Here is a 279,861-nt window from a genome sequence, read left to right as displayed (position 1 = left end):
TGGCCTTTCTGCCCGCCCCCATCCCCTGTGCACTTGGTCTTTAGGTTTATCCACCCAAATTATCCTATCTGAAATTAGCAGATAGGATCTAATTTGTGCAAAATAATCTATTTCTATTCCATCCATGGCAGCAGGTTTGTCCTTTTGCTGTGAGTCTAAGCTCTGTGACAGCCTGGAACTGTACGGGTGCATAAGATGAGAAAGGTGGTTATTCGGTGTTCAGGTTTTGGATGAAAATAGATTACTTGGCTCTCAAACACCTGAGTGAGAAAAATGGTACAGACATTGAAAGATACAGAAGCTTCCATTTGATGCATAATGCTGATGATCTTAAAAGGAGTATTTCTGTATCTTTCCTAAATTCTTAAACATTCAATGTGAAAGTACAATTACATAAATCATACCTTTAGTTAACTCCTTTTTCAGAAATCCAATATATGTCATCAGAAGTCTACAGTCAGGGTTGATAAATAGAAACCAGTCCCTTGGTTAAGTTATTTAATTCAAAATTCAAACACTGGAATTTAGAGATTTTCACTACAAAATAATAATAATGATCAGCACTGTATCATAATCAGCAGGGTTTGAGATGAAGTGAGATAAATGTGACCAAATCAAAATGCAGTCCTAACTTCATCACTTCCAGAAAAATGGCAGAGACCTATTTAATGACTTGTGTGTAGACATTTTTACTAAATAGAGAGGTTTTTAACTGATAAAGATCAAATAAAGACTATACAAAATAGATGACTTTTTATTTCCTTTATCTTGATTCTGATCTAATTAAAATTTGCGGCTGAATTGATTTTTTTATATACTCTTGAGCATTTTCAGACTACCAGTATGAATTTCATTTTCATCATGTATTTTTTTCTCAATGTCCGGAGGTTTTTTGGATACAATGTACTGGGTAAAGCAGATGGCTGCAACAGTCCTGCATGACTATGACATGATGCTTCTGAGTGTTACTCTTCATCAGAACTAAGTTGAAAACCTGATGCAGAATATTGTGGCTTTTATTAAAGGTATTTCCACGCTGCAGTCAAACATAAGCCAGCTTGGATACTGAAAGCAGCCTAGCTCCTGTAGGGTGAAGCTCAAACCATATCTGAAGATGCTCAAAGGCTAGCTTAGAGATGGGATGAGCAAAAGTTTAGACAGCTTTAATTCAGCTGATTACAGACATTTTTATGGAGCAATATATTCCTTGTATGTAAATATACACAGACACCCCTATGTACATGTGCCCAAGCAGCCAGTGATAATGTCCTTTCTATTTTATTCTTTCTCCCTCTATGCAGTTATTTAATAGTAAGAGTCACATGCTTCTCTGAAAGTCTAGATGGAGAACTATTTGTTTCCCACTCCACCCCTCTCATGCATGGCAGTGGTGGTGCTCCCCAGTTGGGAATTGCAGTTTTCTGGTTTGCACCAGGGATAGCTATTTTAGGGTGGCTTAGGGGATAATTATGTTTTCCATGCTTGAAGAGAAACTGTCATTTTCCTCATATTAAAGCAAATTTACTGCTTTTTGTGCAGTTTATGGTGGACTACTGTTGGTTTTTGTTCAGTCCTCCATGTTTGCTCTTTCCCCCCTGTGGAACAGTGGGCTATCGAGGATTTTGTGGACTCCAACACTGTGTTTTCTATTACAGACAATGACTTCACCCTCAGATAAGAGCAAATTTGTCTATTACTATAATTTTTGTTCTTAGAAAACAATTTCTGACCTTTCCGCTCCCTGTTAGGCTCCTGTACCTCTCCCTTATATGGGGGTCAGCAACTTGAGGTGCGGGAGTTCTTGTCAATCACCCACAGAGTAGCGTTTCTGATTTATGAGAGTATGGTTTATGTTGTATCGTAGGCAGATGTGCAATAGTCTGCTTTTAGTTAAAATAAATTTCCTTAGTATATTACCTAATTGTTGTTTTCACACAAGGATTCTTCTTCTGAATGCTACATTCTCACGTTAAAGATAGGACTCCAAATGATTGGCGTGAGAAAAAAAGCAAAGCTACTTTTGACACAGATGCTTTTAATCTCCTGTTTGTAGGTGCACAGGCATTGAAATAGTTGGATATAAAATGTTGTGCAATCATAAGTATTCTACACACACCAGATACATCTTGGTATTTTAATGCCAGTATATGTGTAACTTCTTACTGGTTAAAATGAGAATTCACAGTATTTTGTTATTGATATATTGAAATGTATTGCTACACTGGACATTTGGTGCTCATTTATGGTTTTTCTCCCAAACAGCACTAGTCATAGTGCATTGTATGCATGAAATGTGACATCATACAACAGCTAATCCTAACACAATATTAATTTACTGCTCATTAGAAAGCATTTTTATACCTTTAAATCAAGAAAATGATTTAAACACTATTATTCCTCTCAGATGCTTCAATATTTGCACAGTCAGAATTTTTAAAGGGAAAAAACCATACTGACAGAGAAGTGTATCACTTCAGTGCTTCTTTGTTATTGCAGTCCCATAAGCCGTCTACCTCTTGGTTGGTTGCTCTGCATCACGCTACAGAAACTAACTCTCCCTGACATTAGGCCGGATAGGTTTTACTCTGTGAAAAGTGAAGGTTGATTAGAAACTGACTCTATTTCACATGACCTAAAGAAAACAATTTTTACATAGCAATGAGTAAACGACTTCTATCACCTATCTAAGGCTATAGTGTGAAATCATAGCAGGTAATAAATGTTTCCCCATGGTGAATTCAATGTGGATTCTGCAGCGATGTTATCTGGAGAAGGAAGTAAAATGCTGAAGGCAACAGCACGAAAATGCATGCGGCTATGGCATAATTCTGATTTGTTTTGGAAGAACTATTAATTTCCTTGTTACAAAGCCAAGTAAGAGCAACCCTTTAAAACTGTTGAACCATGAAAGCCATTTCCTTAAGGGTTTTAAATTTGGGAACAGACTCATGAAATTTATAGCTTTGATGAGATATTCTTTGCCTGCAGTCAGAATGAAAGCCAGATCATTGGTTTCCCAGCATGACACCTATGTATTCTTGTGTGCACTAGATATCATTAGGCTCATAATAACACAGCTATCATCACATTAACGTCTGAAAGGTTCAGTTTTGATGCTTGGTTTAAGTGTCTCATTTATACCTACAGCATACTAAACAGCTGAATAAAAACAAAAGCTATACCATACCTATATTGTGCTATTGTTCTGCACTTTAAGCAAAAATACAGTCATTTTATGCCTGATCAAATTTTTATTAATTTTTTTCTTGCCAAGTCATGTTGTTTTCAAAGAGCTGCAATGATGCTAATAGCATACCATGAATGCAGTAGCAGATAATGGTACAGTGAGACCATTTTTTTCTGGTTGATGCAGTAAGGACAGTAATGAACGTGGTATACATATTGATCTAATAATCAGTAATTTTTAGTATATTATTGAAAGCTTATGTACTATGTCTGCCATCTTATGGTAGAAGAGAAGTGTATCAGAACAAGCCGGTAGCACCTCATTACCTATATTCTTTCAGGTAAAGCTGGGCAGCCTGTAGTGTTCTAGCAAGGCACCAGCAATCAGAAGTCACATGAAGAAGGAATTACAGCTGGAAGCAATTAATGTCACTACTCTGCTACATACTTCTGCTAGTTTCTATTGGAAAAATAAAGTATATCCTTTTACAGCATATAGTTGCCACCAGGTTTTACAGTTAATATCTTACCATTTGTACCAAATGAAATTTGCAGAGAGAGATACTAAGAGAATTCAGTTTTTATTCTGCCATGTGACTGAACAGGTGGATAGAGTTTGGGAGAAACACCCTGATTCTCATAATGGAGAGAAAAAGGTTGGAGAAGCACCAGTATAGCAAGTCTAGTAACTCATGCCTTATAGGCTAAATACTTATTACTGTGATCTGAAAAGTTTTTCCCAGATCAGTGTCAGAGCTTTAATTTCTATAGATGGGACGTGATACCTGTAGGAGTTCTGGCTAGAGATAGTCTGCAAGTTGGGGCTGTGACATACATTGAGTCAAAACCAGCCAATTCCAGTGATCTGGAAACAAAAAAAAAAAATACAGAGACGACTTCAATCTTTAATCATCAGTAAGTTGTGAAGGTTTTAAAGGCTACGTGAGACAATATTCAGCAAGTGCTTAAAACCCTTGTGGAAAAAGAAACACTAATTAGCTGCTGAGGAGATGAGATTTATAAAAGATAGAACATATCAGTAGTGTTACTCACAAGAAAGATTTTGGGATGTTTTTGTTTTAATTGTTGAAATACAATTGCTTAGTATTTATTTTAAGGATCATTGTTTCAATCACCAATATCTGAATTTCTTTGACTCAACACTGGACATTTTATTTTTAACATCTTGCTATGAAGGATATGTTATGAAATAACCTTTTTCTTAAATATTTGAATAATCAGTTGAATTTTTTATGTCTTTATATCTTCAGACATCAACCTCTCTTTCAAATATTGAATCAGCTGCAGTATTATGAGATGTTTTGTCCCTGAAAAGAAATGCAATGTTCATTCTTAATTACAAACATCAAGCCAAGCGCTTAGGTGGAAAATGCCTCTTTTGGCCCTTATTTGTTCCCTAAAAGTTTCCTGCCCCATTTCGAATCCAAGCATAGTGCAGATAATACATGACATCGCTAAACTCACCCTTTAACCTGCATTGTTTATGTTATGGAATTATCTTTAATTGCTAACCATCTTGCTTATCTAAATCTTTGTATGTATTTTAAGAATTTTCTTTTGCTGTGAAGTCATATTGTTGATTCATATTTTTAGGATTTGGAATTGAAACAAAACCGAGACTACCTTTCCTTCCTTGTGGATAAAACCTTTTTAGATCAGCCAGGAGAACTGTCACCTTTCAGAGATGTCAGCATGATGGCACCCAGCAGGGTGAGGCTGCTGCCAGCAGTGGAACCGGAGGACAGAGAAAAGACTCCCATTCCCCAGAGTTTTGTTTCCGTTACAGATGCCAACAGCCTGGAAACCCAGACTGAAGAAGAGGTATAGCTTGGATCATGTTTTTTAGCACATCCCTGTGTAGTCTTCTGTATTTTTGGGGCCTTTGTTAAGAGAGAAAGGAGTAGGAGGCTGCATTGCTGAATGCTTAAGATATGTAATAGGTCACACTGGAGCAAAAATGGCAGACCTAGTCTCAGTGAATATTATCCTTGGGTCCAAGCAGTTACACAATTTCTTCTTAGCAGCTCATCTCCCAAGAGAAATCTTGCAGACATTGCTCTGCTCGTCACTACACACAGTAATTGATGCACACTTTCATTGCCTTTTAAAAAGCCGTGCAGATGTGAAGAAAGGATTATTAGAATAATCTTGCAATTTCTCATAGGGTATCCCCACCCAGTTATTCATAATGCAGAGAGTTTCAGAGACAGACCAGACCTACTAAGTAACTTCAGCACCACTTATATGCAGGCACTGTTGTCTTGCAAGTGGTTTCTGAGGAGTGGATGAGGCTGGTCTTCAGTCACTTTGCTGCTCGCAGCCACAGGAGCATCTCACTGGGTGGCTGTGGGCAGCAACTCCTCTTCCTAAGGATCTGCCGAGAGCAGCGTGCCACAGTGTGACTCTGTCGTGTCTGCAGGTTTGTTCTCCCACAACAGTGAGTATATGGGGGCCAGAAGGGTTGGTATCGGGCAGCTGTAACGCAGCCTGCTGATCAGTATATTAGCTCAGTCCTTCAGCCAGAGTTTGACCAAGGTCGGAGCATGAACAACAGTGAATTGGCTATACTGAGACAAGACTGAGATGATGAAAGTTTGGGGCCATCAGCTGAGAAGTTGGCAGAAGTAACAGTATTCTTTTAGACTAAACAAATAAGTTTTTCCGTTAATAACTATAACTGACAACTAGGTCTTTAGACCCACATTTTCTGGTCATTCTCATCATTCCAGTCTCAATCTGGTCAGATTTTGCCGTCCACACCTCACGGTTAGGAAGTGACAGGTTGTTTGACATAGTCGTCAGGCCTGTTGTTATCTTTCCGCTTTTCCTCAAGGCTGCAATTCTGTGTAACGTTAGTCCCAGTGTTGGGTTTGCTTAGCAGGGGAGGGGCTACTGGGGTGGCTCCTGTGAGAAGCTGCTAGAAGCTTCCCCAGCTCCAAACTTGGACCCACCTCTGGCCAAGGCTGAGCCCGTCAGTGACAGTGGTAGCGCCTCTGTGATAGCATATTTAAGAAGGGGATAAAGACTGCTGAGGTTGAGAGTAAAAGGGTGGAGGAAGATGGGAGAAGAAGAAGAGCTACAGTAGAAAGAGAAGGAGAGGAAGGAGAAGATGGAAGAAGAAGAAGAGGAGCTACAGTGAAGAGAGGAGTGGGATGTGAGAGAAACAACCACGCAGACACCGAGGTCAGTGAAGAAGGAGAGGGAGGAGGCGCGCCAGAGCAGAGATTCCCCTGCAGCCCGTGGTGAGACGGCAGGCTGTCCCCCTGCAGCCCATGGAGGTTAATGGTGGAGCAGAGATTCCTCTGCAGCCCGTGGAGGACCCCACGCCGGAGCAAGTGGCTGGGCCTGGAAAAGGCCATGACTCTGTGGGAAAGCCCACACTGGAGCAGTTTATGGAGGACTGCAGTGCGTAGAAAGGACTTGAGTTGGAGAAACTCATGGAGGGCTGACCCCCAAGACAGGGACCCCACACTGGAGCTGGGGAAGAGTGTGAGGAGTCCTCCCCCCGAGGAGGAAGGAGCGGCAGAGACAATGTGGGACAAACTGACCGCAACCCCCATTCCTGCTCCCCCTGCGCCGCTGGAGGGGAGGAGGTAGAGGAATCGGGAGCAAAGCTGAGCCCGGGAAGAAGGGAGGGGTGGGGGGTAAGGTGTGTTTTTGAGATATGGTTCTATTTCTCATCTTCCTACTCTGATTTGGTTGTTAACAAATTAAATTGGTTTATTTTTCCACAAAATCGAGTCTGTTTTGCCTGTGACCATGAGTGGTGAGTGATCCTTCCCTGTCCTTTTCTCGACCCACGAGCTTTTTGTTGTATTTTCTCCTCCCCATCCTGCCGGGGGGGAGGAGTGAGCAAGTGGCTGCGTGGTGCTTTGTTGCTGGCTGGGCTTAAACCACAACAGTCCGCAAAACTGGTTGGAGTCTCAAGTAAAGATAGTGTCTCACTAAAGAAGGAAAAATACACAAAGCTCTCATTCTTGGCCTACTTGTTGTTCTCTGGTATCAATTTAAATACAAACTTATGACCAACCACCCTGCTTCTGCCCTGTAGTCTGGGACTGTCATTTTTTCAAAGATTTCCTCTTGCCTGGGCATGCTGCCACCACTGAAGTCATGCAGGCTCACTTGATTTAGGTTCCCTTACTACAAAAGACAGCAGTTCCAAGTGTTTTCTGAGAGGACACCAAGGCTGAATTAATTTCCCACCTTCTTACTGTCCAATGCTTATTAACCTTCAGAGAGCAGCAGAGTTTTGCAGTAGGGCAAAACCCATCTTCGTTAGGGCTTGAGAGAAGACTGAAGATATAACCCTTATAACAATGAAAATAACAGGTTTGTTGGAATGATTAATTACTAAGTCATTTTTCCAGTGTAATCAATCACCTTGTATTCTTGTTTGAGCAGTTAGTCTTGGGTACAAGTTTTTAGATTATTTTAAAACTAGATATTTATTACACACAAATAAAGTGCCTAGTTGCTGACTTGCATGCAAGTTCATGGCCTATTTCCTTTACTGCGTCATTCACAATGAGTGAGACCTTTTTATTATAACTATTTGCCATTATTGGTGGGGTTTTTTATTAATTATAGTAATACCTCATCATCGACCTGGAGCCCAAATTTTTAGGAACAGTAAAAATGAATGAGAATAAATCAGTCTCCATTCTATTCTGAGTTAGAACTTAAATGCACCTAGCGAGGGTTTGGCTCTAGACTACGGGGTTTTTTCTGGTGGTATGGTTAGATTTCTTCGTTTGGTGGAAGTACCTTACAAAGCCTTAGAAATGTTCATAATTAGCTCTAAAAAGTTTGTGCAAGGGAAATTGCACAAACCTGAGAGGATTGCACAAACCCTACAGGATTTTAATAAAACAGTGACAACAGTGACCATTTACCTTAGAGAAATGGTCAAGCTAAGACATGTAATTTTTAATTTTAGTATTTTATTTTTAGTATTTTAACTGTTAGCACAAGACCAAGTGGCATATCAAATTCTAATACCAAGGCTTACCATTAACCATGTCATTGTTTGACACGTTATTTAAATTTTGATGTCTAAGAATCTTATAGCTAAAATTTGGAAGGAAAAAAAAATACAGCTGCTACCTCTCTGTCATTTATTCTATGTTGAACAGATCTGTAGAGTGTGAATGGTTTACCTTTGGAGTCATCTGGAACTGCGAAGGCAAACGTATGTATCATCTCAGACATAATGTTTTAGAAGTGGAAAAATGCACCGATTTTCAAACCTTTATAGTTCATTTAGAAAAAGTAGACTCTTGTTTCTACCACAGATGGTAAAAATGGAAGAATAATGGTCGACATGCACCAAGGTTCTGCCTGTAGTATTGATAGGAAAATCAGATACACCATTACCATGTTGCACCTACATGTACTTCAGTATATCTGTTACAGTCTAGACATTCAGTTCAGTGGACAGAAAAATGGTGTTTTTCAAACATTAAAGTACATACTGTTCATAAAGTATGTGCAGTGAGAGAAGTATGGATCTCTAACACCACTACAGCTGTGTTATTTTTGAAATCTCACAGGAACAAATCAGAAAGACCAAACGTTCAAGCATACCAGTAGACATACCACTGCACCTTGTGATCATGGTTCCTAAAAATGGAACAGTCAATTTGCCATGTTTGCCCAAGTTGGCAGTGAAGAGTTAGAGAAATGCAGCAATTAAACAGCAGGTTTGATATCAGTGCCTTTGAGCTTGTACCATTACATTTCAAAGATCTTGATTTTTAAGTAAAGTTATTTTCTCATCAGGAGCATAGTGCCATCAGAAGTCAAATTAATATAACATTTGTGAATTATATTTCACTTATGAATTATATTTCAGTTGTTTTTAAAAGCACTGTTTTGTCTATGGCATGAGGAAGCAAACCTGACCTTTATTTGCCTCTTTTATGGTGAATTCTAATTTTAGATCACAGCCCTGTCTAGTATATATCCCCTAATACCTGATATCCAGACCTTTTTGAACATGATCAGCTGCTTTTCTAACTCTAGATATCAATTAAATATAGTATTATATATATACACACATATATAAAAATCTGTATTATGTTTCTTTTAGTTACATAGATTTGTAGGTTGTGCAGTCTCCATTCTTAGAAGATAAAGCCCTGAGCAACCTGGTCTGATCTCAAGCTGACCCTGCTTTGAGCAGGAGGCTCAACTGGAGACCTCCTGAGCTGCTTTCCCATCTGAATTATTCTGTGATTCTGTGATAATTATTTCATATTTATATACTTGGCAGATTGTATGTACAAATAGAAAGGTTAATAAAACACTTTGCTTATAAAGTCCAAGTGTGTTTGTTTTCCCTCTGGGAATGTGAGGGAAATGTCACTTTCCGGTGCGTGACCCTGAGCTTCACACTGCATCCAGTTTCCCAACTTATAGCAGAATCCAGGCATTGCCCTGGGCTCTGGGGATCTAGGTGAGCTCCTGGGGCTCAGACCGACACTAAAAGGCACTCACAGTGCAACTGTTCAGCCTCTAAAAATGAATAGCAGATTTTAGGACTCCCTTTCAGAGTGCGTCAGCAATTTGGGCATATCGATTTATTGTTTATCCCTTATATGTGACAGTTGAAATAGAACTGAGGGGTTGGTTTGGGACGTTTTTTTAATTGTTTTCTTTTTTCCTCTCCTTAAATTTTCAACAACTCATACGGATACAGACTTAGGTGATGCTTGTGGAGCTCAAGCTGACACAATTAAATGTCACTAAGCTCTGGCAGTGACAAGGAGCTTCAGGAACTTTTCCCCATTCCTTTGTGCACAAGTCCTGCTCTACTGACCACCAGTTCTGTATCTTTGGGAAGTGACTGACCTCTGGACTTTATTACAAACCACACAAGCTTAAACTTGCAAGATGATACATACGGGCTATTTCTAAAAAATAGTGGCAGTCTCCTAGATATACCTTGGAAGGGATTAATATTTTTGAGTTTATGACCAGTTTACAAAAGAACACTGGTAAAGGTATATTTTTCTTGTATTCTGCTTTTGTTGTTTTACTTCCATCAAGATAATTATTTTTGCATCTCTTTATTTTATGTCTCACCATAGATGGAACATCTGATAAATACCAAGAAAAAAAAAGGATTATAGGTACAAAATAATGTTTGAAATCAGTGTTTTAATCTGTTAGGTAGCATTGACTGTAGCATTTCCCTTGCCTACTCTTTCTTCAAAAGGATGAATGTAAGCTTTTGCTCTGCAAGGATCTGCCTGTCTCACCCTGCTGACAGAAATGCTGTGCATATGCCCTGTAGAAACTGCTGGCTACAGAGCTGTTGTAGTAGATGTCACTGTTCTGTGGTTCTGTAGAAGTTCCTGGTCAGTCTTTCATTACATTTATGTTAGCTAAATGCTCTGTTAGAAATATAGTCATCCCAAAGTATAATCTACAGTGTTACTGCTTTAGGGTACATCCTGCATAGTCTTCTTTTAAACAAAGATGTGTTCATCTTTTGACGATCATTCATTAAAGAGTTCATCCATGATGTCTATAACATCTTAATAAAGCCTAAGGGTTTAGTATTTATGAAAGAAAAGTAGTGCAGCATAAGGTGGTGATTCTCCAGTGAAGCAGTAACCTCAGGAGCTCCAATTCAGCAGAGGCTTCTTGACATCTTTCCCTTGGGTCAGGTCAATTGAGACTAAAAGCATTGCAAATGTCACATGTGGAGGGCTGCTGAAGACAGAAGTGACACTTATTTACAAGCCTTTGCTGGCTGGCTTATCTTTGAAGCACTATTGATTACCTCATGAGGAGGAGGCTGTATATTCTTTCCCTTCTGCCAAAGCAAGGTAAGTTATGTGGGCACAGGTAATGGAAGCAGTGAATTTGGGGGAAAAGAGATCTATGGGTGAAGTAAAAAGTACAACAGACACTCTGATGTCAAGAAAGGTGCTGTGATAAAAAAGAGGGGAACAATCAAAGCCGCCAAGAACTCATTGGAGTTAACCTATGCTAGTATGGCAGGCAGCAGAGCCATTCATATGACAGATTATTATACAAGCTGTCTTGTTTTGCCTTACCAAATTATTCTATACCCATGTCTTGTGAAAAAAGCCGATTTGCTATGACATTGTAAGTACATCACCATGGCAGAAGGGTTCTAAGGAACTGTAGGTCGTATGTCTTCTTGCAGGCTTCACCTAGCAAACGGCTGCTTTATCACAACATGCAGGGCAACAACATCATTAGGAAACCCAGGCATCCTGCCTGCCCCCCTCTCTCCCATTCACCTCTTTTAGTATGTAAATATCATGTTCATGGGTAATCTTCCCCACCCTAACAAGCCTAACCAACCCTGGTGCACTAACCATGACTGAGACCACATGCAGGCTCCTGCTACACTGTCAGCAGCATAATGTTCATGCTACACAGTTAGCGTTAAGTGTGCTAACATGGGTGGAGCTGGGGTAGGGCATCACTGGAGTCCCCTCAGCCCTCTCTGCCTCCTCTCCCAGCTCCAGGTGGGTCTGTTCCTGACGGAGCCCACTAGTTCCTCTGAATTGAAATACTGGTTTCATCATCACTCGGAAGAACACTGAGCTGGCACTTGTGGGCAACACTTTGCAGCTCCAGTTAACTTAGTAATTTTAAGTAACATGGTTTAGGTGACGCATATTGACTCTGATTCAGCAAAGGCCGCATTCTTCTAGATACTTTACATATTTGAGGAAATCAATTATGTCTATAGATCTAGTCAAAAAGACATGTACACTCATAAATTCTTGATTCGATGACAACCTTTTCTTTAGATCAGTACAGTGTTAGCGACACTGTTCTGCTCATGCTTCTGAACCCAAATCTGCAAAGCCTTTTCTGAGTTGGACTCCTCTGAAGCAGAGACAAACCTTGCTTTCATTTCTGCTAAACTGGAAGTGGTTTGCAATGCTGACAAGTGTCTACACAGAATTAAAATGGAATAATGAATCGTTTCCTCTGATCCACAATAACATGTGTGCGCACATGGGCCTGCACACATAGAAACACACACAAATATGTGTGTATGTGACCATTTGCTTGATTTTTACTTGACTATATGCCACAAGAAATACTGTTTTGTTGTTAAACTATATTACAGAGTGATTTAATTTATAGTAGCAGCTGGAATTTTAATTTCCGCTTTGAAAAACTTCTTAGTTTATTAATGCAGTTGTCTTCATGGGGACATAGGAGCTTGGGGAAAAGTCTTAGTGTTCTGCTTTTGTAGAGATGGTAATGTAGTCTTCTAAGAGTGAGAAAAACTAGCATACTTCATGACATCCTATCCAATGAGTGTTCCCATGAAAAATATTTTAGAATGTGGTCAAATTACATTTATGTCATAAAATGAAGTTGTACTATGATAGAACTCTAATCAAATTACAATTATTTCCATTTGGCATAAAAAGAAATTTCAAACTCTTGCTGTTTATCAACTTAACTTTGCTAATTGAAGGAAATGATTTGTATGTCCTTTATAGGATATGCAAAGCACATTTGTATTGCCAAATCAGCTTTTTCAAGATTGTTGCACGGTAGAGTGTAATGGCTGTTGAATGGCTGCAGAATGATTCTTCTGTATTTGAAGACTAGTGCTTTTATTTCTTTTCTTGTCTAAAACCTAATTCGACCTGTTCATTCAACTTATATTTATAGCAAAGCAAGTGAATAAGAAACCTGACAACAATTTATTATTGTATGCTAATTATACACAGTAAGCAAAGAGGTGCATGTGACTAAGGGCAGAATAGACTGGCTTTCTGGCAAACCTACCTGTTTTTATTACGCCTGTCCATAGGCACTCTATAGAATAATAGGACCACTGTAATGAGAAATGACATCAAGTTGTTAGCCACATATTACAGATCTCCAGTTTATTTAGAATATTAATTCACAGTGCAAGAGACAAAAATATGAGAACTTTTCTTGCTTAGGATGTTGGGGAAACAGTGTGTGTTTCTTAATGTGATTCTGATTTTTTTAAAGTTCTCATCTAAAAAATTACTTGAAGCTTTTATTTTGACATTAGACATTTCTTAATTGTGCCAGTCACTACACAAAAGAATTTTCATTCCCATGTGAGAGAATTCAGCAGACACTGATTTTAATAGCATCAAGTGTTATAACAAAACATTTTGATTTCCATACTGCCACTATTTATCCCAGCAGGAAAGCTCTTATTTCTGAATTCCCCATGGAACTAGCTCTTGTACTTGCTAATTACTGTACCACGTCCCTGAAGCTTATCTTCACTAAGGTCTAAGTTTCTGGTAGAGAGCTTGACTGTAAAGGAAAGCTCAAATAAAGGACATTTTCCACTAAAAACTGGTAAATTATAGTCCACATTCTCATAATGCCTGTTATCCTTAAATATGTACACATGTACACAGACTGTAATTGCACCTGAAATCGCAATAGAAATTACACATTCTAGTGATGCCTTCTTACTTACTTACCACTTGGATGTTTGTTTAATGGCATAGCATGAAAAGCCACATTAGTGACATATACAAAGTATGTAGCCAGGTCTTGAATATTAAATGATGAAAATATCTGCTTGTATTTGAATGCATGTCAGGGCATTCTATTTTTATATCATTAACACATAACAAATCCAAACAAGTTTCCCACATGCATAAATTTAAGCTGTGAAGATGATTAATGATTAATTTCTGAAGGCTTTTACATAAGATCATGCATTTAATACATAATATTGTTATTTGCATAATGGGGATATTATATTAAATTATATCATATTTGGACAGTGGCTGTGCCTTACAGCCCAAGTTCTTTTATGCTGGATACTATAAAAATCACAGAATGTTTTATTTTTTGATTCATGTGGTAAGTATATCAGGAGATTATGTAAGGTAAGAGGAGACCAGACACGTTAAAAAAATACTGTATACGCAGATGAAGGATAGCAGCGTGTCCTGATTTCAGACTGGAGGCACTCTTTAAGTCAACATATCTAGAGTCAAGACAAGGCATGACTGGTTTAATTCATAGTTTAAATTACTACTATGGTAAGTAAAAGAAGACTTTGATTAAGAATGTCATTTTTTACAAAGAGGGAAATAGGGTACAGGTTCCTGTTACAGCAAAAAGAAGTGTTTGATTCCATGCTGAAGGGACTGGTAAGTCAGTATATAAGACGAAAGGATTTAGTAAACTTGCTTTCATAATCTATCCATCTAAGGAGTCTCTTTTCAATACAGAAATACTGCATGCAAGTGGTGTGTAGTTACAGCTGCTGAAGAATGCTATTGACATGGCAAGGAACTGCACCACATAGTCACATTGGCTATTCATCTTTATGTAACCTTTAGGTATACATTTTGTCATATTTAGTAGATAATACAAAGTGTTACTACATCAGATCTCAGATTCATCCCCAAAATGTTGTCTACATTATCGTGTGTATTTTACATAGAAAGAAAAATGTTTGGAGGTTTTTTCCTGTATCTTCTCAAAGGTTGGAAAGACCAGTTGATCTGCCGTTAATGATTGATAATAGGAGAAATCTGATGAGCTTTGTATCTGGAATACTACCACATTAAATAACAGTATATCATGTTTGAATGATTATGAGAACTGTACTGGTAGGTAAAAAAATTTTCTGTCCATTGATTAATCTTGGCAATAAATTATTCCTTATTGAAAAATAAATAGAATTTTACTACTTAATTCCTCCTATCACTAGAACATTGCCATCACCTTTTTGCATGTTTCACTGATCTTTAAATGACACACAATATTAATGAGTTTAAGGGTTATTTTCAAGGAGAGTTTTTGTATGTACTGCCTATCTTTTGTTTAACAAGCATTTTCTACTTTGAAGGCTGGACTTACTGTACCTTTTTCCTTTCAGCTTTTTCACTACTAATGTGCTCAAAAAGATGGTTAATGTGCAATTTCAGGAACAGCTATAGAAATCTTTTTCAAGTAGGTTTCATTCTTGGACTCCGGTCATCTTGTATACAAACTGCTGAATTGTGAAGTTATTTTTTGATGTGTGTTGAGCATGGGCATCTTTCAGTGTCGTCATAGCAAATCTTTCATCATCTTCTGACATTGTACTGACCCATGGTGATTTTTTTCATCCAGCCTTTGTAATTTCGAATAGGTTTGTCTGGTACTGTTTAAGCTTGCTTATACGTTGGTTGTTGCAGTGTTTCAGACTGGTTTTGAAGAACTGATGCTTATGTACCAAATAGATAAATGCTTTGATAAATGCTTTAATGAATGCCTAAAATAGGCTGTGCTTTCATCCTCAGTTATTTCCAGGACTCCCCAGAGTTCCTGGGTTTGGTCTTAATTTGCTTTATTCTTAGGAGCCTTCATTGGATAACATCTAATTCATGATACAAAACACTACCATGTGCTGATGGTTATATATAGGTATGGATTGGTTCCTTTTCTTCCCTCAGGGAATAAGTTGTAAGACATTCACTCATAGATATTTTGAGGCACGCTGTTAACACAATTTGTTTCACTGGGCATCTTTTTTGTCCAGCTCCTGGGTATGATTGTAGGTACAGATAAATTAAATTCCTCCCCGCATATATACAACAAATTGTTCTATTATTGCACAGACTGTTACCCCAGACACTACGGGTGTTTAAGCATGTGGCTCATTTTACTTACATGAATTTAACATATTGATACCATTTGATAATTGAACCCCTAAAGTGGCTCCTGGCACCTGAGGACATGACTAGGACCCAGAGGAAATGTATTTAGGTGATGTTTGGAGTGCTTTACCATTTGCAGGCTCCAAGCCCTTGGGAGATTTAAATGCTAAGGTTAAATAGGCAGCTAGTTAACGTAATTGCATTTTAAAAAATTATATTAGTTTTTACAGGGCATTGATTTTGCACATCATCTGAATTGTCTGAGGAGTCCAATTTAACTGATCATTTGCACAGCCTTCCTAGGCTGAAGTCTTTTGAGATAACACACCTAGAAGTAAGGAGAGCTGTGTTTCCAAACAGCGGTGGCACAAAGGGGTGAGAAATTACTGTGAGCGGCACTGCCAAGATCATTTCAACAGCATGAAAACCGCTGATAAACACTGTAGAAAAAACCTGAAGTCCCTAGTTCACGGAGGCCTGCTTATCCAGATAGGCTTGAATGGCTGCCAGTGGGTGAATCAGATGTCACTTGGGTTTGCGCTAGAGGAGACAATCTGTTCCAGCAGTGCCAGAGCCTGAAAAGAGGGAATGAATCAATGGGAAGAGACCCCCCACACAATGTCCTTTTCATGTTACCAGGAAAACCAGTTTCATGCCAAATTACTCTGGGATCAGGCTTGTGCCATTTACCTTATTGGAAAGCAATAGCTCCCCTTTATCAGTCAGTACAGTACTCATTTTCATTCCCATCTTTGCATTAAAGAAAGGGATATGGTTTCTTTGAGAATAGCGTTGAATTGGGTTTCTGTGAGGCCATGCAACTGTTGATAAATAATTCTATTTGCCAACATTTAAATCACTGTTTTTTTCATGATAAGGAGAATTTAGATTTTCTTTTGAATTAGCTGAAATTTTATGGGTTGCAGGTTCCATTCTATCCCTGGGGCACTGTCTGCCCCACTTAGAAAAATGCCAAATTAAATGAGAGCAAAATAAATTAATCTCAATTTTGTGATTTCAAGCTTTATTCCTCCCCCAGAAACGCAGACATGCACGTGCACACACACACGCACACACACAGTGTCACTCTAAATGCTGGTTTTGGTCATTTGAAGGGCTGCAAATGGCTTGAATTATTTAAAATGGCCACTGAGGGACCCAGTAAGTTTTTATATTCAGTGGATCTTAACTGTGTTCCTGCCTTGGCTCTAACAGTCTGTCTTTTCTGTTCAGGTTTGTTTCAGATGGTTTTCAGGACTCTTAACTATATTCATTAATTTTCTCCAAAACTGACCTTTAAATAATGACCACTTTCTCTCAAGCTTTTTGAAAAAAATTTGTGTTGGATGCAGACAGAAAAGAAGGACTTTGAATAATCTGTCGTGCCAGTCAGTGAAAAGCCATTCCCAGGTTTAAGTTTCTGAGGGGATAGGTTATTGCTGAGTGATAAATTTGTACTTGATATTAACCAAGTAGTGCTTGTACGGAAGCAGCCAGGATGGCAGCTAGTGGTTCCTGAATAGGGAGACATGACACAGCTATAATTTATTGGCTCATTGCAGTGTTCTCTTATCCATTCCCATTGCCCATCTTTCTAAATAAATTTGTTGCTTCGGGGAGCCTATTTACTAATCAGGAAAATTGCTATCAGGGCAGAAATGAATGGTATGTAGAAGAAACAAAAGCCTAATTTAGATTTAGAATTAATCCTTTCAGATCTTTTGCAAAATATACTTTTTTCTCTCACACAGTATGATCACTTTTGTGGGATCTTCATGTCTTGCCACTCTTTTAATAATTATACCTCTTTCCATGCAGCACTTCTCAAATTTGTCACAAGTGTCCCCTGTGCTATCTTTTCCATGTATATTTTGTGTCTGTTGCTGATTTAAGCCATAAATATTTCAAAAGCTGTAAGTTAAAAAAAAATCAATGATGACATATATGCAGTGTTCGTAATATATAAAGACAGTGGTCTGAAATGGCCATTTGAAAGTTCTGGAAAATTAATCACCATAATATTTATTACAGAATTGTCTCCTTTATCAACATAATTATTATTGTTATTGATATTGCTGTAGTCATCCTATTATTGTAGCCTTGTGCTTATTAGACAGAAGCCTGTTTCATATGTGAAGACAAAGTTTCTACAGGTTTTTTTGCCAAGCTTTTGAAATATTGAGATGTATTCGGACTTAGCTGCATAGAGATGTTCCTGTGCCCTCCTAATCATTTTTTTTATCCACCAGCTGTACTTTCTCCTTTGTGCAGGAGCAGAAGAGCCCTTCTGCGGTATTGAACCATGGCTACCTTCTGCTGCCCTGGACATGAAGGGTGGGACTTCAGCACCAAATAGCCGAGCACAGTGACCACGCTGCTCTTCAGCCTGTAGGCACAAGTGCGTAAAGCAATAGAAAGCATATGCTCCTCATGGCCTCCAGCCCTGATGTCTCTGAAACACACGGGTGATGTACAGGAGATGGTGTCAAGACAGAGCTAGAGCAGTAATTGCACACTGTTTCTGGTTGCAGGCCTTTGGTGTCATGGTTGTGACTCCAAATGCCACCACGAATAATTGAATCTCACTTAGAGTTGCATCTTCCCTCTGTCATCCTGTTTTAAGCAATTATGAGTTTGGAACCTCTGGGTGAAGATATATTATGGGCATGTTAAAAATGCATATTCCTTTATTGCCTCAGCTTTTTGTTTGTTCGTTTGTTTTTTAATTTTGTAAAAAGTAAGCTGCCAAGGACTGTACGGGAGTTCAGAATTGAATGGCCATTTATTTTATGCCTCCAAATAGGCTTCATAGTTCTGATGTGATTTTACAATGCAGATGCTGAGAGATGCCCATTGCCCAGGCTTAAAGGGCGATTCTGCCACAACCGGCACAGTAGGTTCTGTCTGTCTTACCACCTCAGTGCCTAACGCACTTAGCTGTACAGGTCTCTACTAGCTATAGCTCTACTTAGCTGGATAACTGTAGTAATAGTAATAACAACAGTAATGTGGATTTTATTGTTCTGTTGGGGGGAAACCAGCCTGACTGCCAACCCTGCAAGTTTCATCTGGATTTCCTCCAGCATGCTCCTCATTGCCAGTAGCGAAGACTGTGCAGCTCCAATTATGCCCTGTCCTGTTGCCTGCAGGTTATATCCGAGAGGCATTCGTGTAAAGCTAATTGGGCTGTCCCCAGAACTGTGGCCGTGAAGGTCGGAGACAGTTTAAGTCTCAGGAGTACTAGGAAAGCTTCTGAGTTTGACACTTACAGAAAATTAACAACCTATTTAGACTTAACTAGAAATATTTATGACTGTAATCAAAGAATTACTGTGGATATAAAGCCTCACACAACTTTTTGTAGGTCAGTTTTGGAAGTTTACATAGGAAGAAGTATCCGATAAGGGAATTCTGACCCACAGAAAGGTAAGTGCTGACATTTTTGTGACTTGTCATGCATGTCAATGCATTCAACTGTTAGCAGAGCTGACCAAACATGATTTTCTTTTCATAAAATGGTGAGATTGGGTAATCTGTTGTACTTTCTCAATTAGTTGTAATGAGAGACATTTAACTACATTATTGGAAAACTAATATAATTATCAGATGCTGTATTGGAAAATTCATAATGATTTGAAGCTGCTGGCAACATTTAATGAGATTTCCTGTTTTGCTTTCATTCATTCAAGTATGTCCTTTAGCAGCCAGATTCGTAAAGGTTGAGATATTTTGGCATGAAAGGGTTTCTTAAATGCAAAATTCTTGTATAGTGGGGACTGTTCATACCCCAAACTTTATCTGAGCCTGATTATAATGGAGAACCTTTGTTGGCTTCTTTTTTGTCATCTTTTTCCATGATGAAGTTTCTGTCATAAATGATGAGAAAACTAGATTTTTCCTGATATCAGATTGCTACTTAATCTGCAAATGCATTATGAAAGAAAAAAAATTAAAGCTCTATTGGAGGGTTTAAATACTCAGAATTTTTTTCTTGAGTAGAAAAAAGGGCAAAATTAAACAAAACAAGACCCGACAATACTTGTGGTATGCACTCTTATTTTTAGATTCTACATACAGCTTGTGACTATACAATTCTGTAATACAGACTTCAAGACTACATTTAAATATAATGATAACCCACAACAAAAAATATATTTATCCTTCTCTGTTAGGAAAATGACTTGTGAAGAATAAAAGTTTTATGTAGTTTTAAGTAAGCTATATCTTTTAGTGTAACTTTGAAGTAATTATTTTTATATTGTATAATATGACCCAAATATTGTATTTTTGTCAGCATGTCTAATAGGTTGCTCAATACCCTTGTTCTGTACAGGTCATTGAGCCCATTCATGTTCAATGATATACAATATGAATGTTCATGGGTAGTTTGATACATCTTTAATAGAAGGTGAAGGAAATGGTACAAGTTTATTTTTTGACCTTCTAGAAGTGCGTTTCCAGCCAAAGTCAGTTGCACTTCTACCCTGTCCTGGTTTCAGCTGGGATAGAGTTAATTTTCTTCTTAGTAGCTGGTATAGTGTTATGTTTCAGATTTAGTATGAGAATAACGTTGACGATAGCACACTGATGTTTTTAGTTGTTGCTAAGTAGTGTTTATACTAGGTCAAGGATTTTTCACCTTCTCATGCCCAGCCAGCAAGAAGGGTGGAGGGGCACAAGAAGCTGGGAGGGGACACAGCCAGGACAGTTGACCCAAACTGGCCAAAGGAATATTCCATACCATGTGACGTCATGCCCAGTATATAAACTGGGGGCAGTTGGCTGGGAGGGGCAGATCGCTGCTCGGGAACTAACCAGGCATCGGTTGGCACGTGATGAGCAATCGCATTGTGCATCACTTGTTTTGTATATTCTAATTCTTTTAGTATTATTATTGTCTTTTTAGTATTATTATTATCATTATTATTATTTCCTTCCTTTCTGTCCTATTAAACTGTCTTTATCTCAACCCATGAGTTGGTGGGGTTTTTTGATTCTCTCTTGCATCCCACTGGGTGGGGGGAGTGAGCGAGTGGCTGCATGGTGCTTAGTCGCCGGCCGGGATTAAACCACAACAACTCTCTAATGAATGATCATCAAAAGATGAACACATCTTTGTAGAATAATATGATGGGAAGAAACACAAAACATGTCTGTATTTAAGTGTCTTAACATGGTATCTCTGAGTATAAAATCCTGTGAAAGAGAAGTCTCTTTCCCACTTGATGCCCCGTGTTCCTGCCTAACACACAGTGGATTGATGGATGGCAGATGACAGTAATGCTTATAACTTGCACGTGGGGAGGTAGGAAAAGGTACAGGCTACAACAGTATACTGCAAATTAATAGCTGAAAAACACTGTGAAATGGGTTGACAGTGCAATTCAGTATATAAATGTTGACAGGCCTGAGAACTGGATTTTCTTCTTTTAGCTGAGGCAGTCTGTATTGCATGTTCCTTCTAGAAAAACAACAGTCTAGAAAAGAAAGGTTAAAATTTTTCTCTGCAGGCAACAAACCAGAGTAAGAATGTCCATAAAATGTAGTAGCTTTGCCTTAATCTGCAACAAACCCTGTGCAGCGCAAGCACGGCAGACCGTGTTCATTGCAGCAGTGGGACCTTTGTTCTCAGCTTGAATTTGAAAGTCTGGTGTTAGGTTCAAAGCACTGATCTCCACTACTACTCTCTATGACCGTGACCCCAGTTTTCTTACTTTATTTAGAACACCTATGGGAATGGCACACTCACACCACAGTTAGCTTGTGGGTTTAGTTTCATTAGTTTTACAGAAAAAATCGGCTAATGACAGTTATATTTCTCTCCCAGCTTCTGCTCCAAAGAGTCTTCAGGAAATGAAAGTGAGACTGTAATTAGTTGAAGGACTGACTTACAACTGGGTGGCATTTGCTTGTAACATTGCAACGTTTGTAACAAGTGTTATCCCACTGAGGAAGATGGCTAATGGGCAGTTCTGTGACATTGCTGGTCGAAACATCAGTAATCAGTTTTCTTTTTACGGAGAGAGGAGGGTTATGAACAGGGAAGAATATACATTAGGAGAAAGAGGACCCAAAAAGCTGTGCTAAAATGCTAAACAGCACTTAAGAGACAGAATGAAAACATTTAGAACAGGGTTTGTCTAATTAAAATTTCACTGAAGTCTAGAGATCAAATACAGAGCGAAGTTTGTTCTCACCTTATCTTTGTCATATTTGTGCTTGGATGTGTGCTCTGCAGTTTCCAGCATATTACACAGTTTATTTCCAACCTAATTGGAAGGGAGTGGCTCTTCTTTAACTAGTTCTTTTGATTTTTACCCCAGGCATACTTCATTAATTATTCTACAGTACATTGCAGGCATTATAAATCTTACTGTGCACATACCAGTGTCCTCTAAATTGATCTTATGGGCGTTTATGTTGGACTTTTGCCAACTCATTGGTCCAGTTTCAATCTCCAGGGTATTTTTTAATCTAGTCTCTGTTTCACCCCTGAATTTATTGTTAATTGTATCAGATTGATTTAGAAGTCTACTTATTATGTACTGTTGTGTTTGACAGACATATTTAACTGTTTGAAGGTAAAGAGATGACAAATTAATAACACATCAAGAGCAAGCGACACTTTGAAAAGTTTCAGAACGTAGAGTGAAGTGCTCTTTATGGTCACTATAAGTAAGACCAGGATTTTGCCTGAGATGAGGTGATGCAGTAATGCCAAGGCCTTTACTGTAAGAAGGTGTAAAAGAAGTGCCTAATTGCTTTGATACACATTTTCGGAGAGTGAACAGATTACCAAAGTATGCTACAAGAGAAGTACAAAAACTGCAGTGAGAGAGGGAGAGCTGCACATCATAGTGCTCTGCCACCAGACAGCAGGCAGCTTGGGCAAGAGAGAAGAATTCAGAAGTGAGGCTTAACAACCCCATCAGAAGAGCTATAAATGAAACAAAAAAAGCATGCAGATTAATTTTAGGAGAGAAGGCTTTCTGGGTCTGGTTTTACAGTTGGTGTAAGGTCATCTGGATCCTTGCTGACACTGTGAGTACAGCTGTGGCTATATCTTACCTTACCTACCTTTGCACTGGCTCTAGCAGTCATGGATGCTGGCTGTGAGCACACCAAATGAACAGCATTCTGGGCTCCATGGTTCACAGGCCTGCTCTCATCTGATGTATGTGGTGGGGGGACCATGGGACTGGTGTTAATTCCTTTGTCTTGGCTTTACCAGACTGGTTAGTGATTTGAATCAAGAGACCTTTTCTTGGCCCTGGGGATTTTACATGTATATAACTGCATAATCATTAAATAGATGTCAGAAATGTTTCTCTCCCTCATTCCCTTGCTTTTTTTTCTTATTTTCTTTCATGAAGCAGTTTTGGTTGGCCACATGCTGAGTCTCTCACTCATTGCAACATTTAGCAAGAACACTCTGGCAGATAGACTTGGCTTATGAATTCATTTTCATAATGTTCCAACATTCACATCATGGCTTTTTGCCTGACAAGTGGGAGATTTAAAAAATAATAATAAAAAATAAGCACATTATAACCCAGCAGGAATGATTTTTGCAAAGTTACATCTTAATGCAAGAACTACATGGTAGGAGGCTTTTTAGGTCAGTGTAATTGAGCTCTAGAGTTGGTCTGGGTTTTGTTTTCCTTTGTGTTTGTTTTTTTAACGCCTGCTATGGTTTGATGGCCTATGCCATTTGTGCTTTTTCAGAGACATCACAAAGAATTAGCAGATACAGAAGGAGTGCAACAGTGTCAAACTGGAGCAACAGGAATTTGTGTATGTGTGTTTTGTTTGAGTGCAATGACCCTCCAGGAAAAGTCAGACATTCAAAGAAATCACTGTGTAAGACCAGTTTTGTGTATACGTTTTAAAAAAGCTTGCTGCTGCTATGTGGGGGAGATAAGAGCAATCATATTAAAAAGACTTGCAGTGCCCAGGCTGAAGAGATGTTGCAAGTTTACATGATGGCCTGGAGAAAAAGAAACTGTTATCCCCACAGGCAGTCTTCTAACATATGTGGCCTTCATTTTTCTGTTAGGGAATTAAAGTTTTTCAGTGTTTAAGGAGATTTGCAAAGGATTTTACTGATTTATAGGCTCTTTCTCTTACTCAGCAAGTCATCAGAGACTTCCCCTCAACCCTGCAAAACATGGGAACCTACCAGCAAAAGCTGTGCCGCCGGCTATTCCTTCCACAGCCCGCGCACTGCTGAGTGGTACGTTTCTACAAACCAGCGGACGAATTTCTCACTTTTCAACAAACTAACAGGAAGCTGACAGGAGCAACAGAAAACCTGTCTCCTCTTCGGTGCCGCTGGCAGGATAAGCAGCCCAGGAACGTGTTTGCCAGGGAGATCATTGTGCTGTCAGAAGGCATTAGGAGAGTCTAAGCAACTTCAGAGCCCAGTATGCAGGACAGCATGTGCACACAAAGTCATCGGTTGTTTCTTGATGTGCTCACAGTTTAAAAGACACATTTTAGATGGAGCTGCTTGCAGAGTATTTTCTTGGTTTGTTAACATCTCTTCTTCTTGAACTTGGCACATACAAAACATATACTGTGGAGTCTGAATATGTAGATTTGAATTATTCATTGTGTTGTTCAAATCAAACATTGTAGTGTGGCATGTAACGTCAGAATTTGTGAGATGTTTTTGGAAAGTATTTTTTCTGTGTTTACAGAATTCCTCACACAAGCAGCCATAACTAATGAGTTTATGACCTCTACTTTAACAGCCTCTACTAGTGCTACTTTGATGAAAATAGTAAATAATACATTTCAAGAGACAGATAGTTTTGCATTTTTGCTGAAATAAGTATGTTCAGATTTGTTTTAATTGTGATTGAGGCTGTCTTAGATACAAGACACTCTAAAAAGTTCACTTAGTTGAATGGATGTTTCTCTAGCTTCTTATCAGGAAAAATCCTGTTCTTCAGAGCATACATAAAATATGAAAAAATTCACAGAAATGTTGACAATAAAAAATACAGTGTATTTATTAAAAATGTTGGAAAATATAAGGGCCTGTAGATTGTCTTTATTATAGATACTGTAATTTTTACTTATGTTTTGTTAAATCAGTCATTTAAAATATTTAGAAGTGTTTTCATTTCCTCATTACTCATTCTCTAGAATATCTGAAATGAAATAAAATATGGTCAAGACAGTTTTCTCTTAGCTGTTTCCAACAAACAGGCCTGTTCAGTCTGAGATTTGAAAGGCTTTCGCCCATCTGTTTTCTTTTTCGGTCTTTGGCATTTTACCCACTGAGATTAAGTGATCGAAGAGGTAACATCTGTACTCTTTCCAAACCTGGATTGCACTCTATGGGAAATAAATATAGGAAATTTGGTGGAATTAAACTTTTATAAAAGGTCTGTAACTGAGGAAAATCTTCAAGTGTGTGTACGCAGTAAATACAGGGAAATCATCACTTGTCCTCTGGGTTTCACACTGGCATACAGTGAAAGGCTCGACAGAAAAAAGAGAGGGTGTTCTTGTTTATTCAAGATTATGCATTTTTCTAACAAAGAGCTGCTTCAGCTAACCTATAATACTGGTTTTCTGTTCTGTGGGCTAAAAACAAAAAAGGAAATTATAGACAATAAGGGAAATTCCAATTTATAAAGTAATAACTGGAAGGAGTGCCACCACTTTTCCTTTTGTAGCAACAAAGATGGCACTCTTAAATGGCATACTCTTAAAGCAGAGCTTTTATGGGCACAGGGCTTCATTTATAGCACTCCAGCTCCTTCTAAAATTAGTGACTCAGAAATAAGGCATGTAGTCTTCCTTTGAAACAAACTCCTATCGCATGAATATTTCATGAAGCTTTCTAGACAGATGGAAGTAGAAAACAAAAACTTGCCTTGGCTACGCAAAATGTACCTCAGAGTGAGAGTCACTGGGCTGTTTTCTAGAAAGCTGAGAAAGAAGGTCCTGTCCACGTTTCAGGAAAAAAAAGACCTAGCATCGAGCATACTCCTCCAGTGACCAAAAGGAAATTACTAATACTTAATATTAGGAATTATTGCTAGGAACAACTTGAAAATAGGAGTTTCAACCTGCGAAAAGCTCAACAGTCACTACTATGGGCTTCATTGTTTGATTCTGTTCCACAATAGAGTGAAACTTTTCTTGTCTTTTCAGGTGGTGGTAGGGGAAAGTCACCCACTGTTCAGGACAGTTAACGGCAGAAGTAAATAATCTGAATAACCACCAGAACTGTGAAAGATTTAAATCCCTTCTCTGCTAATTCAGAGAAAAAATATGAAATTTATGAGTAGCCCACACCTGCTTAGCCATCTTTTTGTCACTATACAATCTTTGCTCACTCTGAGAGTATCCCCTACACAGTCTTGGGCAAAACCGATGTATTTCTTTTGAAACATTTGTCTGGGTGATTTGACCATTTTCTACCAGATGAAGAAATTCTGAATCAAAAATTTCCCAGGTTACACCTATGTTCAGCTCCAGGAACTCTCTCTAGTCCAACATAGGGAAAAAACCCATATGGTGGCACAAATCATACCTAAGTAACTCATGTGCTGCGTTGATGAGGTATGCATTTTGTCCTGTAGTGGGATGCTACTGAAAGCAGAGGAATAGTTGTATAAAAAAAAGTAAAATATTATAGAGGAAGGAGATACAAAAGAGAGGTTGCTTAATATATGAAATTGTTAAAATAATTTAAATGTTGAAATAGTTCTCTCCGCATCTTGGAAGATCAGAAATTTTCTGATCTTCTGTTTAAGATTAATTAAGCACATAAAACTCTGCTTTGTGCCCACCCCTATCCAACTGGGAAACATCTGGCTTTGAGCTATCAGAGATCATAACTGTGCTAATAGAGAGAAGATTCTGAGAGCGGTGAGAATTATTTAACATTTGTCTTTACAAAGGATTTAAATTGTCTTTTCTAATGATGTTTCAGCTTCAAAAATTTGCAAAAAAAGAAAGTTGGAATAGATAAGAGGCAAGAAAGTTCAGCACACACACAGAAGGATATTCTTTGAAATTCTTCCGCTACCAAGGACAAATTTTGCCATTAAACCATGAGCAAAAAAACCTTTTACAGCTAAAGACTTGAAAGCTTCTAAATGTTGCAAACTGCTGAGGCCATCTCAGAGCAATAACAAACATTTTGCATCATATAAGTCCAAACTAGGACATAGTGAAATTGATCTCAGGAAGTCCGCAGACTCTTGAAGGTTTCAGAAATCATTTTCTACTAACACTTTACCTGTGGTCTTTATAGACATTTTTTATCTATGCTTCAGCACAGTTGCTCTGTTATGATCCATCTTAGGACTAATATGAACTTATCTTTTGGTGCGAATGTTCTCTATGTAAATTTTAGAATGGAGAACAGAGAAGTTTTATATCCTTTTATTGCTTAATGCTTCATAATATGGAACAAAGATTTTATATTACATTTTGGAGATGCTGATATAAGGACAAGGATAAGAAGGCAAATAAATGCATCTTTAACACTATGATAGTTTACAAAAGGACAAAGGATATCAATGTTTGTTTCATTGACTTTTGCTAACTAACAAGTTCTTGTGCAATTATTTAAAGTTTTCGGTCAAGCATACTCTCATCCTCTTTTCTCCTATGTTGATACTGCATATTCTGTGCAAGCAAAATGTCATTTTTCTTCCAGAATCTCTTTAGCGTTTGGAGTTAAAATAATTCTTTAGGTAAAAATTCAATAATTTGTCATCATTTCAAAATATTCTGTAATCTGTCATAATTCCAAATGCTTCTGCAGACATTTTCTGAACTTTAATCCTTGTTATAGAATAATACATGGGATATTTGTGGATTAACATGGCATTCATCTGGGATGGCCTGAGTAATGTTTTCACATGTTCCCGCTACTTATTGCAACAGTTGTACCAAAATGAAATTATTGATATATATCTTTATAACTTTAAAAAATTAATAACTGGATGAAGCGAGGTTACATTTGCAAACCTGTCTGAAATGTTTTTTTCTGTTTCCATAGTAAAATATAATGATAATTGTCCAGTATGATTAAAATATGATGTACTTACAGGTTGGTAAATTCACTCTTACAACACTATTTAAGTAATTAGGTACAGTTATTGCTAGTAGTACTAGTCACTCAGTAGTGTACATGATTTAAAGAAAAGATATTTGTGGCTGATTTTGCATGTTTGCTGCTAAGACTGAGAGAAGACCTTCCAGACAGAAATTTTACCATTTTATTGTATGGAAATGATTCACTGGTACACCTGACGTTGGAACTATGCCTCAAGTCATTACATCTAGCTGTGAGATAAAGGAAATGAGTATCATTTTTTGGCAAAAATTCAAATGTTTCAATGTAGAGACCCAGAGTCTGCTTACATTTTAGAATGTGGAAATCTGGGTGATGTGGGGTGAAACATCCTCTCGGGAAGGGCAATTACTGGTCACAAAATGGTCAGAACTTGAAAAGTTAGAATCTAAAATTTAGAATAAAATTTGAATCTGCTTATAAACAAACCCCCTCCCAAAATAAGAAAAAGCTCTTTATGTTAGAATCTCCAAATTTGAAGCAGGAGCTGTGATCTGAAGTGAAGGACAACCAGAGACTGGAAAAGGGTGTGGGAAGCCAGACAGGAATGCTGAAAATAGAAGAATGTTACAAGGAAAAAAAGGGTTACCTTCCTCTGCTTGTTTCTGTTGTTGAATGCATTGATTCTTGGATTCAACCTCCTCAGCAGTGTTCAAACTGCTGATTATGTCTGCAATTTTTTTTCTTTCTGCTTCATCTTTTACTGTTTCCAGAATAGCTGGTGCTTTGGAGTCAGTAGCTGATAGGATTTAGCTGCATACTAGGCTGAATGTTGCACTGTGTTGAAACCATTTGTTTGCTTCTTGTGACATGTAGTCTAGTACTAATGGGCATTGTTGTGGTTTAACCCCAGCCAGCAACTAAGCACTATCCAGCTGCTTCCCCCTCCCCCCTCCCAGTGGAATGGGGAGGAGGAAAAAAAAGTAAAACTCGTGGGTTGAGATAAAAAGTTTAATAACTAAAGTGAAATAAAATACACTACTAAGAGTAATAATAATAATATAATAATAATAATAGTACTGAAAAGGAATATAACAAAGAAAAGAACTAACACCCAAGACAAGACAAGTGATGCACAATGCAATTGCTCACCACCTGCTGACCGATGCCAGAGCCGTGATCCGCCCCTCCCGGCCAGCTCCCCCCTGTTTATATACTGGGCATGACGTTCTATGGTATGGAATACCCCTTTGGCTAGTTTGGGTCAGCTGTCCTGGCTCTGCTCCCTCCCAGCTTCTTGCACACCTGCTTGCTGGCAGAGCATGGGAAACTGAAAAATCCTTAACTTAGGATAAGCGCTACTTAGCAACAACTAAAACATCAGCGTGTTATCAACATTATTCTCACACTAAATCCAAAACACAGCACTGTACCAGCTACTAAGAAGAAAATTAACTCTATCCCAGCCGAAACCAGGACAGGCATGTTTTCAAAATGGAGTGCCTTCACTAAATGAATTGAACTGGCATTCAGTCAGTCCCAGAGAGTTTGGTACCTAATCCTGACTTGATAGTCAGGCTCTTCTCAGGCTTAATGGTGGGATTGAGAGTGGAACTGAGGAAAGGACTCAGTGATGTCGTTTAATACAAAGGAGGATGAAGACAAAAGGGTGACTGAAAGTGGTATCAGATAGGACTGCTATTTTAACAGAATGGTGTTTTTGGAAGCTACTCTCTGTTATGTTGCCACTTAGTACACTGAGAGAAATTAATCTTGATGTAGGCCAGTATTTGTATGCCTTAGGAGAGTCTTCCGAAAGTAACTGAATAAAATGTGTAGTACACAGGGAGTGTATAGAGGGCAGCATAGAAGAGGTATAGGCAAGAATCTAAGAAGGACTTTAAAAGATGATGGTATGGTGTGCTTTATTTTTTATATTTCTGACCATATGTATATCAGTAGTGAATTAACACATTTACACTGACAATTTTTTTATTCTTCCTCAACCGGTTACAATGTCTCTGTTTATTGTTCATAGTCTGTTGTAGATGTATTGTTTGCAGGATGGTTGCTCAAACCCATCACCCTTCTTCCCTTGAAGTATATGGTACCAAAAAACTCTCAAAATCAAGATTTATTGTACCCATTTGAAGCTTCCACCCCGGGGGAATTTTCTATCAGACATCTCACAGAAGTTCTATTTGTTCTGCCTAGTTTAGCCTTTTTTCTACTTTGTGGATAAAATGAAAGATGTTTCTTTTAAATGCAATTTTCTCAAATCCTCTACAAAAGTCAAAACCAGTGGCTTTAATGATTCCCTTGGCAACTGGCTCCTTAGGCAACAATGCAGCAATTATAAATAATACTAATATGTTCAACTGATGGCTTCTGATAACAAGTCAATTCAGAATTCTTCTTTTCTTTTTATAACATGGGGCACTGGTTGTTGAGAAAGAGATAGAAATATTTGTATGAGTATGTGAGAGAGAGAGAGAAGCAGAATTGATTTGCATACTGAGCTACAATACATAACTGGAAAGAGAGAATCGGGAATTCATTTTAAGAAGAGATTTACTTATAGGGATGTTATGACCATCCTCTCCAAAACAGAATAAAAGCAAGGACCTAAACCTAATTAAAATCATTTGGTATTCAGTAAACAACCCATTTGAAAAATTTAATTGATTTACCGTAATATAAAATGGAAGAGTGTCATAATCAAGGTTTTTAAGAAGCAACTTGGATACTTCCATTTCTGTGGCAGCCAACTTGAAATATTTCAAAAGGCCTTGATCATTCATTAAGGGGGGAGTCAGATTCCTGGCGGCTGTACCCAAAAATCTGACTGACTTGTGATTAACTACTCATACTTAAAAAAAAAAAAGAAATAAAAGGGAAAAAAAAAGAAATATAAGGAAAAAAAAGGAAAAAAAAAGCAATAAAAAGGGAAAAAAAAGAGGAATAACAAGGATCCAGAGGAAGAGAGCTTGAAATTCATATTCTTGAACCTGCAATTGTATCATATTTGCTGTTAAAGAAAGAAGAGGTGTAGATGTGCATAACAGAACTTGTATAGACTATTGTACAAAAGGCCCAGTACTGTGTAACACCTGTGCACTCAAGAGCTATTATCTGAAGAACTAACCTGCTTTCATTCTTGCAATATAGTGCAGTGGTTTTTTCCCAAATTACAGAAGTTAAAGTACATAGAAATCTCATTTGAAATAATGTTTCAGTAATTACAGCTCTTCGAATAAATATATTTATGTAGAAGAAATATAATTTGTACTTCATAAAGTGTTTCCATTATTAGAGATGGATGTATATTATGTAAAAAAATGCTGATAATAAAATGTTTGCCCACATATCTTCTTGAGGCTGTGTATACACAATCATTTTTGTATAGAAATATTGCTGTGTAGATTGGTAGGGACAATTTTCCGTCATAAAAATAAATGTGATTTTATTGCATACAAAGGTCATATGAAGAGGTTTCATCTCTTTCCTAGAATTTTCATGGACTCAAATAGTAGCTGATTGACTGAATCTGATATATCAGTAATGGCCGTTCATCTAAATGACCTTCACTGTTGTTTCCCAGCCCAATGTTTTTTCTCATCTTTAACCTCAATAAGCAATGATTTTCTATGTCTTCTAGTTAACTAACTGCCTGAAGTTATTTAGTACTTTCTAGCCAAGAATCTAGCTCTCTGGGATGTAACTAGATAATTATTTCCAATTAACAGTTAATTTATCATTACTGTAAAAACTAGCTGTATTGTTCACTTTGTTTTTTAAACTGTTTATTTTGTAATTTGCAATATCAGGAAGTACCAAATCAGGTACCTGACAGATGATGAAGAAAACTTAAAACAGCATAAGTTAATTTTCATAAAGAATTATTAACCAACACCTCCAAAAGCATATAGAATTGTGTTACCTTGTGCAGGTGACTTAAAAGTGTAACCATTTATCTGAAACCTGCCTGATGCCCTAGATTTATTTCTGTTAACTTAAAACACAGATGTTGTTTTGTAAAGTCTTAAACATTCCAAACGTGTCTTGAGCAGAAGATATTAATTAAAAAAAAAACCAAAAAACTTGTACTATAATTTCCAGGCATTACAGTGTTAATCAAGCATTGGAAAGTAAACATAAAACTTTCATGAAGATAGGAATACCAGACCTCTGTGAAGACAATATTTTCAGTGCACTGCACACACATGAACAAGAAGCAGTTAGGGTCTGCTAGGTTAAATGAGTAACATGCCACAGATTTTAGATTCTGCATTACAGTAGTACTTCTCACAGTAATGCTCCACAACCACTGGAGATGTTGAAGTTCATAGAATAACATCTCTATATGTCAGCCAACTGTCTCAAATATGAATCACGATGATGACTGCCTTTGTCTTGAGCACACATGCAGATGGATAGGTTTAATGTAATTAATTTGCTAAAAATGGCTTAAGTGGGATTATCCAGAATGGTTAAGAAGTGTTAGAAATGTAAAACCTACGTTTCTTTATGTCAAAGAACAAAACAACACAGATTGTTTGGGCTGAAATGGTACAGGAAAACTCAGATTCAAAAGTCCCTGGTATAAATGAGAACTGTTTTACCTATGATTTTTATAGCATCTTATTTGAAAAAGCAAAGGATTTAAAAAACAAAAACATTTATTCATCCCTGTTGCTGCATTCTCCTTTCTGTTGCTGTTGTAGATAGTGAAAATCAGTGATGATGGCATTTGTTTCCATGTTTGGACTTCAAGTACAGGATGGGAATATTTATTTACTTAAAGCCCATTGTCATCTTTTCATTGTTGAAGGTGATGGGGAGGGAAGAGAAGTAACTTTGTTGGTCTTGATGTCACTGATAGGCTCTGCAATTTCCCTGGGGAAATGACTAACTAGGTTCTGTGAAAGCTTTAATGGTTCTTTTAGTGCCAGGCAAAGGAAGATTTGAGGCTTTCAAAAGTGTATGAGATAAGAAACTGAGAAGTAATTTGTTCAGAGCTTTATTTTAATTCTTTTAAAACTGATTTATTACTATATATTTTTGCAAGTCATTGTTCTCAGGAAATCTTCTCCAATCTCTCTATCTTCTCTGTCTCCATAGGCAAAAGCTAGTTACATGTCATAAGCAACAGTACTCACAGGTAGGCCTGCGGAGGCTTTTGCTGTAGTGCGCGACTGTGACACAAAGGGCAGGCTTCAGGAAGAATGCCTAAGCAACAAGGAATATGAAAGGTATGAAGGAGAGATCTATTCCCTAGTTAAAGAAGGAAAAAAGGATATGTGCAGAAGTTGGACGGCTTATGAGCTATAAATTAGGGAGAATGGGTCAGTTAAGCTTAGAAAAGTAAACAGTAGCATGGAAAATACAGAGATTCAGGGACCAATGTGCTTCTGCTAAGTATTTTGGGAAGCAACATATATGTCAAGGTGCATTCCCACATGCCCATGATATCTTGGGGTTACGTGTGTGTGGGAAAGGGACAAAGGAAATCACTGAAGAAGCAGAGGGAGACAGAGGCTTCAGATGGAGGCTGCAGTCTGGTAGGATTTTGGTGCTGAGACAAGAAAAACAGTATTTGGTAGTTTGTTACTGTCTATGCAAAGAATGCAAGGATTTGTACTTTCATATAAATAAATGGAATTACAGAGAAGATAGCTGGCTTAATTACCAATTTCTTTCAAACTAAAATAATTCCCAGAGTTATTACATCTAACCAGATTAAAAAAAAAAAAAACATTTCCATGCAACATTAATTTAGGTCTAATTTAAGGGGGCAGACACCAGTGTGGAATATCTGTAACCTGCAAGCCCATCATCTACATGAGAAGGCAAATACATATTCCACCTATAGCTGGTGATGGTAGTTACCTGCTAGGCAGAGACTGCTGTTTGAGTCCTAATTTAAAAAGCAGAGAAAATGTATTTGGAAATTATTGTTCTGCCACTATTAGTTCACAGTACTACTGCAGATAGACATAGCTAATATAGGCAGAACTAAATTTCTCATGAATATATTGTGTCTGAATTGTGTATGAAAAATCCCTCACATACCTTTAGTTAGGGTTGCTTTATTCAAAGGGATTCATCTGCTTCTGACACAGAGTACAGTCTCCTCAAAAGATGAGGCAAACCTGCTGAACATTCCCAGATATGCACTGTGTTTTGTCTTGTAAGACACATGGTTAAAGTAGATATAAAGTCTTATTTGTACATAATAGCCCATGTATAAAGGCTACTAACAAAAGCTGTGGTATGTCAGTAAACACCTGGATTAAATTTGACCGCTTTAGTGGTGTAACTAAAGCCTGTAACAGTGCTCTTAATAGTAGATGCTGAGCATAATGGAGCACCTTTACAAATTGCATCATGATGTCAGCCCTAGAAGGCATGTCCTTAAAATTTCTGTAGAAAAAGTGTTTCTCAGTTTGATAATCTAAAGGCTTTGTGTTGGTTTTGTTTTTCTTTTTAAACGTGTTTCACTATGATTAGCACATTTGAACACCACTGTTTTCCAGACAACTCCCTGACTGAATTGGGGACCATGTTAGTTCTCCCCATGACCCGTCAGAGATAAAGAATTTGTTTACTGTAAATTGCTCACCACTCACTCCTATGCACCATCTGCCACACTTTTACCCACAAAGAGCTGCATTTCTAATAATAGCTCTTTTAGCTTAAGAAAAATGATACAAGATATTTCATGTACATGCATGGGATATAACTGCAATGTTAATCTTCCTGGTTTGTTTACCCTTACCTATTAAGCTTTAGTGTCAATAAAAAAATTCATTTTAGATTTCAAACTTTTTGTGTAACAGTCAAAGTTTTGCATCATCAAGGAAAATAATAAGGAGAGTACTAATTTGCCCATAAAGTTGCCTCAGCTGAACCTATCTGTATGTTTAGACTTCATTAGCAAATTAATGCCTTTTAACCAGTAATAGCCTTTTCTCATTCCATATATGTGAGGCCCTATTTTAGGAACAGGGAAATAAGATACAGAGAGGCAAGCACCAGATATAGTAGAGCAATGAATGCCTGCAACTTGGGTGCATAACGAGTGGGTACCTGGCCCTGGAGCAGAATTCAGACCGAGTTGGATGCCCGAGATGGGTTAGGAATGGGAACTGAAATGGGAACTGCCATCTTATAATTAACAAGCAAGAGATATTGCAAGGAGAGGAGAGAGAGTATCTGAATCCCTGCTCATCTCTATGAAACCTAGACTTGAACTCAGGAATGCTTGGGGGGTGCTTCCGTCCACTTAGGGTCCTCAGTCTATAATTGTTTTATAAGGTAGGCTCCTCCTCATGTTCTTTAAAAAAACCTCAGAGAACCCACCCCACCCCTGAATAGGCTTGCCTCTTTATTTAAAATCTATCTGAAAGAGGAACTGCTGTTCTCAACTTCTTATAGTGACATTCAGGTGGTTCTTTTTTGCCTGGTAGTGACTAGTGACAGTGAAAACCAGAAATAATATTGTTGGGTTCTGCCACCGGTGATGACAACTTCTGGCTTTACCTCTGGCAGCCCCTCACTTTGAAGGTTTGGGATTTTTTATGTCACTTTTGCCAGAAGTACCAGAGTTTGGAACACACTTGTTACAGCTGAAGTGGGACATTGGGGTTCAAATTCTTTACTGACTCATCAGCATGATGTCTCCAGCCTTTAAGGGAGTCTTAGTAACTATTAGGCCAGGCCAAGTGTGGACACTTTCTACTTCTTTCGAACTTAGGGCACTGTAGCAAAGTACGCAAGGCAAGAATGGCCAGTGAAAAGTATCATGAGAAGACAACTGACATTACACCAAATGTTTACAATACTACCCCCAATGGATGGGGTCATTGCAACTGGAGACTGGTAAAATGTATCACCAGCCTTTAATAAAAGGACGCATACCTCTCAGCTAAGTATTTTAATCAGAAATCTCCAAAATAGCAAAAATGAAATGGGCTTGATAGGTTTGTGGCTGCAAGTGTTTTCTGATGCTAGGTTAATTGTACATTTCTGTCTGTATTTGCTGTTCATCTCACTCTGTGCATTAGACTCATGTAATCACAACTTCTAATAGCTTTGATGGGTGTCCAGTGGGTACCTGCTTTTAAAGACTCACTAACTGATAAATGTATTAGATTTGCCACCCTCAAATCAGTTCCTGGTTTGAAGCCCGTCTTTCACTATTCTTGTTGTGTTTGTGCACTACAGAATGTTTAAATACTAGAAAATTGTATATGTCAATTTAATGCAATTCTTACTCAGAGTTAGTAAGTGCTGCCTGAGGGAACTGAAGAGCCCTGAATTTCTTGCAATTCAGACAAAGGAGAAAGAATGATTCACATTTATTTATTAATTTTTTTTCTCAATATTTAGTGTAGTTTAGTTGAGGAACGGCATAAGTAGACAACTGCACTAAAGTAGCTGGGCATTCCTGCTCCAAATTAACCTCCTGTTTCTTAATGTTTTTAAACTTGGGTCAGCTTCTGACTTCCTTTAAATTATATGTCTTTTTGCCAGGAAGTTCTACAGGTTCATAAATACCCAGGAAATATTTAATTTTTGTAAATATCTTCCAGTCTTCTCTGGATTTTTGTTCAAGATTTAATTCTAAAATTGATTTTTCAAAATCTCAGAGAACTAAGGCATTTTCATATAATTTTATTTGAATTACATACTTTTACCATTTTTCCTAGCACTCTTCTAGACGTATCTATCTAGAAGTCTTTCTGTCTTTCTTTTAATATTTAGGATGCTCTAGTTCACCAAGTACCTTTTCTTTATTTATTCCATAAGTTTTTTTGTTCCATGTTCTCAGGACTGTATATTGTTTACGTGTATTACTCCTTTACTGGAAGTAATTTAATTCACTGGGTGTGTGTCATGAAGGAAATTCTTTTTCCTGTGTATCTACCCTTTTTTTCTTTCCTGTGTAATAGAAGCATTATTCAGCAAACCTTTCTGTATTTTGGTATTTTCATAGACTTACTGCTTTCATCCTTTTTACATATTTTGTCTCTGAAGAACCACAAATACTTGTGCTCACACAGATTATTTTAATACTTTCTTCTTTGCAGAATTCTGTTTTCTTATTGCAAGTAATCAGTATGAGTTAAATAAAATACCATTATTAATACAAGTGCTGATTCTATGTACATGGTGTTTAATTATTTTCTTTCCTTTCAGAACAACATGTTACAACAGGTGTAAAGACCCCAAAATTTGTCAGCCTTCACGTAAAATGCATCTCAATGTCTACCACACATGTTTTCAAGAGCCTAGGAGCCATAAATGGAGGTAAGCAAAATACGCTTCCCAGTTTTATTGTTATCTCATAAGGTTTTTACTATATATTTTTCAAAGCATCTGAGGCAATGCTCTCTGGCCTCATTACACACTTGGGGCTTTCATGTTCCTGTTTTCACCTCATGATGATTGAGGGCTGGTTAGGTCCCTGATTGAGAAACCTATTTCTATATCTTAAATATCTTGTTTACAAAATATCCACTGTGTTCTGCTTTTAAAAAATGATTGTATTGTTTATAAGAGTCCTTCAGAAGTTGTCAGACATCTCCAAACAGGCAATTTTATCTTGTAAAGTCTGGAAAGGTATATTCTTCAATAGCATTGTTCCTGTAAATACAAGCAATGTTGGGAACACTGGTGAAAATTTTGAGGCACAGTCCTTTCTTTCCCTTTTCAGTCTCTTGTACCTGAGTTATGACAGATCTTCATTAATTTAAAGTCACCTTTTTCCATTTTTAATAAAAAATAGCAATAATATCAAATTCCCAGATTATTTACATAACCAAAAGTTAATTTGGTCAAACTAGTCAAGTGTGACTACTACTGACTGCTAAAGTCAAACTGTTTCTTAACAGGAACTTAAATACAGATTAAGAAGCCTGACAGTTTTGACTTAGTATTTACTTTTATACTTCATTATTAAGAAACTCATTGTCCATATCAGAATTCTCATCTTTTTAAGCTAATACTATTAAAAATTAAAATACAGTTTTATTTCATTTTTTTAATGCTATGATTGTTAATCTATGTTATTTCCTGATTCTGTTGCTAGGTTTGTGTCCTGGTTTCAGCTAGGACAGAGTTAATTTTCTTCCTAGTAGCTGATATAGTGCTGTGTTTTGGATTTAGTAGGAAAATAACGTTGATAACACACTGGTGTTTTTAGTTGTTGCTAAGTAGTGTTTATACTAAGTCAAGGATTTTTCAGCTTCTCATGCCCAGCCAGCAAGAAGGCTGGAGGGGCACAAGAAGCTGGGAGGGGACACAGCCAGCACAGCTGTCCCAAACTGGCCAAAGGGATATGCCATACCATATGACATCATGCCCAGTATATAAACTGGGGGAGTTGGCTGGGAGAGGCGAATCACGGCTCGGGAACTAACTGGGCATCGGTCAACGAGTGGTGAGCAATTGCACTGTGCACCACTTGCTTTGCATAGTTTAATTCTTTTAGTATTACTGTTGTCATATTATTATTATCGTTATCATTGTTTTTCATTCCTTTCTGTCCTATTAAACTGTCTTTATCTCAACTCACGAGGTTTTTTTCCTGGTTCTCTCCCCCATCCCAGAGGTGGGGGGGGAGTGAGCAAGTGGCTGCGTGGTGCTTAGTTGCCGGCTGGGGTTAAACCATGACAGTTTGTTATTTGCAGATAATATGGGTGATAGGCAAAGGGTTATCCTTTTATTTTATGTTTTAGTAGGGTATAGCTATTGATGAGTGACAAACTATAGGACATATTTTTAAGGCATTTGTCTTTGTAAGACTGTGGTCTTAGTTTGAATACACATGGAAGACAAAAAGCAACCTGTTTAATAACAGTCAGCAAAGTTTTACATAAAACTACATGTTCATATATGTTGAACAGTATAATTCAATAGCAAAAAATCAAACAAAGCAGTTCAATAACAGAAGGATTCATATATACACAATCCTAATTATTTTTGCAACTCTCATATTGCATCCCTATGACAATTTTCAAGGGAACAAATCCTCAGATGTGTTCCTTCAGAGGATTGACAGTACATCATTTCCTTGAGTGACAGAAAGTTCTGAAACACCAGGCTTATGCTATAATCTGACATTAGTGGAAATAGCAGGAAACCTGGTAAGTAATTGACAAATCAATTGGTACAGATTCTTCAGAGGAAAGAGAAAGAGGATAACCTGCCCTCCCTAAACATGGCATCATAATTCATACCAGAAAAAATAGTTGAAACCATGAAGCAGGACACTGCATAACTTTTCCAGTTTTTCCCTACTATTAACTTATTGCTGTGGCTATGATATGATCTACTATGATTACTCTAAGTCAGTCCTTTCCACCTTTAATGCCAAAAATCAGTGACACGCGTTTGCCGCAACTGCAGGTCTGCCTAACAACACACCATGTGAAAAAACAAAAATCTTTTTCAGATTTGAATTTTGTCACGCTTCACTTTTGTTGACTGTCCCCCCGGTCTTCTGTTAATGAGGAGCTGCCTTCCTCCCTTCTCTACGCCATTCATTATCGTCTCGGCTGCCTCTGTTGCTGTGATGGCTCAGGGTTTCCTGGGAGCGATGGGATTTGTCTCAGCTCTCTGATCATGGCAGGGGGAGGCGCTGGTTTATGCTTGCTGGAGTGCACTTGTTCCTAATCATCATGCCCGGTCCCTAAGCTGTTTCTTCACAACTGGGAAAGAAATACCGCAGAGTCCAAATTCCTTCCCGAGTGGCTTCAAACACCTCGTGTGTATGAAACGCTGCAAGTTTGCAGGTTTCAGACTTATTCCCACTGCCTCCAACACCAGGTAGACTTAATTGTGAAGCAAAAATTAGTTTTGTAGGTCTACAGGTCTAAGTTTGGAAAGAGAAGGTTACAAAGAGGCAAACAGAAAACACAATTCCAGGTGTCCAGTTGCTTAACTTCTCTTGAAAGTCCCCAGGACTTGTCCCCCTGTCCACTTTCCCTACTTCCTACCAGCCTGGATTCCTGTTTCTTGTCCAAAGAAACAGGCAACATTGATGAATTACGTTTCACATCTATACTGTCTTTTCAAGACATGAATGTGGTTGGTGGCTCGGTCTTGTAGCCAGATCAACTGGATATTTATAGGTGACTTCCCAGTTCTGTTACGCAGCTAATCAGACAGGCAGCCAATTGTTTCTCCCACAATTTGGATTTTCGCCCTTTTCGTAGGGCTGCTTGCACCCTCATTTTAAATGTGGTATAGAACATCAGTTATAAGTAAGTTTTGTGACTATTTTGATTTCTTTTTTTAATAGCTTCCTATAGAAATCGCATGTGATGCTTCACTAATACAGATGGCAACTTTAGCAACAAACTCTTCTTCCACTGCAACATAACACGAGCTTATGCTCTTGGTGTTCCTGGTCTCCAATATGATAGTACTCCTTCTTTTTCATTTTCTGTTATAAGCAATCAAGGTTTTCAGTTGCATTTAGGTCAGCTTTTCCATGTTTCTAGTTGTTTTAACTTCTTCTGTAGTTCTTTGTACAATGCAGTGCACATCCCTCCATGCAGTGCTCTAGAACAGGGCTCCTTCTGTATTTAGAAAAATAAATGTCATATAGCTCTTCAGCACAGCTCTGAATGTTAAAAATGCTGGATGAATAGTAATTATTTTTTTTAAAAAAAAGCTCTCTTATAAGGTACCTGGTTATGAATTTGGGCCTAATGCAAGTAATAGTTTTGTCTGGATGTTGAACGAGGCTTACATTCTTATTTTTAGTACTTAAATGTTTCAGGTTTTGCTTTAAAATTTTCAACTCAAACTAAGTATTTAGTTTATGCATCAATTTAAAATGTTAAGAATGTTTTGTTATATAAAATATGTGCACAAAATTTTAAGCATATACAAGAGAAATATATTACAGTATAAATATGAATTATATATCTACATTTTGAATATGAATATGTATGTGTACATATGTATATATGCCCCTCCTCCTTCCAACCTTGATCGTAACAACCGGATTGCTTTTTACCTTCTTTCTGCCACCCCATTGTATATTGGGTAGATATATACTGTGTTGACAATATACAGTGGTGTTTTCTCATGAAAATATCTGGGACATCACTGCTATTCATTTAATTCCACTTTAACAACAATTTTAAAACCAGCTGTGTATAGTCATCACCATTGTGATTACAGCAGAATGTTCTGATTTTCTTATCTTCAAAGTGGTTCTTGTAAAACGAGAAGCTGTTTTCCATTAAAATATTTGCAGTGATCAAATATGAAAATTAAAACAAATAGCCTTAAAATATGTGGGGATAAGGAGAAATATTAACTATTTTTCTTTATTTTACCAGGTTCACAAAGGGAAAACTAATTTTTCTCTGAAAGAAATTACAGTATACAAATGCTTCCAAAGGAAGGCTGATTTTTATTATGCTATTCACTTGATTTATTGTTCACAAAGAACCTTTGAACAGAAACTGGCCAACATATGAGCCAAAACACTGACTTTAAAGACGTCCTTTGGCTGTAATTCTTACTGTCCTGTGAAAATCAGCAGGAAATATTGCAAACATGTTAAACTTTGTGTTTGAAAGTTAAATATGATAAAAGTGTACTTAGCAAAACATATATCGTAAAATAAAATGAAGCATTCTTTGATATTTTACGTTCTTTCTCTTCTGAGGTATAAAGAAATGTGTGCTACTCATTCTGTCCTGTATTTTCAGTTTTTATATCTTACTAATTTCATTTTTAATTTGGAAAAAAAAGTAAGAAAAATATTAGGTCCAATCTAATTTCATTTTAATTGGGCTCAATATAATGATTGCCAAAGGATGGTAATTAGACTTGCTAAAAAAGAATGCAATAGAAAGAGGGGAAAATGGCCTTACGAAAAAATCTCTGAGACAGTAGGAAAGCTGCAGTCTTTTCTTTGACCTTATGGACAATCTTCTGTTTCCCAAGGCAAGACATTTAGTCTTTGTTACCTCAGTCTTCCAACCCTTAAGTAAAGATGACCTGCTGTATTTGGGGGATTGTGAAATAAGTGCCTATTTGCATGGAGCATGTTGTAATTGAACAATGTTCTCTGTTGTTGTTGATAGATGACAGTTATACCATCTGAGAGAGACTGATGGCCTATATACTAAGTTTTCAATTGTATTATTTATAAGAATTTGTTTTTACAATATGCTTATAAAAAAGGAAGTTCTGCTATCCAGACATTTTGTTTCAAGATTGCAGAAACCACTCATACTCTAGATATAAGGTTTTTTTACCCCTAACCCTCTCACTAAGCAACTAGTGAAGACGAGGCAAAGGGTTTTCCTTCTTCTGAGCCTATGTGCTGTTCCTCTCAAGAACTCAGTCCTTCACCATTGGCACCTCTGGAGAATACAAATTATACCAGTGGTAGCCAAATCAGCATCAGGGAGGTGCAGCCTCACAGCTAACGTGACTCGAGGTTCAGCCAGGAATGTAGGCTTTTGTAGTCAACCCTTGCTTCAAGCCAGTCCTTATAGGAATTGAGAAGAGAGTTGTCTTCCTCATTATGCTTTTTCCTATACCTGCTTCTCACAGCAGGAGGTTTTAAATTGCCAGAGTTAAGCAGTTTAATAATTACTTTTGGAAAGTGAAAGTGCACATGGTTAGGCAATTTCATTTTCATTTTGAAAATATGTTTTTCCTCTTGTTTCTGAAAAAGGAAGTGGAAATTATGCTTGCTTATAGCTGAAATTACTTTGTGTAACTGGATAGGTATTTGATTATTTGAGCATCTGTCTTTAACAGCTGAGGTAGTTCTGTTGCCTTAAGCAGAAATCAGTGAGGTGAGAGCAGATAGTGGGAAAGAGACAGAAATCGCTCTCAGGCTACTTGCCGCACTAACAAGAAGTCTAGTTGCAGAGGACAGGAGTTGTTGGACTCAAATGGTGGATGTAATGGGGAAATCAGAGAGATCCACTTTAAAAATGCACATTTTTGCAAGTAGAAATAATTCCAGCTGCAAGTCATTTGGTGTGAAATTCTTTTCCTTCCCTTAGATGTAACACCATGATGGTAAAGAAAATCCCTGATAAAGGAAACTATGAGAGTCCTGTGTTTCCCTGCCTTGCAGTAGTCCTCTGCCCCCAGGATCCTAACAGACATGTAAGACTGAACAAAAGTTATCAAAATTCAACCAGCAGAAGAAAAAAGTGATTTCCTGCTATTTTAAAATATTTTAAAATCAGTCTCTTCATATAATTTTTCTTTTTAGGGAACACCATGATTTTTGTGTTATGTCGTCCCTTCCAATTCTTCCAGTGCAGGTCACACATCTTTTCTTGTTCTCATGTCCCACATCTGAAAAACTAAATAGGACAGGGAAACTGAGGAGAGCAGTTAGGCAGCCTCTCCTCATAAACTAAGCTCAGAGGTCTGTCTGTTGCTAATCCAGTTTCTGACCGTTACCCTTGTTTGCTCTTGGCTAGGATTAGAGTTTAGATGTATGGATCAGGAATGTGGCATGAGAGGTAAGGAAACACATAAACTAGTACCGTATTAGATCAAATGTGAGAACACTTTGCTCTGTCAAACGAATGAAGTAAGAACCTAGCATATTGCTGTTGCTATTCCTCATAAAGAAGAAAAACAAAAGTTGAAGTAGATGGTCATGAACATCCTGGGGGGGGGGGGGTAGGAATGGATCCCAAAGGAACTGTTGGCCTCTTACAGGACTACTACATTGTTCAGTAGAAAAAGGCAAGTTAAAAGAGTTTGTTGTACAACTATTCAAAAGATTTTTCTTTCAGAAGAAGTGAAGGACAACACCCCCATGACTGAAAGGATACACCGTCTGCCAGCCCAGCATCTGCCTTCTGGCAGAATCCCCGGGACCTTAACCTTCAGAAGTCAAAATATCTGAGAGATATAACATTCCCCACTTAGTAAGACAGCAAGCATATTTGAATGATAACTAAAATTTCCTTTTACAGTTCATATAACATGGCTATGCTGTACCAAGGGAAAGGACAGAGTTTCTCAAAATAAAGCAAATGATGCATGAACAGTAAGTAAAATATGCCATGTCATTTCTGTCCAAACCTGGGAATGTACCATACTTTGTTACACAATGTGGCACATTTCTTTCATCTCCTCTGAAAAAAAGGCTAAAACGTGTAAAATAGAGAAGCAGCAAAATTAGTGTCCTCAAATTCTTATCTTTCAAAAGTGCCACAAAAAAAAATGGCTCAGCTGAGACCCACTTGGAAAAAGTTTGATGCAGCATCTCTGTGTTATATAAAGTAGTGATATTTCTGTTATTTGGAAAGCTATTGTTTGAATCTCAAGGTAAGCTGAAACTAATAAAATGTAATATGCAGCCATGAAAACTTTCTGCTTGTGAATGTATGGTCCTATATGTGTATGGTCCAGAGGATAATTAATTCTGGTGCTTATTTTTTTCCCCATATAGTATCACAATAATATTTTTTTTTCCATACAGCATGATAATAATCTGTGAGTAGTGGAGAATTTTTTTAACAAAAAATAAACTTGATCACAGTTACAGTTAAATTATGGCTACTAATATGTATTCAGCCTATTATGTGCAACAAAGGAAGGAAGAAGTCATTAACCAGAAAGGTATGTGTTAAACAGAAACAAACCGTTTTACTGTCCTGGGAAGCAGATTGGAATTGATTGGAAAATAGATAGTAGGCTGGTGGGAAGTGTATCATTACCTCAAATGCAATTTCAGAAGTGTCAAACACACACAACTATCCTACAATACTCTGGCTATCTCATAGATTGTCCTGAAATGAGTGTCTACCTACCAGCCCAATATATCTCCCAAGTATCAAAGTTCTCTGGTACTCATGTCTTTCGCAAATGCTTGCAGCCTGTAACAAATAATAGTGTAGTGAAATAAACTACTAATGACTGCAAAACCATGATAACCCATAGTATAAAGTTCGTTAGAATTTGTAATGGAGCTCTTTTTTTTCAGTAAAAAGAAGGATTACGAAGAACAGAGACCCTCACCAACCATAAAATCTCTAAGAGCAGTAGATTACATTTGCAGATAAATCATTCTAGCGCAAAGGCATATCTAAATGATGCTGATAAAACATGGAACTTCTTAATCAGGTATTTAGAAAACTACATTTATAAAGAGTAATTGAAGAGAAAAAAAATCCCTGGGCCCCTATTGTTTTGCACATGAAAGACACCTGAATTTTGCATCTTTAAATTGATTTAAGGGGTGGGGAGAGGGATTACATGAATCAGTGCTATAGCCTTATCATTGTTGTTTTAAATATCCTGCAATTATAAGGAAAAAAAAATTATCTCAATTTCTGACTGAATTGTATCCCAAGGCCCCACTGGTAAATGGTTTTTTTCTACTGCTTATGTTTAGTAGACTCCTGTGGCCTAATCACCCACAGAGCTGAGGACTAACATGAATCCTCCAGATCACGTTAGTGATCCTGGACTGATGCAGTTTTGGCATTTAGGGGACTCTTGAGTCCAAAATGTTTAGCATATAACAAGGAAACAATACCATACGTAAGGGTATTTATCTGTCCATTTATAAGGCTGCTCTGGCACAGTTAAATGCCATCTTTAGACTGGAAGATGCAAATTGCAATTGTTTGCAAGACTGGTTTCTTTAAAAAGATTATATGTGACAGGCTTTCTGCTGGCTTATCAATCTTGCCACAAATTTCTTTGATGGGGTTGTCTCTGAGGCTCTGAGACTTAGCCTCAGAAAGACAAAAAGCTAGTCAAACAGCTAGAGCCATCCAGATGGCTTCTTCTTTATTGATGACCCACCTCTTGTAGCACAATTCCTCTGCTGCTTTTGGAAAAAAAAAGATCAGAAATCCCTATTTTGTTTCCTGTGTGATTCTCCCTTAATAGCTCTTCTCATTATTCTGGAAATTAATATCAAAGAGAGAATCTGAAAGACATATGTAACAGAAGGTTTGTCTCCACAGATGCAGGGGCAGGAGGGAGGGGAGTGCAAGCATCATGCCCAAATAATGATAAATACTGTGATTTCCAAATGCACTGAAGTGAAGGAAGAGCTCGTGTGTCATCTGCAGATGTTTTACAAATGATTTGATGTTAATTGACATCCATGATAGCTAACTCTTTTCTAAATCACTTTCAAAATGGAACAAATCTCCTAGTTCACCAAGCTGATGATAAATATTTTCCTGATGTTTTTTCTGTTCTTTCGGCCTCCCAGTATCTTTCTAAATCTCTGTTGAATGGGGCCTGTCTTCCACAGAACACGGTAGTGGTGAAAACCAGTGTTCAGCACAGCAGTTCATTAGCAAGAAATGCTAATGGGAGTGGCCAGACATTTTGGCTGCTTCAGTATAAACTGAAAGAATTTCAACCTAATGCTCACCACGGCCCCCTCAACAGGATCAGCCAAAGTGTTAGACACAAACTTCTCCACTCAGTGAGGGGGATTTAATCAGACTTTTTAACCTAAAGAAAGAGAGATATCCTCCAAAACACATGGGTTTTTTTCTCAATGCTATTGCAAGTATTAAGGTGTGGATTTTTTTTTTCTGCATTAACATGAACATTTCTGTTCCCTCTTTTTCCAGAGTGACTCAGCTGAACTTCTCTTGCAGTTCTGCTTTGGCATTGGAGAGGTTATGATTGTTTCTGTACAGACCAGTAATGTTCTCACCTGAATTACAGCATTTGTGGAAGTGTGGAAAGCATGTGGCTAAAGGTGTCTGTAAAACTTTTGGGGTTTTTTTCTGGAATTTTCAGAAAAAAACTCTGATGTCTGGGAGGTTTAAAATCCCTTTTCCTTTAGGAATACAAGCCTATAGAAATACTCATGTTTTTGTGTGCTACTAATGTAAAACTCGTACATAGTAAAACAGCAAAACCATCTTTCTCTATGAACAGAAGATAAAAAAAATGTTTTTCCTACTCATGCTTAGTTTTTCCAGTGCTCTTGAAATAATTACTGAATTATTCCACCTAAAAATATTTTCACATATTCACATGCCTAAACATGTATTTAAGTGTTCCATAATGTATCTGTGATACATTAATAAAAATACATCCCTTTCCTACAAGTGATTATGTCCTTAAGAAGCTGCATGGTGAAATATATTTCATAATTTTTAATATATCCTGTCTTAATAGTTATCGTGTGTTTCATGTGACCACTTTCTACTTTGTCAGCTTGGAGCGACATAGCAGTTCCCCCGACATTCAGGAACTGCTGTTGTACCAGCCGCCTGGGTGCTTTTGCATTCATTACCTTTTTGCAGTGGAATAATAACAATGGAAGAAGGAAAAGGATGGGAAAAGAGCCGGTCCATGTCATTTCTTTCTCAAAGTCAAGTATATACTGCTCTCTTGTGGAACTTGTACGGTAGTTACCAGCACTGGATAAAGGTGTCCTTGCCTTTCTGACTGTTTTATTTTGTTCCATCGAATGTTACTAAGAGAGATTTAGTGCATATGATGTAGCAGTTTTTTCAAATTCTGCGATATAAATGCAATCTTTCCTATTAATGTAGTTTATTGGTTTTTTTCTTTTATGGTCAGCATCCATCGTTGACATAGCTGTGTGTGCTGCTTTTGGAATTAGATTTGTGCTGTTTTGCAAAAAACCATGCATTTATTAGTATTGGAAAACTACCTTCTCTTTAGGTGACACTGAAATACATCTGTAGTTTGCTCTGGTTCACTCCTTTAATTAGCCTCAGTAAGAAAATAAGTGGTTTAAAAAAAGGAACAAAAACTTGAGTATTTGTCTGCATGATGTTTGTGTATAGGGAGTGTGTTGTCCAGATTACGGACTCTAAAATCTTTTCTCGTGTATTACAAAACTGAGTGCTGAGTGAAATTTTTAGAATAACATTGCAAAATATAACACTGTCCAGTCAACAAACGGAGGTGGTCCAAAGTCACAGAGCCATCCTCACTGAGCCCCTGGGAAGCAAAGAGCTCCACAAGCAGGAGAACTTCGGATGCCTGGTTTCCTGAAGATGTTTTCTGAGTGAGATTCTCCGCTTTCCTAAGAATATGTATGTTTCAGTTTATGTGGCAGTTGCTCTGTCATTAGGAGCACCTCTCTACCTTGCCATCCATTTTCATTACAAAACAGAAGTATTTGAGGCTGCTGTCCTTCTGTCAGGTTTGGTCAAAAATGTTATTTATGATTGAGGGATCAACAGGCAGAGCAATTTTATTACCTTATTTACCTGGAAAATGTGTTTTAGCTCTATTTGTGCCTGAACATGCCCTACATCTTACATATTTTACAGCATATTTTATCCAGCAGGATCCTAAAGGAATACACAGGCTACAGACTAAACTTCCCCCTTCTGGCTCACCCTGAGAATTTCTGCTGCAAACTTGATACTTGATCTGTTTCTGGGAAGGCTACTTGAGTTCATTGATATAACACATACACAGCAAAACGCTCGACTGGAGAGAAACGCTTCACTCCCCTGATATAAATTCTTGCTGCCACCTCTGCTGAGAAAACAATTCTCCTTAGTGCAAGTACTTATCCCTGTGAGCACTGACGATTTTGAGGATAAATTATGTAAGAGTACCACCATCATTAAAACCACACAGGCAGTTTTAAGAAAGCTGAATTTACTCTTGCCAAATAAGCCCTGCTCAGTAAGTTGGGGTAGGAATTAGACATTTGGTCCACTCTAACCCTTGGAGGAGTACAGCCCATTTTCAAAGGGGAGTAAGTAAGGTCCTAGAGGTATCTTTAATGCAAACCGTGCTTCCATGAGGAATTATTGCAATGGCTAATGCACTATAAACGCAGCCTCTAGCTCCCTGCATACCAGCTTCTCTGTGTAGCCCAGGCTTGTATTCTCTTGCTTGTAGACAGGATATTCTCCAGTGAAAAGAGGCAGTCTAAAGAATCAAGTCATAATCAGCGTGCTTTTGTGAGTCCTGAGAAATAGAGTGAGAGTGACAAAGGAAAAGCAAGTAGATTTTGAGTGTACAATATTTCAGGAGAGATTGGGAGAGGGCGTTTTTACGATATTCTATTATGTCTCCTCTTTAGAGAGAGGCTAAGCCAGTGCCAAAGGAATAGTTTCCCAAAGTGCTATTTGTTCACAGGATGGATAGGAGCTGACAAGCTGACCATCAGAACGGCTTCTTTGTCCTTGGAGCTCCAGGTGGTTTAACAGTGTAGAGAAGTTACATGTTTTTACCAAAATGACTGTTCATTCCTTTTTAGATGACTTTTCAGTCCTTTCCAGCGTATTTTCAAGGGCTTTTAAAGGAAAAAAATTGAGGCAGTGTATAAGGGGAGGGGGGTGGGGAGGCAAGGGTAAGGTAAGACTGGGTGTACGCGTGATGTGGAGAGGGTGTCTCTTGCCTTGTCTAGAAATACAGTCATCCAGAGAAGGCTCAGAGGTAGAAGTAGTACCAGTATTTATGCTACATAAATAAGAATCATGGCAGAATCATGGCTACAATCAGCTTTTCTTGCAGCAGGATTGACATGACTATATTGCATCCCATGCATTTGCTGAAAGCATATTTAAGGATGTAAACAGCAGTATTAAAATTATGCTCGAGAGCCTTACAAGAATTTTTTTTAATATAACATTGTATTGTTTATTGGTTTCAATAAAATATTTGAAAGCTCAGCCCTTTATGACAGGTATGATCAGCAAATCACATCATTGTTGGCATTCATGATTACAACCTGGTTTAGTCCATATAGAATAGAATAGAATAGAATAGGAGTAGAATAAGAATAGATTGATTTATTCCTATTAAAGAAAGAGGAGTTATTCTTGTTCACTACTTTTGGTTCTGATTCTGACCAGTTTGTAGAGATATAAATTCAGGGCTGAGCAGAGGGGACTAATGACCTCCTTCAGGCTCTTGCCAATGCAGCCCTGTGTGCAGTTGCCTCCCTCACTGCCAGGGTCTGCAGCTGAGTCATGGTCAGCATGTTGTCCACCAGGACCCACCTCCAGGCCTGTGAGCTATCTCAGCACCTCTGTAATCTCTCTGCAATGTTTGTAAGGATATATTCCATAGAATCATAGAATGGTTTGGGTTGGAAGGGACCTTAAAGATCATCTAGTTCCAACCCCCCTGCCATGGGCAGGGACACCTTCCACTAGACCAGGTTGCTCAAAGCCCCATCCAACCTGGCCTTGAACAATTCCAGGGATGGGGCACCCACAACTTCTCTGGGCAACCTGTTCCAGTGCCTCACCACCCTCATACTGAAGAATTTCTTCCTAATATCTAATCTAAATCTACCCTCTTTCAGTGTAAAGCCATTACCCCTTGTCCTATCACTACATGCCCTTGTAAAAAGTCCCTCTCCAGCTTTCTTGTAGGCCTCCTTTAGGTCCTGGAAGGCTGCTATAAGGTCTCTGCGGAGCCTTCTCTTCTCCAGGCTGAACAACCCCAACTCTCTCAGCCTGTCCTCACAGGGGAGGTGCTCCAGCCCTCTGATCATCTTCGTGGCCCTCCTCTGGACTCGCTCCAACAGGTCCATGTCTTTCTTACACTGGGGGCCCCAGAGCTGAACGCAGTGCTCCAGGTGGGGTCTCATGAGAGCAGAGGGGCAGAATCACCTCCCTTGACCTGCTGGTCATGCTTCTTTTGATGCAGCCCAGGATATGGTTGGCTTTCTGGGCTGCGAGCGCACATTGCTGGGTCATGTTGAGCTTCTCGTCAACCAACACCCCCAAGTCCTTCTCCTTAGGGCTGCTCTCAATCCACTCATCACCCAGCCTGCATTTGTGCTTGGAATTGCCCCGACCCATGTGCAGAACCTTGCACTTGGCCTTGTTGAACTTCATGAGGTTCGCATGAGCCCACCTCTCAAGCCTGTCAAGGTCCCTCTGGATGGCATCCCTTCCCTCCAGCATGTCGACCATACCACACAGCTTGGTGTCGTCAGCAAACTTGCTGAGGGTGCACTCAATCCCACTGTCCATGTCACCGACAAAGATGTCAAACAGCGCCGGTCCCAATACCGACCCCTGAGGAACGCCACTCGTCACTGCTCTCCACTTGGACATCAAGCTGTTGACCACAACTCTTTGAGTGCGACCATCCAGCCAATTCCTTATCCACTGAGTGGTCCATCTGTCAAATCCATGTCTCTCCAATTTAGAGACAAGGATGTTGTGTGGGACAGTGTCAAATGCTTTGCACAAGTCCAGGCAGATGACATCAGTGGCTCTTCCCTTATCCACCAACACTGTAACCCCGTCGTAGAAGGCCACCAAATTTGTCAGGCACGATTTGCCCTTAGTGAAGCCACGTTGGCTGTCACCAATCACCTCCTTATTTATCATGTGTCTTAGCATAGTTTTCAGGAGGATCTGCTCCATGATCTTGCCGGGCACAGAGGTGAGACTGACTGGCCTGTAGTTCCCTGGGTCTTCCTTTTTCCCCTTTTTAAAAATGTGGGTTACGTTTCCCTTTTTCCAGTCAGTGGGAACTTCCCTGGGCTGCGACGACTTCTCAAATATGATGGATAGTGGCTTAGCCACTTCATCCGCCAGTTCCCTCAGGACCCGCGGATGCATCTCATCAGGTCCCATGGACTTGTGCACCTTCAGGTTCCTTAGATGGTCTCGAACCTGATCTTCTCCTATGGTGGGTGGTTCTTCATTCTCCCAGTCCCTGCCTTTGCCTTCTGTGACTTGGGTGGTGTGGTTGGAGCACTTGCTGATAAAAGACTGAGGAAAAAAAGTCATCGAGTACCTCAGCCTTCTCCATGTCCCCAGTAACCAGGTCTCCCGCTTCCTTCCAGAGAGGGCCCACATTTTCCCTAGTCTTCCTTTTATCACTGACGTTCCTATAGAAGGTTTCATCGTTACATGTATAGCAAAGGGTTGTGCCCAAGCTGCTTTCCTGCATAGCTTGTCCTCTTTGCTGAGCTTCTGCAGGGAATAAGAGTGGCAAAATCTCTCTGCAGATTTTAGTTTCTGCAAGAGTGCTGCTCCCTTTTGTAAGATGGGTCTTTTTAACCAGGATTCACTTTTGCCTTTGCAAGTCAGTTTTCCCAAAATGTTTAAGAAACTTATTAAACTTCTGGTCCTTATTCCTTTCTTCCATTTATTTACAGTAACTGCTCATTAGTGCATATGACTGTACCTGCTCTTCATCAGTAGCATGAACCGTGCTGTGCTTTGTACCATCTCTTCAGAAAAATGCATTGTATTGTTTCCATCTTACGACTTTACTTCCATCTTCTTTTTAAAGCTTGTTCATAATACTGAAGTCTTTCCTCCAAGTTGTTGTGTGTTGTGTGTGTTCACTATGCTTTTACCACGTGTGCTAATCTGATTTCAGAAGGGAGATCTATATACTGCTGATTTACCTGTCAATGTTTCTAGGGGTGCTGAATCAGCAAAAAGGAGCACAAAGGGCTGGGGCAATGGCAACCGTGACAGCTAAAGCCAGAGAAAACATTGCCAAGCAGGGATTTGTCAGATGTACTGTAGCGGGTAGTGCAATGCTGTATTCAAAGACATGTAAATGAGAGCAGGAATAGAAAAAGGAAATTTTGGTCTCTGATGGGACCTTCCCAGTGCAGTAATCTATGTCTCTAAACCCACATTGCCTTGATTTTGTTTCTGCATCTGCTACAAAGACAACATCTAGGGAGAACTTACAGGATATGTATCTCCAAAATCGAACCGCATGTGTATTTTCGGCGGAAATGTTGATTCGCTGTGTTCGGTTTTATACAGTGGGACTGAATGAACAGAAAACACAGTTTTTACCTTCTGCTGGCAAGAACCGCGCTGAGCGATTCGGCAGGAGTGCCGCCTCGCGGAAGCAGCGCCGCCGCGCCGCCTCCTCCGCGGGGCCGGCGCCGGGGCTGCGGGGGCGCCGCGGCCCCTCCGCCGGGGACGGTGCTGTCCTCTCGGCGCTGCCCCGGGGCTCTTTCAGGGGCAGCGGTTGCTAGCACCGCTGTGGATGGTGTGCCGTGAAGTACTGATACATCGGACAAAAACCTGACAATATTTTAAAACTTACAAGATTTGCTTAATGTCACATTCTGTTTGATTTTGCAAAAGGTAGCGCGCTCATTATGAAATTGCTAGCTGATACCTCGTTACATTTCTCCTCCCTCCTTGCCCCCCCAATGACTTTTTTCCTTTTTTCCCTCTGCATCTTGCCTTCCACAGTTAACACTGTACGATTGTCATCTTACTATAGCAGAGAGTATTCCTGTAGCAGTAAGGGGGTAGTTCCTGGGAGAGCCAGATGAAGGTACTGTCCTGTTCTTGCCAGACCTCCAGCTTGCCATTTATGCTAAAGCACAGGGCTGTAAAAACTCAGGTATTGTGGTTAGGTGGGGAGGACAGGCCAGACTGGAGGGGTCTCTTGCCAGGAAAACTATTAAGATATCATTTTATCCCATCCAAAATATTCATCACACAGACCTGGTGACGGATACAGCGAAAGGATTTTTCAGATGCAGTCAAGGTGTTTTCATAAAGGAAGCCTCAATACTTTTCAGGCAATGAGGCCCTCTGATAAATGCGAAAATATTTGCATTCCCAAATGTGAAATATTTGCATTACCCTTGCATTTATTTCCATTCTCGTTTTCCACCTTTTTTCCTTCTCAAAACACATAAGCTCACACTGGCTGGGGTCTTATGAGCTTTGTCTCTTCGTTTTATTACCTACTGCCAAATACTCTTCTCTCCTCCTATTTAAGTCCAGTGCACATTTCAGCATCAGCGCTGGTAGGCATAACCAGCTTGGCAAAGTTTATCTTAGCAGCTATTTACTGTAATTTGTGAGGGAGATTGGAGACACTTTGGTTGCTTGACAGCTGCTTTGCAGTCAATCAAAAGTAGAGACGTAATTTAATTCCAGTGTCCTCTCCAGAGAAGTCCTTTGAAAGCACTATTATAAAGTGGGAATAGCATGGACAACAGAAAGAAGCAGAGGACAGGACAGACACCTCAGTTGTGTAGTTTCTATCCAAATGTGTGCCTTGCTCATTATTCACGTGTTCAGTACAGGAGCTCTCATACCCATCTGTTACTAAGGAAGGAATTGGAAATAGCTGTTGTGTTGTTGCAGGAACGCTGGCATGAAGAAAGAGTAACAAAACCTCTGGTAATAGTGTCAATAATTGTAGATTCCATATGTAAAAATAGGGCAGGATGTAGTTTTCTAAACAAGGTATCAAAGTTATTGTCCTGTATGTGTTTCTCTGTTGCAGGCCCCTCATTAACTTTCCTAGGTCTAACCACTGGTAAAAGGCAGGTTTAACCTGCCTAGACCTGTTAGAAAATTCACCCTCCCCGGACAGTACAGTGACCACCTCACATCTCACTGGTTGTTCCAAGGGAGGTTGTTCCTTGTTCTTCACTTTAACTTGGTAGATGTGAGGCTTTTGAATGTGTCCAGCTTAGTTGTCGTGGGTTTTCACTCTGTGTTGTACTGTGCTTAACATTGGTGTAAAAAGAGATGTTACTTTGCTTGGTAGTGATTGCGCTTTCATTTCTGAGAGAGATATTATTTGATTTGTAAGATAAGAGAAAGCTGACTATAAACACAGGCAGAGCTCTTCACTGATGATGTCAAGCTTAAAAATGAATAATGTCTTTCTGTCACTTCAGCAAATGATTAGCTACTTGTCCAGAGGGTGTAGCTACTTTTGCAGGCCCCCCGAAAATGTAAGGCAGAACACTGGACACCTGGCTACCTCCTGGGGTCTTCTAGGTATTGTATGCTTTCTGTTATTCTGCAAGGGTGAGAATGTGGCTGTTACAGTTAGGTCTTCAAAGGGGAAGCAAATGCCTTTGAAAACGTATTGTCATCCACATATCCCAGTTCAGGCCTTACATACTCAAAAAATGTCTAATGACTTGGGCTTAGGAGTATGTCTTGGCTCACTGGTACCATGCTCACATAGCTGGTACTGTTTGCAGTTGCTCGTATATCTGTTTATCATTTATTAATGATATTATTAATATAGTTTCCAGAGCTAGTCCCCTAGCAATGGATGTTGGACATACACAGACTAAAACCAGCTTATATATGTAGAAAAGTTTCTGATAAAACACTGGTCTTGTATGAAGACATTATAACACACTAGTAGTTCCAGTGTCTTAAGACATATATATATACAAGGAGATCAGTTTTAAACTATAAGTAAATTTTTCTGGAGTCCGAAGTTTGTAATAATTAGCACTTGGAAAATTCTGTAAAGTTTTTCACCATTCATATTTTGATGTGCAAAGACTAATGTTGATACTAAAAGCTCTGCTAGAGATTCTTTGCTTTCATTTGCACCTCTGTTTGATTCATCTTTTTTCTTGGACCATCACTTTTTTTCAGCAGTTATGGTTCTTTGCTCTTTATCTAACATATTTGATGTCCCACTTTGATTCAAAGAAATGAAAATTGGATGGTAATGTTTGAAAAGTTGCTATTCCTGTTAAATGATGAAGTCATTCTGGTTCAGTTTGTTCACTGATAGGTCTCCTTTTGGCTAATTGGTCTGATGACATGTAAAAGTGTCTAGAAGACATCACAAAAGTGACAGAAAAAACATGCCCCCAATTTATTTTAGTATTCTGGTAAACTTTTCTGAAGTTTATCCTTTCTTCTTTTTAGAGCTGTAAACATCAGAAGGAGGTTTTATTAAATTGCTTTTACCTCAGACTACAGGGGGCTTTAATGGAAATGGGAAAAATGTTAGAAACTGTTGAGTCTTTGTTCTTTTTCTAAGGCAAGAACATTGAGAGTCCACACAATGGGATTTTAATAACTGGGCTTATTACCTTCACAGCAGTAAAAAAGACCAGGGTACCTGGGTTTACTGAACTGGTTAAAAGGATACTAAGCAATTCCATACATTATATACTGAAAAAGCACATAGAAGTACAAATATGTTATTGTCAAAATGTTAATCAGTCCTATAGAACGTATCTATGAAGTCTAAGAAGATATCCACAGACTCTCTCTATTTTGCAGGCTTTCAAGTACCACAGTGACACCTGGAAGCATAGCTGCATTTCTCTGAGTACCTGAGTCAATAATGGCATCCTCTGGAGCCCTTATGGATCCATCTGTGCTAATGACGGACCATGACTAGGGTGGCTTCTTCAGGATTGAGAACAAGCAGCATGGCACATATTGCATTAATAGAGCTGCGTTTCTCCATTGCCTCTCCTTTAACCACCGCCAAAAAACCCCTCAGTGCCCAGACGGGCTTTGTGCATACTGCCTTGTAACGGCTGTGCTGCGTGTCCACGTACGCATTGCCTGGGAAAGTTCTGACTGCTGCAGGGTGAGCTGTCCTTGACATTCAGTCCATGGCCACTTCACTTATGAGGTGGTGTGTGAATGTATGTTGTACATAGCTAAGGTAATTTTTCCATAAGAGTGAGCAGGAGAACAAGGATATTCACAGTATATGTTACCATATGTATATGCCAAGGAGTGTACGTTCCACTTTTTAAAAACAAAAAAATCTTTTAAGGATTGCAATTAACGATGTTATGAAATCAGACATAGCAGATTCTCTATGACCTTGATTTTTCTCTCTATTTCTCCCCTTATAGTTGAAATAAATGCTTCATTTATTGCCTTCTAAATTAAACAGTTGTCAAGATACCATGGTATTCTCTGTGGACTCTGTGTTGTAATCACAAATGATGAATCTGAAATTCTCTGGTGTTGCCTCTGGGAGGAGACAATTGTGGTTTTTTGTGCCAGTGTGTCCATGTTCTGTGAGTACTCTCATTTCTTCCTGCTTTTTATTGTTTCTTCTTGAACAATCATTAGTGTTGGACAAGAAAAACATGCAATCTTGAGAGTTCTCTGTGCCAGGCTTTCTGCCTGGCTGGCTTTCCTTGCCGTTGGTGCATGATCTCATAATGCTGTTGCAGCTCTCTGCTCTTCATAGTACAGTATTATACTGTAGTATGTAGTACATAATATATAGTACATAGTACACTGGAACTGCATTTTCTAGTGCAAGCTGTAAGATCAAAGCAGATATTGTGAACAAATCGATTTTCTGTTGCTTCATTTCTCATATCATCTATTAACTGATCTCTCAAATCATTTAAAGTCTTCCCAACCTGGCATTGCTTTGGTAATTTCTGTTGTTTTGCCATGTAACCAGACTTTATCACTCATTTAACTTTTATTTATGAAACAGAAGAAATCTGCAATAATTAGTGAGTTTAGTGCTAGAAAGTTTTCTAAAGCTTCTACGGTTACCTAAGTGTCTTGTCTGCTAGTTTAGTAGTAGTCAGGCTGAACAGGGAGTTCTTTTCATCCTTAATTCAGTGAAGCTGGCATCTTTTTCATCCTTTGAGTCATTAGCTATTACATGCTTCCAGCATATTTGTATTGCTGCTCTAGCCCTCTGCTGTGCAAATAAGCAAAGCAGTTTTCCCCTAATCTTTTACCCTTTTCCTATCAATACGACAGCTTATAAATTGTTCCAGTGTTGTGGCTGTAGTTTATTTTCCGTAGGCTCACACAGTTATGCTCCATACCACTGTACACCTGTACAGATCTTGGTGCTTAAGTGCTGTGTCTTCACCCTGTTCTCACCAGACCATAGGGAAATTGTTCTGAGAATCAAAATTGAGTGGACCTATTCTATAGCTACAGACTTTATTTTACCTCAGGGTACTATTTACTTTGCCTGGGAGTCCAACACATGAGAATCCTGAGTATTAAAGAGGGTTTTGGGAAGCCACACGGGACATGGTTATAGGTGGTACAAGGGTGAAAACAAATTTGGTAATTTAACTATTCATCTTGCAGCATTACCGTGCTTTTCTGTGGAGAAGTGAAGAAACAGAAACAAATCTCTGAGCATTTGCTATTGAAAGATCGTGAAATAGATATTTGTTTTGCCAGAGAAGCCATTCAGGTGTGGCTATACTCCTTCACTGAAGTTTACAGAAAATTTACATCACTCTCTTAGATGAAGATAAGGGCCTACAACTGGAAAATTAACAACATGTTGGCTGAATTTGTTAGCATACTTATTAGTGCATCAGCTTCCCCATCCCAGAAGTCTCACATATGTTTGTTATAAAACCAGTGTACAGTGTGTGAAATAGCCTGCTCTAATTATAATCTAGACAATGCCAGGAAAGTGAAGCTAATTCAAATAAGCTCTATTAAGTCATCTAACATGGCAGTATATGCCATGAGGTAAAATTGCTTGGATGCAGACTGACAACAAGGGAAATACTATGTGGCGAGATCATGCCTTTTTTTTTTTCTTCTTTCAACCAACAAATTAGAAGCTCATTTGAAAAGTCAGCTTAATTTGATATACTGATGTGGTGATGACAACTTGGACAGCATTTAACTCTCAGGAAGCAAATCTTGTAAAAGCAAAGCCCAAAATCTTCAGTGATGGAATGTAGTCATTTCGCAATCGTATTTAATTTTGGTACCTAAAAATCTGAAGGTGATAAGTTAGTATCTCTGGACCGTGCTTTCACTATACTTCAGGCCCATTTTACAAGTAGTGAATAAATATGCTTCTATTAGACAAATAGCATACGAAGGAAGTCGAACTTTTTGGTCAATTGAGAACCTGGCAATTGGTGATATGCCTGATATACCAAATGCAGATAAGCTGAAAGAGAGAAAGTCCTTAGTGAGACACTTGTTGGCTTTTAAAATATGGAAAAGTTGATGACAGATTTATTTTATTTTTCCCTTTTTACTTTAATATTTTTCCCTGAGACTACTAGCTGTAGTAAGGGGGGCTTTCTTCACTTGTTTATTATTAATTAATTAGTTTTATATCATAATTTTTAATATTTTCCAGTCCCCAGGAGCCCAGCCTGGCCTACTTGTGGGTGTGAAAAATAATGATATGGTCCATGTTTGTGCCTGCAAGTATTAGAACCTATATAAAAGAACAAAACACCTTTCTGTTATTTGTTAATCCCATCAAGTCTTACATGAATCCTAAACCATTATCTGCCTCAGTGTCCGAACAGAACACAGTCATGCATGGAAGCAAAAATGTATATGTTTTACAATACTATCAGTTATATAATCACGTGGTATTTTTTCTCACAGGGTCCAATCTTCATTCACTTCAGATAGTCAACTGTTACAATTCACTTCTCTGCATCTGCTTCTCAATTTTCACCCCCATCCTCCTCCCAAATTCATCTTTCCTCTTGTCCATAAGTCCCTTAATCTTCTGCTGACTCCTTAGTGTGCCATGCCAAAGAAATCGTGGGGGAGTTCAGTTTCCAATCTTCTAAGAAGTTTCTATGGGATAAGGGGGAAATGAAGGGTTTCAAAAGCTTTGTAATTTTTCCTGATTTGAAAGATTGTAGAAAGGCTGGTTTTGACTTTACAGTCAGCTCCTCCTCACAGTGCCCCTGTTTTGGGTTCTCCTCCAAAGTGAAGAAAAAGTGAGGCTTCTAACCAAAGGATTGTCAGATTTTTCTAAATGAGAAAGTCAACATATGGTATCCAATTTTAGCTGAAGCTTTAAAACAATATTAAATTGCATAAAGATTAATGAAGGTAAAAGTAATCAAACCAAGTTGTTATAATGGTAAATATTGCAGAACTGTCACTGTAGGCTACCTGGCCTGTCAGCAGTGTAGCACTCCCTAACAGTGGGGACCTGGGTGCTTTCCCCTGGCTAGCAGGATTGTTTGGCTCAGCAAATGTTCCACTGCTGTAGGCAGTTTATTTTGAATGTTTCACCAGATGGGACTTCTACTACTTTCCCGGAGAGAGTATGCTTTAGTCTTAGAAATCATGAATATTCGAGCTGAAATTTGCCCAAATACTTTTTCAAGGCCATATATCTGGGACATATATCAAAGTCTTTTTTTGTCTACATGCACTTCAGTTCCATGTTTTTGCTTGCCCTGTTCTCAAGGTGCACTGAATATCTGAATGTGCTGGAATTTAATTCTGTTCTTATTTCACCTCGTTATGAAATTCACATTCCTTCAAATCCTCCTTTCAAAAGAATTTTGTTCAGCTGTCTTCAGCTCAAGACTCTTTCAACCATGCTATTGGTGGGCAGGCATGTTTCAGGCACTAAGCTACCCTTGCTGCCTGAGGAAGAATCACGTTCTGAGGAAAGAGAAGACTGCCAGCCGCTCCTGCTTCTCAGCATTTATGAATTTATGGCAATGGTACCCACCGTAGACCATACCTCGGATCTGCTTCTTACCTGAGCACCCTGGAACCATTAGAAGAGCAGTGGATGCTAAGAGGTGGCATAGGTTCAAAAGCAAATTGGTCCCTGTCATAGAAGAAAAAGCCACCTAAGTCTGCTAGATACAGCAGCTAGTGGACAACTGCTGGCCTAGGGAGTCCTGAGACGAACGATACTTGGCTTGATAGTGTAAATGCAAGAAAAAGCCCTCTGGGGTGTTACGAAAAGTTTGCATTTTTTGTTGTTCTTCAAACATTAATTTCAAATTTTCTACTCATTAGTATCTTTTGCTAATAAGTTGTTTTGTAGCAAGAGATGTTGTACTACTACTAAGTAATTCCTTGCTTACACTGTACCTGTCTTCACCAGTTCTTTGGTGAGCTATAGTTGAAGGCACTATTTGGCTATTTACTTTCACAAATGTAAGTTATTTTGAAATAATTCTACTCTGCTCTTGAGGGAGAGAAGCCTCACAGCACATGCTTTGTTATGTCTTTGATCATATCAGATTTTGCTGTGGCTCATTGCTTTATGACATATTTTCCCTTGCTCTTCTTTGTCCCCCACTGCTGTCTTGCAGTGTTTTACAGTTAATCCTAGCTACTCTTTAGTTCACTCCAGGCACTTTTTTGTTCCAGTTGCTCATAATTTTACTACTTTCAGTAACTAGCCCATAGGCTATTTTACCATGTCTTCTCAGTCAGTATTTTTTTTTTTTTTTTTTTAGCATTAGCAAGTTCTGTGTCTTTATTGAAAAGTTTCCTAGCTTATTGGTATATTAGGCGGACAAAATTAGTTCAACTGGTTACCCTTGTGATACATCATCTGCCATCGCAATCCAGGTAAAAGCCTTGCTTATGGTAATAAATACCTTAAATATTTCCTACATTAAATGTCATCATTGTTGATTTTTTTTTCTGTCATCACATTTTTTTGCACATAGTGCAGATTTGGTAAATTTAGGATTTTTCGTTCAGTTCTGAATTAAAAGATCCTACTAAACTAGCTTGAATTTCTCCATTAAAAATAGCAAGATGTGGCCTTAAGGTAATGACAACCTTTGCTTTCATTGCTACACATTTCTCTGATTTGAAGCCAGAGTGTATATATAGTCATATAACTAAAAAATTCATCTATCCTTTTTTCTCGTCCATCTGCCCCAGAATTCTCTCTGCTGCTGCAGAGTTGTTACACTCAAAACCTTGCTTATGGGCACAGAGGAAGCACACCTTTCATGTAAGTAAAACTAAAAATTTATTGTCAGTATAACTAAAAGCGAAGCAGTCTAACCATTATTAGTCCAGATCTAATTGTTTAAAAAAGAATGATGATGCAGTTAAAACTGTGATACACACACCTCCTAACGCCTACCCCTTCTCCCAGTGTTAGGCTCACATCTCCACTGCTCCTCTGGTGCTGAGCTTGGTGGCTTCATGCTGGTGGCAGTGGTGGGGTGTTACGGTGAATCGTCAGCATCTGGAGTCCTTCACTGCGAGGAATATGATGTTTGTGTTGCTGGTTTCTTCTTCCTCACTCTAGGATCAACTTAGGCTCATTTCTATATGTCTGCCAACACCCTTTTACACTTTTGCTCTGTCTTCATTGGTCTGCAGTTCCATATTACAGCCAAATATACTATATATGGTGTGTTTCACATATGTTAGATACTACTTCTTTGTTTTCTTTGTTACCTCTAAAACCAGTTCTGTCCAGCTCCAGATGTGCATTTCTTTAACTGAACATGGATGAGTTATAGCCAAGGGGTCTCCAATGCCAGCCTGGGCCCCTTCCTTCAGCATCCTGTGCTTGTGGCCTTCTTCACTGCATCCTGTCTTCACTGCTCAAGGGTTCTGCTGTCGTCCCGGGCCTGTCTCCCTCTGACTCTCTGCTGTCGTCCCGGGCCTGTCTCCCTCTGACTCTAACCATATCATCATGTTAGACTCGTAAACACTATTCTGCATAGAATAACTGCTTGTTACTGTTATCTGTGTAAAACTATGGTTCTACTATACCAAGACAAACAAAACGTATTAACTGTAGACACCTGGTACGCTTCCTGCTATTCCAACTTGTTCTCCTCTGTCGATGCTCTTCTTAGCAGCTGGTTCAGCTGGGTCAAAAGACTTCCAGGACATGGCAGAATGAAACATGGACGTAGATGTATGTGGCTGACAGTCAAATATGTACAATGTTGACAACAAGACAAAAGGGGAAAGATTTTTTTCCCCCCCTAGAAAGGCTATGGAAATATGAAGAAATGCACAGACAATGGATTGTGCAAACCTTCCACAGAGAAACTGAGAGCACAATGAACAAATTCCCTTCCTTGTCCTTGAGGATTGTATGGTAAATGGAAGATCTGCAGTTTTTTTGAAAAGCAATGAGAATGAAAATCTGGAAATTTGCATGCAGTGATTTGGAGAATTCTTTAAAATAATATTTTTCCCCTCTTTGAAAGCAATTTAATGTAATTTACTTTTATTTAATTGTCCTGTGATTCTGCTGGGAAAAAAACCCTCCCAATCCTGTTGCATATGTGTTTTCTTCTCATATACATAGTTCAATACAGTTTATGTGGGGAATTCCCAGGATGTTTTGTATGGTAATTGACAACTACTGAAGTAGGACTTAAAAGCTTTAAACAATGTAAAACAAGTAATAATAAATGTTATTATCACTAATATTCTTTTCTTATAATCTCTATAGTGTTATTATAGGTATATAAAGCCTTAAATAATAGCAGAAAGCTTTACAGCTTGTAAGAACTTGTTAAACATAAAGACAATTTTTAATACGTGGTGGTAAGGCTTTTTGATGAGACCCATGAAGTATTCTGGAGAAACACATTGTACTGCCATTTCATTGATCTAAGGTGGCAGATGGAAGTCTTGTCATTTGCAGTACCACCTCATTTCAAAGAGAATGCATTAACAGAGATGGAGTATAGCAATTTTTAATGTAAATAATGTTTTGCATTTCTGAAAGGGCCCATTTACAATTTTGAGGCCATTGGACTTCTGCCCTGGCTTCTTTAGCACTGTAATTCTGCACTGGGATTGGAGAGTCAGTTTGAGATTGACAATTAACTTCTCGCTTGTGCTGCAAAGCTTCCTTTTATATTTCTGTAAAACTGAACAAATGACTGCTACTAATGTTTTGCTCATCAACTAGTAAGTGGAGACCATTTAAGGCAGAAATGTAGGGTTTAGCTCCAGCTGCTGTTCTAATGTTGCAGAAAGCTTTTTCTGCAGTTCATTAAATTCAACTTCAGGCAGTCACAAAACTGCCAGCTAATTATTTTTTTCTTTTCTCGGCTGAGCGAAACCTGGTGTCACCAATTTCCACTCACAAAATGGAGCTACAGAATTCTTCATTCTTGGAGACTGAAGAAAGAGAGCAGTGAGGAAGATACCAACATAATCCTTAAAATAATAGGTAACACTGAGCCAGTGAAACTTTATTTCCTACCAGTTTGTCAGACTATCTTGGGAGTCAAACTTTGTACTGTTCTTTGCTAGTAGGTCATGGGGCCAGTATTAATAACTGGTAATTTATGTTTTGGGGACTAATAACCAGATGAATGCCTAACAGAGCCTGTTTGAAAAGAGTGATTCCAGCAAGAACTGGTCCTTGCAGAAGAAGCCAGTGAGGGAAAGAAGCGAGGGCCTGCATGGCCTGCTCGGCCGCCTGGAGATGTGGGTTACGTGGGTTCAGCCCTCTGGTTGAAAGGGAGCAGACCTGCGGCTGAGAAGTATTATTCTTCAGTACCGAGTATGTGGGGTGTTTTAGTCTCTATTATGTTCGTTCAAATCAGATTAAGTGATGAAAATTTCTTTTATTTTTTGGAATACCAAAACTAAAAATGAGATCCAAAGCTGAAATACACACGTATGGAGATTCTCCTCCTGACCTTAAGTAGGGAATATCAACCTGAACTCAGCTCTGTGTTATTACAGGTATGATGCTACACATCTCTGATAAATTGTTTTAAATATACCTTGAGATTATCTGTACTACTCATGATTTTAAGTTGTTGGTATAGCTTATAGATAAAGTAACTGAAACCGGAACATCCGTGTGTGTTTAGGGTAACATTCAGAAATAGGTAATGTGAATACATAACCTCCTGCCGTGGAGCTGCTCACGGGAACAGGGGTTTTGGTTGACTTCTGTGGTGATTTACTCTTCAGGGACTTCACAAATAGAGAACATTTCCAAGCTAGTCCACCAAGCTTTCATCCCAGAATTCTTGGAAAAATAATAGATACTGAGGATTTGAGCTTCTGTTAATAATTGTTTATTGTCATATCACAGTCAGGTTTCCAAAGAGGGAGTTCTCCTTTCTGCTATAATTGTACACACAGAGGAGACAGCCCTTGCTATGATTTTACAACAAAAATTAACACAAAATGAGTATTACAAGGGAACAGTAGAGAAAAGTGTAAAGTAACAGCAATAAAATGGTGTGATTGAACCTGAAATATGTAGAATTAGGTATCTTTAAGGTTTCCAAATACATAGCTGCAGCTTTGGTTGCATTAAGAGAGGAAACAAATTATTTCAGCCTCAAAATTCCCATTTTAAGTACGCATATTTTTTGCTTTTGATAGCATGCCTTCAAATACCTGTAAGTTGTCAGATGGTAACTATTGTTGTCCAACCATGATCTTAAGAGTGAGGAGACACATCAAAAGAGAATTAAGGCTATGACAGCATTCAGTGCAAATCAGAAAAGTTCCAGGTAAGGATGAAATCTGGTATTTGCTTCAAGCACCAAGACACAATGGGGGCATAGGAAGAAAGTTGTTAAGGGAATCAAGTTTAGAGTATGAAAGCATAACACAATATGTCACCCTTCCTTTGTTTTTCTGTGACAGTTTTCATATTTTTTCTGTGATACAAGTTGTGTAAATAAGTTTGGGTTCAGTTTGGGAGACGTTTTTGTAGGACTTCATTAGGCAGTGCATTAAAAATAATCTGTGAATACTGGACAGCCAACAAACTGTGAATGACATTCACAGAACTGTTAACTAAATTCTGGTCATGGGCTCAAATTATATTGCTATTTCCATATATGCAGCTCAATGAGCAACACTGGGAAGAATTAAAAAGCAGAGGTTTAAGTCACAGTTTGACATGTATAGGTAAGAAAGGGATTTTGTTTTTATAATTGTTAAGGGAAGGAAAAAAATTAGACTTGCTTTCAAACCCAACACTGAATTTGTGACAAAACATTTTTTATTTGTAAGCTAAGCAAAACTGATCTGATATTTATTGAGAAACAAACAAGTAATCTTCTGCCATTTTAAAGAAATATAATGACACTATGAAGGGTATTTTTGAAAATAAATAAAACCTCGTTCATTTTATAATTTCAATTTCAGAATATAATTCTAATAAACTTCAGGACTAGGTTCTGAACACAACCCACAAAATATTAAAACATACGTGGGAGCCACCAACCCCTCATCTCTAAACAGACAAGTACCAAATCTTATTTTCTCTAAGACAAAGGATTTGTAAATACATAAATGCATAGTAATAATTAAATAGGTTCAACCTTGAACTGCTTGAAATGTGATTTCTTTGAATATGGAAAACAACAATAGCTATGATCACAGATTATGATCCTGTGGCTAAGTTTTAGCTTCACCACAGCGACAAACTGAAGGACTTCTTCCCTTACGCAAAGGGGGCCCCAAACCAGACACAGGTCTCCCAACAGAGCCTTATGAGGGCTGGGGGGACTAACCACCTCCTTCAAGCTCTTGCCAATGCAGCCCTGCGTGTGGTTGCCTCCCTCGCTGCCAGGGTCTGCAGCTGAGTCATGGTCAGCGTGTTGTCCACCAGGACCCCCACCCCAACCTCCTTTTCAGCAGAGCCGTTACCTAACCAGAGTGGGACAAGCAGGATTAGGTAGCGTCCAACAGTATCAGCTTGTCAAGGCAGGTCAGAATATTAATACCAGAAATGGCTTGTACGTCAGGCTGGAAGGGTCAATTTAAAGCACTGCCATGCGTGAGTACCAGCAGATTGGTGTTAACAATCTGCCACTCGGACTACTGTGCTCTCACGAGGCTCAATGCTCTCCTGGTCCAAAGCTGCCTGATGGCAAAGAGAAAGAGCAATGGCGTCTGCCAAATGTCACTGAAGGTGTGCCTCACAGTAAGCCTTGCAACCCTTTCAGATCAAGCAGGACTTAGCAAAGATGCCATTTTTCAAAAGGATGTAGGAGATGCTTCACCAGCCCGTCACCACAGGCCAACCCCCTCCACGGCCAGGGGCACTGCCCAAATGAAGGTAAACAAAACGAGTCAGCTGCTCCCTCTGCTGAAAAACAAACGAACAGGCAAGCAGATACTAAGACCCCTCTGCTACAGATCCCCACCCCCCTGAAAAAGTGCAAATTGTTTGTTCATCTGCCTGGTCATTAGCTGCTTTTGGATAGACATTCAGCTTTACTGTGTCTAACAAAACAAACAGAAGATTCAGAAATAACCTTTTCTGTAGCCAAATTGTGCTTAGTGGTGCCAAGCAGATCCTGAATGGCTGCTTAAGCTCACTACTGTTTCAGCAGGATAATTTTCTAGACCGAATACTGTAGATCTTCACATTACTAGAAGGCTAAAATATTTACAAGGCTTATCTAAGCCTCTTGATTTACCTCTCTATTTAACTCCTTTCATTATACTTGCATTGGCAAACTGTATTCTCCTAATACTTTTTAAAATAAAGAATACATTTCCCAATCTGTAAGCCATTACTATAGAAGTCTTGCAACCAAGTGCCAAAGTCCTACCATAAGTTTTCTTTACTGAATGTGAAGATCCTATGATCTTCATTAGCATACCATAGGTAATTCTCTTCTGCAGAGTTTAAATGAGAATTTTAAGTTTCTTCTGTCAAGTATCTTTTTTAACTGTTTGTAGAATTCTGCCCGTACTGAATTAAACAACTTTAAATGATCTAAAAAATTCCTCTATTAAATTGCAGGTGGAAAGACAAGTCTAATGCTTCTGTTATTTTACTGTGGATTCCAGCAGGAGAAAATGTAGGTAGGAGGTACTTCGAAAATCCTGAAATGCCTCTAAAATCAGAGTTGTGTGCTCTCAAAATTGGGTTTAAACCTTTTAAGGGTTAGCCTGGAAGGGTTACTGGGGAGGTAATAGCTACTGAAATTGGACAAAACCCCATGAACTGCTGTGTAAATATACGTTGCAGAAACGGACATGAAAAAATAGAGTTTTGGAGAGCACAAAGATAGAAAACGAGCAGTTATGAAAAAAGTGCAGAGTCACTTTTTTCCTTAGGTAATTAACAACAAATTCTTGATTCTAGAAGAAATTAGAGTGAATTTGGTAATGTTTATTCAACAACTGGGATGTAAATGACAATTTTATTGACTGCATCGGGCATGTTTGTTTACTTGGAGGAGGGGGATTTTGCTCCCTGTTCCTTCTCATAGCTGACAGATTCAGCTTCACTGAAGTGAATAGACGTCTTTTAGTGAGACCTTGATCCACCCCTTATTCTCCACAAATAGGTTAGTTTTTCTGACCTAACAATGGCAATTAAGGAAGAAAATTTAAAGTACCATTGATTTATTGCATTAATGGGATATTTATTGATCAATTAAATATGCATTGTAAACTTCTATGTCAACAAGGACTGTAGCAATGGACTTTGATAGTTACCATAACATCAGAAAGTATTTTTCTTTCTTTTTAAAGAGAAATACTAATTTTTAACAGGAATATGTTTACTAATTTCTTTCCAAAAAAGAGACTATTTAAAAGGTGGTCATATTTTAGGGATCTGGCTTTTATTGTTACTCTATCCCAACATAGTATACGACATCTATTAAAAAAAGACATTAAATGATTTTGTTTTTATATTTATTGTCAGCAATACATCAGTTATGTAAAAATAACCCAGATGAAAACGTAAGACTTGTTACATTTTCATGTCATCTGTATTAACTGAATAAAGCTTAGTGACAATATACACAAATTTGCAGTAGTTGTACGTAAACATTTTGTGCATTAAAAAAGAAATATACATAATTTAGAAAATAAAAATGCATTACACAATTTACAAATTAACATTAACAAAAAAAAGGTAAACATTCCTCAGACAGCTGCCTCCTTGTTCTACAAAATAAATATTCAAGTAAATTAAGTTAGGCAAAATAAACTCTTAACTTTGGGTGAGCACAATTTACATAAAGGTAAAAAGACAGATTTCCATTTCATTCAAGGTATATTTTACAGTGATTTATACACAGAGTTTTTAAATTGGTCTCTTCAGATTGTAATATTGGAAAACAAATTTTATTACATTTTGGCAGGAGGAAGGGAGTTTCAAAATTGATGCTTTATACCAAATATAAACAAGCTTGTGCAGTTGCATCAAAGCTTCAAAAAGAAACTGCTCCAGGACTCAAAGCAGACACAGTAATCTAGAAACTACAGATTTAAAAAGGAAAATACAAACCACCACATCAACAGGAAAATGTCTACTTTGCTATTTTCTGAATGGTTTATTTGATCACTGGAAACATTACTTTCACAAACTAACAATCTACGGTAGTGGCTGCTTTAGGCACTGGATTTGTAGAAGCACTCTCATTTTTAAAGGAAATTGCTTTTCATTCTATACTGATAATTTACCTATTATTTATTTCTGTTTCAATGCTAAAGGCCTTAAGCACCTTTACAACTTTTAGCTTTACATAAAATTTCAGCCCTCCTTATAGCCTAATATTTTTTTCTTATAATGAGGGAAGCCATTCTGGCTTCAAATTTCCGTGCACTTTGTTTGTAAAAAAAATAATAATAAAAATGCACTCTAGATTTTAAATGCAGCACTAGTATGATGCAGATGTGCACCACCAAAATTCACTGACCAGATATAAAATGTAACACATACTAAAATACTTGCATGGATTGCAAAGGCCAAACATACTTAAAAAAACCTCCTATCACTTTCTTCGTTTGTCTATTTTTTACAGTGAGAAAAAGGAGATGGCAGACCTTTAACTTCAAGTTATTAAATTCTTAGATTTAGGACATAAAAATCTTCAAGGCAAGAACTAGGCAACAGCTCCTGCTAAGACTAGCCAGTATAATAAATAAAGATGACTCATTGCCAATGAAAAAAACCCTGTTCCCTCAATTCTCTATTGGTCCAATACTATTTAACAACACAGAATCAGACTTTTAAAAGGACAGAAATTGTGATTAAGCTTTATGTCTCCACATGATAGTTATCATTCTTTAAAACTTTATAACTTTTCCACGTAATTTTTTGTATGTCTGACAAAATGGGAATCAACTAGGTTTTTCTTGTTTTCTACTCAAGAATGCTGAAGTAATTAAATTCATCAAGATTTGGGTTTTTTCCTATGGATCTTTACAAAGCGATGTAAGACTGAAGCCCCCAGTCCTGTGACACGTATATGAATGAACCACTGCTGTGGCAGGGGGCCATGGCACTTCACCAGCTGCGGCTGGATCAAGGTATAAAATGAGAAACTAAACCTGTACGAAAGATTGTTACTATTGTTCCTCTCTGCTCATCATTCCCATTTGGGAAATACTTATGCAGTGAGAGGAAGGTCATTTTCTTGATGCAGTAACACCACACTGGTAATATAAGTTAGCTAAGTTAAAGTAGGACCACAATCTCTCTTGAACATTCACAAAATGCACATTGGTTCCAAGAATTATTCTACATGGAACAAAGGTTGGTATTTTTAAGGACTGATGTTACTCATTGATGTCCATGAGAGTCTTGTCATCAATTTCAGTGGATCTGGGCCAAAGTTTGCAAAGCTACAGTTTTATTCAGTGTGCAAAAACTGGTGCTTCTTGAGTAAATAGCGTGATGAGTAGGCAGAAATGGTTTAGGTTATAAAAAAGACCTGAGAACCTAATATTGAACTTTATATAACAATTATTTTTGAGAGGTTGCCTGATAAAGTTTTGTATTGCTTAGTAGTGGCACAGTCACTTATATGTTCAGGCTACACATAGAAGCCATTTGATGAGAATAACCCTTCTCAGGTCATGAATCACATCTGTAACAGGCATGTAGATACAGTGGCAAGTCAATGAGCTTCATGTCGGAAGCGTAACACTGAAAAGCCATAAGCATGGAAGAGGTTAACAGTGAGTTTTTATAATGCCAGACTTTTTAAAAAAGTAATGAGTATTAAAATGGCAGAACTATTGATCTTATTGTTTACTTGTCAGTACACTCAAGAGTTTAACTGAATAATTAAAAGAGTCTATCCAATTATCCTAATTAGAAAAGACAAAAGGGCTCTGAGTATTGCACTGTCAGCAACAGTGAAAACGCTCTCACTAGTGGAAGGAAAACAAAGCAAAACCATTTTATTTTAGTTGAACAAACAATTAGAATACCTTTTTAGACAGTAAGTATGTCACTCAGGATTACAGGGCAACCACTTTTCTTTTTCTTTTCTTTTTTTTCTAACAAAGTTAACAAATATAAAAAATCTAGTCATAAACAGCCTTCAAAGTACAATTAGAAACCAGCAGGACAATCTATACCAGTATAGGTAGATGGGGCAAGAAACTAGACACTTGTATTACTGCCATGATATAGACTACAAATGGCCGCTGTGATGAGGAACGGTGTGTAGAGTACACGTCGTTAGCCGATTCCATCCAGTTGCAGTCCAAACCGAATGCTACTCTCTTCAGGATTCAAGACCTGTCTACTTGACACTCCTTGCACAAGATACATCATCATCCTTTCTGAAAAGAGGCAGTTTCTATGGCAATACTAGTTAAGTGCATATCATGCTGCACTAATATAGTGCAAAAATTTGCCTTACATGTAGAAAAAAAGATGCAGGCAACAGTTTGAGTTAGAGAAAGTAGAAACGTATTGTAACATTTACAATGGGTATTCTTTTTCCAGACAGAAACCGCTAGAAAATACTGAATCTGAGAATGCCTCCTTTCTGGATGTACATACGAGGCCTTTATACTTTGGAGTGATCACAGGACAGAATTTTGCAAGTGAGTCATTGCCCTCTGAAATGCAGGTTAACACAAGCTATCATCAACTGGCAAACTGTTGAACTTGCTCAGTGGGTTAATCCTAGTTAAAAGTTAATATTGTACTAAGCACTAAAATGCTCTTTAACAAGTATATAATCTGATAGAGTAATACATATGGTTCAACTGAGTATATACGTTATGCTTGAATATAAAGAGTCATAGCTTGGTACAAACTCTTCATGCGTACTGATTATACTTGGTTAATGTTGCAGGGGCTTCCAACTGTTAATACTATGTCAGCTACAGTATTCTGGAGACAGAAGTGGTGCTTATAGTTTGTAAGATTGAGGAAAGACCACAAATCTCCAACTGCAGTGTCTATTAACGTGATTCTGCCAGATTTCTCAGTGCTGATGGTCTAAAGTAAAGCAATAATACCTTGAATATCCGTAGGCATTATGAAATCCATCCTTCTTTATCTATGGTGCAGTTACAAAAAAGAAAAAGTCAAAACACTTAATCCACTCCATAGAAAATCCCTGTGGCTTTGGACACCTTCTGATTTCAATCCATTAATTTAGACTCCATTTGTCACCATGAGAAGTTATATTTTACATATCTGCATCTCCATCATAAGCCAAGGTTAAAGGTTTCAGTCGGTTGTTCTGCCTTCTCTGGGGCTTCTTTGGCTTTTTGCTGAAACAATAAGATAATTTGTAAATAGAGCAAGAAACTAATAACATAGCAAAGATGGATTTCAGTCTTAAATGAAAGATGAGTGTGTTAAGATAATGCATTAAGATAATGCTATAAGCCTAAAACCTTCACTTGGATCAGTAATTATCTCCTTATCAACCCAAAGCAACATCTAATTCAAAGCTCAGTTGTTGAGAAACAGGCTGTTACGGCGCTGATGTGACTTGATGAAATCCTTGGCAGGTAATCCTGCAAGATCAGTCAGTTTTCAGAAGAACCCAGAGCCTGCAGTGCAATATTTGGTCATGTATCAAAGCCGCAATCAGGTTCTTTTAAATTATATGACTCAAATCTTAACCCCTCTTGACGCATCAAGGGTTTCCACAGGAAAGTTTCATCTTTTGATTAGTTTTATCTCATTATACTTGCTGGGATGACTACAGTTAATTCTAGATGTTATAATCAAACCAGTCATAAATAGCAGGGATATGGTTGTTAGCCATTAACCATTCCCTGTTTAGCCTTGAATTAGATTTTGATCCAGCAGTATTTCCAATCCATTTGATACAGTTTTAAAAAATTACCAAGCCAAAGGAAAATGCATGTTTATGCATGCTTTAGTACTTGTCTTCTTTTAGAGTGTAATATACTTTTAGAGTGTAATATAAGCATTTCTTTAAATCAGGCCTGTGCATCCTCAGTCTTGTCCAAAATCTTATCTCAGCTATGTCACTTAGGCTGCCCAAACCTAAATCTTTCTTACCAAACTAGTTGTTACAGTGGCTTGCAGTGGCCACAGATTCTAGTCCGAAGAATCTGCAGTGGAGTTGTATGCTAACGGATTTTCTTTTCCTCAAAAAATAAAAGATTCTTTTCCTTACTGAGACAGAAGTGAGATTTTGGGGAAGGTTTACTGAAAACCAAACAAATCCAGAAGCCCCCCAAATGCCTAGTAACGCAGTACAGCCAAGAGCCTGATGTGTACGACCACACTTCCCTCACCTTCCACCTGCACAGTCATTTGGATCAGAAATTCCAAACAGGACCTAGAAAACTTCAGGGAGAGCATTCTCAAAGGTGACTTGTTCTTGCAAAAAATCTGTGCTTTCACATGCACTAAGATTTTTCAACAAAATGTTATTTCATGTATGAAAAACACGAGAAAGTTTTCAGACTTTTTTTGGTTGTGTATCTCTATATCCTGCCAAATATCAAATCTGACTTGCCTGATTACTAAATTTCCTTCTTGCTATTTCTCTCTGTATTTTGTGATACAGATGCAATGAAATTATCATGGACACAGTACATTCTTAACAGAGATAAACTGAGCAAAAATAAACCATACACTAAGCTACCCCATATTTGTAAGAAGTTCTTCTAACCTCAGGAGAGCATGTGTTTATCCATCATCTAGACTACAACCAGAGTCCACTAACCTGAGCTTGGACAAAAGGACGTGGAAAATTAAACACTGCAGTTCACAGAAGTGCCTGCAGTTTCTATAGTGGCAAATGTAAACGCTTGCATTACAGTCTGTGTGGGACTGCTTGTTTGTAAATAATTAAAGAACTCACCAGGCTAGATAGATCATAGAAACAATAAAGATGAGTAAAACAAATGCACCAGCAGCTACACCATAAACCCAGGTCTTCAGCCTCCCATCTAAAAGGAATGAATGTTAGTCAGTAGTGTTTGAGTTAGTCTTGTTGAATTATTAGTTCTGATATAGTATAGAAATACTTTTATAATCCAAATTAAATGTCTTCACTAGCAATTACAGCTTAATAAGAGTAAATACTATTAAACAACTGAGCAATAACTTCTCTGTGCACTTGTGTTCTGCTTTTCAGCCAAAGTCTGGATAACCCAAATGGAGCCGAGATGTGGAGCAGAGGCAGCAAGTGAGACCCCCAGAAACCCAGCCCCTGGGCCTGCTGGTAGCGGGCAATACTTCAGCGTGATCGCAGGGCAGCTTATCAGCCCGGGACTCATTTATGCTGTTAGCATCACCTTCCATTCTAGCTCCAGTAAATCAATCTGCCTGTTATTTTCATTCTTGTTGTGATTTCATGTTATGTTTTTAAATACCTTTAGCATGTTCTACCTCATCCATACCTTAACTGCACATACACAACTTTCACTACTGCATAAAGTAATAATTTTTCAATTTCTTCCCCTACCAAATGCAAGTTTTGTTGTTATAAAACACCTTCCCCTCACAGAACAAGCAAAAATACACCAAAAAAGACTACCCGTGCTCATAAATAGAACAACTGATTGTTGTTAATAAGGACTGTATTTATGTGCAACCTGTGCACTTTGTATTTTGGACATGATGTCCCTGCAGGCTGAGGTATACATCCCACTCTCCTGCTTGCCTTGATCCTAGATGCACCCACTTCTCCCAGAAAAGATGGTGTGACTTTGTCTGTGGGATTTTGCTCTGAACCCTAAATGAGCATGTCACAACCCAAGGTCAGTGCATGGTATTTGGCTCACTGCTTTTATCTGACTCATTTTGCAAATTTCTAAATGGCTTTTTGAAAACGTTGTTTTACAGGAGGTTAGCTAGCCTTGTTGCACCTCCTTGACAATGAAAATTCCATTAAAAGCCTGACTTATTCCATTTACAAGTGGTAAAATTTTTATTTCATGAAGTCGTGTATATTTTCAATGTAAGCAAACACAGCTAAAATTTTTCTGACCAAAAACTTATTGCTTCCTGATACCTCTGTAGAACAAAAAGGCATTATCAATGTAGTTGATGTTTCTACAACATAATAATAACAAAAATTAGTCAGACTGACTTTGCTCAGATTCACAGTAGCACTCTTTATTGCTGTGCAGTTAAGTTCAGGCTTTCTGATCTCTAGCAATGCAAAGTCTTGCAGTCATGTGGAAACTTGTTCAAGACTCATCAATATAGAAACATTTTAGCTTCATTACATTAATCAACCTAATGAAACATTATAACTGATAATAACTGATATAACTGAAATAACTGATCCATTAAAGATGAATTGAACAGTAGATTTGACCTGACATATCCAATGATATGATAATACGAATGAGAGGAATTCAGACTTCAGTACTGCTAAATAGGTTAGATTATTCTCCCCCTGGCTTCTTTCCATTGGTAAATGTAAGGGGTTTTGGGTTGTTTTGGGTTTGCTTGTTTTAAAATAGTATTATCTCCTTGAAAAAAAAGACTGGCATTACCTTGTGTATGGATTTATTTATTTTTGTCAAAGCAGGGAACTCTGTTAATGAGGTCATTCCTCTTATGCAACTACAGGCATCTAACTCAGGCTTTCTGAATTCCCCCTGGACAGATTATTTCTAAGTATACAAGGGAACTGCCATCTCAAACTCATCTGTTTTGGGTAATAGATCAGCACAGACACTTGAAGAGGATAGTTTTAATACCTTCCTTTCTGGAACTGCAATATAATTTGTTGAAGACAGTGAAAGAACTATTTTAAATCTAGACTTAGAAACTGTGAGGAAAGGAATAATCATGCTACATGCTCCTGGAATTAAAACAACCAAGTATAAATCTCATCTGAAGTGCAAAATGTTCACTTTCTTCCACATTTGCTCATACCTTCACTGGATAAAGTATTAGTTCTATTGAATACTGTTGTTTTTATCTGAGCTAAGCTATGTTTCCTTCCTGACTTGAATTACTGGAAAATTGGTGAGTTTTCATGAAATCTCTCAGCTGTTCCTTGCTCCAAAAACCATGTCTGAGCTCACATGAGCATCCACGTTCCTAAATAGTTGAAGGCGACTGTCTGACATTTGCTTATTGTCGGCACTCTGGCTGCTACAACCCACCCTCTGGCATTTTCAGGTGGAGTTAGCTAGAATGAGTAAAAGATAACATATTTGGTAAGATGCTATTTTTTAAAGGAGGACCAGGAAAGCTTAATTTTCTTTTTTTATTGTGGATTAAAGTATTAACTAATTGGAGTAAAGACCATTTTATTTCAGGTATCAAATATAGTATCACAGTAGAAATAACAGTAAATACTAGTAGGACTAATGTGATCTAACATAAGTTTTCTAACCTGGACATGATTTAATCTGCTTATTAGAAGTATTGCTGTAGTTCTCCATTTGCAGCATTTTATGGATTATGCATGTAAAGATACTGTTTTCAATTCTCAGATTAAAAACATTCATAAAAGCTTTAGAAAGAAATGAACACCCTAAGACACAAGTGTGTTAGAATATTTAGCTCTATGTGATTTAAAAGACACTTAAGAAGATAACCAATTGCTCTCTTCATATAATTAACATTTTGGACAAGCATCATATGTCTTTATGTGAAAGTATTTTGTTAATTAAAGTTTTATTTATCTCAATGCTTAATAGTACTGGGAAATATTTACTGAAATCTAATGACATGATGGACTTTATAAAGTATTTTTGATGGGATAACTGTCTTATAATATATTTCTTGCCACATAAGTCCTTGCTCAGCTCTAAGGAACATGGTCCATCATAAAAGCAAATATTGCCTATAGAGACTTAGAGCGTGTCTATGCTAAATATCAATAATATGGTTAGCTCTTGTCTAGCATGAATTAGTTTAAATATGGATATGGCAGAAAAGCATTAGCATATCTATACGGATTATTTTCCTACAATTTATGCTACGGCTGCAAATTTTAAGCAGCCCTTACCCTTTGCAGTCTTCAGTGCTACCTTTTCACTCCTCTGTCAACAGCATTATTGGTTGAGACAGCATAATCTAATATCCTGGCTTGCACCTTTGCAGGCAACTCCCTTCTAAAGTCACATTTCAGATAGCTTCTGTGAATTTTAACTGGTAGAAGGGATTAAAAGGAAATCTTCTGCAATACAAGATTTCATTAAATATATTGATGGAGTGGCTGAGAAGGCTAGAGGTTTGCTTATGTCTCTTCCTTTGTTTTCAGTCAGGGCAGATGCTTGTCTTCTTAAATGAACACTTAAGGGTTTTTCTTTTCTTCCTCGGCATCACAAAAATGTAAATGCCAGACCCTGCAGCAGTACTTAGCATTAAGAACTGCTCATTGCATGACTTCACCTGGCCCAAAAGGCTGTAGAAACCAGGTCCTTCCTCGTCCTGACTGGTTACTGGAGGGCTGGGTAGGGTTCACAGCTCGACTGGTTTTCACATCTCCCTTTTTGTCCTCCATGGTGGGGATCACCACCACTGGGATGAGAGTGCACTGTTCGAGTGTGCCATCGGAGGACATAACTTCAGTATATCCGTCTTCACAACTGCACGTTCTAGTCTGTAGGGAACAAGTGTTTTACACTGTGTAGCAGAAAAACACAGTTTTCTGTGAGCTATAAAACATAACAACATGGATGACTGGAAGAGAAGACTGTTTTGACGAGTGCTAGCCTGGAGAGTACCTCTTCACATATTTTTATGCAGGTTCGTACCAAATCAACAGAGATTATTCAACTTTTAATTGAAAGGTAGAAAATGGTCTGAGGTTGATTTTAACAAATTAATGATTAGCAAAGTCTCTGAAAATACTTTTTGTTGGCATAATCTTTGTAATGCAGAGAGACGTGTGGGAAGCCCTCATGGGGGTGTTTTATGCTCCAATGCAGTAGCACATACCTCACTGCAGTAAGCGTGGGGTTGACTGCACGGTGGGTTACATGACCTGTCAGCATCTGGTTGGCGCATCACTAAACAGCCCCCTGTAGGACAGAAAATCATATTTTGACATGGTAATACCTCACCACTGATGAAATTACTGATGTCATTACTTGCTACAGTATGTCGTGGATTACAATTTTATTGCTAATTTGAATTTAAGAGTCCTTCTCTTATTCCAAGGTGAAGGATAATTGGTATCAAGTATTTTCTTACAGGTAGAGTAAGGATACAGCACATGTATTTGCATTCATGTGCATTTTAGAGAACTAATATTTGGCAAGTGAATCTTTTGGTTTTCCCTTTGTTCCTTTGGTGGATTGCTCAAAAAACAGTTTAAACGTTTTGTTGTGCTTGAGGGAACAGATTTTAGTTCTCTTGGGCCCTCCTTATGACTTACATATTAAAACTGTGGCCACAAAAAAAAAAAAGCTTATTTTTGATTCGTATCTTTGCCTGTTAAGCTGAAAACAAACTACTCATCTAGTTTATAAATGGATACCTGTCTTCTGCTGCTCCTCAGTAGTCACTTTTACACATACTATAGCTTTGCCTCTTATGAAGCCACACTTGATGCTAGTCTAAGATTTTTCAGAAGGAAAGAAGTATTATCAGTAAAGCATGTACTGAATGCTATGATACTGATGATATAGTGGGTTTCAGTCTTTTTCCTTTTTATACAGTCCTAGTTCTCATTTCTACAGCTTTATGTACAGTGCAGTTATTGTTATGGACCAATACACACAATCAGGCTTTCACTATCATTTCAGCCAGAACGACTTTAAAATACATTTAGAATCAGTTTGAATTTACCTGGGTTTCCTTCTAGCTTACAGAAGAGGGATATGCATCACGCAGTTTAAAGTTTATACTGCTACAGGATGACTTATCTTGCATCCCCCAAATTAATAACATTTTTATACTGGTGTGATATGATGATGAAATCCTGATAGCTGAGGTTGGTCATGACCATAGCAGATGTAGTTAGATGTGGTTACGTACATCCAAGTGTTAGCGGGATGGCCGATGAAGAACAAAGAAAACCCTGCTGGTTTCCATAAATTTTCCCCACCCCCAGAAAGGAAAATCGTACATCCTAGCATACAAATCACATGCCTGTGGGAATCTATGTAATAAAATATCAGTCATCCAAGGAAGCTGCAGAAGGAAAGAGCTGCCTCATCGCCCATGCGAAACAACACCTTCAAGTAAAAAAGAACTATTCAGCACAATAATATTATGCAAGTAAGTAAACAAATAAAGGTCTTAAAATACCAACAGGACTCATAATAAAAATCTGATAATGTCTGAATTAAAATACACTATGTTAGAGCCAAATGTGCAGCAATAAGGCAGCAAAGAAACACAGTAATCACAGATACTGGTTGATTCTAGATCAAAATGGGTAATCTCCATTTAAATCAATCGTGTATGTGCATCTGTCAGTTTGAGCTCTTAAATACTGTAGTTTATACAAACCACTTTCAAAAAAATGTTGAAATGTAAATTACAATCTGGTTCATGACTATACTTCATGCAGAGAAGTTCTCACAGATCATTATACGTAAGTGCTTTGTTTGAAAACTATCAAGAACATAGAAAAAATATAGTTTTGCATTGCATGGAAACTGGTGATTACATTGTCTGGAATTTTCCACTGGTCTTCATTTCAAATCAGAAAGTTACCACAGCTTTAAAATCACGTACAAACAAACTTTGAAAAAAGAGATACAACATAGGTCCGAGGTTAGTCTGCCTGGGAGGTCCCATCATAAAAAACCTGCCAACACCACACATTCATAAACTTGTCATTCCTTACCACATGGCTGTATTCAGTCACATCAGAACAAACTATTATTTTCATGTGACTGACTGTGATTTATGAATATATTCTGATTTTAACATCTCAGAGCCATAATCACCAAGATGCTATTTATTTTGAAATCCTGTAGGACCTTTAATAGATAATATCATATATTAATCTCAATAAGAATTCTTACTTAGAGTTTTACTTACCATATAAGCATCTTAGCTAGGCAGGAAGCAATCAAGGTGCATAAATAATGCCCTGTTGCATTAATTGTGAAGATGATGCATTTTAATATTCTTACAGCACAAGGTGACACTTGCAAAAGAGACTTTGGGCTATTAAGAATTATTTCAAAACCTTGTAAAAATAATACAGATATTTTATTTCTACTGTTACAACAGAAAGTAGTGGTGGATTCCATCATCAAGAAGTATTGTATTGGCAGTCCATGAATTAGAGCTCCCCTCCTGTGACTGACCTGACAGTGGCTGGCATTGAGGATGTGCTTACAATCTCTGAGATTCTTTTACTATCACCTCGGCTGATATAAAAATTATTTAAACAACAAATGCATAACTCTTAGCTTAAATGAATCCCTAATTCTGATAAATAAATTCACATAAATAGATATATATGAAGATTTTCTTGAGTTCGGAGACCTCAGTCCTCCTTAATTCATGGTGGTTTGTGCTTTGGTTTGCACAAAAAATAACTACATCCCATAGCTGTCCACTGAAGTATCCTGCTATAGGTTTATGTCATTGAAGTAAAGAAATAAACTTATATTAGCACATTTACTAAAACTTGATATTTTGTAATTTAAGGAGATATATGATATATGCATGATATTATCAGGCTTTGTATCTCTCTGCCTCTGTATAGGCACTGAAATGAACTTTAATACATAAAAGTTTTATTTGTTATAGGGCTTGAAATCTGAAACCCAAAATTTAGAAGTGTAAAGATGTCTATGGTAAAAAAAATATACAATGTAAAACATTCCAGGTCCAGTACAGACGATAATATTTATATTTACTTTTAGCATTACATGCTGCATAATTATGGAAAAGAAATGGCATCTTTAGTATGCAAAAACGTGATGATTCAAGACAACAGCACGTTGATTCATACATCAGGAACACGTGTTTTTAGCAAATTCTTTTAAAAAAAATATTTCCATTTGTTGGGAGAAGACATTATCCACCTGTTTTCCAGGCTTTTGTGTGTATATAAAAAGAGTAGTTACCTGTGACGTTTAAACCATCTGACCTTTGGCACCACACAGTTCGAGAAGATCCCTTCCATGGGCTAGCCATCCACTTGTATTCATAGCACTGGCCATCTACACAGAGAACATTCACTTTTCAAGAAATTTGATGACAAGATTTTAGGCTACCACTGGCGGCAGCCACACTCATCAGTAGACCATACTCATTATGTTTAACAGCTTTTATGGCTAAGTAGGCCCCTTCCTCCTTCACCTAGCAACTCAGAAGGGTGCACTGCACACATGGAGGCCCCAAGGTCTCCTGCACTTACTAGATACATACAGAACAGACCAGATGTGTCCCGGACACTAACGATAATGGTTGTACACATTGCTCGTGGAGTAAGCCTAATGTAGTTAATGGGCAAAACAGATGGTTCCAATAACCTCATAATGGTTGTGGCCCATCTGTTGCACAAAACTCGTTTAGGATTCAGGTTCCTTTCCTGGTAACACTGAGCTTCAGTCAATGCTCCAGTACTTGGTGAAGTGGCCCGGGCTGCATCTGGCTTCACAGCTCTGCTGTACACCTCTCATATGGCCTGGGACAAATCAGGAAGTCCTTCTGCACCTTAGCTCTCTTATAAACATAAAATTCCTTTTTGCCTGATCTGTCTGGCCTCTGAATGGACAAGAAATGTCTGTACAGGAAATGATTTTTCTTAGATACTTTGTCCAGTAGCAGCGGTAAGCATGACTGAGACTTTTTAATGTCGTTGTCATGCGATTAACAATTCAAAGGGTAGAGAGAAATTTAAATTTGGTTATGTATCAAAACTTAAAGATTTCTTTTTATTAATGTTATCAAGCAGATGAGGCAACTATTCTTTCCCATATCATAAAAAGAAATGCCATTATTAAAAAAGGATCATCAGTTCTCCAAAGATTGTGTTTAAAGTGGTCACATACGATAGTTAGCATTTGAAAGTTTTTCTGTTTACAGTTGATATCTGGAAAATAAAAATTTAAGTGCATTTCTACATCTATCAAATCTGTATTTGCCTAAATTTGATACCATGAACAGAAAGAAAACAAAACTATTGTTGCTCTGTATTTTTTTCATACAGGACATGGCCTTATGTATATTTTGGTGCTTACCACTGCATGGTCTTGTTTCCAAAGCCTGTTCTGGGCAGAGATGTTGATTCTCTAATTCCTGAATGATCACTGCCCGAGATCGGACTTGTATCCCTCCAAAGCCGAGATCCTCACCATTAACACAGGTTAGCTGACAAAGGCTCCATTCTGACCACTCTCTCAAGTAACAGTCCCCTGTCAAACAGCAATTTTATAAGATGAATGATCATCATATGTAAAGAGTTTTTTGCACTGAATATGTCTTCGAAAAAAATGTCCAAATCTGGTTTCTTAATTTTCCCTCTTTATAGTTCCTTTCATTCCTCTTTTTAAAGGTGACTTACACTGAAGAGAAGGTAATATTTTGACACTCTCTGAATATCTGTGCATAGAAAATAGTAATGAAAAGATTACACAAAAGCCTATTTGTTCTAAAGCAGGGTAGTTTCCTGTAGCATTCCCATAAGATCACTCTCATTTTGAATTTCTGAGTAACACTCTACCCAATGTCTGGATTTTCGTAAATTTTAGGGTATTGTGCACTGTATGCCTTACGCTAAATTTATATATCTTGCTCACAATTCTTTGATCTTAGAAAGAGAAAACATTGTCTAGTTTTAAAAAGATTAATTGTTGCTTATCCTCATGCAGAATTTCTCTAAAAAGACAGTAGAAGCAACTGCTGGAACATTCTTTGCAAGAAAGGGAAATGGGAAGGTGATTAAAATGTCCGCTCTGGCTATTTCATGTTAGGATAATAGAGATTTGTAGAATGTTATCTTATAGCGTAAAACTGAAAAACAAAATTATACTAATGACACTAATTAGCATGATCGGCTAAAGAACATTTAAGGAAGATCTGAGGCACAACACAAGGAGACCATTTTGTTAAAACTGCAGTAGAAAATGGGACTAGACTGTGCACAGACTCATAAATAAACCTCTTAGTTCTCATTATTTCAGTGAAAGAGCTATTAAAAATTCATGCTACCTTGCATTATACTGATGACAGATATAATCAGTACTGTGTTGACCAGATGCCTGATTAATGACGGAATTTTATTTGCCAATGTTAGAAAAGAATGTGAAGAAATGAATAATTGAAGAACTGATGTATACATAATAGGAAAACAAGTAGTGATTTTTTGAAACATTAGTTGGAGCATATAATTAGCACATCCCCACAGGGCAGTTATTCTTGCTGGCTAAATGTGAGATTGTTGAAGAACAGGTTCCTGCTCAGCAAAATTTTAACAGCAAGCAGTAAGCAGCTATATTTTTTTTAATAAATTTGACTAACAAGAAAACATAAGTACAAGCTTTTTATTCCTCCAATTTTCATTTAATAAGTAAAAATATGTGAAAATCATGCAATTGGAATGCTGTGCACAAAGCAGTGATGGAAGCCTCTCTGGTTTTGATTATTTTCTATTTATTGAGGCAACTTTACCTTCAGTCCAGTCTGAAATGAACTGGAAAAAAAATTCTGAGAAAGAGGAGAATTGCAAGAGAACAAAACAGTACTGGTATAGAATGATAGCTACATTAGAACTGAAGGAGTTAATCACTACTTCTGAAGATACATCACTAATGACTCTACTGAACAACAGCAATATACTTCAAATTCTACAAATAAGTGTCTGAAATGAACTGGAGGGGTTTTACTGGAAATTAAACAGCTGTTACAGGCTCTTAATCCTTCTCAGTATGAGGGTCATAGACCTGATCATTTATAACAGCTTCTTTGGATTCAGTCTACAAGGGCAATGATAGCGCATGTCACATCCAGCGAGTTAAACAGCTAGAAACACTCACATTTTCTCAGAGATCAAAATATTAGTTTCATTTGGAATAGCCCCTTTAAACAAAAAAATAAGACTCCCTAGCTTAGCTTACTTAGACACCCTTAAAAGGCATCAAGTTCTTAGCCACTATTAAAAGTATTAACAAAGCTGTTAGGTGATCTAAGCACTTAAAGCAAGTATTTAGCTGTCAACAAACCCTCTTTCTTATAGAGTTAAACACAGGTTTTATTTCAAAAGATTTTGTGAAAAAATATATTCTTATTAGGTGCAATCTGTGACTGAGACAAGTCTTTTATAACATTTAAAACCTGGTATTTTTTCTAATTGATTTATTGTCGTGAAAACACTACTGGAAAGTAACTCTGTTGGTCATTTGATGGATGAATCCAATCAGTAAAGCATGTGAAAAAGATTTAATTGCCTGTGGCTAATGCTAGGCACTGATAACTGGAATGATACCCAACCAATCTTGAAATGCAACATTTATTTGAATAGCTTTGTTACCTGGACAAGGGACAGTGCAGGTTTCCTCAAGTATCATCTTCTTATTACCATCTATAATAGGCTCTGTTTCTCCACAGAATTCCTCATCTACTACTTTGCCAACATCTTCAATGGATCCATCAAAAACCACACAGGAAATATTCCTCACTCGTGTTCCCTCTCCACATTGGGCATCCTGGGGAAGGAGGACATACATGGATGCTGGACAGAAGAAAGTGCCAAAAGACTAGATCTGAGCTACATGTCACTCTGTCTTCTATTATTTTTTGCTTAACTACTTATTCAACCCAGTAGGGAAAAAAAAAAAGACATTGTTCTTTACTTCTGAAACAAACACACACACACAAACGAAAAATTCTGCTGGCTGCTACCACTGTTTCTTGAAGTATGGAGCTAATTATACCTCTGAATTGCAACCATGGCAGTATCTCAAGTGCAGATCTCTTCTAGGATGCCAATCTATTTCCACAGATACTCTTTTACAATAGGAGGATTTCAACTATTAGCAAAGATGCTGCTTGGGTACCAAAGTTTTCACTTATACTTTGAATATCTGTAGGACATTGTTGTATCTGTTGACAAATACGAACTCCAAGAATAAATCTTTAGTTTTTGTATAAGAGAGGTGGAAGCAAATTGTTTACAGTGTTATGAAGCAGGTATCTGAGCATATCACAAATATGCCTAGATACACAAGCTCCATAACTTCAAAGTCCCATATAGCTTTTACCTCTACTTTGCATGCAGACCATTGACCGTATTGCCATTTGTAACAAGGTTTTACTGGACAGGGTTTGAATTGCTCCATCTGAGAAGGACAAGGCCTCCCATCACCCTGAAAAGGCTGATTTATGGTCCTTCTTCTGATCATTTTTCCTGTAAATAAGAAAGAGCAATATAACTAACAACAAAGTGGTTAGACTGATTTATTCCTCAAGATGGATCTATTTTGGTGAAAAGCGTTGTGTTTGAATAAAGTAATTTTTTCCACATTTGATAAATTGGATTGTAAAGCAGATCTGTTGGCTCCTGTCTGTTATACGGATTTATATTTTCCAAGTCAAACACTTTATATTCTATCATTTGTTTGTACTGCAGGAAGTGCAGGAGGATGTCTGATTAGGATTTCAGATTGCTCCTGTAACAGCAAACAAAAGTAGTAATTTCCTAGTTCAGAAGCCTGGGGAAAAATACTCTTTCTGAACGTGACAATATGTTTGTGGCACTTCAGTGGAGATTCCGGCTCCTCATCTGGAGTTTGCTGCTAGAAGAGACCAACATGTTCTGTTCTTCCTCGAGTTAATACAGAATCACGTGTCCCATAATTGTCTGATTCCAGCAACCAGGAGCACTGCCTGTCTGGATAACGTGACATGCAGATTTTGCAGGAAACGGAGGATTCTTCACTCAGGCCCGAAGGAAATTAAAATACAATAGGCTTATCCAACATTAATCTTCTCCTCAACGATGAGTAGCAGACTACCCAGCATCATTGAGATACAGGTTCTATTTCAAATACTTAGATAAACAGAAAGAGGAAGTCATTTTTATCCTTTCGGCAACTCTTGCTTCTTTCATCTTGCAGTGGACATTAGACCATCATGCTTCATTACAGAGAGGTCATGTGATATAACCAAAAAATTTTTTGTGTGCCAGTAGTGGTAAAGTGGCTACTCTAGAGTTGGCACCTCGCAAAGGTTTCCACAAAACCAACACAGCTGTGGTATTTTAATCTATATATAGATAAATATATGAACCACGTCTGAAACAAGATATATGTATTTAAATTTGTATACTGAAGCTTATAATAAACTAAGGCATTACATAGGTTTACCTACATAACAGCTGGTGTTAGCCAAAACAATTAATCTTTAATTCCACATTTCAATCTGATGCATTTGGAATTGAACACCCTAATGATCATGACACAAATCTTTTGCTGAGAGCAAGCTACACAAGCCATGATACAGCAGTAGAACTATATCAATGTCCCAGACAGCTATGTTCACCGCAGCTAGCTAGAAAGATGTTTGCCAAGTGGAGCCTCATCATTCTTGGATTCACAGCTGCTCCAACTGAGATGTCACAGTAGAAAAAAGATTTTCTTGAAAAGTACTGAAGAAAAAAACCCAAAGAACAGCAACGAGCAGAATTCTTACATACAGAATTCTTCCTCAACTTCATGGGTATTTGCATGGGTGCATAAAAGCGGTTCAGCTTTGTGGTCACTGGGTTTCTTAGATGGTTATTACTTATTGAAAAACAGCAGTTACTTCCAACTTCCTGCCTAATAGGAAAATTACAGCTTCAAGGCTTACATGTGAGGTTGCCATCATTTCTTAAGAATACTGAAAATTTGAAAGCTGTTTTACATTACTATTTAAAATAAATTTTCTCACTTCTACAAATAAATTCTATACTTGGAAAGCACAGGGATTTCAGAAAATAGTGACCCACCTTCACATCTTGAAAAAGCACAGCAACAATAATTCTCATTCAGAAAAATATCAGGTCAATTGTTCAGGTCTTGTATATAAACAGAAGCTTGTAAAGGAAAATCTGGCAACATATTTAAGCCTTCAATAGAGATGTTAGTTCAATTCTCACTCTACAAAGATTATTTTGAATATAGAAGTGTAGATTATTTGAATGTAGAAGTCATGCTTTGAGAGAAGCTCAAAGAACTGAAACATTATTACATCATTAGATACTGCAGTATCAAATTATTAACTGTTATCATTAAAAAATCCATAGGTCTTTCTCTTGGGATCCTGAGGTGGCCAGAGCTTTCAGATGTTTTTGCCTAGACCTCTTCCCTGTGGTGCACTCCTCAAGGGACACAAAAAGATGCAATATCCTTTACTCTGAGCCCAGCAGTTGAAACTGGATTCCATACACTGCTAACCATCCAATATCTGTAGTGACATATTCCAGACATGATTACAAAATGAAGAGGCTTCATAGATGGGCTTCTAACCTTCTCTTTCAGTAGTGTGTATACCTTAATTGCCTGGCACAACGGTGCTTTCAGGTCCTTATTCTGAGACATATCAGTGCAAATAAATTAACAAGAGTTCCTCCATAACTAGAACGTGCCTTTGATATCCATTCTCTGACACAGATTTGATTTAAAAAAACTTAGATAGTGGTTAGCAACATTTTGGAAAAAAACAAATTAATGTGATCACAGTGAAAGTAACTTGTCCCCCACCCTTGTTCTGTGTTTAAAAATATGGAATTCTTCGGTGAGTAAATTTGTTGGTTTTAATCATTGTGCTCTTCTACAAGTTTAGTTGTTCTAAACTCACCACTAATAAAACTTAAGAGGAAATCCCTCCCTCCTTTTCCCCCCACACCATCTGAAAAATAAATATTCACATCAGTGGTTTTTTTTTTCTCAATATATCATTCATCATATCTCACTTTGTTCCCAGAGTCAGAAAGTATTCTGGGCCAAGTTCTCACTATCTTCAGTGAGTACAGCCTCAGTGAGGCATATTATTTCCATGAATAAGGCTGATTTAGATCCCCATCACTCTCCCTAGCTAGCTACATTTTCTAGTTCTGCAAAAAGAGATATTATAGCTTTTATTAAAAAAAAAAAAAAAAAAAAAGCTCAGTCTTTAAAATATGCCAAAGGTACATACTGACCTGTAAGGCCACATGTTTGAGAGCACTCAGACCAAGGGGACCAGTCAGAGAGCTGACAGTTCACAGGACATTCCACCACACAGGACATATTCATTTGCCATGTCTTCTCCAAACCAAGCTAAAAGAAAATATTCAATGGTCAGCATGTAACACCTGGTCTGTGTCATTGGTGCAGGGTATGCCTTTGGACACGGTGAATCTGAGACAACTAAAGCTTTAAGTAAGCATGAAGACATTACTAAATAAAAATTAGAGCAATTGAGACATTTAAAAATCTCACTTCAAGACAGTCCTAATGCATATGCTGATTTTTAAATACATGCTTAAATCCTATTTTTATCAATTCTTTTCTAAACTAGAGCCTATAAATGGAGGGCTTCAGCTCTACAGTATTACTTTATATAATAGGCAAAGGACAAAGTAATTTAGGAAGTATCAGTAAAGTATTTTGAAATAGGAATATAAAAATACTGAGCTATCAACAGCTATTAACAGCTGAATTCAAGTGATGCTAGGACCCAGATTCAAAACTAACAAAAGGAGGAGGATGAACATGCATTGGACAGTCAGTTTATTTGTCAGAAGACGTTGCAGATGCTAAAAGTTTACAGGAGCTCAAGAGAGACTGAACAAGTTAATGGAAGAGAAATCTGAAGGTTTAAACACACAGAAACCACATCGGGTAAATGCAGTCCAAGAGCTGAAAACAGGTGGAGGCTACAAGATGAGCAGATGGAAACTCGTGTATGTCTGTCCTCCATACTCTTCCTTAGGCATCTGCATATGCCTCTCTATTGGTTTTTTCCTAACATGGTGTGTAAGTTTATTATATATATTATGCTATCCATTCTACTGTATGCAAAAATATTGACATGACATTGACAATGTTTGTTCTAAAAAAAATACAGCTTTGCATGTTTTTCTGAAAAGCTTTGCAGAAAGCAGAATCCTCTAACATCCCTGAAGTAAAAGCTGCAAATGCTGGAGGAGTATGAGAGAAGGGGATACAGAAAATAGCCAGATTCACATGTTTTCCCCAAAATACATTCTGTACTGAGCTCTTCTCCAGGCAGGAGTCAGCCTGACACTAACAAATGATGGAATCCCCACAGGGAAGGAAGAGTTTTATGGCCATGCTTGGAGACGGCACAGTGCCTACATGGTCCTTTGGTCTGATCCTGTAAAGTCATTTCTATGTTCTTATAAACTCCCATGCTCCAGATTTTCCCCATCCAAGGAAGAAAAGAGATATTCTCAATAACACACATGAGAATATATGATGCAAGATGGAATACAACTGATGGCAAAAATATTAATAATCCCTGCAGCCTGCACAGCTTCAGAATGAGTTAAAAGGATAGGTCGATTATAGTGTGTATGATATAAAACATGAAAGAAAATCAATCCTGCCAATATGAACAGATTTGCAGCTTCCCAGCATAAAAGACTGTCCTCTTCATTGGCCCTCACCAGGGGACCCTGATCATCATTGAGGCCTTTCAGAATCCCAGGAGGCTGTGGATACCTTTAAGTAGATAAAATCCCCACATAGTTTTTTAAAAAAAAAGCAAACTAGACATTTCAAAACCTATTAATTTTAACGACTGGAAAGGTTAATGACATAAAACCAGCAGTTAAGACTTTAAAAAGGAAATAAAAACACTATTTCCTACTAAATGCAAGCATAGAACAATAATTAGGCACAACATTAACATGTCCTCCATAAATAAACTACCACAAGTACTGGAAATGTCTCACCCTGATAGACTCACCAAGTCTTAAATTTGCATTTGCAGTACCATTTATTGAGACAAATGAGGTTTTAGACCTCTGTTCTGTTTTATACATCAAAGAACGGGTTCTTGGCTTTTCGCTGTAGTACAGTATAACCTTGATTATCCAGCTATCGCATACAGGCAACACCTGAAACCTTTGGATAATCTGGAATTTGGATAATTAGGAAACTTGAGAACCATCCTCAAAGTCTATATTTGGGTCAAATCTTCCAAGCAAAGGCTATAAAGCCTGCTGAATTGATTCGTGCCAATTATAGAAACACGACTGCTTTCTTTCAAAACTGGCCTTCTCAGATGGACTTTGGCAGCTAGAGAAGGAAAAGCCCAAGAGAGATATTAAAGGTGAAGAGGAGAAAGCTGAAGGCCACATTACCCACAGTGATCTGCCATTTGCATATCTTAGATACTGAAGTGCTGCTGAAATAGATTTGGGGAACAACTGGCAGGCTGCAATTTGATATTAATCACATATTCTTTTCTCATCCTTCTTCTTCCTTCAATTGATGAACGACAATTCACCTTGAAGAGCTTAGAAAACATTTGGAAAAGTGCTCAGTAGCTCCCTTACCTGAGAGAGCTTCTGTTCTGGATGAGTTGTGGTTTCTGATTCGAGAATGGCAAGCCCTGGAAGGAGTTACACTGAAAGCTACAGCTGAGTGTCCTGTACTCCTGGTCTCACATGCCAGGGGCAGGAGGCTGCCAGACCAGCATGCTCTATAAACCCTGTGATCCACAAAAAGTATCTGTATTTGTTTATAGGAATGTTTGGCACCGCAGATTAACCTCTGCTGGAGGTTAATCATGTAATCTGACAAGCAGACTATTTGCCAATAAAACAGAAAAGTTTGCTTTCTAATGCAGACAAAACTGCTGGTTTCTAGGCTTTTCTGATCTCTAATTGAAGGTAAATGAATAAAAATAAGCCCATAAATATGAATATGACCAGGACCAGATTGCTTTAGGTGATTTGATTTTCAAATACTCAAGGAAAAGACAAGCTGAGTTCTTGTGATGTGCTAATTTTGTAGAGTTAGAGACCAAGTAATCCAGTATTACTGTGCCTTGAGAGTTTGAAGGGAACTATGTTAACATAACGAGGACTTGGAAATAAGCTCTAGAAATTGATTTATCCTGGCAGTAATCAGGATGACTGGCTAGCTTCTTTAGCTGACTGACTGAAACAAACACAAGATCATATGGACGCATTAAGAAACCAGAACACAGGGGGTCAGAAGAAATGTTAGTATTTAACTACGCTGATGCTCATACCTGGAGATGGTGATAGTCAAAAGACAGCATGAAGGGGTTTTTTATATATGGCTTTTATTAGTTTCTTGAACCAGATATTGTATAGTAACTCAGACATTGCAATCAGGCGTCTTCATTTCTTAAGGATCAGGATAGGTTTAGCTATTCTGATCTCTCTTCTTTGCATATAATAATAAGAATCATAATTCTGTAAATGTAACTACACATATATGAAACAAAACTTTTGTTTTATTCACACATCTAGTATAAAGTTTTATGATAGCCCAGGGGAAATTCCATTAGCTAAGTCATTACAAAATTATTTCATCTTTCTCTTATCATCAACTTTTCTAACCACATGCACCTTATTTTGAACTTCACTTGATCTTTCTGCACTGCCCTTATAATGCAAAAACACAGCAAAAAAACCCACCCTGAAGGATCATCTGTGATTAGATTAGTAAGAAGTGCACAGTATGTATTCACATTTTGATAATTTCTTGAATACTCTCCTCTCATGACCTGGAAGGTCACAGAGTTGGCTTTCACATCTTTAGAGTGAAGGGTCTGGTAAGATCTGAACAGCTTGGCTTTCTTGTTAATCAGGTTAACAGCTTTTACTCCTCACAGTTATTGGATCAGCCTTTGACCTTGCTGTACGACTGCTTACACATCCATAGTTCAACAAATAGTCTTAACAGTATGACTGGGGAGTGGATCAGAGCTTTCTACAGGAAGATGTATCACTATATGGTCTAGCAAATCAAAAGGGCAAATAAGACTGTATCACAGTGGTTGCTGATAAAGGCAGGACCCCACTGCAGTGATGTCTGTTGGCCAGTCGTTTAGGGCAAGTAGCTTTTGAGATATTATCTTGTTGCCCTAATTATTTCTCTGAGTAATAAACTTCCATTTCTTAAATGCAGGAAAGCTCCAGAGGTTTTCTGCAACGAGATTTCAGTATAAAATGTAATCATTTGTTCTAAACGTTGCTCAAAATCTTTGGTTAACAGGAATAATTTCTTGGTTTTATGGTCAAAGAAATGTATTTCCCCTTAAAATCTAATAAAGCATATTTTTTTAATTGAAATATTTATGTGGATGGATATTTTATATCATGTCTTGGTATGAATTAATCAATATCGCAGTCCCTTAAAAATAACCCGAGAGACAAATTTTTTTCTTCTAATGCATTAAAACATTAACAGAATGCATTAATGCATTCCCCTATTAACTTCACAGAAACTTGCTGGTAGGTAGCCAGATCCTGAGTTTTTTCTTGAGACATAAATGATCAAATTATTAGATTTGATTATAAACCCAAGAGCTATGTGTGAAGAAGCAACTCGGGACAAAAGTAGGGTGCCAGTCTCAGCTGAAACCTCCTGCCTTTGCTAAGAACTTAGGGATTCAGGAATCCAGGATGTCGGAGAGGGTTGGAGAAGCCTAAGTAGGTCAGATACTCCGTTACAAAACTATAGGCCAAAGTACAGGATGGGTTTCCTGACCCCTCCACTTCTGATGAGACTCTTCTCCATGGGCATGTCCTGAAGAGCAACTACTAGCCAGGAAGGTCCAGCAGAAAAGGTGGTGGTACCAAAGCTGCTGTGGAGGCCACTCCACCTTAGTCCCCCATTGCAAGTGATTTTGTTTCTGATGTCAAGGTGGTGGGGGAATGGCAGCTGAAACAAGTTCAGTTGCTTTCCATCAGAAACACACATAGGATTGCCCTTAACACAGCGCTCATGTTGTCTTCCCATTTTCCTTCGCATTACTATCTCCATGCAATTGAAAACATTAAGACCAACACACAAAATGTCAGAAAACAGTGCTGTCAAATTTGAAGTTAGTTTGAACATTTGCAAAATGGCTCTTTCAAAATTTAAGGGCTCCTGTCTGCTAGTTAGTTCTCCATATATGCTCCTATTTAATATTGCATTCATGCTGCACATTTTTTCACACTAGCTTGGGTATCTTTTGCATTGCACAGCTGGATACAAGAAGTTAGCATTCAGTCCAGCTGCAGAATGGCATGTGAGAAATATTTTCCAACACATTGAGTAAATGATTGATGCTGGCAGCTGTCCAAGGCTCCATGCAAAAATTGTATCAAATTAGAATGATGATTAGTGTTCTGATTAAGATTTATTACCTTTATTCTACTTTATTAATTATTGTTTCTAAGTCATTTCCTTCAGGACATAATAATTAGCATACGTTCACAGAGGCACTTAAAAGTAACCAAAGGAAATTGTATAAAAATCACTGTTGATGGCACAGTTCATTTCAGAGGTACTTAACAATCCATGAATAGCGTTGCAAAACATCTGGTGAAGATGGGTTACATGCCGTATAGCTCAGTTGGCTCAGCATTAATTAGCACCATTAGAAGGGAGCTTACTCACAGGTACCGACTCACCTCTTCACAGTACTTCAGGTCAACTGATTTGCCATCACTGCGAACACAATCGAGCATCCGTGTTTTGATACCATTACCACAGACAGCCTTCTCGCTGAGCTGACATGTGCTCCAGTCTGGAAATAAGGAATTCATTAGCATAGCAGACATTTTAGATAAAACTCATAATGATCCAATCTCCCACCTAATTCTAATTCTGATGGCCTAAAATAATCCTCACAAGCAACTTTTACACATGCAAAGGCTCACAGAGCCCAGCTGCTACACATTTTTGGAAACAGTGACTTTTACTGCAAATAGTCAGTGCCATGATGCCTTCCTGAAAAGTTCATATTTGGTTTCATCTGCATGGATTTTGAGCAAATCACAAAATGATGGGAGAAATACATTTCGTGGAGTTACAGCATGCACGCTTCACCCAAACTGCAAAGCCTCCAGTAATATTTTATCTGGATCAAATAGCCTGAATCAGTTTTCAGTACAAGCTCCGCAGCTCCCTCCGGATAAGAACAGAAAGCTGAAAAATCTGTCCTGTAAGGTGAATGGAGTAAGGCACAGTCCCAGGCTGTCACTAGAGCATAACACCACAAGCACCTGTCACGTTGTAGTCATAGTGGTAGCAGTTTTTGTTCAAAGTGCAGACTTCTGTCTCGGTGGCAGCAGGACAAGACTTTCCATCATCTGGTTGTCTCAGGGATTCAGCTGACCTTTCGCGGACACTACTTCCATTGCATGGCTTGAAAGGGAGATTGGAAACAGCTTTGATATTTCAGCACCCTGATACCTTTTCATGCAACATTATAACAACCTTTCAATTAATCCCTTCACAAAACACAAATGTAAAATAAGGGACTCATGATGTTGTATAAGAGAAACCATTTCCTTATTATTTCAGAGAGAATTTACTCTGCTCTTTCACCTTGGTACCACCCAAGGTGAAATATCCTCTAACTTGGTAACACCTCAGTACTTTCCTAACTAGTTCATATTTCACTACTAGTGCTTTGGAACTATTTCACTCATAAACTGGATATTGAGATGCTCACCTTCCAAATGCTATAATGTAGTGCACCAGAGCCCGAATACTCAGAGGTCTTGAAACACTTTTTTATGTTTGGTTTGGGTTTTTTGACATTTCTTTTTGAAATTGCTGGCAGGAAGGGGAGAGGAGACCCAAAATTATCTGTCTATGCTTAGTCTTGATCTACAGGCTTTGCTTGTTACAGGATAGTGACATTTTTAGTACAGTGACTGCACTGCTATGGAGAGGCTCACAGCTAGGCTCAAAGACGGATTCACAAGCCACTGCCAAAGCTATTCCACCACACAGAACCCACCCCACACTGAAGAATGACCACTGGGGACATTATATTTTGTGTTTTGGAACAATTTCACTTAATGGAAAATACTGGCACACTTTATTTGCAACCAGCTATCAATGACCCTAAAGACGACAGTAAAGACAGATATTTACACATGTAATCACTGCTCAATTCAGCATCGTTGCACAATACGTCATGTATACATTTTTAAAGTATCCTCCTAAAACTATAAATGTTACACTTCAATATACTTCTTACCAAAGAACATCGAGACCATGATCCCCATTCAGACATAACACAGTCCTCAGGACATGGTAACGTGCATTTTCTAGCACCAAGTGGCATCTCTTCAGGATCACACAGATAGTCCTCTACAGTGTCAGAAGGACCATCCACAGTGTTTAGCATGCACCTGGAAAAAAGAACTGCACATAAACTGCATTTGCCATGGATTTTGTACAGTAACTGTGTTCCACAGTATTCTGAAGCATTTTAACATTTTGTCAACACATAACAATCATGAAGTAATTGACGTAACAGAACTAAGTATTGATCTACGAATATCCAAGAAAAGCTGAAAAGTCAAAAATAATCCTCATTTTTACAGATGACAGCCATATAAAGAAATGCACAGAATTTAGACAGTCCCTATCAGTGATTTGCTGAGAGTTTCTGGGCAGGCGATTTACTGGACATTAGCTTACCTCTAAGCCAGAATAAAGCGAATCATCTGTAGTTTAGACATATTTTGTTCATGCTTCAACTGATAATTTTAAATCTCAAACTATTAAATATTTTAAATTTTATATTCTTAGTATTAATCCCTAATTTACACAGATGCTTTTTAATTACCATTATATTAAATTAGCAGATGGAGGCCCAGTTAAGATGAGAAATGAATATGCTTAGTTTCGTAGAGCTGAAGACGACAGTCTTCATTCCACAGTATTTCCAGTGCTGTGGCATCTACTGTTAACTTGTCCCTTCCACCTGTCAGCAGAAGACCAACTAGTACATGATGATTCAAATTAAGAGGCTTGCATCTGTTTTCCAGAATTGCAAGAGAAAAGCTCCTATCCATAGGAAGCCTTTCACACACAGAGAAATATTTGGAGTTTCTTCCATTTGACCGCATTAATTTTTTTACCGATATCTTACATCATCAGACTAAACTAATTTTTGAAACACTCTCTGTTCTAAGGTAAACACAAGAGATACAGCATGAGCATATATTGGCTTTGTGGAACTAGTACTTTAATGGCATTATGTGATAATAAATGAAAAGTTAGATGGTTTTAGTCCCAAAGGGCTGAAAACTCTTTCTTTGTCATTGATGGTAGTGTTAAAGTTTATTTTTCAACATAAACACTGATTAATTTTGATTTTTCATATTGGAGGTTTTTTAAGAGTATTCTTACAGGAATTTGTTTAGATGCTACTGTGTGAGAACAGTTATGCATAGTCTTTCTAACTTTGGTCAAGCAAAGATTAAGACTTTGACCTTCTTGAAGTAAACAGTTACACTGAGAAAACAGTGCTATTGTGAACAAAATCATGTAAATGTGCCAGTTTCTAAGCAGTTGTGGCAGGGAAAAGAGAACTTTTAGCAGTTCACTGTATACAGCTCTCATTTTGGACCTTCAAATTGAATTCACATTATGCTTTACTATTCAGATTTATAATCTCAAGTTGTGTGTCGCTTTGTGGTAAGCCATTAAAAAAAAATAAAACAAACCCCAACCAAACCAAACTCCATGTACTGCTTTACTTGCTGTTGTACCACACCATGTGAGACTAAATTTAATTAACCTTTGATTAGAACTCTAGGATGATGAGCAAGCATACAAGATGCCTAGATCAGGTTCAATAAACAACAGAAGATTTCTGGATTTTTCTATTTCACTTCATTCACTTTTGCCACTTTTTCCTGTAATAAGTGTAACTATTATTCCCAAGTGCATATGTTCTTAAAAGGGTTTTTTAAATCATAGTTTTTAAATTGTAGTTTCATATAGAAAGAGGACCATTTCACCTTTCAGAAAAGGACTAAAATCATATGTTACAATGTTTGTAGTAGTACAATATACATTAGTTTATCAACTAGGAATCAAGGTCTATATCCATAACCAGTAGACAGAGCTATATTGCACTCACTGAAGCTATTCTGATTTACATCAGCCAGGGTTCTGGTCCAGTATACTATGGCTGGACTTAACAATATACATTACACAGAATTACATCCAATTAAATACAGCCATGACTGACAGTGAAGGTTCTCTAAAGCGAAGGAGGAGCAATACTGCTTTACCTGACTTTCCTCGTTTGAACACCTTCTCCACAGTTCTCTTTTAAGTCCACGTTGGTCACCTTGCAGACGCTCCAGGGCTCAGTAACCCATATGTACTGGCTGCAGTCACTGTGGCAGGGGACTACCTCATATACCTGGAATCCGCATTGAATGTCAGTTTTGTTGCACACAAGTGACACAAACATGCAACAGTGATCATGCAAAAAAAGGTTAATGCTCTTTTGGGTAAGAATAACAAATGTAAACTTGCTGATTAAGAGGCTGTAGTAATAATACAGATAAAATACTTGATAGAAAACTACAGAAATAACAAAAAGTCAGAAACTAAGACATCTAATGACAGATTCCCTGATTTTCTCTGCCACTAAGCCCACGCTATGCCACTTCCACCAATAACATCAACACAACTAACAAAATCCTTTACTAGGCTAGCTCACGAGCACACCTTCTAGAAAAATGCTGCTAAAACTCTGCTAAAATTTTACTTCTATCCTTCACACCTCTCCTCAACTATTCCATCGCGCTGTTATTAGTTGTGGGGTTTTTGTATTTCTAAAGAGAGGTGAGCTCAAGGTAAATTATACCAATATATACTGGTTCACTTTATTTTGCATTGTGGATACTTAAAATAACTCTAACATATTTGTGTATCAGCATTAGTATTATGTTTAGATTTGTATACAATTTTGAAATAGTATCTCATATAGTAATTTATACAGTGTTCCAAATATTTTCTCAAACATACATTACAAAAAAAGCACAGACAACGTAAACATTGGAGCACAATCAGGAAGCACATGCTAAGGTTATCTCTCTATTTGAGAAACTCTTACCTGTGCCTGAAGAAAGTATTTTCATGAACCCAAAAGAAAAAACAGAAGATAAAAAGAAAGAATGATTAGAGTGAAGCATAGGTATTTAAATGGCATTCATTTAGCTTTTATTACAAACAATATTCTATGACTTCTGCCAAGCAAAAGGCATCCAGTTTTTCCTCTTGGATCTCCCTTGCTGTCATGAGGCATTTTTGCAAGAAGTTTGCCCTTGGAAGAAAATAAAAGTTTATAAGTCACAGCTGGTGGGAAGAGACTGTAAATTAGCCAGTCTTTTTCTCAGTCCCTAACACACGATAAAACTGTTTTCCCTTTTTGCCTATAATGAGCATCAACTCTTCACACAGTAGGGAATCCAGTTTCCCTAAGACAAGAGAAAATCCTCAATGGTTTTGGAGGATACTGGACTTCTCTATTAATTGAAATTGTTCTGACAGCATTAAGTGCAATACATACACAAGAAGACCAGTATAGTCAGCATATTTGGGCCTTTGAACTACATAAGCATTAACTCAGGCTTAAAGACGGGTGGTGTAAATGCATGTTAAGGAAGGTACTGGACTCAGTGCACAATTTGTAGTCACACGGGAAGTGGCACTTTATTTATTCTTGTCCAGGATTTCCAAAATGAGAATAGGGAAGCCTTAATTTAGGGAAATGTCTCTATATGTCTCACCCTGGTTGGCATAAGAAGAAATACATAAACTCCGCATATTCAACAGCCTTTCCAGTAACATAAAAATCAGATATCTTGCCAGAAAGCCAAAGGAGAACTCTATATTGCATTGCATGTGTTTAGTGGTGTTCTCCTGACCCTACTGGCATTTTTGTAACTATGACTGCAGGCCATGGCAGTTGGGTGGTGTAAGGATTGCATACCCACCTGCTGGATAAGGGGGCAAATAATGCCTGAAGCCAATGAAGAGAGGGATGTCCTTATTTTCTCTAGCAGTCTCAGATTAGCCTCTTCATTTGAAATCCTCTGAAGGCCATTGACGTGATTTTATAATAAAGCTGACTCTATTATTATTGTAATTATGAAGACTTTTAGCCTAGTGAAGTGAGTACTGAGCAAGCTTCATTCAGTAGGAGTGTGGTTTGGGAGTCACCCTGGCATGCATGGCCCAGGAGGAAAGATGCTTAATGAGACATGTAACATTCACTGTGTTCAGTCCCCCTTCAAAATACAGTCATACATGTTAGCCCTGAGAGACATTGAGCAACTTGCTCTTAAAACTTGACAAACGTCTTAAGCACTTTATTTCAGTGTTTCCCTAGACTTACCATTAGAAAGTTTTCCCAAGGCTTAACCCAAATCTGCTTGCAGCAGTCTAAGCCTACTGCTTTTTATCCTAACCTCGATGGCCATGGAAAATGGATTATTTCCTCCTCCTTTGCAACAGCCTTTTATGTACATGCTAGCAGACTGTCAGCATCCTCCCTCCCATCTTCTCTTCCATGGGCTAGACAACACGTTGCCGTCTTTCCTGAGAGTTCATAATTCCTAGATCTCAGCTTACAGCATAGCCCCTCTGTACATCATCGTCCACATATTTGTGGGCACCAAAGACCCAGTCTAACCATTATGCTTTGGATGTATGCAAAAAAACATGTTACATTTACAAATAAAAAATACGTAAATAAAACAAATTACATCTAATAATTGAAATAAATATTCTGAAGAGTCAGTAGTTTTCCAGCTGAATGAATGATGGATCACATTTAGATTAAATAATTAACTCAAAATTAGAACACACGTGTATTCCCTGCATGTTTCTGAATTGACAGTGAATGTATTTAAAGTTGAAAGATACAGCCTCTATGTTCTTTGATATTCCTATCTTATCTGTAGAGCTCCCTTCTTATAAAAGTACTATATTTCAATTTTATTTTTACAATAATTACATTTTGAATCGTCTATTATTATTTGGCAAGTACTATGTAACATTGCAACAAATGAAATTCGAGTCAAAGTACCAGTAGAGGGCAATAGTGTTGCATAGAAGTGGCTAACAGACCTCAAGCAAAATCACCTTTGATGCAGAAAAATACAAGCCTGTTATGTACTACATGAATATTAAAGAAGGAAAAAGACTTCTGTATAGACTATAATTTGCTCCTATTGAAACACATTCCTCCTAATTTAAAGCATATTTACATGCTGACCCAAATCCAGCAACCCTCATTCTAGTTTGTATTTTGTTAAAGTATATCACAAACTTAGTTTATTAGCTGCAGTTTAACACTTATTATTTTCTAAATTAGAACTAATTACATTCCCTAAAGTAGAAGATTAGATCAACAACCCATTTCACTCTGTGCTAGCAAAATGTCAATAGGATAATATTAAGTACATGCGTTTTTATTCAAATGTAAATTGACAGCACATTTTTTTTCAATCTTTGAATATTTACAGAGAAGACTGTGTGGCTGTTTAACATGCCTCTGCAGACTAAATTAAATTCAACAGTAATATGAATATAAATCAACTCTGAAGAGCATAAGTTAATTGACAAGGAAGGTTTTTCTTTCTAAAACTCTCCAAGCAAACAGGAGCAAACAAGCTTCAGAGGTTTGACTTGGACTAGTGCTAAACTTGGTCCCAAAGACTAAATGCTCATTAGTGGTCAAAGCACTCCCAGTGCGCTCTTGGATCACATTTTCTGGCTTAGTTTCACTTGAAGAGGATCCAGACTGTGCAGCCAGACCGCTCCGTACTGGAAAATCAAGTGCGGTTAGTGGGACAACTGGGAGATTGACTTCAGAAGTGCATTCCTGACTGGAACTGCAGTGCCAGGGCAAGTGTACCCAGAAGGTCAAGCTCCAGCTTGACTAAAACCCACTAAGGGGCACTGGAATGATACTGTGTGAGTGTCTGAGAAGTTTTAATTTGCTTTCTGATCTAAGATGGTCGGGGAATGACACTAAGAATCTTATCCGTTTGAGCATCTGTAATGAGACATTTTACCCATCGTAAGAGAAGATCTTCAGAAACGTGGTCTTCACAATCTGCATGTAAGAATGTTTTATTGTCTCCAAGCTGCAGTTCAGATAATGTGCTAAGTTCTTGCAGATGAGGAAGTAATGAAGGCAGATCCTTTGCTGACTGAGGAAATCTAAGCCAACACATACTCCTCCTTCTACCTGCATCTGCCCCTTATATTGTATATAAAAACTAGATGTATAGTTTTTCTACATCAACAAACAATACAGCTAAAAGGGTTATCTGAGGTATGGAAAAAGCTATATCAATAATGTAAATATAAATCAAATTACCTGATTGACGTGATCTAGCTTTGGACAGGGTCTTCCACCATTGTAGGGTTTTTCACGGAGCCATTTAGACCGAACCTTTACCCCACTCCCACAGGATTTACTACAGCGAGACCAGTTGGACCACTCACTGAGCTTGCAGTCTGAGGGACATGGAATAATACAGGCTTCCTCAATATAACCTGCGTGAATGAAAAAAAAAGTGAAATCTCTTCAGCATGTCACTCTGCCACTTCTCCCTGAAGCCCTCGTCTACTTCATTGAGATTGTCCAAAGTTTGACTTGACAGGACTGTGTGAATAGAGAGATTTCTTCATCATTAGAGCTAAATTAAATTCTACAGAAAATTGACACATAGCTGGAGACTGTGTTAGAGTAGCAGCTGAGCATCCTCACTGCTATCTGATTAGGATTCACACCAGATTTCAGCATTCAGACTTTCTGACAGCTACAGTGTAATGGACATTAACCATCTCTTGGTTGCATCATTCTTACACTGTAAAAACAATTTACTTTTTTCAAGGAAAAAAGGTTTAACTAAAAGCTCCTCCGTAATTGTATCAAGTAATTCAATTGCAGTTGAATACATCAAAAATCCAACTGAATCTAAAGATATGCATCTTACCAGCCTGGAGCGAGGGAACTTAACACCTTGTGACCTTTCTAAGGCTAGAAAGAGAGAGTGGCCTGCCACGTTAATGATCTGCCGATTAACAACCATCTGCCCCCAGTAGCACACTGAATAATTGCACTGAATGGAAAAGCAGATGTTTGGTTTGGATAAGTCATCGGTCCTGAGAGGTTGGAAAGGGGTATGACATGGTCTGCAGGGAGTAACATGAGGCCTCAATTCACTGAATAAGTGAAAATGTCTTTCTTTCAAAAGCAACATATGCCATAGCTCTGCAATATGTGTCATTTATGCCAATATTTACAGCAGAAGCTATAAAACCTCAAATAAAAAGCTGGCCTTTACTGCATTTTTGCTACAACTATACCCTAAACCTGTACGAACTCTCCTCTCCCCTTTGCTGTGTCAGATCTGCAATATATTTACTGTTGGAAAATGTTCACTTTAAAGATTAAAGAAACCTCAGTGCATTTAAAAGTGAATTAAAATATTTGATGAACACAGTTGCAAAATTAACACATACTTGGGTAAGATCATTCTCAAATGATTGGCACAGTTTGCTAGGCATGGTTTCAAATGTTTCTCACATATCTTGAAATTTTTTTAGTTTGAAAGCAATCACTGTCATTTTCATCAGAGCTGATGTTAGCAGCTTTATGTTTTTAACCTATACTTCTAAGTAAAGCTATTCTGTCTCTTCTAAAAGCAACCAATACCAAACAATCACAAGTTGTGTAAAGAATCAAAAGACTTAAAAGATGTCAATTCTATATACCTATTTCTAGTTGCTTCCATTAATTTGTTTTAGATATAGAGAACAGAAGGGGTTTTTTTTTTAAACATATGGTAACATTCAGAATATTTTATGGTCAAATTCAGGTGATGATTTTATCCTATATAGCCTTCCTCTGTTTGGAAGTGTTAAATAGTTAAGTAAATACACAGAGCACATCCTGAATTTGAGCACTGCGAAACTACTGTTTACCAAATGTATCTTCCTTAAAATGGCTAGAATGTTATTAGCTTGAATTACAAGCATGTGTACTAAATACCTCTTGTCATTTGATTGATCAGCTCAGTGATATTGTATGAAAGGTACACTGTGTTAGACAAAATATATTTTCGAACATCATATGACAGAGGTGGTGACATAGATTGCCCTATAGTAGTAAATGCAAAATTGATTACATTTCACCTTACCTGACTTCTCTGAGTGAGTCTTAGAAATCAGATGCACCCTATCTCAGGGCCCCATCCTACAATGAACTTTGATTGCATAAATATCAAACTCTGCATCTTCACCAGAAATGAACTTTTAACAAGCCCTGTTAGGTGCTATACAAAACCATATACTCATACAATCAAGAAAGTACTGAATGAAAAATGACAACAACAAAGTTAAAAGAAACAATTCCCTCCAAGCAATAAAATAAAGTGTTTAGTGATATTTATTGTCTGATAGAACTAAGTGAAGATTTTACTGCTCTATGAATTTTCCTGAGATTCTGAAATGCTGCCTTTACTTTCAATATAACTTCTAAGTAATTTTTTTCTGGAGAAACCTTTCTACTATAATACAACTATGCCATTTAGCATTTTTTAAATTTCTGCCTCTGTAATTAACATCTGGAAGAAACAAATTCAAGTTGCTTTAAATATATTGTACATCCTTAAGTAGGTAACTTTAACTGGTACAGGCTTCTTCAGGAAGATTTTATTTTAAGGACTTCAATAAACCTCTGAGCTACTTTAACTTTGTCTTAATTAATCTCAAAGAGATCTTCCCAATCTGCCCCAGTCATGGAAAAAGATTTTCTCCAGGATATCATGATATTTTGGGACTTGGATAACTATAGCATGGGAATACTTCATAGCCTACCAAAAGGAGCCTGAGTGGAACATGCTAAACTAAAACGATTGACAAATTAGAAACTATTTTGCTTTATTTCCCTTCAGCTCATCCAAACAAGGACAATAAAGATTTTTTTGAGATAATGAGAATGTTAGCCAAAAAGTTCAACAAGATTTTTAGAATCTTGCAGACAGACGTGGTATCAAATACATTATATTATATGCAAGTCCCAGGTAACATTTTAATTACACTGAGCTATAGTTCAAGTGATTCCATAAAATATCAAATAAAACCATACCACTACAGCCACCTTTTTTCACACTATCTATGAAATATCTACATTGAAGTCAGCCACTAAAACTGCTTTAGCATAGAATGCAATAAAGCCAGAACAGCATCGTATTACAGATATAGTGTCTTAGTAAGAGTTACAACACGGAAAACTACAAGCTTACTTGTATGTTAGTGCATTTTGGAGAAGATGCAGTGGGCCAGCTGACATTTCTGACCTACTTTATAATGAAAAAATACTGAACTGCAACCTTACACTGGGTTCTTAATCCTACAAGCTTCATGGAATAGCTTCTGCTCACCATATAGCTCTTTCCTATGCCATCTCTAGGATATCTGGCCTATGATGCTCTCCTCTCCCTCCTTCCTATTTCCTCAGAAAAGCTGGCATCAAGACCCAAACTCCACATGTGAAAATTAACCAGCTGAAAAAGAAGAATGGAAAAGACACATGAAGAAGAGAGCAAGAATGAAGTCAGTCACTGAAGGCATTAAAAAGAACCTGTACAAGGTAGGAACGCTTGGAGCTACTGGAAATGTGGAACATTTTTGGAGAGCAGAGAGAAAAACACTTATTATTACGCAAGATGCAAGACAAGCATAAAAACCACCTAACCACTGGTATACTAATGTTGTGGTTTAACCCCAGCCAGCAGCTAAGCACCACGGAGCTGCTCCCTCACTCCCCCCACTCCCAGTGGGATGGGGAGGAGAATCAGGAAAAAAGGTAAAACTCGTGGGTTGAGATAAGAAGAGTTTAATAACTAAAGTAAAATATAATACTAACAATAATAATAATGAAATATAATAATAATGATAATTGTAATGAAAAGGAATATAATAAAAAAAGAAGAGGGAAAAAAAAGAAAAAAAAAAAACAGTGATGCACAGTGCAACTGCTCACCACCCGCTGACCAATGCCCCAGCAGCGATCCGCCCCTCCCGGCTAACTCCCCCCTGTTTATATACTGGGCATGACATTCTATGATATGGAATATCCCTTTGGCTAGTTTGGGTCAGCTGCCCCGGCTCTGCTCCCTCCCAGCTTCTTGCACACCTGCTTGCTGGCAGAGCATGGGAAACTGAAAAGTCCTTAGCTTAAGATAAGCGCTACTTAGCAACAACTGAAACATCAGCGTGTTATCAACAGTATTCTCACACTAAATCCAAAACACAGCACTGTACCAGCTACTAAGAAGAAAATTAACTCTATCCCAGCCAAAACCAGGACAACTAAGAATACTGGATAAAAAATAGGTCAAGGACATGAACAGAATAAAGGGATCCAGAAAGGAGTTTCCCAGCTTCCAAGCCTTCTCCAAACAGAAGGAAAAGAAAATAAATGAGTGAAGTTACTTTTCATGGCAAAGAGTCAGAAGTCATAACAATAGAGGAGACAGAAGACAAAAGAGAGACTAAGGGGGAATAGTGGAAAGGGTAAGAAAAGACAGGGAGAGGGAAGAGGAAAATAAATTACTCAGAACATAGTCAAGAGAATTGTAAAGACATACTGCATAGGGATAGAAAACAAAGAAAGAAGAGAAAAGAAATAAACATCCTGCCAAAAGTAATATCTTGGTGAAGCACGAACAGAATGCAATGCCCTCAAGAGCCTACTTTGGTATCTCCTGACCAGACAGTGAAATGTAATGAAGAATGTTCACACAAATAAAAATAGAGGACAAAGGACAACATAAAATAGAGGACAAGAAATAAAAAGACTGTGGCCTCTGATTTGCATTCTATAGGTAATTAGCGTGTAGAATGAAAATGACCCTGTTATATCCGACATCAAAAAGTTTTTGGCATATTCATCCCTTAGCATCTTCTTTTCCTCTCAGGTGCCTCACTATTTCGCTCAACAGACTATTTAGCATTTAGCTGTGCCACTGGACTCCCTTAGAACCCAGGCAGAAGCAGACTTCAAATTGCTTGCAGATATTTCTTTAGCCAAGAAAGAAGACTGAATTAAGAAAAAAAATTCCTTGTTGCAAATGACTTGTTCGACTCCATTTACTACCCGTCTAATGGTATTTTTCAGAAAAAGCTTCTCTGAAGCATGTCATCAGCTCAGATGCCTTTCTGTGTATATGATGTCAAGATATCTTTTAGGGTGATTAAGGATGATAGTCTCCAGAAGTTTATAACAATTGCCCCTCGAATCCAAGAAATGAGATGTTCAGGAACTTTGAAAAGTTTATACTCTTTTTTTTTGGTTGTTCTTGTTAAATTTCAGGTGCTTGTATTTGTAAACTTTATCCACACTGTAAAAATTTTAGCAAGTGAGAAGAGAGCACATTGTGTTATAGAAAAAATACATAGAAAACATAGAAACACAGAAACCAGAAATATTACATGCAAATGAGACTGGTGATGCAGACACATAGTTTCTGACATGAAAAAGACATGAATGAGCCATTTTTCAATTTTCAGTCTTGTTTCCACTCTGATCTAATCATCCTTGAAAGGGTGCCCCTTGTGTTAGACAGTGTAAAATCTTATTAAAGAAACAGTCCTCTAATGTGTGGGGGTGTGGGAGTCTGTATGGTGGAATATCACACAATTATGTCACACAGACAGGTTGTGTAATATAATTGCAGCAAATGTCATGCTAGAGCCTTGAAGTTTAAAGAACAAGCAAGAAATTACCAAGCTAGAAACACAATACATGCAGTGAGAAGGAAAGAATGAGAGCAGTGAAGCAACTGTGAAGAAGAGCTGAGGAAAAGCGTGTGAACATGAGGGAGGGACAGTGAAATAGAAGACCAACACTGTAAAGGCTGAAGATATGTTCTCTGGACATCAGCAGTTCATGTTTTGCCTGCTGTTTCTCCTCCTGACTAAAGTCTTTCGCTGCATGCTTCCTGCAGCTCTTCTGTCTCGCCACAACATCTGAGGGATGTTGGAGAGATGAGACCTTGGGATACTGTGGTACAGAGCATTGGCCCTGCATGGTCCAGAAGGCTATTGGAAAGAGACGTTCATCTCTTTAAAGCCTATTCCTTTTCCCAGTGCAGTAGTTTCTCAATTATTTCAGCTCCCATCAGCTGAATTTCACAAGGCTGTGAAATGGGCAGTTGTCTACTATGAGCGAGAACATGGCTATTCTATCATTAAAGATTTATTACTGAACCACAATTTAACAAATGGCTTTGAACCACTAGGAGTATGAACTGAACTCATTATTAAAAGGGAAAGGTTTACTGTCCCATTGCTAATTGGCTATAAAATCTGGACTCCTAGAACAAAGTCATTAACAGATGTGATGGATAATTTATAACGGAGGACTTTAATGGACTTCACACTTTGTCTAATGACAAAGCAGGTTAAGTAGGTGGATATAAGATTTTTCCCCACAAACTGCACCTGCAATGTGTAAGAACAGACTGACTACTTGAGTTGAAGGGTGCAGACATAAAGAACATCTTAGAAAGTGTTTACATGAACTTTTTTGTCCTTAGGACTGACAGAGTTATGCTCCTGCTTTCATGACTACAATGTCATGCTATATTTCCAAGGAAAAAACTGCAATGTCAGAATTGTTTATGTTCTTTAACACAGATTTTTTTCAAGGAAATATAAAGTTCTTGGATCTCATCTTCCAAGCCGCAGAAATATACAATTATTTGCATTTCACTTGTAACAGAATATATGTATTTCTTAAGACTATTCATATTTCTGCCTAGCCATGGAAAGATAGATTGAACTCCATAAGACTTTTTTCTTTTTTTTCAGTATTACCCTTCAAAGTCTCAAAACGTGAGAGCAATTGTTAATGCTTAACTATCTTCTGCATCAGCAGTTCTGCCTCTGGTGAACTAACTACAGGTCTTTGAATTGATGGATGACTGCTTCATGACTGACGTCCTGTTGACAGGGCAGATATGGTGGCACCATAATGCAGAGGGCTAAGCTAGTATTTCTGGTGCAGGGCGATAGGTAGCATGTTCCTAGAGAACACACAACAGGACAAATATGGCATCTTGTATATATTAAAAAAAAAAAATCTTAGAAAAGATACAAGCTATGAAACAGCAAAGTATCCTAATAACAATTTGAGAACCTAAGCCTACTACCATACCAGATTAGAATCTCCTATGGGAAATATATTTATTTTATAATAAACACTCAACAGAAAGTCTCAATTAAATTTTAACACTCTGCTATTTTTTGTTGGTAAATTTGCATTGCTTCAGGTTAGAATATTGAAAGTGGAAAAAAAAAAGGATATTAAAAAATCCTAATAGTGGGTACAGCAAGTTCTAACTGACATCCTGGACCCTGTAGACTCTGTTATAACATATGAGATTTTACTATCGCACGCATAAGCAATTAAATACAAAATTCTTCGATTCACATTGATACTCCTAGCAGCTGTTGTAAAAGTATTCACTGATACGCAGATATTCCTCTCTAATCCCCCGCATAAGCCTTGTAGCCATGGAGGGCTTTGTAGAGTCAGCACAAATCAATGCATCTCATTTAATTAATGCTAAAGGGGGAAATAATCTCACACTAATAAGGCAGCAGACAAACTATCCTGGACTGGTTAACTGTGCCTAAGGTCTTAACAGTAAACTGACATGAATTAAGAAGGGTAATACGACCTATATAAAAATGCTGCATCTGTCTGCCATGCTACTATGTTTGCCTTCACTACATGCACACAAACATAACCACTGCTCAGCTTATGTGGGTCATGATTCATAATTGATATATGATGGAGGAAAACTAAGTATTGAAGAGTAAATAGTGTAGTTCATAAGCATGACAGTGGCCTGCTTTTGATTTGTCGCCATGAAAATTCCAAGGTACAGTTTAAAGGGACTATGACGAGACTTTCAATTTTTTTCACAAATACACTGAAACAGATTGTTGGCAGACACATGTCATTATCCACAGAGCTCTAGTATGCTAGTGATGACAGGGATAAAGCTATGAAAACAACTGCTGCTTTTCTAATGGAAAAAACCTCTCACACTTGACTATCAAGTGAACTATACATTTTTGTATTTCTCCGGTAAAATTACCTATGTAGTACTGAAAAAAAGCAGGAACCAGAGAAAGGGCAATTTATGTGTCTTCCATTAAGGAAAACAGGTAAACAACAGCTCAGTTACCACTTCTAGCTGACATTACCACATCTGGTGACAACTGTCAGCTGTTAGCTTCTGCCCACACTCTGCCGAACTGGTATGGCTGAAAAATACCAGCAACAGAGTATTTCAAATGGCTGCTGAATGGTGCTAACTCTTTCACCAATAAATTTAGCTCAAATGTGAAACAAAATATTTTGAAAAGAAAAATCAAAGTATTAGGCATATATAATACTGAAAAAGCCCCACAGATGAAAATAAGAAAAAAACCACCTTGTCCTTCTGCAGCTGAAACTTAGGTCTATTTTCAGCTGTTAGTTTGGGATTTCTTTTGAAGCATCTGTTAAGCCACAGAAAGCTAAGGACCCTCTTCAGAAGGACTCTGCCCTCTGCTTCTCCTGTGTTGTCACCTAGCAGTAACAACAGATTTATTTAACCATATTTTGCCTTTCCTTTTTTGTTACAGTCACTCCTGTCTTTTTGAGAAACTTGTTCGTACTTGGGACTTTATAACTGCACCCAAAATTTCAAAGATTATCACAAGAATCCTCTTATGGGTCTACTAATTTAGGGCCTTCCTTGTGTCACACCCTTCCTTTAGCTCCTCGGTGTCTGTGAAACTGTTAGTTAACTCTTCTCAAATCTTCTGAAAATGAGATGTGTCAAGCAGTAGAGACAGCTCTGAAGTATTTATTCTTCTGCTCCTGTTTACCTTTTCTTTTCTGAGTAAGTCAACTGAATTGTGATTATAAGCACACAACATTTCGCAAAACAAACAGCTTATGAATTTTTTGGCACTGCAGAGCAGATCTGTCTTCTGATTCCTCCCACTCAAAACAGCATGACTTGCAACACTAACCTGTTCGTGGCCTCATAAATTTACACGGCAGTATTTACATAAAACTTTTGACAGTCTCGCAATTTGAGTTTCTTGTGGCATTTTAGTATATCACACAACATATGCCATGATATATTAATAACATCAGTGTGGGTGTAGTTTGTCCATCTTGTCAGATTTAGAGGATGTTGTCACAGGTGAAGAAGTACAATTATCCCCGTTTCCCACCTCATGATTTCATAGTGTCAGCAGATAACAAAAGTTCAAGTAAAAGCTGGACACCACACAGGAAACATCTTCCCTTAAATAATGGTCTTGATTTCTCTCCTAGTCCAAGCTAGTTCACCAAATCATATCCCATAAAAACTGCGATTACATACTATACTACTTGGAAAAGAAATAAGACTCACAGGAACTAACAGTAAAATAGATTTCTGAATAAAGCAGATAACATAGCAGACAAACCTGACTCTTCTTCTTTGGATCAGTTACAAAATTAGTGAAAAATTCAGTGTTATAATTTCCGTAGGGAAATAAGCAACTCTGTTAGAATTTACAAAAATAACCCAAGCAGGCTTGAATTATGAGTCCTGTCAAGTTTAGCTTGAAAAACTAAAAGCAGATTGATGGGAAGCTACAAGACACTTTTATTTGCCAGCAGGTGGGATAACTATTGTGATACCACAGAAGTCCCTTGTTGATTTGGCATAATATAGCTTTTATGTTTGTTCTTAAAGAACAAAAAAACCCCCAGCACACTGAAATCTAGAGATGATGCCAAACTGAAGAACTGTCATACACCAAGGGCATGAAAATAACAAGAAAAACATCATAAATACTGGCAAGATATAAAATAAGATTTAACTGGCAAAACAGCAGTTTATACACGTTGAGAAAAATAAAACAAATCATCAGAACGTAATCCATGAATACAAAGCAGATATTCAGAAAAGGCAGTAAACATATACAGAAATTAGATTGAAACATCTATATCATTTGTTCTAGCCCCCTTGTATCTGCAAAAGTACGCTAAACCTGGAAAAATGCTGAAGGCAGACAATAAATTAGGTAAGCCTTAGAAATAATCTGTACTATGTGTATGTACAACACCCATCAATAATAGATTTTTGTTCTAGAAGAGCTACTGGAAAGGAAACCATAATTTTAGTGACATATTCCTTAGCATCAGTTTAATTCCTTACCATCAAAGTCAGGTTAGATACCTCATTCCCTGTACACTTGAAATTCCTGTCAAACAATTTTAGGAAGTGCAAGGAATGCAGTATTAGTTCAACAGTAATGTCAAGCTTCATCTGCCCAGGCGCTACACCATGGACCAAGACAAAGGTATTCTCTCTCTCACACGGAACTGATGAGAAAACACACACAGATACCTTGTGCTTCACTATCAAAAACAGATAATGAAACGGGGGGAGAGGGGGGGCGGGAATCAAAGAACCAGACACCTTAATAAACTGATCTAGAGAGAAAGAATTCAAAACAAAACAACCCCAAAAACCAAAGGGTTCAGGCTTCCTAACCTATAATAGTAATGACTCACAAACATTTCCAGTTTACAAAGAGAGCTAAAAGAGACTTCAAATCTCCCATGAGAAAAATGGGATGGAACTGTAGAAAGAAAAAACAAAACAAAGCAATGCTATATTGTGTTTTGGGAAGGTTGTCTCTGGAGCGTGCTAGTGGTAATAGCATGTAAACGGTAGCCCTGGCTATAATAGATATAATAACAAGATACTGGTAGTAGCTTTTCCACTGGATTATTATTCATTGTGGTCACTGTGAGTGTAGGCGACATTCACTGATAAAATCCATTAGATTAGAAATTGTTATCACGAAGAGTTATAACAGGGTAAACAAAGATGGTTGAGAATATCCTTTTTTTACATTTTTTATTCCTCTTTTATACGTCTCTGATTCTTGCAATGGAATTGCACCTCAGCGTGCACTGCCAGGGCTTGAAAGCAGCTACATCCATGCTCGTTCTACACAAAGAAAGAGTTCCCACCTCTTTTTGCAAGCTACTTCAGGCAGCACATTACCTACCACATACAACACCTACAATCTGCTCTTGAACAGACAGCTTCTTCCCTCACGTGTCTTTCCGTGGCTGTTGACACAAAACCTGACAGTCCCCATTCTTCAAGTCAACAAAAAGTGACTGGCAGTAGGCCATCAGTCCCTCTAGTTTCCCATGGACTTAAGTTCTTTTATAATTTTCCACTTTTCAAAGGTCACTCTGGACTAAATGCTGAAAGAATACTAATTTCTAACATAGTGTCACATATAGTTAAAGTTTAAAAAAAATCAGTAAAGAAATAGGAAAAAGTTTCAGTTCTGTATTTTATAACAGTGTCTTTTGAACAATTCAGATTGTTCCACGACTCTTTTTTCAGCATTCCCTACCAGCTTTCTGAGGAGCTTTCTAATTCCCTCTGGACAACTACCCAGCCCAGGCAGCTCTGTGCTCACACAACTGCTGGTCATTAGAGGTAGCTGCGTCTTTCGGTACTACAAAGATGGCAAGTGGTCCTGGTCACGCTAAGCAAGTGTAGCATGTCCTCTTTAGACTACACAAAAGAACAAAAATAAATCTTTGCGGACCTCAACCCAGAGCAAACAGCTGAGAACAGAACTAAAGAACATTCTCAGAGTAGAAAGAGAGATTTTCTGTCCCATGAGAGTTTAGGATTCAGACTTTGTCATTCAGATGTATTTATACAAATTTATCTTTCAGTATGAGCTAACTACAGCAAAAGATGATTTTGAATAAAAACAGACACGGGAGAAAATTCTTCACAAAATTATCTTCCAGCTTTGCTTTGAGGTATTAAGCTGAATGCTCACTTTTCCATCGAATCACAAAGATATGCTACAGCTTGGCTTGATACATTCAGTTTCTAATTTATCATAGCTCTAAACAGGAATTAATAGTGCTAATTAAAATCCCCTTAAGTCATTCAATTTCTTTGATTAGCTATTTTAACTTTATCCAAGTAAATAAATGAAATTTCTGTTATCTTAATTTAACATTAGAAAGTAGAATACATATATAAATTACATTGACCTTTTAATGGCACTAACATCCAGCTTTTCATACCAATAGCTCAGATACAATTTTGCACTGCAAGTGCGAGAACAAATGAACACAAAAACTCCAGTGATGTAAATTAGCACATTTCTGGCTCACTGAAAATCAGAAAGTGCCAGTTTTGATCCTAACACTGTAGATGCATCCACTTTAGGAAGGAACACTGTTCCCTCCAGGAGCAATGTGAATACAAAGAATATAAAGTCTTTAAACATCCTAGTTTTCCACATGACAATTACACAGAGAAAGTGGTGTGTCCTGTTGAACTCAGGTCAATACATGCCTGTTAAGGTGCTGAAGAGCAAATCGTAGAGATAAGGCTATTTAAGGAGATTAAAGCTATCTAAAGAATCTGTGGAAATAATTTCAGCCTTTCCAAAATAGTCCTCTGCTGTCCCTCTTTATTTTTTGAGGATCTGACCCTTCTAAATGGCTTTATACTCAAATTTGCAGGTACAATGATCAGGAAAAACAACCAGATCTCACTTTTATCTATTAAAATACCTAGTTAGTAATTTATCACGATTTTACTTTTAAATATTGCACTGTAATAATCAGTAAAAATTAAGTTTACTGTTTTGCAAGTCAGCAAAGACATGTGCTGGGTTTGAAGGTATCTTGGGATAAAATGCAGCCTAAGCAATAAATATTAATCTGCTAATTCTACCTGTACACATATTATGTTAAATGAAACAAAGCAGATAAGTAAACAGATTAAAGAAAAGAGGTTTCTAAATACCGTGACTGTTGCATCGTGATGTTTCCACAAGTCGATTGTTTTGGTCATAGCATGCCATGGCCTGGTAACGATAGCCTTGTCCACATTCCTTAACATCTCCTTGTACCTTCATTCCCAGCAATACTTCCATCTTACCCTCTGGTAAAATACAGTCTGACCAATTTCCCACAGGCTGAGCACTGTACTTGTCACACGGACAAAACTGATTCTCAATCAGAGGATACAACTGAGAATTTTTGCATTTGTCTCTTTTCTTACTTTTTCCTAGAAAGAAGAAATAATTATTTTAGAAAGTTTGTATCAGTTTACATCTCCCCAAAAATTTCATTTAGACTTCTGTAACAAGTGCTTGCAATCAAATACATATGCCTAAAACAAGTTACATTAATCTTTATTCATTTAGGTTAATGACTTGAATTTCTGAAGTAATGGATGCCTACAGTTTGCACAAAGGCAACATCTTTTAAAATAAAGCCATATATTTATATTTACTTTGGATAAAAGTGCTTGGGGAGTACAGTTTGAAAAAGTTAGCAATTAAACAAATATACCCTTTTCCTTGTATTTCATCAGCAGTGTGCAGTCCAATAAAAAAAATTTCCTCTGGATAAAACTTTCTCAAGTTGAAGGAAATTGCAGAAGGAAGTAACGTGCATCTTTGCCACAGTAGTACCTTCTTTCAAAATGTCAAAATCCTTTAATTTCATCACCTGTTATCATACATTTGTTAATAATTACCATTCTTCCCCTCTAATGGAAAAGCTCCTTCTGTGAATTTGTTTCTTTCCAAATCTCTTCTCCAACTGGAGCATAGCCATCCACTCACCTTCCACTTCCCATTAAATCTATTTTTAATCTTCTCTCTGGTAAAGTTTGCTCAGTTTTCCTTTCCATACTAGACAGCTCATATATATTAATGTAGAAGTCTTTGCAAAAGTAGTTTTAAAAATGCTTGTTACTTAGATACTACTGTAAATGAATATTCTGTAGTATTTTCCTTGCTATTCAAAACAAGGCACTGGACACAATTTTGCAGCACCCTTAGTGCTTGTATTTACTACTGCCTTCATTTAGAATAGAAAAAAGGTACCTGAAGAAAAGTTTATCTTTCTTTTGACAACACAACTTCATACTAAAAATACACTTCTCCTCCTCTTCCTCCTCATTTTCACCATAAATAATTATGAGTTCACTCCAAGTCAACTTTATATGTTAGCCTGGGTAACACATTGCCACAGAGAATACACCACAGCACATATCACAGTCTTAGCAAGTTTGAAGGGGTAACTTAACTCAGGACAGGGAAGTATCTCAAAGTGTTAATAGCGTGGTAAGAGAATCTGTTCTTTCTTGCTTTGTTTTTAAAATAAAAAGAAATTGTTAGGCAGGGTTTTTTTCCCTTGTGGAAGCAAACCTGGCATAAAGTTCACTGGAGTTATAAGACAGTCACAGCGAGCCTTCTTGAAAATCATGAATTATTCATTGTCCACAGGTTTTCGGATATACAGGGGGATGGAGCAGGGGATAGGGTTTGGATCCTATCACATTCTTTCTGAGGCTGCTAATGGGCACCCCCCTTAGCTAGCTTTCCTCCACCACAGACAATATAGACTAATTGGCAAATAGTGCTGTGACAGAGGCCAAGTCTCACTCTTGAAGTTTCAGTTATAATTTAGAGGCAGAGCATGGTTTTTCCCCTTCATTTCATGCAGAAGAAATTAAAAAAAAACAGATTAAAAAAGTTGAAGAAAAAAATGTTTCAAAGTAGAACAGTGTCCATCACATGGAACAACGAAAAGTTTGTGGCAAGGGGTTGGACATCATTGGAAAACCTTTTTATTCTGTTAACTAAAACCTCAAGAGGTTTCAAGGGACACAAAGTAAGAGCATTCTTAGTTATGTCAAGAAATAAGGCCTAAAATTAAGCAAAGTATTGCCTCATGTGGTGATCTGAGCTGCTGGATGAAGGCAATGGAAGAATGGAGAACACAAAGAACTTGGAGAGCAAACACTGAGCCAGAGAAAGGACTGGCTTAATCATAAATCTGACATTCAAGACTGCAGCTAAGAAGTTCAAAAGAGATAAACCAAAGCTTAAGGCTGAAAATGATGATCTATAGCAAGAGGCTGAAAAGCACTCAGCTGCCATAGTAATTCTAAATGCACCAAAACATCATCTGAGAGGGAAGTCCTGGTGTAGCCAAGACCAGAAATAGGAAGAGGAACGCAAGTGGGTTAACACCTGATCCTGTTAAGGAGACATGATTGTTGATTGGTCTGTCACCAATTAAAAAAAAAAAAAAAAAAAATCCACTTTCACTAGATTTTCTATTAAAATGTTTTCTATTGGAAGCTCCAGGGGAATTTCAACAAGATTTTTTTCCTCAATTACAGTTCAGTGTAAAAAAAACAAAACCAAAGAAAACAGACCCAATTCAATCTGGTGAGAATTCAATCTGGTTAGACAATGCCAGCAAGATACAGCTTGTGCATGGAATCACGGTTGCTGAGGAATCAAAACAAATTGCAGACCTGCTCCCTAAACTCTTAGCTGAGAAAACACCCATAAATCAAGAAAATACAAACAATTAATAGGGTCTGTGGCCACTCTGGTTTTCATTATCAGTTTTCCAAATCTAGTTTCTTGTCTTAGTAGAATTAAACTTGTTTAACCTTATTTGGGACTGAAAGTGATTTGAGAGTGATGTGAAGAGATTTCCTACCCCAGGACTTCTCTGAGTGCCTCACACTACCTACATCATGTTAAAGACCCCAAGGTCTTTGGCTTTTTACACTGTTAAGCCAATCAGTGTTTGTGAGTTACATGCTTTTCAACATTCACTAAATTGTCCAACATTTGCCTGAAAACTATCAGTAAAATAAAGTTTAAGCAAAAAAAAAAAAAAGCTTTTGAAAAAATATTTTCATATTTTAAGCTGTAACTCAGAGAAATTACTTGAGAGTGTAACCTCAAACATCTGTCTCTTATATTTGTTAAATGCTTAGCACAAATAGATAATCTCAAGGACATAATTCTGTACAAATGATAAACCATAAACCAGTAACCTTCCTGACCTCTTTGTGCACAGAAGCAGGGTGCAGAATTAGGGTTTGGAATAAACACGGTATGAAAACCTTTTAAATAGCAAACAATTGTGTCCCTTTTGGTGAAAAGATAACACAGGGCTCAACAAAAATGCAGGTAAAGATTTTTTTTATTTTATTTCCTTGGACTGGATCACATTGCTGGTTAATTATGCTGCTTCACATTTTTCACCTCCCTACAACTACAGACAATGCTGACTTACCTGTCAGGAAAAGAAATGGTCTGCTTTGCAGTTTACTATGTGCGCTCCATTTAGAAGAAACCCTGGCCTCCTATGTTCTCCCATCTTCTCTCTAGCCACTCCCCCATGATCAAGATCTGAGACATATGGCAGGAGTTTGTTCTCCTGAGGGGTTATTTTTTTGTTCCACCAACAGTATATAGAGCATGACAGTGACACTGGGTCTGCTTTCTGGCACAATGACAAACGTTGCTTGCTTGTCATAAGGCAACCTCAGAACAATGCAGGTTTTAATCAAAACAGTAGCAATAATTAATAAAAGATGCATTATTTTTCTGGTTACTCTTACCGACAAGAGTACGTTTTCTTGTCCTGACTCCTCCACAGTCCCCATTACAGGAAGAAAACTTTGACCAGTTTGTAAACTGACAGTCATCTTGGCAGGGAATTTGGCACGTCTGTGTTAAGGATGGTAATGGGCCAGAGTATTTAAGGCACTCACTGATGTCAGCCTGTCCTCCGTCTTGTCTGCGACAAGTAATTGCTGGAAGCAAAAAGGGATGGAGTTGAATTCAGCATTTTTTTCATTAATGTCTCTATTCAATTTAGTAGGTCTACAATATTCTACCATAAAATCACATTGAAAGCCCTGAATAGCTATACAACAACCTAATATTTGCAATCAGTTATACCTTGAATGAATACATTTCACATTTTTTACTTCTTTGAGATTCTGTTTAAATTACTATTTATCAGATACTAGGGCAAATCTTACAGAAAACTGTAAATATTATAAGGGTTGCACCATGTTATCCACACCTGTTATACCACTTTTCACAGTATCATTTTTGCTACAGATACAGCCTATAACTCAGACATTAAAAAACCTGCAATACCATTTTAAGTAGCTGAATAGTGTATAAACTATAAAGTTGTATCAGGAGCAAGTATTTTAGAAAAAGGGATAGACATAAAATTTAGAACCATATTTGAGTTCTGGATACCACTTAACCACTCACAACAGTATTGCTGCCTGATGTTCATCAGCAATTTTTAGTCTTGAAAAAGGGTTGAAGGACAAAGCATGTTTGCTAGGGGTGGTGTATCAGCCAATAGGGGTACAACTTTTTATAACAGGATAGCCATGTCCTGAATAAAAGCTTCTTACTTATATGAAAAAAAGAAGTTTCTTAAGAAAACTTCAGGTGGCACAAAAGGAAGCAGTTGGAACATAAGGATTTACAAAGAATAGGGCTGTTTCATTAACATAGTCTTTAACAACGTCCTATTGTTGTTTCTCCAAAAAAATGGATATTTTTTTTTAACATGGTTGCTTATCTATTATTCTAACCTAAGCCTCAGTAAATGTAACTTTATTTCCTTGCCCAAAACAACATAAAACTTATTACGCAGTAACAATATTGGAAACTTCTAGTTATTTGTTTACACAATAGAATTACATTTATGCTTCTTGGCGTCTGACAGCACATAGTAGATGCAGTATCTCATACTGACTGTGAAAGTAATTGGGGTCAGCAATTGTTGCAGTAACATTGCATCCAAACAGAATATATCATTCTGTATGTATATGAGGGAATATCATGTTTTATATTACACTCCACTCCATAATTTAAGCATAGCACTTCAGTTGTACTGACAATAATTGTTTTATTGGTATGTGAATTGAAAAAAAAAATGTCAAGTTTACTAGCCAAACTATTATGGCATAATCAAGTTCAACTGTTGGAGAAAAATGAGGTTTGAATGCAAAGTTTCAAAATAAAAACCAAAACTGGCTATGAGTGACTATTTCCTTCTGGAGGAAAAAGGAAGAATAGTTAAGGAAACTTTTTTTTTCAGATTGCTGTAAGGTAATTGTAAAGGTTTAGCAACCTACGATTTCTGAAAAAAGCTTTCTTGTCTGACAGTTCTAAACTAAATTTCTGCCTCATGATGACTGTAGGAAGCTGAACTTGATGACCCACATGGTCCATTTCAAGCCTGTGTGCCTACTAAAACATATCCAAAGGTCCCACATGAATTGTTTTTGCCACACGTCTGTGGTAAAACACTGTGAATGGGAGGGAGGTTTGTTTTTCCAGAGATGCTAAGCAAACAACTTGCCTGATCCTTGACTGCCCTTTGGAGCAGGGCTGCCAGCAGTTTGTAATAGGCTCAGTACTGCATTACGTTGTGCTTATTGGGGGACCGACCAGCTGTACATTGTCTAATACAATTATTCTGTCAAATCCTATTATTATTGGTGTAGTTTACATGAGGAAACCCTTTTTTCTTCAGAAATAATTATAGTGATTCAATGAGCAAAATCAAATATCTAAAAATTGAAAATCCATACAACAACTATTTTAAGGATGTGTTAACTGTACCTACCATAGGACTTATAAAATTACACAAATATTTTGGAAAAACACAAGTCAAACCAGTATCTTCCAATACAAGCCTAGGCTATGGTTTTGGATTCTTGTGCGATACTCTTCTCTGCTAATAACACACATCGGTTTCCCCAAGGTAAAAACACAGTTCAGACTGGTTCTACCATATGGAAATTCACAGAGGTCAAGCCTAAATCCTCTGTCTTGAGTTTGACCTTGGCATGTGCATGCATCAGCAAAACTAATTGCATTACCTTCACTGCATTCTCAGGGAGATATAGGCCACCATTTTTAGCAATGAAAACTATACCTAGCCAAGGGCTAAAAGATGGTCCACTGATTAACCCAATAACTTTTAATAACCTTCTTCAAAAGTTTAACACCCATTTTAGATACTGCCTCTCCATCTAGTCCTTTGATAGGCCATAAACATTGTTCATTGACGAACATTCTTTCTTTCTAGTTAAACTGAGATTTTCTAAAGCCAATATTCATTCCCTCATCTTTCTTGTTTATTAAACATTACTCCGTGGGCAGATATTCACTTTGTCGTAAATTTTTTCAGACTCATATTAGTGCATCTAATTTACATCAAGCAGACCCAGGTGAGAAGCTCCCCTGAGGATTAACACTTTGGTTTTTTTCCAAATTAACTGTCAGTTGTTCTGTAGCAATCAAAGCAGGAAAACTCTTCATTCCTGAGACCTAAATATTTCACCTTAATAACAACACAAATTAGGGAACAGCTTGGCATGCTAAATCAATTCCTGAATCTTAATTTTCACAGTGCCTGTCCATAACTATTCAAGTTACTGCTAGTTGACAAGACCTGGATGATTCGCTCTATGTTCCATTTTCCTATTGTTATTCTACAGATACAAGTATCAATTTGAAAGGTTTATACTCCTTGTGACTGTTGAAGAGTGGGTATCTTTCCATTACTTAACACAGGGATTTTGACAACTGTATACATTCCATTAATCCATTATTTTGGCCAGATAAATGTCTTACTTGACATCTGAAATGCTCTTACTGTTAGTGGAGTTACTTTTTCCACTCACAACCTAATTTGGGCAAACTCATCCCCTGCCTCTCTGATCAAACCCATGGTTCTTTAATTATATTCTGTAAAAGTTGCTGATCAATGATCAAATCACTATACAGAGAGGTGTCTTCAACTACTATAAAGCCATGCAGTGCCAGACTAATTATTTTGCCTATACAACCATGTTATATTTATTACAGACATTAGCAGTAAGTGGAAAGAGCATGGTTCTTCTATTATCGAATTTAGCCCAAGTAATTGTTAAGTGAAAACATAAAACAGGAGTACGGCTAACAGAAAAATCAAGTTTAACATGGAAACAATTCACTTACAAAATTGTTTTGGTATTTAACAATTATTATCTCCCAGAAGAAAGGTGTGAAATAAATAGCAGTCTAAATTTTCTAGACAAGAGACTTTGATGTAATTAAAACTTTATCTGATAGCATTGTTTCTACCAAGGCACAGGGGACTACAGGCTAATATATTTGTTGTTGGCATAACGAAACACTAAGACTGTATTTTAACAAGTCTTGTTATGTGTGGGTTTATATACATGTGGGTTTATATACTTGCCAGTGTTACCATCATTAGTATACTTCACTGAGATTTCACTGAGATGTGAGATTCAGTGACTCCTACATCTAAAAACTGAAGTATTTTATAAATGAACGCGCTCTACGTCCTTTGTTTTACAACACACTTGTGATACCATTTTTTCAGTTGTTAAGTATTTTTAACAACAAAAATATTCTCTTTCATTTCTAGAAAGGCAAGAATTATTTCAGCACACTATTCTTACATCTACTATCAATGCTGCCTAGGCTATGATTTCATCTATGTTTATTTCTTTTTCTGTGGGACACGGCAGACTAGACACTGCATGAAGAAATGTTTCTATCACAAAGTATCTTAAGCAGGAGCTCGTGCCAATAATATTGTGAAAATACAAGCCTGAGCGTTCTTTACGCACCAAAGAGAATAACAATGTGTTTCTGCCGAATAAAGTTGTCTGGCGATTCTGGCTTGTTTTGTCACTAAAAAATTAATTTCTAATGTAAATACTGCTCTTGAGCACTGTTGTCCAAATTCTTACTTAGTACAAAACCTGACGCTACCCATTGTACTTTGCAGTGATTAAAATATGAACCAGGCAATAGGGCACTCTCATCTGTTAAGTCTCAACGATGTTAAAATAGTAGTTTATAGCTCCATGAAGGAGCAGCACTCCTTCATGATTTTCTCTCCTTTCTTGGGCTTTCAATAAGGTCACAAAAAACCCACAAGAGCAAATCCCTCCGCCCCCATAAGCGATGCCCAGAGAGGGAGACTGCTGTCCCTGCTTAGCCACAGTGAGAGGAAAGGGCTTTTGACCACTGTTCTGCCTCCAAGCCTCCCCGCGGCTCGTGCTCATGGCCATCCTGGGAAGCTTCCTCCGACTCCCCTGCTCCACTGTCTTTCAAATAACTCTACATACACCCTGCGAATGAAGAATAGTGAGAGCTTGGGATCAACTCTTTAATAATGGCCCGTTACCAGCGACATCAAGTACAGCTACTCAGGTATTTTCTCTGACAGCCAGGTTACTTAAATTTCTGCTTAAATTTTACAAATAACCTTCCTCTTGCTATTACAGAATATGCTGACAGATTTCACAATTTTCATCCCATTCCTCCTATAAAACTCTGAGGAAGATTTATGGTGGCAAGGACTGCAGGCTGTGCATCCTTTTGCAAATCTCTTTTCGGTCACTGGGATAGCCCTTACCATGTGCATTCATCCATATACATCATGATGTGATTAGGCTATTGCAGTTTGGGCACTCAAGCTTCTCATCTGCTGCATGTCCTCGTCACTAGCGTTGGGATGCAGTCCAACAAGCCCTACTTAAATCTGCAGAAGCTACTGGCAAAACAAGCCTTTTTATTAAGTTTCCTAGGCTTTCCTATACAATTCAAAATGGATTTGAACTGTATTTCTAAGTTCCTTCAGAAGTCACTGGAGCTGAGGTTTACCGACACAGATTTTTTTTTGAGATATGAGCATAACATAACACATACCTGCCTAAGTTGTTCACAATTTTAAACTTCATATATTAATCTATCTCACTGAGCAGACCACTACTTTGAAGTTATCTATGTGCTAATAAATGTCAGCCTTAAAAATACATAGTATCTCTTAGCACACCCTAGCTGGAGCAGGTTCCTCTCACATTGAGTTTTATAGCCCACATCCCATCAAATACTAGTAGCCTGGCTTTATCAAGCATTTACTCTCTTGTTCCAGTGTTCGTATTTTTTTTGGTATTTTGTATCTGCCAAACCTCTGTGCCTCTCCCTCCTGGGTTTCAGGTGACTCATCAAGACATCTGGTCAATTTACTCTTGTTAATTGAGAAACAGCTTATGAAAATAAACACAACATAAATTGTGTTGCAGTAAAATATGGCTTTTCTCTACATTTCCTGTTCTTGTTGGGTAGGGTCAAAAGGAAGTTTCAAACTCCTTGCTGATGCATCCATAATATCCTCTCCTGAGGGTTTTGAACAAAAGACAGTTAGAAGTCCTAAGTTACTGCAATTCTAGAATACATCCCTGCCCTGCTTATCCACTGTTAAAAGGCATTTTACCAGTGATAGCAAATTTTCATTCATCACAGAAATTCAACACAATTGTCACGACTCGCTGCCTTGTTCAAATAAAGTTCATGACTACAACAATGAATTTGCTGCTCAGATATTAAATGCTACTTTACTATGCTTAGGTTTAGATATAAATACCTGTCCGTCATTTGCATGAATAATTAACAAACATTTTTCTTCAAAATATTATACAGAAAATCTTTCCTTAAAACAAAAACCAAAAACCACCAAACTCTTTTATTCTCTTTCCTCTGTATTGACCCAAGTTCTAATTTTGTGCCATGTTCGTTTGAACTGACGTGATTTGTAACAAAACCTTCATTATACAAGACAGAAACAGAGCTGTCTTTAACAATGAATCACAATTCAAAATTTTATGATTCACCCAAGTATCTCTTCTGCCAAGGAAGACCGCTGTGATAAAAAAAGCTGAAGAATGGAAACATGAATAGTACAGCTGTGATACAAAGCAAGGCATGCATATGCTCTAGTTACTCATAGACTCTTAAGATCAGACACCTAACCAGTCATTTTTAATGATTTCTAACTTATAGTTTTTCCTTCAGATTTAATTATCTTTCTAACTAAAATATGAACAGTAACAGATGCCTTTGTTCAAAATAAACTGCTAATGAATGCATAGTCAGATGTGCCTTTTCCCTGGTGTACATTCCTCTTATTTCTTATTAATGCATTTGCTGATACGTTATGTGTTACAGTGTTTGTGCGTAGGCAATCAGATCAGAAATAGGACGAACTAACAGCACTGGCAACATCCCCTTGCACTGAAAAAGAGGAACTGAGAACTGTTCCCACATACAAGAATGCAATTACTTGCTCTACTGAGTATCGACACAAAATGAAAGGACAATCCACAGGAAACCAAAGGGCTGAGATTACTTCTATGAGATTATTGTTTCACTTTGTCATCAAAAGTAAATTACCACAAACAGATGAATGAATGTGTGATTTCTGCATTCATGAGCATCAGAAATTTGAGAGAGAACTCTTTTTCAATTGAAAAAGAAATGTTGCTATGTCTACAATTTTCACAGTATGGTAAACATTTGTACAGAAATCACCAACTAACAGTTAAATATACTGTTCAAAATATCTGTATTCCAGTATCACATTACAAATGCAGTATCAGAATGTTATACCAAATGGATTTCATATTTCAGTGTTTAGCATTTCCTGATTTTGGGGTGGTTAAAAGGACTTGTACAGTAGTAGCTCAGTCTTTTCTGTATCTACATCACAAAATAATCTTTAAATAAATTATTTATAGTACAAAATTTTTAATAACATATTATCATGCAAAGTTTTCCATAGCCTGTAGCAACTTTATTTACGAGAAGCCAAGTATGCAGGAGGGAGCCAAGAATTAGCAGGGAGAGGGGACAAAACCTCTTCCAGAGTCTTCCTTCAGAAACTGTTGAAATCTTTCTAATACTGTCCCAGCCAGAGCTCAGTCAGGCAGATGCTTGCTTTCAGGTCAGCCTCCCTTCAGAGAGCACCTTGCATGAAATCAACTCTTGTACAAGGGACCAAACAAAATAACATGCATCACTGAAAATTCACACATGGCTATTTTCATGGCAGAATTTGAAATGTAAGAGGGGAAAGGGAATATGTTAATGCCCTGTGTAGGAGATAACCTATATAAAACAAATAAAACACACTATCCATGTTCACAATGCAATTTTCTGAGGTGTGAAGTAAATAAAACTTCAACTGATAATCTCTAGAATTGCAGAAGTATGTTTTCCAAAGTGAAAGTTACTTTTATGCAAAAATTCAACTTTTACTTCCAAGTCATATTCATTGTAAAGGTGTTGAAGAGACCAGAAAATATTTTATTTTTCTTAATCTAAAGAAAAGCTGTACTAGTTTTAGCTCCTACAGAATATCAGTTTACATTACTGAGCACAAAAGTAAAAGATATATTCAACACATTGTCAGGTATTAAAACACTGAGACTTTATACATAACATACCTGTGTTCAAAACTTACATTTTATGTTAATTGACATCATTTACATCAATGGGAAAAATATTGGGCCAAAAAAGGCTCTGTATTTAATGCCTGTAACTTTCACCACTGCAACAGGCTAGACAATCTTTAGATTAATATTTCGATACTTGGACTGTGGCACAAATACTCTTTGGTTATCCAACTTAAATAACTTCCTCTGTGAATTCTACAGTAAAATTTATACATTGGATAGACTTAATAAAAAGCAGGAACAAACAAAAATCTTCCCTTTCTAACAGTTGATCTCAGAAACATTTACAGAATTCTACCAAAATCACCCGCATTCTTCAGGCTTAGCTGCTCCCAGGGTTCTTAATTAATGATTGCTCATCCTACCACTTGACCACGTTACACTAGAGAGCAACTTCCATTATATCTGCTTGTAGGAACCAGACTACTGCTTGAATAACATCATCCTTCACGAGATCAAACTCAGTGTAGTACCAGAGGGAAATTCTGCCACTCTATTTTACCAGATTTGAAAACTGTATGCCAGTAATTCCAAAATCATGTATTACTCTGTATGTGTATGTACTGCACATTATTTGAGTTACAGTTAAAAAAAAAAAGAAACTCTCATGACACACAAGAATAATAAAAACCACTCTGCATGCACTACAGTTAGCTATCTCTCTTTATTAACTGACTTTTAGGCAAAGTCAAGAGATTTAGGTGCTACCACGCAAGTACAGAAGATAACATTTTGTACTGTCTGAACTCCTACCATCAAAGACAGAAATCTTATTTTCTCAGTGTGTAATCTGAATGTATCCTCCAGAGCTGCTAGAAATATATTGCATTAGTGATAGACCTTCAAAAGAATTACCACAGTCAGAAGTCTTTTGTATTAGCAGGCAATACCTTCAGGTTTCATTTTGTGGTAAGCCCTAAATTGATCTACCGTAACACTTTCTGAGTAAGTGGTAGGAGTTACTAGCTTAAGATTTATTCTATGACTTTTTAAAGTATACCATAGCCTCCTCTAATACTGCAAGGAAGTTAATGACCTGAACATTTCACTTCTGCAGTTAGCAGTGTCCTTGCTCAGGTATTCCACAATCTGCTGAGCCAATATTGTTTTAACAGATAGGAGTTTGCACTCAGAAAAGGCAAAAGAAAGAAACCTTTCTGGAATTCAGGGTTGACTAGTAGTTCAAAGCAATCCAATTACTGTAACACAGTAAGTAGGAGCTGCAATTATTTTCATACTGAATTTATTTAATGCACCTAAAAAAACCTTCCCCTGACTATACTTAAAAGTCACACATACACAATTCTGTTAAAACCACAAAATTCTCTATGAAGATAGGTGACGGTAAAGCTGGATTTGGATGCAAAAATTATTTGCTATTAAATGGAAATGGTGGAAGAATGTCTGGATCATTGGGCTCAAAGGGTCAGTGGTTTTGAAGTCCAACCAGCAGCTGGTTAAGAGCGCTGCAGCTCAGTGGTTAATTCCAGGGCCAATTCTGTTTAGCATCTTTAACAGCCTGTACAGAAAGCACCCTCAGCAAGTTTGGGGAGAACACCAGTTTGAGAGGAGCAGTCAATACCTACCTGGAGGGTAGGGCTGCCATTCAGAGGACCTTGACAGCCTGGAGAAATGGGCTGGCACTGAACTTTAACAGTGTAAATGCAAAGTCCTGCATCTCTCTTGCTCCCATTGTTCTCTACAACTACCTAATTCGAGGGTATAGAGAAGAGAGAGTCAGACTGTTCTCAGAGATATATGGTGAAAGGATAAGGGGCCACAACACAAATTGCAGCAAGGGAAATTTCAGCTTAGATATTAGGAAAAAAAAATGCAGTGCTAGACTGGACAAACACTGGAGCAAGTGCCCAGAGAGGCTGTAGGATCTTCATCCTGGGAGATACTCCAAACATGTTGAGACATGGCCCTGAGCAACCTGCTCTAGTCTGGGTGGGATCTAACTTTGAAACTGGCCCTGCTCTGGGTAGAGTGTTGGACCAAGGGACCTCCAAAGCATCCTTCCAGCTCAAAATTATTGTAGGGTTCTCCAATCCTAAATTTTCAAACAAACACAGGGAGCAAAAGTCTTATATTCAGTCTAATGGATATACCCATAAACATGTCTTCACATCCTCACTACATGAAAAATGTCACATTTTCACAAGTTAATTTACACAACCTTTTTCACAAAAAGAAGTATGTAAAGTCACCCATCCCTTTCGTTTTGTCTTCTTTTTAAAAACATACTTTCCACAAACACCTCTGCAAACTTGCTTCAGGTAAAGACGGCAAAATAAACTGAACAAACAATACCATAAAATTAGTGACTAATGTGGTATCTATACTTAGAAATAAATTAACACTGGTATTTTATGAATAAAACATTTGCCAAATACCAGTTAGGATGCATCCTACCATACTAGCATTCACTATTTTCCTTTGCTGATGCACATAAAGATAGATAAAATTAATGTTAGGTTATAATGACTAAAATTTTAGGCATTTCCCACACCAGTGCAGCTATAGATTTCTGAGGAATAAATGACAGAAACAAAGGGTCTAACCTCTTGCTTGTAGCCCAGGTCCACAAGTCTCATGTGCTCCTGGACTGTCTTGGCGCACATACCATGGTACTAGCTGGCACCTGCGCCACTTGTGGGTCTTCCACCTGAAATGAGGAAGGAAGCAATCAACTTCAAACAATCCATCTAAACTGGTAGCCATCAAAACTGAGGCAGCACAAGAGCTAGATAGTATTAGAAACCACCGTAAGCTGTTGCTTATTATTACTAACTGGTCACAGACAATTCACAACAAACAGTAACAATACCGTAAACTTCTCCCTGTTTCCTGTTAATTTTTTTGCTCCTTTTAGGATTAGGCCATTAAGAACACAGGGAAGGAAGGAGGAGGCGAAGGAGGGAAGAGAAGGCAAACCACATATATTTTCAAGGATTTCAAAGTACAAAGGTACATTAACACTACCTAACAAATAAACAGTGAATACAAACCACAACATGAGGATTATACGTTAATACAAAGCATTAACACACTTATACAAGATGTGAGAAAGAAATTTCAAAGAAGAATACTATACAAAATAATAAAATTAGATGACTCGAATATCCATTTAACAGAAGAACTCCTTTGCTATGGATTTATACCTGAGCATACTTAGAGTATTTTACTAGTCAACAAAATGACATGCTAAAATTTGAAAAGTGGATTTAGCGAAGTGACACTAACATCTCATAAAAACAACATGGACCCATTAAATAAGGATGAGTTTTAAATACTAGCATGCTCTAATAAACCTCCCCTCTTTCTCACCTTCCCTTCCTTCCTTTCTTTTTTCCACCTATCTCAGTGAAGCAAAGATGTGTTGAAGTTTCCCAAATACACTCCAGAGATAAGACTTCAGGGTTGATTTCTGGTTCATGCAGTATTGGGAGTGTCTTTTGGCAGTAAGTACTGTCCAATATAGGTGTTAGTGCATTTTCCTTCTTTCCTCTTCCCCAGGTCTATTCTTCCCCCCATCCCTTAGGCATGACTTGCAACACAAGAACAAATGGAGCAATTCTGCCTTGCTTGAAGCACAAACAAGTCTTGGAGTTACAGACAAAGATGAGGTCAGATGAGCAAAGTCTTAGGATTTTTGTTTTGTTTTCTCAAATTTCAAATTATATGATTACAAGGGTAAAGTTTTCACAACAAACAAACTCCTTTGCTAAGCTTCATCTTCCAAATACTATCCCAAAAGGAGAAATCAGAAGCAAAAAGGAACCCCAGCTACAGCAAAGTATTGGGACAGTGGGTTTAAATGACTGCTAGGGGGCCTCAGGCAATCCCAGAGTACCTGGGGTCTTGGGTAGCTGAATGGCAGCACCTTACAAATGTGGAGCTAACCAAGAGATCCAACGCAATGTGAATACGGACACAGACCATATCAAAATAAAACACAGACAAAAAGAACTTGCAAAAACAAATTGATAACAAATGCAACATTGTGCTGCTTAAATTGTTCTATCATTAACATAAACTGCTACAAAACTTTTACAAAGTTCCCTTCTAGTGCTGCAGAATACCCTAGGCCTTAAATATAACCAGTCCAGGCAAGTTTGGTTATTGTCACATGCCTGAAATAATCCACAGTTGTCTGAGTTACTCAGAGTGGGGGAAAAAAAATGCTACGTCCACAGCTCAAACCATCAGCTGCTCTCATGTTTAAAATTATCTCAATGGTTTTGCACCTCACGTTTCATTGCAACCTGCCTCTGCGGGCCAGTATCTGAACTAAGGCATGAGCCAAGCTGAGTGTGAGAGTCCATCTGTCGCAGTATGTGTATAGGTCAGAAAGATGCTAAAGGAAATATACAGAAAATGTGTTTAGTATTAGTTTGTGTCATGAAATGTAAATGACCTCATCTACCACTCCCTAGCAAATCTTCTTTCTTCTGCTCAGCACGTTGTCATGCACTAGCTCAGGTAAAATTTGATACCGAAGAAACTAAAGAGATGAGGAGCAGCCAGCATTTTAAAAGATAAAACTCTGACTCTGGTATTGACTAGAAAAAGTTCTTGAGCTATATTTCTCTGATGTTTGGAGTACTCATTTTAGTAGCTTCCCAATGGTCTTTTACATCCTTTCATATCTTTCAGTGACATACAGTGTGATCTCCTAATGAATTTGCAATGATAATTCTTACCACATGATGAAAGCAACACATTTCTTTAATCTCAATTTGTTTTCACTAAAATAAGCTTAAATTCTATTTGTACCTCTGCAGCAGAGAGTAGTTTCATGGAAATTAGCAGGTGGAGAAACAGAACATTGGCTTCTAATAGATATGTTTGATATTTATTATTCATCCAAAAAAAATCTCCTTTTTTTTTTTATTTTGTCAAGTAAATCCAACCAACTGCATTAGAATTTTCTAAACTTTGCCTGTATCAACAGCCAAATCTTGTTGTACGTCTAGACCTTCCCATGCCACTTGGATACTACAAAACTGCCCCAAAATTTTCTTAATCAGTTACGGTGGAGATCCTCATCTGCTGGAACAGTCCTCAGCGTTCTCTGGTGAAGATTAGGTCAACACAGAGAATTTTCTATATTAGGGGATATAATCAACTGCGGACTGGCTCAGGGCTGACAGGGATGGAAAGATGGAGGATACAGTGTATGGCACAGCGTGGCAGCAGAACTCAACTCTCCTAAACAGATGAGGCTGCATTTCAGTGCTTTGGATAATTTAGAAAGGAAGATTTTTATAATTATATAGAATGTCAAAATAGTTGCTAGGAAAGATTTATCCTGAAAAGTAATTCTTAGTTGCTACAATGGTCCTGCAAAGGAACTGGAAGAATATGAACCAGTGATTCACTATGGGCCCAACTGAGTCTACATACCTGTTCTGAAACCTTGATTTAGCTATGTATCCTATTTTTCTACATAGTACGTATTAGAAAAACACCTCCTATTAAGAAGTGGAATTCAGCAAGCTTTAGAGGTAGTACAAGTTGAAAAATCATGTCTGAACTGTCTCTGGTTGATTAACACTACCTGTAGCTATAGCAGACGGGAGAAGCTTCACATTCCTTTTCCTCAAACAAAGAGTCCGGGCACTCTCGACCACCGTTGGCGGGGAGCTGGATGATGACTCGGTGACGGGACTGCTTCTTTACTGTGACACCCCCTGCAAAGAGTAGAAGAGCTTGTTTCTCCTGCTACTATGTAGGGATGACAGTAATTAGGGGAAAAATAAGGTTTAACATAACAGGTATTTGAACTGATCACTATAATATTGACATGCTATTTTGTCCATAAGCAGAAAATTAAGCTTAATAGATAAAACACTTCAATCTTAGCTAATGGCCAGGAAGCAGAACTAAACAGAAAGCAATAGCAGCAATACTGAACAAATGAATACACAGCTGAAATGAATACATAGTTCAAGTGAACAAAAATTAAACCAGCTCAGTTTGCTGCTACACTTCACAGTTTCAAGGTGGAAGTTTGCCCTAATCATTTGCATGTAAAACCAGAAACAGAAATTCCACTCTGGAATTAACTTACAGTTTACAGTTTTTAATTATTATAGTCATTCATTATTAATGATAAACAGTAAATAGTTCCTGTAGGAATTTTGATTTCACGCATCTTCAGATATCAATTCTTCAGGCAGAAAATTAAGAGAAAAGCCACAAATCTATATTAGTTCCACAGCAATACCTAATACACAAATATTGATAGGTAAAAATCTTGGATTCTTTTTTTTTTTTTTCCCCAGAGAGCTGTAGCACAGACATTTGGCTGACTGGGTTGATATCAGCTTTGGGTGGGTTATTACAGCAGCTGCAGCTTGTCTGAACACAGAAGCATGCTGGACCACGGCCAAGCAATTGTAATTAGGAGCAAGCGGTAGGAGAATCCCGGCGGTGGCTCTCCACCACCTGGCTGCTTTTCAACGCAGAGGAAACCCTCCACTCCCAAGTCAATCAGCTCCAGGAGATGCCAGGAGCTGGCACAAGGGACAAGACAGACATGCAGCCCAGCAAAGCCGCTGACCAGCTTGCTGACACAAATGGGTAAATCCCATGAAATAAAAATTGTTTGTGTAGTAGAAAGAGTTTGACTCACTGAATAGACAAAATGCCTGTATTGGTTCACAAATATACTGTTTTATAGAAGCCCACATGCTAGTTTGTAGTAAATATTCATGAAGATATGCTTATTGCATCAAGAACTTTCTTAAAACCCACAGAAATGAGAACAGAAAAGGATGCCATTTTTGTCCAAGATGATCTGCCCCAACAAAAATATTTCAGAACGATTAATACTGCTGTAAAATAACACAGTATTTAGTAATGAATAACTATTTCATAGATTCAGATTCAATGGTCTTAATTCTCTTTTCTTTTTCTAAGGTTATGAATTTAATCTTCCTAACTCTTTTTCTATTTGTTAGAATGCACTAAGCACTAATAGGAATTACTGCAAAAATGCCTTTATGCTTGTGTCCTTTATAAAGCATAAAGAATTGGCCGTGACATTTGAAGTGCATATATTTGATGTAACAATATCTTACATTCTGATAATATGGTAGCTGTGAGTAATCACCACGTCCCACACAGGGATTAGCACCCTGTGGAACACAAGGTATTACAGATTCCGTCTGTAATAGTTCATATTAGAAAAACACCTCCTGTTAAGCTTAAAAGAGAAAAAGAGATAAGGCATAAAAATGTGGGCAATATTAAGCCACTCATCACTTCATGTACGATTTCAATGTAATAAAACTTCAGGGGAGACCCACACTGTTTTTAAGAGCTTTGCCAAGTGTATTAAAATGGCATTGGAATGTATGTTTAAATCAGACCATTAACATCAACTTAAAGTCTGCTGATTTTTATTAGCTTTCCTTCAGTTTTCCTTGGAGTAGAAGAAACCAGCCAAAATTATATACATATGCATATCTATCTATCTACCTACCTACCTATCTATCTCCTGGTATATAAGGCCTCAGGTTTTTCCGGTGAGCAAGTAGCACATATATTTTCAAAGATGAAATCTGACCATTTTATAATCTGACAATTCAAATGCTACAATTGTACAAGTATCTGTTTTGGTGTTACACTAAGATATATGTGTCTACTCCATGACCAGTTACCGCTTTATCAGGGGAAGATGCAAATGGGAGTTTGTAACATAAAAGTAGGCAAAATGGGGAAAAAAATCCAAACATGCATATAGAAAATGTATAGAAATAATTATTCTTTTCAGCAAAAACGCTATGTCCTCCCTGCAGTTGCTGTACCAGCTATTACATGTCTGTCAGAAAGAGAGGTGTATGAGCATTCTGCCAAAAGTGTCTGCTAGTCTAACTCCTTTTTTTCTTAAAATCTGTCTACTAGCACACAATGGATAAAATTACCTTCTTGACATGAAGAAGGACACAGTGTCCAGTCACTGAATGGAGTAACAATACAGTCCTTCCTACAGGGAAGCAGACAAGGCCTCACAGTTTCTGGTCGGAGGCTCTCAGGGCATCTAAAAAAAAATGAAAAAGAAGCATTATCAAATAAACAATCATTCTGCAGTGAAGTGGTGAATCATGAGAGGTACTGAATGCCTGCAGGCACAAGGGGAGTGCTAGTTGCCCAGAATTCACCAGGATGGAGCACAGAAATAAAAACTATTAGCATTTAAATGTATCTGGTGAAAGCAAGCCAAAACCGGTGCATTCTGCACCTGGGGATTTAACTTAAAAAAATCATCATTCCTCACTCACCGTTCCAGACTCTGCCTTTTGAGTGTTATTTTCAAGCTTCCAAATGAAAATGAAGAAAAGCCATCTAGTTCAGCTTAGCAAAATACATTTTTAGCTCTTCATAAATTTACCAGAAGCATAAACACTGGAAGGAGACATATTTAAACTAAATAACACTGCTAACCCAGGAACAAATAGGTATAAGCTGGCCATTATTATGACAGAAACCAGAAAAGGGTTTGAAACTGCCAGATCAATGAGACTGTGAAAGACTGTCAGAAGGGACAGAAAACCTCACTTGTTTTAGGAAGAGTCTTGATCAGCATATAAAAGGGATTATTGGACTGCCACATATGGGACTCATTAACCCAGGTCATTTTCCCCATTCTGTGTTCCTATTTTTTCATCAAGGACAAACAACTCTCTATGCTGCAATACTTGTTTTCAGAATGATGCAATAACTCTTGCAGATGTACTGCAAATCTTTAAAATAATTTCAAAATCAGTATTGCTCTAAAAGCGTACAGACTGTGGACTGTCAGAGGAATATGTAAAGAGGTAAGAAAAATATCACTTCCATATTTTGGAGCTTTTGGCTCATTACAGAAAAACATTACTATGACTAGCTTTTCCTCTTGTGGTTGCTGGGCATCTGGGACCAGAGAGATGAGAGACCAGTTTTATATTTGGATTGGATCAGCTGGGGAAGCTTGGCTTGCGCGAAGCATCTTTCTTGCCAGGCTGAAGGGAGCACAGGCAAGTCTAATGATGAACTACCGATGAAATGTGGTCTCCATGGTCAGTGGAGAACTATGCCTGTGCAGTGTGGGAGGAGAAGCAGGGGAAAAGGAGAAGAAAAGTTGAGTTGCAGCTTTACAGGAACATATTCTTCAGCCGTAACACTTGCTAGTTCATGATTTCCATTGGTTGTCTCTGCATTTTCCTGTCAATTCACATAAACTTCTCAGAGTATGATCCATTACTGTGAACCAGCACCAACTTCTTGGTGCCCTCTTATAATGACATCTCCACCTTTTCTCTTTTCTCCCCTAAAATACCAATGTGAAAGACCATGAAATATTATACCTATAGCAACATAAATCTCCATCACCTCTCTGTAAGCTCCCTCTACATTTTTAAGTCAAATTGTGCCTTGTTTCTATGTGATTCATAAAATCAGATTATATATGCGTGGGTATATTATATATGGTCAGGTACACTTTAAAAAAAACATCTGCCACCAATCACATACATTGACTACGTTTTCAGAAATTTTGTCTAAGGTTAAAATTAAAAATGCTTCTGAAAAGTATTGAACATTGGCTTACTAATGGCTTTTTCCTTAAAGAACAACAGAAATTATAAGCATACAAAAAAGTCTGAATTATACACATTCACTGTTTCACTGAGAACTTAATCTTTCAGGAGCACTGAACATTACAATTCCCCTTCAGATCCTTGGGCAAGGCAATTAGTTCAATTAGAACACCATTTCTATCTTTTATATTGTTTGTATTTAGTGTATGTGGCTTAAAGCGAAGTATTGATTTTTTCGCAGTCCTTACTCAAGGTCAAATTAAACAGAAAAGATACAAGCTGAAGTCTGTAACTTGTGAGGTAGATAAGGCCAATAATATTGATTGTATCGTACCACTGTAATCCTTTTTATTAAGGGGAGTTTAAAACAAGGTTCCTATTTACATTTTCATGTTAAATGTCTGGGTCTTTAAAAACGATTCAGTGATTTTAACGTGACAATTTGAAGGATCAACCAAGACTTTTTTCCTCATTTCACAGGATTCATTTATGACACAATAAAACAGCCCTCCTCCCCAAAATTTAAGGTCAAATCAAAGGCAGAGACATTAACAGTAGATTTAAAAAGGAAGATGAATCATTAGAGGGGTTTTTAAAATGTAAAATGAGTACCAAATAAAAGATATAATGGTATCATGACTGAATAGAACAGCAACTCAATGCAGATATATTATAATTTAGACTACTGAAGGTGCTGGTATTATTCCCTATATTTCCATTTAAAGTAAATTAGGAATAAATCTACTGCTGAATAAAGCAACAAATGGCAGGCACCGTGCAAATATTTAGTGCAAGAATAGCTGCCTCATGAACTTTCTAAATGACCTCTGCTATCAGCTCTTCCAGCTTTGAATCTGTCCTGAGTGGGACATATTTACAGACTACCAAACTGTATGAAGATATTATCCAATGCATTTTACTAGCAGCTAATCTGTATTTAACCCTGTTTATATATTAAACCGCAAAATTAAATCATTGGGCCAAAAGGATCTCATAAAAAAACATGTATATGGGGGAAAAAAAAACCACAAAGGTTGTCAAACTAATGTTCAAACTAATGTTTCAAACTAATGCCCTGTCAGAGCTGCCCTATGCTTCACCTCTTTGGTCTGCTTCTGAGAAGATGCACTTACATGGGTTGTACTGTATTTAGATTCAAAACAGTATTTTTGCATGGAACTGCACTAATCCATATAGTGTACCACTTGCTTGGAAGTACCACAAGGATCTTGGAAATGGTGTTGCACACCACACACATAACTCAAGACTTTTATCTCAACCCAACCAGATCATGGCAAGGAGCCAACTGGATTTGTAGTCAGCTGTCAGCAGAATCACCACTGTAAATATCACCCATAAAAATCAATAGTGAGAAAGGTATTATATAGTCCTCCTGTAGCTTCAGTTCTGTATTTTTAAAAGATTAATTGTTCCCTCACGAGAACAGAAGGGTGTCTTTTTGTCTTTGTATGCAGTCATTGGTGATATAAATATAAAGCAGCAAAACCCAAAGATAATTACAGCATGAAGATATTTTTTAGGAACTTTACTTTTTTGGGCCCACTTGTCCCACGTTGACTCTCACACAGATGACCTTTCTTGTCTGCATCCCCACGGAACAGGTGGCCTCCCCGTTCCAGCTGGCAGAGGAGTTGAAAGCAGAGACAGACGTATCCTCTATGCACTGTCCCCATGGGCCGGTCTGCCAATAATACACAGTGCAAGAGTGTTCGTTACAGCTGCGCGTTTCCTGTAGTGCACTACTATTTGGGCACTGTATTCCTCCTGGAACAATAAAACAGGGCAAAAGTTCATGCAGTGGAAGGAAATAAAGTGTTTTATTAAAAAAAAAAAAAAAAAAACAAACTCAGTTTGAAATCTTATTAGTTACATATTATTACTTTGATTACATGAAAGAAATGCTGTTCCTTTTTCCTCCTCTTCATATGCCCAACATTGACTTTGACAAACTTCAGTCAACAGACTACACAGAACAGACTGTATATGGACAGTAAATGTAAATGTGTACAATAAGGATGCCAAAAGAATCATAACTTCTATAACACACTAATGTGCTTGGAGTAATCTACAGCCTTTTTATTTTGGGGTTCTCTAAAAGAGACTGCAAGAGATTACATAAGGAGGTATGAAGGCTCTAGGCAGAAGAAATGGTTAAATATTCTAGTTATGCATATGTAGAGACGACTGTTTATGTCTAATTCGCAGATGAATTAAAAAGATTTTTGGAGCTCTTGTCCTAGCTCCCAGTGGATATTTATCCATGTTACGTAATTACCAAAAAGGATGGCACAGCTGGCAATTTCAGGTCCAGATTAAGATAACAAAGGCTGTTGCAGGTTAAGATTAAAATGCATTCATGTGTTAATAATTGTGAAGAAAAGCTCGGATAACGCTATCTTTGTTGTGTCCGGTTTCAGATAGTATGTTCACTTTCTTATATCCAAGCACTTCAAAGCTAATCTGGCCTCCCAATCCTCCACGAGTAAAGAGGTTTTTCCTACCAAACTTAATCATGGGTTACTAGATGTCTAGCCCTGTGAGCAGACAGCAAGTCTGCCAGATCTCTGGTGTTACTAGACATACAGTATCTAGGTTTAAGAATTAATTGAAACATTCATGGCCTACACAGGAACAATAGGACTCCTATCTCCAAGTGATGGAAAGCCAGGGAAAATCTAAATAACGTTTTAGTCTTTCCTAAAAGACAAGAACAGTAAGAAAGATAACTGAAAGAGGAGCTTTTTATTAGTTACTGCAGATAAGCCGTACAACTTTTCTGTAAAAAGAAAAATGTATGCTCACACCAAGCACATGTCAGAGAGCATATTAACCTTTATATCCCAACGCTGAACTTCAGGTTGACCTGCTCTATAGACGTGCAAGAGGAAAGGGGTTTTAAGCACTCATTGTTGAGAGAAATTAAACAAACAACTAAATGTAATCAAAGAAACAATGGATACTTCAAGTACTCCAATACAAGTAAGTCAAGTGTCACAAGCGTGAAAATACTTTATACCCCAAATTGCTTTTGTGGGATATCTAGATATGCAGCAAACGTGAGGAAAGGGCCATTCTAATGAAAACACATGACAAAATCCAAATTCTCAAATTATTTCCATAGAGATATTTTTAACTTCTGACTTTGGGCTAAAAATATTGATGCAACCAAGCAACAGTAAACATCATATTAACTGAGATGTCATGCCAAAGACTAGCTAATCTTAAGTTTTGCAAATGGGGATTAGAAAAACCTAAAAACGTGTGAATGTAATTAAACAGTGACTGGAATTAAATTGGTTTTTGGCTCAGAATGGATGCAACTCAAGTCTATCAGAATTGCTTAAAATACATGTCAATATGCAAAGCATCAAGACAAAATGTCATATACATTTTCCTAAAAAAGGAAATAAAAAAACAAATGGTAAAACAAAATTATGGTTATGTAATAAGTTTTAAAAAGTTATTCAAGCAGCTTCCTTCTGGAAATAAAAAAATCTTCCAGCTAACACCAGAAGATAGGAATATAAGCAAGGAAATTAGGAAAGTGAGTGTATTTTGAAAAGAAAAAAAAAAATCAAAGATAGTGAAGTAACATTATTTGGCATGGGAGAGAAAATTGATCTACATGAGGAGTCTAGACATGCTCCCCCAGTACAAGGGTTAAAAAAAGGAGAATTTAAAAGAGATGAGGAAGGTTACTATATTAATTATTTCCATCTGATGTTAGCTCAAGAAGAAACACATGGGAAATATTTAAGCAAATTCATAAATTAAAGGAGTGTGTGTGGAAAGAAATGTTTCCCCAGGAACGGATGCTGTAGCCACCAGTTCCTAAGGCAGTTGAGAATAAGGAGACAACTTAGATTCAGTTTTGACAGCTATGCGAGAATGTATACGCAGGGAAAAAATGAGAGCGACATTGACTTGTAAATGAAAAACATTGGGGCATGAATGTCTGCAGCTCAGTGGGAACCCAGTTCTGTTCAGATTGAACCACTAGTTAAAAAACTATGTAAAAAATGAACAAAATGTGGAAATAATATTACTGAAATATAAAACAACTATCACTAGTACCAAATCTTTGCAATAATAAAAAATACACTATTTATTTATAAATCAGTGTGCCATTCTCTCCAGGAAAACAGCATTCCCTTGTGCTCCCTCAAATTAAAATAGGTACAGAAAAAGCAGACAGGGTTGGAAAACTGGCAGTTAGAGATGCCCTTTACAACATCTGTGTAGGGGTAACAAGATCAGGGCTGCTCAGCTTTAAGAGCATTTCACCAAATGAGGACAAGTTTGACAGGAATATAAAAATTAATGAGTATCACAGAAAAAAGTAAAATATACATTTATCAGAATACATGAAAAAGGGACATACAATACTAAATACATTTTATATAATACATGATCAGATGACTAAATAACTGCTTGGCAGTACTAAAAATAATCATTTCAAGGTACAAAAAACAGTTGGAGCTGAAGCATTTCTTCTTGGTTTTGGATACTTAAGCAAAGCACACTTGGAAATGAAAGGCTAGCTTTATAGAGGGACTTGCATATTAGTCATAAAATAGCAGAGACATGAGGATAGTTTCCTTGACTGCTTTAACAGAATTGTCATATGCTTAGATTGCTTTTCTGCCTGATTTGGAGCTGGTAATGGGTAAGACATCTCGCTCTAGGCTATTGAAGGATTGGATTTTATAACTCTTTTGTGTGACACTGTCTTGGTAACTTCCAAATTTCAAAATGATTAACATTTTTTAAAGCATTTAGGATCATTTTAGTTAATCATTTTGATATCACTCATTTTACAGATGCATGTAATTTTATATATGCATTTCAAAACAGCTGGAATAATCTTAAAGTTTGAGAAAACAGATGCGACTGAAGTGCCTCTTGTAATCTAGAGAGTGAGGTGTTACTCATTTCTTCTTTGCTGTAGGAACACAGTAGGCACTCCTGAAGGCAGCTGCACTTCCCGAAGACAGACATGGTCAGTACATGCAGACTGCTAACATAAGAACAAAGACTGCCCTCTTGGTGCACATCTCCTCTTCCAGTTCTGCAAACATTCACACTTCCTCACCTGGTTCATATCAGTTATACAAACCAAGCAGACCTATCCTATAATACACAACAGGACAGGAGTTAGGATGCACCCATGGGAGACGAGAGGTCTGTCCTCAAGTCCCTTCTTGGATAGGATTTGAATCCCAGACCCCACACTATAGGCAGGAATCTGAACTGAAGGGCTCCTGAGCAAAAGGGGAAGCACAGTAGCGTCCTCTCCCCTGGCTCACCTTCACATGCAGGTGCCAGGTCACTTTGCAAGTCTAGCCTGAAAATTCAGGTTTGGAACCACAGTTCCAAAACTAAGTGGGTTTCTGTTCCTGTTTCAGCTGAAATCAGTTAAAACTCATGAAAATCCTTGTCTTCTCCAAAACTAATCCTTTAGTGAATAAGCAATTTGCTGGGAAAACAATTACTCAATTCTGTGCTTTCAGATTTAATTACCAAGCACTTATTTCAAGCCAGGAAAATACAAAAAATTAAAAACAAACCAACCCAACAAGTGTAAGAAGAGTAAATACATTAAAAATCCCTAAATATAACTCCTCTTTGGCAACTATGAAGTCAAAGCGTACTGGAATTTTAACAGGAATAAAATTTTAAAGCATATCAACCATAATTTGCCTAGAGTTGAGAAGAAACTCCTTTGATCCAGCTATTCCTTACACGTTCAGTAAGTCAATCTTGCAGATATATGAGAAGCATGAGCTATTGGCCCCTGTCAAACAGAATACGTAATAAGATGGACAACTGATATTCTATACTATCTAACTCAGTGATGTGTAATAGTCTGTGATATGAGAGGTCACACTAAATAGTCCTTCTGGCATTATACTTTACTAATCTATGAACATACAATAGCCATAGTAAGACATTGCCATGCATATGCATCCCTGCCTTAAGAGAATATTTCAAACAAAATCGTCCTTCACTCTCGCTTTATTAAATTAAGCTTTTTAATCAGATTATTTTCTTCTTTGCATTTGACTTGTGGGGTTTTTTTTTTAATCGTTACTTTTCCAAAATCAGTATCAGTCATTTACTACTGATAAAACTTGGAATGTATCCACAACATTAGTGTTATGCGGTATGACACTGATTTGGCAGTGTCAATCAATGGCAGTGTATAATCAATACAGAATCAATCTGCATATCTACTATTTACTAAAAAATTAAGACTCATTTAGTACTTTTTAATCTGAGGTCATGGCCTATGTAAAGTAGTCTTAGTGCATATTACTAATTATATAAGATTTATTGTAAGCAGGAAATAAAAAATTAACAGAAATATTAAACAGAAAATAAAAGTAGGCAAACCCTACATTCAAGAGAGATAGGCTGAGCTGTATACGATGCCTTTACTAGACTCATGCAGAACAACCATATGATGTATCAAGTAACATCATTATGTCCTTTGCTGTCATTTTATATTTTGAGACAGTGACTTTCCTGAGTTTCTTACTGTACCGTGAAGATGTATTTGACAGTGACACAAATGAGCTAGCACCATAGGCAGGCTCACAGAAGGCAAATTTATAAATCACTTCACCTTTCAAACCTTCAAGCTGAGGACAATAAACTCAGAAAAGATATAAAAAATGGTTATTGTGACACCAGTTTCCACATGAAGTCATCTCACAAACCACAGAAAGTCTTTATCTTGAGGAGAGAGACTCCTCTTTCTCTCTCCACTGAATGCAAGTAAATAAGCCCATCCCAGATGTGCATAACCACACTGTGCTTGAGGCTCTGCAGCGCATGGTTTGACCATGCAGAAGAGGTGTTGTTCTGAATGAGGAAACGCTGATGAGAGGGCGTACGGCCAAGGTCAGCTCCTGGCTCGAGCAGAAGTCAGTGTGGTGCTGGAGAGGCAATTGTATCCCAGAGCTCATTAGAAAACTTTGTCACTACTGTAATTTACATATGGCTTCAATTTTTCCTGTGAAGCTATTCTTGTCACCAAGGAATTATTGTAATACTACTGAATTATTCCTATTCTAAGTCATCCAAGAAAACTGATTATACTGTGGCTGTTTCCTGGTGGCCAGTTATGCTAACTTGATGGTTTCTTCAAACCAATTCAGCAGCATAGATAGCTGGGAAGTAAGAAGAAAAATGAGGTCTTAAGTGTGAAATGACATAGCTCTATCATGGACAGTCATCTGGGAACATTAACAAGCAAAATGACAGAATATAGTATTTTTTATTTCAAAGAGGAGACAAACTGAACAATCACAGACAATACTTCGATAAGAAGCCACCCGAGATCCAGATAAAAGAATCTATTTCATATGTATTTAGGATCCTCAAAAATTCCAATGGGATGTTCATGTTTAAGTACCCCAATGAACAAGAATTAAGCACTTCAGACACTTTGAGGGATTGCAGTATTCCTTGTGTATGTAATGCCTGCAATGCTTTGATCTTCCCAGGCTCGTAGACTAAATTCTCCATGACTAGCAGGAGGATGCATGTGATCAAGGACTCACAGTGATAAACCTGGACTCCTTATGTCATCTTAGAAGCCAAGTTTAGCCTTATTCATAGATTGGCAACAGACTTGCACATTCTTTCATTAATTAATGTCCAATCCTGATATCATAGGAATTGTATATATTTATGTACAGTATATTTGTCCTATTGTGTTCTGAATAAAAACTCGGAAATATCATGGCCATATTATACAGGAATTACTATGAAATGGCTTACCTAACCTGGTCTGCCTCTCATACCAACAGTTCAAGGAAAGGTTCAAAAATCCGAAAGGGAACACCTGTGGAACCGTTCACCTGAACAGAACTGATAGCTATTTTCAGAACTCAGTTTTAATGTGTAAATGGAATTACTGGTCTTACATTTATGAGACTTGGGATTTTTAGTTATACATGATGTTTACAGAGTTTTCATCAACAGTGATATGCATTTTTTCTAAGCTCTGAATAAAACTAAGAACTGCACGTTTCCCAAAAAAGTTTCATGTGGAGCTTACTTTTTATATCAGCAGGATACAGACGTTCAGATACATGAATACATTCTGTGTCCCCAGAACATAAAATGACCTCCCAGCATCAACTACACAATCAGTGTTTTATGTTTTGGGAACACAGCTGATCTCTGTCATGCAATTCTGGAGGTGACAAGTCATTCAGTTATTTGTCACGCAGCAAATGACTAAAAGGCATGAGACATATGAGGAGAAAGACAACAATAACTCTAATTCCGTGGAAGCATAAAAAATAAAAGCTAAACTGATACTTTTTGAATATAATACAAGCAAAGGTGAAAAGTACCTTCCAGCTAGAGTTGTAATGATATGCTAAGCCTTAGAAGGTTCTTTTATTTATTTATAAATTTTTATTCTCTGGAGTTTGTACAGAGTGCAAAGGAGCACAGTGTTGAAGCTATCTGACCAAGATGTGAGTGAATTGCTGTAAGCTAGGTAGACATACTAGCTTGTATCCTTAAAAAAAAGCACAGAATAACCTCATCTTGGAATAGTGGTAAAGGGGCCAGGGTTCAAGCAAAGCTGAAGCACTACAACGTCTAGGTAATGAGTTAGCTTTCTTAGCAGTAGTTTAGGGATCTCTTCACTCCTACCTGTGTGGTTTGAGACTTGTCAGTCTTTGTGGTCACTCAGTGCTGGTTCTGATCATTGCACAACAGACATAAATAAAATTCATGTACCTAAAATCCAGGCTATGCTTAACTGCTTTGCTGCATCTGCAGCCTTGTAAATTATCCTAAATTGCATTAAGTATCAAAGTCAGAATAAAATGAGTACTTTTTAAAAAGAAGCATAAGAAAGTGGAATAATTTTCTGGAGTAATTTAGGTTTTCACTTCTGTGGCATGCTTGTCAGGATGTTAAATTTCTGTCTCCAGTAGAACTGCATAAGCATATCGAAAATCTATTATCTTGACCTACACGGAAAACCAAGAAGCACATGAATATATGTTTATTTGAATTATCATATGAAAACATGTCTCTGTATTTCCCTCAAAATGAGTCCATTTGACACACTATAAAAAAAGGGACAACATAAAACCAATTTTATTTCTTATTTCAAGAGCATTTCTACTTTGTTACATAGATCCATCTAAGTAATTTATTATTTGAATCACCCACTAAAATGAGTGTAGTTCTGATTGCCTCTTGTAGCAAAGGTCCCTTTCAGGGAAAGGTTTGAAAATGCCTGCTCTGCTACATTATTTTTTTCTTTTACAATTATTCAAATTCTGTCAAATACACAGTATACTTTTAGCAATGAAGTTAACTGTGTTTGCAAACAGAGAAGTGTTTTGGTATACGATGAAGCCTGCCCCTTTCTTTTTCCATTTCTCAAAACATATTCTGTTTCACTACTTCCATACCTTACAGCTTTCACTTTTCAGCTAAATTTCATCTTAACTTGAAGTAATAAAATGCTTAACAGTTTTAAAGAAGAACTAAAACATGCACATAATCCTTTTATATTGAAGGCATTTAACTTTACTGTCAGTAATACACATGAGTACATGTTTTCCACGAACTCTTTGGTGGCTATGTCTCCTTGCTCCCAGTGTTGCAGAAAGCATTTTACCAGTTGGACCCTGGCACACTTGATGTGGCCATTTTAGAACCATGTTACATACAGAATACATTTGCTCTATTACTCCCCAAAATACTAAAGAACAAAACAAAAACAGTTATAGGAAGCATGAAAAATCATCAAAGAATAGACTTGAACCTATATCTAAAACCTTTTTCTTCTTCTCCTTTATATTCCAGCTATGTCTTTTTGCATTTGCTGCAGACGCTGCACAAGGACCCTTTGCATGAATGGAAACCATTCACATGAGTGAGGATTTGCAGGGTAAAACCAAAGTCTTACTATGAATAAAAATGTTAATGGGGTAACATTAGTTACCAATTTGAGCTAAGAAGCTACAAAAGCCATTTGTTAGCATTTGAATCCATTAAAACTCTCATCTTTTCAGCATTCATACTTACCTCCTTCCAAACTGGACCTAAATTAGGTTTACTAACAATCCTCTATAAATATCTTTCATAGATGTCTTCATGGGATAAATTGTTTGCCTTGTTTAATTTTAACAGAAAATGAGAAAACCATATATTCGAAATCAAAACAGTAACATTATGCAGAATAATAAAAAATAGCAATAGTAACTGAAATAAGTAAAATAAAATCTCCTCTTTAAAAGAGCTTTAGGTATCATGAGTAAATGTAGGATAAGCATTTAAATAATTTTTCTATATTTAAAAAACCACAATAATTTGTTTCTGTCAATTAAGAAATTACTTTGACGTTACAAAGACAGTTGAGAATTCACAATCAAACAAGAGTCTGCAAGAGTATGCGACCTTACCTTCACCTGCATACGCCAGAATGGAGCGGGCACGCATCTGCTTCCCTTCTGTGGTTTTGCCGGAGCAGGTGTGCGAGCAGGAGGACCATGCAGACCACATGCTGAGGACACACTCCTTTGGGCATGGAGCGTCGCAGACAACCGGGACTGGGTAGATAGCATCTCTACACAGCTGTCTGTCAACCTCTTCTCCTGGGAAAGAAAAGGCCAGTAGTAGTCTATCATTTGTTAAATTAACTTAAAATGAGCAATCTAGTCCAGATGGGCACACAAATAAATTAGATTCTGTTCTTCTATATAAACAAAGTAAATAGATTTTTTATTAAAATGACTTGTCTCCTCTGCCTTGATTCTAGAAGGACATGCTTAAACGTAGTTTAATTTGATATTCTGCTGAAGTGAATGCCAGCCTGGGTGGTCTTTAGGCTTTCATTCTGTTAATACATATTTGATTCCACAGAAAATCCTAATGTGAATAACAGAGTATATAATACACCTATGGAAAACTGTACATGGAAATGCATGTACAGTAATCACCTAGTCTTCATCCACGTTTGTGGGAGAAGGGGAAAAGTATCCTAACTTCCAGCTTAGCCAGTTTTATAACCCACAATTCATCCTTTGAATTGCAGATATGCATCAAAATATGAAGAGAGTTGCAGTAAGCTGCAGTCAGAGTGTCTTGTTTGGTTAGAATGATCTTCATTTGTTAACAAACCAATAACACAACACTCTTTGTGTCATGGAAGTATAAAAAGATCTATGCATTTGTATTCTGTCACATCAATGTTCACATTTGATTATAATAATAAGATCCAGGCTGGTATAAATTGTTTAATGAAATACTAGCTAGTGTTTAAGTAGCAGGTCTGCTTTTGTTTTCAGTAAGGAAATCGTGGGAGTACTGTGTCTGAGATCTGTCTGAACAGCACCCTAATCACAAAGTGGTTACTTTTGTAAGGTGACATATAATTTCCTGATCAAATCAGTTAATATCCATTAAGTGAGGAATGAACAAATGACCACATATTCTGAGGTCAATGTCTCACTGACAGTGACAGAAGCCTCAGGATGAATCTTCACTTTGGAGCAGATGATGGAAAAAATGAACTAAGGAGGGAGAGATTTGGATTCACTGTTGTAGAATTATAGCCTTGTTATCATACAAACCAATTACAGAAAGTGCTTGCAACGAAAAGCACCAGGAACTGAGGAGTAGCCCAATATGTAATGCCAGTTACAAGGAACTGTGAAAAAGTTGCATCTAAGAGCACACTGGACTTCTGAGGCCCTGTTAATCACATACAATCAAGGCATGGAAAGGGCCAGTTCATTTGTAAACATGAAATGTCTTTTTTTTTTTTAATTTTCTGAAAAACATAACATTTCAAAGCATCTGAATGCCTTTTGTGCTATATGATCCTTGCTGTAGTAGGGCATAAAACTTTCTGTTGAATTATGATTCATCTACTGAAACGTTATTGAAGCATATGTGATCTTGATGTGACTGACTGGAGTGTCTATAGCACTGCACTTGCTACGATCCATCATGTCAACCCTTTTGTTTTAATAGCTAATGTCAACAAAATGGTGTCTCATCAAGATTTACAATGAACATAAGTCTTCGATACAACAAAATATTTGTTAGAAACAATCATTAAATACTCTATAATTTAAAGACATCAGCCAGTGTTAGTAACTACCACCTGGATTCTGGAAAGCTAATTCAGTGAGAACTGTGAATGCTGTAAATGAAGTCAAAGATCTATAAACACTGCTTTACCCAAGTCTCAAATTAGGCTTTTAGTGCTTAATGGAATAATAATAAAATAAATCAAACACTAATCTAAACAGAAACTATATTTTTTGTCATTCAAGGATTACAGAGTCTTAAAGCCTCTCAAATAAGAATCTCTGATAAACTGAGTTCCTGAAAATAGGAGGTTCTTTAGTACTAGTGACATATCATGGGTCCCAGAATTCTTAACGACCAAATTCTTTATAAAAGAGGAAAAGATGAGGGCTATCCATCCAATATTATATCCCTTTAAACAGTGTCAAATATTTTATTCATACAGAATCTTTAGGCATAACAGAACTGCAAACATCAATCTTCCTTGGCTCTCCAAACCAGGGGAAGTCCTGCAGCTCATGCTTTTAAAATAGCCTAAAGTAGTCATAGTCATCTGAATTATAAAGACCTCTGAGATCAAGTCAGTCTCAATAGCTGTATTTTCCCATATTAAAAATACAAATTCGAGCCCTGCCAAAAGCTTCATAGATCTCCCACATCAAGTTCTGCTTCCCTCACTGGACTCAATCTTTGCATCAATTGCTCCTTCTTGTGTATCGCAGGTCATCACACCCTGACACCAATGCAGGAGGGATTCCTGCCTGCTTCATCAGAATGGCATGTATTTGGGTTGAAGGACAAGACGGAGGAACACACTGCAAACTTCTTTTCCAAAGAATAGAAAAAAAGCTAGAAAAAGGGTGAACCTTACTCTCAAATTGTTCCACTGCCAGGTAAGACTCAATGAGGTAAACTGGTGGGACACTTTCACACTTTGCAAGAAATACTACTATTACAATAAAGTATGTCATAGCGTAAACATAGAATATCATATCGAGCTTATTAATTGCCTACCAACTGCGGTGTTGTTAACTTGAAACTCAAGCTAAATTTGGAGTCACAATGATTAATTGTATTAAATTTGTTTCAGTTTGAGTTTTTATTTCAAACAAAAAAAAGCCTTCGTTCTCTCCCAAAATCAAAGCCTTCTTTTATCCTTTGCTTTTATAGAGAAAATAGTCTAGAAATATGTATCTTCCATACTAGCATTTAGTTTTTGTCCACTGTCCAATTCTTATCTGATGAATTCAACAGCACAGAAATGCAGTTGGAAGGAATGTTTTATAATGGGTACTTCTTATCTTCAGGGAAATATTTTATTTAGACTAAACAGTTTCTGACATTTCACTAACAATTTTATGAACAACTTGACCTTTGTTCCCTTCCTTTCTAAAGTGCATAGTGTAGTCAGCTACCAGGAACCACTCAACCATAGGCTGGGTACAATCTCAATGTAAAGACTAAAGCTACTTAGAAAAAGTCCCATTTGAAAAAGTTTGTCATGTGTAGTCTAATATTCTATTTGAACTTTATAGGTATACATTTATGTTGTACAAGAGTTGAAGACAGAACTCCAAAAACACAACTCAAAGGCCTCTACCCTGAGTTACTTATACTCTAAGCAACAGAACGACAAAAAGTAAAAAGCAGAAAGATGAAAACAGAATATGACATTTCCGTCAAGAAAACTCTTCATCATTTATCAGTTGATTTGTTCATTAAAATCCGGAATCTAGCAACAGTCCATATTCAGAAACAGTGCCTATGTAGTTGAATGATATTTCTCTCTTATGCAACAGATGCATATTTTGGGCTAAATTCTCCAAATTGCACTAAAGGGACTGACTCCATGTAGAAATGGCAGGAGGCAAAAGAGGTTTTCTTTTTCAAGGATCAAAAATGTCAAAAACAGTTTAAACCTTTGCTGGGATTTTTTACAGATTTGTATCATCAGTAAAGAGTGCCGAGGCGACAGCCTTTCAAATCCACATCTCTTCCTTGAACTGTTATGCTGGATCCAGCTAGGCAATCAGCAAAGCAAGTCACTACATTAAAACCTCCTTGTGGCTGCCTTCTTGGTGTGAAGACCTTCTAGTATGTGTGCACACACCAGAGCCACTATTGAACTACTGAACTATTTAATTGCTTTAAAACAAACAAACAACAACAAAAAAAATCCAAACCAAGCAAACAAAAAACACCAAACCCCGTACTGAATAGGCAAATTTTTACAGATTAGAGAGGTAGCTTGTGAATACCATTCAGGAGGAACTGACTAACTATTCATAAGTATCAGACTGTATTCATATCACCATTCTTGTTTTATTACATTCACAAAGCAGATATGGTATCTGTGAAAATTCTGTCTAGATGCTGAAGGCTGCGCTAGACCGCGGAAGACCTACATTCTGTGTTTAATGTAGTTGAATCATGTCACTCCTTTGTGTTTTTGTTTACTCATCTGTAAAATGTGTCTGATATTTAAGTTTCCTGTAAAATGCTTTAAGATCTTTACAATGGGAAGCATTCCCAGAGCTGGTATCACTAGAGACACGGTAAGGAAACCCTCTTGCTTATTGTGCATCTTTTAATATGATGCATGCTTCAGTGCACAGTAAAAAATTGCTGTCAAATTCTGACTTGTAGTAAACGGAAAGGCAAGTGCTTAACAAAGGGCAAAATTTTTTTAAAACCTTAAAATGAACAGTCAAATCACTGCAAGATTCAATGAGGCCTAGAGAACAACTAAAAAAAAAATCAGCATAAAATAAAAATGCTGCTGGAGTCCTATGCAATAAGGCAATGAATTTGGTCTCAGTCCTGTACCTGGAAACCAGCTATAGTCTCTGAAAGGCTGAACTATAACCTGATATAAACTAAGTAAAAAATTGACAATAAAATCACAATAAATGGGATCAAATCAAGAGAGTGCTTTGAACATTAATAATGAACATTATTTTTAAAATGCCTGTGTAATCAGTAAAGGACAGGAATATCACACAGTGGTAAAACAAATCTTGCAGTTATATTTTAAAGTTCATAAAAGAAGTAATGACAGCAACTGAGCCTAAATGCTAAAACTGCAGACTTCAGACTCTGTATTGCTTAGTCATATGTCTTCAAATTTACTAGTATATCTGCAACTCTAAGAAAAAAAAAGGCTCATTTATGCCAATATCTTCTTTTTGTGGCTCCTAGTAGCCACATATGATAGTCTGCTTTTAAGTACAATAGACCACAGGAAAGTACAGAGCATCATTCAAGTGTTTTTAGAACTGCACATTTAAAATGAGGATGTAAAAATACAAAAGGATGGAAAAGACTGACAGTTCAGAGCACTGGATGATCTGGATGTACTGGTTATACATACCAGGGTATATACTGTGTTGTATGCATGTGACTATATCAGTTATAGGCATCACTTTCTCAGGTGATGCCTCTCCTACCAGTTTTCTTGTCTTGCCAGTGAAGCTGAAAAGGAGGCACACAATGTGTCATCCATTGGAGAACTGCTGGGCACCTGAAATACTTGGCAACTCACTCCAGAGCTCAATTTTTAAAGCGCTTTGTGTTTGTGAGTGAAGAAGGCCTTGTTATTATTCAACTGCCTTCAGTAATGCCTCTAAGCATGGAGGCTGCAGGAAAAAAAATGCAGTTAGTTCACACGATGCTAAAATCTGTGAGCTGTGCTGGTTGCCATTTACTGTTTCCTTCCCTCCCTACGTAGAAAAATAATCAACAGGAAAGTATTGCACTGCCTCCTGTATGGGTTATAAAGTCTGAAACAGCCAACGAGACTGTTCTTTATCTTGAATTCCCATGCAGTTTCCCATATGCATTCCTCCCACATAAGGACCTACACATGTCCTTATGCTGACTCCCTCATCAGTCTTCAAACGTGTTGAACAACCTCCTCAGACTGTCTGAGAAGCCAAAGCTGCTGTGTGGACTCTGCCCATCAAGAACAAAATATGCCTATCTATATTCAAAACTTAGTAAAACCAGATCTGTGGTATGTGCTCAGTCCTGTTTTCATATGGAACTAACTTTAACCACTCTCCATACCCAAAGTTAGTAAAGCATATGCTTCTCCACTAAAAAGTTTGTACGTGCTAGAATTTTACAATTTTTGCATTATTCCTGCAGATAGACAAAGACAGTTTGACTAGTAGAGGGGAAAATATTTTTTTTTTTTTAATTTTCTTACAATTCTGAAGTGCCTAAATGTCTGTTTTAATTATAACTCAGGGCAGAAAATAAGCAAGAAAATATCAGTCCAAAATCTAATTGCCTCAAAGTTACAAGAACATCACGACTAGACTGTAATAGTACAGAAAAAGCGTTAATGAGTTTAACTGTCATTACTCTGAAGAAAATACAAAAAAAACCTTTAAAAAACCCACTGAAATAAGAGAAAACTTACAAATTTATCCACATTTGAAGTTCTATACTAGACTTCCATTAGTAATAACCTTGTCTACACATTGGCTGATCAGTCTAATGCAAAATGGGAAATCCTTCACATTACAGAAAAGATATTAAATTTATCAAAACCCATATATTTTTCAGATGCTAGGACACCTTATATCTGCTAATAAGCAGATAGTAATCAATCACCAGGATAAACTAACATTATCATTTTCATTTCTAATACTATTGCATTTCTTTCAAATCACTAAGCAATTACCAGTCCCCAAAGTCCACCACAAAAGGAAAATCCTGCCTGCCTAGCATGTACTGTCACAGCAAATTAACTTTTCCTTCCAAATCACGATGCTGCTGATGCAGTAGTGTGGATTTTTCTTTTTTTCAATGATCAGAAGAAGTAGAGAACTACGTTGTGAACTATGCATAGGAAAAAGTGGAGGCCCATAATACTTTCATTTAACTTCTGCCCTTTTGCATAATCAGGCACTTGCGATCTGTCTTCCTCAAACCTCCTTATCTTACTTCGACTTTGTCAGAACTGCTGATTGGAAATTTAGTCTCATACCATGACTGAATTTTTTTTGGCAATTCTATTTGCTTTGTTGGTTGGTTGTGGGTTTTTTTTCTTATACAAGAGGAACTCTCTGAGGAAAGCTGTCTTTCTCATAGCACATCTCTCTAATTAAAATGCATACACAACTGTGAAAGACTGACCCAGATTTTTCAATAGGGAGAATTTAGAAGTTAATCTCTGAAAACTTAATCAAATAAGCTACAGAAAGGGGAAACAATAATATTTACATGCAATTCATCATTTACCATCTTGTTCAGTCCAACAATCTTAAGAGTATTTGGAGGGAAAAAAAAAGCAGCACATGCAACAGTATCTGACAGACCAATTTTTGCTCTTGAATCAGTTCAATACTTGCATATAACACATACTTCAATAGACATTAAGAAACTTTAAATGTTTTATTAAACCCAGCAGCCTTCATAACATCTTGACGGTGTTTATTCATATCTGCTGCAAAGATAAAGGCTGTCTACATAAGCTTAATGTTAGTAATATGGCAGTATCCTTGAAAACAGTAGCAACACTATGTTACCTTGTAAGTAATTATTTTCTGTTCTAGTTCCTGAATGACCAGCAGTGAAAAAATCTCTCTGCATGAGGTAGGTTGATAAATTTTCAACATTTTGATTAATTTTTAACCTCTCTAATTATTGAACATAAAGCAACATTAATCTACAATTTATAGTCTCAATATATTCTACTTCATTGGCTCTGAAGTTTTTCAACAAACACAATGTGAAAAGATGGTGTATTTTTCCCTTGTATTATTTTTATCATGTGAAGTTTCTGCATTCATTTCTATTGCTTAGGTGCCTAGCTGGTAGCTCCAAGTGTTAAATCAGTTGCTAATTCCCTAATGACATGCCTTTCTCTCAATTGCTTTTGCTAAGTAGCATTTGCATTTAATTAAGTACGTCTTAATTAGTTGATGGTTAATATTCGTGAAGTCATTTTCTTCTAAGAAGCCTAAGTAGAAAAGGCACTGATTTCAATGAAGACAAATACACTAGTTTCTCACATCTGTTCATTATGCAAAAATGAAAGAAAGTTGGTCTAATAGTTTAATGATATGAAAACATTGTAGGATTGTAAACTGTTTGATTTGGTGATTTGTGTGTGAAATTTTAGTGTGGTTTTGGTTTCAATGTAGAATTTCAAGTAGTATCATACAGTCTATTCCTTACTAAAAGAAAAATGATAAACATGATACTTTGGCCACTTATTCAAAAGAACATCATGAATCTCATAAACATGGATAGAATTTTTTTTTAAAACAAGAAATTTGCTAGCACAAGCATGCATACCTTCATCTTATTTACACGTTTACCATGACTGCACACACAAACCAGTGATATACAGAAAAGGCCACTGACTACTCCCTTTCACTATGCAAATACTGGAAGATACAAATACCTTCTAAAATATAATCCTAAATTTTAAAATGTGGTTTTGGCTTTTTTGTTAAGCAAACATTTGCAATGCAAAATGACTGATAATGGCAGGAACTAATACTATACAAAAGGAAAACAGGCGGAGCTTAGAAACCCACCATATCCAGCGTTTCTCAAATCAAAGACAATAGCATGTCAACACACTTAAGAAAAAAATCATGATCTTTTTAAGATTTTCTATTCCTTAACACAATGAAACATCACATTTTACAAGCAATAACTTCTTGTTGATGACTATGTGCAGTTTTCCTCATGTATTCACCTCATGGGAAAAGAAATTTTGATGAGTGGGAAGACAGTGGCTTCAAGAACTCCCACATTCATGCAGAAATCTAATTCCAACAACAATAGTACCTGAGCGCTTCTGCTCCTTCTCTGTAACCAAACCAGTAAATGCTACTACTACACCTCAGCTACAGCTTAAAGAGTAGCACGTGTTTGCTAACCTTCCTCACAACACAGCGTATTAGCAGCTATGTAGAAAGAATGCAGAAGCAGGTAACCGCCTGCAAGTGGTTTATAGGAAAGCTACAAGATGTGAAATGCATTCTGCTACAGAGGTAAGGCAGTTCTGGTTCCAAAGCTTCTTTCCTGTCCTTGAGCTCATCCAAAGTTTCAGTCACACAAATTTCAAGAAAAGTGAGTCACTGCTAAGAAATCCAGTTCAGTATTCCTTAATGCATCAGGTCTAAGGTAAGGCTTTGCATCGTACACAAAACAGTTACAAGAATAATCAAACCTGAAGTAACACTCCTTACTTTGAAATAATGACAGCAATAAAAGGACAGCTCTGAAACAAAAATTAAGAACATATTTTAAAGATGTATATTTCCTGCTAAAATTGCTTCAGATGGGAAACATTTTTGGATGTTCTTTGGATGTAACTGGTTAAAAATAATGAACTCACACCTTCAGATATGATATTAATGCTTCCAGTAACCCCATTTTCACGTCTGGTAATAGAAGAACATATGTACCTCCATTTATATTAGGGTCATCTATCAGGATTACAGTCATGTAGATACAGTCTAAATTTGACAGAGGGAAATAAAAACAGGGAAAGGAATAGTATTTCTTTATACAAATAATATTTTTTGATGTAAAATGCAGTGTCATCTGGCCATATTAAACAACAGTATGAAAAAATAATATTCCATAACTATGTTAACTCAGAAATATACAGTAACATGAGGTATTTGGCTGGGAAAAAAAACCACCTTACTTTTTTTCCATTAAAGTGCAAACTTCTTATTTATGCTTGAATTCTTTACTCGATGAGAATGAGAATGAGTGGAAGAAACTGTTCTGCTCTCTTTGTCATCTTAACAAGAAGAACATTTTGTGGTATCCACTTTCAAACTTTACCTCTTATTCCTTTATCCCCTCTCTTATTTTTCACTATCTTTGCTAGATTTACTCAGGTTGAAAAACTAAATTACACACGTTTCACCCAGAAAATATGGAAAAAGGTTTTCCAATTCTCTCTGTATTTATTTACATAATTTTCTAAGTGGTAGTGGTGATGGCAGCCACAGTATCAGTTCCCTCAACCATACAGCAATCACGTGCCTACCTGTGACACTCCCAAATAAAAAAAAAAAAAAAAAAGTATACACATGAGGTCAGTTCCTTCACTATACACACAGAGGCACACTGAGGGCGTCTTACAGCACTAACTATGGCTTAAAAAGTAATACAACCTTTTTATGTCTGACACAACACTGTAAATTACCGAGTGCATATTTTGTATTATGCATCAAAGACTAATGGAAAACCCTTCTTGCAGATGATACCTTCTTTGGATTTTCACTACTTCTGATACCACTGAATATCCACCAGCATGAAAGAGGCTGTATCTGAACTATTAGTGATAATGTGAGTATCACTGAAAAAGACTGATCTGAATAGGAATACCGAAGAATTAATCCAAATTAATTAAAATGAGACTTTGAAGAAGATTAGTTAAACTGTATTAACATTTTGTATGGCTATCCTTATTCAGAATGAAAGAGAAAATTCTTAACAAATAGAATTAAGGCCACCTTAATTCTGAATAAGAGGATTCACATACACGTTTAATATAGTTTGACTAATATTATTTTTGCAGTTAATTTGGAACAACTTTCTTAAGTGTCTCCATGCAGACAAGACAAAGTAAACAAAAACTGAAACATGATATGCCTTTAGCCGAAAATCTGCTGTACTTTAACCTTATGCCATAGTAGACTTATACCACAGGAATAGTAGTCCAATATTTCTAATAAAGAGCCCAGCAGAGTACCTACACATTGCCTAACAACAGGAGTAAGATCTTCCTACTGCTTGACAGGTACTTGAAGCATTTTCACGGTTCATTTGCTAATGTAGTCTTACTGAGAATGATAAGGAACAGAGAATACAAGTGTATTGATCATAACCAAGCGCAGTTGCCTTCTAGTGTCAAATAAGCCCATCAAACGTCATCTTGATATGAAAGAAAAAGTAGGTTTGATGACAGGCTATGGTCCCATTGAGAATAAAATCAATATTAGTCACGGGACCAAGTGGGATCAATATGTCAGACCAATAGGCCATTTTAAGCAGAATGGGATAGGAGGGGAAAAGTGCTGACAGAGCTATAAGGAAACTAGAAGACACAGTGCAAATCTGGAGGACGAGATCACTTGAAAATTCACAGTATATTTCTAAGAACACCTGGCAAAATCACCAACTTACCTTAAAAAGATATAGCTGATCCCAAGATCAACTGGACATTCTCATAAACTTTTCTCAATCAAGCCATAATTCATATAGTGACAAAAAGATATAAAATCATGACTTAAAAAAATAAAACTGAAAAATACTTTCTCCATTTGTTTGTAAAATGTTACAGAAACTCTATTGTGTTTAACAATGAAAAAAATTCCTTCGACAGACTTCAGAAATATTGGTAGTGTTATTTTGAACATTGGTATTAAAAGGATTTAAAATACATGAATTTGAAAATGCAACATGTATCTATTTTAGCATTGCAATATGTCTTTTTGTTTATTTAGAAAACAAGACATTTTATTAATCACTGGGAATTATATTACTATCTTTTCACTACTGAGTATTCTCATCAAATTTTTAAATTAATCAGATATGGACAAGTAGAGTGTTACAGCCTTTAAAAAGGTTTCACAGGCATTTCATTGTAACTACTATTTTAGCCATTTCCCCCTCCCCTCCAATAAGCTCAAAATTAAGTGGAGAACAAGTCTGGGAAGGGCAACGGAATGTCAACGATTTCAAACCAGTTTGATTAGAAATGATAATTCTGATGTGCTGATCTGAACTAGATTAACATTCAGGGATATGAGTTAGGAATAGAAGCATAAAAAGGAAATAAAAGGCAAGACTACAAAAACAGTAGCATGAAAACAATGTGACAGCTCCACTAACATCAGTAGAACAACAGTGCTCTCCACAGTCAATCTTTTCAACACTTTTCTACACTGAGGTACTAATCTGCATATTTTAAATAGCTACCTTAAATGGCCTGGTTTTCAAGAAACGCTAAATACCCATAACTTTAATGAACTTCAAGCTTCTCATTTTCTGCATAAATAAAAGTTTTGGAGGATAACTTTATAAATTTAAGCTTAGAAGTTCACAAAGTTGCATCATAAATTGATTCATAAATACTCCAGCACTGCAGTTTCATCACCAAGTATTTTCCTAGAATTTAGCCACCAGTTTAATGTTATTCCTCTCTCTAATGCAAGACTATAACCCACAGCTGAAGAGAATGACTAATGGCATGCAACTGACAGAATATTAGATGAATTTTTCAGTTTGTCAATTATCTAATATTTCACAACTATACAGTGAACTTGCAGCAAGTTTACACCTACGCATTCATAAATACCTGTGATACCTCTTGCCACAGAAATATACCTGTAACTCAAAAGGGGTTTTAAGAGAATAAGAAATTTTTTTTTAGATAGTAAAAGATGATTGCAAACATTTTCTTTGCATTATTCATCCAGCTGCAGCTAGTAAAGAGTTGTCACTCTATATGTAATCTGACAGCTCCATTCAATCACAGTTAAAACACAGGACCCAAGAGGTGTAAAAGAGATCACTGCTACTGTCATGTTTACACATTTCTGAGAAAGGGTTTTATAATTAATTTCATGGATGCTTCTGTCTGTGTCCTACTACTGGCAGATAAAATGCAGTCTTTGGAGAACATCTTTTTATCCATCTTGCAATGAATATCTTCTCATCATTACAAGTGGAAGGCACAGCATGCCTTTAGGGAGCTCAGACTGTGAATTAATCTTGTCTTTTAGAAACATTTTCATAACTGATTCCTCTCTAGAAGACTAAAACTAACCCATCCTTTTGACTTTTTCTTTCTCCTGGCCTGTCAGTATATGGATTCAGAGAAAGAGCTCTCAGGAAAGCAACCAGAGGTAAATACCACTACATCTTATAAACCTATGCTAAATTAAGGAAATACAATAACATTGTCACACAACAAAACCAAAAGTAGCAGGAACACATCTGCAAGTACAGGGACATGATATCACTTTTCTACTTTGTTAATAGGTTATACAAGCTAACATCCTAAAGTCACAGAAATCTGACAGATTTCACTGCAAATTTGCACCCACTCAGAGAAATCACCTGTACCCTGGATATAAGGCTCCCTTCCCCTACTAGAAGGACATCACTGGTTTTCTAGAAGCCTCCCACAAGATTTAAGATGCTTTTAGCTAGCATCATTCTTCTTTTTCCCCTCTTAAAAAAAAAAAAAAAAAAAAAAATCCATTCTGAGACATTCAGAACAAGAAATCTGATGTAGTTTCTACTTAATATCTTTTCTCTGGAAAACACTAATGCAGCAATTTGCTATTTATAAAATAATATCAGTACCAATAAAGGATGTTTCAAATCAGTAAAATTAAAACTAAACATCTGATAATTCCTAGGGCAAGATTTACACAGCTAATCCATAAATTACCCCCAAAATTATGTCAAGAAACCAAACAGCAGTAAATGCCAGAATTAAAGTTGCCTTTGTATAATGCAGTTTTTAAAATCGCATAATCACATGCTTATTATTTTTCCACTGGGTCCCTTCTTCCTTCAGTTCACAGATTGGAAACTCCTTAATGAGTAGCTATTTGGTATTTTTAGTTTTATTCTCTTTGTTCAAGGCATAAGCCTATGTTTTATTTACCACATTAATTAAAAGTGTTATTAAAACAGAATTGGTAATTTTTCTAAGATCTTTCTGTAATGACTATCAGATGCCCACTAATACATTTATTTTCAGAACACTCAAGATGTGACAGGTCAGTATTATTTATATTTTGCTGATGCTGAACAAAAGCGGAGCAAAATTAAACCCGGAAGAATGAGACAACTAAGGCTAGTTGCCTCAAAGACAAAGCATTCATTACTACAAAATGCCCACTTAATCCCCAAAGGAGATATATCCATTTCACAAATAAGTAGCAGGTTCTGTGGGGAAAATGTCATGTAGGCACAATTAAATAATTAAAGACTTCCATCTGATACATTCACATAAGGACCAGACAAACAACTTTAATTTCCTAATGTTTGAGGGCTTGCTTGGCTTTGCAACCTAAAATACTTAATTTTTACAAAATATTTCTTTCCAATTTTCTAGTTTAAAACAGAAGAGAAACGGAAAACAGTACTTCAGCCATGGGTATTACACCGGCTCTGGACACTTACTGCTCTGCCAGGTGATTTTGTCATGGGACAAAAGCAGGAGCAGAGTACAACGCGCTGCGTTCCAGCTCTAGAAGTGACGAGTTTCCTTCTCTCTTCCCCTTCTCTGGCTTCTAATCCAGCCTTATTTTCTCCAGACACTAATCCCAGCCTGTCACCTCGCTGTCCCTTTCACCCGGCCCTGCCAAGTTCTCTCCAGCTGCTTGTCAAATCCTCCCTCCGGCTGACCGTCACCAGACTGAATCCCTCCCCAAATTCGTTCCCAATCCCTGCCACATAGAGACATTTTATAACTTCCTTCGAGTTCCTTACTTGCTCTCAGTAAACTGTCCTGGAGGAAACTAGGGTCAAATCCTACCTTTCCACAGCTCTTAACCTCACTGCTTGGTCAGTACCAGTTTCTCTCTCTTGTCTTCCATCCCTCTTTTCACCAAATCCCAGGTACAAATTTATTCCTTTCCCTCTGCAACGGGTCTGTGACTCTACATAGCTGAAACCCTGCCAAAAGCTACCTGCACCCCAAAATCTGGAACAGTTCACTGGGAACACCGGAGAGACTGGGATCCTCAGTTGTTTGCTCTGATTTGGAGTAATCATTGTGGCTGAGTATGTCTTACTCTTAGTTTGAAGTTTCTTAAGTATTCAGTGGAGATGGTGCTTGTGCAGTGCACAGGAGTTAAAAGAACTGCAAAATGACATAGATTATCTTAAGGCCACTGGAACAGTTATCTTGTGAAATCAAATATTTCATGGCATATAAGAGTGGTTTTACATTAATCAGTACTCAACACAAATTATGATCTGAAAGAAAGGTCAGACAATGAGCTGCTTAAGGCTGGAAGTACTGAGAATAAAATTCATATTTATTTTGGCTCAACATGACTGGCTAATGAAGATGTTTTAATCATCACCATTTATCAACACACTAGTTTCACAGCTTTGAAGTTTGATAACATTTATTAAGAAAATTTATCATTAGCATGCAGGTCATCAGAAAATATAAATAGGCCTGTGCAACCTTTTTCTCTCAGGTGGAAAATTGACTCCCATCAAATCTAATGAGAAGATACTGTCTTAGAACATTTTATCATAAAGGTTAATGATTAGTACTGTGTAATATAATCTTCCAAGAAAGTGGTATTTAATTTATAACTATGTAACATTATTATTATATATAACATTATTAAATGTAACATTATCTCTTCCGAGTATGTTTTGTAAAAATATTTGAAGTGTTTTCTGAGTCTGTTCTAGGGAGTTAACACATGACACACAAATCCAAAACCAAAAAGGTTCAATACTGGGTCTATAAATCCAGTTTTATAATCCATCCATAAGTCCATAAACGCCTTTTTTTCTTGTTTCATAACAGCATAATTTGAAGTAACAAATTGAAAGATCGTAAAGCATTAAACTGACCTTCCTAAAAAAACAATTGTTTTGAAATGTATCTACAATTATCCCTCTCTATATTCTTACTATGATGAAGTTTGGAGTCTAATCAGGATTGAGTTCCTGCTTTGCAGGCTGCTATGTAAATCAAAATTTATGCATCAAAATCCCCCCCTCCTAATTCACCCACTGCTATTACAAGCAGTTCTTGCAATATCCTCCTTTTCCATCTGGTTGTGCCATCAAAAACAAAAGCAGGTTACTAAGACTGTGCATCATATGAAATACGTAATTGCACTCTCTGTGGTATATTTCCAAAATATCTGTGCTTCCTACTACAGCAACTTCTACTCCTAGATGTCCAATAAATTTTAAGTACACCAGTACAGCTTCTCTGCAAAGATGTTATAGCACATTTGAGAACTAAACATGCCAAAACCCAGCAAACTCATCTGACTAGACAGTCAAATCATGATCTATGACAAAAGAAAAAGATTTTGGTAATTAAGTTGGCCCACCTATTTTTAACTTAATTATATTCTTTATGAACATTAATATCTCTGTAGGCATTGTCCATACCAAGTGCAACTCTACCTTCAAAAATACATGATAAATTGGAAACAAGGGTCTATTGCACTGTCATTAGTGATAGTTGTTTATTGCACTATGCAGATGAAACTCTGGTTTTGTTTTACTTATCCCTTTAATTGAAATCATCGCATCACATTCCAGGCCAAATATTAAAGACATTGACAAAATAAGTGATTTATTTAAGTGATCCCATACAATGAAATCACTTCATGTTATACAAACACTAAAAGCATCCATTCTTATATGGAACTTAATAGGGATATGTCCACTTTCCTAATGTCAAGATGAGAGACAAAAAGGAATTGGTATGATATATTAAATGTGACCTTTTATTGACAGAAGAATTATCAATTATCAAACTTCCTGAGAACTGAAATGGGATAGTTTAAGCAGTAGTGTGCACTAATTTTTCCTTATATTCCTTTATACTAAATAAAGCAAATCTTGTTAAAAAGAAATGCCTTAAAAATCCAATGCTCTGAAACATAATGGCCTGAGAGTATCAATTTTAAGGTCCTTTAAACTGACTGTATTTTACCTTCAGTAACAAATTCTTACATATAACAAACATCCAATAAATATATTCAACAGTTTTTATGTAACCAGACAAATTAAAGGAAAGAAAGGACTGGGTTATAAATTTCATTTCCTATGTGTTTACAGTGAAGAACAAAGTATGCATCTTACATTTGATTTAAACGCCTCAGATGGTCAGCCAAAAAGCTGTCAGGCAGAAAAGAACAGTTCGAATCAATTCTGTAATGACATTAGCTAGGAAATTAATATTGGGAAATTATGACTAATGCCTATATAACCAAGTTCCTGTAAGCATAAGGCAGTATGCGCTGAAAGAAACTGTCATCAGCTACTGTATTTTTCTACTAATTGACTGCTGAGCATTGGCCAGATTTTGATCTGGGTTCTCTTACAGGATTAACTCAGTAATTCAATGTAATTTGAATTCTAATCTGGCTCTTCATTCTTTTTAAAGAACTGTCATAAAGTGACACAAAGTACGTATTTTCTTTTAAAATGATCATTAAAAAATCCAGCCGTCTGATGGTTTCTTCATTCAATGCATATAGCCACACAATAGAAAGGGCAGAAGAAGTAAACTCTTTATACCTGGGCACACCTATAAAGTTTCCACTGATTCTCTTATTGTTTCCCATTATGAAAATTAATGAAAACCAGCAGCTACTTATTTAGCATATATTTGATTCAAACCATAAATATACAGAAAGAGCCAATTTTTAAACTAGCCAAAATATTTTAAGTGAAAATGGTTGCACCAGTCAATCTTCAGTTTTTCCTGAAGTTTATTCTATACATTTAATTAGATTTCTATTGTAAGAACATATAAAACTACAAGCTAAAAATTAAGAAACAAAATACAGGTGTTGATCAGGAAACTAGAGAAGAAAATTTAAATTATACGAAGAAATTTTATAAGCTTTTCTGCAAAGCAAAATTCAATAAGAGGAATACAAGAAATATTTCAGAAATAAATATTTCTAAGTCTAGAGAAAAACAGTAAAGCAATTAAATCCTGTAGGATTGTCGTATAGCTGAAGTATAGTGTCTTCAGTCAGTCACACTAGCTGAGAATAAACACAGATAAAGGAAATGTACACTGTTCCATTTTGGACAGTACAGTGTTTGAGCCACTCCATACAAAGCAGCTAAACTAATTGGTTTGAAACGTTTACATATGAGTGTCTTAACAAAACAGACTAGTTTACCTTCTATATCTTTTAATTAACTACCAACACCATTGTTTTGCCCCCCAATATTGCAAACAGGGTACAGCCCACCCGTTTACATCAGGATATACTGATGTCACCGGTGGTTTGAATTTGCGCTCCAGTCTCAGGAAGACCAGACCTGTGTCACCCGCATACGTCCAGGTGCCAGAAGAGAACTCGTGGTACTCAGCTACATCAGCACACATCTCTGCCTAGACAACTTCAGGAACAATTTTGCTACTTCAAAGAGTTGCAGGAATTTGCATATACATGAAGAGCCTTGGTGTTGCCATGGCTCCCTCTTCTAAGGCTAGTCATCTCTTACAGCTGTGAGGCAGGAGATGGCAACGAGTCCATTCCTTTCCCCTGTGGAGCTAACTGTAACCCAACAATTAGTGAGCTTGAACAAGGTCCAGAAGAAATTTGCCCTTCAAAAGTGAGATTTGTTTTATCCAGAGTAACACATGCAGTGGTACAAAGCCCAGCATATTATAAAGGTTTAAACCAATTTATTATTTACACGTTCCTACAAAATGAGCAAGTACTTTCAGCCTACTGTCTGAGGATCAGAAGCACACTACTCACACCTCAGCCACTGCTAGTACCTGTGCTGCGGAGTTCAGCACAAAGATAAAAGCCTAAAAACCCATAATGAACCAGTATTTTGTAGGCATTTTCAGTAGTAGTTAATTTTGCAGATTTTTGTGTCAGAAATTATTTTGCCCTATTTACATATGAGTAGCACTAATGTATCCTGTTACGGAGTGGAGAAGTGGCCAGCTTTCCTACTATAGACTTAATCTTTAAATAATACAGAAATATTTTTGAAATGGTATTCTTCATAGATTACCATAGCCTTAGAGAAACAGCAAATTCATCTGTTGTAAAATCACTCTTCTGAACTGCATTAAAGAACTTAAAAATAGATAATATCTACATATCTGTGTGTGTGCATGCATGCAAGTATGCCTTATATATATTACATATATATATAAATAGATAAATTACAATTTATTAAAAAAAAAGTCATTCTATCATTAGCAAAAGTTAATCCATAGCATGGAACATTACCCACAGATCTCTAATTATTAAAATAAATGTATATGACGGAGGAATTCTGATCAGCTTCTGTCCAATCTTGGAGTTTCCACAACTGAAAGGTTTTTGTCACCTAAAGGAGCTCCTTTGTAAAATTTCCTGGAAGACTGACTAAGGATATTTATTCTGAAAAGGTTCTTTCCACAGTAAAAGGCTGAAGTTCCATTTATATAATAAAATACATCAAAGTTCATTATAGCCTCTGCAATGACAACCTGGGGTACTGACTGTTGTATTTTTTTCAGCCTGAATGAAAATTCTGATTACTGCAATCTGCTGTTGAAAGAGAATGACAATCATAGGCCTCCAGCAACAACACGGGAGGATAATCTATTGTTTGCTATTGTCTCAAAGGCTGTAATGACTCTTATCTTTATACCAAATTGAAGAGAGAAGCTCATTCCAATTATATAAAACAATCTCACAAACATTGCTACTTGATTCTAATTGTGAAGTAAAACACCCAGGTCAAGACATATTATCCTAACTAATTACGCTTTAAACATACAGAATGATGCAACAGTCCACAGAAAGAGAAGATACTTATCAGTGTTGGGTTTATCTTACGTTAAAGCAGTACATTTACAGTACAATGCTTATTCTGAAAATTACACCACCAGCCTTTTTCATTTTGTAAAGCAGAAGCCAAGGGGAAAATACACGTTTGTTTTAATACATTTAAGTCCCTTTGATCCAACCTCTCCTATCCAGGCACTGATTTAAGATTGGCTAATTAAGTCACATGAACAACAACAACAACAAAAGCTCTTGAAGAGACTGAAGAGAGTATTGTTAAGCAAAGATTAGTTAAGTTTAAGTAACATAGCAAACTTAGGCGATAATTAATGCTTTCCACACACTGTTTCCCTTCACAGTCATTTTTACCTGTAAAACTGAACAAAATTCCCTGTGTGCCATTTAGATCAAAATTATAGCAACACATGATTATTATACAAATTATGTATCCTGTTAATTGAACCATAGTCCTTAACTGAAGTCAATGTAGTCTTCTCCAAGAAGTTCTCAAAGAACATTGAATATCACAAATTTCATATGATGATTCATTTAAACCATGATTTTAGACAATGGAAGAGTAGCATTCTCCAAACTTTATTTTACTGCAAACTACCTTGCAGCTGTGGGCCTTGATGCAAAACCTGCCTGATTGCAAGGTGCTGCTCTCCTAGATTTTGCAGAGCAAAATCTGGATGCCCACAACAAGTGTTTGGTGAAGAAGGATACCAGGGGTGTCCTGTGCCAGGGTAGGAGTACTAGAGCTCGCAGAGTACTAGATGGGAGCTACCTGGAAAGAGTTGGCGGTGTGTGCTTAGAGGAGCATTTAAGAGTTTCCTACAGGATTTTCAGTGGGTTGGTGCTGTGGGAGTCAAAGTAAGGAGATGCTTGAGCAGTTAACTTGGAGGGAGAGACTACTGAGGTTGGTGGGTCCTTACTTCGTACTTTGTTTGCTTCTACTGTATCATGCTAATCTTTCTCAGGAGAGATCTAAGCAAAAGCCACTTGGTATTACTGGTGAAGATCACAGAAGATCATTTACTAAGAGAAGGAAGGTATTTCAAGGAAGAGCTGAGGCAATCCACTACGTTAATCTCCATTGCTTTTGCACTCTGTCAAAAGATATTGAACACATATCTTTGTGGGTGATTGGATCTTTGCAAAACAAACCATAACTGCAATTTGTTTTCTCCTTTCTTTGAAGCTGTGCCCACAACTCTTTAATCTTAAAGACTGATACGCACGTGGCCAAAGCCCGACTTCTCACTCCTTCTGGGACAGATTGCTGATACAGGCAATGTATAATGCCATATAATTACAGCAATATATAACACCATATAATTCAGAAAGACAGAAAGACAAAGATTAATATTGGAAGTAAAAAAGTTCATCACAAGTCTTCCAAGTCAAATTTGGCCAAAACCAAAGCCCATGCAGTGCAGAGAGCAAATCCTGTGAGTTTGAAACAGAACAATAGAAAATACTATACACATAAAAGATGTCTCGAAGTTTAGCAGCTCAATTGCATGCTCCAAATGTATTATGGTGTCCTGGTTTCGGCTGGGATAGAGTTAATTTTCTTCCTAATAGCTGGTATAGTGCGGTGTTTTGGATTTAGTATGAGAATAATGTCGATAACACGCTGATGTGTTCAGTTGTTGCTAAGTAGTGTTTATACTAAGTCAAGGATTTTTCAGGTTCTCGTGCCCAGCCAGCAAGAAGGCTGGAGGGGCACAAGAAGCTGGGAGGGGACACAGCCAGGACAGCTGACCCAAACTGGCCAAAGGGATATTCCATACCATATGACGTCATGCCTAGTATATAAACTGGGGGGGAGTTGGCTGGGAGGGGTGGATCGCTGCTCAGGAACTAAGTGGGCATCGGTTGGCGAGTTGTGAGCAATTGCATTGTGCATCATTTGTTTTGTATATTCTAATTCTTTTAGTATTATTATTTTCATTTTATTATTATTATTATCATTATTATTTTTCCTTCCTTTCTGTCCTATTAAACTGTCTTTATCTCAACCCATGAGTTTGGGGTTTTTTTGATTCTCTCCCCCCCATCGCACTGGGTGGGGGGAGTGAGCGAGGGGCTGCGTAGTGCTTAGTTGCCAGCTAGGGTTAAACCACGACATATGGTTACAATAAATGATAGTCAATATAAATGTCCTTATTACAATTTAGTAAGAAATTAGGCTAATCAGAAGTTAGACATGTGAGCAAATACCACTCCTCAAAACCAAAGGTAAGCCAAACTAGCCAAAATCTAGTAAAGCAAAAAAATACACTTTCTTTTTGTTTTACAGATTTTTTTTTGCTATTAAAAAAAAAAAAAGAGAAAAAATCAGAATTATTTAGGAAATGCATACAAGCAAAATTTCAAATAGTTTCAGTATCGTTGCCAAGAAATTATTACACACTGAAGGGAAATCTTTTGAGATAGGGACATAAAATGTAGTAGACTCAATATTGTAATTCTAGGCTAATCTCTTTCTGAGCTGTAAAAACGGTTACCAATTCTCTTAGGCATATGCAGAAAAATAAAGCTTACACTCTAACTCTAAGGTTTTCAATTTAAGCCCCAAAACTCAATTATGACCCAAATTCTTGAGCATGAAAGCTCAAGATTTAAATCTCTCTATAATCGGTTCTTATTACTTCTGACCAATTTAATTACAAAATATTTTGTGCCGCTGTTAAACACTCATCAGAGGTGTCCTCTTACTTAATCCTCTGTAGGGAGTTAGAAGTCTCTTACCATAACTACACTGTAGTCAGTACAATTATTTTAATTTATATGCTGCTCTAGACTATAATATTAGTAATGAATAAGGAATATTCTCGCAACAGTAATTCATGAATCTACTGTAGATTAAAGTATTTTGTAAGCAGCTTTCAAAATTGGCTTTTATGTCTATGCCATGCAAAACCTGTTTTCTCTCACAGAGGATAATTGAGCAATGGTGGTATTTTTTTTGACCTTTTGAAGAAGCAAGACAGCTTGGGCTGTCAAACCAACTCCATAACACACATCAAACCATGCTTTTTAATAAACACATTATTATTTTTCTTCCAGCTATACTTACTGCAATGTGTCTTACTTTACTCACACTTTATTTGGTTCTGGACTCAGAGGATCAGCTTTGTTAGTGGGATTACATCAGAGAATTCAGTCAAGTCATTGCAGGCATGAGTCTGACCTACTGAAAAACAATAGCTGTTTTCCAAAGTCTATTCGGGAACCTTTGAAAACTTACGGTGTGTAGGTGAAGGAGCTTGATCCTAGAGCAACTAGAGGGCCTATCCTTCCTAGCCAATACTAAAGGACATTTCTCTCTGTTCCAGACAGCTTGGTCTTAAGGACTGGGAAAGCTGAGAACAACAAAAACTGCTACCCTTTTGGACTACATTTTAGCATCTTCACTCTAGTCGGTGTGGACTGTGGGAAAAAGCATCTTACCATCACTGTTGACACAGACGACAACAGGAACCTGTGTACCAGGGCCACATGGCTTCTCATTGTCAGGAATGCATTCTTCCAGCCCCATGATTCTCCAGTCATAGCAGGAGGGCTCTTCACATGGGATGGCTTCCAGCAGGTGAGGGCAGTTTCCCGTTCCTCCTGTAGGCTCATTGGTGATGCGCCGTTTCCTTAGTTTAAAGCCTGAAATGTCCATGAAAATACAAAAGGCAGAATAATTCAATTCTAAAATGCAAAGTGAAGAGATTTTTATCTATCTACACCTGAGTGAACAGTTCTGTTTCTCATCTGTGTAAAAGATACCACAGACACTCAGCACAACACTGCATTTTAGATAACCAGGTAGAAGAACTCATTAAAGAAGGAAGAGAGGTAAAACTTAACAAGAGCATCAAAAGTTTTGAGCTTATTCAGTAACCTTTGCCTTAAACTTCTGTTTATCCTAGTCATACGTACTCCAGGAAGGAGACAGGAGTAATTTCCTGTGCATCACTCTTGCCGGATCCATCTCATCTAACAAATTTTGACTAGATTGTTGGGTTGCCATTTCTCAAATATGTTGTTTGTTTTCTTCTCAGGTATCTTCCAATAGGGATGGATTATGAAGTGAAATCAGCTTATAAACACTCCCTTCCCCGCCCCCCCCCCCCCAAAAGAAAAAAAAAAAAAAAGACTATATTGCCAGAAAAGGCAAGGCATGGAAATAAACCCAAGAAGTCCTATTAACAAATTTTCAGTAATTAACATCACAATATTCCCTTGCAAGCATTTACAAATTTCCTTAAGACCATCTAAGCTCATTTTGGATTGGAGAAACTGATGGGCCTTTATACAATGTGTCATATGCCAGGTCAATGTCAGTCTCTAAAAGCAATGCTCTCTCTCACTTTCAGGATGGCATGTTGAAAAAGCCATAGTAAATCTATATGCAGAACAACCTAACCAAACTGAATGGAATCAGGAAATAGTTTCTCATGTAATAATTTTCTATAGTTTCTGACATATATGATCAGAATATTTTAACTTTGGCAAAGGTCCGTTTCTTCTCACATCTCTTCACAGTCTCTTTTGTTTTATCTCAATATTCAGGCAGGTTAGTAATACATATATATTTTTTACAAAATACTACGTATAACTCTTTAATTTCTACCAGGACACAAACTAAACAGGAGAGAGTTTGCAAACACATATATGCAAGAATTGATTCTTTGTTTGAAGACGTGCCTCTTAATTCAATTATAATAAACTTTACTTTAAAAATACATTTCCATGCATCTTTCTTTTTTTCTAAATTGAAGAGGTCAGCCAAATTATGTCCAAATGGCTTACTGAGCCTGCCACAAAAGGCTGAAAATTTTCAAAAAAAGAACTCCAGTGTCTACTGCAACAAAGGAGGCAAATGATCCACAGTAAAGGACCATTCCTGAAATATGTCGAGAGACTTGCTGCTAAAACTCAGAGTGCCTCTACAACTTGTACATCATTCTCTCAGAAGAACTGTCAATGCAATCATAAAATAAAATAAAAGAATTTCCAGATAAGAGGAAAACATTGGCAGCTGAGAAAAGACCTCTGCTCATGTGTGCAAGAATAAATACTTGCATAAAGTACATCCTAATACGTTTCCACTAGGGAGGTGTCCAAACCAGTCTCACAAACCTAAACATTACCCCCGAAAATGTAGCAAATCTTTCAGTGATGGAACAGCAACAGAAATAACAGACTACTTGACAGCTGTACTCAGAGGAGACTTAATCCAATAGACTTACACCCTGAACTGCTTTCTCCTTCTTGAATTGATCAAGATTGGGTCACAGTACCGTAAGACAGCATTGCAAAATTTTCATTATTGCTGCCCAGACTGAAGTGTAGCTAGCAGCCTACCAGGAAGAAGAAGCTAAGGTAATGTGGTAATTACAGTTGCTCCTTCAAGTGGACATATGTGGCTGCCCTTTCTTATGAGTGTTTTCAATCAAGTAACCAAGTCTGTCTGTATTCTCAACTTTTGTCAGATAATCACATCGCAGCAATGACTAAGCCAGTTTTTCTCATTTACAGCCAGAAACCTGCAGACTTCTTACATGAGGTCCTTGTCACTGTATTCTTGCTTTCCTGTTTTGATGTCAGGTTACTACAATCTGTTCTGCATAGGAATAAACTGTAAAACATGTGAAAACTGAAACCAGCACATGTCATCAGTAAAACAGTGTCACTTATCAACAGCAAATGGTCCCAGCTCTTTGCCAGAGCATGCTTTATGGTCTACTGGTGAATTCTTAAGCTATTACTGAACCGTAAATTTTTGAGTGACTTGGACACTACGCACCTCAAAAGCTGCTTCTGTCCTCCTTTCTAGACAGTGTCAGAATTGTGATTTGAACACATATACAAACTTTATCCCTTTCAGTTTGAGAGGAAGGTTTGAAACTGGAATTGACTTGTAAAAATCCAAATTGACCTTGACAGCCTAGTAAACAGCCTACATTTGGTGGAGCAGTAATGCTAAATATAGTCCTAATTCAATGACCTTTTTTTGATGCTCAGAGGCACTGGATATACCCTTCTTGGTACAAAATTTAGTATGCTTGCATAGCCAGAGGTGCCTAGTGACTTAGGAATATGAAATAATCACCATTAAAAGGCTTCACTGAATTTTTACATACCCTTCTTGGCCTGAGGGTCATCACAGCTTTCATAGGTGCATGGTCCCCAGGCTGACCACGCTGAGGTCTCACACTCTGTAGGACAGGGGATATGGCACAGCTGGGAGGTGCTTGGAAGAGGTCCCGTACACAGCCTACGGTCCACCGGCCTCGAGGCTGTCAAAAAAAAAGTCAACACATTTCTCACGTGTCACTGGTCACGATCCCCAGCTCTAAGTGGACAGAACCATCCTTCATTCAGAAAGGCTGCTATCTCATAATTTTAATCTGATGAAGTGATGCAAAAAAATGCCTGTCTTGAAAAAATGAAACAGAAGTCAGTTTATTCTCTGCATGAACAGAGTCAAATCCGATTATGTGGAGTCAGGAAGACTGTAGATATTGCAGCACCCTCCCGGACCTAGTCCTTTCATTTAATGGATAGATTATGTTACTACAACAGTTGATCACATTGCGCTCTGTGTAAATCCATGTCCTGCTGTCTTATTGAGTATGTCTTCACTTAAGAAACTGAACAAAAAGCTGTATAAATCCCTTTGCTCCTATATGATACTGTAACTTCAAAAGCCTGGTTAATTAATATTTAGAAGATTATTTTTCAGCTATAACCTGAAACAGTTAAAATCATGACAAAATTTTGTTTTTTCGTTTACCCTAAAGACCTTCAAGTGCACACTCAGCAATAAGATTTGTGCAGTAGCAGCTTTAGTTCAAGAAAGGCTTTGTTTTAGATACATATATGGTTCACATATAATATAAATATATATACATAATATATTTAAAATAATTAAAACTCTGCACAAGACAATTGATTTTTTCATTAAAGTACTAGTAATCTATAACGACACATGTGAAGGCAGATTCTTCTGTTCTTTAAGGATCAATAAGCCCTGGAACAGACCAAAATCACCCTGCTCCTTCCATACTTTACTCTTTTGAACTCCCAGGTTACGCAAATAATAGGACAACTCTATAAGGTGCCAGAGTAAGGCACAAAACTCTAAAACAAAGTGTACCATTTCCTTGCAAGCAAGATTTTAATTCTGTTTCATAATATAGGACTTGACAAAATATTACACTAAGCAGAGAATATCTGCTAGAAGGCAAAGTGAAATCTGCCATACTCATTCACTTTGGTTGATTGAAGAAACATGCAATTCCTTAACTTAAAACACTCTCATCCTACTCCCTCAGCATTTTTTCACAGGAAAGTTACCTCATTAATTTTCTGCCACCACTACAAATAATCTCTTTTGATGGAAAGAGCTCTCTGATGAAACATATTCTGAAATAAGTTCAGAATATGACAAAATATTGTTCTGAAAGATGAGATCAATAACCACAGATATAATGTTAAAGTAAACATCACGTTGTTAAAGTATGGTCTCATTTGTAGGTATGTGTGTGTCTTTCTATTCAGACTTTCTAAGTAGATGATCTTTCCAGTCACAGAAAAAGCATTCAATTCTCACTTTTTAAGGGGAAAAGGGAATGAAAAATCATCACCTTATTCTGGTTTCCCATGTTGCCTCCTTTGGCACAGTTTTACACTGTGTTGCTCCACATAGTGAAGGCATGAAGATGGCAGATAGTCATTCAACATTACTGCCTCCAGCTCACCAATCTCTTAACACAAAATAATACAAGAACAAATATTCCAACATTTGCATAATGCTATGTTGGAATTAAATTTTATGACAGAACACTGAATTTTACAATACGTTTGACATGAGCACCTAAAGTGCATGATAATCAACATAATATGCATATCTTGTGTAGAACATGGATATAAATAAACATAATTTGCCTGTTATTAAACTTATATTTAATAGTTTCTAATAAAAAAAGAAAAACAGTAAGTAATTGCTAACTGTACTTTTTTAACCTTTATTTAATTGGGGAATTACCCAAGTGAGACAGTTGAAATTAAGGGTCAATTACACCCCTGAGACGCAGCCTTGCTTCAGGGAACAGAGAAAGTGTTCTGAGGAATGCCGTGCTTCATCTCCAGCCTGCATCAGGATAAAGCACTTACCATCACACTAGTTCATGGGATGTTACTCAGAAAAATAACAAAGACCTTTCATCAGGAAGCTTTAAATAGCAGATTTTTGTATCACAGATGTTCCATATCTCAACCAGATTTTTTTAAGAGTCTGCCAACAGAAGATACTACTGTGCTACTGTCGCAATCCATTTGGCTTCAAGTTAAATTTGTGATGGTCCTGAAATTCTAAAATATGAGGAACTGTGACTCTGCTTGGCTTTAAAGAGGGTGACTTAAGTAATAGGAACTGTCTGTCCAGTAAGAATTCTAGGTCCTGTCAGCAAACATTGCTAAATAAACTTATCACGAAAACACCTACTGAAAATATATGCCTTTTCCATCACTCATTAGAGTGTAGGGGAAGAAAGAAGTGCTTTGGGGACAGGTAAGTGGTATCAATAAATCTCTCAATATGCCAAAATGTTTTTGAAATGTTGTTCTTAGAACATAAGTGATGTACAAATGTCTGCTACCAGATCTGTTATATATTGCTTTTAAAACAAAAGAATTCAACAGTAGGACAGACAAGTTACGTTCCAGATTATTAAAAAATGTTTTCATCATTGAACACTTAGGGTGTATTTTGCCCAGGATTACTCAGAATTGTTTCTTTGAGATGACAGTAAAATAAGAAAACTTAGCCTTGCCTGGGTATTTTATGAACATCTTGCTCCCGTTAATTTAGACGTATTTCTTTCAGCATCAAAAAAGTATAAATGAGATCAGCTTTTGCTGCTTATTGTTTAGTAAAGGCGCTTTGAGAGAAGATGATGCTGGATGCAGAAATTTACAGTTTAAAACCTTGTCTTATCTCTGTCCTTTCATACTCTTTTGTGGCAGCAATAAAAATTGTTCTTTATTCCTTGGCAGTGATGCTGAATGCTGATTAGACTGTGTGTAATCCTACAAGCTCTGTGTGGAATTTGACCAAATTTTGGGCCAAAAATGGAAAGAAAAGTGAATGTGTTTTGATAATCTCTCTTTCTCCTTCAGTCTAACTAAAACATTAGACTCAGTTTTGAATGAATTTCAGGTTTGAGGTAGTGATCTAAAAACTAAAAGGAGATTCAATCACCCTGTCCTCAAATCATCTACTATATTAGGAAATTTTAGCTGAATATATTTTATGCCCTTGTAAAACACCACCCCGAATGACTGCATTTTAAAAAGAACTGAAAAGATAAAGCATAGTTCTGTTCTTAAGCTTTTGCTACATTTATCGAGGTCTCAACCTCCCCATTCTTCTCCAGGAACCCTCAACAGACTAGTGCCCAGTAACGACCAGGCTGACAAAGAGAGTGAATTTCTATGTGGCTGCATCAGCATAAGCAGACACAACTTCATATTCCTCCTTCTGGTCATTTGTCACACTGGTTTCACAGCAAACAACAGAAGGAAATTTCTCCAACTAAAGTGCTCTCACTCAAAAAAAGCAAGAAAAACACAAGCCCAAAACACATTATGACCAACAATGAAAGAATACATATTCTTCCCTGTTTTCTACAATGCTGAATGCTATCATCAAAAGACAGCAGATAATTCAGGACCTGATCCTCTAAACAACTGCACAACTCCATGCATGTAAGCAGTTCCTCTGTGTTTAACAGGGCAACGAGTGTGTGTTTCCAGATGTAGAATAAATTTATGCCCATAAAGAAACTTTCCTCCCATCCTCATTCTACATCGAGGGTTTTAAAGGTACTTGAAAAAAGACGACACAATCTACCTCATAGGCTTACCATGAGAGAAACTTCGTGACTAAACGAGTTAAATAGGTGAACAGAGATGAAACAATTCAAGTCAGTGGCAAGTAAACAGCAGAATGACAGTGCCCTCCAGGAATCTTGATTATCAGCTGCCTAATTACTACACCCAATACTCCCTCTTCTTCCTCAAGTCTAAATTTATGAGTTCTGATAGGAGATAATACAGACCTGAATGCCGTGAGGGATTCTGGTTCAGCTAAGTATTAAAAGTTCAAATTCTTACTGGAGCCCTAACTTGGTGTTTTAAATCTACTAAAGGAACTGGAAATAGCAGCTGTGATGAACGCAATGAAGCAATTCCCAGTGCTCAGAATTGAGAGGAAAATCAGTCAGTTGTTAAAACAGTTCAGGAGTGGAGCAGGGAACTGTCCTAGCATCCTAGCTGGCTCATGACCTTCATTAGTTTGAGTTTAGGCCTGTCACTTTCAAACTGATATGATATTTCCTGAGAATGCACAAGTCGGTTAAACTATTTCAGAGCTATATAAACATGTTAATTATACATATACAGCCAACGTAGTTCCCCCAAAAGGGATGTTGCCTCCTTTGCACGTTTTTGATTGAAAGGCCAGGTCGGAGGCCTTAATTTACCTACCTGTTATTTCAAAAGTGATCGATAGCAGAGGTGCAGCACTAGCCTTCGACTTGCTCTGTGACTGACTTTCTGAAATAACAGGGAAACGCCACCATGAGTATATGAGAATGGAGGTCTTCAAAGCAGCCTTACTGAGACAGCATTCACTACAACCAACAGCAAACTACGCTGAAATGAAGGCGCTTCCACACAGCTAAAACCGGTAGGTGTCTCCCCCGTTTTTTTCCCGTCCTCAAATTACTCATAGTTTTCAAATGGTATTGTTTTTAGAGGCACTGATTTGCTTGTTCCTAGGAGGGCCTGGAGAGAAGCTTTTGCCCACACTGAATCCAAGAGGGGAGGGGAGAGCGAGGGAGGATGACTGGAGAAGCAGCTCTTCTGAGAATCTGTCCCCTAATATGGAAACACCCCAGAGCTCCTTTTTAAACTGAGACCCACTTCACTCCTAGTTTGAGCTCTTGAAAAATTGTTCTCATGTTTATGCATCCAAAGACTAGTTACATTTTAATCAGCTTTCCGGGGCCTGCAGAGATTACCTCCTGATGGGCTCCGCATATTCCTGTCACAGTCTGATAAGGGCAGATTTCACACCCGCCTAAGCCGGCAAGACTTCACAGCCTACCAAAATCCTAATCATCATTCTGAACAGTAAGCTGCCACTGATTTTATTGTTACCTCTCCTGAGCTGGGAGGTTTTACTCCTTTACTCTAAGGCAGGGGCATCTAAACTTTGTTCAGCAGAGGCGATTTACTAAAAGCCCTCAGGCGGAAGCTGATTTGCATTAAACAAAGAGGCTTGAAAGCTTCTTCTTTAATAAATACAGATGTGGGGCCCACGGAGCACACAAGTTACATCCTACTGATCCGAGCAGTCACGCTGAAATGGATGTCAGCTTTAATATTCCTCACAAACTCTAATTCTACAGCAAGTTTGAGAGTACCTTTAACCCACAGCAGAAACCTCACCAGCCTGCAGTTTGGTCAGCTCTGGTCTAAATGTTGTATTACACATGACTTGTATAATGATGTCGCTTTTCCTGAAGTATGTGGCTGTATTTATTTATTTTTTAATAATAATGTGTGTTCGTATGAAACACCTACAGAAGAGGACAAAATTTAATTAACAAGCTAAATGCATTTAGCTTCATTCGCTAATTTCTAAATCTATAGTGCTGCATTAGTATGCAGAAGTAGACATAACATAAAATACTCAAGTGTTGTTCTTAAGTACGTATATTACCAAATGAATTAAAGATTTTGTCTCCTAAGCTATTCTCTCTTTTCTTAAGAAGCTGTACAAGCTGTAACAGTGACAAGGAATAATCTCTTCTCTCTGTCAGTTAGGGAAACAAACCCATGAAATTATATTGGCTTGAAGTCCCAAAAGTGACTTAAGAATCTGACCAAATCAAGAAAAGAAGAAGGAAGAAAAAAAAAAATCAATTCCCTGAGAATGAAAACTAGTCATATTTTTACATATTTCTATATTGAGCTTACATGCCAGAATTGACATATTCCATCTGCATATCAAACTGCACAGGTTCATCACCAAGCTGAAGGACACACAGGAAATTTACAGTAGAGGAAGGAACCGAATCTAGGATTTCTGACCCACCTTCTCATGCTCTTTCTTATGGAGAGACATCCTTCACATAAGACAATATTTTTCAGTAGATATTAAGAAATAGTAATTTGTAGCTAGTAGCTAATATTTGCAGCATAGAGAATGAAATCTCTGCTACTGCAATTAAGTATTTTCATCTGAACTAGAAAATAACAGTAACCTGCAAGGTAAGAAGGCACCCATGATGGAAGACAATGGCTATCATGGAGCTCTGGAATGCTGAAGTGCTCTGATTTCACACTAATTCAATTGCAAGTGAATCAAATTTACCTTCTTTTTCCTTGAGGGTATTTAAATAGGAGAGGAGATTTTCATTAGCTTGCACGCAGTACATTTCCCGGGTTTGAATGCCACCTCCGCACAGCGCCGTCTGATTTCCTCGCCTCTTGTCCTGTTGGCTAAGGAGAGGATCGACACGGCATTCTGTCCACTCTGTGGTCCGCCAACCATACCTGGAATAAATTTGGTTAATTGGGTCTTTAGAAATCATGAAGCCATTTTACACAGCATTAAGTTATACAAGCTGAAACACCTTAATAACTTTATTCATTTTCTAAAAGGCCTGAGCCACACAATTTCTTGTACACAGAGATGCATGAAGTCTGATATTTTATGTGGGTCGAAACTTTTCCTCTATTATTTCACTTTTGAAATCATTATGTTTTAGGAAGATCTCTTCTGTTCATCCCTGAAACATACTGCACGTATAAATATTTTATTGGAGGGAAGAAAAACTTGATATACAGGGACATATAGTCTATGTTCAGGTAAGCTAACTTGCAAGATTCTGACTCTCGGCATTTGTTTAGAGCTAGACAATTTATATGAACCAAACCCAAAATATCAAAGAAATGTGCACGCTGAGAAACATAAGAGCCAGAAAAGGAGAGGGAAAAAACCACAACAAACCACCCCCCCCAAAAAACAACCTAAAAGCCTCTTGTTCATCTTTGATAAGAGAGACAGAAGTTTCTCCTGAATATCAAGGTAAAACTATAATTGTATTTTTTCATTATTACTTCAGAAAAACCTTTCAGTAAGTTCCTTTTTCACTTCAAGAGGAAGACGGCTTTGCAGTATTGAAGCATCCCTCCTGGGTACTGAGGAATGATGAGAAGCTGTGAGCTTTCTAATCAGTGAATGCACAGGAAAGATCTGTGACTCCCAGTTAAAACCCCAACCAGGATTACGAACCGCAAGAAATGCCACAGAATTCTCTACTCAACAAGTACTTTAAGGCTAAATCAAGCGAACTGCTTCCTAATGTGGCTGGAGATGGGAAAAGATGACATTTCAACTCTTAAATGAAAAGTATGTACTGCAGTCAAAGATGCTTAACATTAAATGACATTTCCCCAGACCCTCAGTCTGATAAAGAAAAAGCACAGTTGGGACTTTAATATTAATCTCGATTAGTTGATAGGGATTACAGCAATCTCTTGAATCGTAAACTGCTTGCTGTCATTTCTCCTAAACTTTAAAGAGGGTTAATTTATTTACTGTCACTGTTAGCCTCTCCCACTTTCCATTTGGGGCCCAGTCCTGCCTTTGTTGTGCAGAATACAAGTCTCACTAAAAAAGTCTGGTTGCTAAACAGATGTTTATCACCTCTTTCCTATGTTCAGCATTTTGTCTGCAAGCAGACAAGTACTTCAGAAAACAATGATTCTGGTAGAAATGTTATGTAGGGAAAAGATCACTAACAAATTGATACAATTAATTTATTATGGTCTTGACGGAGCCTGCATACACACAAACTTTCTCTTTTAAAAGTTAACACTAATGAAAAAATACGTATTTTTTATTTTTCCTGTATTTAGAGGAACTGATTTCACTACAATAGCAGCTATTTGCAGACCTCAGGCTTTTAAGAACAGCACTGAATAAGCAAAGGATAAAAAAAAATAAAATCAAACCTAGTATTTCTTTAATAATGATTTGGTTGATATTCCCTCACCAGCCCTGTACACTTAATTGAAATTCTTCATTTTAGTATAGGGAGAACTGAAATGAACCAACTTACGTAATGCACGGTGCCACACCATCTCCTTGAGAAACACACTGCTCTGTTTCTTCTAACTGCGGGCATTCACTTTCACTGCCAATAGGGAGCTGTTTAATGGTCCGTGATCTTGTACGATTCCCTTTAGGGGTTGTCATGTCAAAGCAGGTTTTGGAGCAGGGGGTCCATTCTGACCACTCTGACACCTGGCACTCCTTCGTGATCACACAGGACTGGAACGTAATGGGCAACTTGTCTTGTTTGCAGAAGCTGTAATAAGAGAGCATTACAATTTTCAGCATACATATTCACAGACAGTCATGAACTCCTACAGAAAAGTGACGTCCATTGCAACATGCAAAGTCAGTAAATATTTGTAAAGCTGCTAAGTTCCAGTCTACATGTATTTGATCCCAAAAAGTCAGGCAAATGGGCTTTTGGTTGAAGTGACTCAAACCAGATACATAAGGTTTACTATAGTTAGAAATGACCAGTATTTTCATATCTGTGATGAAAATTAAAATACAAATCTTCATACATATACAGAAGTACAAAAGAGGAAATAAATCAGTTTTTCACTGCTTATCTTTTATTTTTAGGTATACTCAATTGTTTTTCTTGGAATGAAAAGGAAGTGAAGGATCTATAACAGATATGGCTATACAGTGTTTTTGAAGAGAACCAAGTGCGCAATGTCATCTTCTCCTCATTTCCAGACTACAAATTGTTTAAAAATGCAACGTCAAATATATTGAATACTTGGTCACTAATAATTTGCTTTGTTAACAGCTGGTATATTGCCACAGTGATGCCTCATGTTCTAAAAGGGGAATGATCTCTCTCTTAAAATAGAGCCTTCCCTGCTACAGTGAATCCATAGCCTTAATTTCCTGTTCCTCATGAAGGCTGTCATCTAATTTCCATTCTCCATCTGATTGCTTCATTCACGTATTACATAGGCTGTCAGCAAGATTTGCTCCCTCTAAATGCCTCTGTGTTTTTAAATGTTTTATTCTAACTAGAAACTAACATTTCTACTTTAAAGCTTGATTCATAATAGGAAAATGAGCAATAGAGAAGTTAAAATACAATTAAAGTGATCATAACTAACTCCTTAATTATACTTACAACATAAATATATTTATCATGTCTGTTTTGGAATAAAATTCTGGCTTCTGAAGTAAACAGGCAGGAAAAAGATTTATTGGCACTGCAGATGGCACAATGAAATGCTCTGTTCAGTACCAGTCCTATAAACAATACAACAAAGGCTCATTTTTTTCCTTTTAACAGAATACAAAATAATACAGAATAATGAATATTTACAACAATTTTGTTGCTATACAAAATTTTGCCCTATCCGTATATCCAACATTGTGTTGAACTGCTATTAACAAAATATTGTAATACTAGAACTAGGGATACTTGATGAGACTAATAGGAGATTTAAAAACATGATAAATGAAAGTACTTCTATACACAAGAGGCAGAGCAATTCTACATCTTGCTAACAGAAGAACCTGGTTGTGGAGACAGACAGTGTCACAGCAGGTTCAGAAAGAGGGTGGATGAATTTGTGGGCAATAGGTCTATATATGGATACTAAAATGACTAGGCAGTGATATACTAGCCACCATCCCTAATACATTGACTTTAGATACTGGAGAAATACAAAGGGAATGGATTGCAAAAGGCAGCCAGGCCTCATATGCTTGGTCTTTAAATAGCATCTCCCTTTACCACTGCTGGAGACAATACGCTGGAGACACTGCCGGGCTTGACAGACCATAGGGGATTACTCAGTAGGGGATTTCTTATGTTCTTATTATGTGAAGCAGGGGGGAACCCTAACACAAGATACACAACATTTATCCTGCTTAAGGACAGAAACTACACCGTTTGGGGTGAAAGACACTCAAAGCTTTTTAATAAAAATAAAGATTTATTTAAAAAGATTTTATTTATCTTTCTTTAAATAAAGAAAATTGTTCTTTAATAATGGACTTTTTTCACCTCTATGTAGCCCCATCTGGCATAGGACTACAATACTGTCAAATTCAATATAGCAGTATCTGTACCTTTGACAAAACATATAGACTCGTTTATCCCACAAAGACACACATTTTGATGACTGGAGAAAAGATCTATTCCTTATGGATTCTAACATGGGCAGTATTTGCAAATCCTTCTGGAGAACAGATGACATATCATCACCTCCCAAGTTCCTTTCCAATGTGACTCCTTTGAGAGCAGACAAAACCAACCTCTTCACTCATATCGTGACTGGGGCTGAGTTTAATTACAGACACACATTGCCAGGGAACATGCACAAAACTGCCACCACAAAGTAGCTTTGGTGCGGAGCGAAGAGATCAATGAATGATGTGTAATACTCCATGGGCTTTGCATCTGCTTCAAAACTTATTTGGGAGAAGTGTTACACGAGACAGACTAATATTCATTCACAGAAGTTGTTTTACTAAATAAATAAATAAATAATCTTTCTTCACTGAAGCTACCTTCAACCTGCCTGTATCCCCTAACTGTCACAAACCCTAAAGGTGTCCCTGGCTGTGACTGGCTGCAATTCCTATACAGCTTCATGCAGAGATTGTTTCCTTCCCTGATAAGGGAAACCTCCACCACAACACAAAGGGTTCAAGTTCTTTAGGATGATTGATGCATAGGAGAAATGAGACCTTGAGCTGCAATCGAGCTCAAAACTAATGCACTTATCAGTTTTTTAAAAATAATATTGAGCTAGTTGAATTCAAAACGAATTTTTATCACAGATTTTCTGAACAAAGCGGAAAAAATTGACAAAACTGAGCCAGTGTACTGAGAAAAAAAAAATGTTTTCCCATAACCATAATTGAAAAAAACCACTTTAATAGAAAGTTGTCAATCAACTCCACTGAAAAATTAAGGTGAGCCCTGCAAACTAATATTTATTGATTTTTAAAGGTTATAGTCACTTCCTGAAAGATTGCTATAGGTCCCAGACACTTTTCAGATTCCAAGTGCTACTAGATCATTCACAAAGAATTCAACATAGGCATTACTGCAACTTTAGTTAACAAATTTTCATTTCACAGATCCTTAAACTGTAATTGCTGTACATGCAAAAAGACCTCCTGAAGTTTCTCACTTTTCAGTACCCCTGTAATCTTGAATGCCATGATGCTGAAGTCCCTCTGTGGATCATGATGCAAAATGTTTTTAAAAATTTAGACCTAGATTTGTTCACAGGACTCAACTGAAGAGTTATTTGGTCAGTGGCATAGATTCAGCAGGCTAGTACCTTCCACTTCATGCTCATTTTATTTTTTTATTAAAAGCTGTTGTTGATATAGCTTATATAATTAGAATGGTCATTTTATCTTGTTTGTTATTAATTATTTCCATATGCGAGTATGAAGACAACTCAAACAGAACTGTACCCTGTTACTAAGCCCATTGTTTATTTATGATCCTTGATAGAACTAAAGCAATAGAGTTAAAGCATGCCTCACTTCAAATATTTACTTATAAAATTAATCAATTTTAAATGAAATATAAAACAATTAAGTTCTTAAGTTCTTGTAACCAGAACATAAATATTACTAGGAAGACAAACAAGAGGCAAAGTGAGTTATCCATTTATTTTCTTGCTTGCTTATTAAAATTATGCACCACTTGCAGTATTATGTAAATACTGACAAGCAACTGATATTGTTGTAAGTCACCAGCAAACAATCTCTTTACTGTTATGCATACTGTCATATTATTTCTGTGAGATGGCAGAGACAGCTACAATTAGCAAAACTAGTGTCAGACAAGCATATTAGCTGCTGTTTCTTCTTTTAACACTTGGTTTTCTTTGAACAAGTTAGAGGAACTGTGAGAGCTAATTGCAAATGGCCATTATCAAGAGTTTTCCTTCATGTTGCAGGCAGCAGGAGAAGACGTGTTGCATTCTAGATCAAGTAGGGACTAGGGAAGCATCACATTTAAACTCTCAGTATCACAAATCTCTCTAAACAAGACCCAGTTAAAACTCTTTAGTTAAGTAAATGATTATGGAAGTGCTTCAATTTCTTTGAAGGTAATAGAGTAGCTTCCAGAGCAGATTACAAATCCATTCCTCACTGCCACCTTTCCCTGTCCCAAGTGCATGTATACCTATTACCTGCAACTAAACTAATCTACGCTTAATTTCATGTTGCATATCTACATATCCCCCTTTCCCAAGAAATCTGGGAACAATGAATTTCATGTTCCAAAGTCCCCTCTCATTTTTCAAAGATCTTTTTTCTTCTTTTTTTACTCTGACAGCTTTAAAATATTTGCAAAAGATTTTCAAACTTCATCTTACTGATGAAGTAAACCAAAAACATCTTACAGATGTTTCTCATGCCTTTCAGTGCAGATGACTATATATAGACAGACATTCACAATTAAAATTACTAATACTGTGTCGTATAAACATGCTAACTCTGAAAGATACATGTGCCATTTAAAAAGTTCAGCATATGTAATACATTAGCTGAGAAGGTTGGTCACATTTCCTTTAAATGTCTGATCCAAGAAACTGCACAGATTGATTCTTAATCGAAACCTGGGAATGTCTTTGTTACACAAAATAGCGTCTCCTGGGTTTGGTACCTAATGTTACAGATTTGATCTCCACAAATAATTTAAAGCAAAGCTTAATTTCATGTAAATCACTCTGCACTTTCTGATGGATTTATGTGTCTGATTTAGTTACGCAAAGTTGGATGAATCATCTCACAGGAGAAAAAGCAAATAGGCAGGTAACAGATCAGAAGATAAAAACAGACAGTTAACATTCATTACATGATACCACTCAAACCACTAAAATTTCTGCATCAAACATCTCCACGCTCTGTGTACTTTCACTAACATCAAAGCATAAGCTATATGCAAAGTTAGCCATTCAAAAAGTGCAGGGAGTGCACAAATGAGTCCTCACTATCAACCCATACAGTTCTGTCCAGATAATTGCTTGGGAAGCTCAAAGAAAAGTACGAGTTGCATTAAAATGCTGTTACAAGTCAACAAAGCAGACTGGATACAAGAAGAGGTAGCATAGGGGTAACATGTAAAGTCTGCTGGAACTTGCTCTCAATCCAGTGAACACATTCAGAGGACAGCATTCACAGAGGAACACATCCAGTGTCTGTCTTTTGGCAGGGAAGAGGGCATTATACAATTTGAAGTAAGGCTGTGGTTTGAGAAAGTACCACTTCAGACAACGGATAGATATAGTGGGGAACCGAAGCTTAAGGTATACAAGCACGTAGATGACACAGTGGAAAGAGCAGGCAATCCCAAGCAAAACAAAACATCACAGAGGATGAATGAGCCGTATTGCTATTAAACCAACATCAAACCTGTTCCTGACCTCAAAGACTTAGATTAGATAAATGAACTAAAGAAAAAGTCAGTGCTGGTTCAAAGGGTAAAATACAGAACATAATTGCTGCTCAACCTCTTTTGGAGAGGTGTGGTCAGGAATTTGTGTCTATTCACGTTCCGTAGCCTCATTTTTGCTCTTACAGCAATAAATAAAAACTAAATATTGCTTTGGATAGGAAGGTTCCCTCTGGGGATTTCAAAGTAATTTATGGGATAATTAAGGCTATGGACACATGGAGAATGAAGCTTGAGGCATAAGCCTGGAGCAAATTGCACCATAGTACCTGTATACAAATGAGCAAACTGCGCAGTTGAAAGCAGTCTCTTCATTGGAAGATAAGCTTTTAAATGTGTGATAAAATTAGATTAGTCAAGAGGTAAAACAATCCTTTCTGAGGTATCCTAAATTTCTATTAGAGAGTGAATCACGCTTTTACAATTTTTAAAAATCAGGACAACTTGATTTTATATGCCAATGACCTGTTTGAGTGTCTGTAATCTCAGTCTCAAAAATTATCTTTTAAGTTGTATAGAACAGTCATGGAAGAGACCATTGGAATTTCCTCTATAAACTCAACTAGGAAAAAATTCTTTTTTTTTCTTTTTCTTTTTTCCAATAGATAAAGCCATGCATACTCCATGCATAAAGCCAAATGCATGGTAATGCATGACCATAGGACTGATCTCTAAATTTATGCAGAATGAATAGGAAAAATAAATAGGTTTTAAGCAAGGCAGTAAGACTCATTTTACTCCATGAGCTATAAATAACTTACTTGTACAACTAAGAGATTTTCTACTTTTGCTGGTGTTTCCCCATACCATATTGAACTGATAACTAGAAAGAAGAGTTAATGAGAAAAGACGAACAGCAGCATGAGAATGGTTGAGTGGTTCTAACTAATAATCCATGCAGTCTGATACCTGCCTTGGCAGTAGCAAATGGAGGGCAAAAATAGAAAGACAGTAAGTATTCGGTCACACTTTCCCAACATACCTTCTGGTTTTCCAGCAAACTGTGCCTTAAAGACTTCCTGAACACGAGTTGTATCTTTGCAGTGAAGTTTCATTCATGGAGTTTTCCTCCATGAATTAGTGTAAACACTTTCTGAACCTAGATAAGATTTTGGCTTCTACATCATCTTGGAAACAATTAGTTACACACCTTTTTTACTCACCAATAACTGTAGATAGCTATTTTTGCTTTAAAATTGCTCTGTTAATTTCATTTTCTGGCTTCAGGTCTTGCATAATCATACTCTATCCACTTCCTCTGCAGCATTTGTGAGCTTAGAGACTTCTATAAGCTCTCTCCTTGACTGTCTTTTGTTAGGTCCAAGAGTTCTCTTTCACTTAGTCTCATTTTATTTGAACACAGTTATATCCTGCAATTACAGATTCTTTCTACTGCATGTGCAACTTTGAGAAGTAAAACCGGCCTGGATTTGAGGGCTGTTCAAGATTCATTCTGAGGACACTCCCAAAATATCTGCACATTACTATATCTGGACAATCTGTAAGTTAATGGAAATACGACTCCACATATCCAACGTATTAAGGAGACATTCTGAAGAACATTTTGGTGCTTTTCCCAATACAGCTGCTCTTCATGTTCAAATGTAACAGAGGTCCAATGTGAGGTTTGCAATTTAAATCTAAAATTGTACAGTGGAGAACATTCCTTTACAATAAGTTCAATTCATTCACCCAGTGCTGACATTTAACAAGAACCGCTATTTACTGGTTTTACCTATAATGTAAAGTAATAGAGCCCAACTGACAAGGTTAATGCAAGCCAAATAGTCTCTTCAATAATTTTTGTCTGCACTATTTTGCCATATTTTCTCTGTTCCTTCACCGTTATCAACATTCAGCTTTGGTTTTCTTTAATGAGATTTTCACGGCTATTATTCCTTATTCTCATTCACTGTATACATTCTCCTGGAATTCTGATATATTTATTTTTTCTCTAGCTGATTTCCCATTTGATTACATACAGAGATTTCTGTTGCTCTGAAATGAATAACATGGCTACGGTTCAGGAGGGAGACCGATGCCAACAAACTTTTGGCACTCACAGGAAAAAAAAAGCCATGGATTAGAGGTGGACTGAAAAAGACTTAAGTGGAATTTTACCTGTAAATTGAAAACCGTGATCTTTCAAGCCTGGATCAGTATTTGACGTGATAGTGGATTATGTCCACAGGCTCTTAGCTCCTGTGCCTCTAAAGTTCCCTGTAGGTGCACCTACAGGTCTGTCCGGGCTGTTCCAGTCCTGGCACGGCTGCCCTACCCTCAACCCTGGTGTGGAAAGCAGGCATTCCTATATCTCACCATCCTCACAAGAGCTCAGCACAGCAGGCATTATTAAGAGACACTCAACAGACATCTACATTGTCAGACACCACACAAAAAACCTAGGAAGAAATGGTGTTCTTCCTACTCTTGCCTCTCTCATACTATGTAGTATCACAGGGATTAGGTATCACATGCCCTTTGTGATCAGGAAGGGCTGTGGGGTCAGAACCCACTCTATCTGCTGAGGAGTTCAACCCCAGCACCTTTGGGGAAGGAACTTTATCATTCTTTTTGAAGAAGACTACTCCATTTTCAGCAAAAAATACAAGCTCCACTTGTATTCCAACGCAAAACCCCAACAGCATAATATAATTATGTTTTGAACACCTAAGACTGAATGAATGAATTAAAAACTTGAGAGGAGTGAAGAAGACACAACCAAAAACTAGGCTAACTGCCTGGCAGAAACCCATACTGAGTATGATATGAGGAGGTTCAGCAGTTCAGCAGAAAAAGGGAGCCGCTTCTGAAGGTTTCAGATCAAAGCACAATCAACATGCTAAAGAAGTCCAGAATTCTTTAACAGGTTTTTAAGTGGCTTCATCTAAATACTAAGGAAGAAAAGCAAAGACTATCTGGCAGATAAAAGAAAACACAGCGGGCTCCCTCAGAGCAGAATAATCTATGTCCTGCGCACCATCAGGCATCTCCCACAACCAGCTGTATCACCAGGAACCATGAGAGTCTCTCTTGAATTCTTGCTGATCTCATGAGACATTACATCATTGAATACCATTAGCAAAATGGTTTTCAATCTTTCCCACAGGCCACAAGATGAAAACTATTGACAAACAAGCCCATTTGACCAAACAAACTTGTCTGCAGAAAGACTTGGAACAGTGACAAATTGCTTAGAGAACACCAAAACTAGATGTTAGTTTAGCACTTGAAAACCAAAATTACACACACAAACACAAATACACAGAAGCAGGCTTGTAGAGGCTGCATTTTTGACTGAAGGGCAAACTAAAGCTAGAGGAAGCTTTTGGAAAAGAATAAGAAAGTAAATTTGTGATTCAAAAAAATAACAATTAAAAACCCCACCAAAACAAACCACTAAGCTGGACAAACAGTGTCCTTGCAAGACATCCTACAGCCATGAATAAACATTGATCCAACTCCCAAAGAATTTTTAAAATAATAAAGAAATTAAAGCAGGATTTGAATACAAGCATATTTTTCTTTTCTCAGTAGAGAGAATCTCAGTAGATTGCTAAAATAAATGAGAGACTGTAAGGAACACTTTCCAAAGACTGCATCTGCTTCTTGTAACTGTAACCTCACAGTGAAGGGGTAAAACATGTACCACACCACACATTAGCATCGCATCCTAGAAAAGCTCAGGCTTACACTGCTGGGAAATCTGACTACCTGTGGGCAGTCCCACAGCCTAGATCCTCACACCCTCTAACAGAACTACCCCGCAGAAATAATCTGGTCAGGTCAGAAGGTCAAATCAACCTTTGAAATATACGTACCCATGTGTGCAATTTTCTACGGCAACCTTGAATGATCCCTCTACTGGTCAGGAGGCCTGAGGAAATCCATTAATATTCATGCTGAATATTAATCCTTTGTGTTATTTGGGACTAAATCCAGATCTTAATATTGCATGTGTAGGGTCTCCTCCTTGCTCTTTATCTGACCACCATGGAAACTTAAAAGATGCTCTGTACGAGTAACAGGGATTTTGGAGTTAACATACAGAGACAAGAATCAAGCACAATGTCCCAATGTGTTGCAACAAGCTATTTATCTTCTACGCAGTGTTCTCTTCAGAGTTCACACAGCCTGTTCGATGCATTAACCTCTAAAGTAAAACAATCAAATGAACTCCATACCATTCTTGGATCAAAAGTATAGCTGGATTTTGAGAGAGATTGTGATAAACTCTTTGGTACAAAGAAAAAAATACTTTATTTTCTCATAAATAAAATTAAATGAAAAAAATAATGCTGTTTAATAAGCAGGTAATAGACAGCAGGAATAGTAGAAAGGTGATTTAAATCCAGTTTAGATAACCCCCATGAGTTACTCTGAAGATATAAAATATAATTTGTCAAGTCTAGTCACCCTTGAGAGTTTCAGTTTATGGTTGGTACACACTTGTTTCTTTAAAGCAGTCAGTGAAAATACAGTGCCTGTATTTTTTCCTAGTGGCAAATGTAGTGAGTATCCCTCATGACATAGTCCTGATTCGTTTTCCCTACAGCTGCACTGTTTAGTATTGGTCATATTGTACATTGTTCTGAGAAACTTTTAGTACCTCACAGTATAATGGGCTGTTATAATCACACAAACAATGAGGCCACTTTTATTCATTTACAATTCAAGTACTGTCCACCTAAGTGCTTTTCACAAGTCTACTTTCCCATGATCCTTTCACAACTTTAATTAATTCTGCCAACAAAGATGCACAGCCAAAACAGTTCTGAAAAAAACAAAACCACTCAGGCTTTCTACATAACGGGAGAAAACAGAGATTGCAACTAGCGTGCCAAGGAACAATATATCGGCTAATACAGGCAAAGCAACAAGAAGTTCTACTACACTCAAACAAGTGACAACAACAGCTGCTGTGGGGCTCTTGCAGATACCATGAGTGTCTGAGGAGACAAGAAAGCAGAATTGTTTAGGGAGAGGTACTATCTTTCACAGTCCAATGATACAGTGACATGTATGCACATCCCGTGCTATAGATAACTTGAAAATTGGTAGAGCAGGTTATTTGGCAATAGTCTACCTAGATGACTTATTAAAACTTTGGGGGGGGGATTTCCCTTTGTCAGTGGGAATTTTTGTTACATAGCGTTAATCAGCATTTACTTTGACCCTAACTAACAGTTAGATTCATGGAGATATTGGCAAAGGAAAAATGAACACAATGCCAAACTTCGTGAATAAAAATACACAATATTGAAGTTAAAATACAAAAAAAATATATTACTGAAAACTATATTACTAATATTAGTTGTGTTTCAGGTATTATTTTACATTTGTTCCCTGCATTGATGCTTAGCTTTGACAATATCACTGGTTTCATTTCAGTCTCCAACATTTGGAAAAAAGTGGTCAATATTAGGAGGTAGGCTGGACATTTTATTTTCAGTGGGACCACTGAAAGTTAGGCACTGAAGTACCCAACTCTGACATTCTGGGGATCTGCAAGTGAAGCAGAACTCTGTGACTTCCCATCCTGTGCAGTCCCCCACTCCTTGGGGGACAGTATCTCCCAGGAGGATGCTCAGCTCACATGCTGTACCATAACTTTATAAAGCTCATCGAGAAAACAGGGGCATACTCTATGTCCCAGACTACGCTTAGCAGTCACATAATAGAAAAAACAAAATAACTTGAAACAAGTAATACATTCTAGTTTGTTCCTTATGGGACTATTTACAGACTATGGTATGATACCAATATAAAGATGTCCAAAATTTAGAAAGATATTGCTTGATTCATATTTATTTAGGCATATTGAAGTCAATTAACATAAAAATTCTTGGACAACGAGGCAGAAAAGATGCATAAAAGTACAGTGTAGGAGAATCTTTGTTAAAAATCTCGCTGCCTAATTCCATTTACCACTGTGCATCTTAATCTCTCACTAAACTAAGGCTAGAAAGTCAATATAGCATTCATTCATAGAATTCATTCGTTCATTCATAGGATTTATGGCCACAAAAGATTATCAGAACATGTAGTTCAACCCTCATTACATTACAAGCTATTATATTTTGCTAAGGAAGACCAATTACATGTATCTGAATAAAAAATATATTCTAGAAAGACATCCAATCTTGATGCTTTGCACAGAAATATATGAATGTCATACATCTAAATGACAGAACAACTGTTCACTATATGAAAAGAGTTAAAATATGGTGTGGAGAAAGAAATGGTTCGTTGCTGCTGTTTCAATTATTCAGCACAGTGTGTACGTTTCCATCTTAAACCTAGATTTTGGCATGGTATGTCAAATGCATAGCAATACTGACAAGCCACTGTCAAAACAGCAGCCTCAGTAAGATGATGGAGCAGGTACTTACAATAGAAAGGAACACCCAGTGAATAATATTATGCATATCCACAGAAACTATTGTCTCCACCAAAATCATATTAAAAATCTACAGGATGCTTCTGACTTTCAAATTCATGGAAATTCTAAAAGCACAGTGGAAAATGGTAGGAAAGCAATATGTTTGCATCCTGTTTCCCTAATAATATTTTACATTTTTATTATCCCAATGCATCTGACAATTACCTGCAGTTTTTAGTTATCAGGAGGTTTTTCTTCCAAGATTACTTTCTTCTTCCCTGTTCTGCATTTGTTAACAGCATGTGCTCTAAGTGATTCCAAGTTAATTTATCAAGATGACTGTATATAGCTCATTATCCAAATATGTGATATTTACAGGTGTTCCGTTACTAAAGATGTTCTGTTACTAAACCACTTACAGCTCCTGAACCCTTACAGTGTGGTTAGCTTGGAGGCTTCCTCTACAAAAACAGCTGCAGAGTCGCCTTTCCAGTAACATAAAAAACACCTGTAGACATGCACGCTTCCATCTGGTCCTCAATGAACAAGCTAAAGGTTGCTTATGCTCCTTCATCTCTACAACCTGTCCTCTCTGCATAGGTAGTCCCTCTCCTTCCCACAGCCTGTCTCCTTGAAGCTACTCCACCCTAGCCACTGCCACCTTCATACACATCACATACACTTTCTGCCTGTTGCCTCACGGAGCAGCTCAAAGTACAGAGCATCTTTTAAGACTTTTTCTCAGCAAGGAATATATTACAGGGTCCCAAAACTGTCTGAATCTCTTTTCTGTTTGCTGTCTGACAGCATATACCTCAACGTGACTTGTTTGCTTCTCCAAATCAATGGCATAAAGAAAGCAACAGGCATATGCTATATTTTTTTTATCTTCCTCCTTCACACAGTCTATAACTTAAAAGAAGAGTGAGAGTCCATAAAGTGGATGGAGGCATTTGTTGTGTGATTTGGAAGGTGAGCACTTGGATTAGGAGGTTTCAGGACCTGGAAAGACAAAGTTAAAATGCCATCCTAGAGTAGCAGATTCTCTCTCTTTTTCTGCCAATACATCCTGAGTATCACTTGCTCGGCAGCCTAAATACTCAGTTGGCCATTCTCTAATTCCTCAGTCCCTGGGTATCCAGCTTAAGACTTGTGGCTAGTAGTGAATATAGTGGCTGTGCTTTAAGCAGATACACGTCTATGTGAAGTAAGCTGAAAAATCAGGCATTATATACCCTCAAACTGGATGCCCAAAATTAGCAAGACAATTCAATAATTTTGGCCCTAATGTCATCTCTCATGTCTCAACTATAACATTGGAATAAATAAAAGCTCAAACTCTCCCAAACTTGAAAGTTAGTAAAGCGCTGAAATGAGACCATTACGGAAACTTCCAAGAGAGTTTGATTTATTACAAGGTGTAGATATAGTTTGCTAGATATTGCATGAATGCACAAAATCAGTGAGGAGGATGAAAAGAAATAACAAATAATTACTTTCTGAGAAGGACAAAGGTGAAACAAGTGAAATGTGATCATACAATCAAATGCATAAAGGGGCTAAATCAATCTGCTCAGGAACTGGTCAGCATTTCTTAAATTTTGGATGCTTTTCTTTCCCACCATTATGTTCTACTGCTGTTATTGCATAAGGTTATTTCCCAACAAAGAAATAAAAGCCCTGAATATATCTAAAATATTACTGTTGTTTCTTGTATTCTCACTTCAAGTCATCAATAATGTTCAGCTTCACAAAGAGGTCTCTGCCACAGACGTGCGGCCAGGGGAACATTAACCAGTTCTGGAGACTGCAGCCAAAGAGCTGCTGGGGACGGTTTCCTACTTGGTCTCCTCCATTTCTCCCCCCATTCAGACAGGGGTGTTTTGGTCTCAGCTTAAGCAAGATAAACAAGCCATATCCAAATGATGGAGAAAGAGAAAGGAAATAGTGCAGAAATTCCTGGTGTTTTGTTTTGGTTTGTTTTTTTTTTTTAAATAGGCAGTTATATCCTTGCAGAACTGCTTTAACTACAGCCCCCTTTGCAGCCATTTGAGCTAAGTGATTCTTAGCAGTTGCAGGCTGTCCCCACACTTGTGGACCAATTGCTACAGGGGAACTTGATGCGCTTTGTCAGTGAATTTCAAAATCTTTGCTGAAGTGCAGAAACATACAAGCCAAGAAGATATTCTAGTTCTGTTCCATGTTCTTACAGTTATAAATGTCGGTGCTCATAACCTGCTCCAGTCCTTCCAAATACCAAATTCTTTCCCCAATCCAGCGGGTTCTCAACAAAGCATCTCAGTAAAACGGTTGTATGAATTAAACACTGCTAAAACAAAATATTTTTTCTTAGACTTGTACAAAAACAGCCAAAACATTTTTGCTAAACTTTCCCCCAAAAGTCTGCTCAGGAAGACAATTGTGAGGAAATGTTTGAGACCCAATGGTAACAATTTGGCACAGTAGAAGAAAGCAAAACCAGAGTATATATTACAATAGAAAATGATAGGCTTAACATGAGGCACAATCATCACAACTTGTAATAGCGCAAACAGATTTGTAACTCAAGATGAACTTTTACATATGTTTTATGTTTCTCTACATTGCCAGTGTGTTGCCTAATGGCTCCCTGTAGGACCTCTGGCAAACTCCACTTTCACCAAAAAAAAAAAAAAAAGAGGAAACATTTCAGAGGATCAGTATTGTCCTCTACACTAACAGCAATGCTGTCCAGGTTTTGTTAGCTATCCAGAGCAGTCATTTTATAAGTTACCTTTAATTTTTGAATTCTTTCTTCTCCAACATTTCTATTTTCAGTGCATCAAAATATTTTCAGTGCACCAAAATTTCAGACTAAGGGAAACATAAAGCAAATATAGGCCATGTAACACATACATTATTGCAGAATGAGCAATACGAAATCCAATATTTCATCCTTCACGGGAGACTATGTATTGTTCACTTGGCAATAAAGTGTATAAATTACACTTTGATTTTCTTGTTTCACTTCTCTTTACCATGCCTGATGTGCTGATGTGTCGAGAGAATTTGCCTTTTTGAAGTTTTGCTGACAGCGTTACAGAACCATTTTCTCTGGAGCACCCTTCTGAAACTTGTTTTTTGAAACCCTTTTTACACTATACCAATTTTGCTACCTCTGCAAAAAATATTACTCGCCTGAGGGTTTTTCTTCTTCTTTCAGTCATGCTGCCAGGGGGCTGATTGTTTCTGATTGCTAAAGTCAAAACTCCCTGAAAATGGACTATTCAAGCTGAAGAGCATTTCACATGAGCACGGCAGGTTTTCCAGTCACCTTACTTGTCTATATTATTTAGTAACACAGTTACTATGTGATGGAGATTATAAAATCATTTGAGCTGGCTGCATTGACAATCTGGGCAGAAAAATAATTCTATTGCTTGAGATTCTGGAATGCCAATCATAGAATAAAGCATTTGACCACTTAGTGAAGAGTGCAGTGTAAATGAAACAAATGGATATATAGGTGACATACATAGATAGGTCTCTAAAAGCTAAGGTATCAGTGCTGGAATTTCTCACGAGTCATTTAACCAAATTTTCTTGTTTTTATTATGCAACTGGAAAAAAAGATTCTATGGTAAACCTGATGGGAAGACTGTTAGAAATCCTTTGTGCATTTACAACATAAAATTATATCCATTAGACATCAAAATGTCCACTGCATCATTTGTATCATTTTCTCCCCTGTGAAGAATTGCTCCTACGTTGTATTATCTATTGTTTCACTGCCTCAGGCAAGAGGGTTTCATCCATTTCCCTGCTACAGCCTGAAATGTGCATATATGGTATAATATGCTGAGGTATCTGAAATTAAGACAGCATTACTGATCTGAGTGAATTCAAGAGTGAGTGTAAAGATGATGAGTAAAGTATGCCATTGACTTTCAATTATACTTTTACTTTCTTTTACCATTTATCAGAGCCTCAGCACATGAATGTTTCCCCCCCTCCACTTTTTTTTTTTTTTTTTTTTAAATATGGTAGTTCTGAATTATTTGTTTAACCTTACAAAAACTTGGGGACTTTCAAACAGAGCAGTTGGCTGCTATCTGCTAGCAACTGATGTTTAATAAATTACTCCCTGTACTTAAAGGATAACGATGTTCCTTGGCTAGGCACAGTGTGGGCTGCATGATGTGAGGCTGGAAAAGGAAGGGGTAAAGGCAATCTCTTCCTGTACCAGCACTGAGCCAGTGCTGCAGCCAACACCTGGGACTGCCTGAGCAAGCTGATTTTGAGATTCCTTGTGCAGACATTCATCCAAGTGTGGGTCAAAATCTGAAAGAACTGTAGAAAACCAGAGCTAGAATAGACTGCAAAAAACTATGCAGTCAGCCCCTCTTCCCTAACCAAGAGTTACTCAAGGTGAGTCATTATCGACATATTCATTTCTAGCCTATTCTTATAAACCTTTGAAGATGGAGGTGCCACACATTCCCCAGGCAATCTTTTCCAGAGCTTCACTATTCCCAGTATTGGGAAGTCTAACCTCATTCACCACTGCTGTGATTAGCCCATTATTGCTTTTCCTATACATCCATAATATATAGAGAATAACTTGTTCCATTCTTGTGACGGGTTTTTACATACCCATAGACACTTCACATCTTCACTCGTATGTCCCTCCTTCCAACTAAACAAACCAAATCTTTCTGTTCTTCCCTGAAAGGAAGAGGCCAGGGGACTCCTCACCATTTTCCTGTTTTACTGCTGGATCCTCTCTTGAAAGGAAATACACTCGAAAAATGTTTACTACACTTGAAAAACTATAATATATGGTTTCTGACAGGAAAGGTTGAAGCGATTACAAGTTCTGTGATAGAATGTTTAACTGGCAGAACAAAAAATCCAAAGTAAAATACTCTGAAAAAAGTTCATAAACACTAAGCTAGCAGCAATGGGCGTCAGCCTCATTCAGCAAGATATTAGTCATTTCACAGTTGAAGTAAAATTGACTAATCATGCATTGAACTAGAGGGAAGAAAATACAAAGAATCACTTCAAAGACAGAAAAAGGTAGACTAGACTGAAAGAAGATTTTTGAGTTGGACAAAAACATTCTGAGGGATAGGAAGGAAAAAACATGAGCTAGCAAGAGAACGTCAGGTAAAACAAAAAAGTGGAAGATAATACAGCTGCAGAAAAGTACCCAGAAGCCTATGGAAAGAGTTATCAAAACATCTGTGACTGCCAAAACTCTTGAAAAGTAAAATAATAAATAAATAAATAAAAATATCAGAAAAAAACAGACAGAGAGCAAAAAGGTGCAGATGAGAAAGCCAAAGAGGAAGTACATGGAAGAAACGAAGAGGTTTCTCAGTCTCCCTTTCAGGAATTTTGCTGCAGGAATCAAGAAGGACAAACAATATTTCATGCTCTTCTATTTCAAAACAAAAGGTACTGGAAAGAATAGATACTGCCTTCTGATGCAGCACCTTTCTCTCCGTTTTCTACTTTTACTGTGAGTCTGACCCAGCCCAGTTTCCTGTTAGTCTTTGTGCCCAGAGCCTTAAAAGCAGTAATATCACCTCTTCCAAACATGCATGACTTATTAGAGAGCAAAAACCTGCCTGAACCCACAGAAACAGAGCAGACATATGACAAATATCTTCAAGCTTTTGGCGGAAATCTATTTAGACAGAGGCTAGGAAGTTAGCATAGTTTAACAGTGCACATTTATGTGAAGCTTAGTACAATCACCAGCACAGTTTGCATGTTTCGTGTCATAGAAACATCTTCAACTTGATGAGGGATGTTCATATTGGAAATAGCATGTGTCCCATACTGAGATTCAGGCTTGTGTAAAATAATACCAGCGTGCACTTATGCATGCTTTACTTTAAACAGAGAAAAGCAAATTAATAAATAGTGATTACCTCAGAGCAGCGGTTTTCCCATTTCTGTGAGTACACGTGACCTGCCTCGTTTGGTACCCAATTTGTATGTCCCAATATTTGTTCTCCTGTCTATTCTGTCTGTTTCGATTCCTCTTCTTCTTAATTAACTCATGAGCCTCGGGATCCCGAACTGCCTTTTCTCTGTCCTTTTCCTTGTCTTTGTTCTTCCCTCGTTTCCTCGCTTGCCTTATTTGTCTTGAATGAGGCACTGAGCATGCGCTCCAGGGTCCCACGTTTAGGCTATACAGGCTTTCTTCAGCAGCACATGGGCTAGACTGACAGATCTGAAACTCGGTGAGGTTAGGACAAGCAGACCCACCGAACTGCGGTGGAGCCACAACATACCGAGTTCGATGCTGAAGCCCGTTGCCGCAGGTCTTGGAGCACTCCGACCAGGGGGCGAATTCAGCCACGATACAGTCCTGCCGGCACGGGATGAGGCACGCCTGCTCCTGCCGGGGCTTTGGCTCAAAGTACTCGCAGATGACATCCTCAGCCGGCACCCCGTTGGACTTCTGGATACAGGTGATGTCCCTTGTCTGGATCCCTTCCTCCCCTCTGAGGCACTCCAGGGGCTTCTCGTGGCTGCGGGAGAGGACGGGCCGGCACTGGTTCCAGCTGCCGATCTGCCAGTCGTACAGCTCCTTGTGCCAGTCGCAGACCCGAAAACAGCTCTGCTGGTTGTCCGGCCGCTCCGGCTGCTTGCAGTTCGTGGGCAGCGTGGTCCAGCCCTCCACGTGGGCGCACCACACCGCTCGCGTCTGGATGCCACCTGGACCGCATTCATCTCCCATGCATCTCCCCCACGGACCTGGAAAACAAGAGAAGATGCTAACATTGCACACTTAATTGTTTTTCTGCCATGGTGCAAAACCAAGCTCACAGAACCAGTATTGTACTTCCTACATCTCGAAGAATTTCATTCTTGGAGAAACTTGAACTTGGAAAACACAAAACTTGTATAGGATTATTCTTCATCTCCTATTTTTATGATTACAGATACATTTCACTTTTTGTCCTAGACAAATTGAATATTTAATTTCAAGAACATACTCAGGAATTAATCACATTAGAGAACTAAGAACTGAGCAATCGCAAAGTCATCACGTAGTTTTGACTAGCAAGATAGGAGCCAAAGTCCTCCCCTCCAAGGCATGAATCTAATCTTCTCTCTCACCTGCATGAATACCCTTTCCTGGACTGTTCTGGTTTTTGCTTCGCGTTTCTACTGCACTGCTCTTTATACTGATGCCAATTAATACTGCCTTCTCTTCCTTCCATATTGTGTTAAATTATGAGAACAACAACATATTACATTTTGAAAAATAGAGGTGATTTCAGGTAGGCCACATCTATTCTTTCCTTTATTATAACTAAAATAAAAATTAAAAGCCAGTTATGGAGTGTTTGTTCCACACAATCTGTGAAATGATTATACGGAATAAGTTCTTGAAGACAGAGACATACCAGCTGGTAACTCTCCAAAGATCAGAAGTTACGGCTTTTTTTAAATCTCTAAGGTCTATGGTAAATACTCGACATGGTGTTATAATTAGTGTCAACAAAACCAATAAAAACCTATATCCTTGAAAGCTGATATGGTTGCTTTTTCCATTATTAAAAATTGTAATATTCACCTGGTTCAACTCACAAAATCCACAAATCAGAGGGTAAAACCCCTGTGTTTTTCAGGTTTTTTAAGACTTCCCCTCATACACACCATGCATTGACTTACTATGAAAGAGGAAAAGAACAAGGAGTTCAGAAAAAAACCTGCAACCATTTCCCAAAGAAAAGATGTCTATTTGCAGACAGTTGGTCACACAGAAGACAATTTCTCTGACTGTGGCATGCTCATGTTCCATGAAGAAATTGGGGCCAGGCCACGCAATCCTCATTCATCTGAATGACTCCAGTAACAAGACTATTTGTGTGAGTAAAGTTGTAGGAGATGCTAGACTGAGCCTTTGTTATTTCCAAAGCAAATTAACAGAATAATTCTGGTACTGCACAAGAGTAAGTCAAACAAACTATGGCAGGCACAAATTATTCACAACACTTTCTTATTGAATGACTGGAAAATATATGAAGCCACATCTTATTCCTGATTCCCATAAGCTTTAAAACTGTCATTGACTTTAACACAATTTTCAGCTGTTCATCCAACATCATCTTTAGTAGCAGTTTGGGAATGGGCTGATGAAAGGCTATACATTTAGCCTTTGCTCCTCATTGCTTCTTTTTTAAGCGGACACTGTGCCTGAACAGTTTGTTTGTAGTTATAAAATCCTAAGCATTAATACTCTATAGCAATGCCAGCTGGCAGAGACCGATTCAGCCCATGGAAACTCCGTATTTTTTGCAGATTAAGTTTGAATTAGGGTTTCCAAGGTTTAGCTAGCTATCCAGAAAAATAAATGTATATTAAATACAAATACATTTCAGTTTCCATTTCAGCAAGATTACCCTACTTCATCTTTAACCAGCCTTCCACAAATTATGTAATCATAGTTTTATTTCATTTAGGTGTATTTACACTGAGTTAAGAGATATCATTTCCCCAGAACACCACTTGGAACACTTGACAACTTTAAAAGAATAAAGACTGCAGAAAATCTCCAACTAAAGCAGATATACTAAAATAATCGTGATTGAAATAAAGCTAAATCATTCATCTTGCAAACTACAAATTTCTGTCTTATCAGCTCACTGCACTTTGTGTATACTATGTGCGTTCAATGAAGACATCCCTCTTTTTAAAGATCAGGTCTTTACTGTACCGTAGATGAAGAGTTTGCCCATTTGGGATTTTACCAAATTCCCAATCGTCAATTATCCAAGAAATCACATTGTACCTAAAAATTGTGCTTGACGTTTAAGTATCTTCAATCCAATTCATTGACATGTTTATACTAATGCAAATGATAAAAATCTCAGCCTCAATGCACTAACTACTGCCTTTGGCAATGTAAATATGAAAAAAAATCTGTACATGAGTGTGATAATTGGCCAAAATAAGCTCTTTCATTAGATTACAAGAATGTTGTTTTTAGAACTGGATCCAAAGTAACAATGAGGTGCACACACAGGCTCGTGTATTAAACTGCATTATTTTGCTTTTGCTGTGAAGTAGTATGCAATTTTACAAAAGCATTACCAGTGAGTACCAACAAACCACATTTATATGAACCTTTGAGCAAACTACTACTCAGCACCTCTAGGTTCATGTAGTTGTTGACACAGAGCTATTAGTGATGTATCTGACCCTCCCCCTTATCTACATTAAGTTGATTTTTAAGTTAAATACAAAATAATCCATTTAGAGTACAAGGCTACAAGTACACCAAAAGCTTACATTTTCACTCTGCTGCACGCTTCTTTATATGACTATGACAGGGCCATAAAGTGAGCCACAGCTTTGGGGCAGGGATCTGTTTAGGCTTTCTCCTTAGTGAGCTCCCTCAAAAGACTAAAGGGCTTCCACACTTGACCAAACCAAATTTCATTTGCGCAGAAACTTAAAACTTGTGGAGGGAGGAGGTGTTAAAGAAAGCTGAAAGCAAAAACAAGAAACAAAAAAATAAATGAGTTATACACAATTCTTCCCCTGCCCTCTGAGCCTCCATGGTGACTCTGTGCTTCCCTCCCGTACAGTGACTTTCTGAGTGGCAGCAAACTCTGTCCTGTGCTCTCTGGCCCCTAGAAACCTCTCTCCCCCTGTAGTCTGGCCACCTACTCCCTTCCATACCCCCCACTATCTCAAACTTTCTCTCTTTTCTATGCTGTCTCCCCCATCTTTGTAGATGGCTCCACCAACTACTTCTTCAACAAAGGTAATGCCAATCAGGAAAAAAAAGTGTAACCAGTACCATTCTTCACAACTAGCCACATTTCTCTTTGGGATTATGGAAGATGGGGGGGGAAGGAAGGAAAAAAAACCAACTAACACTTCAATACTCAGTGCTCCTTTAGAATAAGAGTTTCAAGCTAACTTCCAATGAATTAATCTCAAAATACCTATGAATATCTCAGCAATCTCAACAGCTTACTTTAACCTAGTTGTCTTATTCTGGGCGAAGAAGAGGAATTGCCTTTTTGTTACTTTCTTTAGCTTTTAAAAAATAAAAAAAATTGATGTATTTCTAGCAATATGAACAGAAACTTGCTTTGACCAAAATTATTCTGAGAAATACCTTTTTTTTTCTTTTGAAAACAATTTCTGGCATCTACATTAACCAACATTTCTGTCAGTTTTCAGTTGCACACTGCTTTGAAATCTTCAGTGAAGTTATCCATGTTTTCTCGTACGATCACAAGTCACTGTTGTTAACCTCAAGTACTTGCTGAGGGACGTTGTTGCCATACATTCTTTATATAGACGTCACAAAAAGAGAGAGAGAAGCTCCTCTGTAATTCCCTTTACAGGTACCCAGCTCTCTCTACCAATTATAAAAAGAGCCTACAATAATTCACTTCTAACTTAAGTGGCCCCAAACACATTGCAAGCATCAAGGTCAGACATGGTTCTCATTTGAAGATAATCACAGAAAAGTAGGAAAAGAAATGTCTCTGAACTGAGTAAAGGGGCTTTATGACTTTGTCCAAATAACAAGAAATGCATCCCAAAGTAGTCCTAATCCACTGTCAATTTTTTTTCTCATTGTTACAGATTGAAAAGAAAGCACCGAGCACATGCTTATGATATTTCTTTGCCTGCTGGTCAAGACATTACTGAAGATACATGATGAAAAAACAGTGAAGGCAGAGGCCTTGAATGATTCTCAGAAGTATGAGAAAACCACGTACAGATCACCTGCAACACGCTTTTTATATTATATCATTATTATGGGCAGTACATTTACCACAACATTTGTAAATGTGAGATTTTGGGATAACATTAATCTTGCAGAAACTAGTGTAGCATAGATATGCAACTCAGCAATGAAAGAGATGAGCAGAACACAATGTAAAGAGTCTCATCCACCACCATCACTTAAAGGCTGCAAGAGGTGGGGGTGGCTGCTCTTTCACAAATCCTCAGCTGTTAAGCACTAGTAACAACAGAAAGTCTTTAGGAAAGCTGTCAAGCCTAATCAAGGCCTCCTATGATGTTTTAATTTGCTCTTTATGAATATTCTTTAGGTCCTCTCTTTCCCACTGAAGCAGTCTTCGTGCAGACACTCTGCTCTCCCTGCTGTGCACTGATCCAGTTACGCCTGGGCAACGGGATGTATGTGCGCTCAAACCATTTCGCACTGGGGAAAAAAAGCTGCTGCTGTGAATGCAAAGTAGTTTTTCTCAGGATTTTGTTTTAAACGTATTTAGATGAACAAGTCATACTTTACCTGTAGTGAGCTGTACTTGTCTCATGAAAATACCATCGTTTATCTGCTCTTTGTTTAATCAGTGTATTACAAATGGCAGTTACAGAAATAAATAGGAAGCTTGCTTCTTTTTTGTTGTTGGGAGTTGTCACTGAAGTCTTAGTGAGTTTAAAATGTCATTTGTAATTCTTTGTCTTCTAAAGAGATTACTGTAAAATACAATATTAAGATTCCCTCTAAGCTTGTGGAGGATTAACTTTTTTTTTTTTGTTAGGCAGCAGGAAAGTAAGTGAATTAACCATTACTGCAGGTTTATTCTGAAATTTCAGGGAATGATCACAATGGAGCCAAAAAACCAAGACAAAACTCCCACTAAAGCACTGATAGCTTTGCAGCTGACTGAGAACAAAGTAAGAAATTGTAGTATTTAATAACTTATATATTAATATTGTTTCAGGTATTAAAATTATCACTATTTGAAGAAGAAAAAACTTATTTTGAACTTTGATCCAGGCCAAATAAGGCTATGTGAAAATCCCTTCAGCTTTTTTCCACGTACAAATACAAAAAAACAGACAAAAGAAGCCCCCAACTATCCCCAAAGATAAAACTCAAAACATGTCTTAAAACATCGAGCAAGACATTACTCCCAATTTTAACAAATGAGGGCTGCACCACTGATTTCATCTGAATTTTGCTGTACTGTCAGTGAGAACTGGTTTTGACCCATTTTGTGTTACTGGTTTGGTGCCTGTAAGTAGCATTAACAGTTTAATGCCAGAGAGAGACTTGGACTGCACAAGACAATGAGCAGCTTAGTTTTCAGTATTTTGAGAGGATGGTATTTAAAGAGACTATTGAGAGACTGTTTAGCAGAAATCTACTTTTCCTAAGTTCAGAAACAAGCTAACCTTACCCAATATTGGAGACCTCAAATTTCTTTGTATTATGAGAAGGTTGTGATGAGGGCCATGAAGGTTAACTGGGTGACACAGGGCTGAGAGTCAAAAGGACACCAGTATTACAAGATACAGTTCAAGCCTAAGCAGTAAATCTGGAGAGAGGTCAAAAAGACACAGATCAAGAAGTCTTTGAAGGGCTCAGGCGATGACAGTGAATACAAACTGCAGCTCCTGATAGCAGAGCCGGTCAAGGAGCAGGATGAACAGCAGGCCACTGAGAATATAACAGCCTCAGAGCTGCCGCCAAAATCACTTCCAGATCTGCTTGCCTAAATCAAAATACAATAAGCATGTCTGTAACTTGGTACAATATACCTATATTATCTATATTTGCTTTACACGATTATGGTGGCAAAGGAGGAACAACTGCTGCCACAACGGAGTGTTTTTATCACGGGCAGTAGCTAATTGCGGAAGTCTAAACAGGAAACTGACTCTCACTGATACAGACACGTTGCCTATCACACTGGGAAGAAGTAATACAGCAAAATGCCGTAATTCTAGATAAATTATTGATAGCTTTTTTTTTTTTTAATATAGAATCTGAGATGCTGCCAACACGACAAGCTGGCCACATTTGGAGAGACAGATTCTGTAATTTATACTATTGGGAGTGCCAAGACAGTAGAAGATCTTTAATAGACAAAACCTTTATTTTTGCATCTTTCCCACCCGTGGCAGGACTCCCTGGGTGCTGTATGACTTGCTGCCTGCTCTGTTTGCCAGCAAACTCTCCCCTCCAGGAGTGCTATGGATCACCTTGACTGTCATTTCTATTTAATGCTTTTGTCTTTCTCGGCTCTTCTTTCAGAGGTTGAAAAGAACATGCAAGGCAGTGTCTGCACCAAAGAAAATGGATTCAGGATGTCGAAGAGAGATAAAAAAGGAAAGGATTCTCAACATAATAAAACATAACACCTGTGATTCAGAGGAATATAATGGAAAATCAAATATGCCTACAAATGATTTGACTCCTAGGTCAAATTTTTTATTTCCTGATAGTATAAGGGATAGTGTAAGCCACACTGTAGTTCAAACAATTTCAGAATCTGAAGAACAAGTTGTTCACATTTCTCAAATTAACAAGGAAATATAAAAATTAACATTAAAAACCAATGATGTAGATTAATCTAATCTACAAATTTCACATTGTTTCCCCAACTTTCCAGGGCACACTTTCAAACAATGGGATAAAGATAAAGGCAAACTTGAAAGTATATAAAAATCAGCCACTTAGATATCTTTCTAGCTGTGCATATAATTATTAAGGCACTTTGTAAGTGTGGGCCCTTTTATTTTTTCCCCTATTAATATCCATTAGGAAAATACATTCACACATGTTCCTGATACTGTTAATGGCATGGTAATTAACATTATCCATTTGTTTTCAAATTTCTCTTAAAATCATGAACGTAACACACATGAAATAAACCTAAGAGTAACCATACCAGCTTAAATTCTGACATCAACATTACAAAAAGCATAACACTTACTCAGTGTTTCCCTAACTGAGCATTTTCATACTAGAACCTCACAAATTACTAGAACCAAATTTTACTTATTTTACTCCAGCAAGTACTCCTTTTGTACATTAGAAAACTGGTGTGTCTAAAACAAGGTTGTGTGCTCCATAATAAAAAATTTTGAATTTAACATGCTTTCCCAGTGTAGATGCAGTGGCCTCCTGTGCCGTAATTCATGGTAGCTTTAACACCACGTTTCACATGGTAGAGGGGGTTTTTGTCTGCTTTGTGCTTTTTCTGCCTTAACATTGTGACAATAGATACTGAATTTTTTTTTCATCTACTATAAACATGGAAAGGGCAAAAAGTATCTACTTCTGTAGTACCAAAAAAAAAATACATAAACAAACAAAATCATCTCAAAAATTTTCTCCTTTATTTAATATAATGCTAGTTCTTCATCCCCCAGACAGTCAGGTCGAAAACCTAATTCAACACTTAAAAAAAAAAAAAAAAAAAAAAGAAAAAAAAAGGGAAGAAAACCCAACCACCTCCTTATGTTTGTCACTGTTTAATATTTATTTTGTTGCTCTGGCTGTGTGGATTCAAATTTTTAAGTAAACTGCATCAGGGCTCACACTTTTCATACCATATTTCTTCCCAAAGTAATTTGAATGTACAGTAGCGTAACACCCTGAAAATCGCTATCTACACCAAAGCTACCAAGAGCCTCCAGCTCACAGTAGTGGTGCAACATGATAATCTGAAGTATATGCTAGCACATACACAAACATGAAACGCTGACAGCTCACAGTGCAGAACTATCTGGCTCTGTGTTGTTGTCAAAACCTGTAATGAAATCCTTTCCTTTAGGCTTATTATAAACTTAAGCTAATTCTCAAAACATTATTCAGATTTCAAAACAGTTCTTCCCCCAAACTTTTTTTTTTTTAAGCATGAGTTCCTCTAACTATTCGTTTTTCCTTTACATAGTATAGCAGTAGCAGCCAAAATGAATACTGAATGAATACACGAAAGGAATAGTTAATTGAAGCAGCATGCTTTAAAGAGAAATAGAGCTTCTATGTTCTACAAAGCAATTACACTGCTTTGAGCCTCTAGTCATGTTGTAATAAATACTTCTGATATTGTAAGATACTGAACACAGCTTCTTCTAGCCCACAGTCTGTTTACATATAAAGCTGGTTCATAAACATTTCTTAGTTTCATTAGAGGTGACGTTAAACCATACTAACGTATTCCTCACACTGCTCTCCTTATGTTCTCTCTCTAGTCACACTGCTGGCTGAAAAGCCAGATAATGCTCTTCTGACAAAATGATGATTCCCTTCCATAGAAAACACTCTTGCAGGCTTTGTAAGTTGGATGAAAGGTTTTATTAACCTTTGCTTGTAACTCTCCCACACATGTCTGTTTTGGTTTTTTCTGACTACTAACAGTTGAAAGCTGCTCTGCACCTCCTGCGTGAGACAGCTGCACTGAGTCAGACCAAAGACCTACCTACCCCAGTACCCATCTCCTACAGCAACAAAGAACAGAGGCTTGAAGAAGGTACAGAAATATGGTGAGCATATACGATGCCTTCCCTGGTACCCTCCCAGCTTCCCACCGTTTCCAGCTCACACACCCCGGTAGACGTGTTAGTACAACCCTTCTAATATAATTAATACTTATACATAGACATCAGATAAAGAAAGTCCATGTGTTCTTCAACTGCCTTCTAAAGAAGATCAATTTTAGAAATCATATTAGCAACTCCTAAATTTGCTGTTCTTTTTTTCCTGTGCAAGGCTACCAGAAATGTAATGATAGAAAACATATGGCATGAACCTATTTTTTCTTATGCAGTGGGCAAAGAAAAACAAAACAAAAACCACTCCCATGAACAGCAGAGCCAATTATGAGTGAATCTGTGAAAGCAATAGTAACTTCCAATTATTATACAGACTGTAATCATGAGTAAATATTAACATTTTACAATGAAAGCTCTATAATTATATGAACAACAATAACATCACCACAAATTATTCTTATCTGTGTCCCTGTAGATTTTTACAGCTCTTTCTGTGTCAGAATCTGATTTTAAGGCATAGATTATTGAGAAAACCAATTCAGGATCCACTGCCTATTAAAGAGGAGGATTTGATTCGTATAGATTAAGATGAGGTTTTCCCCTTGGTTTTGAACCAAGATTCACTGTTTTCTCCCCATCGGCGTTTTACATTCAATTTACTCACAAATCTCAAAGCAAATTTTAACTGAAACACTGCTAAGATAACATCTCACTTAACCTGAAAATCTCATTGTTAGCACTATTCTTAGTGACTATACATGGAAATGCAGATTTTTGCACTCATTCAACCAACTGAGGTTTGCCCTTCACTTTTCATCAGTGAACCCCAATTAGATCAATTGAAAAAACACTACTAGCCCTTGTCACGACACTTGGGCATCAGCACGTGTTGCAGCACCGATTTCTTGGTACTATGAGGAGAGTTTATTTCTGTGCAGAGTCTCATGCAATCTCTTGGTAATCAGCCATATTGAACAGGTTACAGGGACTTTAAATCAGATCACTTTCACTTCTATCATGAATAATTTTGCAATTCAGTTTGTTAAATGTGATTTTCTTCAGTACACGCAGGCTGATATATTAAAAAGAGAAGACAAAATATTTCCGTTTCAATTAGCATCAGGACCAAGTGAATGCTTTTATTTTTCTGCCTCTGTCTCATTTTCTGCCCTTTTATTTCTTTCCGTTGTTCATCATAGCCTCCTGCTGTGGTGCTGATGGCCAGAAGTGCTAGTTGCGAGGCTGCCACAACCACAGGGTACATCCATCAACACAGGCCATCACGCTTGTGCCAGCCCAGCGGTTTGTAATCCCAGTCTCTGCTTACATTAGCCAAGGGCAAACAAGTCAAAAACCTCGTTCACTGAGATACGAAGAAATTTACTGCTACAGCTTTTTGGAGACTGGCTACAGCTTTTTGACTAGACTACTAGAACCAGACATCAGAAATTAAATGTAGTATCTTTGTGCATTGACTTTTTTAAAGGATCAGACTTTCTGCAAGATCCAATGTCAGACAAGGTAGCAGGAAGTTGGTTATAAGAAAACACTACAATTTAGTTGCACGAAGTCCATGAAGTCAGAAAGAGATTTAGGTTGTACTCTCAGCCCTACTGCTGGCATGCAGGATGCTCTATGTACGCCATTTCTGTCTCCTTGCACTTCAGCTTCTTCTGTGTAAGGCAGGGACAACAATATGAATTTTTAAAGCCCATTTAGATATATTGATGAAAAACGGTGTGCAAGAAGTAAATAGCAGTAGGAATACATGTTCTGTCATTTTCTCTCTGGAAGCACACAGTTTACTCGATATCTTTCCCTTGAGTTTTGCCCTAAATCCCAGTTGTGTTGAAAGGTGTGTTTTAATAACAAGGCAAGAAGCCCAGATGATAAGCTGCTGCTTTTTCTTACTCTTGACAGAAATCTTATTCATAGAGCACAGCATGCATACTTCTCATCTGTGTCTTCCCTCTGCCTCCTTGGCCACAAGAGAGCAAACAGAGATATTCAAGGATCAAATAGGAAGGTTTCTCATATCTCTGGATCCTTTATAGTTGTTTTCTTTGCCACTAATGGAATAAAATAAAATAGGAGACCTGAACTTAATGAATATCACTTAGATAATGTTCTGGACCTGTCATCCTTTTGGTTTCCTTCTAATTCATTGGAGCAAAGAAAGTTTCATAAAATTGCATCTTCTAAGTAGAGAACATTACATAAAGGGTCAATTTTATATATTTATTTTTATTTACCTTTAAATATTTCATTATTTAAATTGCTTATTTGTTGGACTGAAATAACAATCCAGTCATAAATCTTTTGAAGTGCACTAAGACTTTATGTCTTGCTGAGATACATTCTCCCAAGCATATCCTCTGTTCATTTATTATTCATTGTCATCTACAGTTTGCCGAATTCCTGTGAAACCCATTTTCAATTTTTAAATGGCAACTTTCCCCTAAAATTGTAGTGCTTTCACTATAAAGACATAGTACTATGGGAAGGAAAACCAACTAAGCCATGTGGATGTACTCAAAATACAGGTGCTGCTGTGTATCAGACAAGGATAGATCTATATTAGCTTTGAAAAAGTCTTGTCAGGACCATATGAAACCTGTCACTGCAATGTATGCAAAATAACTAATGTCTTCATCTGAGCGCTCTATAATCAATCATTTTAATTCGAGACACAACTAATATAAATAATTAATTCCAAAAAGTGACTATTACTTACTGCCATCTGGCAAATGTGTTGCACAATTGTATTAAAATAAGTGGTTTTGTCTATTTTTGTGATGTTGGAAATATATCTAACAAACCCTTCCGTGTAAATAGGTTTTTTTCAATTTTTGTTTTAGAAATAAGTAATAACTTCTATGAAATATTAATGTAGGCAGCCATTTCAGTATCTCAGGCCATATCATAACTTTGGCTTTTAAATAGAACTCCCCATTAATCACAGCAGGGACTTCTGCTTAAAAATACATGAACTTGATCTGGTATTATCACACTGATCTATTACAAGAACCCAAGATATCCTATTAAAAATGCAATGAATCACTATTGCAAAAAATTAAAAGTACACAAATATTGTAAGGAGGGCATCACAAGAATACTCTCATGTCAGAAATTTCCAGGAGATTTCTTAAAATTCCTCTCGCCCATCAAAGAAACAGAGACAGGAACACAGCGACTGACCTCTGCCTTAGTCTTCCACTCTAGCACAAAAACCGCTTACCTTCCCATTGCTAGTACTAGCTTTGATTTCTAAAGTTACTTCACAGAGGTCATTCCATAAGAACTAACAGCAGAATCTTTTAGTACATATTACTAGGAAATGACACCTCTTTTACTCTTTTATCTTTACAGAAGAATCCCTAAACAGTGGGTAAATCTTTTTTTTTTTAGTATCACCTTAGACCTTCTGTAGATTTGGAAGGATTTACTCGATTATTACATTGGCAAACCTCCCAGTTAAGAGAAGGTGAGAGATAGAGAAGGCATTAGAGGACTTCAGACATGCAAAGCTACGAGACTGAGGCAGAAATGTGGTATCGGGACAGTCCTGGTTTCGGCTGGGATAGAGTTAATTTTCTTCTTAGTAGCTGGTACAGTGCTGTGTTTTGGATTTAGTGTGAGAATGATGTTGATAACATTCCGATGTTTTAGTTGTTGCTAAGTAGCACTTATCCTAAGTTAAGGATTTTTCAGTTTCCCATGCTCTGCCAGCAAGCAGGTGTACAAGAAGCTGGGAGGGAGCAGAGCCGGGGCAGCTGACCTGAACTAGCCAAAGGGGTATTCCATACCATGGAATGTCATGCCCAGTACATAAAACAGGGGGGAGTTGGCCGGGAGGCGCAATCACGGCTCGGGAACTAACTGGGCATCGGTCAGCAGGTGGTGAGCAATTGCATTGTGCCTCACTGGGGTTCCCCCCCCCCCCCCCCCTTTTTTGTTATATTCCTTCTCATTACTATTACTATCATATTTCATTATTACTATTGTTAGTATTATATTTTACTTTAGTTATTAAACTGTTCTTATCTCAACCCACGAGTTTTACTTTTTTTTCTTTCCTTTCCTCCTCCTCACCCCACTGGGAGGGGGAGGGGGAAACGGCTGTGTGGTGCTTAGTTGCTGACTGGGGTTAAATCACGACAAACTGCTATTAAAATAAGTAAAGGGAGGAAGGAAATAAACCTTTGGTTTCTGCTCTTTCAGAAAGCCAGCCACAATTCTAAAAGCCCATCCAGTAAAGATAATAAACCAGATAGTACTTCCTCTACCAAGTATACTTCTGTGAAAGGCATGCAAATGCTAAAGTAAAATGCATATTACTACAGGATATTTAAAGGCATCCATTATACTTTACAAACAATGGTTTAAATCTGGTCTTGACTGTCGCCAAATTCTCATTGTCAGCAGAAACTTAGAGATCATTTTATCAACCTCTGAGATAAAACTTGGCAATATTTATTTTCCACAAAATATGAACACAAAGAAGTACAGACAGAATATCATATCTAATCTAAATTCAGAAAGGAAGATAAGAGAAGGCTCAGGGGGAATCTCATCCGTGTGTACAAATACCTGAAGGGAGGGTGCAAAGAGGACAGAGCCAGCCTCTTTTCAGTGGTGCCCAGTGCCAGGACCAGAGGCAATGGGCACAAACTGAAACACAGGAAGTTCCCTCTAGACATCAGTGTGCTGGTTTGGGCTGGGATAGGTTAATTTTCTTCACGGTAGCTAGTATGGGGCTATGTTTTGGATTTGTGCTGAAAACAGGGTTGATAACACAGGGATGTTTTGGTTGTTGCTGAGCAGTGCTTACACAGAGTCAAGGCCTTTTCTGCTTCTCACACCACCCCACCACCGAGTAGGCTGGGGGTGCACAAGAAGTTGGGAGGGGACACAGCTGGGACAGCTAACCCCAACTGACCAAAGGGATATTCCATACCATATGACATCCTGCTCAGCATATAAAGCTGGGGGGAAGAAGAAGGAAAGGGGGGGCTGTTCAGAGTGATGGCATTTGTCTTCCCAAGTAACCGTTACGCATGATGGGGCCCTGCTTTCCTGGAGATGGCTGAACACCTGCCTGCCGATGGGAAGTGGTGAATGAATTCCTTGTTTTGCTTTGCTTGTGTGCGCAGCTTTTGCTTTACCTATTAAACTGTCTTTATCTCAACCCATGAGTTTTCTCACTTTTACTCTTCCGATTCTCTCCCCCATCCCACTGTGAGGGGAGTAAGTGAGTGGCTGTGTGGTGCTTAGTTGCTGGCTGGGGTTAAACTACGACAATCAGGAAACACTTTTTTACTGTGAGAGTGACTGAGCACTGGAACAGGTTGCCCAGACATGACATGGAGTCTCCATCCTTGGAGATATTCAAAAGCCATCTGGACATGGTCCTGGGCAACTGGCTCTAGGTGGCCCTGCTTGAGCAGGAAGGTTGGACAAGGTGACCTCCAGTGGTCCCTTCCAACCTCATCCATTCTGTGATTCTCTGAAATACACACATATCGATATCAAACACAAAAGTCACAAAGGAAGTATTTGGTTATGTATTTTCCAGAATCTCAGTTTCCCAAACTTCACTATGCCAAAGTTTAAATCACTATATAAAGACTAAAAGACATTTTGTATTCATGAGTAGATATATCCAGAAAGTAGACAGTAAGAAAATGCTATTTGTTAAGGTTTTGGGTTCATGAATTATAGAATTTAGTATAAAGTCTGTACCTTTCTAGAAACAGCTATTTAATTCCACACCAGAGATTCTGTATCAGAAAACTAACAGGAAGAACAATTTATTATGAAAACCATCTACAGAATTTAAATATTTAACTAACAGATAATTCCCATAAACTTAAAATGTGTAACATATATTCACCCTTTATTAAATATTAACTACACTAGAAATCAATTCCTAAATATTTTTACAATTATTAACTCCAGTTGAGTAGAGAAAGAAAAGTGACAGATACAAAATGGCAGAAAAGATTCAAAATTATACATTGAGAAGACTTTGTAATGCACTCTTTATGGATTACCACAAGCGTTAAATCTCCTTGTTTAAGCTTCATTGAACAATGTGTACTTATATACATATATTCATTCTTAAAATTCTTCTTCCCACAACTTCAAAATATTAGATAAACATGAAGCTCATTTTCTACATGGTGAAGGAACAGTCCATGTGCAAGTTTGATTTAAAGGAGAAAATAAGTATTGGGAGACATCTATATATCTGAACAGGGGCATGATCATTTATAGTCAGTCACACCGGTAGAAATTTTAGGACACTGTCTGAGTACTTATTAAGAAGCCACTGCAGCTGGAATTAGGAAAAAGGTATTTGAAAAAAGTGTCTGCAGAGCCCAGTTCATCAAAACTGCTGAAATGATGCTGTAATGTCAGGTCAATCAAATGTCTAGGTAGCTAAATAGCTTACTTAACTTCACATTCGTCAATTTTGCTAATGATTGATTAGACCCAAATTCCTGGGTGTACCTTTACAACAGAACTTCAAGAAAGAGAGACAAATCCGAGAGCGTCTCTTTATGATACAATAATATTCAATTAAAAGCCATTCCAGAAAGCAACTGCACCTGAGTGAAGATCTATTCTTGTACAGCCCAAGAAGGCTCATCAAGCTAGATAACAAATCTTATCCTTTTAAAAGACTGAGCTAACATTATACCACTTTAGCACAGCTCCTTTGGCTACATCACTTAGGAAATTAGAAATGTCATTCTCTATTTTAATTCACCTTCAGGTAAGAAGGTTAACTCATTGGCAAGTAAATTTTAACAGGTTAGATTTTTCAAAATCAATAACGAACTGGGTTGGAGATATCTTTCAGAAGGGATGACTTCAATTAAAACAGCCCTCACCAGAGATAATGAGAAGGAAGTTTAGTGTTGGACAAAGAAACACTCGCCCTCTTGCCAAACAGGTGATGCAAAGATCCTTATCAGCCTGAATTATGCTGAAAAATCTTCAAAAGGCTCTGAAAAACAGAAACGTCATTTTGTTTCAAGGAGACTCTTTACAAAGGGGTAAGAGTGACTGAAAAGTCTTTCCTAATCATTTTCAAAACTCATCAACATAAAAATGTTTGCTGGGCTCAGTAAGAAAGAAAGGAGAAAAAAAAAATAACCTGCTATGGGAATTTCAATGTCTCAAAGGACATTTACAGTGATCTTATGGCCACTGATTATTTTTCTGGAGAACGTATAAGAGGTAATTATCCATCCAGGCTACATTAGCAGCCATAAAATCTCTCTCACCCTCTTCAGATGCAGTACAGAAGAACAAATTTTGTCCAAGCAGGGAGACACATGCATTTGGCCTAAGTCGCCATCATAATGTAAAATTTGACTCAATTCCAATTTTACTGGAGAATTGGAGAAGCTCTTGCTCCCTCTTAAAATATAAAGTTCATGGTTGGATAACAACAATTTGCCTCATATAGAAGTATAACAAACTAATTATAAACCCAATGCAGGAGCCTAAATTTGTCTTATATACTTTGACCTCATTACTGAACCCTCAATACCATTGCCTTTTTTTCCCTTTTTTCCTTATTATAATACTTTTTAGGATGCTTCTTTTACTTGGAGTGAAAAGTAGTCACAGTCATCTAGAGAATGGGCACACTTTAAGAAGGGCACAGTTATTTGTTCAACAGCAGGTTAATGTAAGCAAAGGAAAGCTCAACCCAGTATGGCACCACTGAAAGAAACAAAAGTCAGCTGGGTAGCAAAGAAAATAAAATATACTCCCAACCACATGCATCTCCTTATTATATGCAAATCACTGCACTCTGCTTAATTAGTAAGCTCTGCATTTTTCCCTCCAGTTCTGATTTTTAAAGGCAATAAAGCCACTCCAGAGTAGGAGGTTATAGCAGTAAGAAACCTGACTTGATGCCAGTTGATCAGAATTTCCCTAGAATAGCACAGGACCATGTAAATCTTATCGGAGCTGGATGTTATAAAATAGACAAAGGAACTCAAAACAGAAATGAGACTTCTTTCTTCTCTTTCAACCATTCAAACAAATCACCAAGATGACAGCATTCTCTCCCTAGAAGTCTTGAGATTGAAACTAGATGCTTTTCTGGAAGATGCACTCTATTACTTATATTCATTTTATTGGTCTAAGGACCAACCACATCTGACCTTACTGTGTGACATTGTGAACTCCATGGGCTAGCACCTGGACACTCAGTTCTCTGAAGCTGCACAATCTAGATCAGGCTCTGGGGAGATATGTATAACACATGTAGAATAAACAATGTGATGACTGCAAGCATGTTAGTTGGATAAATTTTTTGATCAATTGTTTGCTTTGCTGGGTTTTCCTGGGAAGGTTTATGTCAAATAGAGAGAAAAAGGGAAAACTGTAGAGAAGAGTCAATGAGTCAGTGGAGCTGAGGTACAGTGACCATGAGGAACGCAGGAAGAAAGGTTTGAAACAGTCAATCAGAAAAGGACAAGAGCTCAAAATAGTGGATTTCACATACAAAAAGCCTCTACTTTAGCTGCTTCTGCAGTTGCTACTGCAGGTGGGAGTCTTCAGCTGTCTCAAAACCTTAAATTATCTTGCCTCAGTTGAGCAAGAACCTTAAATAATTTTCAAAACAGACAGTAATTGCACAATCCACACAACATTAGTGCAATGTTTTGCTGCGGAGCCCCTAAAGACGTTCACATAAGTAACTGTTTTCTTACACCCGACACCCTACCCTTAAACAGTATCAGCAGTGTAGACAGACTGCCGACACCCTGCCCGACATCGGCAGTGTAGGCAGGGTGCTGCTCACATTATTGATGTAAGGTAGGATTTTCTCCAATCACATTGCCATTGCTGGAGCCAAGGGGCAGCCCGACTCTTACCCTCATGCAAAAGGCATTTGCACAACTGGCTGTTGCTGTCAGATGACCCGGACACCAAGCGTCTCTGGCAGTTCACCAGTGCCATGGCATCGCTTATGACCCTGTGTTTGCTATCGGTGATTAGGTGAGTCGCCGTATGGGCGTGATGCCGCTCGTCTTTCCTACTGCCTCAATAAAGCTTTGTTTTATAACGTGTTGTCAGACCCCATTACTGTTCGGACCACAGCACCTGACCATACATTAAAATTAGACACCAGTTGAAAATCCAGAATTAAATTTAAGTTACATGTTAACTCAAAGTAAAAGTGAAAATACCATTAATGGACTAGGAAGCATTTTGCCAGTGTAATTTCATTTGGAGCACTCTATTACTATTACCCAATCTATCTGTTATGATATATGTTAACAGAGTAAAATATGACACAAAAAACTGATTGAAAGGTGCTATTGGGAATGTTTGTTTTCTTGCCTTCTAAGGGAAGGTAAAACACAAGATGTGCTGTCTACAAATCACTATTAATTTAAAGCTGCAGAGAGCACTATTTTATGAAGTAACTGAATATATTTATACTGATTAATAAATTTGAATTAAATGTATTTAAAGAAATAGCTTTTATTGAAAGTATGTTTAGGTTTTTAAATAAGCAGACAAACTGCACACGTTACAGTGAAAGATTTGAAAAAACCCAGCTATTTTAGTGCTTTCCTTTTTCAATAATTCAAACACTAATAGCTAAAATCCAACAATAGAAGCTCAGACAGTGATTCTACTACTCCCTTGGTGGCCTTTAAGACCTTGGCTTCAGTCACTAATCCAGATGCTAACAGACCTTCCTCTATTACTAGGAATGATATCAGAAGCTTTCATAATTTCTCTGTAAGAAATGGAACACTTATCCGAGCAAATTCAATATTAATTGCATGTTTCACTTCAAACACTCCTTACAGCCAACAGCCTTTTCACTTTTCATCACTTTTAGTTTCATCAGCAACTAAATATGTCAACTGTATTACACAACTTACAGAGCAGAAATAAGAAAAAGTCTGAATGGAAATGCAAGAGATTTTCTATAAAAGAACCTGATGTTTTCTTTAGATAATACAAATTATCTGAGATGGTTTGTAACAAAATGGTGTCTTCTAATTATTCTTCAGCTTCTCTTTGTTGCTCTGAAACCTTCCAAACATAAAGGTTTGAAAACAATAAAATAGCAAAAGCAGTTTCTCTAACAGAGAACGGCCATATTTCAGTTGTGCTGCAACAACCATCAGACCGATGTCCTGATTTTAGTTTGCAAGAAACACATGGGTAGCATAAAAAGACTGACCCATTATCATCTCGTAAAACCCTAGAAATTTCAAGATCAAAAATAAGGAATTTCTTTTCCCCATTATTCAGGTATATGCTCTTTTATCAGGTGGCAAAAAGCATTCCCAATAAATGTACTTCATGATTTAAAAGAAATCTACTAACAGCAACTCAGTCCTAACTGGGGCCTTATGTTAATATTTCAATATAAATGACAAATATATATAACCCCCCTTTTGGAAGTTAAAGGGTTGATTTCTATCATACAACAGTAATAATGGAGGAAGGTTATTTCTGTTACTTTGTGGTACCCACCTGTTCAATACATGCAGCCTACTTCTATCTAGCGATGCATAATAATTCCTGGTATTACTCTAACCGTTGATGAGGTTATTAGTACATATGGGCCTCCTAGGTTATTAACTGAAAACATGGCAAACGTTACAGGGAATTATTATTAAGAAAATAGGAATGACAGTGGTTGGGAGTACAGTGTTTGAAAACTCTGAGGTTCCAGGTTGGGACCAGCATTGGTGGGGAACAAAGCACTTGCCAAGAGACGACTCCTTTGTCCTGCAGAACACGAGATTATTTTTCCATTCTCCCACAAACAGCAAGTAGAAGCAATGGAAAAAGGCACAGTTTTACACTAACAAATCCATATTCTGCAACAATACTGTGAACTAAAAATTCATTACTTCCATTTCAACAGTGCACAACTGGGTCCCTGAAAATTTGCTTCAACACACAGAATTCAAGGAATCAGTGACAAAACCAGGGGCCCTCACATTCCGGCTCAGTGCATTTTTGGTTCATGGAAAATAAATAATGCCTTTGTTTGACACTGCATATGTGTCAGAACTACTTTCAAAGTGGAGATAATACAGTAAAAAAATTCCATGATACATACATATTGAGAATAAACATTTCAAAAGATGTTTCATTTTTTGTAACAGCATTTTTAATTGGTTAAAAAGTTCATTTACTAAATCAAAGAGAATTCCATTAATATGTTTCAGAAGAAGCACAAGACCACTGCTGCAAACCATTGGTTGCAACCATCGAAGCCTCATGGGAGTACGCATACATTGCCGCCAGCAAGTCCTCTCACTCCCATTCCTCTCTGCTAGATGGATGCATAAAGGAATCAGGCTAAGGCCTCTCACCCCTGCCCCAGTAGGGTTTCTAGCACCAATAACAGTTTTAGAGTCTAGTTTGCTTTTGTCTGTATATTTTGAAAGGTCCAAGATGCTGGATAATTAATACTTACACAGGGAATGTTTTCTTGACCTGAAATTACATGCTTGCAGAATGCTAGGCACCAACTAACAAAATGGATTTTATTTCCTAGCAGTTTATGGAAGAGGTGGACAAAATAGATAGGTCAATCCTGTTCTCATAGGTCAATCCCAAGCCAATAAGCGCACCTCCATCTTAAATACCCTGACTACATTCACATTGTGGGCAAAACGGCATCTCTTGAGACTGTCCAAGATGAAAAAATGATGATCCAACAAGCCTTTGCCTCCTCTATACACATTCTTATACCACCTAACCCTATCAAAAGGCCAGCTGCTTCAGTGTCCACGTTAATTTTCCTACTGAGGCATATTATGACAGGCTAACATTCATAAAATGCACGGCAAGAGAGGAACTGGAGGTTTTGCTGAGGGTTTTGCAGAGAGAGAGGTGATGCCATTCAACGGACTTATCTTTAAAGATGTACTTTATGCTAGAGGCAGCAAACACAAGTCACTGTGAGCTACTCTCTGGTGACTGAAAGTCTCATACCTGTACAATCTTTGGGCCCTTGAGTTACAAAAGGCTGTCAAGGGCACTGAGCTGCATCTCAAAGATGCTCACCCTCCTTCAAACCACTACCCAGAAAACATGCTTCAAAATATACCATCTCAGAGAAGACTCAGGCCATGCTGTTCTGATGCATATGGAATCATTACAATATTTTTTCTTTCACCATTTAACATCCCTGACAAAAACCCTTTTCAATAGTCAACCTTTCATGACAGTTCTTGGACTGAATGAAAAAGCTCCCTTCAGCCCCCAGTACAAAGCAAAGCAGGCAGGTGGGCTGAATGTACGCTTCCCAGTCTTCCCCTTCACTCTTCAGATCCTTTAGGGTTCACTTTCACATCACAGGCTAAAAGTTTGGCTCAAAACAGGCAGATCTCCAACCCCCATCCACTAGGGAAGTTAGCACCTGGGAAGCTCATCACCCAAACTTGCCATATCACGTTAGTGCTGATAGCAGCTTTTGAAACACCTGCACAAAATGTCCCACATGAAGTCCAAGCTTGTGATCCAGACAAGCTGAGCCCCCAAAGGCCGTAGCAGGGGGCTGGATGGTTACAACCCATGGCTAAGCAGCAACTCCTGCTAGAGGCTTCCCTGCATGTTCTGCTGATGTCCTCCTTCAGACACACAAGGAGGACTGCATGCTCCTCTACACTTGTTATTTTGGACCGGCTCCAACAATCATGCCAAGGTCAGGAATGTGACCTAGGGAAATCCTCCAACACCACTGCAACAGCACAGCAGGAGCACAGCTAGTAAATCTATCTGCTCCACAACTGTAAAATTGTATCATTGTCCTGAAAACTGTGGGCTAAATAAATACACTAAAGCTGTAGAAAAACAAAAAAAGCAGCTTGGGGACAAGAGACAATCTACATGCTTAAACTGTCACTGTCAGGGTGTTATGATGTTCCTGAGGTCTATTCCATGTGAAAAGCTGGATTACTAGCTGGGTTACCATCATATATGCTTTAACTTTTGGTCAGGCCTGAAGTGGTCAGGCAGTTGGACTAGATGATCGTTGTAGGTCCCTTGCAACAGAATTATTCTATTCTATTCTGTATTACCACAATCTAACTGTGGTTGGTCTCCTTAACTGTATAAATACCTACTTCTGTGAAATCTACTAAGTTCTTGACCTCAACAACTTTATCATTCTCTAAACATCTGCTATTTCAGAACAGCTAATATTGCCTAAAGCAAAGGACTTTAAAAACATTTATTTTACAGGTCTCATAATTGCATCCTTTTCCTGTGAAAAACTGCATAGATCTGAGGTGCTGCATAGCTACGCTGGGGGTCACACTTAGCATTTATACATATACATACAAATAAGATGATGGGGATCCATGATGCTAAGATTTAGACCAGTCTTGTCTTTCATGAACTTGTTAATAAACAGTGACTATTTGCTATCTTTTCTGATAAATGAAGGAGGGCTTCAAACAAAAGTAGAACTAAATTGCAATTAAAACCAAACCAAAACAGGATGTTCCTCATATAACATCTAAAAACAGTTTGGGAATTTCTTGTTGTAGGTGATTATGCTCAAAAAGCAGCAGGACATGGTTACAGAGGAAAAAATTAACAATAGTTATCACACAGTGTCATGGTTTAGCCCCGGCTGGCAACTAAGCACCACGCAGCTGCTTGCTCACTCCCCCCACCCAGTGCGATGGGGGAGAGAATCAGAAAAAAAACCCCAACTCGTGGGTTGAGATAAAGACAGTTTAATAGGACAGAAAGGAAGGAAAAATAATAATGATAATAATAAAATTACAATAATAATACTAAAAGAATTAGAATATACAAAACAAGTGATGCACAATGCAATTGCCCACCACTTGCTGACCGATGCCCAGTTAGTTCCCAAGCAGCGATCCAACCCTCCCAGCCAACTCCCCCCAGTTTATATACTGGGCATGGTGTCATATGGTATGGAATATCCCTTTGGCCAGTTTGGGTCAGCTGTCCTGGCTGTGTCCCCTCCCAGCTTCTTGTGCCCCTCCAGCCTTCTTGCTGGCTGGGCACGAGAAGCTGAAAAATCCTTGACCTAGTATAAACACTACTTAGCTACAACTAAAAACATCAGTGTGTTATCAACATTATTCTCCTACTAAATCCAAAACAAAACACTATACCAGCTATTAGGAAGAAAATTAACTCTAGTCCAGCTGAAACCAGAACACACAGAAAGAGATTACCATTGGCTTAGACACAATTTGCTGGAGGCGGGGATAATATTTAGAAGTGGTATCACTACACGATTGTCCTCATTTCATACTCTTCCCCAGGCATCCAGAAACAGACAGGGTCACAGAAGGGATATTGTGTTAGATTGACCTTTGTTTTGATTTGCTATGACTGCTCTCTTTTTTAATAAGCATGTGTAAAAATCCATGCTGATAAAATTCTTCCTTCTATCCCCAAATTATCATGTATGCTTTCATAAGATCCAGCAAAATCCATGCTGCCTAGTGTGTACCAAAAGCCACCACACTTAACACAGGGAACTCTGTAAAAAACTGATTCTTACAGAACTGAGGTGGAAAAGCATGAAAGGACACGTCTTATCAAGAAGGTGTTGCTTTAGAGGGAAAGGGGTTGCTTATAGAGAGTCCAAAGAAAGCCTGAAAAAGGAAAACTTCCTAAAAGGTTTTATTTGTACAAAGGGAAAACAGCATATGAGTCGGAGCTACTGTAGGTTTCCTTCTCCTTTAATTCTGGATAATTCAGTAAATCATAAGCAAGGTAAATGCTTGTAGAAGGGGAGCTTCCTTCATTACTATGTAGAATTAGATTAAACATCTTTCTATGATGTAGAAATGGGTGACATTTCCAGGGCTATTTTTTTTTTTAATACATTTATGTGTGTGTGTGAGCACCTATCAAAAAAATCAAGAATTACATGATGGGTTGGGGGAACATAGATATGCTACCAAGGTTTTATAACATAAAATTTGGTTTAATTTTAGTATTACATACACAAAACACAAAGTAGGTTTATATCCTTTATTAACTAAAAGGGGAGGGGGGATAAAAGAACAAAAATGGTGTAGGAGGAAGGCAAAACTCCCTCAGATCTAAATACTGGAGTAATTTTCTATTCTTTACCATTCTAATCAATAAATATGAAAGTAAAACACATGCAGCTCTACCTAGAATCAGTATCTTAAAACTCCATAACATGACAGGCATTTTGCCTAATTGTTCCCCACTCAGGAAATATAAAGCAGCTCTCAAGAACCAAACCTTTAAGGAGCCTGAATATTTTTCAGTTTGAGGGGAATAAACCTCTCATCCCATGACAGCAAGACCCCATTAGAGAACGTGCTAATTGGCTGCACCCTTTGGGAGCTCAGTGCACTCCACCTTTTATTTCAAGGCTGGCACTGCACCTTAGTGTGAGGTTATCACATTAGTCAGTTCCTGTTGTGAAATACCGTGCGTGAAACTACAATGCGAGTGCAAAATGACTGAGATTCACTTTGACTGCAGCGTCAGCACAAAGTTCCTGTCATATGCTATCGAGCGAATGTGATGCACTAATGTGTCTTTGCCCACCTTTAAAAAGTATCATCAAAACTTTCCAGTTTGGATACTACTGTCATTTTATAAATGCCTGTTGCTACTTCTTTCATGTTAAAAGGTCGTTACCTTTTAATAGAAAACAACTTAGGTTATCGTGTTCATATTAGAATATTCTTTATTAGCTTTAGGAAGGCAAAAAAACTCTGCAACAGAGCATAACTTTTATACAGGCTTATCCCTGCATTTTTAAGTACAGTGAATAACATGGAAATAAGTGTGCATTTGAAAGGTATTCATGTGCTAACAGAGGCTGCACAAGCTGTCATCATGAAAGATGCAAAGAAAGCTGCTTGAAGAAAATCAGGAGGGACACAACTGTGATGTCCATCCACTAACTATGGTAGAACAGCCAGTGAAAGATAATAAAGCTGGAGATTATTCACTGTAACAGCTTAATCAGAAAGAACTAAATTACACACACACATCCCAAAACCCCTAAAAACCATAGTCCCTACTCCCTCAGCATATGAAATGCCAGCCAACTCCGCATATGAAGTCTGGGCATAAGTTAAACAGCATCAGTTCTACATGCACTGAACCACCCAGCTGATGCAATGAGATGTCCGATTCTTGATTCATACCATTATCTCAGGAAACACAAATATGTGAATTAATTATATACAGTCTTCCTGAAAAACGTCTGGTAGAAATCATCTTTATCAAATACTGAAGCATTCTTTGTTTCTTTAGCTACACAGCCTAACACATGCACACACGTTCCCGTTCCATCAAACAAGCAAAAATAGTTGGGCCAAAATGCTAATTTTTTAATACCTAGGCAATCTACCTAATAGTATAAAAGCTATACACATAAAAAACCAAACCAAACCAAAACCCCAACATCTGAATTAGCATCTCGTATTCTTTCTTTGTCAGTTCTGCTATCCTACTATAAAACCCAAATATTTTTGTTGCTTTACCTCAATTCAGGACACTGAAAATAAACACCCAAACCCTACAAAATCAATGTTAGCAGCCACATTAAGTGCAGACTCACTGTTCCCTCTTCCAGAGGCTTCCAAAATTCCAAAATGTTGAAATCTGGCACAGAAAGGAACTTGTGCTCTTTATCACAAGGCATAAAATTATATAGCTGGACTAAAAAATAAAAATATTTTTAACATTGACAAAAAATTTTATAACATCTTTCGATTTATAAATAACTGGGTAGTACCCACTGTGACTGAAAATGTAACTGCCACTAATGAACACCTTGTCTATTACTTGCACACTGCCACTGTATGGGTGGCATTCAGGGAAATCCTCAAACATCAATCAGAGTATTGGCATTAGAAAGGGATGCAGCCATAGAAGTACTTTAGGTTTTAGTTTTCAAACTACTTTTTCATTCTGTAAGGAGGGATTTTTAAAACTTCAGATACTTTATGGTATTTACATAGGAAGAGCAATATAAATAAATACATGTATCAGCCACAGTCTCAGGAACGAGAGGAGAATGAGGCAGCTGAACACATTCTCAGGTCAGTGGATATCAGGCACTACTGTCCCTTAGATCTTGGTTCAGTTGGTAACAATTTAGAGCTGCTACTTCGTAAACCGTAATGGCATTCCTGATACTGTTTTCAAAATTGTCCTTCTGAATTCCAGGTAGTTCACTGCTTTCTATGAAAAAGTAGGTTTCTATTTCATTTTTGCAGAAAAAAAGTCCGCATTCAAATTCCCACTTTAGAGTGCATATGTACTTACATTTCTGCAAAATACCTTAATGGCTTAACAACATGGATAGCTTTTATTATATCACTTACATTTCACAACTCTTTTTTTTTTTTTTTTTGCCAAAAATTGTGTAAGAATCAAAATTGTATTATTCCCATGGCTTTAAGGTATTTTATCTGCTCTGATTTTGTATTATAAGCATTTCACCTAATACCTTTCTCTTTTTTTTTTTTTTATCCTTCTACAAATTCAGAAAAGTTATTTTCAGGATTAGAGTTATTTTGGAGATTATTTTAAGGGATTACGTTGATGCACGTTCCCCTTCTCAGAATAATGATTATTTGCCAGACTTGCCTGCAAGCCTGTAACAGCATTTGATCTTTTATGATCTCATCAAATTTATACTGATTTTTGCATATAGCTTCTATTAAAAGCATGAATAAAGATATTTGTAAATCCCAGATCAGCCATTTTTCTATGCCATTTTCTTTTTGTATGTAAGAAGGCTATTTCATCCATTGTATGTTTCTTTTTTTCTGAATGAGTGAACCTGGAAACAAAAAAGTTTAAAATAGTGAGAAAAAACAGTTACTAAATTGATCTCTAAATAGAATGAATAAATAGACTGAATAAATTAGCAGATTATTACGTCTGAAGAAGGATTTTTTCTTTGGAGTAAAATAGCACTTTTGTCTTTAAGTTTGTATTTTTTTCAGTTATATTGCAATCTCAAAGAATTACAATACTGTTCCTCTGTGCTTCACTTAAGTATATGTGGGAAATTATTAACAGTTATGATATATTTGGTTTCTGAAAGAGAAAGAAAGCTCAAACCAACCCCAACGAAATTTCTACTATCAAAAATATTAGCCGCATTAAGAAGAAACACTTCATGAACTTGTTTTGACAGTAAAACAGGAAATAATTAGTTTGTAATTGGCAACAGTCAGAGACTGTTGGAGCAACAGAACAGATTTCTGAAGTAGTTAGCGTATTACTTAATGAGCGGCTTCTACAAACCATAAAGAAATGTTGATATTTAATCTACACAAGAAGAATTTAAAGGATTGTCATGGACAACAGGACAAGGATAAGTCTAAGCGAATTTGCTGATTTGTTTACAGCATTACTTAAACCTATTTACACAAGAACTTTGTACAATCTGTAGTGCAGAAACCATAAAAATATAGAGAAACAGATGTGGGGTTTTTATCTGACATTTCATGCCTATTATACAACCTTGAAGATAAAATATATATCCAATATTTTTAAAACTCATCAGCTGAAGCAAAATGTATCATGAGATACATAGAGAAATACCATGATAGAAAACAGTCATGGTAACATTTCTTATGATGAAAATACTGTGGACCAAAAATAATCAAATATAATCCAAATCAAAAATAATCCTTTTCTACAGAATTCCACCTATTTCTTGACATTAATGAATGATTTAAGGACTTATTGTAGTGGTGTACTGCTTATACTGCTGCAGTTTTTAGAGGGTCTGTTCAGAACGCACAGGAGGGAAAAAGAACCTTTACAGGCTGCTTTGAAGGCAAGGATGAGCTACTACTCTTCACATCTGCAATATGAGCAGTAGTGGAGGGAGTGTAGTTAAACTGCAGCATCATACAGGTTAGATTTTAGGGAAAAAATTTCTTGTGAAAAGGGTAATGAAGTCCCGGAATACATCATCTTATGACGTCACAGGGTTCCCAACTCTGGAATTCCTTAAAAACAAGTGAAGGCAAACACCCTTCAGGATGCCCATGGGCGGATAAGACCACCAAGTAATTCTCACCTTCATGATTCTGTGTTTATGCAGTATAAAATTTCTGTGTAAAAATGTAATTCCTGTCACCATGCGATTCAATGAGTTTAAATACAACTCAGCAAGGGGGCAATACTGCGACAGTGGGTAAGTAAGGCAATACGGATACAAAGATCAGGATCAAGGAAGGGATCAGAAACCTGTAGTTGAGATAGCAGGGCATGGCTTAGCTTGCCAGGGAACGGATGAGCTTCAATTGTTCTGAGAAATCAGTGAGGAAATGCAAAAGGCAATGGGACAGAGCCAGAGTGAAAAGGGTCAGAAGTGAGAGGCATCACTCAGCACAGCTGTGATGGATAACAGCCGAAGTTGTTGAGCAGATGAGATTAGAGAGGACCAGAGAAGAGGGAACGTGCCAGAGAACTGCCTTGCAACAAATGCACTGCACTGAATCAGCGTCTTCAATACTTACTGTAATTCCTAATGTAATCTTCCTTTGAGAAAGGGCTGCCTCATTTGATAAGCTGGGCAGTGATTTTCTCATGTGCAGAGCCTCTCTAGGGGGTCAAAATTTCTTCAAGAAGCAGTGCTGTAAATGAGCAACCGCAGCCTTCGCACGAGGGGAAGGAGAGGCACACAACAGAGCATAGTAAGTGCTGCTATATTTGACAAGTGATTTCTATCTGGTGCTATGGCTTAGCCTATAAGGAAGATGTAAGCAAATACAGTTATTTGGAAAAAGTGCTGCTGATAGACATATTGGGATTCTGGTCATGTCTGAGTGGGTACAGTAGCAATCAGCACAGCAGTGACAAAAGAGGTAGTAGGGGAAGCAATTTCTGTTTTAAAGCACTGTTAGAAGCCGAGAGCCTCTCTCACCTGCCCATCCTCTCAAAATCCACAAAATACAAAAACTGATGTATTTATACAACGTTTAAATGACAATTTGTTGCTTCTAGTTAAGATAGGGGCAGATTTGCCTGACTCCCAAAATAATTCTTTTTTCATTCTGTGACAAGATAAGGGGGTAAGAGAGGTGAAAACAAGCTTATTTGTGCCATCATTTTAACTATATCTTTTGTTTCTTCCTTTTTTGCAATCAGTATGGTCATTTCTACAATGCACAGGTTCCACACACAAGGGTGCAATAGCCTCGCAGCTCAGATGCTATTAGGGATCAGCAGGCTGCACAGGCAGCATGAAGTGCACCAAAAAAAAGCAACCAAACAAGGCTGGCCCAAAGGACAGAACATGTCTCTCCTGTAAAATTTGCAATTACAATCATATCTTCTACAGGTCTGTACATCTACATCTGTACATCCAAGACAGTTTTCTGTCTTGCTGCCTTTGGTCTTTTTTGGCAATATCCTTCTAAAATAGGGACGTAGGAATGCCAGCAAATACAAACCTCTGCTGCTTAAGGTAAATCTCTCATATATGCTCTTACACAAATCTTTCACTTTTCTAAAACATTTTTTAAATTTCTGAATTTTTCTTAAAATAATTAGGCCTTTTACCCTAACTGCTCCTCCCGGTATGAAACCTGGAAACCTGTTTCCAAGTCTCCCTCTCCATTTCTGATTGTTGCCAAATTTAAATACATATATATATATATATATATTTTGCCATCTTCAATCTATCTGTTCGTGTACTATTAGCTGTTTCTTTTTGCACAAACTGTTCTGATTTTTTTTTAAATGTGTTGGAGCATAAAGTGAAACGCATTCCTTTTCAAGTTTCACTTTCCGAGTAAATAAAGCAACCTCATTTAAGCCCTTCCTGCAAGGCAGGATGAACATCTCCTTGATGCACACAAGTACATGTTTTATGCACCAATGTTACAAACTGGATGGTTCCTCTTCGTTTCCTTTATGCAGAAAGGGCCTGATGAATATAATGACATTGCCACACAAAATAGCAGCATTTTAGCCACCATTTTCATATCACATTTTCAGTGACTACATGGAACCTTCAAGCCAGATTCCTAACATTATGTTTCTCCAGCCATGATCTTAAATTTGGCAGTAACGAGACAGAATTCTGCCTACCTAACATACTCAGAAAGCATTCAATGTATATGAATTTTTGACCACATTTTAAATTTTTCCTTCCTTGAATGGACAAAGTATCAAGCATTATTCTCTTGCAGTTGCCACAGTTAATTCTATTAACTCTTCTTTTTCTTTTTTTTTCCTCCAACATCAGAAGATTGACAGTGAAATCAATATCCGATTTGATATCCGACTAGATTTTAAAATGCTGTAGCTGCGCTACCTAAGTTTTTATTATAAAAGCTTTGTGAGTTACTGGTTTTGTACTGGCAAAAAATTTAAAATCACTAGTCATACCATCATTTTTAAGATCTTACAGTGACCTACGCATTTAGTTCAAAACCAGAAACAGTATCAGTACATAATACTCAGAAGGCTAAATAAAGGAAGAGCCATCTGCAAAAATGCTCCTTTACACACAACATTCTCTTTTGGCATTTCTGTATTCATTAAACATTGTTGCTTGCATCTACTGCTGGCTTTTTGAGATCCCAATTTAAATCTTTGACAAAAAAATTCTGTAACTTGTGTGGCAATCAAAATGCAAATCTGCAATGGTTTACAAGCACTACTAAAAAGGTGAGAAAACATGCTTGTTACATAGTTAAAAATGCTGAATTTGGGGGGAAAGAAGGGTAAACAAGAGAATTAGTCATATATTGGATAACAATGTTTGTGGAGCTTTCACACAAGCAGTAGTGCTGCGATCACTCTTGAGCTGTGCATGTGTCAACCTGATGTTCAGAAAGCATATATGCATTTTCTCTAACAACAAAAAAAAAAAAATCTAAGCTCAACATCAGCACTCATGCTTTTTTATATTAAAAGATGCTTCAGAGCTCTAGGAGAGTACTGAATCTGCACAAGAGGCTGTGTGGAACATATGTAATCTAGAGAGACTTCTATACCAAGAAAGACACTCCAGAAGATGACTTAAATTCTGATTTGACAACCTGACTCTATCCCAAAGGCTACGCTCACTGCAGTTGCAACACAAGTCCAATCAAATCTGTACCAAGCTAAAAAGTAATCACCTTCTGTGAAGACCATTAGCGGATTAAGCCTGGGATAAAAAAGAAAAAAAAAGTTACATGCATTTATCAAAGGGCAGAAAACCAATGGCTTGTACATAAGCCATCTTTTCAATTGTATTTAGGTAAGTGATTAGTCTTCCTCTTATCACTATCATCTTACTATTGGACTTCATCATGGCCATACTGTGACCCAAATACAGTAGACATATCAACAACCAAATCAAGACTGATTCCAGCTGCAGGCTTTTTAAGTCTACTGATATATTAGGGATGACTAATGGTAGCTCTCTTGGCTTTGCTTACAAATTACTTTATTGAAATTAAGTGCATCTATGAGAAAAGTAGCCCAAATTCCAGAAATCATTTTGCTGTACCAACTTGAACAATCAAAAGGAAAATGGATCACATGAGTGAACATGCACAGTAAGGATGCAAATACACATTGTTAGCATACCTTCAAAGGCTGCAGTGTTATGAAATGATGTATTTCAGGACAGGGTTAGGAACAAAGGACTGTTATCTGTTCCTAATGACTTGAGACCAAATCCTACTATCCTGGATTGAGCAAAACTTGCAGGGCAAACCAAGGGAAAGAATATTGTGAGGTTGCCCTGAAGATTTCCACAGTGCCATCTTGTCTGAGAGAAGCAATGAGGATTTTCCAAATGAAGTGGGCAGTGATTCAGTCCCTAAACCTCTTGATCCTGTGAACCCTTTGAAAATATGAGGCCATCTGCCACAGAGACTTTGTTTCTACCACTTGCAGTATACACTCTTTCCTAACCATGTCCTTTGATTTACATGATGCTATCAGAGCTTCTTCCTGCCATTGCTATGAAAATCAGGAAGATGCAGTTCTTGATTAATCAACCTGAAACCATGCAGTAAGAGAAGATCCTTCTCTCTCCTGTACTTTTGCAGTTGCTTTATATTCCTTGGAGGCCTTCTTTCACCCTCTAGTGTGTATTGTAAACTTTCATTTATTTTATTCTTTACAAGCCCTTCATTATTCTCTAGTGAGATTGTTGATCACAGAAACCTTTTCTTTTTTATGATGCTGCCTTTTTTTTTTTTTTTTTTTTTTTGGCTTCTGGCACAAAGTTAGCTTTGACTTTGCCACCTTTTTTTGCACAGACATTATGCCTCCTCCGTAGGCAACCAAAACATCTTCATGCTTTCTCTAGGGCTGACATTGTTACAGACTTCCACCTCCCGCCATCCCATAAAATATGTATCCTCTAACATTTTCACTGCTAGAGTCTCAGGACCTTGCTCATGCCATGCCCATCGACTTTGGCTGTCACAGGACAATAGGAGTCACTACACAGAACACTATTCATTTCTATATTCTTTTCTAGACTCTATCAATTAGACTTTTTCAGAGTCTAATTGATATGGATCATAGTTGTGGAGTCTGTTTTATGGGTCTGGTCACCATTTTGTACAGTGTTAATGCTATGAACCCTTAAATGCTTTCCAGATATTCATATCTGCAGCTTCCATTAAGGATCTGCCTGTGTCTAGTCTCTAAACACACAAGTCATATACTTACAGGGCTGGTGAAGTCTACCACATAAGCTATATATTTTCTTTGCACTGTGATTACATTTGTGACACCTAAGTCAGACTGTGTTTTGGACGTTCATTTACCACATGGAAAAAATGGACATTATGCCATCACAGAAAGAGAACCATACAGACTAGTTTATCCAGGAGCTGTAACCAATGTTGAGCTCTTCACCCTGCCAAGTACTTCAGACACAGCCACATTTCTGCTGGGGGTATTCTTGTCTCATGATTCAGATCTCCAGTTTAGGTAGCAGCTGAAGCACACACACATGCCCACATGCAGCTATAATTAATACTTAACACAGGAGATACAGAAATCCAAAGAAACATGTCAATCCTTAACACTTGTCTTTGTCTCTGATCCATTATTTCTCTAAAGCACTCTCCATACTGAGCTCAGGATCCCCAGACTCTCTCTGTGGTTAGCTATTGGAGCCACCCATGTCACAAGGCGAAGCACTACCTCCTTGGTGTATGAAAACATCTGTCTGATCCCTCTGAGAGCCTACAGGACTCCTCCTAGACTTGAGCCTTTGCTCCTCTCACAACTCTTTCTAGAAATTTTAGAACTTTGACACCTCCATCCTGTTTGCCAGATTATTCACTTGCATTTCACTGCAGAGAAGTCAGGATAAGTAGCCTTTGGAACTGAGTTCTGTGTCAGAAATGACACCTGAATGGATAAACTACTAGTATCTGACAGATACATGACATCACTTTTATCGATTCATGCCAGGCTTTCTACACATTAAAGAATTTCAGCCCAAAAGTAGAGTTACATATATTACAAATCATTTACTTCTAATCTTTAACAGAAAGAACAGTCAGTAAATCCAATGCAAGGACAGCCACCTCCAAGCCCTTAGAAAAGTAACTTGGTTGTAGGACGTAAATAAGACCAGAAATTAAATAAAAAAACCCACCACAAAATGAACAAACAAAAAACCAAACCCTGCACACAGTTTGGGTCGAATGCTCAAGATCATCCAAAACCCATCTCAAATTACACAGTGGGCTGATTCAGCTGAGAACTAGCTGTTACATCATCCAGCTGCCACATAAACGTACAAGGTCTAGAGCTGGCTTGTGGGACTGTCAATAAAAAGCAGCTGGCTGTAGCGAGGAAGGCTGGGGACCACCTTTTTCATTGGAACCATGTACTTCTGTACAACGAAGTTCCGGATTTAACACAACAATGGGACATGTAATTTTACTACTTTAAGCCAATACATAAGATCTTTCCACGCTCGTGCACACATGCACTGTAAGGGATCTCAGATGCATAGGCTCTACACTTCCCATCTGTATCACAGCCTTTGGTCAATGAATTATTTATTTCTTCAGTTCTACTTCAGCTTCCTAGGCAGACTATTCTCTCTGTAGAGCACACAATTCTGTTGCAGAACAAGAATCACATCAAATCTGACTTCCAGAAAAGAATGAGTCATTTATCAAGAGTCCCAAATGGCTTCTGTAATTTATTTTTTTATAAACGCAGCTGGATTGCCTTTTCAAACTCTTGTATCTGTACACCTTACGGTGTCTGAATAGCTTGCAGAACAAAGCACATCCTTCATGCTATGAGATAATTATTTTTGGTTCACTTAAAATATATACACCAGTACCAGAGGCCCAAACACCCCAAGGATACTTCTGCAGCTTTCAGCACATCAGCACTTTTACTTCAGCACAACACACTGTCTTTGATCTCTCTTTGAAAAGATTTGGCTTGTGCTGAGGCTGTTTCTCCACAAAGAAATAGGCATTTGGAAACTAAAATCTTACACAACATTAATTCAACATTGGTGCTTCTCTTATAATATTTTCTCTTATTGTTTTAAAATATATGATTTTCTAAAAGTCTGCAGGGCAGTGAACCTGACTCCTGAGTTTCACATGACTTACTGGCATTTCAAGTGCAGCTGTCACAAAGTAAGACTATGCTAAACAAGGATACTACATAGCATGAGTCTTTGGCTGTGGGGGAAAGCGTGCTAACAAGGGATCATGAAATCATTAGCACGATCATCCTAAGGGCTCTCAGGTCGCAAAATCACCCAGCAACCCATTATCTCTTTCTATTCTTGGGGTACTTCCATCCTCGAAGGTATGAAACACCCGTCTTCCAGCTCTCTGCTGCACAGAATTCTCATTTATTTTCTGTAGAGCCAAACTTATTGTTCACTCTTGCTCAGAGTTCTTATTCCTAATATTAATAAGATGCTTAGACTGAAAGTTGATGGTAATCACGTGGATGCACACATGAACCAATACATCAGTTTCACTGCTACTTGAATACTCTTTATCAGTGTTCTTATTCTGAATGGAGAACTCCAGGCTTGACATTGTTAGTTACCAGATGAGTCAGTATGACTTATAATTTGGGATCTCATTCTACGCGTGCATGTAGTTCTTAAGGAAAAGGTTAAATAGTCTTATTGTTACTCTCTGCAATTTGATAAAATATGGAGTTAAGAATTCTACTTAGTCTAAAATAAACCACTTGATAGTAAACAAAGTTCTTGCCCGAACATCACCACAGTGCTTCTTAGGTCCTCAATGGACATTAGTTGTTTCTATAAAGTTTTCTAACATAAATGATCAGTTTGGGATTGATGAGACAGAAAGCATAAATGTAGCTAAGAACAAACAAATGACAGTCAGAGTCCTTACAGTTTATTGGAGAAACATGTTCACTTATATCTTTACTTATAGCCCATATATATTTAGCAGATCTAGACTGCCTGATCAGACAATATTTCCACCTACAAAGTCGCCACCTCTTTGATGACAAACTACTTTTTATATCTGCACATACATATAGCTCTGACACTGGAGATGTATGTATGAAACACACACCTCTATACTTCTTAATTATTACTTTGCTATCGTAGCTTCAGCTATGAAATAGATTGTTCATGACTTAATCATGATGCAACTTGGATTTGTTCTGAGTTAAAGCTGCATGACAGAGGTTAAAATGATAAAAGCTAATGGTTAAATTATTAGAAACAACAGGAAACAGTGGTTATTAATGGAAAAATGTATAATATATACACTTTATGGATCACAAGTATTACATAACTGTTTCCCTCCTACACCCCACCTGCTAGTAAACCTTCCAAACCTCTGTTAAAGAGTTGCTTTCAAATATGGAGTTCTTCCTCCTCGCACACTCCTACAAAAATTAGATGATCCAAGGTCAATTATGGGTGTTACTCAGTACTGAGCCAAGGTCCAATTTATACTACAATATATCATAATTTTGCAGTGTCAGAAAAGTCAGCACTGTTATTTGATTAGCTGAATCCATTCCAATCTGAAAATGCCTCTGGCTTCAATATTCTGACAAGATTGTCGTCTCACTGAACTCTAAACAATACATGTGTTGACCCCTGAAAGGAAAGGCAGTTTAAGTTGCTTGTGTGATTTAAGGGAAAACAGAACCAGACATGTAGCATATATACACACTTAAAATTACCAGAGTATCTTGGCACATGACTGTAGATATCAAAAATGTAAGTCTCTAAGCAGGACTATATTTGTGATACATTATGCTGAAACACATCATTTATTTCACAGCAAGAAATCTATTTCAATGAATTTTACATATACAGCTCTATTGAAATTCAGTTTTAGAATAATTCCCAGAGCACGTAGGAAAGAAGGTGTACAGGCTTCAGATCTCACTGTAAGGTATAGCACAGGACACAAAGATAGCTACCTTCAGAAGTGGATTATCCACCACCATACACTTGCCTTCCAAACCGATTTGCTTTCCTTTCATGGCCTTTCCTCCTCTGGGATTGTGAAAGAAGGCCAGCTTACCTGAAGTGACACTTGTATCTAAACAATAACCACATAACTCAGCTTTTCCACCAGTAGGATCAAATCAAGCTTCTTTAATACACTGATAAATAGCAAGCGTTAATTAGCCTGACATCAAATAGCAGCAGATTTGGCATGTGTTGATCCATCATTTGTCTGAAACTCGGGCGCCTGTTTCAAAGCATCTCACATACAGCTTTAACCCACCACTGGAGTTCAGTTTCCAACTATTTTGGTCTTCAGCCAGAATAATGAGGGGGAAAGGCTGAATTTTCTTCCTCTCAGTCTTAGAGAAAATATAGTGGTGAGACACTCACTCAGACACATGGCATTTCATAACACTTCCAAGTTATACACTAGAAGACCTGGTAAGCATTTATCTGCCCACAGCATTTCTCAAGAATCTGATCCATGCATCCTTGAACAAATTCTGGACTCCTGCCAGACTGCTAGGTATAGCTAAAGGAGGCCAAGACTGGTATGTTCAATAACACCATAATTACTATTATATCTTCTTTACTAGGGATAGATGCACAATCAGCACAGCTGCAAACCAAGCATGACTTTAAGTCACTGACCAAAATCTTAATTTTCCAAAAACAAGCCAGTAAGAATCTATAGTGAAAGGAAAAAAAAAAAAAAAAGGCAGCAGTCTGAAAAACAGCAAACTTTGTTGCTGACAAGGTGGGTCCAAATAATTACTCTCATTTTTGTTGACATTATTAGATCATATAATGCTGTGATTACATAGGACTGCACTGCATACATACCTATGTGTATGCTGGTATGTATGTAAGTACACAAGAAGCTTCTGTGAATGAAAAATTTAAATCTAAAAAAAGAACATGCTTGAGTTTGTGCTTTCTTTTTAACTTGAAAGACTTCAAGCTTCTACCCCAAACGTTGTCAATAACAACTAGAAAAAGAATCCATCAATTTTTTTTTTCAGTAAGCTGAAAATAGCAACAGTCAAATAGACACATTTTTTCCTGAAACACTGGTAGAATCATTAGTGGATTTTATAATAGTAGCCTAACATTTCAAGTCAACTGCAGCCCCTTTTTCAAAAACAAAACACAAGTTACCTTCCAATTTAAAAAAGTGAATACTTAACAGCATGCATGTGGTGGTTGCACAGAATGTATTATCATGAATGGAATGGGAAAGATGATTCTGTAACTGATACTAGACACTATGGACCATCCTCTTCCTAAAAACCAGCAATAACTGTAGCATATACAGTGAGGTTTATGCCCATTACCCTCCAAGTGAAAACCTTAAATTTGAAATTCAGTGTCAAAGTATGTATAGAAGTCTAGTCTTTTTATTTTCTACAAGATGGATTTATATTGCATTGTGGTTTTTAATCAAAGCTACAGCAGCCTCTTTCACTCTTCCCCTATATATAAAAACAACCATCCTTTGTCTTTTATTCACATTATGTTGCAAAATACTGCTTTGTTTTGGTATTGGGAGATTGGAAGGTGAAATGGAGGTCACCCAGTTCCCTGAGGTCAGCCAACACTAATAACACCAGCCTCTGGAGAACACCAGCAGTGTCCCATTTCTCTCAAGGTCAAGCAACTGCTGCAATCATTCAATGAGGGACTAATAAGATAATTCACAAGTCCTTTTTTCTTCAGGGGTAAAGGACATGCAGCCATGCTGTTCCAATGGTTTTAAATTCTTGTAAACAAATTTCTACTCACAGAAAGAGCCTTTTAAATGGATGGAGAAATAAGTGTGGTAACTACAGTAACATAACCACCGGGAAGGGTGGGGGTTTTTTTGCTTTTCAATAAAGATCAGCTAATAATTATTAAATATAGATAACTTATAACGAAATCTGAGCACTTCGGCCTTAAAGTCAAGATGTACTTATAAGAGTAAAAAATAAAACCAAAGAAATATGTTAATTCATTTATTAAAACTGTGCATGTTCCTGCCCTACCCAGAATCTTGGTTACCTGTATCTATGCTGGGCACATGCCTAGAGCCTGGCCCTGCACATCACACAGCCTCCCAATCCACATCTCTCCTGCAGATCCACTTGAGCCAGCCTCTTCCTTCTCAGAGCTTTTCCCAGCCCTGTTTTCCAAAGTCCCAGTACAGCATCCAGATCTAAATTGCAAACTCCCTTACTCCTCCCAACCCATTTTCCCCTTCAGCCTGACCCAAATCTCATCCCATATTAGCCTCCGTACGCACACAATATCCAGATACAGACTCCATCTTCCGCACAGGCAACTACACACAGAAAAGTGGGGTGCATCCATAAAGGAAATGGGCAAATAGTAGCCTGAACTTTGGATATCAGTAAAACCAGCATCCATCTCTAACCCATTGGGGATAATGTAATCCACTTCAGTAAAAATGGGATCAATCAAAACCCAACTCTCTGCACAAATGCAGTCTTCATCAATGGTTCCCAAAAACCGCAAAAAGCTCCCAAGGTATTATGAGTTTCAATTGATGTAGCTGTTTGTGCAACTAAATTTAGAAAAGCTTACACAAAACAAAGCTATTTTCCTGCCTGCATGAAAAAGTTACCAAGGTATTTTGTTAATGATATTTTATTTTTGTTTTATAGTACACTATCTTTAGTATGACCACTGCTGAATGTGAAGTTGGACAATTATTAAAAAAACCCCTAGAGATAAGAATATTGCAAAACTACTTTGATGATATTTTAGCTTAATAGAAATACATATCAGTATGGAATATATCATGCTGTTACACAAAAATCATAACCTGCAAAGCCAGAATCCACCAATCGTAGTCTAAAGCAATGCTACAGGAATCCCAAGTAGGCATAGACTTGTATGTTGTATGAACTGCAATAAAACCTCAAAGTTTTATTATGTCCTTTATGACACTGGTGTCACAAATCACCAGGATTTATAAGCAGCTGTATGTCAAAACAAGATGCTGGTGGTATAGCAAGATGACTTTCAAATTTGGAGCAAAATTGCTTAATTGGCTTTCTCTCTTGAGAGGTATTTGGCTTCTTATTTCACCAATTTACTTGAAGCCTATGGAGAGACTTCTGGGCATCTCTGTCAGAAGACACTTACTTTACAGTTCTGCTCTGAACAAATGTAATGCATGGTGGAATGAATTATTCCAGTCAAGACACGATTACGTGCTCTGTGAGAGTGCAACCTTGCAAAGAAGAGCTTGCCTTCATCTTTTCCTTTTATTTTTTCTGTACTATAACAGATAGCAATTCACATTTTTTCCCTTTCATTTTTTCTAGTGCAATGCACTTATTTAAAGAGCAGCAAAGAAAGTTCATGTTATTCTTAATGTTAAAATATGCCCAAGATCTGAAGGTAAAGCATTTTTGCTCTCACGTTTCAGGTATCTCATTTGCAATTTTCTGTAAGGCTAGGCATATAAACAGTAGTTCAGGCGTTTCTGAAGACAAAATTGTTAACAGAATGGAGAAAACAAAAGGCGAAGACTGTTTTTTTAAAGGAAATTCTAAAATGATCAAACAGTGCTAAATGTAGATAGAATTAACTGAATATAAAAATAAAAGTGAGGGAGGTAAGAATTTTCTATTCTATATTAATGACTTTTCAAAAGGAAATGTTACTATGAGCAATCTTCTACATTATGTCCACATAACCAGAAAGCACAAATCCTCTCTGAGAAGACACATGTCACAAGAGGACAACACATTATCTACAGCTGGAGTTCCTATTAGATGCTCACTTAAGACGTTAAAAAAATGGCTTTTCAATGGTGCACATCCACATTATGATATGTAATTCTGACCCTCCCATGACAGTTCTCTCTGGGGCAAGTTAATGGGCCAGATACTTTGCTACTTAAACTTGGCACATTAGAACTGACTTTCATGAAGTTAAGGGGATATACACCATCAGCATCTGACCAGCATATTTGCTGAATTTAAAACTCAGATTGTTGTTTGTCTATTTTCAGTTGGATCAGGAGAAAAAAAAGAGTTAGTGGTAGGTTGGTATTTTGGGTTTTGAAATTGGGGGCAGGAAGGTGTTATATATGAGGAACAAATAATTATGACTTGGAAATAATTTAAAGCTTGCTTTTTTTCTTTTTTTTTAACCTTTGGAGGGGGAAGGAGAGGAGCAGAAGCACACCCCAAAACAAGGTAGGACTTCTAGTAACTATACCAAAACACATAAAGCCTTACCCTTTAGAAACATCCATCTTCTAAAGTATTAACTAAAATGTTCAAAAGACATGCTTTCTACTTACAGAAGAAAGTTGAAAAAACCTCTCATCAACATATTCAATTATTAGAACTGGCCGATATAACTACAGAAAACAATACAATAGAATTAAAATATTGGGGCACTATTAAGTCATAAAACTAGCTAAGAACTCGCTTTTCATCTCACCGTCACTAGCAGCTTACCATATTTTAAAATGCTAAGACATCAAGCAAAATGAAAGATCACCGAAGCAAAATAGGTGAACAATTGTCACTACCAGAAACAGTCACTGTGGGAAAAACTTAGCACTTAACAAACATTAATTTCATAATTTTCAATATTCCAAAGTCCATAGTTAACTATAAAGCTTAAGATATAGTTCCTGTAAATGTCTGATTAAAAATCATTCATCATCTTCACTGATAATTTGTTAATAAATTATAGAACATATCATCCTTCTACATATTGCTGAAATCTCTTGATAGGTAGGTGAACTGGACAAAATGAGAATTTACATTACAAGCCCAAATATTACAAGGAATAATTTCCACCTGATGGTTGAAATCAACTTTTTTAATGCTGGAACTATTTATATCTTACTGCTGGTTTTTGATTAAGATTAACCATCCAGTTGAAAACCTATTTCTGTTTCTCTGTACCTGGAACTGAAAAAATATTTACACTTACACTCAATGAACATTTCACAGTTGCTTCTCAGTCTAAACCATCTCTGCTTATCAAAACCATGTATAATTGTGAATCAAACATCAAGCTGCAACAGTAAACATGCTAATCCAAAATTAAAGGTTCATTACTCACATAATAGAAGACATGTTGAAGCATTTCATAATGACACAGAAATTCCCTTTTGACTACTTTTGATCTTCAATCTATTTTGGCCTGAGGTCAGCTGGCAAACAGATACCATAGATTGATTTCTGTGTATGTGTGTTAATGATTCCCCTTTCCATCCTTTTGCTCCAAATCGTCTTAAATTGGCATCGACTATGATGATATTCAGAAAACAGACTTCATAGAATTGTTCCAGTGCTGGTTATAAATAAAATTTCAGGTTCAAGAGAAAAGATTTCTTGATACCACAAGGGATTACTGAAATTGATCCTGATACTATTTAAATATGCATAGTTTAACTGGGTTCATCACCTTTCATTCACAGCATTCCCTTTTGTAAGCACTGATACACTTACTATTTTAGCAAATCCAGATTTTTCTGTAAACACTGGATCCAATTTGCCTTTCAAAACCAATCACAATTCACTTTGAATGACATCAGCCTAGGAAATTTGAGCCCTGAAAAGGCTGGGCCCTTTCTTTGTTATGATGTAACCACAGCAGGCAATATCACATGGTCAGAACATTTATTCATGCAGCACGACACATGCTTAAACAATCACTTAACTTCTGAAAGCGTTTTTTCCACTTGCGATGTTAACTCAAAGATCACAAATATAAAAATGACACTTCTCTATCAATTAGCATGACACAGTCTATAAGGGAGTGCATAAGCAGAGTTGGCTGGAATAAAGTTTACTCTTTCCAATAGTCATGAAGAGTTTACAGAACCACTGATTAATATCAAGGGAAGCATGTGGTCCCTGCCCAGATACCATAAATCTACATGGACCAAATTATAATCCCTGTGTGAAGCCTTCCCTCAAGCAAAGTACTGCTGCAGTTCACCCCAAGTAGGACAGGTGCTTGGCTGTTGGTGGGCAGCGTGCTGGGCCCCTTTTCAGTATTGCTTTTGGAGCATTTGAAATAAAAAACTGGAATATCTGAGTGTTTGGAAGAATAAGCAGCAAAGCACGAGTGTTCCTCTTACGCCAGCAGGCGATTCCTTCATGTTACAGCAACCTGGTCTACTGGTTGGACATTCATGAGATATAGGCAGGCAGATTTGATAGGAAATTACCCATCTAAACCTAGAAAATCTTCTTAAATGGCCAACTCCTGCAATTTTTTCCAGAAGCTGATTCCTCTGTACTGTAACTGAAATAGCAAACAAATAGAACAGAATACCACCAAACTTAAATAGTTGTGATTTAAATCTTGGTTTCCCCTTCAGACTTAATCAGGTATCTTTTCTCATTTTATACTGAAGGACACAAGTCTTCAGTATCTCTATATGTATCATATCATATTTAGATATTCTAATTTCCAGATTCAATCAGGCCAGGCTTATTTACATATTTATTAGGATAAAGGTTAACACAAATCATTCTGTTTGGATTCTAGTGCAACTTTTTTTGGGTAGCAGCAGTATAAGTCAAGTGCAGCCACTGTTAAATCACTAATAACCCCCTGAAAGCATGATTTTTACTGTTCCAGTTTCTTATGTTGAAATAAGTACAATGATAAAATTAAATGGAACTTTAAAAATTGGCTTATTATTCTGATTTACACATGCATAGAAAACCTTTGAATCTATTGTTACAAAGATTATACCAATAAGAGATTGTTACTATCATTGCTCAGAATCTGAGGAACTTCATTCTTCTCCTGTACGTGGACCTTGCTCATCCATTTTCATGGACTTTACAAGAACACAGAATTATGCAGCTGTCACTCAATTTAAATGAATTTAATATATTACTGTCCACAAGAAAAGTGAATGCTCACCTAGGAAGCATTTCCTTTTCTAAAGCAACAATATGAGATCTGCGTGACGTTCAAAAAGAAGATTGGAATGATAAGAGAAGGAATAAAGCATAAAAATATTAGCTACCTTTCAAAGGAGGTATAAAAATGAAATATTACCCTAATATTCAAGTTCAGTTAAAGTGCTGAGTGCTGGACATAGCTGCTAAATATGGTAGAATTGGCTGAACATAGTGAAAAACATTCAGAAATTACCCAAACAAGATTTGCACTATATACAGAATATATCCCCAAGTCTATAGGCTCTGTATGTAACATCTTTAAAACATACTCATTTAAATACATTGTTCGCAGCAAAAGGAAGTTCAAAGAAAATGTGGGTTGGATGTGTGCTGGTTAGTGAACGATAATATGGCAAAGACTGATACAGTTCAACAACTTTTTTGCCTCAATCTTCACAGACCGTAATAGCAAGGTTTGGGAAGAAGTGTGACAGCCAACAGTGGCGAGTAACAAGCTAGACTACTTAAAGAAATTGGACATATGAAAACCCATAGAAGTAAAGAGGATTTACCTGCGGGTGCTGAAAGCAGGCTGCTGTGCTTTCAGGGTCACTGTCTATAATCTACAAAACTGGAGGAGGACAATTGGAGAAATGCTAACATTGGGCAGACCCAAGGATCCACAGGCCAGGCCAGCCCCAGCACAGTCACAGGCAAGGTCATGTAGCATGTCTTCTGGGAAATTACTCACAAACACATGAAGGACAATAAGGCTGTATCATGAACGTTCAAAACAGATTTACCAAGGGAAGATCATTCCTACACATGAGGAGAAAGCAGTGCAATATAACTTGACTTCAAGAAGGCTTTTGATGCTGACTCCCACGGTATTCTCATTAATAAGATGAGGACTGGACAGACTGCTAGATGGTTTGAAAACTGGCTGGACTGCTGGGCTCAAAGACTGGTAAACAGTAGCCTGAGTTGTAGCTGGTGTTCAGTATCAAGCACAGTACTCCAGGGACTGATGCTGGTGCTCATACTGTTCACTTTGCACTGCATTTGCAGATGATACTAAATGAGGAGGGCTGCTCGACACACCGAATTGCAGTTTCAACCCACAGGCACCTTCAGAAACTTGAGGACCATTCAGCATATCGCCTACCCTTTCTAATTCACCTGAGCGTCCTCAGGTGAATAACAACATCCTGTACCTGCAGGGTTCTTTTTACTAAAAAGCATTTAATACAAATTAAATACTGTTTGCATTCGTGCATGGAGAATAGTTGTGGTAGTATCTAATTCATTATCCTACACTAAAATCAACAACCCAGAACCACTTCGTAATTTCTGTTAACAGTTTTCAGCCAATAAAACCTGTTTCCCAGAGCTGCCCCTGATTTACATATGCTTTCAGGTCAACTAAAAGTACATATGTTTCTAGTGAGTGAACTGTTTTATTAGAAAGACTGGTTCTTTTCCCATCATATTTACACTGGTCTGTAACAAATGAATTCTAAAGAGGCAGCTAATATCAAATTTGTAATAGAAATAACTTTCACTTGTGGTTAGTAAGCCACGTTTGAGTTCCACGTAGGACAGGAGGAAAACGATCATAAGAAGTCTACAAACTTTGATGGCATCCTTTTGCAATCACAGGTGAACAGTCATACAGCAAAGACAAGAGACCGACTCAGACCTACTGAAGAAGGAAGTAATGTGTTCTCCAGTAAGCACAACTATACATTTTATGCATTCTATATAGCAGGCATGCAAACCTTTGCAAGAAATGGCAAGGAACATCTCAGAAACTGGAGAAGTCTATAGTGATCACAGAATTCCTCGTTGCAGTCCTATACACGCTAATCATACACTGTCAGGGTGGAACTGAGGTTCCCAAACAAGCAATGTCAAAGTAGCAACAGTAATCCCTTTTTTCAAGGACTAGCTCTGGTATGGTCCCATGGACCAAATTCCAGTTAGGAGTAGAAGACAAATCAAGTGCACTCCCAAAGAGCATCATTCAGTTTAGTTTCACCCAGAGGAAACCAATTTGTGCATACCGACTTACAGTGTGAAGGCAAGCATGGTAAATGGAGATCAATGCATAATTCAGTGCAAAAAACACATTCCTGTTCCAAATTAAAACACTAATGCAGATGTACCTCAGACATCCACTAGTATTGTGCCTGGCTTACAGTTGTTGCTCTTAAGAAATAGAGGTCTCTCAAACTAGCAACCTCAAAATTAAAAGGTTAGGAAAACTTTACCAGAAGACAAAGGTAAGATCAAAAATACTTATAAATGTCCCAGAAAAGTTAAATTTGTCTTATTTAGGTATCTGTCTTCTGCCCATTTCCCAGCCTTTGCTTGGACTTCTCATTGCAGATGTGAGCCTTTTGCCGGAAAAAAAAAAAAAAAAGCTGGACAGTGCCAACAAAAACTAGGGCTTTAAAAAAATCCTGAGCTTTCAAAAAACAAAAACAAAAACAAAACCCTCACATTTTCTTTTTCTTTCTAATGAAAGACAAGGGCCAGTTCATGAATTTCATTAACTAAAAGTTCAACAGCAATTAATTCTCTTCATAGAATCACTGTGTGACCTTCCCATTTCCTCCTATGTCCATCCACAGTTGCATAGGACATGCCTGTATCCAAAACCCACACCCCTCCCAAAACCAAACCAAAAAACTTAAACCTGGCAACTGAAGGCTCCCTTCAATCTAGGCAAATTTCTTAGCTAGCAGAAACTGCACATTTCAGATTTTAAAAAAACACAACACTTCTACTGTGTCATTTGCACTTGGAGTGACTGCAAAGAGAGCTGAAAGTTGTTATTAATAAGGATCCCTGCTGTTGTTTCAGTCAGTGATTTATCACCTTCACATCTAAGTAGATGGAGGTCAGGCTGCAGAAAGGAAGCAATTCATTCAAGAGGGCATTTCTCCTTCCGCAGTCAGCTGCTGAAAAAAAATTAGTAATTTCTACTTACTTAATGACTATCTATAATGGCAGCATGATCCTGTTCATTCATGTTCACAGTAAAACATGCTGCTCAAAACATATTCTTCAGAGAATGCAACTTTCTAATATGACTGATCATTTTGCCTCAGTCAAGTGTCCAACTCATTCTAGTAAGTATATTCCATGTCTTTTATTTTATAATTTGTACAGGGTTATGGAATTTCATAATTCACATTACTGTTAGAGATTATCATATGTACTGTGACTTAAAATACTAGGATAGCTGCATTTATTTACTAGTTCTGCTTTGACAATTACTATGAAAGCTGACCAATATTTTTATAGCACTGATGGATACAATAGTCAGTAATCAATCATAATGCTAACTGTATAAAGCAATTGAAAGATGAAATTTTGGAGGTTTAAAATGCAATGCCGAATTGAAAAGTAGTACATTGTCTATTTTTCTAATGAAGTGGAAATAATTAATCCCTCAATGTATAGCACATGTGGCATCATATTCCTCTTCAAAATTTTCCATAAATCTTCCAATTTTTTCACTCAACACCAATCAAATTTGAAAAACTCCCCCTGAAAAGTTTTTTTGTTGTCTGCAAATGGTGGCCAACAAAAGGGAAGCTCTCCATAGTCATCTAACTGTAATTTGCTCCACCTTTTCCCTCCATAAACTTTATTTTCCTGTCAGGATTTCTGGGCATTTCCACAGAAGGTGGATTACAAAGTGAAAGACAAGGTGCTGAAAAGGCATATCTTCTAGAAGCAAGCAAGGAGAATGGTTTCTCTTTTCTGCTTATGCCGCCCTCCTCCCCTTGCCAGCAGCATTATCCAGAGCACGTACTGGTCTCCCTCCCCACTCCAGTTTTATTTTCCACTCAGTTATGCTTTGTTGGAATCAGTTGTCTGCAGTAATAAAAGATCATCTTTTGCTGTTACACAGCATTACACACAAGACTCTTAGTTCAGACAAAAAGGCATACAGATAGCTTCCTATAATTTTGTTATCTTAGCTCATTTTCATCGTTTACCAGACAAGTAGGACATCAGGATGAACTGGAAGACAAAACCAAGAGTTTGGTTTTGCCCATTACATTTTTTCCAGATTTTTTGTTTTGAGAGGCAGTTAGAGGAAATATAAAGTCAAAACATGCTAGAGGTGGATGGGAGGGAGCAAGGTTTATCATCAGGGTTGCCACTAAAGCCAGCTCTTGACACTGTGACTTGGCCTGGCTTTGGTTTCGTCTCAAGCAATCAGGAATGCTATGCTTGGTATTGTTTTCTCATTATCATTGTCTTGGATCATTTTTACTCCACATCACATTTTATTTCAGCTAAGTTAGATAAAATTTTAGCCTAGCAGCCAAAACCACAACTTTTGTTAAACTGCTGTGAGTTTTTACCCAGAGGGAGAGAAAAAGATCAGTGCCATAAATAGTCTAATTGTGACAAGTTTGTCAAGCCTACAAGGAAGCTGATGAAATGCTTTTATTAAAGGGAATAAAATTAAGACATTACTTAATTTTGCTTGGAAAAGATTTTTCTAGAGGTGGGTCTGAGTATTCCTTGGGTCTACATTCAAAATCTCAAACCACATTAATTATTTTGTTCTGAAATGTCTCAGAATTATTTCTTTGACTTTCTGGGCAGAGTTATTTCATCAACTACCTTTAGAAATATAAATCAAATTACCTCGTGCAAGTAAAGGTGATCTAGGACTTTTTTTACCAGAGTTATTGGACAGAATCAAAAGAGTAAGAATAACAAGGGGTATAGAAAACAAAACATACTGTAAAGACGGGGGGGGGGAAGAGGGTATCTTTAGTTTAAAAAAAAGATAAATATGGCAAAACAGACTTTACAGAGGAAAAAGTTTGCTTCATGGAAGAAAGTAAAAAACAGTGTTGACAGGGAACAACATGAATAATGAATTTAATTTGCTTTCTGGAAACTTAGCTTAGACATTAGGAAGTGAAAAGATTATAAAACAAAAAAGCCATTTTAATAGCAAGACGGTTAACATACTATCAGATTGCCCATGAATACCATGAAACCTCTACTAACATAGGTTTAAGATAAATTAATCTTGCCAAGGCTGAACTAAATGTCCCTTCTAGTTCAATTTTCTACAGTGCTATGACTTTGCTTCCTAGAACTGCATGTTCAGAGATTAACAAAGAATCCAAATGTCAGAATCGCCATCATAATATATTTTTAATGAGCTAGAAATTAAAATACTGAGCTTTGTGAAACAAAAAAGTCACACCAGCTGAGCTTCCACTGTAGTCTGATAAGACAGCCCCTATTACTAAGTATTGTGAAGAGAAGGGTTTGACAATAACAGGCAATCCTATCTGTTCAACACAAGAGTGATGGCTGACACAAGCCAAAATTCAGACTACCAGGATAAATGATGTGTTGTCACAGTATAGAAGGATACTGAAGGAACAACAAAGTGGAAGACAGAATTGACACCTACATACATCTCATTAAAAAGAAAAATTTGATTGAATACTTGACTAGATATAACAGATCTTTCAAACCACAAAGCCTGCAATTAAATTAGTCCTATCTAAAACAAACGAGAAAGACGCATGACAATACAGAAGAATTTAACACTGACAGCTGATGAATTACAAGCAAAAGCTAAGCACTGGTCAGGAAATCAAAACGTATTTAAGCACTGCTGTGTGTGTACATATGTGATATACAGAATATGCATAACATACTATGCATATTTCATATTATACATTTTATATAGTATCATAAAACTGTGTTGTATATAAAATATCATACCGTTATTGTATTGATAATACATTATAGAATAATGTGTTCTATACTATATTGCTAATATATTATATAATATATAACTTATTATTAGTATGTTATTTATATGCATACATATATGTACACACATTTTTTTTTAATGCATGTCAGGAAGACCTCAGATCCAGAAGAAAACATTTGACTAGATACATGAAACTTGCTTTGACCAGCCACAGCTGGTAGTCAGACTGAATCCTTTGTTTTCAACTCACAAGGCTACAGTAGGTAAAGCGGGGCCCTGAGTCTAAGTTTGCCATATCTCAGATGCACTGTCTACACATATGAGGTCACATCTGTACTTCAAATATTTATACTCTTAAACTTTATTTGCATTCTGTCAGGTGGCAGACTGTCCGCTCTTTATGGTGAGGTAATTTTTTTAGTTTATGAATATATTGCTAAGACTCTGATCTCTAGGTAGGCCTGCTGTACTAGCTATAAATGGAGAATGTGATGACCTTTTCTTAGTTTGCAGTTGGGGAGACTTATGTTGTCTCATGTATGAAAATTTGAGCAACTGCTAAAATAGCACTTGGGCTGCTTGAAGATAATGGGAGACCAATGAATTTGGAAGCAAGCTGATTACAGCAAATTATAAGTAAAATTTAGATCAGTTAACATAAACAAAATTCAATATCATAACCTTAACCTCTGCACTGGAGTACAAATGCAACTTGCAGTTATACTTTTTTATATATACACATACACACAAACACACACACATACATGTATAAAGCTACACAGCACTTATCTACAGAGTATACGTAAACTGTATTTTTCTTCTTTAAGATCAGTTTAAAATCAGCAGTAATTAAAATTACCATGGACTTAAGGAAGACTTCGTGGTTGACAATAACAATGTTTTTCTATTGATACTTTCTCTCAGTTATTAATATATAGATGATATTCCTTGCTTTATTCACAACACTTAAAACCAAATTCTTGTCCATTCTTATGCCACTTTGAAAAAGCATCTTTATAAATCACAAAACAGAAGCTACTGCAGATACAACTACTTTGTTATTCTTTGAATTTTGACATTGAAAAAAAATTAACAGAAACTCCCTGAAAACGGGTAAAGGGTTAAATTTAAATTAAACATATTAATTTTTTTCCAAGGCAATCCTTTAAAGCTGCACAAAATCCCGTTCAACAAGCATTCCAATTTTGCACTGCAAAGCATCAGAAACCAAAGCACAAATTACCAAATAGCAAATACCCATTTTTTAATTTTCCTACTGACATACTTTTTGCAACAAACAATGGTATGCACTATGTAGTACAAAATGAAATGTACGCAGTAAGGAAGATACTCAAGGTTTGATTCAAGTTTACAAATGAAGAGAGTTAGATGTGCCTTAAAATGGACAGGCAGAGAGAGACACAGGTGGGTTAAACAATCCATCATGCTGATCCCACTTCAATTTATTTGCTATATATCAGCACTGACTGGAAACAAGTCACCCTAGATGAAAAGCCAGGCAATACTGAGTATACTCAGAGTGATTAAAGAGACCCAGGTTTTGCCATGTCACAGACTGGGATAAGGGCTAACTGCCAACTAATCTTACTGCTTATGTGATGCCAATGTCCACTGGAATTCTAACTTCATTCTGTACCATTTTATAGCAATTGCTACAACTGAAAAAAATAAGATCCACAAATATTTGATTCTAAGCTTTAATTTCTACCCAAGTAAGAAAGATTTACCTTCAAATTATGAGAGTCTACTGACCAGCAAAAGAACAATCAGTCAAGACCAATGCTTTGCCAATGATACCAACACGAGTCTTTCTGCATTTGCAGGAATGGCAGTCATAGGAGAGTATCACCTATCAAATATGTTAATTTCAAAGTAATAAAAAGGCAACAGAATAACATTACATTCACTCACACAGCCAAGGCTAAATAGGTCACCACCTTCTGTTTTTGTAGCAGTGAATATAAAATAAATAATAAGCTACAGCTAAGTTAGTCTCCATCAAAATAAGAATGTTTTGCATATCAGAGACAATTACATTATGCACACACACTAATGAAAACCAACCAACTAAAAAAAAAAAAGAACCAACCAACCCACCCCCTAACTCTCAAATACCATTGCAGGACTTCTAAGTTAAAAAAAAAAAAAAAAAAAAAATCAGGTAACTGTCAAAGTGTTAACTTTATTAAAATCTTTGAAGTATGCAAAAAAAGAAATAACATTCCAACTTTTATCCACAGTTGATACAAGTTGATGTTGAAAACCTAAGTACTAGGTTTTCCAGTTGTCCACAGGTTTTCTGTGAACAACACAGAAGTTGCAGCATGAATTGCTGGATATTTTAAGTCCCACATTCTTCAAGAATTCAAAAAATCCAACAGCCAAACAACCCTCATATTTCAACAGTTCTAGTGGATTTTTTAGACAAAGAACTGTAGTAGGTATGTAAAAATCACTAGTGTCCTTGAACACTGTCTCTTCAATTATCAGTGTCCAAATAATCCCGGTCCATTGATACAAGACTATTATGAACCTTCATATTGTTTTATTTTAGTTTTAGAAAGTACACATTACAAGGCTAAGGAAAGAAAAAAAAAGTATTCTATTTTAACATCAACATTTTCAGAGCAACACTATGAAAGTGAGATGCTAAAGCAAAACGGTCTTCAGCAAGAATCAGTACAAGGAGTGATTAAGGAAAAAAAAAAAAACCAAAACTCAAAAAAACCCCACCTAAACCAAACCCCAAACCAAAAAAACCCCAAACTAATGCTAAAACATTATTTTTCAGATAATTACCTGGCTGGAAAAATCATTTTTCAGGCTGAAACTCTCTGTGTAGAAGTAACTAAGAATATGCCAATGGAACAAAAAAAACTGTTGCTATTGTCAGAGCAGAGCCCAGGTGCCTCTTCCTCGGCAGAGCTCGGTGGCACTGTGCACTGCGCAAGCTAACGCTATTTTCTGACTTCAGAACAGCACAGAAACAAAGAGACAACCTTGTCTCTTCCATGGGTGACAGTACAAGACATTATGTATAAAATATATCTAAAATATGTCAGTAGAACAATTTATTCAAATATTTCAGCCCAGGTTAGCTGTGTATGCATTTCTGAGGGATTTGGTGGCAGTAATCACTGCTTCCCCTTCCTTATAACCAGCTCAAGGCTTCTCAGCTTGAAAGACAAAATTCAGCCTCAGCGGTGAAAGCAGAGGTCATGGTATGTGAAGGAAGGTGTGCAGTTGGAGGGGAGGGAGTAACTTAAGGCATCTAAGCTGCTGGCATATTTACAGATGCGTACATGTACATGGTGGGGGAGCTACGAGGTTTGAATAACTCCAGATGGGTGAAGATTCTCCAGGTTGCTGGGTGGGGTAGATGTTCTCAAGGCAATATTACCCTACAACCAGGAAAAACAATGCTTTGTTGAGTCTATCTTTGCATTTTTAAATGGCAGTAACTGAAGGGGAATTTCTTATATTTTTTTTAGTTGTGCAGAATTTGTTTATACTTTTCTGTAATTTAGAGAAGTATCAAAAACTATTAGACACTTTTTCTATTGCTTATAAATTCCTAAAATCACAAAACAGTTGCGATTGGAAGAGACTACTGGAGGTCATCTGGTTCAATCCCCCTGCTCAAGATGGGCCTCCTAGAGCAGGCTGCCCAGGACCACGTCCACACAGCTTTTGAATGTCTCCAAGGATGGAGACTCCACAACATCTCTGGGCAACCTGTGCCAGTGCTCAGTCACCCTCACAGTAAAAAAGCGTTTACTGATGTTCCTGTGTTTCAGTTTGTGCCCATTGTCTCTGATCCTGTCACTGGGCACCACTGAAAAGAGCTTGGCTCCGTCCTCTTTGAATTCTTCCTTCGGGTATTTACATGAATTAATAAGATCCCTCCTCAGCCTTCGCCTCTGTAGGCTAAACAGTCTCAGCTCTCTCAGCCTTTCCTCATAGAGGAGATGCTCCAGACCCTTAATATCTTTGTCACCAGAACTGGACCCAGCACTCCAGATGGGGCCTCACCAGTGCTGAGTAGAGGGGAAGGATCATCTCCCTCGACCTGCTGGCAGCACCCCTCCTAACGCAGCCCAGGATACCATTGGCCTTCTTTGTCACAAGGCCACATTGCTGGCTAATGTTCAGCTTGGTGTCCACCAGGACGCCCAGCTCCTTTTCTGCTGAGCTGCTTTCCAGCTGGGTAGCCTCAGCATATATTGGTGCCTGGGGTTGTTCCTCCCCAGGAGGTGCAAGACTTTGTACTTCTTGTTGAACTTCAGGAGGTTCCTCTCAGCCCGTTTCTCCAGCCTGTCAAGGTCCCTCTGGATGGCAGCATGACCCTCTGGCATATCAGCCACTCCTCCCAGTTTGGTGTCATCAACAAACTTGCTGAGAGTGCACTCTGCCCCATCACCCAGATCATTAATGAAGATGTTAAACAGGACTGGACCCAGTACAGACCCCTGGGGTACACTGCTAGTTACTGGCCTCCAATTATGTGCCACAAGTTGTAATCAGGATAGTAGTTTCAGGATCCTTTTTTGCCTTATCTATGCAGTTGCACCACAGAATGCCATATGCATTTTGTGCCAACAGTGTTAGTTCTATATTAAAAGACAACTTGAAGAAAAAGAATTTCTCTATACTACAGTACAATAAGGCACATCTTATGGCTATCATTTCTATCCAAGAGCCACCTAATCCAAGTCAGTATCTCCATGAAGAGAGCTTAAAAGAATTTGCCTCATCAAGGTACCCACATCAAAAACCCAGACACATTGGGATGGAGAATTCATCCCTCTTTCCTGTACCTATCAGAGCAAAGCAACTCTTTAGCAGCCTGAGGGGTCAATAGACTGCATATTACATTTTTCATTAGACCTTTTTTTTTAACCCTCCTCATTCTCTCTCTGCTCTTTTTTTGTATCTCCAAATTCCTGTTTTCCTTTGTATCCAGCGTTTATCTTTTGGCAATCAAATGCTTTATTTTGTCCCACTTCCGACCCTCTCTCGTTGCACACCCACAGTTCCCCTGTCTCCTAGTCCTGCATTATATTAAATATTACTGGCTTCGCATTACATTCAAACTTCTGCATATCTGGTTTGGGTCATCCTGTGATGAAGCAAAAGAGGTCTGTAATTAGACGGATACATACATAAAACATTTCAAAGCTGAAAGCGTAGCATTACATAACACATTCAGCATTAAGAAGTATTTTATAGGTTGCTCAGAATTTGAAGTCAAATGTCTTCTCATCTCTCTTCCTCGGCTCTACACGTTTCATTAGCATGAACAGTTTTTGACAGCATTTTTCTCACATTCTGTACATCGCTGTGTATTTGTAGAAATGTAGGATGCCAAAATCCACTCTTTACAGTCACTGAATATCACTGAATTCTACCCTAAAATCAGAAAGGAAGATATAACTTGTACAAATATCCCAATTGTCTAACAAAGCAGATCACTTGCCACTACAGTCATCGGTACCTTCACCACCAGCGTCACCCTAAGTAGAGTTTAGATTTTGGGAAGGTGGGGTAGAAGGAGATCTCATGCCATTGCTGCCAGAAGTCTCGTAGCAGTTACTTGCTGTGTCTTAATAAATCCTGTGATTTCTGTAAGCAGGTACGAGAGCTGGGGGCAACAACTACAGCACGAAGGAAGTTTTTCTCCCAGAGAAGCAGCAATTTACTGGTCACGTCAAACCACACAGTATGCCCCGACAGGGCTCTCCCACTCTGTTCACAGATTGCTGAGTGCCCACTATACCTATTTCAAAACTTGGCTAATGCCTTGTAGCAGCAGCTTCTTAATACAACCTGCAATTCTGGCAGTGTTACACAGACAATTATATAATGGCTCAGGGAGGGAGGGAGAGGGATGCTCTGGCTGATGCAGCCAGCACAGGCACCACAGCCATCGGCAGAATTTCTTTTGAGTGATTTCTTAGCCAAAATGGCACAGATGAACCAGAGTCCACGGTGCCATGTTCAGTCAACAGCCAGCACCACTCATCAGCGTGAGCACAGGGCAAGGACAGCGAGATTCCTCTCTGAAGTGCTGGTTTGCAGTCTCACAGCTTGGGGGTCAGGGAGGGACCCAAAACACTGGGTAAAATTTTGAACCAGGTCATACACTGAGAAGAAATATGAAAAAGTATTAGATACGAACTGTGAATTTTAGGATAAGTCCTTTATTCCAGCTGTAGGATGGAAGTGATAAACAGCGTAGAAAAATTACATTGTCTATCAGTTGTATATCAGAAGCGTGCCCAGTACACGTAAGAGCCATTTACCTGATTCCCCTCAGCGGGGACAGTAATTTGTGGGTTCCCTCCCTGGCTACTCACATTTACACATTTTTTAGGAACATTTTAGTCTCTGAAGCTTCCACTTTTCTTTCAGATTTAAACTGTGTGTTTGATTACTTAATGTAATTAAGTAAAAAATTAGTGAAAAGGATGACAACAGAGTCAGTTTCCTAGAAGAGCATGCTACAAGCAGCACAGGCTTTGGGGAAGGAAAGAGAAATGTCAAGGAAGTAAGAGTGGAAACACAGGGCATGGCAAACCCATTTGACTGTTCCATTCAGGGGCTTCTCCCTCTTAGCACGTTCTCCTGAAAATTGAAATGGGCCCAAATTCTGGTTTGAGATCCGACACGCAAACACATAGCCCACTATGGAGTTGTGCTTTTATGTTTGGCTAAAAATACACTTAATATATATTCTAAGTTCTTTGACCTCGGATATTTAATTCCGACATGACAAAAAAATTTAAACTTATTAATATTGTCGCTTGAGGAGCAGCGTAAGGGCTAGACAAGTTTAAAACAACATTACGGAAACATTTGCAAGAGATATTTAGAGACAGGATGATCTGTGTATTATCGCTATACTATGCACTCATTAATTTCACAGCATATGCTATTTCCCCCAGTACCACTCATTATCAGAGTAATCCATTACCAAACTCCTGGCCAAGCCTGCCTGTAAGAAAATAAAGGAATTCCAGCAATTCCTGAGATTTGGGTTTTTACAAGGGCTGGATGCAAACTGGTATGTTAGGAGTTCTATGACCCTATCCCATCTCACTAATATTCAGACATTTCTCATTTACTACATTATTTCAGTCATACAACGAGCAATAAGATGAATGTGAGGATGACAGCTAAGAAGGTACACTTACTAAAAATAATTCCACAAGCCCTTTGACACAGGGCACAAAACTCTGCCCTTTAAGAGACCTTGGCTTGATTCCTAGCACTTACAGGGGAAAAAAATCCAACACATAACAAAGGAGTGATACACATTTGCTATTCAACACTAAGCTGCTGGCTAACAGAATAATGAAGCTTTACAGAGTGGAAAGAAGCACCAGCACCACAGGACCTTGAGGGTGAAAACTGCAGAGTACACCTGCAGCGCTGTGATAAGGGGGACAAAGAAAAGCTAGAGGTAACAAAAGCAAGGTCAAGAAGCAGGGCAGCGCAAGCCTGTATCAGAGAGCAGATCATGCCAACGCTAAAAGAATGTGACCTTATAAGCATAAGATCTTAGGACTAGAAGATGAAGTCTCCTAAACAACACATTTGTATATTCCAGACCAGTTAATGAAAACATATATACAGCAGTTGAGGAAATATAGTATGAAATAAAACCATTCTAATTTAGATGCTATTAATGTTACCTTAAATGTTGTTAATACTGCTGCAAGACTGTGGCAAATTAGTGATAAATGGGGAAGAAAAAAATCTCTAGAGTGTTAGGATTATACATTGGAACTAAAAAAACATAAGAAAATACAAAATTTAAGAGATTTAGATAACTGGGTAAAACAATATGCATGAACATCTGAAGATATCTTTGTTTCTTTCTCCTTTTTTTTTAAACCCATATGGTTTTGGAGCAAAACTTGAGAATATAGCACGGTCATTGGAACATTTGGCTTCAACTTACAAAAACAAATCAAAGAGCACCAAAACAATAATTATTTTTCCATTATTTTTAATATGACTTTTTAAGCCTTATAAAAATACTGCTTATGAATGCAGACTAGAAACCCAAAATACATCAGAGGCCACTGGCTGATGCAGAAGAAGGACAAAGAAAAGTTCTTTCTGAAGAACTTTTATTTATAACAAAGAAAAATTGCATAGGAAATTGAGCAGGTAACAGCATAGTTTTCTGTCTAAACACTATCATATGTTGGTTCGTCATCTACGATGTTTAACTCATTATAAAACAGCCTCAAATGTTTGAGGATCCATGGTTAATTTAGACAGGGCTTATGATTTCTGAAAAGATGTTCTACTGTATAGTTTTACAAACTATTAATATGCCAAAAATAGTTTGAAGTTGCCACATTGGTCTGTTATTAATAAATCAAAAAGAAACTTTTATTGACACTCACCTAGAAAACAGTACCAATCGATTTGTCTCTTTCACTTATTTTTTAAGAGAATGATAAAAAGCAAACTAAAAGAAATCTGAATTGTATGTAATTCTATACAAAGCGCTAGGAGGATAAAACAAAATATACAGAAATATTATTCTTCTAATGTGAGTAATATTAAATGTAATAAAAATTCTCTGTTTTCAAACCAAAACAGTGATGTTGCACTGATATACAAGCATTAGAGTGTCTCAGCTGGGAGCAGCAAGAGAATAAATTTGGAGGTGACATCATCTTTAAGATTTCTGGTCTACTGTAATAAACAGAAGTAAGATAGGCAGAGAGGCTCACAGGAAGCATATTTTCATAAATACTTCCACATTATTATTTTAAACATTAGAAAAACACTGCTTTATTTTTAAATAAATACGTAGAATCAAAGTAAAAAAAAAATTAAATTAGTGTATTTTCAACAGGGAAGTATTTCCTTGAATTACCTACTTGCACCTACCATATGCTTTTGCTTTCCACAAAACTGCTATCAACATATTTTCTAGGATGCAACTTGGCTCATGATTTCTTTCCCTACAGGAAAGGGAACCATATCTTTATGTTTCAGGTTAGTACAGAAGATGCCCAACTGTCCTCCTGTGAGTGCACATGTAATGTTCAGAAAGAAAACAACCTTGACAGAAATTATATATTATATATGACAGTGGTTCTGCTTTGGAGCTGAGCTAAGATATTCTTCTCACACAGCTCTGAGGGACTTGTTGGCAGGAGTAGTTCTTCCCAGATGGAGCAATACTACAGCTGTCCTTTACAAAGTGGGAAAGATCTTGATCCACTTCCTAAGATATCAACTCTCCCCAGTCTCATTTTCCTTCTGTCCTTCTACTCTGAGGTGAACTGCATAAACAGAGATTTAAAAGACAAATCAGTAGGATTGTTTCTCAGTCTTGTTAACTTTCTTCACAAAGCACACTTCATCATTCAAGATGCCCTGTACAGGTTGAGAACACAGAGGTATATACATGTGTAAAATAATAGATTATTTCCATTTGAATTAGGTATGAACAAAAACCTATGAGCAAATTCAGACAGATGAGTTAACTTGAGAGCTATTTCTAGCATTTTAACTGTTAACTACTATCTCCTGTGATGGAATCCTTATTAGCGCAATATTTTGAAAGAAAAAAACATCCCAATTCACACATCTCCTATGGTGACGATTCATTATGCAAGCTGCTGCCTCATGCTTGAACATTATTATCGACAACGCGCAATATTCCACAGCGCCAACAAAAACTTTAAAAAAAAAAAAAGCTACTGCTAATGTTCAGCATATAGTTTTATCAGTGACAGAGGAGCAATTCTACATCACCAGCTTTGTGGTGCCACTGACTCTGGCCCTGCACCTTCAGGCCCAGGCAATCACAGGATTTATGACCGGATTGGTCTCTGACCCAGATACAGTACTGATTATTGAAGCTTTCATTTGGCAGGAGTAATTCTGACCTACTGTGCTAATAATTTTGCTGATGGGAACTAATTAACAACCAGACAGTCTACACAATCTCTTTAACCTAGCTGTTAACAAGCTCATAATGAAACCTCAGTCAAGTCACACTGTGCACTGGGTAAACACATACGCACACGTGTGTATATACACCGGAATGATGACTATAGTCCTATGTAATAAGTGAAGGTAAAAGTAAAACATGCTAAAACACAGACTGAAGTGTCCTGTGTTTATGTATGTCTCATCATGGACCAAGGCAAGGATGAGAAATTGAAGTGGCTATATTTCTACCTCCAGGATATTTCATACAGGTCAATTTATGACAATCCAAAGGAGACTCAAATCTCACAACTATGTAAGTATAGCCCTTCTCCGCAATAGTGCGTCAGTGCTATGAGAAACACACACTGAACTTTACCTAATTCAGTACAAAAAAAAAAATTAATAAATGCTTATTAGATTACCGCAATGATTTGCAGTAATTCAACATCCCTAGTTACTGTTCAAACGTACTAACTTCTAAAGGAACTAGCCAGTTAACTTGGGTGCCTAGAGTGAAGAGTTGTGAATACTCTCATGTTAGGACAGACTGAGTCTCCTATACAACTCCGAAACAATTTTTGCATCCATTTAAACGTTAGTGTCACTGTACTAACCCACCACAAGTCATAACAGCCACAGTTAGGATGTAGAACAGAGCTAAATGTAAAAAAAAAAAAAAAAAAAAAAAAAAAATCGCCAATTGTGTCAGACTGAAATTAAAAAAAGGAAGGGGGGCAAGTACCATATGTGGTAAAAAAAACCCCAACATTCGATACAATATTCTAAGTAAATAGTAAATTCCTGTGCACTCTGTATGCACACATCACAAGTAATGCACCAATGCGATCAGGTCAACTCAGGTCAACAGTGAAAGCAGAAGAGAAGAAAATCACTGTGTTAACCATCTCCTGCTAAAACACTTCAAGATTCAGAATAATCAAATAGAAAATAATCTTCATGGATTAAATCAATAAATGTTGAAGAAAAGCATGCAGATTGATTGCTCTTCATTTCTCTTTGATCGTTTTGTGCTTCAGCATAGACGCGGTAGTTAACGCCATTTGAATGTGGTAAGTTCTGCAACAGCAGAAACTCTTAGGAAAATAGCCTGTATAAATTAATTTAAATAGCACATTTTAACTGATCAATATTTACCAATTTTCCCTAAAGGTAAGCATTTGTCTCTGGTTCTATGAAATTACATGTATACTAAAGGTCCCACACAAATTTATGATAAAACTAAATAACTACAAGTCTTCTGTGAAAACTGAAGACAAGCCTAAAACTTTTAGTTTGTTCTGTCTAGCACTTACAAACTGACAGTCTGGGTGACACTCTTTAAACAGTTTTCTACACCACTGGCTTGCCTCCACCAGACTCACCGATACCGGAGTTAGACACTTGGTTACATCATGTACTTTTACCGCTGAAAAAGAGCACTAGATCTAAACAATCTTAAATCAAGCTCTTTGACCTTTTCTGATTACTAGTGCCCACTCAACCTTTTCAGGATGAATGGTGGATATCTTTGTCCAAGACAGTTTATTCAGCAATCGCAGTATTTCCTATAAGTTAGATAAATTGAGCGGTCACTTAACAGGGAGAAAGGACAACATCAATTGCAGCAAAGGTCACTCAGTTCAGTTATCATGTACTGTATTAAATTGTCATCAGATCTGAACAGCAATTTCATCAATAACCCATCCAACTAGAATGACTATGGATGTTAGAAACCGTCCACCCACCCTATGGTGGGCGCGGAGCAGTCGGGGAACTCACACGTCCCTGTAAGGCAGCAATAGCAAAGGCCACTGCATAAACACCTGAAGGGAACAAAGGTTCTCATCCACCAGTTTGGGGGAAAAGGAGAGGGAACAGAAAGACACTAATAAGCTGATCCTTATTAGGAAAAGACAGTATAGTCTTTTCCGCAGTACTATAAACATCGTCCTATACACTACAACTTAAGAGTACACACTCTTTCCTTGAACCCTGGACTTGAACCTTTGTATCACATGATTTTGGGTGCTCTTACGGTCACTCTGGGAATACGCTGCTCTTCTCAGCGCTCAAAGTCACTGATCAGTTCTGCTGACTCTGCTTTCACAATGAGCAGGATGCAATAGAAGAAATATTTACTGGAAACTTTAAATAAATAAATACGAATACTATCCAACCTCTGATACAGAAAATTTCATGAGTATTTTGATCCAGTTACTACCAAACTCCTAAGCGGTAAGAAAAGCCTTTTAGCTTTTATCATAACCAAGTGTTTATATTGTTGAAAAAAACCCCATTATTTCATGATTTTAATGAAATTAAAATAGTTCAGTAATTCTAAAAATCCCCATAAACATGAAGAGTTCAAGCATGAAATGTTTATGGAAGGTACTCATTTATACTACAAGGAAACATGATACATGTAAACTGACACCATAGAGAGTTATTTACAATTTTTTTAAAGAAATAAAATTAATTACTTCTACACGTGCAACTTTGCAAAATAAAATCAAGGTCTATGCATTACAAAAAAGCCACACCATGCTGTGCTTTTACTTTGCATATAAAGTTTCAAACTGCTAACTGAAATTACACTTACTTTTAAACAATATCCATACTTAGATCCCTTTCATATTTTCAAATAAATCATAATCTAATTTTCAGACAATCCATACTGGAAACAAATATGAAAGTGAACGCCTGAGCACTTACAGACGAAATCTATACTGTCTACTCAGGAATCTGCAAAGTAACACCTGGTGTTACATCCAATCAGGAAAGACAAGCAATACCATATGGTGTATTTTTCTAATGCAGTTCAAAACACTGAATATCCAAAATACCATACCTAGGGGGAAGAAAAAGGGAGTTGAAATCCAGACATTACTAATAATTAGTCCACTCCACCACCAATAATTAGTCTACTTTGCTCTAACTTATTTAGCTTTATTCCTAGCATGACCTCTCACCTATATTAAGGTCTAACTATACCATTTAATAGCCACATTTAAGCAAAGCAAAATGATTTACCATTAATAAATCCTTGCTTAGGGAAGAGTGCTCAAAATAACAGAAAGAAAGGCTCATGTAAACTCTGTATTTTACATTTAAGATGATTTTTAGAATCACTTAATTACTTTTTTTTTCATTATATGAAACAATGTTATTTCTAAACACCAGGAACGAGTCAAGAGATATCATTTCAAGTTACGCTTCCAAGGAGGGACATGCAGCCGTCATTCTCCTATGGGAAACAAACAGCAGCAGAAGCTTTGAAGAAAGATGGATTACTTCAGGGCATACAGAAACTGACAACATAACTGACTCTTTTTCCCTTCCAATTTACACTCAAAATCTACGCTGATGAAATTAAGGCTCATACTTGAACGCATCATGGTATTAAAAAGGAAACACTCAGAAAAATACAGGTTTGATCCGCAAAATGCTATTTTTTCTCTGTTACCTAGAAACTTTGTTTCTAACAAAGCACAAAATGCAAACTTTTAAAAAACTGGCAGGAAGGAAGGTTACTCGACATTTTAAGAGAAGGAGCTAGCTCTGGTTGACAGAGATATGTATTTATAGAGATCATGATTTTATCTCTATATTCTGAGATGCAGTTATAACAACCTGTCACCGAATCCACTGAATTAATGGCAGAGTACTCTTACTCTGACACGAAGAGAACATATTGTATGAAAACAACATGTTGATAAAGCAGTATTAATAGTACTGTGGGCTTCACTTATAACCAACCATTGTATTGATAGCTTTAACATATATACTCTCAAAAAAAAAAAGCCAAAACCCAACAAATTTCTTTTGCAGTTAAGAACTTAGCATATATAAATATATTATTTTTTAAAATATAGTTTTGTGACATTGTCAACATTTTTCTAGAATGTATTTTTAGCCAGTTTAGACATTTTAGACAAATGTTCATAAAAATAGTTATCTGCAAGCAATAAAAATACTACACAATAGGTAACTAAGTTGAAAACCCACACGAAAGAATCTACATATTTAATACATTTAAAGCAAAACAAAGATTTCTCTTTCCTTATTTGTTCTCAGGTGCTCACCTTTTCTTACATAAGGTTAACTAGAAATTAGTTGAGCTTCCCTAGAAAATTGTAAAGGGCTTTCATAACAAGTGGAATAAAATTGTCTTTTTAATAAATGAGGAATTTAAATGACATTAAAGCTGAAGCACAACAATCCAAAATGACAGTGGTGCTAGCTGTATTTCACAGCAACATTTACTGCTCCAAAGAGCACTCTATATAGCAACTTCACTGACTGGGGTGAATCCATCTGTCCAACTATTAGACCATAGCTAAGACTGAAACAGATAAACTCTAAACCTTCAGTCTGAGGACATCTGCTAAGTTACAATAATCTGTCAGGATGTCAGAAATCCTGACACTGAGAGACAGCAAAGATCTTTCAGTGATGAAAACTACATTAAGTAATTCTATAGCATAACTACAATGATATCGGTATTTCCAAGAGGCTACTTATACTTAATCACCACAAAGTATTTAAGAATATTCTAAAACAGAGAAGCACCATGCCATGCTGGTGAAATTCTTACAAGCACGTCAGTAATAATAAAATAGACTCTAATAATTTGCAAACTAAGAAACTCTTAATTGCACTGGCCCAAGAAGAAATATTGCATTCCAAAATGCCTTACCCAATTTCTTGTTTGTAAACAAACTACAAAAATGTCTTGTTAGCTACTGTGAATAGATGGATGGCACTGAAACTGCGGGCAGTCTTAGAGCTGAAAGAATGGTCATACATTAATTTCATATTTTGCTCAACCCTCTATCCCTGCAGTATAATGACTGTTTAGCTTCCCACATTGTACTGAAAAGCTACGTAAGGATACTAAATTGGAAAAATAAAATAATCTTAAAACTTAACAAAAGCCAAAGACTAACCAAAATTATAAAAAAAATAATCACTTGATTACTAATTCATCAAAAGGCATTGCACATGCATGACCTTTAAAATTAAAATGGGCATTGCTTTTATGCTGCTAGGAAAAATTTCTGTATCCTTACCAGCATTGAAGATTGATGCACTATTATCAAGGCAGATAAAAGCAGAAGCTTGGAATCATACTGAATTGCCTCTCTCACAAGCGGCTACCATAAAGTAAATTTCAGTTTGAAAGGTTTTCCATTAACTAGGCTTTAAAACAATATATTCTCATTTTGAAACTTTTCTTGACACCAGTTATTTTTAAACACACATGACATTCTCTGCTTTGAAAATGGAATAGCAATGAAAAGCTTGTTTAAATACAAAATCGTTGCCAACAGCCAGGCCAAGGGTACTCATCTACCAGATTTCAAAATGACAGGTATTATACTTGAAAAGTTTAACTCTCAGAGATTTCCTTGCTATCACAAGGAGTAAATTCCTTTTTACCTGTACTGCACTGAAATTTAAAATTATTTTTTCCACATAAGCAAAGGACTTTGGAGGTGGCAAGAACCACATGAGTAAGTACATTTTTCATTACTTCAATTCCATAGAAGACTATGGTCTTGGTAGATGCAAAAAGGAGACAGAAATGGGTTGGGCACATAAACCAGAAGAACTCCTAAAGAAGATCTTGAACCATCAACTACAAACATATAGTAACTATAGGAACTAAAAAAAATCTACATTAAAACTTCCCCAACTGTCACCCAAAGAATACATCCCTCATTACAACTGAAAAATTAAAGGATGCCAAAACAATCTATGTTAATCCAAAACTCATGTATCTGTATGTTTACCAAGTCTGCTTGTTAAAACTACATTGGCATTATGCTCAGAATCAATTCTAACAGGCACCCATATTTCTGAAGGATAAAGGAGTAATCTTTTCTAACAATTCTTCCAAAACAAGAGGAAACAAAGTGCCACCTAGCTCAATTTCATCTTCTGCTTCCCATTCCTTTTAATTCAAGAGATTAGGTGTTATTCCTTAACTAAAGCATAAAGGTTAATCTACCTAATAGCCAAGAATCTCCTGAAAAGGAAATAAGATCAAGACACACATTTTACACCGTTTGGGTTTTGGTTTTTTGAAAGTAGGTTTTAACATGGCTAGTTAAACACAAGACAATCAGCACTGGGCATTTTGTTTGAATGTATATTGTATCAATGAAGGCAACTAAGACAAATTCCTTTAAATAAAATTGAAAAGAAAATGAAAGTTCATGAGCTTCTGGAAAGCTGCTCTACAGGCTTCTCTCGCAGTTAGGTGTAATTCCAATGACACAGGAAGGAATAAAAGTTTAAGGATGCTTCCATGATGGAAAAAGTCCCATCTCTCTGTTCCATATTAAACTTTAACTGATACACCAAAGGAAATCTCAGTGTACCAAGCTTCACAAAGCTTAATATTTTTAAGAAGAAAGTGATACTACAAAATACATATTAAAGAAGAAAAATGAATTTTTAGCATAAAATATAGATTAAAATTGCAAAAAGAAACATCTAGGAAGTTCTCAGGGAGACTATTTCCCCCTTTTTATCCAATAAACATGAAGTTGCATTTACATATTTTTAATCTCAAGCCTTCATTTTCTAGTTAAAATAAAAAATACTAGTTAAATGTCTTCTCTGTAGACACCTAAAAATCATGTTGGGGCAAAATACTGCTGGCTTTTCTACCTTGTGATTCTTATGTTCCAGAATTGATGTTGAGCACTTGTTGAAGTGTTACCTTGAGTCATGACATTAAAGTCACAGGAGCTAAATGCATATGAGGTTGGACCCAGAATTTTTATTTTCTCCATGGAAAACTCCCACAGAAATACACTGTTATTATGATCTGTATGGTGAGAGAATATATTTGCACTAAACGTCCTGCTAGAAAGATTCAGATTTGCCTCTCTCTTGACCATGATAAAAAGGGAAAACTCACAGAATTATTAAATGAAATCAAATTAGGAAAAAAGCAAAAATTCCTGTTAAGAGATTGTGTAGATATGTGTCATATTTTACTTATTAAGCTTACACTAAAAGTTTCTCACCTTCTTATAAAGTGAAGAAAAAGGTGTGATCTCTTAATGTCACATATTGGATGATAACATAAGCACTACATGCGACAAGGTGGCTCGTAGCCTGGGAAGCAGAACACGGCAAACCACTGACAGCTTTATCAATTTCCTAATCTGGCATTCCAGGTCATCTTCGAGGCCGTGGGCTCTAAAGAAACAGCAGCAAGTGTCTTCTGAAGCACCAAATGTCTCTATGGAGTGCAGCTGAATATTAAAATCAAGTTTTGCATTGCCATCATGGTGTGACTGATATTCAGGGTTTGTAATTTACAGATCTAAAACATCATTAACAAAAGCACCAAAATGGTTCAGGCTTTGTCTTCTAATTTCAATTCATCTTTGATAAAAATTCTTAGATGTTGACAGCATGAGATAAATAACACTTCGTGTGTCTCTTATTTTTCTCTTTGGAAGTGCATTAATACAACATCACAAAAAGGTGAACCACTGTTTCTTGTTGCAGGTAGGGGCCTACAGCAGTAAGAGCACATGCTTCTTCTCCAGACTACTGAGCAGTTATTGAACAGGCAGCTAATACAGACCCAGGTCATGGGGACAAACATCTCATACAGCATCCATTAGCCCACTGAGACAGAAAAGGGGTAGGATACGGAAGAGCTAATACAAGTCATATGAAAAACCGAGATGGGGACCTAAAAATGATCATCTCTCAAAAAAAGCAAAAAGCAAAAAAAAACCCCAAAATCATAGATGATAATTTGATAACTCATTAAAACCTCCGTATATACAAAAAAACTACCGTGTTTTCCAGAACCAGTGTGAATGTTTCATTCCTCATCTGACTATTTGTACTGCATCTAGACTTCAAAACATTTACAAAAGCAGTGCGCATCATATCAAACTGACACTATATCACTCTGTGGCAACTTCGTCATCAGAAGAAAAGGCCCTCCACTCGAATAATGTGGTTTCATGGCTCTTCTGTTTGTGTGTGTGTGTTGTTTTGGTTTGGTTTTGGGTTTTTTTTTTCCTTAGAGTAGGTTGCCCATGAAAAATGCCAACTTCCATGTGCTTCATAACTTTATTTAATAAGTGATTAACAGTCAACTCAGTAACTGGAAAGTATATGTCTTTGGGCAATGATCACATCTCAGAAGGATGTAATTCTCAACCTGAAGTTAGAAGATAAAAGTCACATTAAACCAACTAGAGTAACCGTTACGTAAATGGCAGATACTGCGCTGCTTGGCATAACACTAATAGGTTGATTAGAGTTCACTAAGCACAGTTCATATAAGTGATAGCTGAGGGGCATGACAACTGACAAATACTCTTCTTGAGTAATCTAGTCATGAAGGGAGAAAGGATTACAGAAAAAGGCAAACTAGCTATAAAATAGTGCGACACGCAGACAATAGTGTAGTCTTTCAATTACAGTGATAGAAATCCTACTGCTTAAAATATTTACAATAAATGTAAAGCAGAGCTTGGGAAAGACATGGCAGATTGGGAAGAAAGAAGAGAGAAGGGGTAATTATTCAGCCTCATTAAATTTTTCATCAGAAGCAGCAAACTACCATGGTTTGAGCATTTCCTTTTTCATTAGAGTGCTTTTTAATATTGACATTCAACCAATTATGTTCAAATTAATTCCCAGAATACTGTAAGAATGTAGCTACTTTCAGAAGTTTTTCCAGATTAATGAACTGCATTATTTTTTCATTAGAAGCTGCAGTGTGCTCTGAGACATACAAAGTGGGGAACAAAAAACCACCCTGAACAGAAAGTATTCTCCAAAAAGCCCTTGGCTTTCTTAATGAGTTTCTATCTTCAGGGAGATATCTTCTTCATCTTTACTTTAAACATTCAAAACCAAAAGCAACACTACTACTTCAAATGAACTCCTTGTTTATAAGCAACTGCAGCAAATTGGATGAACTCTCTGTCTGTTAGCTCCAGACTCAGGTGAAGTCATGTAACACAAAAGTAAATCTTTTTTTTTTTTAATTGCCGTGTTATCTTTGGTGTTCTACACTCCAATTTTTATTTTTGGTTTGGGTTTTTTTTTTCCAGATGTGCTATTTATTAATCTGTTTTCCCTATCTAGGTTAAACTACTTTCATAACGTTCTGAAGATTCAGTAAGCTTTAGCTAATGGTAACTTGTTTCCTTTTAAATACTTTCAATGAAAAAAAACGTTAACAAAAAGACAATATATTATCTGATTCATTATACAGAAAGTAGAGCATCTTTGTTTTACGGCTTCTTAATATATTTTGTCTTTCCTTTCCAAAATAACTCACTCTGGTAACATTTATATAAAAGGTGATGAATCTCTGTCTTAAATTGAAAAGAAATTGCAACACTGAATGGCATCAGCAACTAACATAGGCATCACAAGACTGAAAACTCATTTTTTGTTCTTCCTTTTAATATTTCATCTTTAATTGATTTGCACCTTTTCTTCATCTCAAGTTCTCCTTAAATCCATATTTTGTTAAAGAATGCCTGCCTCTAGGAGTGCTACTCATCGCTCTCAGAGGATTATATACAGACTGGATTCCATTCATAGTATAATAATAATAAACTTTCTAGATAGCAGTGTTTTACTTGCTGAGAAAATAATATATTTAGGAAGGTATGGGCATATATTGAAGATTGCCTTTAATTTACTAAAACAGCAAGGTTATTAGTTCAGAAGATGCATATACAAACTTTGTAAGAGATACATAAGCTACTTTAGAAGCAAATTATCTACTATCATCTGTCTTACAATGGCTTACACCCAAACTAGCGCCTATATATGAACAATAACAACATGTAATTTACTCTCAGAGACACAGGTTCACTGTTTCATCTGTTTCTAGTCTAATAATAATATGAAAGATTTCTCATCAATATGAACACACCTATATTCTATTCCCTAAATGAGAGTGATGAAGACATTATGTAAGCAACAGATTTTGTTATTTTGAGAGACTTTTTTCTGTTTGCATGGCAGTAATTTTTAGTTCACTGAATTGTTACTTCATTTCTAATCAGCAATGTCCCTTTATATGTGAGGCTTCAGAAAAACATACCTATTTTGGAAAACCTACTTCTGCATCCAAAAAGTAAAATCTTTACTACGTAATTTTAGCTTTTGTTTTTGGACCCTGATCCTTAAAGACTATCACTTTTGTGTTAAGAGAGAAACTAAGCAGTGCACTATTCAGGAGAAACTATGAAGCATGTAACCTAGCAAATTCAGTATTTTGAAGGGAAGGCATTTACTACATCAGAGAAATACAATGAACTTCTTGCAGTTAGGATAAGAAAAGGACAAAAATTATGCTATCTCAAAACCCAAGTTGTCTTATATCCATATAACAAAATCACAAATTTAGAGTTACTTCCATCACATGTAATTGGTAGTACATTTGATAAAATAGCTTAAATGTGTACTATCACAAAAGAACCAAGATTCAATTACAATCAGTACATATGCTCATCATCTTGATTTATTCCATAAAGCTTTTAAAGTATATTAAACACAGAGGGGGAAAATGAAATATTTATCACTAGTAAATATGTAAATCACCTATACAAATCTGTCATGGTATGTACTTTGCAGAGTTTCAGAGAACTCACTTCTGTGCAGCACAGCCCATAGACTTCTCCTGCAGCTCCCTACAAAGACATGGAAGTACAGTATAGAAAATAACATGAATTTCCTAGCTTTATGGTTCAGGTACCCAAACTATTCCCAAGGTGTTGACATTCATATATCAAGCTGAAATATAGAGTGCCACAAGTCATTCATCCACATCAAGTTAAAGACTACAAATCTTCCTTGCATGCTCAGTCACTTTATCACTCTCCCTCCTCTTCCTTTCATTATCTTCCACATGGCACCAAGCATGTCGTACAGGAACAAGTTGGTCTTTCCAATGCTGCTGTCTAAAAAGCAATGCTGACTGTGAATTTCATTTAGGGTTACAAAAAAAAGTTACAGCCTTCAATGACAGCCTTCAAAGTACACCTCTTAAAAATAGCAAGCTAAGCAGCAGCAGCGAAGCTGGAATTTCTTAAAATAAGTTAGCGGTATATAAAAAGATACACTTCTGTTATTAGATGTGACTGCAAATTCAAGCTGTGCTACTGTTTTAGTCAGACACTGAAGACCTAGGTAACTTACTGTTATATGTATTTTAAGGTAGTGCCATTGGATCCATACAGAGTTGTTCAGTAATGTTTTCAGACCACCACATATCTCTCACACACACAAGCATGCACACATAGGTATATGTATTGTTGGAAATGTCATATGAAAATAGCTTCCAGCGATTCATTAGAAAACTCACGTTAGTTAAAAAATTTCCGTATCTGTTCATACAGCAATTGCCGCCTTCTCTCAGCCCCCTGAGTTTTTCAATCTCACAATCTGTTTTAAATATCTGTATTCAACAGAAAATAGCTGCTGGTTGCTTGCCCCATGCTTTTCATGTTTGTATTCTCCACTCACGTTAACTTCTTTCTTCCTGTTTCCCAAATGTCCTGCTCTCTTCCATTACATCCATTTTTGCTTGCATATGGCAAGTACTACAAGTGTGCTAAAGCGTTGGTTTCTTGGGAACTGTATGATAACTATATAAAAAAATCACAAGTCTCAGTTTATTCTGTTTTGTTTTTGCACAGAGACCTACAGAAAACTATACTTACATAAATGTTACTTTACAGAAGAGGAAACAGATTCACTATGTCACCAATGCAAACCACTTGCAGAGCTGAGACTGGATTCAAGACCCAGCCTCTTTACTAGCTTATAATGGCTTTTTTTTTTTTAAATAAGGTTTGATGTTCCCTGTTGCAAGATGTAGCAGTCTTATTGTTACTGTAATGGCTTGTACCCACTTCCCCAACCCAGGCATTATTTTGACCAAAAATCACAAGCAAATCAAGTAAAGCAGAATAAAATGGGACAAAATTCATCACAATGTACACTTGATTCAACCAGTCAGTAGAAAACTGCAAAACAAGCAAAACTTTACATAACTCAAGTGATCTTTTAGGATAATCAAGCACATTCATATCAAATTCAAAACAAAAGTTTTGTATCATGCAAATAGAAGAAGGGATGACTGCCGTATCTGTGAATGTGGAAATGCTAAGTAACATTTAAAAACATTCCTCTTACTACTGAAGACATTTTCTCCCAACAATGCATTTTGGAACTATTACACAGACAATCCTGCTTCCAAGCTTCTTCATAACACTGTTTTCCTATGAAAATAATTTTCTCCTCTATTATCCTGTAGTACGGCATCTTGATATCAGCTATTTGAACTATTTTTGGCACTTGAAATTATTTGAATGTTCTTTTAGAATGTTAATAATTTATCTTCGTATCTTCGTATACAGCATCTTTAACAAGTCTTAATTATGTAATTTTGTATAAAGCTGTGGTACATAGGAACACCAGCAATTGAAGACAATTCAATTGTGCTAGGCACTATACAAACACAAGTAATTATAAAACAATCTCTCTCTGTTCTATTCTTTATTTCTCTAATGGCTAAGTGGTAAAATAGCTATTCCCCAGCACACATAAGGAGAGTTATATTATTGTTCACTAATATAAACATTTCATTTTGCATAATACAGGAGGAAGACAGTAATAACGTATCTCATTAAGAAATTTCTCATTGGATTAGCAGATGTCATCAATCTTTAAAATGTTTAAGTATGTCTCATTATACCAGAAACCATTTCCAATTAATATCCTCAAACTCACTTTATGCAATATAAACAGTCTACACAAAACAGTTACTTATTATCTCTCTCCCTCTCTCTCTCTCAAAATACCTATGGAAAACTCTTACTGGTATTTGGACATTTGAAAACTTGCTGTGTTTCCAGCAACACCGTTCACTAGGGATCACACAAGAAACCACCACTTGTGCCAGTCAATAAGGGCTGCATCTAATGCCACTCCTTCCCTGAACCCATGCAAATACACCAGATTTTCCTTCTCTATTCCACAGACATAAAAACACCAAAACAATCTTGGCAATGCTCACAAAATACAGAAAGTGAATTAAAAAAACAGCTACTGTGGTCTACTGACAACTTTCAGAAATGTCAGCTGCACCAAAATGCACAGTGCTAATTAATGCTGAGAACATGCTGATTCCTATAATAAATGTCTGTTGGATTTTGTGTGAAATCCCAGACACTGATGTGTTTAACACTGTACAGCATTCATATGAAAGTGGTAAATAATGGGATTTCTAGGGGAGATTAATTTGTGCTAGTGGTAGCAAAACTGCTTACATTAACTTCTGTTTGACTGAGATTTAATATCCAATACAATATAGTTATTTTAGTTGGGATCATTTAGGAAAACTTCGGCCAAATAATGTGATTTTTTAGGGTTTCTGGATATGTTTCTCTCATCTAATTCTTCCATTATTTTAGTAACTCCATATATTTTTTCTGCCTCACTAGACAGAAAAAGACATAAAACCAAAGAAGAAACCTATAAATAGTACCCAAGTCAATGCTACTGCTGTCTCCAACTGTAGGCTCTGCCAGCCCTCTGCCTCCTCTGAGGCTCCACACAAAACAACTGGATCTTCAACCTCTGTCAGTCTGAATTTAAACATATCTTTACCCACCTAAGGAACCCACCACTTTTTTTCAGCTTCACTAGTCTAAGAAAGAGAAACAGAGATTTTGACTGGACATACATTCAGAAAAGGGTCTCCCAGCCCCGTTACATGGAAAAGACTTGTTTGTGGACAGAAAACAGATCACAAAGGAATACAAGAACAGAAAAAAAGATATATATAATGAAGAAAGTTGTGAATGCAGGAAAGGACCTTCAATAAACAGAATAAATATATGTATTGTCCTAAACCCCAGAAATTACTTTCTCAGTTACAATACATAGTTTAATGTGCAATTTAATTTATACCATGGCAAATTTTACCTCAAAATATAGAGTACTACTTGTCTTTGAGAACACTAGCCTTTATATTATGGGAATTGGGCTTTCTATTAAATCTGGAGTTATTGTGTTAAAAGGTGCACACTTCTGACATCCAAACAACTGAGTGGATGAACACGATAAAAGACGTCAAGTGGAGCTGGGAACTGTAAAGTTAAACCCTGGTCTGTAAGATATTAATAAACTGAATTAATCCAACACTGGAGCAGCCAGCCTACAGAACAAAACAACCCATAGCTTTTGAGGTATTCTCTTATTCCAGCATCCCTACAAGCTGAGGGATTCAGCTGATCCAGTTAGCATAAGCACTCCAGGGCGCTTGCTAAAAACAATCCAGACATTCTCAGCTACCAGTACAACATGATCAACTACCATTTTCCACTTTTCTGACAGCTTCAAAATGCTATCCTACAAGTGAAGTCAACCATTAGCCCAGAGTATATTACTTGTTTATCTTAACTAGAAGCTTATAATTTCAGCTACGCTTTTTTCTATTTTCCTATTTCAGACATGGCAAAGTAACTGCATAAGAAAAAGAATTTCAGCAGCACAAAATTTTTCTTCAAACATTTAAATATTTAGTCTGATTTTGTTAAATAAGGACAGATTACTAAAAAACATTTATAAATAATTTCCTTAAAGCAACCATTTTCTGCATCTCTGCCAAATGTTTTGTTGCCAGGCTGCACTAAAAACCTTTTGCATTAATCAAAGACTTAATATTTGCCTTGCACAATTTCTGTTGAATAAAAAAACTGAAAGGATATTTTATAAATGAGGGCAAAGAGCAAGAGTGATGAACATGCCTAATGAAAATTAGTATTTCCTTATTCAAGTCATAGAGAGACAAGGCCCATTTGACTACATAAAAGTCAGATTTAACTGGGAGACAGACAGTAAACAGTGTGGTTGCTTAGATGCACATTACAGAATGCAACAGAAGTGATAAATTCTAACTCTAATTAATATGAATTTATGCAGGGCATACGTAACCAACACTTAACCACGTTCAGTCCTGGAGGATCATTTATATTTTAAATCAATGAGGTAGCAGTAAAGCATCTTTAGCACATTTTGCTTGAATAATTTTTATTCTTTGGAAAGCTGATGAAATGCAGCTTTTACTAATATTCTTTTTATCTTATTCTGTCACTAAAGACCTGAGAATCAAAAAGATGAATCCTGAAAAACACTTTTTACATTGACAGTTTAAAAGTCTTGACCTCTCTCTCTCCCTCCTGAAGGATGTGTAGGTACCAGCTCAAGTTCACCACACCATAACTAGAGCTCTATTTTCCCTTGAAGAGGTCCTCGTTGCCCTCTTTCATCATCATATGTGAATTCCATTCCTGACAGTCAGGCTGCAAGTTAAAATATCTTTTCTCATTTAGCATTTTCCCTAGGTCTTCACATCTAATCCGCCTCTTCAGATCATTTCTTCATAATCTCTTTAAAATTGGGAGCTTCCTATTTACTGACATAGGCTTATCTGTCTCCAGTCTCAAGTTGCGATTACTGCAAAAAATCTTTACTCTGGTTTGGGGGAAAAAAAAAAAATACTGAAACAAATGGGAAATTTTCTGCTATATGATGGAACAGCTTCAACAAACAAGCTGACACAACTCTTGAAAGGTAAGTCCTTTAATCAGAGGGCTGGTTAGGTAATTTTTCTCTTTCCCTCTTTCCTTGTGATCATTCCTGTCAGTGTGTATTTAGGCACATTTTGAAATGCCTGCTGGACTGCTGGTCCTAGGAAGGACTTCTGCCCTCCTCAGGCATTAATAAGAGATAGGAACACTCAGTCCTGTGAAAATAAGGACAGTCATAGAGACATACATAAGGAAAATAAAATAAGGACATTTTATTCAGTGATTTTATGTTTGTTAGCCTCCAAAGGTGTTAGAAGAGAAATTTCAGACAAAGTGTTGGAAACCGTCCTCTCTCCAATTCCACTTGTGGCACCAAACTCTTTTTAAAATAGATTTGGGCCTTGAAACATGTAAAAATTGTAAAACCTGACAAGGATGTGATGGTACAGAGGTTGTGTTTGTTCTACTCCTTGGGTAAGTGGGAAACCAAGAGGTTAAAAATCGGTGGGGTGGGGTGGGCTGAGACCCAAGTTCATATCAAGCAGCGAAGAAGCATGATTTGGTTACAAGATCCCACAGTAACACCTTGAAACAGCAAAAACATTTGTTCATAAGCTCTTCAGGTGAAGTGGGAGGCCCTTGTGCAATCCTCTTCCCAAGACAATGGAACAAGGAAAAATCACGTAGAGATGCTGCTGTCTGGAAGAGCTCAGAAAGAGGTTAAGGAGAGCTCTTTGGCTGCGGAGCTTGCAACACCCCTCTGGTCCCACTGGAAACCACTTGGCACACTGATTTCACTCAAGGCCTCCACTACACCAAGAGTGCATGTGATCTTCTGTATGTTTCCTGCACCTATATTATCTCCTTTCCTCTGATTCTCCACTGCCTCAAACATTGAGCAAGTTATTACATAAGGACCAATTCTCACATCCTGAGACACAACATAGGCATAAAAATATAGATACTTAAGTGTTCTCTTCAGGAAACAAAGACTTTTTCCCTTTAGTTTTAAAAAGGCACTGTTACCTACAGAAAGTCTATTTCAAGTTCTACCTTTGTTAAAAAGAAGGGGAAAACATCCAACTGCAATTGTTATACAGAAGACCAAGTCTTGGTATCACACAATTGCAGATAGCTCAAATAATTCAGCAGAGCTATACTGATGTATACTATCTGAGATCTGATCAATAGTCTTTAAAACAGATAATGATGGTAAAGACACTGCCTTCCAAATTTTTTCTTATGGCTTTTTTTGTTCCAGAGATATCAATCCAATGCTGCGTCTTCCACTTCAACAGCGTAACGTGCATTACTTCAAACCGTCAGAAGAAGCAATTTTACAGTGTGATTGAACCTTGATGATTTTGTGCAGCTTTTCAGTAACTGTATTAGTAACTGCAGGGAGGCATTACACCCGACACTGACAGCACATCACAGATCACCGTGTCGGTTGATTTAACGAAAACAAATGAAGCACAGAGTAGAAAGAAGTAAAGGAGAGTTCTGATGTGGCAAGAAATGCCTATGCTTAGTCAGTTGTGCATAGAAATGGTATATATATGGCCTGCATCATGAAATGACAGACCAAGAAAAATACGCATCTTCTTGTTTTGGAAGAGTGATAACTGTACGGCAGTCTTCATTTAGGAATCAGCAGTCCTCACATTGTTCACTGCAAAACTTAGATACATCAAGATCTTAGCCTATTATAGGCAGTATAAACAAGATTATAAGCTCTTCTTGAATATGAAAATTTCACTTTAAAAATAAAAGAAACTGAACAATAACATTTAACAAAAGTTAACACAAGCAATTTTTACTGAATTGTGGCACACTTTTTTTTTTGGTGCATATATAGAAACAATTCAATAAGGCTTCATAATAGTTAAGGTAGAATATGAATGAAATTGAAAACATTTCATGAACTCACAGAAGTTCAATGTAGGAGTATAGAACCTGAACCAAACAACTATTCATTGCAAATGAAATCAGTAGACTCAGAGAAGGGCAATTACTGATGAACAAAACAGGTCATTCAAAAATTCTTTCAACTTCAGAAGTCCAATGAGTGTGTGTCCACCTCACATCAGTGGACTTACCACCCCTTAATACCACAACTTCTGTTCTATGAGATGCTAAAAAGTGCTGTTCTCTATGTCAAATCATCAAGCAGACAGACACCATGACTCAACGCTGGGAATCTAGCTGTTTCATCAGTCTGCTGTGAAGAGCCAGGTATTCTGCACAGATGGAGACTTTGCTTTAGTTTATGTTAAAGAAACCAGATGGCTTTCCCAGTGACCACACAAAATGAACCAGCTGTGTATTTGTATCGCAAAAAAATGAATACACCAGGTCTGCATGGTATGGAATGAGAATGTTTGGTGAGAAACCTAGTTTAAAGACTAGTAACTATGATCAACTATGTTCATCTAAATGCCATTCAAAACACTGAAGGTCCATTAGCACACCATAATTGCAGCATAAATATGCAACAGCAAATACCCATTCTCACAAGAGATCAAAAAAGTTACGAAAGCCAAAACTTCAAAGCAGTTTCAGTTGGAGAAGTAGAAATGACTTAGTGATGGTATCCATATCACAGGATGGTGGAGATTAGAAGGGACCTCTGGATATCATTTAGTTCAATCTCCCTGCCCAAAGCAGGTTGTTCACAACGTCGTCCATGCTGAATCAAAGATAACTAAACCCCAAAATGGTTAACCTGAGTATTACAAACACCTCAGATTTTTATGGTAGTAGGCAGGAGGATGGTAATAGACAGGAAAAGTCATGACCCCTGAGAGGTTTTCATAGGTTGGAAGTAAACAGTTGAAATTTGAATTAGAAGAACACACACCCCCCCAAACAACAAAAAAACCCATATCCCATAAAACGAAATACCAACCCCTCAAAAAAAAAAAAAAAAAGTATAATGAAACTATACCAGATATCACAATTGTTATTTTATAGAAGAAAGAATGCTTCAACTCAAACCTCATAACCCCTGCAGATTATTGTCAAGGGCATCTTTAAGAAAACACAATGCAGTAAACCAGTATAGAACACACGGTTACATGGTATACACCAAGACATTATTTCAAAAATCTTCAGAAATAAAAACCAGACACATGCAAGTCATGAACAGCATTTACAAAAGCTGATGCCAGACTAAATTCAAGACAAAAATAGCATGTTTCTCAAAAAATGGACATAACGGGTCCCAAAAGGCATATAATCAAGCTGATTTCCTAGACACAGTCTTAGCCACATATTCCCCTGACCCGTTTCCTTCACAGAAGGAAAAGCAAAATACCATCTGAGTTGGATGAGCTCGCTACTGTTCAGTTTTACTATTCCCTCTGATACTTTAGCTGAACTTTATACACCTCATACTAGATATCCCTTCAGATCACTGATCAGCGATTCTCCTAGTTCACTTTCTAGAACCTCCCACAGAGAGGAGGGGGAAAAGAGCAAAACTCAATAAACAGCTAAGAAAAAGAGTGCGAAGATTTAATTAGAAGCCAAACACAGAGGCACTACCTTATTCCCTGCATCTTGCCATTCATTGTTTGAAAAGAGCCGCTCTGACTTGTTTTTCATCATGTTATCATCAAATCGCTGATGTTATTATATTAAAAACTGTACAGTGAACATGCTTATCCTATTCATTACTGCAGGCAAAACAGAGGAGAGAGGTCACAGAAAAAAAGCTGAAGGGAAGAACTAGCTCTTCATCAGGCAACGTAATTAGATCATACCTGTTCTAAACAAAAGTTTCGTAAGAGTGGTCTTTGCCAGGAAGGGAGAAAAAGGGGAGAAAACAAAAGCCAACCCAGTTTCCTTCTTACTGGTTTAACTGACATGACTTCAGAGCATGTGTACTATATGCACAGTAAGCGGAGTTAAGTCCATAGCAAATTGACAGTGCATGTTCGTAAGTAATAGCTAACTAGAGTTGTTATTATTCTCAACCTATGTTACTATTTTAACATTTTTAAATAAAATCCATTAAACTGTTAAACGGAGACGTAATGAAATGCTGGAGAGTTTATTCTACTGATGCCTAGCAACTTAGGGTAAATGTAAAATGCTTTATGAAAATGCTATACTATTACTGTACTTTTGCATAAACCTGTGCATATATTTTATCTCTTTTTAAGTGTGTGCTGAACATTTACAAATCTGTAATCGAACTGAAAACTATGTTTTGAATTTGTCAATGGTTCAAAAGAAAAAAATGGGTCACTGTCATCGTGTGACCCATCTTTTAGTCAGAAGTGAAAGTTACAAAGGATTTTCCCTTCTTCAGATTTCTCTTTCTACTGTTATTGGAAAGCTTGTCGTCCTGTTTAAATGAATTTCCTTTTAGTCTCCTCCCTGAGCTGCTGGATAGATGGAGCCTCTTAAAAAATTCAGGATATCACTGTAATTGTAAATTGATCTGCTTCTGTGGCAGAAGGCTGGGGCCCTCCACCCAGGAAAGAGACTGTCTTCTCAAAGTTGTTTTTCAGACAAATGATTAATTTGCACTCTCTCTTACTACCGTATTATCCTTTAATGGAAAAGCAGTTTTTAAACAAAACTACTACTTTTTGGGTTGTTTTATTCCTGGCAACGTACAGGGAAGAAAGCCTACTGCCGAAGCCAATGTGAAATATTTACTGGCTTGAAATTTTTAAATTTCCTAAAGGAGACTTTGACTCTACTTACATAGGAACTAAAACTGTACTAGACAACTAAAATGCACATATTCATCACTGCTAAAGTTCTGAATTAATGTAATATATTAATAGACACAGGAAAATTCCCCACTGATTTTTAATACAAAGTTAAGGTTGGAACACTGTTATGACTATGCAATCTTTAAAACAGACACGTAACTCATTAGTATCAAAGTAGAGGAAATTATCTAGTGGTGCTGAATCCACATAGCCTATTTGCTTCTGGCTCTTTAGTTATGAGATCTGGCATCACTTGGATTATTTCACCTAATCCATCATTAGCTTTCACGTGTCCTATATACTGTGCAACAAACCTAAATTTAACAAACCCAACCCTCCATCAATTACCACGCTGAATATATTACATGTCAGCACAGAGCATGAAGATTAGACATGCTGAATTACATCTTTCTTTGTGAAAAGTCAATATTTTTAAAGCACTGTTAACGTTGCTGACTCCAATTGTAACGAATGTTCCTTTCCATTGTGGACAGGCACTAATGCCCTGACCTTTGTTATTTACATACAACACAGAGCTACTAAACAAAATTAAAAACCTCAGATGACACAGAAAACACATAAGACATCCCAGTAACAGTGCCACAGAGTCACAAATGTGGTTTTTTTAATTGTCATATTTGCTTGGCTGGTGGAATCCTGGAAGATGACCCAATTTTTTTTTTCCTATAATCCTGCAAGTAAACATTAGTAATTTAGATTTAACTTTCTCTCTCCACATACACAAAGCACACAAAAAGGTTATTACTTACAAGAAAAAAATAAATACACTGCTGTTGTGTTAACACAGCATCCTTACTTACCGGTCTTCCACAAATACACCGATGAAGTTTGAAATTCACTTTGTGCACGAGCGTCCCAGATTCCCAGCAGCAGAAGCACAAGAACTCCCACGCACCGGGCTGGCACGGTGGAAACCCCTGGACCACGGCAGAAAGCAGCGCTCCCCTCGCTCAACTCCATGCCTCCAGCAGCCTGCTGCCGCCTCCAAAACCCGCAGCACGACCACGAAACCTCCTTCAAATAATATTCCCCTCTTCAGAATTTCTTCACGGGGAGAAGGGGACTGGAAACCTCTCTCCCGCTATTGTGCATGGCAGTTGAAAAGGAAAAACTGTTTAACGCCAGGGAACAATAGAGTCCTTGCTCGCTCTTGCTGCTGCGGTGGCGGCGGCTGCTGCTAGTATGGTTGCTGCTCCACGCTCTTCCATGCAGCGGTTAGTAGCAGTTTTCCATCAGCTAAAAGCAAGACAGCTGTCCGCAGGGGGCTCCAGCTGACTGAGCAGGTTATCTTGCTCTGGGAGGCAGCAGCAGTCATTTACACCAGCTGGAGAGAGTGAGAGACAGAGAGAAACAGGGATGAGGAGAAACACAAATAGTCCAGTGCTGTAATCTCGACACAGAGAGTGACTGCAAAAGGCTGGCTTCCCAGACACGTCTCTCCCTGGAATACCCCAAATGATACATACTAAGAAGAAAAGAAGAAATCATCATCAGACATGCTTCAGAAACACAAGTCATACAACCAGAACAGATATAACCAGAACGATATATATTAATTAAGAGAGCATCAGACATTTGTCCTGATAATATGTATGCTGCATTAACCATTTTGTAAACAACAAAAAATAAGTGATTACACATGTATTAAATAGATAATTAAGACCTTATGGAGGGAAATGCAAGAAAATGCAGAAAAAAAAGAAAAAATAAAAAAACACTAACTTGCCTTGCATATTTATCAAATCTGTTTCAGGTAGTAACATGGAGCTGTCTGCTGTGAGGACAGATGAATATATGTATATGATAATGTGTATGTATGTGTAAGCACATCACCTCCATGGTAGACGAAGTGTGCATGTAATATATAATGCAAGATAACATCCTTTCCTATCCAGCAAGTATGTACACATATATACATGCATAAATGTCAACTGTGTAATTTAAAATAATTTGAAGATCAAGTTATCAATCATTTTTAAAACATACACTGAGTTTTACATATGAAAGTATTCAGGATACATTAGGCTGTCATGATGATACAAAAACGTGGAGAGAGACAAAGCTTTTTAAATAGGGATCTTTATCTCTCCCACCCACCACCCAGTGAACAGATGCAATAATAAGCCTAAAGATCAGGTTTTGGACACCTATAAACTGGGAAGCAAATGAGGGATTTTCAAGAAAACTGCTATCATATCCAAAAAGTTTCATTAAAAATGCAAACAGCTACAAAAATACACAGTAAGAACATAGGACTCAGAGTTTGAAAATGATGGAGCTATTGTTGTTTAAAGAAGAAACCTTCAGTCAACCTCTCTTGGGACGCCTGTCATTTTGCACAACCTTCCCAGACTCAGCCTTTTCACATGCATTAGATTAAAATCAGCCGTGATCAAATAATTCCCAAGTCCTTGCCTGTTTAAATATTCTGACATCAGAGCAAATTAGCAATGTTGAAGGTTGCAAATTCGTCTTTGTTTACTTTCCACTCTGTTACGCCTCTAAGAGGGAATTAAAGGCTCAGGGAGCTCTAGCACCGTGAGGCTGTGATTAAGAGAGATAAGCAAGTGTGGATTACTGTTCCTCAGCTGTTGAAAAACAGGCAACAATCAGGAGATTATAGGTTGATAAGAGATACATAGAAAGCCATGATCCTAACAAATTTATAGCATCCTGATGCAGAACTTGTACCCTCAGCTAAAGCACTTCTGGAAATATATTTTATTCACTTCTGCTACATCATGCTGTATTCACTTGAGGAAGCATGGAAAGCCCTTCAGCCTTTGCTTTGTTGAACTGGACAGAATACTGCTTTAAATCAAAATGCTCTCTGAGTTTATAGAATTATAGCAATTTCACAGGTAAATTTGGGGTTAAGTTAGTCATATGCATATTATTTTACATGCTACTTAGAGGGACTTGAGAACATTTGACCTAATAAAAATAACGCCAGCTTCGTAATTTATGAAAAATAAGACTAAGAATTTAAGGGCTTAAAAAAGTTTTAAAATCATCAGGAAATCTGTGGCAATAGCTTTATTGACTTGCATAGTTAAAGTAAAACATATAATTTACACATTCCTTTGAAAAATTAAGAGTAAAAATGTTGGCTTTTTAGCTGGAGCTACGCACCAGGGGAAAAGTCAAGTTTATAGAGTGACTAGGGGAAAAGGCACCCTTTCCAGGGTTATTAAATACAATAGATTCTACCTAGATTTTTTATGAATGTATAAAGAAAGCCTCTGAAAATATTTTGTACGTGACTCAGATCATCCGGAAACATCATCAGGGAACAGATCATCCATGTAGCTGGCACAATGAATAAAAGTGGGTTTTGACAGCAGAACAAAGCAATATCATGAGAGAGGGTGAGCACACATACACAAACACTCAAATATTTTCTTATCTGTATGAAACTATAGGACGACATACTTTTAAAAATTCACTAAAACAGAGATTATTAAAATAAAATAATTTCACACTACTTTTTATGGTTGTACAATTTTTTTCTGTCAAAAATCAATGAACTATGAAAGAATAATTTCACTTTTTTTTGGTAAGAAGCTATGATGCATTTAAAACTGTTCAGAAATATGTCACAGAGACAGAATGGAGGGAATATTTATTATGCAAATGTACTTGTGTGTCTGAAAAAAAAAATAAGGATTCCTGAAGAGCTGTTTTTGGCAAACACTAGATCACTTCTGCAGTACATACACTCGTCTTGAATTAATCAGGGCAGGGAAAGGCCAGTAAAACCACAGGCCAAAGAGTAGGCTGATGCCTGCAGACAGACACACCCACACCAACGTAACTGCAGGAGTTAGACTTCGGACACAAGAGGCAATGTATCCTGACTGCAAGCTTCAGCTGCTATCAGCATGCCTTACCTGGAGAGCTGGTGTTAGCCTTTTCCACCCCAGTGTATCCAATATGCTCTTACCCTCTTCCTATTTGCTACGGTGAACATGGGACCTCCCTCCCAGTTAACAGTGCAACCACTATTTCCAGCCCACGCTGGCAACCCATCTTCTAATACATACCTAATGATCATAATTTATCAGTTGTTTATGGCTTAGACATTCCCAAAGAAATGGTTAAGTACTTCTGAGAAGAAGCCTCTAGACAAAGCATAGAAATAAACTACAATTGACATTAGTATCTGTATCACTAACATAATAGTGTCAGTGTTGTAC

At 37.4% G+C, this 279,861-nt stretch overlaps 1 protein-coding gene and 1 long non-coding RNA gene across 2 annotated transcripts; one reads left to right on the top strand and one right to left on the bottom strand.

Moving 5' to 3' along the window:
* The first annotated feature begins 69,459 nt into the window (after positions 1 to 69,459).
* On the top strand, positions 69,460 to 74,667 carry LOC127013017 (uncharacterized). The gene is made up of 3 exons (XR_007766047.1): positions 69,460 to 69,608; positions 71,038 to 71,138; positions 73,667 to 74,667. It is a non-coding gene; the product is annotated as an uncharacterized LOC127013017 (long non-coding RNA).
* THSD7A (thrombospondin type 1 domain containing 7A) lies at positions 70,834 to 276,799 on the bottom strand. The gene is made up of 28 exons (XM_050891559.1): positions 276,466 to 276,799; positions 195,833 to 196,664; positions 178,121 to 178,369; positions 176,368 to 176,549; positions 170,066 to 170,221; positions 167,382 to 167,585; positions 144,768 to 144,959; positions 135,855 to 136,089; positions 132,652 to 132,767; positions 130,281 to 130,413; positions 127,282 to 127,385; positions 116,984 to 117,178; positions 113,348 to 113,611; positions 100,795 to 100,973; positions 97,519 to 97,524; positions 96,686 to 96,819; positions 94,636 to 94,789; positions 93,650 to 93,791; positions 93,056 to 93,171; positions 87,593 to 87,710; positions 84,672 to 84,817; positions 83,942 to 84,116; positions 81,654 to 81,827; positions 80,535 to 80,630; positions 77,440 to 77,522; positions 76,891 to 77,101; positions 73,391 to 73,478; positions 70,834 to 71,816 (listed from the first exon to the last, which is right to left on the bottom strand). The coding sequence occupies exons 1-28, from the start codon at positions 276,623 to 276,625 to the stop codon at positions 71,732 to 71,734; spliced, it is 4,929 nt and encodes a 1,642-aa protein (XP_050747516.1). The 5' UTR covers positions 276,626 to 276,799; the 3' UTR covers positions 70,834 to 71,731.
* Between the last annotated feature and the right edge of the window lie 3,062 nt (positions 276,800 to 279,861).

Source organism: Gymnogyps californianus, chromosome 2, assembly GCF_018139145.2.
Source record: "Gymnogyps californianus isolate 813 chromosome 2, ASM1813914v2, whole genome shotgun sequence".
In the NCBI taxonomy this organism is placed as follows: domain Eukaryota; kingdom Metazoa; phylum Chordata; class Aves; order Accipitriformes; family Cathartidae; genus Gymnogyps; species Gymnogyps californianus.
The sequence above is the reverse complement of the archived record's forward strand: the minus strand, read 5'-3'. Positions and strand labels throughout refer to the sequence as shown.

Coding starts and splice junctions, on each gene's coding strand:
- THSD7A (XM_050891559.1), bottom strand. CDS start 276,625: ATGGAGTTGAGCGAGGGGAGCGCTGCTTTCTGCCGTGGTCCAGGGGTT. Junction 196,665..276,465: donor GGTGTATTTGTGGAAGACCG/GTAAGTAAGGAT, acceptor CTTGTTTTCCAG/GTCCGTGGGGGAGATGCATG. Junction 77,102..77,439: donor CCCACGCTTACTGCAGTGAG/GTATGTGCTACT, acceptor TGTTCCCTACAG/ACTAGAACGTGCAGTTGTGA.